General features: G+C 38.8%; 8 protein-coding genes and 2 long non-coding RNA genes across 29 annotated transcripts; 6 read left to right on the top strand and 4 right to left on the bottom strand.

The window, feature by feature from the left end:
- Positions 1-3,088: 3,088 nt before the first annotated feature.
- On the top strand, positions 3,089-37,372 carry RFC1 (replication factor C subunit 1). The gene is made up of 24 exons (XM_032110082.1): positions 3,089-3,179; positions 8,302-8,430; positions 9,390-9,465; positions 19,686-19,918; positions 20,652-20,726; positions 23,144-23,221; positions 23,548-23,635; positions 23,729-23,919; positions 24,986-25,093; positions 25,629-25,808; positions 26,131-26,235; positions 27,247-27,640; positions 28,532-28,641; positions 29,942-30,056; positions 30,499-30,587; positions 31,627-31,764; positions 32,158-32,253; positions 32,349-32,447; positions 32,878-33,032; positions 33,149-33,266; positions 34,186-34,331; positions 34,798-35,011; positions 36,069-36,260; positions 36,823-37,372. Exons 1-24 carry the CDS (start codon positions 3,177-3,179, stop codon positions 36,922-36,924), a joined length of 3,234 nt encoding a protein of 1,077 aa, XP_031965973.1. The 5' UTR covers positions 3,089-3,176; the 3' UTR covers positions 36,925-37,372.
- Positions 37,373-37,539: 167 nt separating this feature from the next.
- On the bottom strand, positions 37,540-77,110 carry WDR19 (WD repeat domain 19). Of its 2 annotated transcripts, XM_032110080.1 has the most exons (37): positions 77,033-77,109; positions 75,475-75,566; positions 75,325-75,390; positions 73,702-73,827; positions 71,909-72,024; positions 71,234-71,349; positions 70,826-70,906; positions 70,354-70,466; positions 68,930-69,103; positions 67,658-67,728; positions 66,343-66,515; positions 66,133-66,247; positions 65,289-65,395; positions 64,754-64,876; positions 63,300-63,449; positions 62,630-62,777; positions 61,809-62,013; positions 61,077-61,236; positions 60,372-60,482; positions 58,621-58,730; positions 57,487-57,544; positions 57,118-57,264; positions 56,923-57,005; positions 55,625-55,708; positions 54,403-54,549; positions 53,855-53,979; positions 52,134-52,246; positions 51,191-51,259; positions 50,750-50,827; positions 46,518-46,614; positions 44,299-44,423; positions 43,529-43,610; positions 42,760-42,910; positions 41,307-41,430; positions 39,506-39,582; positions 38,689-38,809; positions 37,540-37,917 (listed from the first exon to the last, which is right to left on the bottom strand). In XM_032110080.1, the coding sequence occupies exons 1-36, from the start codon at positions 77,036-77,038 to the stop codon at positions 38,695-38,697; spliced, it is 4,038 nt and encodes a 1,345-aa protein (XP_031965971.1). In that variant the 5' UTR covers positions 77,039-77,109; the 3' UTR covers positions 37,540-37,917; positions 38,689-38,694. The 2 variants fall into 2 exon arrangements, with proteins under 2 accessions (XP_031965971.1, XP_031965972.1); XM_032110081.1 differs by lacking the exons at positions 37,540-37,917; positions 38,689-38,809; positions 39,506-39,582; ... (2 more) ...; positions 43,529-43,610; positions 46,518-46,614 and adding an exon at positions 46,650-46,859 and having other exon boundaries at positions 44,361-44,423; positions 77,033-77,110.
- A 177-nt stretch (positions 77,111-77,287) lies between these two features.
- KLHL5 (kelch like family member 5) lies at positions 77,288-126,792 on the bottom strand. 7 transcript variants are annotated; one of them, XM_032110089.1, is made up of 12 exons: positions 126,686-126,792; positions 123,803-123,895; positions 106,219-106,404; positions 99,199-99,335; positions 98,224-98,420; positions 90,515-90,727; positions 87,763-87,949; positions 86,634-86,858; positions 86,168-86,330; positions 83,391-83,603; positions 80,903-81,074; positions 77,288-78,862 (listed from the first exon to the last, which is right to left on the bottom strand). In XM_032110089.1, exons 3-12 carry the CDS (start codon positions 106,359-106,361, stop codon positions 78,806-78,808), a joined length of 1,707 nt encoding a protein of 568 aa, XP_031965980.1. In that variant the 5' UTR covers positions 106,362-106,404; positions 123,803-123,895; positions 126,686-126,792; the 3' UTR covers positions 77,288-78,805. The 7 variants fall into 7 exon arrangements, with proteins under 7 accessions (XP_031965980.1, XP_031965981.1, XP_031965978.1 ...); XM_032110090.1 differs by having other exon boundaries at positions 106,219-106,401; XM_032110087.1 differs by lacking the exons at positions 123,803-123,895; positions 126,686-126,792 and adding exons at positions 111,830-111,923; positions 112,038-112,295.
- A 2,751-nt stretch (positions 126,793-129,543) lies between these two features.
- On the top strand, positions 129,544-156,065 carry TMEM156 (transmembrane protein 156). Of its 4 annotated transcripts, none has more exons than XM_032109547.1 (7): positions 129,544-129,681; positions 133,985-134,266; positions 135,616-135,864; positions 137,936-138,043; positions 141,176-141,283; positions 146,939-147,042; positions 154,762-156,065. In XM_032109547.1, exons 1-6 carry the CDS (start codon positions 129,582-129,584, stop codon positions 147,037-147,039), a joined length of 948 nt encoding a protein of 315 aa, XP_031965438.1. In that variant the 5' UTR covers positions 129,544-129,581; the 3' UTR covers positions 147,040-147,042; positions 154,762-156,065. The 4 variants fall into 4 exon arrangements, with proteins under 4 accessions (XP_031965438.1, XP_031965439.1, XP_031965440.1 ...); XM_032109548.1 differs by having other exon boundaries at positions 129,545-129,681; positions 141,179-141,283; XM_032109550.1 differs by having other exon boundaries at positions 129,595-129,681; positions 134,164-134,266.
- A 2,667-nt stretch (positions 156,066-158,732) lies between these two features.
- FAM114A1 (family with sequence similarity 114 member A1) lies at positions 158,733-193,151 on the bottom strand. Of its 3 annotated transcripts, none has more exons than XM_032109538.1 (14): positions 193,046-193,151; positions 190,275-190,624; positions 188,868-188,955; positions 179,417-179,530; positions 179,149-179,255; positions 176,931-177,065; positions 175,010-175,162; positions 172,532-172,655; positions 168,343-168,428; positions 167,117-167,284; positions 165,727-165,866; positions 164,407-164,479; positions 162,379-162,432; positions 158,733-160,988 (listed from the first exon to the last, which is right to left on the bottom strand). In XM_032109538.1, exons 2-14 carry the CDS (start codon positions 190,614-190,616, stop codon positions 160,887-160,889), a joined length of 1,686 nt encoding a protein of 561 aa, XP_031965429.1. In that variant the 5' UTR covers positions 190,617-190,624; positions 193,046-193,151; the 3' UTR covers positions 158,733-160,886. The 3 variants fall into 3 exon arrangements, with proteins under 3 accessions (XP_031965429.1, XP_031965430.1, XP_031965428.1); XM_032109539.1 differs by having other exon boundaries at positions 168,343-168,425; XM_032109537.1 differs by lacking the exon at positions 164,407-164,479 and having other exon boundaries at positions 160,944-160,988; positions 193,046-193,126.
- Positions 168,424-173,533, top strand: LOC116444280. The gene is made up of 2 exons (XR_004240260.1): positions 168,424-171,241; positions 171,577-173,533. It is a non-coding gene; the product is annotated as an uncharacterized LOC116444280 (long non-coding RNA).
- Positions 193,152-193,226: 75 nt separating the features above from the next.
- LOC116444275 (toll-like receptor 1) lies at positions 193,227-213,869 on the top strand. The gene is made up of 6 exons (XM_032109535.1): positions 193,227-193,680; positions 193,833-193,951; positions 196,810-196,974; positions 197,266-197,467; positions 198,649-200,634; positions 212,779-213,869. Exons 5-6 carry the CDS (start codon positions 198,727-198,729, stop codon positions 212,806-212,808), a joined length of 1,938 nt encoding a protein of 645 aa, XP_031965426.1. The 5' UTR covers positions 193,227-193,680; positions 193,833-193,951; positions 196,810-196,974; positions 197,266-197,467; positions 198,649-198,726; the 3' UTR covers positions 212,809-213,869.
- On the top strand, positions 207,174-213,869 carry LOC116444274 (toll-like receptor 1). 2 transcript variants are annotated; one of them, XM_032109534.1, is made up of 2 exons: positions 207,174-207,410; positions 210,811-213,869. In XM_032109534.1, exon 2 carries the CDS (start codon positions 210,823-210,825, stop codon positions 212,806-212,808), a length of 1,986 nt encoding a protein of 661 aa, XP_031965425.1. In that variant the 5' UTR covers positions 207,174-207,410; positions 210,811-210,822; the 3' UTR covers positions 212,809-213,869. The 2 variants fall into 2 exon arrangements, with proteins under 2 accessions (XP_031965425.1, XP_031965424.1); XM_032109533.1 differs by lacking the exon at positions 207,174-207,410 and having other exon boundaries at positions 209,521-213,869.
- A 3,156-nt stretch (positions 213,870-217,025) lies between these two features.
- KLF3 (Kruppel like factor 3) lies at positions 217,026-247,011 on the bottom strand. 6 transcript variants are annotated; one of them, XM_032109540.1, is made up of 7 exons: positions 246,540-247,011; positions 242,436-242,474; positions 235,456-235,552; positions 227,683-228,178; positions 226,650-226,800; positions 222,174-222,334; positions 217,026-221,023 (listed from the first exon to the last, which is right to left on the bottom strand). In XM_032109540.1, the coding sequence occupies exons 3-7, from the start codon at positions 235,510-235,512 to the stop codon at positions 220,842-220,844; spliced, it is 1,047 nt and encodes a 348-aa protein (XP_031965431.1). In that variant the 5' UTR covers positions 235,513-235,552; positions 242,436-242,474; positions 246,540-247,011; the 3' UTR covers positions 217,026-220,841. The 6 variants fall into 6 exon arrangements, with proteins under 6 accessions (XP_031965431.1, XP_031965432.1, XP_031965435.1 ...); XM_032109541.1 differs by having other exon boundaries at positions 220,567-221,023; positions 235,456-235,555; XM_032109544.1 differs by lacking the exon at positions 246,540-247,011 and adding an exon at positions 245,939-246,085 and having other exon boundaries at positions 220,567-221,023; positions 235,456-235,555.
- A 386-nt stretch (positions 247,012-247,397) lies between these two features.
- On the top strand, positions 247,398-259,479 carry LOC116444530. Of its 2 annotated transcripts, none has more exons than XR_004240369.1 (3): positions 247,398-249,441; positions 258,888-259,006; positions 259,077-259,479. It is a non-coding gene; the product is annotated as an uncharacterized LOC116444530 (long non-coding RNA). The 2 variants fall into 2 exon arrangements; XR_004240370.1 differs by lacking the exon at positions 247,398-249,441 and adding an exon at positions 252,471-252,893.
- The last annotated feature ends 28,879 nt before the right edge of the window (positions 259,480-288,358 follow it).

Raw genomic sequence — 288,358 nt, 5'->3', positions numbered from 1 at the left:
ACTGGCTCAAGTGGCAGTGTCAGCACAGGCTCCAACCCTGGTACTGTATGAGGACATCATACAGTATGATGCTGCACAGTGGGATTTCCTGCCTCTGTCCATGCACTTAATCAATCTGGTCTCAGAATGAATCGAGACTGGGAGAAGCTGAAATCTCCAGGGCACTTGCTGATACAGACTCAGTAGTTAGGAAGCCTAATGATTATTCAGTTTCATTCTTAACTATCAGTTTTCCTTTTCTTTGCCTTTGCCAAGGCATGTGATTAAAATGAAGAAAACAACTTTTCACTTGACTCTTGAATATGTACTCTCCTTGTTTTGGGGTTTGGCTTGAAAATCTGGGGTTTGATCTACAGAAATGCTGAACACATTAGCTAAAAGTTTTGAATGTTAGACTGAGTATCTGAGTTGACACATTCATTCTGCCTAGATATGTAAATGAGGAAAAAGACCTAAAGACAAAGTTCACTCAGAAAAAGTGTAATGTTTACATTAAGCTGCTCAGATCTACTAGTGTTAGGTGCTCAGAGAAGCACAACTTACATAATTGCCCACAACAGTGTCATGCAAATCCCTTATCTTTACCTTATACAGCAAAAACAGTTTGAGATGGGATCAAGTCTCTTCTAAAGGCACAGAATTGTGATGGATACTAGAGAAAGCCTAATGTAAATAGAAACTACACCACAGATTTATGAAGAATTTTTGGAATTTTTCATCTGTAACAAAATGCTAATTCCTGCTTTTACAATGCCAGGAAAAATTTATTTTCTTTACTAGAGAGTCTAGTAAGAAAAATATTCCTTATGGGATTCTTCCAAAATAGAGATTACTATCTAGTAAATAGTATTTTAATGCCATTACTACAAAAAATCAGAATTTAACCTGAAATTTCACTTAAAAAGTTGGTTTCAATTCCAAAAGAGTATCAACATAGCAATATGCAAAAAAGTGAAAATAAAATAAACAAGATATTAACAAAAAGAAAACAGATTATTTTTTATTTCTCAATATAAGAAAATGTAATTTTCTTATTAACAACCTCATCTCTTAATAAGCAAGACAAAGCCTTCACTAATAATAAAACCAGTAGGGCTGGGCTAATTACACAGGGGAAAAAAACTCTCAAGTTCAAGAGTTAATATCTCACGTTTTAAAATGTATTTTAGAAAACAAACCCAACATAAAAAGGCAAATAGTCTGTGAGTTTCAGAAAGGTAGAAAACAATACTAATTAAAAAAATGTATTTGTCATAGTGGTGAAATCAAGTGTACTTTATCTACTTCTAAAAAAGCTGTCATTTTAGTTGGGTAATAGGCCTTTAAAACACAACCCATGATAAATTATAGACTCAAAATGGATTTTGCCTTGATTTTATCTTGCAAAGCACATCACAATACGATGAGTATTCAGTTTTGTTTCCTGTGATGGAGCAAGATTCTTCCCACTTCCACTGGTTTCGTAGACATGTACATAGGAACAGAGGTATTCTATGTCTCCACACCATACCCAGGAGTGAATTATAGACATTCCAGGTATTCAGCCTGATGTCTCCATAAAGGGTTAAACTCTTGCCTTCCAAGAAACATGAAGATGTCACAAGCCCACAAGCAGATACTGCTCTGCTAGATGTTACTCTAGGTAACTTTATCAACTACAAATAGAGATAACCACCTGCAGTAACTCTTTTAGCATTATTTGAACAGTTTGGCTCTTACAAATGTCAGCCATTTTAACTGATCTTTAGTTCAGGTATCAGGAATATGCACAGCTTTAAAAGTTACATAACGAGAATTAAATATGTAAATACAAACTTATCACAGGAGATGTTTTTCTAAAGCACTGTCAGTTTTGTTTGCATAGCCATTATGTTGAGTGCATATGGAATAACTTGCAAAACAGGCCAAAAAGCACAGCCTGTGCTGTGGGTCTGTGTTTACTTGCTCACTGTGTTCCTTATGCAGAAATCCAAATTCACAAGCTATGCTCATGCTGAAAATACACGACTCCACCTAACCATGTGTGTTCATAAAAGAACGGTAGCAGTTTCTGTGCAAACAGATCTTACAATTACTTAAAGTCCAATTTCAAGAAATAAACAAGAAAGGTAATAGGTATCATTAACAGTTATCTGGAATTTGACCATGCCACCAAGAAGACAGTGAATACAGAGGGAACAATAGTGATAGCATTAGGAATTGCAGTATGAGACGAGTACAAATTGAGCTTGTACTCTTTGGTTGGTTTTTGATGAGTGGTCTCCTAAATCACTGGCAGTATTTGTAACGTCACAAATGCAGTTTGCCTTCCCTATTCTTCTCCAAGTCCAACAATAATTAGCAATTCGGTAGGTTGGCAGAATCTAAACATTAGCCAATATTTGAGAGTGGAGTCATTTCTATTGGCTTGACCAAGTTTATTCCCTTCCGGTGTTTAGCAAGTAGAGGGAAAAAAATGGAAGAAAATATAGATTTCATTAAAATTAATTAGAAAATTAAGCAACCTGTAGGAGCAGACACAGCGTTAATTTCCCGGTTTCTCTTGGACTTCTAAGACTCCGAGCTCTCCCCAGCCTTAGCGCATGGGAGAAAATACTTTCAGAGGAACCAGAGCCCGACGCTCCCTGCACAGCCAGAATGGAAGGGACATCACATGTTTATGACCGGGAAATGCCTTTCAGTGCTGCGCTGACCCGGGCCTGGCTGCCCACCTATTTTGGGTGCTGAGTTTGCCTCAGTGGCCTAAAAAGTGACAAAAATCACGGAGGCCTGGCACTGCTCGCTTGTCTGTTTTCACCCAGCAGTTCAGCCTGCCGGCTCGCCTGCTCTGCTGGAGGCGCCCGAGCACACGCAGCTCCATTTTGAGCTGCTGCTGCTGCTGCTCGAGGCGGCGGGAGCGGTTAAACCTCCGCCGCGGGGAAGGGCCGCTGCCGCCCGCACACGGACGGGGGCGAGGGGGCCGGGGCCGGGGCCGGGAGTGTGCTGGAGGCAACCGGGGTCCCCTGGGATCCACCGCTACGGCCCCGGCCCCGGCCCGGGGCACGCCCCGGCCGCCCCCCAGCCCCGCCCGTCGCGGCCGTGACGGCAGCGCCGCGCGCGGGGCCGCGGGAGTTGGCGCGAAGGCGGGAGCATGGAGGCGGGAGCGTCCTGCTAGGCACAGGGACCGCGCCGCCGCCATGGTGAGGGGCTCCCCGCCGGGCTGGGGCTGTGCGGGGCGGGGACGGCGCGCAGGGTCCCGCGGGGCCGGGGGGCGGCTGCGGGGCCGTCGAGGCCCGGCGCGGCTGAGCGAGCCCCGCGGGCGGCCCCGGGCGCGGAGCCCCGCGCGGTGCCCGAGCGGCTGCGGCGGAGAGGCCGCCCCGCCGCGCTCCCGCCCGCAGGGGCCGAGGCCTCCCGCGCGTGCCAGGAGCGTGAACCCGTGGCCGAGGAAATGCCCTTGCGCAGAGGGAGATGCGGCTGAGCCTCTCCAGCTTCCCTTCCCCCCCGAAAGCGGGTGGGGAGTAGGGCGCGGACCGTGGGCTCGTCCGGGGAAGGAATGCGGATAGGCAAACCTTCTGTAAACGCGGTGTGCCGGAGTGTTAACTCTTCCTTTAATTCCAGCGGGAATTAATTCCACACGAGGCGTTTCTGATGCCGAGCTGGAGGGTGCACAGTATTTGCAGGAAAACAGTTCGAGTGGGGAAAAAAAGAGCTTGAAACTCTGGAAGTAGACACTTGTTTATAGATAACGATGCAACCCTCAGTAGGATGTAAAGAGATTTTAAATGTAAATATATACGTGTTCCTGTGCTTTCCAAAGTGCTGCTCACCTTACCTTTACAGCCACCCTAAGATGGTATCCCCTTTTCATTTCTGGCTCAGATAAGTTTGCTTGTATTCAGATGGAGTTTCTGTCCCCACTTTTTACTGGCTTAACTACAGACGTCATTTTACAAGTTAAGTGCAACTCTTTGGACTCTCCAAAGAGTTTAAGCTTGTTTATAGCTTATACCTGGTGCTCCGCAATGATGGGTGATACAACCTGAGTCTTCTGCTGTACTGGCAGAGGTTTGCCAGCACTAAGACTCCTGGCACTATTAAACTGTGATATTTTCATGGTTCGTTTTGGGCTGGCTGATTACTTCAAGTTTATGTACAAGGACATATCTCTTCTGTGTCCCTGCTATCACCTTTTTAGAAAACTGATCTTATTGGAAGGCTTGCTTCCTCCTTTCCCACCTTCCTAGGACAAAGGGATTCTCCTTGTGTAGTCTTCTGAATGTCACCATCTCGCAGTGTCTGGCCCTGTCCTAGAAGGGCGGGAGACAACCATCATTTTGGGGAATGTAAAAGTTGCCTAAGCCCATTCCCTTTTCAGTGCTTAAGTGGCTGCTCAACCATCACTACTGCAGCTGTGGAAATAGAGGCAAAAGTACAGTGATGTTAGTAATGGTGCAGCCTGTTCTGCTTGTGCAACAACAGCATGAGCATATTGCAAGTCCATGTCATACCCTTGCAAACTTTTTTCATGCAGTGTGAAGTGTAAGTAGCCCCTGTTAGCTTGGTTCTGCAGCATACTCTCAGCTATGCTGAACTGATGTGTGCACAGTTACACAACAAGCTGACTTAGAAGAGATTTATTTTTCACCCAGATTAGTGGCCTGACCCGCTTCCCAAGCAGTGAGCTACACTGGTACACCTGAGGGAATGAATGCCCAGGAGTAGAGAGTTCTTGAGTTTTGTCTTGCTGAGAGGGACACTCACGGCTGGAGCTGGAGCATCAGCTGTTAAACACTGAGAACTGTGATACTGCTACAAAAGCACTGCTGCAGTTACCACTATCAGTAACTGTTCATTAAGTATAGTTATCCAAGCAGGTATTACTTCAGGTTTCACTGAAGTGATACTATAAATCTGATTTTAGTTAGTGCAATTGCTCTGGAAGTGCCAAGTGTCAGAGCTGATACCCAGGCAAAACTTGCACTGGAATAGGCAGATTGGAAAGAAATAATGTTGTTTTGATGTGAGGCCCTCATTGAGACACTCACAGTACCTGAAGTAAGGTGCATTACTTTCTGCTGCAGTCATTGAGCTAGGTTGGTGAAGTTCAGTTTTCTGTCTCGTATTTTGAGGTGCAGACTGGATTATATGATGTTACTTTGGAAAATATTCTGCCGTAGTGAACACTAGTCTTGTAAAAACACTCTTTGAGTTAGCAGTCTTCGTACTACCTAACAAATAGGTTTCAGTTTCTGTTTCTCTACCTAATAAAACAGACAGATGCAAATCTTTCAAGAGAAAACTTGCAGCCTGGCATGATTAATTACTGTGGTCTTCTGTTACTGTGTAAGATGGAGGATTTGAAGCAGTAGTCAGAACAGGCAAGGACTAGATGGCACAGCCGTGCAACTTTAAGATAACTGAGCAGGAACTAGCTTTTAAGGCCTTTCACATGCTATGCATCAGTCACCCCACTTGAGTGAGCGTGATCAGACATTCTTAGTTACAACTCCTACCTAGGTGGAGCTGCTCAAAGTTAATTCCTTGCTGGTGCTGCTGTGGAAGCAGCCCTGGGGAGCCACAGCAAAATAGCCTTGCCTATTTTAATTTTAGCCTTATGGGCAAGGGAGCTGCCATGCTGGTCAGTATCTGCAGGATACACAAGGCACATTGCTGTGGTTTTTGGGGTGATGTCCTGGAAGGAATCTTGATAGTTCCAGCCTTTCCTCACTGGAACGAGCGTAGATAAAAGCTAAACATACAGATTTTCCTGGTGTGTATATATATATATATATACATCTATATATATATATATGAGACCTGGTGGTCTCATATATGTATGGATGGCATAATATACCAATAGGAAGGTCAGTCAGAATATGTTAAATAGATAAGCCCAGGATGGAGGAAAGTGGTCCTGTCTGGGATCTAAGCTTGTATGATAGATACTTACGTGGCTTGATTTCTGCAATTAGTTATGCAATGAATTAATAATTTATTTGGCATATCTTTATAAATGGCCTGAAAAATCTGTGTCATGATTCTTGCATAAAAGCTTCATTGAAAGGTACCTTTATTGTTGCCCTGAGGCATACTTTTCTCCCAAGCAATTCTGTATTCACTGTGTTATGTCAGCAAGGTTACCTTGTCCTCTGAAGAGCAGGATAGCTGAAGATTGGTGAATTTATAGTGGAAGATTAAAGAAGGTTGTGCACAGATGTCAATCTTCCTTTGTAGCTTAGGGCTGTGTATTTTAAGTTTGCATTTCATAAACCTTGTATAAATCTTAAAAAATTCTAATATTATTGCCTATGCTTAAAACACCAGAAGGTTCTGCAAAGCTTTTGCCACAATTATGTGCATTTTAAAACTGATTCCAGAACCGTAATCCAAAACTAAAGGTTTAGTTAGAGGAAAAATAGTGAAATTAATAAATCTTCTTAAAAGCCTGTGGAGAAGCCTACTGAAAAGCTTTAGAAATAAGTTAAAGCAGGCATGTGGTTTTAAAGTGGGCTAACCAATGTAACACATGTTCCCTGCTACCACTTTTAAGGTGTATAAGCTTGAAGACTGTAATTTTGGGATGTATTCATGTTCCCTCACATAACAATTGCCAGGTAGCACAGAGGTTGGCAGAGGATGGTAGATTTGCGGAGCACCTCACTTACTAGCTAGCAGTTTTTGGTGAAAACAGTAGAATGAATGGAGCCTTACTGTTGATCTAAAATTAAATCCTCAAATATTTTAAGCTTTAAAGTAACAACTATTAAAAAATGTAAACTTTAAAGTCACTTTATTTTGCAGTGTTGTATTAAGTATTTAAATTATTTTGCTACATAAAAGATCTAATGAGACTTGTTCTTCTTTTGCCAAGTTACCTTAAGCCTAAAAAGAAGTCAGTAATAATGAGTATAATTGAGTGATCAGGTCCACAAATCTACTTGGAAACTTTTTGAATAGATGCTCTCTTCAAATCTGTTAGCTATAGGTATCAGCAGTCAAAATTTCAGAGCTTCTGTAGTACTGCATTTATATTGTAGGAATATATGTAAAATAATGGAGTGTTGAAAATCTGTGCTTCAAGGCATGAATTCCATGGATGGAAAAATGTGAAGTCACACTGAGGAAGAATGATTTTCAATCTACCATTTGCTGAATCTGTATTAGTACCTGCAGTTAAAACACAAAGAGCCTAAATTTTTACAGGAAACAACATTTCCAATTCTATAAAATTGTTTTAAGTGTACTAAATTAATTTATACATGTCCCATTTTTTGTTTATGCTTTCAAATCAGATGTTCCATTGATTTTAAGCCCTAAATCCAAACTGACAGAGAGTGACGGTTAGAAAAAGAGCCTCAAAGACCCCTTATTATCAATCAGACTTGATGCCAATTTCCTAAGAATGTACTACTTTACTTGTGGTTCCCTGTAATAATAAAGAAGTGCCAGCTGAAGTCCATGATAGGGAATAGCTTTCAGCTGGGTACAGTGGAGTCCTGAGCCCTATCCTTTACCTGCTATATATGATTTAGGCCAGGTACTTTCTTTCTCTGAAATGGCTGCTAACCCTGGCAGTAGTGATAACAACCAGGTACTTGTTTTCTCAATTTCTTTTAATAAAACTGGATTGCTAGATTTTAAAAACAGAAGTCAGATGCGATTTTGTGTATACAATAGTGATTTTCTAAAATTTAAGCTTCAGGTGCTGATTTTACATGCTTAGAAAGCTTGTTGTGGCTGTATTGTGGTCAGGTACTAAAATAAGGTAACAAAATTGATCTTGGTGTTACTTTATTTAAATTTTGTAAGTTTCTTGCTGGCTAGTTTTTTAATGAGGTGTAAGTTACTGTCTTAAAAATTTATGAGAAGGTGGAAAATGCAGTATGTGTTACTACTTCACTCTTTCAAGCTCCTGGTCCTTTTCTGTCTTTCTACATTGGGCACTACTTCATAAGTGTGTTGATCATATAAACTATAGAAATATTTCAGTCCAGGTTTGTGACAATCAGAAAAAAAGAATTCTAATGATACATCTGTCTTAAGTCATTGTATTTCATTGCTGGTGGAAGTTTGTCTTGCATTTTGTATTGGTGAAGATGCCCAACTAAGGAAGAAAAAAATTTTTTTCATGATTCGAAGACTAGAGTCAGGTGGTGAGGGTGTCTGAGCAACTACTTTTAACTATCTGGGCTTTGTTTTCTGAACTGTAAACAAAATTTCAAAATCAATAAATGTAATGGAGCTGCTGAAAAGGTCACGTAAGTGTAGTGTGAAGAGCTGTCTGTATTTAAAAATTTATAAATCTGCCTTCCCTTTTACTAGGATATCCGGAAATTCTTTGGTGTTGTACCACCTGGAAAGCGACAAGAATGTGAGTCTGTGAAAAAGAGTGAAAGAATTAAAAATGGTGAAGGACCCTCAAGTGGGAAGAAAAGGGAGAAGGAGGCTAAGGTTAGTTTTGCTTTTCATTTTTATGAAGTGCTTGGTTTCTCTGATGCAAGATTGATTGTGTATCTAGCGTTTTTTAAAGTCATAGTTCTTCTCACATACTAAAATAACAGACTGTATGTCAGTTGTTTTTACAGGTATGGGAGGAAACTACCACTTAAAATTAACTCATAGCAGTAAAACTTTGTAGGTGGTGAAGAAAATTGCTAGTTAAAAAAATTTGGTTTGTAAGACAAAGGTAGGTATAGAAGTTCTTAGGGTTAAGAGCTAGTGTAAGAACAGTCTGATATATTTGAAGTTATTCTGACTATAGCCGCAGTTCTCTAAGTAGGTTTGGTTATGTAATTTTTAGTTTAATAAACCCAAGGTTTATGCACAGTAGATGCAGACATAGCAAAGACCTCATGCTTACAAATGAGGTAAAAGTCTGTGGTGTAGTGCCTGCTGACCAGTTTTTTTACCCAGGTGTTTTAACACCTGTAAAGGAAATGTTAACACTGTGTTTGTTGGGATCACTTCTCTAAACCTGCTGCAAAGACCAAATTCTTTAAAATGACTGGTTAAAACTAGATTGGGTTCTGGTTTCAGACTACTTTCCATGTTAATCACCTGAGCTGTATAAAAAAGAAAGCAATGGCTAAAGCTAGTTTTAAAATCACTTAAAGAATGGATGGATTTCTAATAGGATGGAATGTTTAATGTGAAACATATCAGTTTGGAAGAAAGAGCTGGCTTAAAAAAGTATTCTGACTGTATAATTTCAGTGTGAAAATTCTTCCTTATTTTCTCTCTGCTGCATCTTTCCCCCTCCCACACAGGGGTTAGGACTATTTGTAAACGTAATATTGGAAAAGAAATAATTTCTGTTAGAATTTGTTTGAAACTCATAAATTTGGATGTATGACTGTCTGAAAGCTGAGAGGATCTGTGTAATGGTTGAACTAATGGACTGTTACACTTAGGTGAATAATTCACCCAGTGAAGACGATTCCAAACAAAAGCGGACAAAAAAGAAGAGAAGAATAATCTATGATTCAGGTAGTGTTCAAAGTTGTTTCTGAATATTCCTTTGTATTTTTTGCATCAGCATGCAAGGTTGATTAGGTAAATTGTATATCTGAAAGTTTTTTGAGGTTTTTTTTTAGTCAATGCAAGTAAAACTTTTTTCATGGCAAATATTGATGGATACAGGTGTTTGATAATAGTAAGAGTGCCAGGTATGTAATATACAATGCAAGGTAACTTTTAACAAAACAGCTGTTAAAAAAAACCCAAAACACAACCCACACGCAAAAAAAAACCCACAAAAAAGAAATTCAGATGATTAATTTTATCAAAACTTGGGAACTTTTTTTATTGCTATGAGATTGTATATACATTGTGGAATGCTTTCGGTTTTTGGTTTTATTAAGGAAAAATAACATCCTACAGTGGGTACAGGAGGCTGATTATATACTATAACTTTACATTTCTTTGCACTGCATGAACATAATCTAGGAGATTGTTTTAAAAGCAAACTTGGGTTTAATTTATTTGTCTTTTCCTATTAAAAAAAGTCTAGTAAATGTTTGTTCCATAGTTAGAAATACAGTATGAAGCACAGAGAATATAATTTGAAGATATCACATTCTGAAAATATTCTTTGGAGTATTACAATAAGGGAAACCCATTTTATAGCACTTACATCTTAAAACATAACCCAAACAACAAAAATCCCCGAACAAGAAAACCCAAGCCCTTGCATGTCAAGATGTTAGATTAAACTAGAAATGTCAAGCTTTAAAATTAAATTTTCTGATCTGCTATGTAATTTAAATCCTCTTTGATGGTATTCTGTATCTTGTTGTGAAGCTGTAGAAAAGATTGCAGGTGTTCCTACAATTTTTGACTCCTACCAAAGACTTCAGCTTGAAACTTTAGAAGCGGTCTCTTTAATAGAAGACTGCTTTTCTGGTCGAAGAAAAATGATCACAGAAACATGTCCTAATAATGCAATTGTATATAGAAAAGTGTTTCCAAATCTTTAGATAAAATGTTTTATAGACAGTTCCTGTTCAGCAGTAAGGAATAGTAGGAATACAAAATTAATATATTGCTCAGCTGATACCTTTGAAATACTGATATTGTTTGGAGATTCTAACCCTTTAGTAGTAGGAGAGAAAAAGAGAAATAGTACTCTAAGCTCTTCAAGATGGAAAACTCTGTGGGTGGTTTTGTTTTCATTTTTGTTTGGTTGGCTGGGTTTTTTTTGTTGATGGGGTTGGGGGATTTTTTGTTTGGTTTTTGTTTGTTTGTTTGTTTTTGCTTGTTTTTGTTTGTTTTTTGCTTGTTGTGTTTTGTGCAGGGTGACAGTATTCAAGTCAACTGACTGTATCCAGTCTTTTTTTTAGATATAATTACAGTATATTTGTGTTTATCATGGGAAGAGGTAGGCTCTATACATTAGCCCTCTCTGACACTTGTTAGTTGTCTCTACTTCTTCAGTTCATCCTGCTGATTCATTTGGATGCTGGGATACATAATCCACAGTAGTGTAAATTTGTCATCTCGACAGCTTTTGGGATGTGGAGAATGGTTGGTGATGAGTGGCAAGTCACCAGTGTTCTCCTGAAAAAGCAGAGTACCACCTCAGTGATTTTTTTTTTTTTTTGTCTGTTGTTAGTTTGTGGAATTGGTTTCATGGAACACAGCAGCATAATATTATATTTTTTGTGGGTTTGGCATTGGGTTTTTTTCTGGGTGTTTTTTTTAAAAATGTTTGCTTGTTTGGTTTTGTTGGGTGTGTTTGGCTTTTTCTGAAGTAAGCTGCTGTGGTATCTTTGATGGTCGCATTCTTTTTCAGAAAGGTTGTTATACAGGTATAGCAGTTACTGAAATAAATAACAAAGTATTGTTATGTAAACAAAAAACACTGTCAATGCTGGGTTCTGACCAGATTTTCATTTAGTCATTTATGTGATGCATGAAAAGCAGAGCTATGCTCTGACCTTCCTACCATGGTAGGAATATGGAGTCTTTTTCTCACTCAGCTGAATATATGTGAACACATGTTAACTGTTAGGCTTTAAGTAACAGATCACATATGTGTATGTGGAGGAAATCTACATTTATGTTGTGGTCAAAATACAGATTCAGAAGAGGAGGTGTCGTCAGTGAAAAAATCCAAGAAGTCACCTGAGAAAAAAGCAGCTACTTCAAAACTTGGTAAAGTTCTAAAGCAGGATCCTGTTGTTTATATTTCAGAGACAGGTAATGGAAGAAATATATCATTATATGTTCACCTATAGTGGGGGGGGATTATGTTACAGTGGGATGGACTGTTTGACTGATATACTCAGATGTGACCATAAAACCTAATATTGAGGAAGACAAATTATGTTCTCCTTGAACAAGCTAACCAAAAACACTTCAGAAGTTCAGCCTCAAGTACTGTAAAGTCACGGGAGCAGGCTGAAAACTGAGCTGATGTTGAGTAGTGGCTTAGGTTGATTTAAATAGGCATATAATTTAATGAGGTAATGCTTCCTTGCTTAAAGAGAATTCTATAGATTATGGAGAAGAAGTTAAGTACCTTTAATATAGTTTAGCTGCTCAGTAGCATACTTAGAAATAACTGTTGGCTGCAGGTTTGAAAACATGCATGTTTTCAAATGTTATTTTACTTGGTATATAACGTTCCATGTGTAATCTCTGTGTGATATGTTGGTGACTACAGAAGTTCTTGGTTTTGTCTGTAACTTCTCAACACAAACATTTAGTTTGTCACTTGCTGCAGTGGTTGCCGGTACTTCTGCACCCAGTCCGAGTTGGGCTGAACCTGCAACTTCTGTCTTCTGCCTTCTGTATTTGTCTCTGGAGCAGAGTTCTTTACTAGCCACAGTGCTTCCTGAAGAAACTGTGATTGAATTAACAGACTTGAATCCAAATCTGTTTTGATAAAACATGGTTTTTAAGTAATAGAATTTCAGTAGTTCTTCTGTGATCTTCTTTGAGTTTTATTATACTTACTTTGGAAGAGTGGACACTGTCCGTAGGTATGGTAGTATTTTTTTGCTAAGTTTACTGCTGAACATAAACATTGCCTCCCTATAATCATACCATGTATTTTTAAAACAAAAAGGGATTGTTTGCTGCAGTATTGCATTAGAAGTGTGGCTCAACTGGGTTTTTTTCTATACTTTTCTTCCTCCTTGGGGTCTTTTCAGAATTCTTGTCTTTAAGATACATTGTGCTTATTTTGCTTGTCCTAGGTAGTTAACCTGGCTGTACCATGTCAGGTATTCAAATGAGCTCAATTTTCCAAAATAACATGAACATTTTATTTGTTGTACTTATCCTTTTACTCAAAGCTTTGCTTCCTTTGGCAGTTTTGCCCACAATTCTTTCCTAATTAAAAGGATCTTTAAAAGCATTTATCCCAGCATAGGTAAATGATCAAATTCCTGGGGAATAAACAGTACATATTTAGGTTTATTATGCAATTCCAAGTGGTGTAATCAATTTTTTCTGCATAGGGGTACCACGGGACCACTAGTCAAGGTTATTAGTGAAATCCCTGAAAGCCATGGGCTCAAGGTTACTCTTATCAAAAGAGTCTTAAGTACACACAGGGTTGACTTAACAGTGCATTTTAAAACAATGCCTTTATAACTTTGAGACATAATGCTTGAATTTTGTTTACATTTAATTTCTAGAAATTGTTTCTTCAGCTTAATGGAACTGTCAATCTGAGTGCATTTAAGTGGTATCAATCCAGTAATTAGCTTGAGATAAATATGTTCTACAAGAATAGGAATATAGACATATAGATAGAAAAGATCCTAACAAAATTTGTAGGCATTTGTCCTTTTCTTGTTTTTACTGTTATTAAAAACTTAAATCTAGAATGTACTGCTTGGACTCACTCAGAAGTCAGAATCTCATTCTCAAGAGTTCTGTCCATGGCAGTGTTTGAAAGAGCCTTTTGGCATCAAGAAGACAGTAGAAGTTTGGTAGTTAATTCCCTCAACCTATTTTTCAGTTTAATTTGAAACTTTTTTCATCTTGTTGCTTGAATTTCTTTTCAGCTGTTCAATATAATTATGTGGGATACAGCTTTCTCCAAAAGTGTTTGGGGAAATTAACCTTCTGGTTTGTCTAAGAGTAGACTGATCTGGATTACTGTGTTGCTTTGTTTCTTATTGGCTTGTGAACAAGTTAATTTTTTAAAAGGCAAAAGAACAAAGCAAGAATAATTACTCTTTGGTTTTTGTTGATACATTTAATCTAAATAAATATTTAGTTTAACGATGGCCAAATATAAAACGAAGTTATTCTGTACAGTAACAAGGGGACAAAAAGCCTTTTTTTGTTGGTAGTACAGTCTTAGGGGATTGGGAAAAATCCAAATGTTCTCATTAAGAGAACATCCAAATGTACTCATTAAAATAATACTTGTTCTGTTTAATGAAGTACAGAACCTTGAGCTTTGTAGATGACCTGTTATTGTGGTCTGTTGAACTTCATCTGGTTTCATCACAGGTGGTGATTTAGCAGGAATTTTGACTTCTCTTGAAGTGAATACTTAATCTTTCATATACATTGTGCAGAGGTAATCATGTATATGTAGCGATTGCCTTGATTGCTTGAATATCTTTAAAAAAAGAAAACCCTTGTTGTAGTGGTAGTCTGAATTATTTATAAAGGTAGAAAAACTGACATGGTAGGAACTGAGGAGGTCTGTAGGCTACTGGAAAACTGTTCCTTTAGAGCTTAGAAGACAGGACAAAAATAATAGCTTGTGGAGGTCCTTGCTGAATAGAAGCTCTTTTAATGTAGAGAATATTAGGGATGGGGAAACAAACAAACAACAAAACAAACCCAAACAACCTCTGACAAAAATTTAGTTAAGTGCTAATACTGGTGGGCAAAAAAAAATAGTCCCCACATTCAAGCACAGGTTCAAATGAGCAGCAGGTTGTCAGTGAATAAGCATGTCTTGCACTGAAATATTTCATGAGGGAGTAAAATACTGTCACTGGCACTTCTTAGGCAATACTTGTGTTCTACTTACTTATGGCAAATGCTATACGTAGGTAAAATGTGAGGAGGGGATAAATAGTACTCTATGTACCAGCTTTCCTCTAAAGTGTTTCATGCAAGGTCAGTTGAGGTGTAGTTGGGCCTTAAGGGAGTTTTGAAACATACTTGAGGAATAAGAGTGGGTTCTGGGAGAAATCCTCTGAAGAAGCTGGGATGGGTGTTGCAGAGGAGAATGTAAAAGTTATTGAGGAGTGAGCCCGTTTAAAATTAATTTGGTTAAGTTTGGGGATACCAGCAGTACAATGTAAGGGTCGTGTAATGGTAAATGTGCTCTTGAACTCAAACTCTTAAAGAGTTGAGAGGAGTGTTGTATGAACATAGTAAATGTATGATAGTAGTTAACTCCCTGAATAGGGGAGTAAGGGTAAACCAGGGGTGTGGATGAAGTTAAATATAATCTTACTCTTATAGAAGTGGTCTTTTTTTCTTTCTACAGAAACTAGGATAACAGTAATATTGAGAAATAAATGTAATTTTGACTAAAAAAAGGATTAATTTATCAGAAGACATTGGAATTACTTGTCAGCCTGTATTTCAAACATGGCAGGACATGAAATAAAATTAATTTTAGTTTAGTCTCTGTAGCAGCACTTCAAGCTGTACCTGTGTTAGCTCAAGATTTTGCTGCTTTCCTCTGCCTGTTCCTATTTTCCATGCTGGAGACCTTTTTGCTCCCTTTCAGATCTCCTTATTGAGCTGCCAGAGTAACTGGTCTTAATGTGGTTAATCTGCTGGATTAGTTCAAAATGTAAAAAGAGGATTTATGTTTACATTTTTCTTCTCGCTGATTGATTTTGTTTGAAAACAGAGCATTGTGTCCTGAGAGGCTCAGTAAGTTCTGTTGCCTGAGCTGCACCTGGAAAAAATTGGCACATTTATACGTGCTTGGATTGCTTTAAGTTACTTTTGTTCATGTTTTGTAATTATTCACATGGCATTACTGAGTGTTCCTGTCATGCACGGAACTTCAGGCAATTAAACCAGAACATGAAATTTCATTGCATGGTGGGGATTCAGATCTGCTTCTGTGAACTACTGTTGTAGAAAAGTAACCTGCTCAAGTGAATAAAAGTTTCAGTAATAATAAGCTGGAATGAGTTAATGGACTGATCACTTCTAATTGCTTGCTGAGGTAATACACACAGCTGTTTCTATGGCAAGTGTAAGCATTTCATTTGGAAGGAGTTGCTGTAATTGATGGGTTTGCAGCTATAAGATAATTTACTGTGTTTTAAATATATTCACCTTTCTTATGTATTTTGATGGTCCCAAAACAGCATACAGACTTGACTAAGAATTTTGTTTGGTATGTATTGGACCAAGGATATCAAAGGCTATGTAGTTTGACACTCAAGTGTCTAACTCTAAGAACATGGTAGTTAACTGCATTTCAGTCTTGTATCCCTAAACCTTTTTATCTCAAAGTGAAAAATAAAGCAGAGGCAACTTTCTGCTGTTACCTTTGATAATGGGAAAATCCAAAAATAATTTTGTTTCAGGGGTGTAAAGGTGAAATGATTCAGGTAAGCTTTATATTTTTATAACAGCACAGAACTGTGATATGTCAATGTAGGCCAAGTGCTAACAATTGTGGTTTAAAGTGCATGTTTGCAGTACATCTAAAATCAATTAGCTTTTTGAGAAATGGCATGAAAAGTCTAAAATGACATAGTGACATAATATCTACATTTAAAAATGTAAATTGCAACTACTAGCCTTTTTAAATGAGGAGAAATTAAAAATAAACTTTGCTAGTCACACGTAGCATGTGCTCTTTGGAAGGAGTTACAGGGGTTGAGTTGGAATAGACCTGCTGGCTTTTTTGAGAAGTGGTTATCTTAAAGGTAATCTTTTTAAAGATTTACTTTAAGCAAAAGATGAGTACAAAACTCAATCCTCCCAAGTGTTGGGAGTGTTGGGTACTGACCCATGCATAGGTAAAGTGAATAAAGTCAATACTAGGACTGTAGACAAACCCTATTTTCTGCACCCTCAATACAGCTTAGACAGCAATGCCTGTTACTGGAGATGGCAAGTTCTTTAGGACAGGAACTGTTTTAAGTACTTGCACAGAAGTGGTGTTGTTGAAACTGAAGAACGTCCAGAATATTACCCTTTCATACAAGTAATGTAGATTTAATGATTTTAAGATGTAGTCCTTTAGCTCCATATAGAAATCCTTATGTACTAGTCTACAAATGCCAATTCAACATACATCATAGTAAGTACAAGTTATTTGTAACCTGTAAATGCCCTGCCTATATTTGGAGTTGGTTTTATGACATCATAGTAGGCTGTCCCTGCCTCAAATATTTTGTATCTTAAATAGAATAGGAACCGGGAAATTACATTCTCTGGTGATGAGCAACTCAACAGTACAGAAATAATAAATTAATAAAATTATTTCATTGTTCTGAAGGTGCTCTGAGGATCTGTCCTATACTGCTTGTTGCTGTTGTCCCTGCCTGCAGTAGATTGCTCCCTTTTTAGATGGGCTGAGGTCATTCCTGTACCCAGGCCTTTTAAAAGGATCTGAATTTAAACAATGTTTAAAATAGGCTAGATAATTTTCATCAGGCTGAATTAGGGAACAGCTGCAGATGTTGCTCAGTAATCAGCAGGTGAAACTTTTGAGAAAGGGTGAGGATAGGAAAGAGGAAGAGGACTAGCAAACAGTTACAAGTGACCTGCTGGCATTGATGTATTAACATAATTGTGGTACTGCTGGAACGGTATATAAAAGCCAGCTGTGCTTTAGTGTCACGGAATAGCTCTTAAAACCCTCAGGATTATATTGTTCGTTGCTAGGGAAGTTTGTCCTCCTACATTGCCTGGCATAATAGATCCCTGCTTCATGTGTAGTGTTTGCATGCAAAATAATTAAAAGCAATCTCCTGATTGTCACTGCGTGTGTGTTCCATTGATTACATGATTAGCTTTCCCTTTGTCACATGTACTTGATTTCCAGAAGCCTCAGCTAAAATATATTTACTTGTGTTTGTAGTTCTGAGCTGATCCTGGGGGACAAAAAAAAGAAGTGTATGTTCAGGATATTTTTTCATTGTGTAACACACGAAAATGGATCAATGTAAGCAGGAAATACTGTTATTGGAATAGTCATGTTCTGCTGTAGAAAGGTTTTACAACAGAAAAGTCACCTAGTTGATGATGAAATTGATTCCTGTTTCTTGGTGAAGTCCATGCCCCTGTATAAGGCTATCTCAAGGTTTGCCCAGTAATTGCTATAAGAATGCAATTAATCTACAATTTTTACAAGTTAAAATCCAAATTTTTACTTGTATTTTCCCACAAATTATTAACTTGCTTGTATGAAAAAGAACATATCTTCTTCCTTTTACAAGTCATGTGTTGAGAATAGTGCAGCAGCAATAGTAGTACTCTTCTTGGCATTTTCAAAGTTGTAAATAAAGTTGCCTACATGCTTGTAAGGAGACTGGAAGCGTGCAGCTGATTAACTTTGCTGTTCACTTCTGTGGCAGTAGGTGTGTGGGAACAGTTTGTTTCGAGGAAGAAGTGTTAAGGTTTTACTGAAAAAGTTGGTGTTCATCATACTTGAAATAAGGGAAGTGCCTGGAGATCAGGTGAATTTGCGATGTGCTTATGAATTTCCTGAACCTGGGATGAAACTATAGCCTGAGTGTCAGTCCCCTAAAGCCTCTTTTGAAACCCACTTAATAGAATGAGGCTGGTTTTGTCTCCTAATGACCACTTCCGTGTTCTCATTCTCCCTTTTCTTTATTTACTTTTATCAATGACTGTTCCTGAGTGAGTCTTGTTTGTCTTCCGCCACTGCTTGCAGTCAATAAATGCTTCTAATCCTGTAATTTCTTGGAACAATATAATTAGAGCCAAGTTCTGACTATTGATAATACATAGTACTGGCTTCATAAATGACTTGAGTCTGTATATTTTTAAATTAAAATCTAATTGTATTTACTCTGCTGCTTTCTACTTGAGAGAAAGCAATATCCCGTTGGGTTTTGTTGCTATTTATGGTTATAAGTGAATAATGAAAAAAATCAAAATGGCATACAGATCTTCTGCTAACAATAATGATAAGTAACAATTCATTTTTATCATCAAGCAGTTGACAGATAGATGTAATTACACCTGTATTAATTGCTGATTTCCAGTAACAGTATATTTTACTCCTGCAAATATATTTTTTTGTTAAACTGAAAAATTTGAAAGAACCAAAAATATTCTTGAAATTGTTTATGAGATAAGCAATCTCCTATTCAGACTTGAAACTATCATAAATTAGGAGTCTTAAGCATCTAGAGTCCAAATCTCCCTGATATGTCATAGTTTGTTAAATTGAGCTAAATGGCAGTAAGAGATTTACTGCTGCATCGGGAAAATAAATTGTGTTGAGAATAGCAAAGCTTTTAGCTTTGTGTAAAACTTGCTGCTGTCAGCTGGGGGTCTGGGCTTGAATTTTCTCTTCCATATATTGCTTTGTGAATTGAGTTGGCTAAAATGCCACTTTCTCATGGATAAATTTTTATCCTTAGGCATTTTCAATTTAACTGTTGAACCAATTTACCCCCTTACAGATGCATGTTTGTGTTAGTTTTTTCCCTCTCTCAGCTTTCTCTCGAAGGAATAGGTGGAATCCTGCTTGGTTCTCATTGTATTCTGCCTTGTAAGTGTTCAGTAGCAGGAAGTTCTGGCTGATGCCTGTAACACTCTAAAACACTGCCATCTGTTGAGAACAGGTGAAACAAAAAATAATTGTTTCCCTCCATCTTTGTCTAGAATACAGCAAAAATAAGAGATGACAGACATAAAACATTTTCTAAACTTAGGGAAGTGGTAAGAAAACAATTTTTTGTATGAAAAGAAATATGGGGACTTAAATTAGGGGTTGCTGGAAAATGAACATGTTTTTGTGATAATGCTGTCAGTTTAAGTTCTATTAAAAAACAGATGTTTAGAACAATCTGTGTTTATGATATGCTGAGATGAGTGTCTAAAATATCTCTAGTTTGAGAAAAGTAAAACTAGACTTCAGTTAGAGGCATGCAAATAAAACTGCCTCTGTTTCTGTTCCTCTCAAGTCTTTCCGCTGCTTTTTTACTGTGTCTAATGCTCATTTTGGGGGATTTTCTCTCAGTTCTGTTTACCAGAAGTAATGGAATTCTCTTTGTGTTTAGATGAAGAGGATGATTTTGTCAATAGAAGAATTTCCCTGAAACCGAAGGAGAATGGGACATCAGCCGTTGGCTGTCCAGGAACAAACATTGTCAAAAAAGGAGAGGTCAAACCACAAGCTAAAAGCAAGCCCCTGTCTCCAGTGAAACAGACTCCCACCTCTGCACTTGATTACTTTGGGACAACGAGTGTCCAACGGTCAGAAAAGAAACTGGTAGCAAGTAAAAGGAAAGAGGTGAGTACTGATAATGTTCTTTAGGCTGCTTGTGTGTCTGAAGGCAGATCAAAATGGACAGTTTGGTGACTGCAAGGAAGTACTTAACTGCTGCTCTACCTCATGTTACTTAGTAATGATCACTCAAACAGAAGTTGAGCTCTGATGATACGTGTGTGCACGTCAAGTCCTCAAATACAAGTTCAGAGTAGCATTGCCATGTTTCATAAGATAGCACAAAGTTGAAGGTAGTGTTTTCTTTATTGCCTCTTCTCAAGTGACTTTTCTGGAAATTCATTAAGTTTTCTGAGGTTAGTGAATGGAAGGGATAGCTTATATTTGAGGGTGGAGAGCAGACAGGAGAGGAAGAAGGTTGTTTTCCCAAGCTTTATGGCGCACACATGCTCATGGAATAATAAAGTACCAAGTAAAGTATGGAGGAAATTAAAAATTCCCAGGGTAGTTATTGATTTATTTTTCAAGTGAGCCAACTGTGATAGCTTCAGAGATGTTCAGCATTGTTTGAAGAAATGAGATGTTTGTATTATAGCATGGTCTTGTTTTGAATAATAAAATCCCTTGAAAATAGCCTTGTTTAATAGTGTTTAAGTTGGAGAGCTAGAAATTAAATGTTGTATGTCTCATTCACAGTCCTTTTCTAGAAGCATACAGAAGTAATCTGTACATATTAAATTACTGTAATTGACATAGTAATAGGGTAACTGAATGGTTGGTCTTTTTTTCTTTAATACAGCCTTCACAAAGCAGAGATAGCACACTGGATGATGAGGCCATTGCTAGGCAACTGCAGCTTGAAGAAGATTCAGAGGTAAAAGCTGTACATATTTAATGCTCTATATCAAGAGCAGTTTGTTTAACTTAAAATTGTTTTTCCTTAAGAAATTGAGATGGACTTTCCAGGTATGCTATAAGTAAGTTCTCCCAGTTTGAGTCAAATTAAGGGAAATGCTGTGGGAGGAACGTCCCCTTCAAAGAAGGCAGGTTTTCAGCTATCCCTCCCCCACCAGGTTTGGAAAGAAAATTCCTCGGAGGAAAGTGAAAAAGGAAAAAAAGTTATTTATTTAACAGTGCATGCAGGCACAGGAAAAGAATAATGCTAAATACTAAAACCTCTTGCTGTGAAGAGAACCTGGGTAGATTTCCGAGTCCTTTGTGGGTATCGTTTTCTCCTCTCTGGAGCTGGGGTTCAGCAGGGCCTGCTCTGGGCCTTGGTGGAAAGCCCTCCCAGTGGGGTTGTGATATTCTGGTGTTCTGAGCAGTCCAGAAGAGAAGAAGCAGCCGCCAAAGTCCCAGGAAAAACTCCTTGCTTTAGCTAATGAACAAAGAAGCTAGCTGGAAAGCAAAAGGAACGTAGTTCTCCTTCCGCTGCAGAAGCGGAGCAGCTGGGCAGGAGAAGCCAGCGAGTTTATCTCTGGTTTTGAACGCAGTGCCGAAGGAATTCCACCGGCTTCCCCCGCCTCTTAAAGGTCTGCCTTAAAGCTACAGAAAGGCACACGATTCATGTCTGGGCGTAGAGCAGGCGATAGGAGATACACATCATAACGTCACCCCAAGATATAAGTGTAATAAAATTCATCAATATGTGCAAGTATGGTTATACAGTTACTTTTATAGGCATTATTTTAGTTATGTAAATAGAATGTGTCACTCTAATCTTATTTTCTCTCTATTCAGACTTTTTCTGTCTGTGCAGCTGATATACCTATAGTAAGCCTGCCTTTCACACAGAATTCACTTTCTGCTTCCTCATGTTTTGGTAGTGTTTTGATGGTGTTTTATTTTTTTTCATTCTCTGGAGTGAAAAATTAAAAGTCATTGCCATCCTTGATGTGTTTTACTTGTCTTCCGAATTTTCTTCTACTTGAGAAGAATGTGAATGACCCTCACATGTCTTAAACTTTTCTATTTGAATCAGTACTAATATGAGGGAAAGGTACACCTACACATATTTACTTGCTTTTGGGAAAATTTGATTTCCCACATATATTTGAAATATTGAGTATTATCTGAAATAAGTAGATTGTGCAGACAAATCTACACCTCTGAAGGTAAGGATGAAAATAAACGAATCCCGCTTCAACCTATTAGAAAGTTAAACAACCTGTCAGGAAAAATAAGATGATGTCTTTCATTTGAACTAATCTTACCTATAACAGTCAGAGTTTCTGTACATCAAAGTACTTTATATCAGATGTATGTCTGCCTCAGTCTGGTTTGCATTTGGTGGTCACTGCCCTTTTTCTTTCTCACTATACACAGGAAGGTAGATGCATTTCACTGTTACAGGCACATACAGACAGTGCCTGTGGCATACTGGTTTTATAGTCATCTATTGGGATCCAGAGCATGGCATGTCAGATTTCAATTGTGAAAGTATTTTTGTTGTTCTCTTGTTGAAACAATGGTCAATATTTATTGGCAGGAATAGAAAAGGTTTTCCCCAAAACACCATCTTGGACAGGAAAGGTAACCAAAGGATCAGTTACCACTGGAGATGTCATGTTTATGTTGTTAGGTGAAATAAAAATGAAACCAAACTGATTTTGGTGGGGTTTTTTTACAACTAATAAATAACTTTCACAGATGTCACGTGTACTGTTTGTTCTTACTGGTTCTTCTGTCAAAGAAAATCAGTTGTATGAGTATAAATAATACAAAGTTAAAGTATATTTGTTTCCCTGAAGTATATAGAACTGACACTAAGAGCAGAGCTAAGAGCAGTAGTTAAATTCTCCAAAACTGACAGATTTTTTTTTTTTTAATATCTATGTTGCTAGTAGTAAATGAAAATAAAACATTCATTCTGGACCACATCATAATTTTTAACAGGCATTGTTACTACTTGTCTTTTGGGACTGCCTTTGATAAAGCCAACAGGTTGTATCTTCTTGCAGGCTGTTTGTTACGAAGTGCTTCCTTCGAAATTTGATTTTTTAAAACAAAAGGGTACACAACAATAAAAAATATGAGAAAAAACTCCTTTGAATACAGCTTATACAGGCACAGTAATGTTTCTAGTGCAACAAACCCATTTTTCTCACTAGATGTAACTAGTCTTGCCTTCTGGGGGAAACAACTAATTCTTCAGTGCCATTTCCAGAAATTTATTTGCCTCTGGTAGAACACCTTTTTCTGGCTATGTGCTTGCTTAGAGCTTCTAAAAAATATACTAGAGTTAGAACTTGTTTGGCATGAGCCTAAAAATCTTGATTTTTTCAATTTCAGCTGGAGAGACAGCTGCATGAAGATGAAGAATTTGCTAGAACTCTGGCCATGTTGGATGAAACACCGCAGAAGAAAAAGGTTGAATTCTTTTTAAACTTAAGCTTTTTGGAATTGCATTGCTGGGAGTGTTCTTATTTAGACACCTTTGTTTTGAGACTGCCATACAAATGCATTAAAAACAGCAAGAAAATGTTTTCATGGAAATAGCATACTCACTTTTATACCTCCCTCCTGGCTTTTCCTCTCTCAGTAGAGGGTGTCCTGCCTGATCAGACAGTGTGTGCTGGATGCCTCTGTTGGAATGGTGTCTTAAGTTCTAGTCACAATTAAGTGAAGTGTGTTGCTGTGTCCCAGTGGTAGCTTGGGACACACATCCCTGACTTTGGCATTGTGTGTTTATTTAGGCTCGGAAAGATACAGAAGGAGAGCAAACAGTACTGAGCATCAGTAGCAGCCCTAATAGGACAGCAGGATATAAGCAGTCAGAAAGAGGTAGGACACAAACTGAAAAGCATTCCACTAACTTATAATATTAATGAGATACACTTTTATGTATGAGCTCTTCTCCGTCTGCCTCCTTTCAAGTGAAGGCAACAGACTCAGCTGGTGCAGCCAAGAATTATTCTGCAAAGCGTCAAAATAAATCTGAACAATTGAAGGAGATTGCTGAAAAAGAAAGAGGTGCTCAAAATTCACTATCGAGAGAAAAAGCGGCTTTGGGGAAAGAAGAGAAGACACCACCAAAGAAGGAGAAAGTCTCTCCCAAGAAGACTGAGGTAGGAGTTGTCAAAATTAATTTAGATGTCTTGGTGGAGTTTGCAGGATAATAGTTTTCATTTATTATGGGTGTCACTGTTGTAACTTGGTACTTTCAATCTCCTGGGCGGTTTTTAAGGATTTGAATTCTGGTAAGGCTGTAAGTTCTTTCCTTACAGCAGTTGTAAAACTATGGGGAAAAAATTAGCTGGAAAAGTGTAAATTAAACACATGAAGGACCTGAGGTTCTCTAATGCTCATTAAGGTGTGCAGGTACACTGCAAAATTAGTTCTGTACTTTTTCATGTTTAACTTTGCTGGAAAACACAGAATGCAGAAATTCTGACACTTACTTAGTGAGTAAGAACTTACTACTGATGTTAACGTGGTGACCTTGATCTGTGGTTAGAATGATAGGTGGCATTGTTTAGGGATTTGTATTTCTCTCCCCAGTCTCCTATTTTTTCCTACTATTGATACGTTGTGTAGGAATATAATTTAGTATTTTTATCTGATTCGGTAACTGTATTTGACGAACACGGTCAGTTATTGGCAACATTAAAATGTACTTTTTAATAATACAGTATAAAGTACCCCATTTTGATAATTAAATAGCAGTTGTAATTAGAAGGGAGAGCTTGCACCTCCTTTTGAAGTGAGTTTTTAACAGTTGTTTATTGATTAAGAAGCTTAAGTGTCTCTTAAAGTCTATTTCATAGTATTTCTACTTCTGTGTAAGTGGAGATCGCAAATTAAATAGGATGTGAATTTAAAGTGACGAGTTAAGTGAGCATGTACATGTGCAGCAGAAAAATCTACAGAAACTTGACAATAAACAGTGAGTACATATTTTTCAAACTCTTAGGATTTTGAAATATTTTTAAAAGGAACAAGAAAAAAAATACCTCAAAACACAAACACCAAAAGCAAGCTTCAGTATTGCATATTAATAGATTAAAAACAAGCATTAGACCTTGCTTTTCCTTTGGTGCGTGAAAATGTCTTAAACTGTGATGCTTGGTTTTATTTTGCTGTTTTCATATATCTAATACGTATATTAATTCTTTTTCTCCTCTCCTGATCCAGTCTATAAGTCCCGAGGACTCTGAAAAGAAGCGAAACAACTACCAAGCTTACCGAAGCTTCCTTAATCGTGAGGGTCCGAAAGCACTGGGTTCCAAAGAGATACCTCAGGTAAGGTTGGCAACAGCAGGATTCTTTATATAGAGTGGAGTGTTTGATAGACTTACTGCTGTAAGTGGTCTAACAAGTATTAACTAAACTGTTTCAAGGCTGATATTTTTTTTCCAGTAGGAAGCATGTATTGGAAAAACCTAAATTGTAATGCAAAGCAGTGACTAAATGTAAGGAAGTGTACTAAAGAATTTGTATTCAGAACTTGGTTTAGGAAGTCAGATGATCAAAAATAGTTACTGGTCTTAAAGTTGAAGATTGCTGTCACTAATTTGAATGGCATACTATGCTTGAAGCACAGAGTGCTACAATTATGATCAATAGGTCAGGTAAACAATGTGTGAAGTTTTGTTGGTAGTTATTCCCATTAATGGCTTTTGAACTTTTAGAACTGTACCTAGTTAGGTATGATAGTCATCTTTGTAAAATTTCATAGGGTGCTAGACATGGTAGAGGGTTATAAAAGGTGATGGTTAAGAGCTATTTGGTAGAATTGCATCAGTAATGGCATTTTCTGCAATTCTCTGCTTCTTAGGGAGCTGAAAACTGCTTGGAAGGCCTGACATTTGTAATTACGGGTGTTCTGGAGTGCATTGAAAGAGATGAGGCCAAGTCTCTGATTGAACGTTACGGAGGCAAAGTAACTGGCAATGTCAGCAAGAAGACAAATTACCTGGTGATGGGGCGAGACTGCGGCCAGTCCAAACGTGAGAAAGTGAGTGCGTCCTATGCCTGCCGAAGGCAAAGCGAAACTGAATTGTTCCCATCTCAAATAGGAATTTCCAGTATCCCTGCCAACAGAAAGCAGTACTAACAATAAAGTGCATTTTTAAAATGGAAAGTTGCTGAGTGGCTTACAGCTTTGTTTTGTTTTTACTTCTGTGCATACATACACATGCATATATATATATAAAATATAAACTCTTGTCGTTCTTGTTGTGTTCCTAGTCATAGTTTTTACTGGAAAATACTTTGAAATGAATTATGTAAATCCTAATGTAACTTGACTATACATTTAATTCTTTCTTTTGCTCCAGGCATCAACTTTAGGTACAAAAGTTATTGATGAGGATGGTCTGTTTGATCTTATTCGAACTATGCCAGGCAAAAAGTCCAAATATGAGCTGGCAGCTGAAACAGAGGTATGTTTATAATAAACTTAGGGGATTAGGGGTTTTTTTTGCTTTGGTTTGGTTTTAGTTGAAAGAAGTTTGTCTTTTGTTCCAGTAATAGTAACACCACAATCATCAGTTTGACCTTCAGGTTAAAAGTGAAAATTTTTTGTTTGTGCTTGAGACAAATGACTCTGCTCGGGAGCTATAGGTTATTTTCCCACTCTGACATTATTCTGCATTTTAGGTACCTGACAGAGCAGGTAATTGCATCTCCCCAGATGGTATCAGGTTTAAACAATAAGTATTTGTTAATTCTTTGGAATAAATAATTGTGACTGATACCATGTGGTACCCAGACAGGCCCAGGGATATGTAAACTATGTGTATACATAACAGATCTTGTCTTTTTGTGGTACTTGATATAAAAATAGTAAAGGTAATTTTTTCAGGCAATACCAAAGAAGAGGTAACAGGTTTTTTGTGCACATTTAAATTTAGGTTGTAGTGGCTGATACAATGTTACTAAAATCTGTGTTAGCGCTAACATGTGGTGCATTCAGTACAGACATGACTTATTTATGCAAAGATACCATTAGTAGTGTCCTAGGGAAAAGCAACTCTAAGCTTATTAGCTGATCACTTTCACTCCCTTTAAATTGCTTTGGGTTGAATAACTCCCTCAAATGTTGTTTTGCAAGAGCTTCATGGGTGTCTGACCCACTTGTTCCAACCTGACAGTCAGTTCAGCATTGTATAATGCTTCAGGCTTTGTGAGTAAGGGGACTGCTTTTGGAATGACCAGAACACTTGCTGCCTCTCTTCTGTGGGTTGTGCTACAGAACCCGGTGACGTTGTGTTTAGCAGTGCTTTATTTCTCAGAGAGTATTTCTATATCTGCTCTTGAAACTTTTTTAATCAATACATAAGCTTTGTCACTTTCTAAGCACTCCTGTAATTGTGTAACTAAATATGCTGTTTATTTACTGCATGTTTTTTTCTTTAATTTATTTTTAATTTTTTTACTTTGATTTTCCTAAGGCAGAGAAAGTGGAGTCAAGACCTAAAAAGACACCTCAGAAAACTGAAGCTGGAAAAAGAAATTTTAGCCCCTATAAAAGAGAAGCTAATAATAAGTACAAGTCTACTCCTGAAAAAGGAGATACTGCCAGATGTGTCAAGAGAGAAACCACTGCTATTCGAAAGCTTACGGACTTTAAACATCACACAGTAGAGGAGAAAGAAGCCCCAAAACCTAAGGGGAACTTGGTTTCTGAGGTTAATGAAGATGGTACAGAGAAATTGTTATGGGTAGATAAATACAAGCCTGTATCTCTTAAGGCAATTATTGGACAGCAGGGTGAGCAAAGCTGTGCCAATAAACTGCTCCGATGGCTCAGAAATTGGCACAAGAATACCCTGGAAGATGGACAAGGTGACTGGCCTGGTTAACTTTTCTCTGTATTCTTCCACGCTAGTCATGCTGCTTGCGTCCCTGGACCAGTGAGGGCATTGGTGGTAGCAGAGCAGCTCTAGAAATCGGGAATAAGGCTGCAGCTGGATGCATTTTTAGCAGCAGTTGAGCCTGAGTTTTTTGGTCAAGTAGTTGTTCATGTACTACCCACCTCCCCACCTCAAAAAAGAGCAGAAAAATGTGTTTCAAAAGGTTTTTTTTCCCCAAGTGTTAGGTTTCATTTTTACAAAAAACCCCAGAATATCCTATGTGTGATGTATCTAAAAATGGCCTTGTGTTGAGCCTATTATTTCTTCCTCAGCAAGAGGAAGTAGCTTAGGCACTGCCAGTGGTGAAGATACAGGATAACAGCAGGTCTAAAGGGCTGCTGTCATGCATGGGGGTGAATTGTCAAAGTCCTGGCTCTGGCAAGTGCGTGTGTCGACAGTTTGTCATCCTATAGACAGACAGGTTTAAAATAGGGTTTTGGTTCAGCAGTAGTGGGTAGTGGGGTTTTTGTGTGTGGTGTGTTTGGGGTTTGGCTTAATTTGTTTGTGGTGGTGTGTGGGTTTGGTGGTGGTTTTGGTTTTTTATGTATATGATATGGTTGTGAGGAAAGTGCTGAAATAGTTGTATTACATTTATAGCACTTTTTAGTATTTTTTCAGTTCAAAAATCACTCCAAATCAAACTGTGAGCTGTTTTAAGCTGCTTTTCCCAAAGTGGTTATGATGCAGCTGTGTATGCATCTTTGGATGTTCTTACCAGACCTTAAATGAGGAAAAATTCCAATGATGCTTGATACCTCTAGAAGCATGCAGTTTGTTTTATAATTACGTACCTAGGTAAAACCTGAAATCTTTTTTTTAATAGCAAAACCCAATAAAACTGGAAGCAAAGATGATGGGACAAGTTTTAAAGCAGCTTTACTTTCTGGTCCACCTGGAGTTGGTAAAACTACTACAGCTGCTTTGGTTTGTAAGGTGAGTTCATAGTAATGGTTGTTCCCAGTATTTCTGTGTTACGTATTAATTCTGTACCTGGATACAGATACAGTGTGCATGTGGGTGTGCTCTGAATGACCAGAGTCTGCTCTCAGCCAAGTTGCACCTGCTCAGAACAGGGTTACAGGTGAAAGTATGTGGCTGTTTAGATACCTTTATCAGGTCTGAGGTGAGAAGGTACACCAATGGCTGGCTGCATTTCTTTGTTACATTGAGAGGAAGCATATCACAGTATGTTGAACAATTGGAGATAGTTTTCCAAAACTGAGCATTCAGCACTAGTTCTGCAAGTCGGAGGATATTTGCACTAAGTTTAGTGGGAGTCAAATTCTGGCAAGCTTTTTGAAAGCCTAAGGTCACGGTTTATATATATCTAACAGATATATTTCCCAGATTTCTAAATTGAAATACTGCTTTAGGGCGAGAGAAATTGACAGGGCTGTGTGTCCATTTCTAAATCTGAATTTAGAAATTGGTTGTATTGAGTACAATACAACCTGCCCTTGTCCTCCCTCCCACATGCCTTGAAGCTTTGTGGCAACAAGTTGATGCTACACCTAGAACTTTAGAAAAGGGGAATGTGCTGTCTTGGGCTCATTTTTTTCTCAAAGCATGGTCTTTTCTGTTTCTGGTTTCCTGCCTGGCTTGCTCTCAGCTGCCTCAGGACTCTGCAGAGCATTTCTCTGTGTTCTGGCTGCCTCTTGCAGGAGAGTTTGCTGATAAAGGAACAGCTGGCATTAGTTGTGTCAGGGACTGACTGAAATGTTAGTGCTGCTAGGGGAGCCATGTGTCTCCTATTGGTTAAATAGTTAAAAGCTTCTCTTTCCTGCAGCTTTCAGAGCCGTGTGGTATGTTTCTTTGTTATGCAGCTGGAAATATGGAGCATGGAATTTAGCCGGCCTTGACTCCTAGCTCTGTTTCTATCCCTGCTGGCAGTTCTGTTCATCTTCCAAAACTTAGTATGTGCCACTGACTTCAATGCTTCCCCATTCCCCTCAATTAAAACAAAACTAAAACCAACCAAACAAAAAAATGCCCAACAACCAACCAAAAAACCCAAACCAAGAACAAACAAACCAAAAAACACAACCAAAAAACCCCACCACAAAAACAAACAACAAAAAAAAATAATCTCTTTGGGGCCTATCTGTTCCACGTATGGTTATAAATATTTTTGGAGTGCCAGAGAAAAGGAGTATAAGGCGAGAAAGGAATCGAATCTGTATGATTTTTCACTGATCTGTGTTCTCACTTTTTGTGTGGTTTGTGTTTGGACCAGGAACTGGGATATAGCTACGTGGAGCTGAATGCCAGTGACACTCGCAGCAAGAACAGTCTAAAGGAAGTAGTTGCTGAATCACTTAACAACACCAGCATCAAAGACTTCTATTCTGGTGCGTCTGTTGTTTGAAGGAGATCTTTGTTATATTAGGAGTTTGGTTACCGGAAAGACAGAGCTTCCTTATTACACAACTGTGTTAGGAATTTACCTTGCTTGTCAGGTGGAGGGACTCCGCTCTAATAGGGATGGGTTCTTGTAGTAAGCTGTTATATTTCTTCTTCAATTTAGAATTAAGTCCTGGTATTCGTAGAATGAGTTGTTAATCCGTACAAGCTAGTCAGGAACTCTGCAGTTGCTCCTCTGTTCCATGGGTCTTGTTTCTAAGAAGATGACATGAGGTTATAGTCTGGTCTGTGAACATAGACTCATGTGATCAAGTGGCAGAGCCACCACCTTAGTTGCCTAGGGTGGGGTTACCTTACTTAGCATTGGGTAAAACTCCAAGCAAGACTCCTTTATTCCCATCTCATTTTCTTATCCATATTCATTTTCAGGTGCATCCTCATCAGTTAGCGGGAAACATGTATTGATCATGGATGAAGTGGATGGTATGGCAGGCAATGAAGACAGAGGAGGGATTCAGGTGAAGCCACTGTAGTTCCTAGCTAATGCCATTGCCAAGAGCACCATATATAGGACAAAATAGTCAAGCCACTCTACTGTCCTCAACCCATGGTCCATAAACAAACTCTCTGCAGAGTACAGTCTGATGTGTTTTAGAAGCCTGTCTTTGTGTCAGAATTGTGCACTGGCAGAGGGGGGAAAAAGGATACTTGTGTAGAAGCCTGGAGTGATGAACTTGAGTGTGTGCATTTTAGAACAGGTACATTTATCCTAAGGTACCTCTAAGGTGACAGCTACCTGCAGTGGGAGGTTCATTAATCTGGCTGGGACTGTTGCTCTTTTGCATAGGCAGTAACACTGAAGTAACTAATGTGTGGCATAGGCAGCAGCATCCTTTGTTCTCTTTAGTAGCTCCAGTTTTAGCTCCTGAGGATTTCCTATGGTTACATGCAGTACTTTGACAGTGAAGGCCATACAGATTTTTGGCTCAGATGCAGGTGTTTTCATTGCAGGAATATGAAACTGAACTGAATTTCACCTTCATTAGAGCTGGCAAAGTTTGTTCTGGCAAGCCTAAAAATGATGGAAGCCTCAGGGTTGAGCTCTTGGAGCAGGGATGAGCTGATCTTTTTACTTTCTGCTTCTTCATTCTTTGTGGCAGGGTGCAGCCAGAAAGCTGTGTGCTCCTTCTGGGCATAAGCCAGGTCAAACTGGCCTGTGGAGAAATTAGTCTAGTTCTGCAGGCGGACAGCTCTACTCTGGGCTATTGGTCTTCATTGCTTCTTGAAGGAAGTTCCAAACATGATTGCTGGAAGTAGACAGTGGAAGCGGGTAGCCAGCAGATCTCTTGCAGCTGAATAGAACAGCAAGTGAAAACAGTAGGCAAGGGGGCTAGGTTTGCACTGTGTAGAAATGTGATTGCAGCAGGAGGAGTGTTATGGACCTGGAATCTGTCAAAGATCTGATTTAAGGCAGGGACTAATGCTGCTTGGTATGACATTCTAATAATTCTTATTATCCAGATTATCTGATGTAATTGTAATGTGTTTAAATTACAGGAGCTGATTGCTTTGATCCGACACACGAAGATACCCATCATTTGTATGTGCAACGATCGCAACCATCCTAAAATCCGCTCCTTGGTCCACTACTGCTTGGATCTTCGTTTTCAGAGACCTCGTCTAGAACAGATCAAGGTAAGCAGGTTGTGGCTTTATGGACTGCACTGAATTACCATCAGTAACTTCAGTTTTTATGTGGCAGAGTTTATTCAGAATTGGATACACCACTTAATGGATCATCTCAGTGAGTAATTGCTTTTCGGAATTAATTGTCTGAGTTCTTCTTCCCAAAGCCTTTTGGATTTTAGATGCCTGTCTTAAAAATATGTCCAAAATGGGTTTTTCTAAATGAACATGCTCTTTTTTGCACCAGTGGTATATCTTGGTTTATGAGAGAAAATTTGAGCTGTATGTGCTTTAAAAATTTAGAAAAATATGTACTGCTCTTTTATAGATGTGTCAGTATGTTCTGCTGGGGGAAGAGTTCATAGGAATTCTCTAGTGACAGTTTCTCAATTGTGATTACAGGGAGCCATGATGTCTATTGCATTTAAAGAAGGTTTAAAAATTCCCCCACCTGCTATGCAAGAGATAATCCTGGCAGCAAACCACGACATCAGACAGGTCAGTACCCATTCAGCATCAGTGACTGTTCAGATAGCAGATTATGTATATTGACTTCAAAGTATTTGAACAGTATTTTAATTTTTTTTCTTCAGGTTTTACATAATCTTAATATGTGGTGTGCAAGAGATAAATCATTGACTTATGATGAGGCTAAAACAGATGCCAGCAGAGCCAAAAAGGACATCAAATTGGTAAGTGTCAAATACTGGTTTGGCTTTTACTGTCATATTCTGATATCGTTGCTAGGCTTTTATGAGCATCTTTTGAACTGAAGCACTGAACTAAAGCCTAGATGCCAAGTGCTATCACATTTGCCACAAATAGTTGAAGAGTAGTATATCAAGGACTGAGTATATATTTTGATGTACTGGTGTCTTACGTAAGATGTAATTATGAAGCTCATACTTCTCATCCTTTGTCCTCTGTTTAGGAGATAATTCTCTTAATATCAAAAGGAAAACACAGTTCTTTAAACTGGTGAAGTTCTAGGGTGGAAATACTGAACATGGAGCTTGTACGGATGAGTCAAGATGCTCCTGGATACTAATTTTGTTGATACTGTGCTGTGTTTTTTTGTGTTGACCTTCTAGCTGCTGACTTCTTGAAATATCGTTTATTTAGGGCCCTTTCGATGTTGTCCGGAAGGTTTTTGCTACTGGAGAGGAGGCTGTTCGTATGTCTCTTATAGACAAATCAGATCTTTTCTTCCATGATTATTCGCTAGCTCCTCTCTTTGTACAAGAGAACTACGTGCATGTGAAACCGGCTGCTGCTGGGTGAGTTACTCCAAGTCCTAAACTGACATAGGCTTTTGTGTCAGGGAGTCAAAGCAGACTAAAACCTATCTGCACATTTCTGCTTTGTAATACAGTCAACTTCATTTTTTTTCTAGAGGTAATTTAAAAAAGCACTTGGTGCTCTTGAGTAGAGCAGCTGATAGTATATGTGATGGTGATATAGTGGACAAGCAGATTCGTAGCAAGCAGAACTGGAATCTTCTTCCAACACAGGTGAGCACTTAACGCTTATTTTATGTCCTTTAAGGAGTGTCCAGGGTTAAAGATGGTTCTGTGGAAATTGGTTTTTCAGTATATGATCTGTATAGTTCATACTTCATGTGGTACTCTCTGTTCCACTGGTCATCAGAAGAGTTTGCCATAGCCATGTTGTTGAGCTCATGCTGCAACATGAAATGAAGTCTTCTGAAACTTTGAAAAGTTGGACTGTCACGAGGCATAGAAGCACATGGTATGTATCACTTGTGCAGTTACAAGCCTGCTCTGTCCTTCCTCTCACCAGGGCAGGATTTGTCCCAAAACACAGAGGACTGAAGCTTGGTCACTGTGCTTCTTTCAATGCTCACTGAAACACTGACAGGACTTGTGCTTAAAGGATTATGACTGGCATCAGAGAATGCATTGTAGGTGAAATTGGAAGGTACCTCTGGAAGTCGTCTAGGTCACCCCCCTGCTCGGTACAGGTCCAAAGAGCTGAATTGCTTAGGAACTTAGCTAGCTGACTTGATGTAGATTTGCAGTGTTCTTTGGAAATGTCTCCTTCACCATGTCTGTGTGCTGGAGATCACAGCAATTGTTTGTGTGAAGTCAGCTATTTGTCTGACTGCACTCTAAACTGGACATGGGAAAAGGCCATATTTGGGTTTTTTTTCTGGGTTTTGAAACCCAGATAATTACACAGGTATTTTAGATCATGGTAACGAACAGGGTGGTACAAGAGGTGAAGCTGTAACCCAAGAGGGATTGAACAGAAACAAGCAATTGAGAGAGTTCTCTTAAAATAAGCTGTTTCCACTGTGGCCCTGTGTTGACTGCCCCTCTTTCTTGGGGACAGTGCACTGCAGGGCAGTGTGTCCTGGTGTCCATGAGACTTCAGTGTGATTTGCGTTTGGCATGTGTGTTACTTTTTCAGGCTATTTATGCCAGCGTTCTCCCCGGGGAGCTGATGAGAGGTTACATGTCCCAGTTTCCTGTCTTTCCCAGCTGGCTGGGGAAATTTTCATCCACAGGCAAACATGATCGTATCATTCAAGAACTGGCAATGCACATGAGTCTCAGGTAGTACTGACATTCCTCTGATACAGTTCTTTCTCGTGCAGTTCATTACCTACCATCAATTCCTTGCTGTGCTTGGTGCATACAAGTGACGCGTTCATGTGTTCTGTGAATGTGCTCCTATGTTGTTGGTGACGCTTTTCTCAGTGCTTAATTTGAACAACAGTCAAGCTGGAAACACTATTAGTATAATCAGAAGTACCTTGCCTTTTTTGTTTTTCCCCCAAAGTTGTTTCTCAGTTAGGGATGTGTTTCCCCCAACTGTTTGGTGTTCAAATACCTTGCATTGGTTATCCCTGGTGCAGGTATGGCAAAAGGAATGGCACAGTACAGCTTGCATTTTGATCTTAAGGCAGCTGATTGTTGATTTGCTGAGGGCCTTCTTACCTACTTGTTCTTGTCTTTAGAAGTCAGTGGTGGTGGTTGGACAGATTCACTTACTCAGTACTTTATTTTCAATTTGAAAAAGAACTCAGACATGCAAGAGGACAGTAAATATGGAATATTTGTCATATTTGCGGGATGCACTTGTCCAGCCCTTGAAAGACTTTGGAGCAGATGGTGTACAACAAGCTATAACATTTATGGGCTCCTACTGCTTGATGAAAGAAGATGTTGAAAATATCATGGAAATAAGCACGTGGGGAGGCAAACCCAGTCCTTTTTCAAAGCTGGATTCCAAGGTAAAATTCACCAGTGAATTTTTTAGTTTTCTTCTGTATCTTAAAAAAGAAATCCTAGAATAATCGTTACAGTATGGATGTGCTTTGGAAAGGCTGAAGTTGGTGCACCAGCTTAACTGTAATTGGTAGTAGGCTTTGTGAATCAGCTGTCAAACATACCACTAAAAGGTCGGGGTAAGTCCTAAAACATAATCAGGCTGTGCTTCACTCAGGAGTCTTTCACTTTTTGTTCCTGGTGTAAAGTATTACTGGGAGTCAGTTGCGTCTTGGTGGATATAGAAGTGGAACACAGGAAGGACGGGGAAAGCTGGTACCTTTCTACAAGCAAGCTCTGGCTGTAAGGTCTGTGCCCTTAAGGCACAGCCCTGCCATTCTTACCATCTTGGAAGGAGGAGGGACACACAGCTGCCTGGGTTATAGAGCAGGCACTGCATTCAGAGGCTGCCTCGCAGGTTGCACCTTTCACAGTCCTGTTAGACAGAACTGCCAGGCCTGGGGTGCTTCATGTGCTGCTCCTCCACTGCCGAGCTACTCCACTCCAGTGGTTGGGACCCTCACCTGCTACACGGTGACCTTAAGCTCAAGTTGCTGTTACAAACTATGATCTCCCTCATCCTGGTCAGGTGCTCAGGGAAAGAGAAGAATCTGCTGGTAACTAAACCATACACTACTATCAGGTGTTTACCCCTGGTCTGAAAATGCTGCTTAGTCTGGCAGGTGTACAGTGCAGCTGAAAGGGGCTCTGGTGTGACTTGGATTGTAGCAGACTTGTGACTTAGGTGGTAGCAGAACAACAGTGCTGAAATTATTGCAAGCCTAAGCAAGAAGCATCTGAAGGTGCACATTTTATTTGAGGATTATGTGGGACTTACTTAAAATGAGCCTTCACCATACAGCTCTTAAATGCTTTTTGTGTCCTTTTGAGAGTGTCCCCTTCTATGTATCTTTGGTCCATCTTTCCAAAGGAAACTTGATATGGAATCTCCAGGTAAGTTGGTTAGCTTACAATCTACAGTTCCTAAACTGATGCTCATTTTCCTTCCTTCCACCCTGACAGGTCAAAGCAGCTTTGACACGTGCCTACAACAAAGAGGCACATCTGACTCCATATTCACTTAGTTCTGTCAAGGCATCTAAAAGGCAGTCGGGATCTGCAGTGACTTTAGATCTGAGTGAAGACTTGAATGTGGAAGAGATGCAGTCTGATGAGGATGAGCAAGATACTGTTGACAGTGATGCAATGATTAAGGTGATTTGATTTCCTCAGTATTAAATGACCCCACTGAAGTGCTGGGACTTTTTTGTTTTTAGTTACCTTTCTGTGACTTTTAACATCATCTGAATGAATTAAGAAAAAAATCATAGTAGATATTAAATATATAATCTCTCACCTTCTGAATTTTTAACTGGTGGTAGTGTGGAAAAGTCTAAGTTACTTCCAGTCATTGTCTTAGGTTGGACCAAAGTGAGATATCACTCCAAATCTATGAGTTCTGCATTCAATTCCAAAACTTAGTAATATTTGAAGTGTTGGTGAGGATGGTGCCAGTGGCAAGGAGCAGCCACAGGCCTGTGCCTGTGTTTACCACAGATGACAATTCTAGTAATACCTTTGGTAGGTATCACCAAATGGGGAACTGTGGTCAGCCCGTAAGACTGAATATTGTAGCCTGTACTCTCCATGGCATTTAGAAACTTCACACCTGAAAGGGGAGGGAAAGAGGTGGCTTTTTCCTTAACACTGACTACACTTAGACTGAAACTTTTGTCAAATTGCAGTTGGATTTTAAACTGTATATTTCTGTTTGTAGCAAAAAAAGGTGAAGTCCTCCAAGCTGACAAAAAGAGAGAAAAATGAAGAAACAACAAAAAAAGAAGGGAAAAGAAAAGAGAAAACAAGACATTTAGAGTAAAATCTTGCTTTGGACACAGCTTTGCTTATCTAACTTCTGGCAAGAACATGAAACAGATCCAGTGCTGCAACTGAGAAAGCAGAACCAGTGTGTTGAAAATGCTCCTCTTATAGAGGTGCTGTAGCTCTTGTGCTTACACGATGTCCTGCTGTGCTTACTCTTGACATGGTACATGTTATAAGCTATAACTGTCTTTGTGCAACAGCCACCAGGTGCATGAACATGCTGAAAATGTCATGCTTAGTTACCTGGCATTTCTGCTGAGTCTTCCTAGGACTTCACTACATTTTTTTTTTTTAATATAAATCCCCTGACATTATGTGGTGAAGCCTTGTAAATAGTACATGATGCAAAAACCCCATATATAAATGGCCTATTTGTACATTACAGAAATTAAGCAGCACATAAAATGACAATAAAATGTTTCACAGAACTCTTTTAAAGCTTTGGTTAAGTTCATGGAGTGTTCTGTCCTGTCTCCTTCCTTTACTCCACAGTTTTGTCTTTCCTTCATGTACATGATGTGGCATTTCTCTTTTCCTGTAACTTCCCTTTTGTTCAGGTAAAGACACAGAAAAGCAGTGAGGTATTTAGTTCCAAAACTTGACTAGCCTGTACTTGTACAAGTTATATCTTTAATCAAAACCAGAAAGGAATAATTAAAGAGTAAGAAATGTTTAATTGAAAATAGTCATAACAGTTCAGAACTGATACTGAAAACGAAAACAGTAGGGAAGTGGTTCTTCCTGCCACCCACATAAAAAGATGGCCCCGTGGTTCGTCTTTGGTGCAGATAAAATGCAGATTTTGTTTGAAAGAATTATCAATCAGTTTTATTACTACAATAAACCAAAGTACAAAATTTATCAAAAGCTAAATAGTTACAGATATCACAAAATAGAAGGGATGGAGTTGTTATCAGGCCTTTGTGGGGAAAAGATGTGTGATGTAGTAATAGTTTTCCTTGCTGCTTGCCAGCCAACACAGGCAGCTCTGAAAATAAGCAGAGGTGGTTAATCATATTCTGAGATACACTGTGATAGCAGATCAGGAAAAATAAAATCAACTAAAAATTTCCCAAAAGAACTTAGGTGCACTACTCTAACCCACAGCTGCATTTTCACATAAGCTGTTCACACTAGTAAATCTGCCTTGAAATGTCAACATTACTGAGGACGATGGTTAACTCATTTTCAGTTACCAGATTTTTTTAAAAAAACTAAGTCCTGAATCTAAGTGTTTGAGAGCATGGCTCTGTCTATACCATTCTTTGAAGTATGAGTATTTCAGGCTGTTATCAACTTGTTGCTGTTATCCGGGGATTGATTGTTAAATAGGCATGTTGAGATCATGTAACCTGCATTTTAGATTTGCTCCTTCCAGTTAGTACCCCTCTTGCTCTCTCTCCCTGCACTTAAACCCTTGTTGATAGATCTGTAGAAGTTTGGATGATGCAGGGATCTTCACATTGTTTTCTGTGCTACTCCAGCACACCTGGTATTCAGGAACATGTTCCAAACCAGAACATCCTCTGGATGTTAATGTGGTCATAGGGGTAAACCGAGTTTAAGCCCAATTTAACAACCAGGTTAGTTGCAGTAGGAAAACCTACTGGTGTTTGCATGCCTGAGGGCAAATAGGTGGCAGAACTGGGTCTCAAGTTACCTGAGGTGTTGACCCAGGCTTAAGTTAAGATTCCTTACTGGGAAAAACTCTTGTCTTCTGGAATGAACCCTGTTAAGTAAAAAGTACTGTAGGACATACCTGAATTTAATGATCCTCATCTTCTAGTTTGAGGTACTCTGTGCAATCAGTTATTTTCATAAGATCAACAATGTTAATCCTTTCAGAACACATGGGACACATGTTTTCAGTCTGTAACATGCTGTTTTAAAGGAAGGGTAATTGGTCAAAAGCTAATTCTAGTATTTTTCAAAGGAAGCTGGGCCCAAGGCACAAAGCCTAGAGCAGACTTCTGACCAGTGCTATGTAGCAAGTGCGGGACAGAGCAATGGCTGCTTCTGTCTACATGGAGCAAAGGCTGGTTTGTTTCCAACATTTGAGAACTAACACCACACCAGGAAGGCTGCTGCTGTTGCAGCATTTAAACATGTAACAGAGGAGGTTTTAACAGCTTCAGAGTTCCTGACATTGGAACAGAGTTATCCAATCCCATTGCCACATGTGATTATCAGGGACAAAATATTATTGCTGTCTTAGTCTGTACCTAATTCTATGTGCATTTTGTTTTGGGGATTGCTAGTGTGCCTGTGTTCCTGCCCTGCCCCCATATGAGGCCTTCTTCCTGGACAGAGCCGAGACCTTACACAAGCTCACCATCCATCTTCATTACTGTTCCTGTTGGAGCCCTGCATTACTGGCCCAATTCTTTATCTTACCACATCATTTGGTCAACTTTGAAGCAATGTTTTGTGAGTGTCTTAGGTGCAACGACCAAGTAAGAGGGATTCCTCTTCCACCCCGCCCAGCTGTTACATGTTTTTAGTACCAAATGACCCATTTGCTGCTAAAATACGAACAAACATTGGAATACTGTAACAGAAAAAAAATCCCAACTTACTTTTTGAATTCTGAGTAGAGGGCAGGAAAGTCACAGTGTGGGCAAACTGTCCAGTCATCGCGTACCATGTGCCGACCCTGCACACAAAAACTGCAGGTAATGAAGGGGCAAGTGCTGCCCAAGTACAGTGAGCATTTACTTTTGGACCTGTTATTGTGAAAAAGTCTCAGCTACTGAGTTCTAAAGTCTTGAATTAAAAGCCCCATAGTAGTGTTACTGTAGTTGGATTACTGTGTCAATTCTGTAACTAGAAAAGGAGCTCTCAAAGAGGTGCAGTGTTTCCATTATCATTTGCATTCCTCTTTTAAAAATGGAAATCTAAAAATGAATTGAATTACAGTATTTAGAATTCTTTCAGTTTGGCAATTCTACAGTGCTATCTGTAGATCTGTATCCAGAGCTGTACCTATATCTGCTGGCTTTTTTGGTGTTGTATATGACATACCAAAAATGCCACCAAAGCCACGGCACCTGAGCACAGCAGGTCGCATTCAACACTAAGTTTGTGAGCCTGCCTGGCCTTTGCCTTTTTACTTTTTCTTTTTTTTGCTACAGTTTAACTAGTTTACTTTTCATAGAAGGAATTTGTATGTATGTTTTCAATACTGTAAAAACACAATAGCACCTTGAACTATACTAAGAGATTTATGCTCTAATAGGCTATGCAGCAGCAGACACTGACTCTTATTAGATATTTGAAAATGCCACAGTGTTAATAATATTACAAACACCTGTGACATAAACAAACTAAGGCCAAGATGGAGCCTAAATAAATACTGTGTAACATGTAGTAACATGTCCATTGTGTTTGGCTCATAAAATTATATTTAAAATCCTTTGCTTTCCTGAAGATACTACTTCTAAAGTGTACCTGTCATTCTGCTAAACCAGTAGAGCAAAAAGACCCCCACATAATGGATATTAATTTTTTTGTAAGACTTAATTCTTTAGTTTTAATAAAGAATGTTAACTCTAACATTTGTTCCCTGTTCAAGTAAGTTGTCTTTTTTTTTTGCAATTTTAGTATGACAATTCACACGAACCCAATAAAGATTGTTAGTTATACAGTAGCTGTACAGTAACTTCCACCAGGAATCTATGCCATCCCTACCTTTTCAGTACACTCTAAAGAAACAAAAGATGTTAGAACTTCTCATTTCTGTAAGGATCAGTAATGTAAGAAATGCTGAGGTCACTGGCTGAACCATTAACTTTAGATGTGCTTAAATTTCCCTAAAACAGATTTTTGAAGTTTTGTTGGGGTTTTTGTGTTTAGTTGATTGGTTTAGTTTTTTAATTTTTTTTTTTTAATTTGAAGTCTTGGCAGCCTGGAGCTTAGGGGAGGAGGACTGTGCCCTCCACAAGCTCCTGTACATGGAAAAGGAGAGGGGGACTTAGGTTAGTTCTCTGAGCACTAGAGCACCTAGGCAAAGGGCTGAGCTGGGAAGGCACCAGCAGCACAATCCTGTCTGTTCTCCCAAGTGCACCAACTGCACCAAATGTGTGTGCTGGGGATTCCTGGTGCTCCACCTGCCTTCTCGGGAAGCTGAAGTCTCCCAAAATGCCTTCCTAGTTTTACTGGGACCCTCAAATGCCTGCTATTTGTAGGTGGCAAGTGAGGACACTGTGATAGCCAAAGACAAAAAGAAATTTGGTAACACATTAGAAAAACCCATAAATGCATAACACCACCTAGCCTGGATCCACTAGCAAACTAAAGATGTTCAAATGAACTTATTTTTAGAAGGGAAAGCAGCTTTGCCTTTACTGTCACACTGCAGGAAGCACAGCAGACACTCACAGTTGCAATGCAGTATGGAAGGTTGTTTTTACAGCTGGGACACAGAAGTTCACACTCTGGGAGCTGGAAAGCACAGTAGGGACAGGCTGTTGTTGGCTCTTCTGTCTCAGTAGTGTCTCGACGTCTAAAACACAGATACAGCTGTGAATAAAACCCTCAGGCTGTTTGAACTTAACAAAGCTCTTTTACAATGCCTTTGATACTTAGCAAGTGTTTTTCCTCTGAGTTACTTGCTTAGCTTCCAGCTGCTATTTTACATTCTATCAGCTCCTTCCTTTTAACTATCACCCAAGCTTCATCACAATTATGTCAACTCGGAAATAGGTCATTTTCCATTTAATTAGAAAAAACACCATCTTTTAAAAGCTGTAACAGATCCTAATACTTTGAAAGATTTCAAAACTCAGGGTCTATACGTATTGACTATAAAGCAGTGGTTTCTTTGTTTCAGAGCTTTTCTGTGGCAGCACCACAAAGAACAGGAGTAACAAAAAACTGGCTTTCTGGTAGGATTATACAGCTTCTAACTGCCTCCAAAAAGGCTGTAAGAGTTTCAGAGAAATGACATAAAAATCAGTATCCATAAAACAGCTATGTAAGCTGAGACTCTTCAGGTCCTGAAAATACTTAACTGATAGAAGGGAAATAAATAAAATATAGAGGTGTTTAAAATCATGAATAACACAGAAAAGGGTAGATCTCTCCTAAGAGGAAAACTATGAGGCATCACCTTAAACCAGCTAGAGACCAGTCTTGACATAATGGAACTTCTTGTTGTAGGAGTCACCTGTCATTAAAAATTTACATGGCTTTAAGCAGAGAGATTGGACAAGCTCATGGAGAGCTTAGGAGACTTAATAAATAAATACCTGAACCACCCATATGAGCTCAGCAAGTCCCTGAACCTTGGTTAGAGACTAGTACAATAAATGAGAAAGTGTTATATATGCGTGCCCTGCTGTTTTAGTTACCTATGCTTCCTCCTCTGGCAGAAAACATTGGCTAGGATCTACCAAAACAAAACTTCAGATAAGGAAGAAAATGTCAAAAATTCATATATTTTATTTGCCATCCCATTCTTTTTTATCTTAGCCATTTAGTCACTAGTCTAAATCATAGAAGAGCACAATACTGCTGTTGTAGTAGCCAACAGTTTGGCTGTGGATTCTCAACTAGAGACCAACTAAACCTGTAGGGCTGCACTTGGGTCTGTATGGACAAGATGGAAAAGTTACTGCTGGTTAGGAAGCATTTTACATACACATTGAATTTAAGGCTTATTGCATTCAAGGGAAGTCTTTAATTCTCAGAGAAGGGTGGGAAATGGTTCTTAGCCTTTCAAATAAAAGACAGTGAAGAAATATGAAAACAGCCTATAGGCTTTATGAGCAAAAAGAGCATTGCAAATAAAGCCTTGACAGGTGATTGCATGCATTTGATTAACATCACTCACCTGACCACAGTTTCAATTTTCTTTTTATATTTAGGATCTATTTTACACCGATACTCAGGTCTCATCAACATAGCAGCAAAACTGAAGGCTGAGTTTTTCAATCCTGCTCGGTGACACTCAATCACAGTTGAAGTCAAAATTGGCACAATGTCTGTAACAGAATGAAACTATGTCAAATATTTATTTACCAATATTAATGTTAAAAACCTTTGAGCTAATACAGCTAAAAAAGTACTGATGAAAAAAGACTTATTTTTCTTCTTTTCCATGGTACACAGTTGCACAATTTGGGCCATTCCTCGAACCATATACAAGAAAACCATGGTTTCACCTCTCACTGCCTCGCACTCCTGAAGCTCAGCATGGCAGCAGGAATGTTCTGATTATAACCATGTCTCCCAAATCTGGTCTGCACTCTTTAAAGCCTACTTTTTAGTCTACATTTTCCATGTACCCAAAAATCATTTTCAAAAAAGGTCAATTAAAATTTTGTGATAAAATCCCAGAACCAATCAGTTCATTACACACAATCCTGAGACTGTGTGTGGCTGAGGCTGCTCAGTACTGCAGTAATGTGAGGACAGATTAAACTGCTGGTGAGGATCCCATCCTGAAGGCTGTGTATGGAAGAGCTGTCTGGAGGAGGATGCAGAGCACACTGTGTAGTTACACTCTGTTGTTGCCCACAGGATCACAGGGGGAGAATGAACCTTGTAATGCAGTGCTGATTGATGAGTTGCCCTGTTGCTCCTCTGCTGTCAGCACTTACGTGATGGGAACTTGCTGATGTTGTTGGCTACACGTATAAGCATCCGTGCTCCCTTCATGTGATCACCACGTTTCACGTGAATCTGGAATACAGCAAACATGCCACGTTTACTGCAGCCATTGAGAGTAATTCCTGCAGCCTGCTCTTGGCATTCATTCATCCTGCTGGGAGCTGCATGCCAACAACTCCTTCATGAAACTGAGCAGAGCTGGACTAGAGAAGGGACCAGAGACCTCACAGTGGCTCTTCCCCAGAGGGGTGCTTCTGGCCTTCAGCCCACCATTTGCAGCTCTTGCCTCACTGCTGGTAGAGAGGGAGGCCGAACCTGGCTGTAGGAATGGATATCCTGATGGGCTTAACTACTGGAGATGCGTTTACTATCCATGGTTAACTACTAGAGATCACTGGAGCCCCTGCTTAATTTCATTTACAGAAAAGCAGTGATCTACTTATGGATAACCTCAAATACAACAACAACAATAATAAATAGTTGTACTAGTAGCATAGCATTTGTAAGTATGAATGCAAAAGAGAAACAGGAAGCCATATGTAATTTTCAATTATTCAGTATTTTAAAAAAGAATATGCTACTCAAAGAGGCAGAAACAACTATGGATTGTCCTCTTGAAGCTTGCTATTAGCATGCACTTGGATTCTGTGATACAATCTACATGACACTGTAATTTATGTACACAGCCCATCCATCCATACGGTTCAATAAACCAGACACTGCACAACTTACACATAAATTCAATTTCTCAGTTCCTTACCTTCACTAAAATATAGCTGTGTAGAATCATAAGGTTCGTAGCCATCTCAGAAGAAATTTTAATCTTCTGGGTCTTTAACTCTGAATACATACTGAAAAGAACATCATGTGCATTTCGGTAGTTTCCTTAAGAAAAAAACAACAACAGAAAATTTAATTTTTCATAACAATGTGTTTATAGGGAAGCTGAAGTTATGTTGATGCTTGGAGTAAAACCATTGCGTAACAATTTCTTTGGAAAACCACAAGCAGTTGCTTGTCACAGTATCCTAAACAGTATCAGCCAGGAAGTTAAAAAAAAAAAAAAATTACACTGGGAGAAGTAATCTAAACAGTCTAAACAGTAGCAAAATATATATGATAGCAATTTAATATAATGAACTTTAAAAGTAGAAGATGCTTTTAGAGCTTTTACAGATTTTTTTGTTGTTGTTCTTCAATGTCAGATATTCAAAAGCTATTTTTTAAATGTTAATTTAGCATACTTTTACTTGATTTTTTGCTTTGGAAACGCCTTGCCTCTGCAACCAAACCAACCCAAACCTGTCAAGGGATAGTTAAAATTTGAATGTTACTTCACTAGGTTATACTGCTTCAAGGTTACTATCAAGGATTGTCCAGAAACCACAGGATTTCATTGAATTATCAATTTTTATGACATTAAAAGCTGAAATCAAGTAGTGTTTTGCATTTAGTCTATTCCTAGCTGGTTTTTTCTTGCTTTGTTTTTGGGGTTGTTTTGTTGGTTGTTTTGGGATTTTTTGCATTATTAGAGGTTGAGGAAGTCATACTCTTTGCAGCTGGAGGCATTTAAAGGAAATTCCAGTTATTTCAGCAAACATTTTTCCTTTGCCTCCCTATATTTCTCTATCAGCAGATCTTTTTACTCTATAGAGCAATTTGTAAAGTTTTGTTATACACTACAATTTAATCAAACTATGAAATTTGTGTGAGACAGTTAAGTATCACTTCAGAATTAGTTGCTGGAAAACAACATTTTTTCATACTGTGTTACTGACTCTCAGTATAATACAATCAGTCTTAAAATCATGTGATTACATAAAAACAACTTCAAAGAAAACTGCACTTAAAATGGCATACCCAAAGAAAAATACCAACCAGTTGACTTAAATATTATTATTAAATGGATTTTTAAGAAAAGAACAAACTATAATGGTGCAGACTTCAGAATCAAACTCACTGAAATATGCTGAAGGAAGAGGGGGCTGATGTAAAACTGCCTTTCCAGAAGAAACAGTTACTGCAAGGTTGGTGATTTTAATGAGACAAACATTGTGCATCCTATTACACTGCTGCAAAATACATCTATACTACTAGGGAATATGAAATACACCATAGGGTACTGCATTTTAGATACAAGTTTTCAGATTCAGAGAAGCTAGTAAATATTTAAATCCTTGAGCTTTTGCATTTCCTGCGTACATAATTAAGCACAAATGCATTATTCACTATGATGGATTGGGAGATTTGCTTGCCAAGGGTTTTAGAGGTTTTTCCACTCCTTAGCCCAATGCTGAGGAGCAGCCGAGGAGCAGCCCATAAATGTTAATTTGCCTGGGTTATTCCCGAGACTGCTATTTTTCCTTTATAGATTTTTCTTTTACATAATTGAAATGAAAACCAAGCAGTGTTACGGTAGGGTTGTTGCCACGGCTACAGGGGAGAGTTAATAATGGAGGTGGCAGCTATTTTGCTTCTAGCCCTCTCTCTTCTTATTTTTTTTCTAACTTCAGCCTACCCATTACAAAGGAAAACAAAGCTTAAAGTAAGCACATGTCTGGTCCTTCAACAGAAATTATCTCCTCTGCCCATCTTCCACTGATAAAAGTCAGGTGCTAAGACTAAAGGATCAGTACCAAGTCAGTTTCTACCATATGTAGAAACTGCAATTCTATGACTGTAACACACAGAAAGGCAAAGTCAAAGGCTGTCTTAATCACTATGTTCACCTGAATGTAATAAAAAATACAGATATTTTCCACAAGTTTCTTTTTTTTCCCCAATATTTAATATACAGGTGTGAGGCCAAAGCTTCTTCCCAAGTCTACTTTCAAATTCAAAACTGACCTTGAATACAATTAAAAGCACTGATACACGTCTTCTCTAAGTATAATCAATCCTACACAAAGAGCAGCACCCTAAGTAGGGTACCTAAGGAGGTAGCATGAGAGATGCCATCACATCAGAGGAAAGACTTACCTGAACACTGCTCCTCCCTGGCAATTATTATGGCAGTTCTGGCAGCATCTCGGTACTGCTTTAGGGCCATGTACAAGCGAAACAGGTACTTGGCATCCTTAATGAAATCATACAAAAGCAATTAATACTGACCAAATACCTACTGCTGTATTCCTTTTCTTGACTTGCTCACCCCACCACCACATTCTCCAAAGAAAGCAGACAAGCTTGCTTCATGAAGAGCTCTTTGTAGGAACATGCTTCAGCTATGCCACAATCTCCCGCAGGGTTTTGGCTGTTGCTCGGGCACACAATACCCACGCTGAGGGCCCGCAGGGAGTCCTGGCAGGTGCTGGCCAAACCCTGTCAGGAGGGATGCAGAAAGCCACAGACCACTGTGCACGTGGAGAGTTGTACAGGGGGAAACCAAACAACTCCAGCTGTGTGGGCATTTATGGTGTCAGAAAAGAAACCAGGGACTCCTTTCAGAAATAGGAGTCTTGCCAGAAATGCTTAAATTGCATTATGGATCTAGATGCAAACATTGCTTAGTGTGGATGAGGATCACAAAATCTGGCCACTAATGAATGTATTGTTCTGGGACCAGAAGGCAGACATCCAAGACAGTTAAAAAATTAAAAAGGGGGACAACCACCTAATAAAATGCATAAAATTTATAATTTGCTATACCACGTATTTTTGATAGATTATATAACTCAAGAACGGTAAATGTAGCAAAGAGTTTGCCCAAAACGTGGCAATCCAACAGCAGGCAAATTAGCGAAATAATTTAAAAACAAAACTAAAAAACAAAAAAGAAAAAATAAAAATACAAAATAAAATTGTTACTTGTTGACCTTGCTTATGTTCCTATGAAAAGAAACTATTAAGTGAAAAAAAATAGGGCTAGTGTCATTATTTTATATCACTAGCAGTGATTTCTAAAATGAGATTAATAAAAAGTAAAGCCTGTACATGATAAACTTAATTGGGATTAAATTGAGCTAAAATATTGTACATAATGGTATGGTTCCAACTTAAATGTACAAATAAAAAAAAAAGATGACTCTGGCAGCTTTATAGAGTGCTTAGCAAAAAAATCCAAACCAACTAATTCTGCAAAATTAGTAGTAAATCCAAACATTTAAAGTGTGTATTTTATGTTAAAATGGTATAAAAACTTCTATTAAAAGAATTGTATTCGTCAATGTTGTGCTATTCTCTGGAATACTGTGTGGGTTTTGTATGTAAGTCTCAGAGCAAAAGAAAGCAGAAATTCAAGGTAACAGAAATATTAAAGACAAAGATATTTCCTTATAGAGAAGATGACTGCAAAGATTAGCTTGTACTTGAGAAGCAAAGAAAAAATTACCAAAAAAATCACAGAAATAAAAGCAGGAGGGAAAGAATCGCATATGGAAAGAAAAAAGAGAAGACAAAACCTTCTTTTTAACTTGAAATATAAGGAAAAACATTAAGCAACCAAAAGTAATTACTGTTAAACTAATGATGGAGCAGAATTTTAAGTAATACACGATCAAAAGGCTGAACATAGTAAAAATTGTAACTCAGAATAATGAAATAGTTAACTGGATATAAAGTAACTACAACTACTTATATTAACAGGTATTATTTTTCCACTGTAAACTGCCTTAAAAAGAAAAATTGCCATTCCCTGAGTGGGGTAAACCAAAAATTATTAAGAGTAGTGGGTTATGATATAATTCTTCCCAACTTCTGACACCTAATGAACACAGATGGCCATTCCACTGATGTTAGCCCAAAGCTGCACTACTTCGCCATCCAGCCTGCTTCTCCCCTTTCTCCTGCTGCAGCAGGAAAGGATCCTGTCCCAGCATGGACCAGTAGTCTTACATGGTATTTGCCATGTTCCTAATTATATTTTACTTAAATAATATATTTAAATTACTTTTTAAAAAAAAAGTGAAACTCACTCAAGAAAAATTAGTCCCATGTTTTACTTTCATATTCTTACCTTTAAAGTCAGTAAGTTTAAAAGCAAAAAATGCAGAAAAGAATTTTCTAATACAATACATTTCCTAAGGTCTTTGGAAAATTTATTATTGCAATCTAGCTGATTTAATATTAGATAATCATAATTTAAGTTTTCTTTTTAAAATGTATGTACTCAGAAAATATGCACACAGAAAACAGCAGAACCTTGCTAGTTAATGCTCCCTGAAAGAGTGAACATGACAAATTAAGAATCTTTACATGTTGAAGTTAACAAACACAACAGTTGACAAAATCACACATTTAAGAAATCATTTATAATTAGTCAGACAATAGTGTAGCAAAATTTTGGTGAACTTAATAATTTCGATAATATGGTACTTCATTAAAATGCCACATAATTGTTGGCTGTGAAAGATTTAAAGCAATCAGCCTGCTGTCAGTGATAACCTGGTTTGAAGATCAGTGCTTGAAATGATTAGCAAGTTTCTGCTGCATGGCTACTTTTCAATTCACTCTTACTTTCAGCTTTACAAAAATGCCACGACATAGAAGCTTCTATTTTCTAAAAACAATAATATCTTGCTTGATAAGTTCAAGAACAGTCTCCATAGCATAATGAAGATAAGGATTGTTTTTAAAGTAGTTTTTAAAGCAAATATGTATGATTTGATAAAGTAAAATTTTGTTACTCACTGAGAGAGACTATGGTAGATTGGATTAAAGCATTCAGAAGAACAAGAGAGAGCTTTTAAATAAGGAAAACAAAGCTCTACACTGAAGTTCAAAACAATGTTAAATATAGCAATAATGGCATTCAAAAATTCTTAAGTCTTTTCCAAAATCTTTAGAACCTCTTCACTATGGATATCATACTCACTGGCTCACTCACCTAGCTCACTTCCTTCACCCAGTCCCATGCATTTCTTTGAACAAGGCAGATAGGCTGCTGTTCTGAGAAAAGAGACTGGATGCTACAGTGTCTGTCCACCCAACTTCCAGCGTAAGTACAAAATTAGTCTTGCTTACACTGATACTGGATAGATTTTTCATCCAGTGCCTCCAACAGCTTAATTACCTTTGGGTTCTTACAGCTGAATTCTGTTTGTTTTGCCATGTTTTGCTTCTCTCATAATTTTATTGAAGTTCACATTTCATATTAGAGGTAAAGTCAGAGGTAAGTAATAAAGAGATAGAGGTTTGGTTTGTTTTGGTTGGGTTTTTTTTTTTTTACATTTTACAAAAGCAAAGTTTTCCTGGCCATCAACTGCCTGGTGTCTCTAGAAGTCTAAAATATCAAACCCTTAATCCATACAGAGAGGAAAGAGACAGAGTTTCCAATTTCCTAACAGAACTGCAAACCACAGCTGTAATATTAGGGGTGAAATCAACTTATTGCACCAAGCCCCTGTAATCTCCATAATTACCAAACCTTGTTCCCCTCAGCAAGGCGTAATTTATTCTTCCATGGTATATCATATTGCACCTGACTGTATTTACCATGACTTTGTACGAGACTCTAAATTCCTTAACTAAGCAATTGACTGCAGACTGGAACACCCTCACCTGAGGTCTGGCTTTCACCACTTAGCTCACATTCCAGGTGTGCTAACGGGCAGTAAAACTTCAAGTGGTTCAGCCACATAGTTCCATGAACTCAAGCCCAATTATGACTGAATGTACTACAAGCTATTGTCATCAAAGCCACTCAGAAATGAAAAAGGATGCTAATTTTGAAAATCTGTCCACAACCTTTTATGCCTTACACTGATGCTGAATGCAGGAACTAACGTTACCTGGTAAACTGCGGGGTTTTGACCTGCATCTCCTACTTTGTACCTAACTTTCTTCCACTGTGAAAGTCAGACCAACTCTGCTACTGCAGGAAGAGACCACTGCTGTAGCTCATCTCAAGACATACACATGCTGACTGTCCATCTGGGAAAGGCAACAGCCAGCTGGCAAACTGGCATCAACCAACAGCTAAGTTTTGTCTCTTACCCTCAGTACAAGCATTAATTTCGACCTCCTCTGTCCAACTATCTGCTTTCATAAAGATGAAGAAAAATTACCCAATCCAAGAGTAATTGGTGCTTCCTTTCTTATATTTCTGAACCTGGAGTTACTGGGTGAATGACCCATGGAATGGTCATACAAGTCTTGCTCCTTAACAAAAGCTAAAGCACAGTCTGTGCCTACTAAAAATTTTAGGACAAAGTAAGCTCAAAATATCTTGTAGCACAGAATGTGACAGAATAGCAGTGATAAAAATACAATACCTGGGGCATGCCATCCCCCTCTCCCATTAGATAGTCAATCAGCTGATTTGTTAGGGCTTCATCTTTTGCCCGTCCCACCTATCAAAAAAAGACACAAGAAACTACGATATGAAAGAAGAAGGGAAAAATAACTTTCTCATTAGAAGCCTTTCCATAAAGCACTGAAACTAGACAGATTTAGAACATGATTTTTTTAGTTCTGCTTGTTCAAACCAGATGATTCTTTGGTTCATCAGCTTTGACATGCAGTAGTTCATATTTATTCTCTAATGTGTTAAACTGGGATTTTAGATATGTTTAGATATCATCTTTACTGATACAGTTTTCCTTCTATTTGCAATATGTCCAAACACACTCAAGTGACGCTAGGAAAATGTCACAATACTGAAGGTAAACTTCTTAAAAAGATGAAAAATTTTTTGTTTTATCGAAGTTGCTTACTGTTTCAATTGCCATTTCCATAGCCAAGTTATCTTCTGTGCTTGGACTTTTCATGAAGTGCCTTAATGCCTAAAATGATACAGAAGGAAAGTTAAAATTGAGACACATGAAACTCACTTTTTTATAATTTTTATCAAGTTCTCTCTCTCTGCATTTTGATAGACAGGTGGCACACTGAATGCTTATCTCAACTATAGAGGTAGCAGCTGCTCCTACAGATACTCATGCAAGAAACAATTGAGTCTTTGCCAAATTCTGATGTACACCTTCACTAACTGTGAAAGATGTTAACAGCAGTATGGTGAGAACAAATTAATGATTAATGTAATTAATGTCACAATGTGATTAATGTCATGTTTTTAATGTCACGGAGCCCCCCATGCCACAGTTGAAGGAGTTTTCACCTACAATGGCGGTAATGTGCAAAAATCAGTCATGTAGTATGCGTTCAGTATGCAAAAGTCAAACATTTAATAAGCATCAGTTCACAGACTTGTAACTGATCAAAAGTGTGTCAATCAACATACTTCAATTAACATATTTTCTTTTTTTAAAAAAAGCTTTCAGTTAGGGCACGCTACAGCAATTAATGAATTAGTTACTCTGCAACCAAGTCTCCACTGGTCAAGCCAATGAAATGTAAATAAATTGCTGCTGTGGATCATGACATTTAGAGATTCATTGACAATAATATATCCGTGATTCACCTCAAGCTTCTACTGCTATGAAAAACCTATGTGCATGGCAACGTACAATTCACAGAACACATTCTAGATAACTGTAAATATAAATAGTTTGCTTGCATTTTTTACTCTTTTAAAAAAAATTCAGTATGTCATCAGTTAAGGCACTTAAAATCTACCATGGACTTCCCTGAAGTACTGTATTTTGAACAGTTTCTATAAACGTTTAACTTTTACTGGCTTATCCTTTCAGTACTGACCCGTCCATATTGACCACACAGCAAGAAAAATTTCCCCGCCTGAAAATGTTTCTTTTCTGCTTCAAAATATAGTGCAATGCTCTGATAATCTTCATTGGTAGTACTTTGAGAACCTGCAACAGAAGATAGCAGGGTATTCTTATTAAGGAAGATAAAGACTCTACTGAAGGAACATACTCCTATTTTTTTTTTTTACTGATATTCAAAGGAAATCAAAGCCAGACAGACTCAAATTATGTCTTACACATTTTGTCCCGTTTTAATCAGACTAAATGTCAAATATTAGGAGCTAATAATACAGTGAAATAATTGTTTCCACAGGTTTTACACCACAATGGGATTTCTGTTTTTCACAGAATTATAGAATGATTTGGGTTTGAAGGGATCTTAAAGATCATTTAGTTCCAAGCCCCTGCTATGAGCAGGGACATCTTTCACTAGGCTAGCTTGCTCAGAGTTCCATCCAACCTGGCCTTGGAACACACCCAGGGATGGGACGACAACTCTGGGCAACCTTTTCCAGTGCCTCACCACCCTCACAGTAAAGAAATTTTTCCTAATATCTAATCTAAATCTACTCTCCTAATTTAGTTTAAAACCATTCCCCCCCATCCTGTCACTACATTCTGCTCTAAAAAATCATAGTGAAATGTCATTACATGATCTAATAATGAATTTTTCCATTATGTCTTGGCAACAATAAAGCAGGGCAAGTGATTATGAGATTATCACCTGAATTGCATTCACAGTTTAAGAATATGGAAGCATACTTGTATTGTACGAAGCAAGGCTATCAGGGCTAATGCAACCATGTGGTAGCAGAGAATAGTACTTAAATCTTCTAAACAAGACTCCATTTTGCTGTACACATGTAAAACAAAGACAGCCACAACTCCAGTTGGTTTTAAACCCTTTTTCCACCCACTTAAGTTTGAGACATCCTATTTTGGATAAAAGCATAAGGAACAGTAGAACAATTGTGGCCACCTCGACAAGCATCTGCAACCATACATCTCCAAGCTAACTGTTGCCAAGTTTTTATAACCTTCATAACAAGAAATCATTTTCTAAAGGAAGAGATTAATTGAAAATATGAGAATTTGGGAGATAAATATGTGGAGCTGATAAGGCACTCTTCAAAGGTGCCTCACACAGAAGAAAACTATAAAATTGAGAGCAAATTGACAAGCTGGACTCTGATTGGCTTGATAGCCCAAGATAAAAGTCAGCTTTTCAGTAAGGTCTCCTTTCCATCTCTCACTGAGATAAGAGGAGGCCACAAAGGGTCTTAAAGAGAAAAAAAAGGAAAAAAGTGACATGGAAGAAAAGAGTTGGAACCACGAGAAAAGGAAAAGGGAACAAAAATCAAGAACCATACCAGTGAAATGCTCCATTTTGTATCAAGGTCAAAGAAAGGGATTCCTCAATGGGCACAAGAAAATAGTCTAGACAAATGTTTTATCTCTATGGATAAGCAAAAAAAAGCTGTAGGACAGGCAAGATTTGAAAACAACCCAGACTGAAGACCAAGGGAGATATCTAAGCTGAAAGCAGAGTCTGGCTTGTAGGCCTGAAGTACACACATTGGCAAATCTGGCCGCAATGACTGGAAATGGGAAACAAAACTTCACACCCATTGTGTTATGATTTCAAATTGGTTGAAATCAACTAAAAGAACAGCAAAACATAATGCAAGCAAACTTTGAACCTGGAATACTCACTGATGATATCAGCATAAATCTCCATCTTGTTGTGTTGCTGAGCTAATGTGAAAGCTTCATTATTACACTTGGACATAACCAGGAACTGGATGGCAGAACCATAGTCACCAAGCTGCAGAAAGAATCTAATCAGAATGAAAAATTAATGCCTTAGTACTTAATGAAGCTTAATGAATACACCAAATGTTTCAGGAATATAATACACAACATACATACAAATACAAAACACTTCTAATCCATTTTCTATCTCGAATTGCTTTAACTAGGTTCCTAAAATTAACTTAGTAAAAATAATCCAGCATGGCAATTTTTTATTATTGTCTAAACTTATTACTTCATGTTAATATAATTTTAATCAGAAAGTAAACAACAACAACAAAAAATCAGTACCTGTTTAGTTGTCCAAATCTTAGAGATGATGAATGAACTGAACTGAATTATACAGTCAGTGGCCAAGTACCAATAACCAGAGTCTAATATGTTAGCAAGCCTCATAAACTCCCAATAGATAAAAGACTTCTTTTTAATAAGCATAACATGATTGTTACCTGGCCACCATCTTTGCTCCTTCAAGAGACTGTGTTTCTCTTACAATATTAACAGCCTTTTCAGGATTATTTAGGTGATCCAAATACAGTCGAATTACACTATCCCATTGTTTGGCATGTTCATAAGCTATCACAGCTTCCGTGTACCTGCAAAATAATGGTTCCACATCAGTTTTTCTAACTTTGTAAATAACTCCTTATAATATGGTGTGAAGGAAACATAAAGTATTTTATTTCTGTGACATTACTCTGTGACACCTTCCATTCAGTTTGCATGTAATTGCATTGCTCTGCATTTACTATGGGTTTTTTGGTATCTATTTCATTTTCTCTTAGGAGAATGAAAAGCAGAGGCAACAGAAAAATGTCTTACCACAGTACTATTTTTGACCTACTCTGCCAGCATCCCTTTTGCTATATATTAAAAACAGTTCATCTGTTCCATATGAAATCACTTGGGAGGGAGAGAACAAAAAAACCCAAACAAGACACCTAGGTGTATAATTTTTAAAATAAGACCTTATTTTGGTTCTGTAGACAAGATAAGAAATTTCTCATTCTCTCACTATGCAATTGACACAAACAGTATTTTCTAGTCTCATCAATGCAAACATTAAACTCTGGTGCTGTTTCATATTTTAAAGTATCATTATTCTGAAGCATGTTTACTTACAGGTAAAGACTAGAAGGAACTACATTCTGTGATGAAATATTACCTATCTGGGGCTTTAACTTCAGCTAATAACTTCATATTATTCAACATTATGCAAGTGCAGCCATTAAGATGTACCAGTAATTTGATTCTAGAATGAAAAGATCTCTTTCATGATTATTCTCCCTTTGAATGACCTTTAAAATCACAGCTACAGAGTTGTTAGACACAAACTGAACTTGAATACTCTGCTAATTGGAATATTGCATCATGTTCAGTACTTTAAAACCTTTGATGACTTTTCTTAAAAAGATATTCATGTTTAGACAGGAAAACAATTAATTAGAAACACATCTTTGATACCAGCAGAATGTCCTTAGATTATGTTTCAAATCTTTAATACACTAAGTGTACACTTAAGTTTACATATTTTAGAAACTGTTTTCACAAGGCTATTTTATGCAAAAGTTTCAGTATGTGTTTTAATTTATTTTACAAAAATGCTAATGTGTAACAATAACAACAACAGCAATAACATGTTTTATATTAAAAAAGAGCATTCGAAAGTACCTGCCATCTGCTTCCTTGGCCTTTGCATATTGTAGGTGAATTTTTGGAGATGAAACATGAGGAAGAAGTTCACCAACCTTTGCCCTAGAAAGACATTAGCTATTTAATAAATATATCTGGTTTCAAATTTTCTCCAGTAAAACTGTCATATTTATATCAACACTGAAAAGGAATCTGAGAGAAGAAACTGAACATAACGGATAAGCTTTGAAATAATTTTAGTATTTTCAAAAAGTTGCACTTTATAAGAACTGGAAATTACAGACTGCTTTATGAGCATACAGGATTGAAGACAGTCTCTTCTCTTTTTTTAAGTCTGAGATGTAGAAGCGTAAGAAGTGGCAGACCAAGGATTTTTATCTCAGGTGTTCTTTCATTAACCCATAGAAGAAGCACAGTATTAAAACTGTAACCTGAAAGATCTATAAAAGCCAGCAAACTAAGCAGTGGGCCTTTCAGGACAAAGGATATGAGAGACTCCAGAGAGGCTGACCTTAAATCTCACCTCTCTGACTAAAAGATGGGCACTCTTCAAACTGAACCTCCCCCTGCTAGAGCAAACAAAGCTCCTACCTCCCTCTTCCCAAATCAAGGTTATCATTAAATGCAAGCTACTCTCCTTAACCAAGTGTTCTCCTGGCTCATTTTGATGCCACTGACAATTCTTTGATGGAATAAAATTTTCATTTTTCAAATAAATGGACATAATATTCCAACCTAATCTTTCACTCATATGAAAGAGGAGAGGTCTTACTGAACTCTCCAAACAGTTCTTAATGTGAGGAATCCTTAAAACATAATTAGGCCAGAACTGAGCCCTTAAATCTCCCAGAAAATTTGACTTTTCCAATGGCTACTTCACAATACTCAAATTAACTTATAAAAAAAAAATTATGATACTGGCTACTCTTGAATCATTTCCAACTGTCCAAATACTCAGCTTCAGCTATGCATGTTATAAAACTAAGAAATATAATTAATTAAACAGTAACTACACAAATATGGTTACTAAATTCAGTGTGGATGTGTGCATGTGCATACACCCACAAAGGACTTGAAACTGCAGGAAACTTGAAACATAACACACAAAAAAAGAAAAATAATTATCTCACATTGACAGTCAGACTATATTAAAACAACATAAATTTCTGAGAGAACCTTTAAGCTTGGATTTGAAACAATACAATCAATGAACCATAGTTAATGAGGCATTTGTGCTATTCAGAGAATCAATCTTTTCCAAAGAGAACCCCAGCAAATCCTCTGAAATATAACATTTCCCTGAAACCTGTACTTACCAGTTTTTACACCGGATGTATACTGATGCTGCCTTGTCATAATATTGTCCCTTTTCATACAGCTGAGCAGCTTCTGAAAATTGCTACAATATTGGAAATCATTAAAATATAATTTCTCAATTAAGATCATGAATAAATAAATAACCTAATGAAGTCACATATTCAGCCTTAACTTTTATTAACTCTTTTGAGTACCTTCATATTCTCCAGAATAGCTCCACAGTCTCTTTTTAATACCCTGCTGGGATGTTTAATGGCCTGGTTTACCCCTCGACGGATATCTCCCATTCGAATGGACATTTGAGCCACTCCAGCAAGGCAAACTTCATCGTGTTCCTGGTACTAGCAATCAAATGAAAAGCAGTAACTATAGATTACACATTAGAAAACCAAGGTCACAAAAGCGACAGTAATCAAGCATTGAAACAAACTAACAAAACATTACAGATTTAACAGCATTTAATTTAGAGCTGAATTAAAAACTGGAATTTGAATGAGTCTGAAACATGATAACTTAATGTATATCGTGACAGTACAATGCTATCATTACTAAAAAGGAATTACCTTATTGTTTCCAGTGATTCCCTTCTCATAATGTGCCAGAGCATTAACATAATCACCCCTGAAAGAAAACTGTAAGTTATACAGACAAATATTTTTAATAGGAAGAGATGGCTGCCTTCCTACCACACAGATTATGCATGTATCTGTCTTGATTTAGACATAACGACTGCATAGAAGGTTGTGAGGTATGCAAGAGGTGGACAGTTGCACAGAATGCCATGGCACTTCCTATGGACTTTATCAAATCTGAGTCAAAGAGGCACTTCCAACTCTCAATTCTGTTGTACAGAGACCAATAAACCTCCCTTGAAAGGCAAAGAATCTATCTGCAAAATACATCTCGGTATTCTCAGCTCGACTCCACATTTTTCTGGAAGATAAATGAAGCTAATCTTTGAAATTACTTATAATTTTTGCAACACAAAATCAAAGGCAATTTTTTTTCCTGAAGTATATTCAGAACTCAAGTTCCAGATGGTTGCATTGATTCAACTGCGTCCATTCCTTCCTTTCTGTGACCAGCAAGTGTCCTCTCTCAATGCCAGGTGTACTGCCAGGGGGAGGGAGTCGTCTACAAACTATTAGTAGGTAAGTTTTTCCTCCTGACTTAGGCACTAAACAGACCAGGTTTTATCTGTTTATCTAAAATAGACTTTAAAATCATGTCAGATGGTTAATACCTTCTGTCTTTCAGGGATTGGCAGCCTTGAAATTTGACACACCTCTACCTAAATGATTTAAGAAAATGAAGGCTAACAGATATTTAAAGAAATACAGGCAAAAGGCATGGCTTTCATCCAGCATAATAAGTGCTAAATGATTTGGACTTTCTCTATTTTCCAAGCACTGCCTGCAATGAAGTTTTATTTAGTAGATGATATTATATGTTGGGACCTACCAGTTGCAAAGAACCTACATGTACTGAAATTAGTGAAAAGGAACTACGATTTGCTAACATGTCTCTAGCATGAAGGATTCCTTGCAAAACTCCTCTTCCTCATACTACAGCTGCAAGACCTCACTGAATCCTCTCTCAGCAACGCAGTCATCTGAAGTACCTCAATCCTGTGCTCTTCTATTGAGCATGAGTATTGGTTTAATATTCTTATACTACAACCTTACAGGAGAACTTACATGAATTCGAGCTGGACTGCATATTCCTTTGATATGAAAGGGATTTGGTCCGGGGCCAGACGCTTAGCCAGCTGAAGTGCTCTGTCCCAGTGCTGCAAGTCTTTTCGCATCTATTAACAAAGAACAGTAACATTTTCTGATGCAAGTATCAAATTTGGAATTCTATCCTGAACTTGAAATTATTCTAAACACAAATATTGAGTTAATATTTTAGAAAGATTCAGACAATTTGAGAGACATTCACCCTGAAAGAAGGTCTGTTAGGATGACCCTGGAAATGACAGGCCTGTCAGTCTAATTTCAGTGCCTGGTAAAATTATGGAGAAGATTATTCTGAGAGTTACTGAAAAACACTTGAAGGACAATGCAATCATTGGTCACAGCCAGCACAACTTCATGAGAGCAATGTCCTGCCTGACAAACCTAATTTCCTTTTATTATAAGGTAACCCACCCAGCTGATCAAGGGAAGCCAGCTGATGTAATCCCTTTGGATTTCAGTAAAGCTTTCCATACTGTCTCTTAAAGTATCCTTCTGGACAAAATGTTTACCACACAGCTGGATAAACACATCACGGGATGGGTCAGCAACTGGCTCACAGGTCAGGCACAAAGGGTTATAGTGAATGGGGTGATATCATACTGGAGACCTGTCACTAGTAGGGTTCCACAGGGCCCCATTCTCAGCCCTTCAACATCTCTTCAACATCTTCACTAATGACTAGGTCACAGGACCCAAAGGTATAAGTTTACTGATGATACTAAATTGGAAGGAGCTCTTGACTCCCTCAAAGGCAGGGAGGCCCTGCAGAGAGACCTCAACAGATTAGAGGGCTGGGCACTCACCAACTGTATGAAGTTTAACAAAGGAAAGTGCTGGACTCTGCACCTGGGACAGAGCAATCCTGGATGTACAGACAGACTGGAGAATGAGACACTGGAAAGCAGCGCCACAGAAAGGGATCTGGGGGTCCTGGTCAACAAAAGTTGAATTTGAGTCAGCAGTGCCCTGGGAGCCAGGAGGGCCAAGCGTGTCCTGGGGGGCATCAGGCACAGCATCACCAGCCAGTCAAGGGAAGGGACTGTCCCGCTCTGCTCTGTGCTGGTACAGCCTTGCCTTGGATACTGTGTGCAGTTTTGGGCACCACAGTATAAGAACGATCTAAAGTTATTAGAGAGTGTCCAAAGGAGGGCAACAAAGATGGTGAAGGGCCTTGAGAGGAAGCTGTATGAGGAGTGGCTGAGGGCACTTGGGTCTGTTCAGCCTGAAGAAGAGGACACTGAGGGGAGACCTCGTTGCAGTTACAACCCCCTTGTGAGGGAAAGAGGAGGAGGGGCAGACACTGATCTCTTCACTGTGGTGCCCAAACACAGGACCTGAGAGAATGGCTTGAAGTGGTGTCAGGGCAGTTTTATGTTGGATATAATTTAGGAAAAGGTTCTTCACCCGGAAGCATGGTTGGGCAATACAACAGCCTCTCAGGGAAGTGGTCACAGCACCAGGCCTGACAGAGCTCCAGAAGCATTTGGATAGCGCTCTCAGGCACACGGTGTGACTCTAGGGGTTGTCCTGTGCAGGGCCAGGAGTTGGGCTTAATGATCCTTGTGGTTCTCTTCCAATTCAGGATAGTCTGTGATTCTAGTCACACAATGGCAAGATCAGAATCATAAAAGGGCAAAATTACCAGAAGGTAAAATATTCCAACATTAATCTGGAAACGAAAACAGCAGAAAATATACACAAATTAATACCTCAAGAGCAGCAATAGGACAGGAGGATGCCAGATACAAATCCTGAGCCAGATTAAAATCACTAGTAAACATTGCAAGATGTCCTGCTAGAAGGTTGTGGTCTTCTATTCCCTGTAGAAAGACATCATAGGTGTAGAAGTAGTCCAAAAGAAAATAAATACTATATAAATAACATAATCTAGTAAGCCAAATAAAAATAGTAAACCAAAATATCCTTACATTTTTCAATGATGTGTATTGGATTCTACAAACCAGAAAAAGTCCTTACAGGCCACTAATGCTGTCTAAAATCAGCAATTTGCAGAAGCATAATTTTAAGGTACTATTTAACTTCTAGATGTATAAATGCAATCAAGTTTTGTTTTGGATTTTTTTTTAATATCAGTCTTCAACATTTTCTCAAAAATAAAAAAAAGGAAATAAGACCCTCCCAACACCTGAGACATGAATATATTCTGCTGTTTTCAAACACATGCAGAAAGACATACTGTGCAGTCCAGTAGAGACTGCAACCACTTCAAGAAAAAAACAGTCAAGAAGTCTGTAGTTTGGACACTTTATCCTCTATATCCCTTGAAAGCAACTCAACTTCTGCTTGAACAAAAACAACCCCTTACCCTGCCCACCCCCTCCCAAAATAAGAATTTAGCATTCTTAAAGAAAAATTAAATTATCATATTTCCTGTGTAAGACTTTACATTTTACCTTTATCTGCTCTAGTGACATCACCATCCCAGCATTACCAGATGCTCGAAAAACACGTATTGCAAAATCCACCTCCATATGATGTAAGCAAGCTTTGGCCAGCTCATTCCAACAAGACTGGTCATTCAGAAGGCTGCAGACCTCCCATGCTTCAGAAAACCTACAGAAGGTAAAACACACTTACAACTATTTTAATTTTAGATATTACTTATACCCAAAACTCCCCCTCAAATTTTTTTCCTCTCTGTTAGAGAAAACATAAAAAACATTTACTTCTAAGCCACGGAGGGAGTGATGTATCAGGAAGAAAGTAAAAATACAAATGAGTACCTTACATTTCTATTTCTTCTATTTCTACCACACTTTTTCAGGAAACCATCTGCTTTCTCTACTATGGCATTCTTTCCATTATAGTGATTTTGTATTGCTTCATTACAGTGGGAGGACAGTACACTAGAAGCATTTTCAGCCAGTTTTGGAGGAGCCACTGTCACAAAACCCTGAATAAGTCTTGAAAAAAATTACTTTAGGCTTTTACTCAAAAGTGAAAAAAAAGCCCGAATCACCACTGGGTCACTTATTTTGTTTGGTCTGCCTGGAGAGCTATGTGAACTTACGGATCAATCTAATTTATCAGTATTCAGCAGGACACTTTAAAATCACCAGGATATGCTGTATTGAACTATAAGCACAGAAAACAATTTACACAATATAATTAAAATGCAGATGTACCTTTTCAACATTAGAGTCTGAGTAAGCATTTGTCTCAGCACATCAGGTCCAAAGTCTTTCAAATTGCCAAGGAAACTGTGAGTACTTAAATAGATGTTGTTTGTTTTCCCACTTGGAGTCTGACAAGTTAATTCTCCATTATACAACAACAAAGGCTTATGGGAATAGGGGACTTCCGTACCACCTGCCAAAATAATCTTTGATCCTAGATTCAAAGATCAGGAAGAAAAAAAGACATCTTGTAAAAATCCCTACATGGTAAAAAGTATAACAAGCAGCTGAAACCATGTATATTTGGGCACTAATTCAAGGTCTGTAATTCTGGCAATCAACAACTATACAAGCACATATCTTTCAGTAAAGTAAATATACAGAATTTAAAGCTTCTAAACCAGTAAGGTCCTTTTCCAAATGTTTGCAGGTAAGTTTCAACATTTCTCTGTCGCAAATATAGAAAGGGCTATGTTTACAACTTTAACATTTTAAGTGAATACAAGTTTTGTGACTCTGATGCAAGTTTTGTCACCCTGATCCTGAGATTTTTCTCATGAATGCTTCAACATAGAATTGAAGCACAATGTGTAACTTTCAAATGAAATATTAATAGCAAGAAGCTTATGGAGTTGTTGAGACCAAAATGCCTTGAAGCCTTACAGAGAAACCTACAAAGTAATTAGTTTTCTATTCATCAGTTGCACTTGAAATCATCTATAGTACTATTTATATTTATATGCATTTTATTTAAGACAAATGAAGATTCAGAACATGTTTTACTTTATTAACTAAAATAGTGAATAACCTTTTTAAAGAGCTTATGGTACCTTGAATGGCATCCTTATGAAAAACATAAGTGTACACTTTATCATCATCAAAAGCAGCAAAAACACCTTTATCCATTGGCCAGTTTTCCCACAGGATTCCTTTAATGGTTGGTGAGAAGTCTGGAATCTCATACACTCTATCATTTACCTACATATAATGTAAAAGTAAAATTATTACCAAGTGACTAAGGCAAGAAACAAAATATTCATCCCAGTTGTGATTAAAAATTTTAAAAATAATGTATGTAGTCCAGAAATAGAAAAATTGTTTTAAGAAAGAGTTTTCTTATAAGCGGTGATTCTGAATAACACGAGTTTAAATTTGAAGTGGAGAAAATACACATTATATAAATTATATTTACTATTCTTTAAAAAAAAGGTATGGTGAGGGGCAGTGAAACTGGCTAGATTATCTGTATTTAAATACACAAGTATATACATTTTTGAAAATTACCGATGAGGAACTTACTATGATGAAATTGTCTTGATCTAGTATGACAGATTTTATTTCCTTACATTACCATTAAATTATCTTCAAGCCTCCTTGCCAATTTCTTCTATCAGCATACAAGCTGGAGCGACAAAATCTTCTTCATTTTTTATTAAAAACACTATATAGTTGAAAAGCCTACTTGTAAATATATTGTATTGGTATCCCACACTAACTTACTGGACAATAGACAAAGCCATCACTTTTGTCATCTATGAAAGCCATTCTGGTTCCATTGGGATCTGGAAAAACCTTTCTCACGCTGACAGGATGCCGGTATTCATTCACGTATTGCCAGTCTTCAATGTAGAAATAACGAATAACTCCAGTCTAATGAGAAATAATAGAAAATGTTAATAATTACATCAGTAGCGGCGAGCAGAAAACTAACTTGGCTGTAGTGTCTTCCATCTTAGAGTACTGAGTGTTCAAAAAAAGTACTTCCAAGTGGGTTTTTTTGCTTCCTTCTCACACCCTGTTTTGGGTGAGACAGGAAAAATTTTTGGGGGGCAAAGAAAAGATTTGGGAGGTTTGAGGGGTTTTCTGTTAGTTTTGATATTTATCTCCCTCTGCTTTGGGGAGACAAGTGTTTACTGTGCAGTTCTCTAAACAAATGAAATGCCTGTCTCATTGCTGAGAGAAGCTGAACCTTAAAAAAAAGCTGTAAAATTTGCTTCCAAAGAAGAACCACACATTCTTAAAAAGAGAGGTACCTAACTCAGGGAATAAAAACAATCAAACTAATTTGTGATTAAAGGTATATTTAAAAAAACGTGGCTTTCGACATCAATGGTAGAATTTGCACACATCAAATTGACTGGTTGCACATTTAGTACTTCAAATTTATCAGCACCAGTTTAGGTACTGCAGAGGTGGGAAAGACCTCATCTGTTACAAAACCACTCAAGTTATTAAACCAGCGATAAAACCAGAGATAGTGGTTCTGCCTCTCCTCTGGAAGGCCAATACACCAGTCGATACCACAAAGAGCACAATACTACAGTGCCAAACATGCTCTGTATTCTCAGTGCCAGAAAGTATTAAAAGGACAAAAAACTACCCTCATGCATAGAAAAATCTCCAGAAAAATACATAAGCATGTCCACATCCTTCTTCATCTTCTTCTGCCCTCCTTAATTCCTATCCTTGTAGAAACACATTAAAAAAATCCTCTTTGGACAAAGGCTTCAGTAGCAAGTCAAGCCTTTCAGTTATGCTATGACATTTGTATATATCAGTACCTTTTTGTCCACATTTTTCACATCACCACCTAAATCAACAAATTTGCAAGGCAAGTGATATGTTTTTTCTTGTATCTGGAAGACATTTTGACTGCTAACCCTCTCACTAATGCAATAGAATTAAATTCTGCTATTAAAATCAGTGTTTCGCAACAAACACTAGTAAAAGCAAAACTTAACCATTCCTGCCGATGCACATCATATAAATTCAACAGGAAAGAAAGCTGGATGCAATTTTGACTGTATTTTCTCAAAGTCCTTGTATAGAAAATAATCCACTGTAAAGATCACAGATGCACTTTTCGTTTTTCTAAAAGCATGAGCAGTAATCCAAATAATTCAGAGAGAAATATATTCCATCTAAAAAGATCTTTAAAAAGAAGTAATACTCACATCTGTACCATATATGAGGAAGTCACTAGTTAAAGCATGGCACAAAATTTGGTATTTATCATCATCTGCTGGGAAAAGTCGAGTTTCTCGTTCTTCCTGAGCACCCAAACCCTCACTTTCTATCTAAATATAAAGAACAGAATGAACTGAAAAACTCCACTGTTAACAACAGGGTATCATAGTGTTGCTTGTATCAAACTGTAAGAGAATGAGATGAAAAAAAACTTGCACGTGCATTCCTCAAGAACCCAGCATCTGCTTTTGTCACATTACCAGAGACCTTTAAAATAAAACTTGTTAAATAGCTGACAAGAAAATGTTTTTGTTTACCTGTTCTAGTCTAGGTTGTATTTCTAAGTCTCCAGATACTCAGCTCTAGGACTTTAATTAGCCAGCAAAACTATTCTGAAGAATTTTAAATTTTTATCTCCATTAACTGAAGATCATTCGATTTTATTTAATTTTTAAAATTAATTAACTTGTTCAGCTTAGATCAACTCATTAGTTCAACAATCCAAACTGCCAGAGCTCTTACCATATGCAACTGGATTTTACCCTCAAAGAGAGCAGCAGCATAATCGGAATTAAGGCGCATACTTGCTACTGTCCCCAGGTACTCCACATCTTTAAGCTTTTTTACATCTAAAGGATTCAAACAGAAAAGATAAGGTAAAAATATTTTGATTTTGTATAGGTGTTCACTTATCATCTAAATTTGCAGCTGAGTGAGCAGACGTGAAAAACTCCCAACTAAGCAGAGAGGGGACAAGTCACACATAAAGAGACTTTCTTCTTAGCAGCCAGAGAACTGGTTAGAAAGTACAAGAGAAACTCTTTTCCTATGCAACTCTGACTAGTATTCTTACAGTTTTAATTAATTTACTGTCACTGAAAAAAGGGGATGCTTAGAAAAACATGAAAGTTTTAAATCCACCATCTAAAATTTGGACACAGCGTAACCAATTTTTCCTTATCCCACACAAACAACATGAACATCTGCCAAACTGAGAATTTAAACTCTCTGATCATAGTTCCTAGGTACTATGCCAAACTTAGTACTTTAAGACACAGATATATAATGTCTCAAAATCCTGAAGTCCTTCATTGATTAACAAGATGATGTGAAAAAAAACAAGTAAGCAACAGCCTACATTTCATGACCAATACCTCAAATGAGAAGTTTTATTTCTATTATTTACAATGCCTTGCCATAACTGCTTCAGCCTGAGAAGAATATTATCCCATCCTAACAGGACCATATGGCAATTCAAGTTTTTATTGTACAACGTGGAATGTCCAGAACTGCTAAACACAATACTGAATTAATAAAATAAGACCAAGTGCTGCATTAGTTTTAAGATAACTAAATTTATGCTTACTATTCTCTCCAAGTGCATAAAACCAAGCCCGATTGTTCATTCCTACAGCCAAATGATAAACACCAATAGCAACAAAACTGGGCTCTACTTCAACAGACACCGTGACTGGTAGCTCCTGTAAGAAAACAAAACAAAATACAATTTTCATCCACTTTTAATACTTACTTTAATTATATCTACATGAAGTTTAAAAGGAAGAGGTTATCATACTCTCTCCACATGATTTGCGATGGTGACTTCAAGAAGAGAAGTGAGGTATGCGATTCGTGTACTGCAAGCATCTCCAAGGATTGGAAGCTTTGTCAAGAAAACATGGAGGGATCCTTTTCGTGTAGATACTGCCAACAGCTGTCCGTCATCTGTCCAAGCCATCTGATCTACACCTAAAACATTCACAAGTTTTTGTAAAAAAATATAATCCTTTTAACTTCTGTAACCAACAAACACTTACTTTGCTCTACTATAAAAATGGTAGGAATTAATATCTAGAATGTATGTACTAAAGTACTCAAAGATAACAAATTAATGTAATTCCAAGATTAATTAGAATCACTCAGATCAAACACATAATTTCCTAATATAGCATTTTACTGAGAGTGAAGACTTCACAGAATCGCAGAACTGTTTGAGTTGGAAGGGACCTTAAAGGCCATCTAGGTGCAACCCACCTTCCGCTAGACCAAATTACACATCTGTTACAAAACTGATCAACACTCTTTCTATTCTCAACACTGACAGTTCAGGCAGCACATTCAAAGTGATCCATAATACCGGAAGCAGCTGAGCAGAATTCAATCTTACTCCCTTTATTGCCAAATTAGTAAGTACTAAATACAGAAATGGCGTTTGTTTTTCAGTGTCTGAAAATGCCATTAGAAAAACCATATTCTAACTGACTAATACCACATTCCAAGGAAAACAGGGCAAGTGTTGTGCTGACAATATCCTAAATATATTTTAAAAAAAAATTTTAAAAAGGAAGGTTCTTAGAAATAAAAAATCTGGAGGCAACCAGGAACTTGACAATAAATGAAGCACTTATAAACACCACATGAGGAGATAAGGGTGGAAACTCACTACTCAAGAAAATAGTTTTGTAACACTGTTCTGGAAGCCACAGGCAAAAGTCCTGTACATCAGGATGAAAACAGAATAAGTATCATATGTTTTGTACAAGAGATGTTGAAAAGCACAAAAAAAATCATGGAAAGAAGCAGAAACCAGTTAAGTGCATCACTTCAGTAATGTGAATATTCTGTATTACAGATTCAAAACTGCACAACACTAACTGATCAAATATTCTGAGAGCTGTACTTCTCTATACTTTGAATAGCTAAAATATGCTCCCATTTTGCTACAGGTCACCTAATAAATACAAGTTGGGAAAGCAGGAGTTTTTTAAAAATTCTATATTTACACAGTTTTTCCAACAGCGGTACTTTCACTCGATAAACAGAGACACTGTCAAAATTCCAGTTTACTTAATTAGTAAAAATTTCTATCCCCATGGAGAAAGTTAACATACCTTTGTTTTCATCATCCAAGTTTATTATGGCATACATTTCTCTCATATCTGTCAGATCATGGATTTTAATGCTAAAACAAAAATAAAGAGTCAGTCATTCTCACCCATCTAAATCTCAGTCATCATAAACTGGAAGAAACCCAATCCAATCAAGACAGCTTAATGGAGCAAAAAGTAGAGCACAAATGCAAAATGCCTTCAATTTCCTAAAAAACAACACATTGTTAATCCATCACTGTAAACAGTGTATCACTATACCACAGTACAACAATATTTGCTCAGAGAACTAAAATTTGAGGAAAAGGCACAAATCCAATTAGAAAGAATTCACGGCTGGGAAACACAGACTGTTATTCCCTTTTGATATGTTACAGCATTTTACTTTAAAAACACAATACTGATGGACACATAGGGCTTGAAAGACAGATGTAAAAAATACTTTCAATCCTGCTGCATATAAAAGGGACAGAATGAGAGGTTACTTATGGTGTCATGTCACTCAATGTATATTAATCCACTCAAAGAAATAACCCTTATTGTACAATAGCTCAAGTGCTTGAAGTTGCACCATGTTTTGCTCACAGTTATACCACTCTTGATGTGCAACTGTCATAAATCAGCGGTTGGTCCCACACAGAGCTGAGGACAGAGAGAACAGTTTGACTCCTACTATGACACAGCTCCTCTTTTGCAGAAGAATTCAGATATCACAGAATCAGGGATTAGCAGATGAGGAGCTAAAGGAGCTAATCTATCCTATGCACAAAACATTCTGGAAAAACTCCAGTGTATTTAATTGTTTTTTCCTTAATTCCTTACACTTTCCAACTTTTGTCTAGACTGCAGGTAAGACCAAACACCAGAGAGGAGGATATCAGTTATCAACATACTCAGTACAGATTTAAATTAATTTTTCTCCTGTTGTTAAGCAGATGTTTATGCTCAATCAATAAATCTTAGTAAAGGAATTTGGACTTTTTTGCAGCCAAGCAACATAACAGAAAAAGAATGAATCAAAAAGAATAATTTATACTAAAATTAACTTCTTTTTTGTTTACAATTAATTATATTAATTACAGCTGCAGAGATTTTTGTCCATAATAGCTTCTCCTAACTCTAGGCAGAGCAGCAGTTCCACAGAGCAATTCATCTTGTCTTTTCTAAACTCACTTCTTTGGGAGCCTTGAAGCCTTAGGAAGCATAGCATGAATGCCCAGTAGCTACAGCTCTGGGAGATGAATTCTATTCTTTATCTATAAAACTACCACTTACCAATTGTCTCCACATGACGCAGCTTTGTTTAAAGACTGTGATATAGCAATGCTACTTAGATTATCCTTATGATTATGAGCTTGAAAGACTTCTTGTCCTATTTCACGAATGTGCGTAGAAATGACTACAAAACACCCTTGTGAGAAACCAATCATAATGTAGCCGTCACCATACCTATTACAAAAAAGCAACAATTTAGAAAAGAGACCTATTAATGCAATATGCAAAAAGCATTTTTGTTCAGACTGCTGGCATACTGTCAATGCCTCCCAGCAACAGGAAAAATAAACAAATTAGGGGAATTTATATATATCATGTTGAACTGTATAACATAAAATAGGTTAAGGGAAAACTACCACAGGTCCTTAAAGCAAAGAACCACGTTTGTGCTCAGACGACTCGTAAGTCATCTTTATTCTCTCCTGCATTCTATAATGCCACTTTATTTTCAGCAGGTTGCACACATGGCAGTGATGCCCAGGAGAAAGATTTCTGGTATGCTTATTTCAATGAAGATGGGAACTTTCATTTCAAGGTTCTGGCCAACGTGGTCCCATCAAAGTCATGGTAAAACAATAATGCCAGTCACTGTGCCCTTATGGGCACCGCAAACACAGTGGAAGTACCAAAGCAACAAACTGTATTTGTGAATATTCTGTTTACTTTTCATAGTCAAGTAGAAATAATGAGGTTAAGGCACAAATAGTTCCAGCATGTAAAGATGAATTCAAACAGTATCTCATTAGCTTAATTGCAAAAAAAATCATTGCAATAGAAACAGCCCGGGTATGCCTTGTTACACATGGTCATAAACTAAGAAGCCCATAGCTTTAGGTTTTCTTACGGTTGTAGTGTAAAGGAATGTAAATTCCACGTTGGCTGAACAGGCATTAAAAGACAAGCTGTAATGATTTAAAGATAGAGAAATAGTACAGCTACTTTTTCGGTACAGATCTGAAACTTCTAGCTTAGGTCTTCTTCACAGGAACATTACCAATGGTATTGCAGCATAAGGAGGCTGCAAGAACTTTGCACAGCTTCGCAAACCAAAAAACTACCTGAAGGACACAACTCCACCCCTAGCTCTTTCATCAGTTACTCATCCAAACAGAAAACAACCCATAAACCCCTCAGTTTAATCTTCTGTCAAGACAGCAACATATTAGTGTTTGAAGCTGAGCATACCAACAGTGCTTCTGCTGGAAAACACCATTTGTATAGCTACGGAATCATCAAGTAGAACAGTTACAAAATGTAGACTACTTTGTGTTTGGAAAAGAATTACTGAAAAATCTACAATACATCCAAGAAAAATCCAGTCTGAGCAAGGAATAGATGATTTTGTTTCCAGCATTTATTAGAACTACTTGGAAAATACTCAGCTTCTTAATACTAGAATAATTAATTAAGAAAGTTCTGCTCACCATTTGTAGGTTACAATACTGCCGTAAGGCTGCTGAAATTTCAGATCAATTGGGTTATCAGGATCATTCAAATTAAAAAGGAAGAGAGTCCTCTTGCCAACCACTGCACTTACCTGCCAATGAATGAAAAGCAAAATTAACATAAGAAGAATGGCATAACTTCAAAGTAAGGCCCTATATCTTCACTAAAAGATGAGATTTAAGAATTTGAATAATCCTTAAGAATCTCATGGATCTGAATTCTGAATCTGATTCTGAATCAACAGTGGAAGAGATTTTCAGGACATTGCCCTGTGTGAGACAGTGGTTCACAAATCTAAATGCAAGCTCAGCAGAACACACAGCTCAAATTCAAGACTTTCTCCTACAGAAGTCAGCTCCATTTCCTCAGAAGAAAAGGTAGCAGATCACATGGAGTTATCCTGCTAGATTACTCCCACTTGAACTGAAGTATTTTGTAGTGACTTCTTACTGTGCTTTCCCTAGTTGACACTCTTTCATCAGTCTTCATAACTGAGAACTGCATGTCACTGGGATCTGAGCTGACTGAGGTCTGCAAGAAAGAAGTTCAGATTGAGAAATCAACAGTTAATGTAGTACATACTGATGATAAATAATTGCATTATTCCTGCCCTGTACAATTTCACATAAGGACAGAGTTGTTACTGCATTTAGTACCAAAACCAAGAAAAGCATTAGAGAAAACATGACCTCAGTTTGGATCTTAATGACATGTTAGCATAAAATATATATTAAAAAAGCTTCATGTCCTTGAAAGCACTGGGGTTCAAAAGGCACAAGCTCCCATAGGTCCCAGCTTTCTTGGGAACCAGGAGTATTAATGTACACCTTAAAATCAAATGTGCATTGTAAATACTACCTGTCTTATAGTATCCCCTTCCTGATTGCTTATAGTAATCATTTTGTCTTCACCACCTAAAGCAAGGAGGTTTTCAATACTCCAGCAGCCACAAGTAATCCTCTTAGTGTGTTTACCTGAAAAAGAAATAAACCGATACAAAACAAATCAAACACAAGCCAAAAAAAATCTGTGATGGAAATATACTCAGTTTGGCTACTCAAACAGAGACTGTCAGAATGTGAAACAACCTGTCAAAGCAAGAGCCTTTTTCAAAAAATCTTCTGCTCTCAGATGGAAGTCTTTTGACCTTATACAAAACAGCACAGGCCCTGTTCTTCCATTGCTTTGCATCACATTTCTGGGCTGTGTTATATCCTTAGCATTTATGCCCAGAGGTACTCTAAGCAGGTAAGAAAAAGTAACTTAGCAACATGAACAACAACACAAATCCTTTGCAAGAAAGATAATACAGGTCTCCCACGAGGCAGTAAGGCAGTATTCGGCATTTGTATATATATTTAACTTAGTATACTACAAAAATAGTCTATTGTGTACACCAAACCAGAAGCTGCAAGTTGAGTATGAGCACATTTTTTTATCTGCATGTTCATACAGAGAACTGGAAAGGAAACTATGTATATTAACAAAATTCCACTTGCACATGTGCCAGAGTAGTTTCAAACCAATCCATACCAAGAACAGAAATCTTGCGAGAAGTCTGACGGTTATATATGAGTAAGTTTCCTTTTGCTGTTCCAACAGCAAGTAAAGCTCCAACTCGAGACCACAACAAGAAAGACATTGCATCCCTACAACAAAAAAAAATTTTACTTTGTTTAATGGAGATTCCTTTCACATGCTCATATATCAAAACATTTTGCGTAAGACATTTTGCATTTGTCTTTAATTTCTATGAGTCACACAGACCAAGGAGAACTTTTAAATTAAGCAAATGTTCTCCACAAATATCAGAATTATTTAAGTATGCATAATAGTAAAAGTAATAAAAATTTGTATGAGGTAATATAACATGACTTGTACAAATGGAAATGTGTCTGCAAACATCAAGAGTCTTTGATGGAATCACTGGTAATTTTCCAGCCACTTTTTGTATTGTTTTTTTCTACCTCAATAACCCTATGCATTTAGCCCACTCAAAAGTGAGTAGGTCTAGTTCTAGTCAATGTAATAAAGAAGTTAGATAGATCTATTTTAACCTGAAGTTTCAGATACAGCAAGGCCTATTTTGATGTATATTTAAGGCTATACAGATACTACACATAATGTTAAAAAACAAAGAGCCTCTTAAGCAAAAAAAATTTAAACCAAAATTTTCTAATTAGCACAGTCCCTCCCATCTTTTTAAATTTCAGGGTAGGCATGCAAAAGAATTTGAAAGAAATTTGAGATATTGACATGTGAAATGGCCTCCAATACATATTTGGTTTGCGTATGAGCTGCCTTCCTAATTTTGAAAAGGGGACGATACCAGAAAAGCCTGATTATCACAGCATTTGTGTCTTAGTGCTAACACTGTGATAAAAAATGATTAGGGACTTCCATTGATATATACTGCTCAAACAGTATATCAGTAAGCAATTTACCTCCAGTATTAGAAAGAAAGATCACAAAGGAACTGCAATTAACTGCAGACTCCATTCTGTTAGGTACCTTCTGTGTTCTTTTTTGCTTGCATACTGGTAGGTTACTCTTCACCCCATAGTATTTGTTTACACATGAAAATGGTACAATATGGTCTATTCATTCACACAATATAACGTCTATAACATGCATCTTAACAAACACAGGACAGAGTTGTTTCCACTCTCCTACAGGAAGAATGTTTATGTTGAATGCGAGAGTTTAGCGGAACAGACTCAAAGAAGCCAAAAGTTTGTTAAACCAAGCTTATTCATTAACCCAATGCTTGATTGTTATGCAGACCCCGGAAGAGTTTAAAGTCTGTGGCCAAATTCAGAAAGGTAAGGCTTTGAACCTTAGCTACCTCCTTCCATCCTAAACCAGTCTACTGTGTGAATAGCATTTTAGCCCCCTTATAAATCTAAGCAAAAAAAAAAAAATCCTAGCACCACTGATATCACTTCCCTTACTTTTAAGCTCCCTTTAGCTGGTGTGAAAGACTTAGGACAAAGAATAGCCAGTGCAGACACACAAAAAATTCATCCATCCTTATTGCTACCACAAAGTTGAAACATTGAAGAGAAGCTTTCTAGAGACTTTGGCACTGCTGACACTCAAAAAAGAAACAAACGCCCTGTAAAACCCAAAATCCCCATCTACAACAAACACTTCAAAACCAGCAAATCATATAAAAAAGAATTTAGTAACAAATTGCAGCATATTCGTTTAATTAGTATATATATTATGAGGACTCCAATAAAAATATGATCTTGCAATATAGCCTCCACATCAACAAGTCACAGTGGTCCCAGTCTTTAATACACATTAAAAAAAAAATTTCTTACCTCATGCCACTGTCTACTTGGCTTGTTTTGTTTGTGATTGCATCCCACAGAAATATGGTGCTAGATTTGTCTGTGATTATTGCTAAAGTATCTCCATCCTTATCCCAGTCCATAGCAATACAGTTACTGAAAAGAAAAAAAGTCACTAAGAACGTTAAAACGTGTTTGTAGGTGCACAGAAACAGCCAGAACTATGCTGACTATGAGTCCCTATCCTTCCTTTCCCCTCCCCTGCAAACCCATGACATATTGCAGATTTATCTCTAAACTAGTTTTATAGGAACCCCACTTTTCCTCAAATCTCATCAAAATGACAGGGGCTGAGAGGAAGGTCATAAAAGGCACTGCTACCTACATTCTAGTACTTGAAATACTGTCACCTTGATTTTCAAGAGACAGTGGAAGTCCTCTGTTAGGTTCTGGTTTGTTAGAGGCTATTCAGACTTGGGATTATTCTTATGGTAGTACACCTCTGATTCCACACAGTTTTCCTCACTTTGGACAGTTTTCTGGAGAGAATGTGCATTTCTCATACATTGTGCAAAACACTGCACAGAAAGAGCTGGGCCATGGATATTACCAAGTCAAAGACACAGCCAGCCCATATTATGACTGACACCTAACCCAAACATCAAGATGTTATGGTCAGTGAAATACAAGTGAGTCTGGTAAAGGAATGAGAATTGCATCTCCTGGTTTGGTGCAAGGTGGCAACCACCATGAACTGCAAAAACTGGATTTCTAGACGTCTTGGGGACCTAAGTGATGCTGGCTCATATTTACCAATAACACAGGGCTATGTAAGTGATGATCAGGAAATTAAAGTTATACTCTTGACTAGAGGTTTCAGTCTCAAAGACTTAGTGGGAGTTTTGCCTTGACTAAGGGCATTATCTTAATCAAAATTAATCAGATAGTTAAAATAAAAATTTCCATGATGACTAAGAGCAGTTAAAGTGCTAAGAAGAGATGAGCAGTACACAAATGAACCTACATGAAGTAGTAATGGTACCCAATAAAAATGTATTTATTGAGCAAACCAGTATGAAGACCCAATGTCACACCATTTTTCCTTAGGGAGGTTTCCCCTGGTTTATATCCAGCCTGTTCCTATGGTCTGACTGCCTTTTAAGAAGTTCAATGTATCTTCCAAAGTACATGACTTTTTAAATTTAATCTGAAAAAATCCAACTTGTACACTCCCATACCACTCTTTGATGTGAACCAAAGTGTGATCAGCTGGAAAAAAAATTACTCACTTCAGAAGTATTGTCTCAGCCTAAAGCAACAACGCAAATGTGTACATTTGTGCCACTGATGCAAACAGATGCACTAAACCAAAAGAGTATCTTTCCTCAGCAAAGCCATAACAAACTGTTAGAAAATCAACAGTAACAAGAATGCAAGGATATATTGTACACAACCTCATTACGATCCTTCTAAATATGATAGGTCTTTTTTTAACATTTTAATGACATACTTTGTCTTCTCTTCCAGGTATGTTCACCAGAGATAGTATATCTTCCTACAAATTTCTCACATTGTCTAAGTATCCTACCAGAAGAGAAGCATTTTTAAAGAAAAAAACAACAACAAAAAATTTAAACCTATCTTAGTACCTACCCTGGTAAGCTGATTTCATTTCTCTTCTGACCATGACGATCAAAAATTTTCACAGCACGATCACCTCTAAAAAAGATTAATATATAGAATAATTCCCTTTCTTTATCAGTAATTTTGATGGACAAATGCAATAAATAGTTGCAGTCTTACCCCGTTACAGCAAGAAAATTTCCTAAAGACTTCTGCCAAGTAAACTGCACAGGGGAACCAGACCAAGCTTTTTCATACAGACTGAATACTTGCTGGGGGAAAAAGTAGGAAATTATACATCTTAAAACTGTAAGCATATAAAAATACTACAACTTCCTAGCATGTTAGCAACTGAGCACAGTGGGAGGAAAAAACCCCCAAACAATCCAAACACAATTTCTGCATGATTCCAATGCACCAAAGTACCAAAATCCCACCTAAAAGTTCTTTCAATTTGAATGGAATAAATTGACGTTTCTGGTGCTGAGTGTCTGCATAGAGAACTGTGACTCTATCAAAACTATTATTTTTGCCTCTTAGTTACAAGAATAAAAAAATTGCAGGAGACTCTCCCCTTCTAGTTCAAAGACCACAATGTCAATAGTTGTCTAAATTTAATGGAAAAGTCTAGTTTAGTTTGTAAAAGACAGAAGGCTCAACATTTACTCTTTAAGAGATAGGTAGCCTTTTTGTTACTCTGAATTGCTGGGTCTTAAAAGCTAAGATTTCAAAGCAACACACTGTAGAAAGAGATTCTGATTCCCAACTGATAAAATTTCTCAATGTCCTTTTCCTTTCACACTATCCACAGATATTTTTCTGTAACTTGGGTGTAAGATAAAGCCCACAAGTTTGTTTCAAAGCTTGCTATCGTGACTTATATCCCCAACACCTGGTGTCCACCAAATGCCTGTCAGGCTTGCTCAAGTCTGCCACAGGTTCATATCCTTTCTTTTGGGTCAATGTAAACTGAGGTATTCTTCACACTGAATCTATATTCTACTCACAAGAATGGCAAAAATACAACCACCACATGCCACACTCACAAATTACATCTGACAACTGCGTTTGATTTGGAAAAAAAAATTTAATAAAATCTTAGTCCAGAGAAGGGCTACCAAGATGATTTGAGGGATGGAGCACCCCTCCATCTATGAGGAAAGGCTGAGAGAACTGGGATTGTTAAGCCTGTAGAAGCGAAGCTTTGGCGTGACCTAATTGTGGACTTTCAGTACCTGAAGGGAAGCTACGAGAAAGATGGAGAGGGACTATTTGTAAGGGCATGCGGTCACAGAACAAGGGGGAACGGCTTCAAACTGAGAGAGTAGGTTTAGATTTACTTATTGAGAGGAAGGTATTTGCTGTGACGGTGGCGAGGCACTGGAACAGGTTTCCCACAGAAGTTGTGAACACCCCATCCGTAGAAGTGTACAAGGCCAGGCTGGATGGAGCCCTGAGCAACCTGGGATAGTGGAAGATGTCCCTGCTCATCGCAGAGGCGTTGGAACTAGATAACCTTTAAGCTGCCTTTCACCCCGAAGTCACTCCACGAGAAAGAAAACAAACACGAGAGTGCAGGCAAGCCCACCAGGCCCCCACCACCGTTTGCTGGCGGCCCTTCCCGCCGCGCCTCCCTCCCGTGCACAGGCCGCAAGCGCCAGCGCCCGCCCGCTCCCCCGGGCGGGACCCGCGACCCCTGCCCGCCCCCGCCCCGGCGCCCGCGGCCGCCCAAACCCACCTTCATCGCGGCCAGCGCGGGCCGCCAGCGCCAGCACCGCGCATGCGCCGCCCGCCCACGGCGCCGCAGTTACCCCGGAGACGGAGCGGGCAGAGACCAGAGACCGGCCCCCGCCCCAGCGGGAGGAGCTCTGCGTGGGGCCGCGGTTCCCAGAGCGGGGTATGGGCAGTACTCAGAGACAAAGGAGTGTTTTTAGATCGCAGGCACGCAGAACGGGCTCTAAGTGAGGAATAAAGGCACACACCCGCCAGCAAAGCCTCTTGAGATCAGCTGTATTCCAACTGCAAAGCTTCATCACAAAGTGTCACCGATTTCTTTTAAAACAATAAATAGTTCGCCGAGAGCGTTAAAACACACGTTTAAAATTACAAATGTACAAAGGACTTTGGGTATCGGGCACTTCAAACTTTAAAAAAAAAAAAAAACCAAACCCAAAACATTCGATGAGTTCACATCTTCCCGTTTTTCACGCGCGGTGCTGTTTGGGAAACATAAGGGACAAGGCACGTAAAAGCAAATACAAAAAGGCTTCTCCCGAGAACATGTAGGCAGTTCAAAGCAATTCGGTGTAACAGCAGAGGGCTCGAGAAAGGCAAATCAAAGCAATTCGGTGTAACAGCAGAGGGCTCGAGAAAGGCAAATTATAAACTATATGAAAAAATTAGGTAATTGTTAAATAAGGTAACTAATTTGATACAGTCCTGCGAGGCACACGTCACTCTCCTGTAAGATGCTGAACATGCTTAAATGGTGGCAGTTGAGCATCTTGCAGGATTGGGCCCTTTACATTTTTAAATAAACTTACAGGAAAGACAGACAATTTCTTCATCTTACAAAATTATACTTTTCATAGTAGTGCAAAGCCTCATGTAAAAATGTAATTAGTCTAGATGTAATGGAATGCTTCAAAAATTCCAAAGTGCAAATATTAAATTGGTTAATTGTTAATCACACTTTAGAATTCTTCGAATAACTCATACAAATAGCAAAGTAAATACAAGAACCAAAGCAGAGAAAAAGGTATGATGGTCTGCATCTTGCATAACAACTTTGAAAATCTAAAAAGTACACTGGATGTCAAAAATATCTGTCAGAAATTATTAAATAGCAGGTTTCTGTTAGCATAAGACAATATTTAAAATAAAGCTTTGGTTAAATAAAAAGTTCTCTAAACTAGGAATGATGATAAAAAGTGCAAAAGATTCACCAAATACACAACTTCATTTCCAAGGGAGGCATTACACCTGCCATTTACAACAATTTGCATTGGTTTGTCAGCCTGCCTTGTAGTCACTCAGATAGCTATAGCCAAACGTGTTTATTACAGGCAAATTAAATCTATGGGGTCCAATCCTTTAACTTGTTTCACCCAGAAACAGACCCAATTATATCAAAGTACATCCATATATAGCATCATTGCTCTGCATGTTTGGGGAAATCAAGGCCCTGGATCCAGAACATGTGATTATTATAGCGAGTTCATTCATTTTCTTAGTGCTTCCTAAACAGAAGTCCTCTGCTGACAACTGGCAGGTTGCAGCTGACTGTCTTACAAGTAGAATTCTTGTAACATACGCGTAACAAAGGTAAGTTTTTAAAAAGTGCTTAATATTGGTCCATAAGAACAACATGTTCATGTCAACTTCAGACCAAACAATTTGCTGTGGTAGATATCCTGCACCTGGTGTTCATTGGTTCACTGGTAGTTTGCTTGAGGAAAAAGTAATCCTCTGAGTCCACGCAGGAGAATGTCACCTTCCCAGAGAAAATAATTCAGAGTTTTACAGTCACAACACATGCTCCAGCTCTTCCTAAGCACAGTGGTGCAACCTGTAAGCAAACAAACAAACAAACCATCCGTGAGATAAATGCAGTCAGCTTTAAGTAATTTTTCCCCCTAATTATATGGCTGCAGCAGTGACAATATCACCCATGCTCTGTTAACGTGACTTACAAATTGGTCCAAAATTGTATACAAACACACAGAAAATGAAAATATATTTCATATGACAGAGTGAAGCACTTTGAAAACAATAGCAAGCCTAAGGACATCAAGCAATTCTTATTGATAATTTCAATTATTCAGTATTATGGGAAAAAGAAACCTTTGTTTTAGTACAAACTGGATACCTGAGCTAGACACTCAGACAACTGAGTAAAGGGTGGTAAAATAATGCATTTCTCAGAAACAGAAAATGACTACAATTATAGGGGCAACCTCTCCTCTTTACTTGATTATTTGATAAAATCCTGTTAAGAGTTCTTGAAATCAGAATATATTTCCCAGTCATTATTCTTCAATTGCAAACAGAAGTTACTTCTGGCAAGACCCTTTTCTGCTGCGATTCTGCTGGACTTGAACAGAGGACATTAGTTTCTAACACTCCACTTCTCCTTTTCACCTCCATAGTATTGCAGTGTATGTGAATAGCACACCAAGTGGTACAGAGACTATCCTGAAGATGAAAAAGGCTGTTTATGCCAACTCCCCTATTTTTTTTTTTTCCCAGGAACAACAGACTTTTATAGAGCTGTCTTTGGCTCTGACAACCTTCTCTTGAGAAAATTCCACTACCTTCTCTTGAGTTGTGTGAAGATGAAGAGGTGGCAGACTGCTGACATAACAAGAGAGAAAGAAGGCGCACAAATATTTCCAAATCCCCCTGGGAAGGGTTTGACACTATTCTACATACTGGGATCACGGCATTCAGTGAGATATAGAGGGCCATGGCTAAGGATACAAAGGTGCATACAGATGGTCACTGCCTAGACATGTGAGATTCATTTAGATGCAATAGTGAGAAGCACAGTTTCTGTCCTCTGGTACAGTTTGTTTTTCTTTAGCAGGACTAACAATGCCATGGGTTATAATTACCAGTACCAGTGAAGGCCCCAAGCTCTGACGAGCCTCCTTGACGACTTGTTTTTTAAGAGCTTGCAGCAGTACACAGTGGGGGGAAATGGACAGCTCAGTTTTTTGTGTTACAGAGATTTTGATTAACAGTAGTTTAGTCCTCTTTTTGAATTAAGAATCTGGGCTATTGCCAGGATAGCATATTCAGGTGGTTCAGAATTCAGCTGCCTAAATAATGGTGTCTGATGCTATTACAAATGAGCTTGGACATTCATCCTGGTCTGCAACTGGACTCCAGGAGGGTCTTGGTCTCCCACAGATTATGTGTTGTATCTGCCAACCTTCTGTGGATGTAGATACCTTAGGGTATCTCAAATAGCATTAGACACCAAAGGACAGTCAGCTCAGGATGTCCTTGTGCGTGCTCTTCCCACACAACACACATTCCTGGAGCTATATAAAAGTAACCAAGCTCTGAACTGAAAGTAATGGTTTCTGAGCATGAACTGAAGAATTATTTTTATTTCAAAGCTGCAAAAAGAAAAATGGGCAAAGGCTTTTTGAAAGCTGCATAGACTGTACATAGCATTCACCTCAGGAAGGGATTATTTATGAAAAAATGACCAAAACCTTGAAGAAATCAATGTTGAGAGACACATTAGAGCTAAAACTAATCTACATTTATCATTTATCTTCAGAACAGGAAGCCATGTAAACAGAATCCTTTATGAGAGTTTGGGGAACATGGCAATATATTTTATTTAAAATAGCTGAAATTGCCAAAGAAAATAGCTATACTCTTGCCAAAGAAAGAAGGGCAGTTTATTAGAAATTAACAACTGTCTGTTCAGGATAAGTCATCTCAAGATGGTAGACAAAGGAAAAAAAGAGAGACTCACAACAGACAAGTAATAAAGCGCTTTTTAGAGAAGGAGTATTTGAATTCTCCTTGTAAAAAGAGGCACATTTGAAATAACAATATTAATAGTAGTGTATGGTCTGATCAGAAACGATACCTGTGTCCATTCATTTGTCTGGGGATCATAAGACTCCACTGTATTAAGATATGTTTGACCATCATATCCTCCAACAGCGTACAGCTTGTCACCTAGAAGACACACTCCCACTGCATCTCTGCTAATGCTCATAGAGGCCACAGCAGTCCACATATCTGTTTTGGGATCATACCTAAAAGATACTTTGTGTTATGCTCTTAAACTGTTACCAAAATTCAACAAAAACAACAACAAAAAAAGTGTACTGGAATTGATGCTGTCAAGGTAGTAGAAAACAGGACAATACAGATTGGGGTATTAATTTCAAAGGACTTTTCCCCCCTCAATTCCCCTCCCTTTGAAACTGTTTCTTTAGTCATCTGGTAACACAGTTACTACTAGCCAGATACCTACTTCGTGCTGCTTTCCGAATAGTAATACAGACATATACAGCCGCTCTTACTACATTTTAAGTGTAACCAAACATACCATGCCGCAAACAGTTCTGCTGCTACACCATAGTAGAGCAAGTGCTTGTTTTAAGTGGTAATTACTGTATATCAAAGCACAGGCTGGTAAAATTGGGTTTGGTACTAAGATTACTATTACTAAGATTACCAATTTCAAAAATATGACCCAGTTTGAGAAAATTCTATGCAAATGAATTGGGAAATGCAAAACTTACAATTTACAACACTTTTGAAATCAGAAGTATCAGCACAGTAAACAGCAGATGGTTTAATGAAAAACATTGTGTGGTTCTAGAACATTATCAACATTCTTTACAAGTCAAATTGAGAACTACATAGGAGATTCCATGCTACACTTATGTCAAGGAATATATTTTAATCTGACTGAAAGAGGCAATCTTTTTTAAGACTACAGATGCTTACAGCAGAACTGATATAATTACAGAGCTTTGAAGGCTCTAAAGAACTATACAAAGAAAATAATTATTTGGCTAAGAGGCCATCCTAATTTCACACTTGCTAAAAACAAGTTTGAAAGACGCTAGTCTTAATTTTTTTGCATGAAGAGCATAGATACAAAGAGCTCCAACAATTTCATTTGCTGTTCTCTAGTCAAAGTATTACACAAATGCATGCAAGCATAACTGTAACATGAAAACACTACCTGAAGCACATATGCAAATAGAAGAGGGTGATTAGTAAGCTACATGTAGAAATTACTTTCCCAATTATCTTATAATTTATAAGCAAATGTATTTATCTGGGAATAGCAACTTTTATTGCAAAATATAATTCAGAAGCTTAGTGTGGTAATAAAAAACAGATCTTTTAAATTAATATTCCTTAATTCTTTAATTTTTTTCAAGGAACTAGTTCCATGAATTTGATGGTCTTCAATTTCAACTCACTTAAAGAGCAAGGACAAAATGCATTATAAGATGATTCCTATTTATTAAAGTCATGAGTTCTGTAACTTTGTTTCAGAGAACACTGATTTAGAAAAATACACAGACATATTGTTTCTCTTAACATCCACGCTTCTCTTGGGCTTCTGATTATCTGTATTGCCCTAAAAATTCGGTATTTGCTAAGAAGTAGCTTCCTATCTGCAAACCTTTCTGGGGTCTTTTTAGTGCAACTTCCACATGTTAAGGGCTAAGGGCCACACTGTATTTCCAGGTCTACTAGGGCTCTGAAAGTTTGAAAACTACAGCTCTTTTGTGGTGGATTTTTTTGTGGTGTGCTTTGGTTTGGTTTGTGGTTTTTTGTTTGTTTGGGGTTTTTGGGGGGTGAAGGGTGAAACATATCTCCTGGCATTAATAAATTTAGTAAAAGAAGAATATGGGCGATGAAGACTTACTGTAAGTGTTGGGAGATACCAGGGAAGAAGAAAAGTTTTACAACTGGTGGTGGCGGAGCAGGGAGAGAATGAAAGCATAGTTCAGAAATACCTAAAATGCCAGTGAAGATTTAATACAGTGAATTATGAAGTATTTACTATCTTTTAAAATTATTTTATGGATCACGCGTGCTTCTGCAATTTGTGATACAGTCATTCATTAATCACTTTACATAAAGATGTACCAATTCTGGAATGACTGAATTACATGCCAGTTTCCCACTGTCATTAGGGGATACAAGAAAGAATTAGATATATAAAGATCCACAAAACCTTATTGTTAACTTCTTTGAAAGTTATTATATGAATAGATTCAGACTTCTTCCATGAAATCTGCTTCATTTTTAAAAGCATTAAATTCCAAGTTGTTTCAGTTATAAGTCATAATTCATTCAATGAGATTGTTAAAATAATCTAGATGAATTGTATTAGGGAGAATTTGCTTTAAATAATCTGGTAACATTTTGAATCATAGTATGACTACACAGCGTATTTTTATATGTAAGTTTCCTCTGTTCATGCTAAAAATAACACACCTATTTTATTGGGTTTCTACTTTCAGCTCTTTCCATAAATCACTCTATAGAGTAGCACTATTAGAATCCCATGGCAGGATATGCCTTCATCAGTGTATTATTACCTTTCTACGCAGTCTGACAGCCTGGATGTTAAGTTGGATGCTGGAGCATCATGGCCACCTATTGCATATAAGAACCCGTTCCAGGTGGTTACACCTACACCACCTCTTCTTTTTGACATCTGAGCACAGAGAGTCCATTTGTTTGTATGAGGATCAAAACATTCTACTGACTTAAGACAAGAACTTCCATCTCGACCACCAACTGCATAAAGCCTACAAAGTAAAACAAAACAAAAAAGAAGACAATAAATGTTGTCTGAATAAGACAGTTTCTACTGAAACATGAAGGATTCCAAGTTTGTTAAAAAGGGAGGTTTAGAAGGAGACTTTCAACTTTCAGTAGACTGCTTTACTGTGAAAACTTAGGCAAGACTTTGCTCCAGTCTTTTCCTATTGTAACAAACAATGCATAATAACAATATTTACAGAAAATTGAATATCTTACACAGCATTTATGTTCCAACCTCTGCCTATAACTAGCAATTTCAAAATTACACACATGACTTGCTGGGTCAGAAGGACAAATTCAGTAGTGGATCTGTGCATGCACCATCTCTACCCTGCCTCATCTTAGGCATTCAAGTGCTTTTCTGGACCTGGGTTTTAGTTCATGACTGACAGCACTACTTTAAATCCCTCACACCCACTAGGTGGCCCAATTTGCTTAGTCCTAACAAAAAGGTTTCTAGCATTTGGTACAAACAAAGGATTTCAACTATTTGGAAGGGCTGAAATGAATAAAAAAAATTGGGTTTAGGAGGACTCAATCACTGATGAACCTTTAAAACTAATCAAATAATCAAACTTGATAAAGAGTTTATGAAGAGAGTTTTTGAGCTATCTAGGAATAGTAGCAGACATGCCCAGCACTATTATTTGGAAAAGTAGGAACACAGAAGTCATTCTAAAAAGGAAGCAATGCATCAGAAGTAAAATCCAGTACGAGATCACCTCAAATAACATTAACAAAATCCTTTCAGAGCCTATGTATGGCTAAATAATCATATAAACATTAGTATATAATGATAGTGTGAACAATTTACAACAGTTACCATGAAGCACTATTCAAGATGTTCTCAGTTTGGGTAATACTAGTGTTTGGTTTTTTAAATATACTTACCAAGGAACTTAAATACAAACATCTTGTAAATATGGTTGATCTAGTCCTTCTCAGTAACAATTTTAATATACTTTAAAAAATATTCCACAGAAATTTCTATGTTTAGCAATACAACTTGTTTAAGGTAAGGAATGTACTGCAGGTTACTGTAAAACTCTATTGCAGTTCCATAAACTAAAATCATGACTAAAATTAATCCTTTATGCAACGTAACATTTGTGAATCTCCCAACTTTACCTTCCCTCAAAACATGAGAGAGTTTTGATTACTTATGCAGTGATTTCACACTCTGGACGTGGAGAGAGACATATTAATTTCTATATATGAAGGTTTTGATCCAACCATCTGAAACTTACTAAGTTACAGACATACATTACAGGAAAGTGCAGAAATTACTGCTCCTGCATCTGAAATGCTGCATGCATTTTAAAATTGTCAGCTGTAGTGATCTTTTGTTGTGTCTCCATTAAGAGTCTAGGCAATGTTCCATACTAACAGGGAAATGTGAGGCTCTAATTCTGGTGCTTTTCATCACACCTGGGACCCTCTGCTGGATATACAGCAAGCTTTAGACCTAACTTAGGTATCTGAGACTGCAGTTCCAAGGCAGCCAAGGCACTCTGCTTGCTGGTTGATCAAGTTCATCCCTCCTTCCTGTAGGCAGTGAGCATTTCCACTCATTCTTGGACTTGTCCCAGATATCACAGAACCCTTTGTAGCTGCCTTTCAGCAGTACTAATTTACCAGTCACTAGGCTTCCAAAATAAAAAAAGTATGAAAAACTTTTTTTACCTGAGAGCATTCAAATAGCTCAAGGGAGACGTATCAGACAGCACATAAGCAGGAAGTGCAAATTTGTGGATAATAGAGTGTAAATATTCTGCCACAACCACAGTACTACTCAGTCAATCAGTAGCTTTGTCTGCTGTGGTATTCCTGTAGTCATGCTGGCAAAACATAACTTACTCTCCTCTCCACCCCCCCAATGCTGGGGTACTTCTTTAATAAGAATTGCATCTCCAACTGTGTAGGTGCATACCCAGGTGAAACTAAGCTTAATTAAGGGTTAATTTAGTTAGAAGTGCTAATTTAGCTTAGTTTATCATTGGTTTGCCTTAGTATATTTAGTGCTGATGCAGTAAGTGCATTCATCAACAGCAGCTCTGAATCTGCATTTCTGTAGTTTCAATAAACCACACTGTTTGTGGATCTGTGATTGTGAAAGTATTGAATGCAACCAGACTTACAGTGCTGAACTGGTTATAAACAGGAATTAGGCCCAGCTGCACCCAGCCCCTCTGATCTCTGGGAACCAGCTGGAATACAAGAGGATTATTTTCTGCCAAATTTCATACTCTAATGCAGCAGGTTCTTGGTATAAGAAGGATCTGGCCATACTGGAGCAAGTCCAGCTGACGGTCAGTAGGATGATGAGGGCGCTAGAACACTTGGCATACAGCTGTAGTGATGCGGAGAAGCTTGCTTGACCCAGCACAGTATCTTTTCTGTGAATGAAGAAACTTGGCTCTTAATACTACCAACTGGTATCTATCAAGTGCAATTAATCTATCGAAATTAATAGTCACTTAGGATGGTCCTGTAATTACATTAAAATAATGAGATTTTACATTTGAAAACAGAAATTGCCTTCACATACTTTCCATTTAATATTGCTACACCAACAGTGCTCCTGGGAGTTGACATACTAGCTACGAAGTTCCACTGACGAGCCTGTGGATCCCATCTTTCTACTGTATTCAGGTAGCTCCAGCCATCATGTCCTCCTACAGCATACATGGGACCTTCCAATACAGCTACTCCTAAAATACAGATATGAAAAACAGTCACTTCTGGATAAGAGGAATAAAGATCAGAATTTCTTAGTGACGGTCCAGTGTGCACCACAATTTAAAAAAAAAAAAAAAAAAGAATTCTTTTGGTAGCCAATGCTACCAAATACAGTCCTCAATACAATCTGAAGGAGAAAAGACATTGAATAAGCAGTTGGCATTAAAACAAAATTTCCACCCTCCTAAAGTTTACTTCTGAATGTTTTTTTGACCAATCCTAAACCAGGTAACCTTTAAAAAATATGCAATCAGCCTTTACAGAACTGTACATACCAAGACCGTGACGATGAGTGGACATAGGTGGCATTACACTCCAAGTTTTTGATCTAGGGTTGTAGCACTCCACAGTATTCAGTGTTTTCAGTCCATCTCTGCCACCAACAACAAACAATTTATCATCTAAAACTGCAACTCCAAACTGTAATCTTCGTCCATTCATGTTTGCAACTGGAGTCCATGTGTTGGTACGAAGTTCATATTTTTCAATACTTGTAGCTCCTGATGACAATATATGCAAGTTATATATGGGGAAAAAAGTTTTGAAGTACTAGGATAGTTTTTATTTTAGCATTATGCTGATCCCACAAGACACCATGATATCCTGCAGCATGTTCTTAAGTCTGTGTAGACAAATAGTCTTTTTTGACTTCCTCAGCAATTACCTGCACCGTTACAAAGGATGACTTTCTTGGTGCTTTTCAAGACAAAAAACAGGTTTTGTAAATGCTTTGCAGAATCAAGCCTTTAGAAATAGAAATATTAGGAATATAAACCAACCATCTGGAACACAATTGTATATCAAAATCAACTGTTTTGTAATATTAGACAAAAAAGCTGATGGTATGTGACATGACGTACTGAAAAACAGCTTTAAAACAACAAATTTAAGAAAACATTTTCTCTGCCGTAACTTTCCTAACTTGCCAGATCCCTTCTAATTACCATTAAAAAGTATGGAATTTTCTATGAAAAAAATAATCCAAGTAGTTGTGATAGAACTATTTAACAATTAGTCAAAATATTTTTGTTGTTCTGGTTTTTTTTTTTAAAGCATGTGCAGGTCACCTTTGTGGCCTTTCAGTCATATTCTTCATTTTCCAAAGTACTGCTCCCTCAAGTAAATAAAGAATAGTTTTCATTCAATTAAACACTTCACTACTCAGAACTCAGCTATTCCTATGGTAATTTCAAATCAAAACTCTAGATTCCAGAACATTTACAGTATTATCAAAGATATATAGGCCTTTTTAACCTAATAAACAGTATACACTTTAGATATTTCATGTTCTGTACTGCAGAATCCTTGAATTTTAGATTTAACAGGTTGTAAAAAAATCTATCAAACATTTCTTTTAAGAAGAACCAAAACAGCTCATCAACTAAACATTACATAAGCCAATACCTTTTGTTGCATCCATGCCTCCAACTGCAAACAAAACGCCCACTGTAGATTTTCTAGGTTTGGTGCGAGGGCTTTGCAACATAGGTCGTCTCTCTGGCAACAGATGGTACTTCATTGCTTCCATAATGAGTTTTTGACATTCGATGTCATCCCTAAAGAGTGCGTTGTTCTCCATATCTGCCAGAAACTGTGAAAAAGAAAGAAAAGCAAACAAGCTGTATTGCTATAAACTACATGAAGAATAAAACCATGATTACCAAGATAATATTTTATACAAACCCTTCTACTGCCTGATTTAAAGTCTCTGTATTTTCAAAATGGTCATGTAAAAAAGGCTAGGGTAAAATTGAACTAATAAACAGAACATTCACATTTTAAGCAAAACCATTAAATAAATAAATAAATATTTAAAGAGGAAGGCCATCTGATCTTAATGGATGATTTAAGCTGAATGATCCAAAGAAAGGAAACATAATCTCCTTGAGTTCCATTGCCATGCAGGAATGTTCAAGAAAATGGAAACAGGCTCTGGGTATGTAAGTCAGTTCAACCTCATGCTTTTATTCCCAAATTCACCCAATGCAGAGGTCTGTAAAAGCCCTTTCAGCACAGGCTGAATATTTTAATATATATTCTGTTCCTCACCCTGACAGTGACCAATATCACAGTGTATCAACTAATAAAAGCCTTTGTTAAAATTTTTATATCAAGATTGCAAGCAAATTTGGCAACTTTTAAATCTTAAATACACTTAAATAAAATTCAACTAAAGACTACTAATAGAAGTTTTTAAGTTCAAAGATTCTGGACTGGTTTGTACGCCGTATTCATCAAACTGCAGGAAAAAAATTATTAGTAGTTTGAGAGTCACAACTCTAATTATTAGAAGTCTGGACAACTGGCATTTTTCTGAGCTGCACAACATGGCATGAATAACAGAGAAAAAAGCAAATGAAGTGCCCCACTGGGACTTGGACAGTTGTCAGAAAAAGAGAGAGAAAAAAAAGCAGATGCTTCTGAAAATCCAAAATCCAAACACTTTGTGACTATTAAACATGCAAGTCCACAAACCAGAATGAGATGTCATTGTTGAGCTGTTGACAGCCAACCACTGACAGGTACAGAACTGCTGTGACTTCAGTCATCAGAAGTACTAAAGGGGCTCGCTGCGAAACAGTTGGGCACAATATGGTGTGAATATCCCTGGCTTAAAGCTGCCTTAGGGCTGCAAAGTGGCAAACATGATAACCATGGTTCCAGAACAGATACAGGTAAGTACAGATGGCTAAACCTGAACATCTCAGTATCAGGCAAAATAACACAAAATATGACAGAAAACATAATTAACAATCACAGAGAGAATAAAAAACCCTTTCAAAGCCTTTCATCAGTGACTTTTCAGAAGAGTGAAAGTTTTGCAGCATTTCTCTAATTGGCTACAGTTCTCACTATTTAAAATAGCAAATGAAAAGTGTTCTCATGTAAATTAGTAGAGGGAACTTAATCTCATTCTTTACTTTCATACCTCTCATTGTTTCTTCTTTTGACCCAAAAGACCACTTGTATCATTTCATAGGGACACTCTGTGATTATAAAACAATAAACTAAAAGCTGTCTTTTAACTGCTAGTGTGCAATGCTACAGAATTACACACAGTTTAAAAATACATAAAAAATAAATTAATTAATTCCTATTGTCCTAAATCAGGCACTGTCACACACGCATGCATGAAAAACTAAGGCTGCAACACAACATGAGCAATTCAGACTTTCAATATATTTTTCTGATGGACAAGCAGCATATAATATTTAAAGCAACACTGTGTGAATGTGAGTTCTGCAACAAAAAGATGCAACCTACATTTTCTACAGTTTCTAACCCACTCAGCCTATAAAGAATTTCTCACTGCACAGAGTCTCAGTCTCTGAAAGCTATTCTACTTGATTTAAAAAGAAATGCAATTTTGCCTGCAGGCTCTTGAAACTAAAACTACTATAAATATTCCTCACTCAAAGAACTTAGAATGGGCTTACTGAAAGTACATTTTTTCGAAGTTTTATTATTTACACAGCTCCTTGTACTAAAAGCATTTCTAACAGCATTTACAAATGACACATTAGCACGAAATCATAGTAACTGCAAATCTGATAAGGAGAAAGGTAGTGCAGACACTCCAGTACTAAGAATTCCTGTCTAAAAGGAATCTGAGCCATCTTGTAATTCAGAAACTGCTAAATCATCTTTTTCATTATTTATCAGAGATGTAAAGTTTGCCACTTTACAGCTTAAGAGGCTGACAAACATTCATTTTTAACAAAAAGAAACTTACAAATATTTAGGACACTGCTTGCATTAACCAGAGAGATGACAGAATGCTATCTACAAAGAGATGCATAAAAACAACCAATAAAACTAATAATTCATTACGAGTTTTTTGCTTCCAATGCTACAGTTTCACAGTATTTCCTGAAGATTTTTTTTAAGTGAATCTGCATCTCTGCTTGCAATGGTTTCGGTTTCAGCAGGTTGTTTAATCTTCTAATTTAATTTCTCTCAAATATCTTCAATTCATCAACTATAAAACTGAAAATCTTTTAATTATGTTATATATAACATACTAAGTCCTTACATGCAGCTCTAAGAATCCAAATCACTATAAAATTTCTGATATGTCACTATCAATATATTTATGCTGTAAACATTATGCCCACTGTAACCATGGTATAAACTAGAGAGGAATTGAACAATTTACTTGTGGAGCAAGCAGAGGCAGTCTAATGTAAGCCAGGAGTTTACTGAGATCTTTCCTTCTCTGTTCCAAATCATGTCGAACCCACGTAAGTAGTGCATTCAGTATAGTTTCTTCATTAGGAATATTCATGTCATCACTTGCTAAAAGCTTAGCAATTTCAGTGGCTGGCAATAACAGAAATTCTTGATTTCTAATTACTTCCATGAAGTTCTCCTGAAAAAGAAAAATATTTTAATAGAGGTGACATCATACTTTAAAGACATTTTATGGAACACCTGCTGTATCTTCCCCTCTTTTTCCTTCCTTCTTGCCATCTCTCAGTTGTCCCACTGTAGTACTGACTTGGGAGGAACACCAAAGAAGAATTTAAAGTACTGAATTATTTTCACCCCTGATCATTTCCCCAACTCAGTCATTCAGTCTCACAGACAGATGTTCTGAAACAACTGAGGGAAGTGTACAGATGGAAATGAGCCATAGGTTGTGGGTGTTACTATCTTGGCACTGCAAAGTGAAGAAATAATTTCTGAAGTATAGTTAAAAAGATGCAGTTTGTTCCTGTTGTCAAGCAGAAAGCACAACATGCTATAACAACTGGGCACACATAACTGTTTTCATTACTGCTAGGTAAAAATGTGACATTAAGTTTTCAGAGGAAATAAACAACACTAACAATTTCATTGTTGATTTAAAATCAAATATTTTAAGTTTATTTTACTATTTTGTAGGTTTTATACAATTGATCTGATTTGGCTGGGGAGCAAAACATACAAAGAATCCACAATATTACACATGCCTTGCTACACTAACAATATTTGGATAGGATTCAATCTTCTAACTTTCATCCTGTCATTTTCAGCAACAAATCCTTACTTCAAAATAAGAAATTCATAGTATGTAACACGTCCTACACTGATATCCAATTACTTCATAATACAAGGACTTACAGCATATTCTGTAAGGATTCTGATCAATTTAGGCAGAAATAGCAGAAGTATGTAGAAACACAATCAGCACCATGAACTTACAGTGAAAAACCTGAATGTAACAGAAAAAGGTCATGTCTATCCTCTTTCCCCATATACCTTTACAAGGCAGCAAAGCAAAGCAACACAAAAGCAGAGAAGTAAAATCACAACATATTCTTGTATTTTGGTAGCTCAAACTCCAGCTAAATTCATACTCAAAACTAAGAGTAGCTTCATGACGATAACAGTGTTACAATCAATTTATTAAATGCACTGTGGATTGCTAGATAGCCAGCTAACAGGATGCTGATTTTGGTCTGCCATCACATGCACCTCCAAAACACCTGGAGAACAAAATGCGTTAGATCCACAAACAGGGATGTCTAACTGGGCCTAATATGAAAATTAGCCTTACTTAGTACTTACTTAGTCTTGTTTAATGATTTAAAAAGAAAGAATTGCATGCTAATAAAAAACCTGTAGATTAGAAGCACATGTTGGAAAAAACCATGATTTTTAGGTCCAAAAAGGGGAGAAACTGGCAAGAAGAAGCAAGAGATGCACTGCAAAACAGATATATTTAAATTTTTAATATTTAAATTGGCATTTAAATATTTAAAATGGCAACAAAAATGAAAGTACAGTTTGGTATTATATATGCAATGGGCATCATGACAACAAAGAAAAAAGTTAACACTTCTTTTTTATTGCTTGGTCTAGACGCTTTCAAAGCTATACCTCAGTACTCCAAAGATACTGACTAATAAAAAAAAAAAGCTGAGCGAAGAGGAAAAAACTAATTAGGTGTAAGCAGTGCACCTTACATGAAAGCCAAATGTATATAAGATGGCTACAAGGTGTGTAAGGGGAAAGATCAAAGTGACTCCACTCCATGGGTAATTCCGGAAATCAGGAAAATAACTGCAAATGTTATTGGTGTGCATAATTCTACTTGTGGATGGAATTCGGAAAGAACACTTTTACATTTAGTATCTGAAAATACTTAATATCTGAAAAGCTTTCCTACAACAAAGATCCAACTGTCTACACAAAAGAAGTACTTCATGCGAAAGCTATAGTAGATTAGAAGGGAGATAGAGTTGTCTTTCCCTCTTTAATTCATTTAACTATTTGTATTACAAAATAAAAGTTAAAATGAAAAAAAAGTGAATTAAAAAACCAATATTCAGAAGCACTACACATGCATTGCTATTTACTTCACTCTGATACTAAATGCCTGGTAGTAAAATTGAATCTGAGAAGTTATCAAAATTATTTCCACAGTTTAAACATGCAGTTCACAGGAATTCATATTCCATTGAGTTCATTTTTTCCACTGACTGCTTTTTTGTTGGTTCTCTGTCCTAGAGAGTATGCAAGCTGGAGCTGTGCTTTTAGTTTTGCTGAATGAACAGGCAGTGAACTCTGACAAAGTGAAACACCAACACTTACTACCTTAAACTTTCCAAATTGTCTATCCGTATCACAGGAAGAGGAAGGGGAAAGCACTTGCATGAAAAGTTCTTTTGTCTCTGGAGGCAACAACAAGCTCATCTTGCATAAGTCAATCAGGGATCCTCTTTGGAAAGCTTTTTTCCAACTGGATTTCATCACTTCAACAGCTGTTATGTGTAAAAAGCCTGATTTTCCTTCTTGTTGCTTGCAGACCATTGCTTTCTGATGGGAACAAGTTCAACTTCCTCTTGCTCCCATTCTATTTTTACAGCAGAGACTCCTTTTGAGCAGAGTATCAAAGCATTCCACTGGGAATACAGGCACTCTTTGTCCTGTGTCTGGGCTTTTTATAATCAGAATCTGACAGTTCCTCTTCCTTTACAGACAGATATTCTGAAGACAAAAAGAAGGAGCCAGTGTATCTCCTAGCATTCTTAACCTCCTCATTAGCTTTTTCTTTCCTTCTTCTTATGGGAACTCTCTGTGGAAGAACAGGATATTTCAGAGAACAAATGGTCTGCAGTTTCAATCCCTTGCTTTCTGGTCCTGAAAGTAAACAGTTTCCCAAACCCAAAATTAGCTCCTCAAAGAGCTTAGAAACTTTATCAAATTAGTAGCCTGAGGCTTATGTACTAACTAAGACAGGGAGATGCAGCCCTCATGCTCAATGCTCATTCACATCATAACCCCAAATTCATCTTTCAGCAACTGCATAATGAGTAATACTGATATTCCTAACCACAGATTTGCCTTGGACTTGGTACAGTGCAAGAAAATATTAGAAGCACATAAAAAAATAAGATGTCACGATGCGTATTTCTAAATGATATTTAATCCCTACAGTGGGATGCAGTGAGGTGGTTAGTCTCCCTGCACACCGTGTCAGAAGGATGAAAACCTTGGAGAGCATCAGACACCTGCAGGTTGAGAAGGACTGAGGCTGCCCAACAGGCAGCTCTAACCATGGAGCTCTGCTTAAACTCTGAACTTGGGCAACCAAAAGGCAAGAGGCGCTTGACTCACAGGATCTGAACACAAGCAAACAGGAAATGTAATTTTGTCTGCTGGCTGCTTCAGTCCGCTGGTCAACTAAGTATGAATTCACTAAGAACTGAGCTACCTGACTTCCTGGTAAGCTGTTAATAGTCAAACACATGTCAGATACCATCTACTTTACTTTTATTCAGATTTCACTGATACGTTAAACAATAAACCAACTTAATACTTGCAGTGTGTGCAGGGTTTGTTTAGAATACAGCTATTGCAACTTGACTCCTTGCTGCACTGTTTCTGGATTCCAAAACAGGCTGAGCAGCATGCAGAAACCTATTCAGTCTTGACAAGGCAGTACTGATCTTTTGTGCTAGGCAGGACTGAGGGAACTTGAAAGACAGAAATATCTTGGATTTTCACAGGTGAAAAAAGAAAGTGAATGAGTATTTTCCAAGTCAGTTGATTACTGAGCAGGATATTTTGGACAGCAATTTCAGGTGCAAGAATGTAAAATCCTTGTTTTAGGCACTATCGCAATCTTTGGTTCTGGCCTTTTGTGGAAAAAAAAAGCATTTACATTTCTCCTCTCTTCGTGCTCCCCACTAACAAAAGAAAAAACTGTCCTGGCTGTTGCAAGAAAAAAAAAGACAAATTATCCCTCTTTAATTCCTCCTTCCACTCATAACTCCATATTTCAATGATTTTTTGTTACCCAACTACTGCCTTACAGGAGAAAGTAAGTCCAAGTGTGCCACACCTTTTCTTCTGCAAAAATACCTAGTTTCTGTGCTTGGACCCAATCTGTTACTCTGTTCTTTTAACTTTTTCTTTTCATAAACATCCATTGGCTTGTTCAGAAATCACACAAGCTCCAAAACTAACTTTATCTGAATCTTGTAATACTATCACTGCTCATGTATTTCTGAAGACTTCTGATGAAAATCAAAATGACTTTTCACTCTGCTTTAAGCATGCATAGCTGAGCAACAATGATTACACAGGGACTAACTCAGGCACTATCACACAAAGTTTTGAATGTCTGTTCTTTGTTTATTAGTTTTAAATCAGAAAGTTAAAATCTGGCTACTGAAGAAGCTACTGACACGTAAGAACACCTCACTACTCACCACAGATATTGCATATTCTGGACATAACACAGGCTAGCTTTTCCTCATCTCAAAGTATTAATTCCCCTTTTGTTTACTTTTTTGTGGGAAAGGAACTATTGGTTTTCAGTCAAGGTACACTATCAACTGACAAACAAGATGTCAAAAAGGGGTGTTTGTTGTGACTTTGAACACAGCAATAAAAATGCACAGAAGGCATTTTGTGCAAAAAGGCCTTTACAAATTCATTAAAGCAAACAGATACAATACTGGCAAGTCTAATAAAATTTGTGATTGTATGCCCCCAATACTGTACATAAACTACAGCAAAACAGGATAATCTTGGTTCAAAAGACACCTTTACTGAGATACATTTCATAATTCTATCAACTCTATTTTAAAACTGTGATGCATAAAAATCAGAGGTGCTCTTTTTACAGCATTAAATCCACTACTAATCACTTCAGTTCATCTCATGTTTAACTTCATGTATACTGAAGATTTTTTCAAGCTTTGATTTGTAATGCCAAAAATTGACCTGTTTTGATAAACTGTTCCTCTCTGTAAAAACAACTTATCAACTGTCAACACAGTAAACAACAAAGTAATGCAACACTTAAGTCCTTTTAGCATAATATACATCTGTAATATGAAGAAATGCAGCATTTGAATCCTTCTTATTAAATTATATTTTTAATCGCTGATTCTTTCCAATGACTAATGTACTCAGACAGAAGAAGCCTATTAACAGAGGCAGACCTAGTGGGATAACTCACTGATTCCTCCTCCAGTTTAAAAAAACGCTCATTTCACCTGAATTTCAAATCTTCATGTGAAAAGGTATTTTAATGAAGCAGGTAAGATGATTACAAAATTATTACATGTGTCATAAAAACCTTTAAAACAGAGAATTTGTTTTACTTGTAAAAAAAAGTTCAATGGCAATCAGGGATTTTTCTGACAAAGAAGAACTCATAGAAAATAACGTGTAAATTAAAATTTAAGTATTTTATACTATTCACTACCTTCTACTACAAGTATTTTAAAAGAACCAGAACTATAAACTATACTCAGTATAATCCCACACTGTTCTATGCAGCCCAATGCAGCATAAAAATTATTCCCTGTTTTAATAAGGAGAATTTGCCAGCTATTACAGGTGTACTTAACCCTTACACTCTAATACTTCTAAATGGAAAGAGCATCAAGTACCTAGAACTCACTAGTGTTGAACATTTTCTTTTTTCAAACAGCTTTTAAACAAATGAAATTACTTGGGGATTTATTTTAATTGAAGATTCAATTGGACTATACATTTCTATGCAGTTTCCATAGCAACATTCATTTCAAACTAAAGAAGCTGCTTCTCTATTACTCATTATTACTAAAATTCAATTTAATGTCTCTGTTGGAACTAAACAACATTAAAAGAGGCCTTGGGAAAAATCCATCTAGCACAACTAATTAGTTTTGAAAATGGCTTTTTAAAATCCACCTAATTTGAATTTCATTCCCATCAAAGCCTTAAAAGCAACAATTTTGCCACTGAAGTAAACAATGGCCAAAAGGCACAGACCTATTTTCCTCTGGTCTGAACAAAAGAAAGATAGGTGCTGTAAAAGAATGGCTTTTAGAAAGTTCACAGCCCCTATTTGCCCTAAGTCATGAACTGCCAGTCAGAATACTAAGACTGGAATGCCAACATTCCCCTTTAAAGATGCATTAGTCTAATAATTCTTACTATTCCAATCTTGGCAGTCCACTTATAAAGGACATGACAATGCCCCGGACCAAAACACAGGCTTATTCTGAAAAAGAACAAGTAGGTCAGAGGAGGGAGTTTCTCTTTTCACATATTTTTTCTATCACTGATCTCACTCAACATAAATTCTGATATTCCTCAAAGGCATAAACCACATTTACTTTGCTGTTTCATTGCACATTGTACCTAACTGCAGTCTCCTTATTTTTGTTTGTGCAATAACGAAGACCAAGAATAGAAACACCTAAGTTACAATCTGCACATTATTTATTGATCTGCTTTGGTAAATTTCAGTGTGTCCATGATATTAAGTATGTGAGAGATCCATTTGCTGCGGAAGAACATTGTGTCATATACAAAAAAAAAACCTATCTTAAACTGCTATACATATTAAACTAAATTAATTTAAGCCAAGAAGAAATAATTAAAAAAAAAAAAAAAAAAAAAGGTTTTAAACCAGCAACACCTAAGGCAGCAAGAGGAAGAGCCATGGATTTCTAATACTAATTACAAGACATAAATTACAGCTCTTGGACCTAAGCCAATATCTTAATGCCAAGGTAATGCCATGACACACAAGCAAATTAAGTATTATCTTAATTCCCACATCTCTTATGCAGTATCTACATGCCCTCATTCAGGTCCCAAGAGCTTACTTAGGCAAAATTTCATCAACAAGTGAGCAAAATGCCTCACAAAACTGCAAAGAGCTGATGAACTGACTTCTTCCAGAGACAGTTCTCCTGCCTTCTTCTAATAACTTTACGAAAATACGCTTGTGAGAAGAAAAACAAAGAACATTTTGTATTAAAATAAAAGGATGACTATTAAGCAGATGAAGTTTACTTAAGTTAATAGGTCTGAATTTCTACAAATTAACTCAAAAATATAATTGGCAAATTTGTATTTAGTCACATATTGCCTAGCCTAAGATTAAATTCTTTGATGCCTGACATCCCATTGCTAAGGTATTAAGGACAATGCAGAATCTATATTGCTGAATGCCCACATTCATACTCCAAGAATAACTTAGAACCTGCTACTCCAGTTCATTAGAAAAAAGGAACTTTACACTTCTATTTAGTAATGTGTTATTTTGGAAGAGGTGATAGCAATTTGCCCACTGTGAAGTCTGTAGTTTTTGACTGTCAGAAATAAGAACAAGCTTTTGAATTATTTTCTTAAATGCATACCACACAATCCCATTTCTGTTACGGGGAACCATTAATGCTTTCTTATTTCTTTCCAACTCTAAATCAGAAACTTTAAATTTATTTTGTCATTTTTCATCATGGGAACATATGTGCATTCTTGTTTGAAAATGATGAAGGTTTTCTGGGGGAAAAACATTAGTACCATATTTAGGAAAACATTCTGTATTTTCTTTACTAAATAAAGCAGATGATACTTAATGTAACAACATACCATAGTGTAATTGTGAGCCACCTTGTGCAAGTCAGTGCAACCCTGTGCATCAGCAAAAGATCGGATTCCAAGGCAATTGGATGGGTGAAGCTGCTTCATTAGGAATTTGCAGCATGCTTCTACAACCTGAGAGAGCTGAAGAAGGCAAGCTGTAGACAACAGGCACTCAATGTTATCTTCTTTTAATTCAAGGCGACCTAGTAACATCAAAATGATCACATTAATTTGCTCTTATAATCTTACAAATTCCCTAAAACCCCAAGGCAACAGATTTACAGATTAATTTACAGATTATATGACAGAATAGAAGGCTTAGTAAACATCACCCTCAGCATTAGATAACTAATAATTTTCAAAATTAGTATCTATAATGATGTAAGGAAAGGGAATCCTAATGAGATTCCTTTTTTTGTCAGCCATGATATATTTAATAGATTCATATAATTTGTTAACTAACTGAATGTAGTATTATCAGAGAAACTTTATCCTATCAGATTGTCTCAGGTAACAGCAATGAGACCTAACTGCGGTCTCCAGCTTTCTTACCAGGGAAGGAGAGGAGCAGGCACAGATCTCTTCTCTCTGCTGATAGGACCCGAGGGAACGGCATGAAGCTGTGTCAGGGGGTTAGGTTGGATATTAGGAAAAGGTTCTTTCCCCAGAGGGTGGTTGGGCACTGGAACAGGCTGCCCAGGGAAGTGGTCACAGCACCAGCCTGACAGACTTCAAGAAGCGTTTGGAAAACACTCTCGGGCACATGGTGTGGTTGTTGGGGTGTACTGAGCAGAGTCAGGAGTCAGACTTTGAGAATCCTTGTAGGTTGCTTCCAACTCAGGATATTCAGTGATCTCTTTTTATTTATTTATAAGAAATTAAATAATGTGGATAATTTGTAAAGAGCATTTGAAATCTAGTAATGGAATACAATGCTCACATGAGGACATTAGATGAAATTGTCATTTTCACCTCAATTACCTGTATATGCATATTGAACCAGAGCCCACAATGCCTTTGGCTCCACACCTTCCATCTTGATTTCTTCCTGTCTTGCTTCCCTTACATCATTGGTGAACATTGCTGCAAAGTAGTCCGAAACAGAGGAGAGAACCAATCTGAGTGTGACATGCAGGAGAAAAGGAGAGAAACAGGGAAGAAAAGAAAAAAACCTTAGTCAACCTGATGTTTCTTAATTTATGATTCATTACTTTTCCCTTTGAAGAAACACTCTAGTGAGAAAAACATTTAAAAATTGACGAAGTGCTCCATGCTCTAGTTTCTCTCTATGAATAATGAAGTACTGGTACTAAACCTACATTTGCTGCTGATCTAAACTAACTACCCTTTCAAAGCTCAATGACTTTTAATAGCCAACACAGACATAAACCATAAACCCCACCCCCGCCAAATCCACCAAAATTTGAAACAGAATATAAATATACATTATTTAAATAAAAATAAAATTGAATTGACTTCCATTTGTATTATGTCAGATAGTTTTTTAAACATGAAAGAATGACTTACCAGTCCTTTTTGAAGTGCTTTAAAATGCTTTTATTCTTGGTGCAGACATATACATTCAATTACTAATACTGATAACAAAACTTGGCACAGTAAATGTGGAGATGATACAGAGTAATGTCTTTTGTGGGTATGTATTTAGTCTTTTTAAACAATCCTTACTATTTTACAATACTGTGTAAATAAACATGTTAGTGCACAACAGACGTTTCTTTGGATTACTCAGAGTAAAACACTCACTACAAATAATAATGCCACTCTGCAAAATGTGCAAGAATTTTGATGTCTCAGTATGTGTTCAGAGACTAGGGTGAAAGAGAAAATTATATGAGGCAGGAATATGATACCTACCATAACTATTCAGAAGGACTGCTGGCCTCTTTCATAAGAGACTGCCAGGAATGGCCTTGTGGCTTGGACCAATTTTTGTGCTGCAGCAGTTCACTGTTGCCTTGCCCATGGGGAATTCAATATAAATATATTTGATATATGTACTGATCTATACAAAGAGCAAGTCCAAAAACCAAGCCCACTGCAAATACATTAAACAGTCCATATGCATACATTCCATTAATCTAATACTTCAGGCAGTTTATGCTGTGCTGAATCACTATATTGGTGTGTTAAAATGACAGAGGTCAGGAACTACAAACCAGAGTAAAACTATTTGAAAAGGTGAGCACCAGTGCTTTGGGGAGGATTTGCAGGTACATATACAAAGTAATGAAATAAAAGGAGCTGTCTCTTAGTTAATTAACCGCAAAGTAATAAAATTTTGACTAATTAATTTCATAATACATTTTTCTTGTGTATTTTCTGATCATTGACCATTTGGTCAGGCTTACAGTAGGATAATCCTTTTTTTTCTATCTGCTGAGGCAACAGAGTAGAGTTAGGAGTGCATGGGGAAAAGATTAATTTTATTTTAATACCTTGTATGATTTAAGTTTTGTCAAAAGAAACAAAGCTCTGTTCTTTTACAGAAAAGTGAAATCCTGTTCTTGAAAGATTAGATTTATTCTGTGGGTGACTTACTAAGAACACTTAGGACCTTCTGCCAAGGTAGGGCCCAGGCATCACTTCTAGGCATTTTAACCTTGGGTTTAATGAAATCTGCATTTAAATGAAAATACTGCCTCCCAGAGATCTATAGAAGGGGAGTAAATTAGAGAGGACATTCATGTAAGTATCAAGGGAGAATTTCTGCAACTGTTTTTGATGCTAGAATGGGATGACAAGATCAGATTTCTATGTACAAAATAGGGGTTCTCACTGGAAGGGAAAGTGGTTTGAATAACCCAAGTATCTCTGCAGGTCCAATTCAGACTTAAAAAAGGCAAAACAACCAACTTAACGTATTCACATCTGGCAGTTCTAACTTGGAACATTGCCACAGAATACAGCTTGAAAAAGACAGGTCTTTTGCAATAGGAAACAGAACTTAAGATTTAGTCATATCACACTTTGGGGGTTGGTTGTTTTTTTTTTTTTCTTTCCCCAGCAGTGCATTTGGACTGGGTAGCTGCACTATTATTCAGAAAGCATCAAGACTGTACACATTTTAGCAACAACTGCTGAAGAAATGCCAAATAATAACACGTGGGTCCCAATGCCTTCTACCAGAGGTTTGATATCAGCAAATTTCTCCCTCTGATTTCCAGACTCAACAGTCCTCCAAAAGAAATTAACAGAAATGTAATCCATTAAATATTTTTGCAAACATGTGTTCAGATCCATGAGGAGGTATACACACTTAACAGTGTTAAGTGCATTCCAGAGAGTGACTTGCATATGCTGACAGAGGCTGTGAAGTCCAGAAGCAGTTTAATACAGGTAATTTGAAAAAGCAAAAATTATACTGAGAGTAGTTTTGTAATAATTTTACAATGAAAAGCCTTAGAACAGATATCCACATTTTTCCCCTAATTCAACTAATTTAGAAAAAAAAGCTCTTTCAAAGAAAGAAATGGGATTAAAATATACAGTGACAATGCATCAAGGTGACACTGACCTAGGATAAAAGAAAACAAAGGCAGACTTTCAGCCAACTGGCCTTTTCTTGTCCTATCTTTTTCCCACTAGTCAATAAAAATCAATTACTGCTATACACGTGTGATTCGATATTCACTTGTTCATTGATCTTTTAATCTCATAGCTAGTAACTTATTTTTCTGCCAGTTAAACTGTATTCCTAAATACAGACTACAAAACATGAAGCAACGAATACCTTCATGTAACTCAAGAATCCATGGAAGACTTTCCCCATCCATATTTGACCATTTTGCTAAAAAAGCAGTAAAAAAGCTAAGCGACGTATGATTTTTTAAAAGAAAATCCGTGCACTGACTACAAAAACTGACTAAATGACTATAAAAGCTACACTGATATTCACAATCTCCCTGTTAAATACAGGCATCCTGGCTCTGCTAGCATTTAACAGAGTTACCGTGCGTTATTTTGTAATCATTAAAATCAACATGTTTTTCCCTATCAAGAATTCACTGTGAACTATTGATGCTACAAGATACTGCCTTTCCTCCATTTAGAAACTGAAGAAAACTATGGGTTTTGTATTCAGAGTTTGTAGCCTTTTTTTGCTCCTAGGAGTAGTATTTCTGGTATAATTGCCCAACCAAAATGCCTACAAAATTAGTATATACTGCTATTAAAGAGGTCTTTTAAGATTACAAAAGAACCCAACCACAAAAAACAAGAAAAAGCCTTAGTACAGTTGGCATTGTATTGTTTGATTGTGGATTGAACATATCTACCTTTACTCTCCTTCTTATTACCAGCTATTGCTAAATATTCAATTCTGCATAAGTAAGATCACAAGAATTTAGCTACTGAATTATATGCAGTAAGCTGCTCTTTTACAGTGCACAGGAAAAACGGAGAGAAAAGGGAACACACGAATATCGGGATTTTTCATCTAAGAGATCATAAGATGTCTGAATAATTAATTGCTCTGGAAAAATACTCAACAGCTATGGTCTAAATACTGACAAAATCTGGGTGTTTCAGTGCATTTTTCTGCTCTTACAGGAGGCTCCAAGGCTACTGAAGTCTTTAATTTCTGTAGTTTGTATTGATCCAAAATTAGAAAGATCTACCATGACGGCTTAACTTATTTTGAAGAGTTTTCCACTGAGAGCCAGTAAAATATGTGGCACACTTTTCAAACCGTACTTGTTGGAACTGCAACAAGCTACATCATCTAGACAGTTTTCTAGGTCACCAAAGCAATTACTATCTAAAATGATGACAGCTGCCAAACCTGGCAATTTACAGGTTTAGTATCTCCCAACTCATCTCACCTGACATAATGAAGTGAAGCTGCTTAAGATCTGAAAGATAAAAGGGACTCTTCCTGGGCAGCTCCTTGTTTGTGGCCGTGTAACAGCTGAAAACTGTCCTAGGGAACTCACTATTAGCATTCACTGAAGTTGTAAGGTGATACTGAAGAGTACTGAAGATACTGAAGAGTTGTGCTCCTTCAAACAAGCTTCCTAAACCTTAGAGTACATAAGGTTCCATTTGCCTTCTTTCCTTAAGTCCCATGTCTTTTAACATCTTTCAGTGTCAACAGAAAGACAGACAATGGCTCTGCCCAGACTGCTGATTAAAGGATGTGGAGCAGGCTTTAAATGCCCTCTGGGCAGGAATTCACATATATTTTCCCTTTCTTAAAAGAATGTTCTAATCAGTAGGTTATTACCAAACAAAACAAGCTTTTATTATTGGATATAGCAGTTAGTTGAATGTAATAAATAGGAACATAATAAATGGCAGACATCTAAGATTGCAGTGGACACAGAATAAACTCCTGCTATGAAAAAGTTAATTAAAGTAATTAAATTAAAGTATGGAAATTTCTTTATGAAACTGCAAGCTAAAGGGGTCAGAATATAATACATTTCTTCCTAGTGGAGAATGGTCCCCTTTTCCTACTTGCTTCATGACCTTGTAAATGAGTTTTTAGCTATAATTTCAGCACAGAATAAGAAGATAAACACTTTTGGAACAATAGAGAATGCCATATTCAGAAAAATCATGACTACATGTGATGCTTTTATTTGTCGTAGACTCATAGCCTGAATTCTTTGAATAGATACAAAACCTCTCAGAATTTCACAGTAATGTTTTAGCTGTGCTTATTACCAAGGCAGACACCAAACTCATGTCTCTTTTCTCTAAAAACATAGATCATGCAGTTCGCAACACTCAACAAAAGCAGAAACTCGTAATTAAAAAAATATAGGAATTATTAAAAATACCAGGTTTAAAACAGAAAATCTGAATACTCCTCTCTATATATGAGTGTAATTAATATTGATAATGAAAAATGTTCCTTCTTACCAGTTCTGTGTGACCACATACTACGAAAAACCCTTACCTTTCTTATGAAAAAACAAAGGAAAACAAAGCTGTCCAGTGTCAGTGAACTTTGTATTTTCTTACTCATCTTAAAATGCCAAGCCATTAAGCTAAGATCTATTTAATACATCTTCTCTTGCTTATTAAGTTTCAAGACAAAATAATCACTGGTGTTCTGAAATGCACTGACTGATCCAGCCTGCAGTCAATACCAAAGAAGTCAGAACTTGCATGAAGGCAGCAAAAAAATACCAAGTAAGTTTTTTCTTATAACATTGGCTACTACAGGTACATAAAGGCAGTCATCTTGTTGAATTTCCATAAAATTTAAATCAAATTTAAGATTTCCGTCTTTATCTTTCACACTCTGAAAAAAATTCACTTTTCAGTGAGATACTCTGGACCTACTGAGATGAAGACTGTAGTTATTGCTACGTTTCTCTGTGAAAACAAAACACTAAGAGAAAGAACTTATTATGCAGAAGGCAAAGCTTCTTTGTAAGTTGCTCCAACATTATAAAGTGAACAAGAGACAATCGTAAGCCTCCCACCTCCTGCTACAAGCACAAAGTGTGCTTCTTTGGCCTTAACATTCATGCATATTTAACACACAATATACCAACTACAGCAACATCTTTCTCCTCAGAAGAGAAGTCCAGAGCAAATCATGGGTAGTAGCATACACCTCATGCACTACAGATATAGATACAGTAGCAGAAACTGGAGAAGCGAAGTCAGTTATTCCCTACATAAATGAGAAACAAGTGTGAACCACATTAAAGGACTTTTTAGCATGTTGTCTATCTGTTTATTTCATTGCAAATAAAATCTTCCAGTCCTTACAAGACATTCACAGCTGTCCTCTGCACCCTTTCTACGCATTTTTAACTATTACATAAGCCATACTCCAAATATGTATTGCAAAGGGGTTACCTTGGCTACATAAGGAAGTAAAATGATTTCCTTATTATAATCACTGTTTTTTCCTGTTTACACCACTCCAAAGTTTTTTGACCCTAAACTACTTGAGCACGTGCCCACTAGGGGTGTGTGTATTCCCTGTTTTCATCTGATTCATTACTTTCACAGGGATGAAACAGTTCAGTGACTAATTTGAACATTTCATAAAATGAAGTCTCTGAGAGTAAGAACAAGTTGTGGTTTAAATGCCTCCCTGATCGTCAAGTCAGTTCCCATCCCCATGCCGTCATTCCCTCAGCTGAGTCAGCACAACAGTGTGGATAATATCCGAATAAAAGCAGAAATCTGGCTTTTTAAGGAAAAGTACCAACTCCAAACCAGCAACCTCTTCCTGTCTTTTTATTACTATTACAATATTGAGCTGTAGTTTCACTGTGGAAGTAGGAATGAGCAATGGAAAACAAGAATGCTTTAGGATGCTATTTCTGTTGTAGACCTCAACTTAGGAAACCACAGCTTAACTGTACCTAGGTTCCTATTCAAACTACAAATTCTGTGCATTAAATACTGTAATGTGCTTCAGTTACACGTGCCTGTGTTTTGCAATCTTTGGTAGTTTCCTAGCTTTTAAGTAGCATGCGTATGATCTGTTAATTACACAGATGACAGAGAGAGTAATGTTTGAACTAATTCAGACATCTAATACTGGCAGCGTTCATAAGTCTCCTATCAAAGGACTCTTCTTACTACAGAAGCAAAAAAACTTTTATGTGGACAGAAAATGGTCCTTATTGCTTACTGTGACTCCAATAACATAATTGCTAGTACAAAGAAAAAATTAAATCTAAGAAAAAAATTTACATCATTTTTGGAAAAGAAACCACTACAACTTAAAATATTCTGGGAGTGTATTTGGGACTTTCGGGGCTTTAATTTTGTTATGCAAATACCGTAAGTATACTTGGAGACAAAAAGAACATGAATTTTTTTTGATTCTGTATTGCCTACAACAGACAAATGAACTTACAGTTTCCAAATAAATGTTAAAAAAACATATACATGTTTAAAGTATTTTAAATTGTTTAGGATGTTTTGACTTTTTTTAACAAAATGTGGGACACACTTTGAAGGTGCATTAGTAAATAATTATTAAGTTATGTCAAATTATAATAAACTTACCTGTGAGCTGGAATTCTACGATCACCAGCAACTAACACCACATCACATAGCTGGTTGTGTCTAAGATAATTCTCCATCTTTTTAAAAGTTTGTTCAGCATGGTTGAGAGCCTGAAAAAATTCATCTGAGGTACAGGGCTCCATTGTTTGAGAAGATGATAAGGTGTGACTGCTGTTGAAGGTTCTGCTGAAGACAATAACAGAAATCTTAATTCACACAATATTAAGGTGAAGTTTTATCTGCAAAGGATAAAATAAAAATCACATGTGATTTTAAAATTGATATGCACTATTTGTTTTAATATAAATTCCCTTGCTATTTTATTTTTCTTCATATTCATAATTTCATTCTCCCTCCAAACATAATCTAGACCCCTGTGAAAAAAGTACGATCATTTCATGTTGTGCACTTCAACTAAGAGACACACAGAGATTGGCCCAGTAATTGTATCTGGAGTGCTGTCAGGTGGTTAAGGAAGAACATCCACCAAGACCTGGCAAACTGAAAAGTAATGGCAGGATGGCAATAAGGAACCCAACCACTCCCTACCACTTATGTTTCACACTTAGCCTAAGGTGGTTAGAACAAAACTCAGCTACTAAAAGCATGTGGGCATACAGGGGAAAAAAACCACAAAGAAACACATCAATACACCACCACTCCTATTGCACAAAGCCTTTTGTCTGAGATCTAGCACAGCAGAAGTCAACAGAAATGAAAAGCAAGAGTGGATGGGAAAAAAATTATTCCCATCCATATACACAAACACAGAAGATTGGGAAAAAACAGGAACAGAGAAAATGTAAAAGGAATGCATGGGCCTAGGAGATAAAGGAAATGAATCCTAATTATATACACTGTGGAAAGCACATTTTCTTGCTCACAGTTCTTTAACTGACTACTACTTAGTTTTCAACAATGCAGGCAACTTATAAAATACTCTGGATCTACCATAACATTTGGAAGGATGTAATTTCACAAGATCTGCATCCAGACCCCTGCTTCCACAAAGAAGTCATGAACTGAGGCAGCATGCTTGGGGCTAAATTCACCATGAAACCTATCACACTCCTTAGCGCAGGATACTCATTAAAAGACAGAGCTCTTCAAAACTAAAATCTAAATTTCCAACAGAAGATTTTCTGTAGAGAGGAATGTTGTGATTTGGTCTTGGGTTTTGTGGTATGTTTTGGTTTGGGTTTTTTTTCTGCATGTAGCCAGGTAGCTAAAAAAGTCAAGAAGTTTGGTACCTAATTCAGAGCTAAATCTAATAATGGATCAGAAATGAGGTACCTGCCTACTGAGTTCCCTTGGGGGACTTTATGTTAAGTGTTCTCGCTGAAGCTGTGGTTAGTAATCTATTTATGTGTCAACTTCTTCCCTGCTCCCCATAGCCCACGAGTCACTTCTGCTCCACCACCGGCCCTCTAACAGGCTGGAACAAGCATTCTTTGTGGCCATTTTGGAAACTGAATCATGGGCTCATACAAAGATGTAACCATGTAACCACAGACAACATGATATTGCACAACTGGGTGGCATTCTCAAGGGAATGAGCAAGAAGTACTCAGTGAAAGCGACTCTTTAACCAGCAGCCCTGAAAAACAAAAACAGAAGCGGAAAGAGTAGGTCGCTGGTCAACACACAAATACTTAGGAAATTATTCTGTATTTCCATATTACAATTTAGCACATTCTCAATTGTGTTAATACATGTTGTGGACTTTTTTTGTTGGTTTGGTTGTTTGCTAGAACTGTATTTTAACCCATATTCCTCAAAGTAACTCCAATAATAGTAATTTTAAAAAATCACATGCTATCAGGATTTTATTTACATTACAACCTTACAAAGTGTTTTGCAGATAACAAAGAAGAAACAACAAAGGAAAAAGCTTTCTAAGTCAGCACCTGCTGGATCACAACCTCACTGGAGGTTGCCAGCCGTAAATCTGCCCATGTGTACGTTCCACACAGAATTCATTCATCACTCTCGTTCAATAAGGAAGAATAATTGCAGTGGTATCTGTTTTCCAGTACCCACAATAAAGCACAGGACACAACAGAGTCAAGCCTAGTTCTCCCCCTCATCTAAAGACATTCAATCCCATACCTGTCCTCTAGCTAGTAACTTACAAACCATTTTCCATAATGAAGGAACAGGAGAAGGAAAGAAAGATTGAGGTTCAGTGATCTATAAAGAGAACATGAAAGCGACAGTCCAATAGTTCCGGTATTCGCAGGAAAAAAAAAAAAAGGAAAAAAAAAAGGAAAAAATAATGCTTCAAAAGCTATTTGTGCCTGTTACCCTGTGACTGGATATGAAAAATTTAAATGCCCCTCCTTCCACAAACTGTTTTACGAATCTTTTTCCAGTTCCATTTGCCACAGCCATGACAGCCTGGGAGAATTCCTAAAGAACTTACATCCTCAAAGGTGAGTCTGAGGTGAAAGAAAAGACATATCAAAGGATTCTGTAGCTCAAAAACTCAGGATGGGGAGGCAGACTTAGATTGGAAGTTACAACATATTAACTCCAAGACTTATCATACAGAGCAATACTGCAGAGTTGCCATCACCTGGTACATTCAGACCTTGTCTTTAAGTAATTACAGACATTTTACTAAACTGCTCAAGGTCAGCACACAGCTGATGAATTCTAGAATCCTGCTCTTATTTAATGTTCAAATATAAATATACATTTTATATTATATTATAATACATTTCCCTACTTCAATCTACAGTAAAGTAATTCCAGTATTTCAATGCATGCCTGGATGAAATGAACCAGATACAACATTCTGCACACTAGGTATGCTCTAGGTATTTTTAGCTTTATCTCCACCATGCCTTCAAGGTCTGTAGATTGCTGCTAAGGCACCACAAAAAATGTTAAGAAAACCAAATCTAATGCTAATAAGCTTATACTTTCTATACAAGAGTCTGCACAGTTGATGGAGAATTCTTAAAAGTGTTCAAATCCAAAAGGATGATCATTGCCTCAGGGATGCAGGAGAGTTAACAAACAGCAGCAACAGAGGAAATCTAGGAGATGAAAATCTGCAGAAGAATTCAAAACTCGCTGTCCCAGTAAACAACCATTCAAGCTAACGCTGCTTACAAACGACACATAGGAGTATGATGTGAACAGTATTACAGCTGACTAGCTCTGACTCCTGAATCTGAATGGTCTGTCTGCATCTCAGACGCCACCTTAGTCAAAGATCTGGTAATTAACTTGGAATTGAGCGCTATACTAACACCAAATTAATTTGACAGCAGCTCTCCTCTAAATGAATCACATAATGATCTAAATTATGTCATAGTGACAAAGACCTGATCTAAATGCTTTTCTACTAGTGCTACATGACAAGGCAAAGAGGAAGGACTGATACAAACCAAGCAGCGGAGCTGCTTCTGTTACTTCATGTTTTTAGGGTTTGTAACTGTGCAGTAAGTTACAGAGGAGCACAGCAGAAAGGTAACTCTGTCACTTCTACAAAAGGTTTTTTAAAGGACATTTTCATGCACACAGTTTATTTGCAAAGGAAGTAAGAGGGTTTTCATCATGGGAAAAAAAGCCCTTTGAAAACTACATGGATGAAAGTGTTGGTAGGGTTTTTTTCCTCGAGTCAACATATAAGAAGCCGTATTTTAGACTACCAAGAAAAACCATTTAATTAAGTTCTTAATATCAGAAAAACTCCAGGTGTTAGGCAGAATTATGTAGTCTGTCCAAGAGCTTATACATTTTTAACAAAGAAAGTGAACAAAACATGGATTAAGTACAGTCTCCCCATAAGACAGAGATACAGATAACAACACAAAGCAAGTCCCTACGTTACCATTAGTTACATATTAAATTGTACTGACACTGAACTCAAAATTTATCTAAATTATTTCTTTTAAAGCATGTAAGTAAGCTTTAGCATGATTTAGAAGACAGTAACAGAAATACAAAAACCTCTAGATGCTATACATGATTAAGCACATAATTTAAAAGATACTTCCAATTTATTCAAATCCTTTGTGCATTTTCTCTAGTATACAACTGTCTGCAAAAAAACCAAGACTTTTTACAACCTCCTAAATAAATATCTGCAGTTCTCCAATTCTACAAAGTAACAAATTGGTTTTGCCATATGCACACTATTCTCTTAAAATTAAGACCAAATTTGTAGTATTTTCAATCTACATTTTTATCTTTTTAAATGACGTGTTTTTTCCTATAATGATTACCTTGCTATGAAGAGAATATCCTAACTGGGGTAATGCTGTACATAAAAGTTTCCCATCACAAGTATATGTTGCAGAAATGGAAGGTTATGTTATACCTGTATCATATCCAGTGACACAGCTACTTAAAAATTCACATCTGAATGTCATTTAAAACAGGATCTCTTCAGAGGTATGCTACTTACAGCTACATAGTTGTTGCAGCACAGTAAGACTGCTGTTATGATGCAGCAGTATGTAGGATTTCCTTTCCCAGTAATTCTAGTATTTTGACATGTGGTGATAAAAGCAAATACGCTGTGTTCATTTCTAAGCAATTTTACTCTCCTTCCTTTCCTTGAATTTTTCAAGGTCATATATACAATAAACAGTATTTATATTATGGACTATTTTGCCTTTCCACTAAATTGATTCTTGTCCTAAGGAATGAAAAACACTAAACTGCTATAAGTAGATTGATCTGTCCTTAATAGCCTTTATTAAACACTGTACCCTTTTAAGTAGCCACATTTTCTGAAATGCCACATCAGTGCAAAGCTATCTTAAAAGCAAGAAAGCAAACATCATAAAATTTTCTGAAATGGTAAGGTATTATGGACTACATGAACTACAAAACAGGAAAAATACTTTTAGTGAAGAATGACTGACTTATGCAGTAAATGAAATAAAAGAATTAAACTGGTATTTCACAAGAAAGGGTATTAACTTGCCTAATTTACAACAACTGGTAAACAATTTTCACTCAAGAACAAATTTTACAGTTTCATCTTTAGGAGCAATGTGTAAGAAAAGAACACCAAAACATCTTTACAGTCGCAATAAAACCATTCTTTCTTTTTATGCTAGGTACACAGTTTAAGACAACCAAATGGGTTACTGCAATCACTTTAAAGCAAAAAACTGATTGACTTTCAACAGATACAATTTTTTCTTTGATTTATAGTGTATTTTTTACAGTTCATTCTCTGTCTTCTATAGACACACATGGAAACATGAGGTCAGAATCAGAAGCAGCTTACATTTTCATAAATTTCTCCTAACTGAAATAACTAAACAATCAGTATCATTTCAAAATAATGTAGAAAGCATCCTGTAACATTACCATGTAGGCAGTACCTTGTTCATAGCAGCATGTACTTGTACACTGTTTAAAACACAAGTGCATCCATGTTTGAGCTTTGTTTATCCCCACTGACTGGCTTTTAAAAAAGGTCCTAGTAAACACACAGAACCTGATTATAATTTTCTGTTTCTGATGTACAATAGCTGCTAGGTTTCTGAAACATTTTAGTCTAGAATAAAGGCTAGCCCATATATGCATGCTAACTAGAAACATGAAATGAAAACACGTTTCTCACAATAGGAAAGTAATAATTAACCTGCACGAGCTGCTGTCCGATTCATTTTCTTCTTCACTTGCTCTATCATCTGTTTCTTGTCTGCCAAGCCAACGTGCACCTCCACAGTCTTCTGCTGAGAATTCAAATACAGGGATTTCTGAGGTGGATGCCATTGGCCAAAGAGGTGAATTCTGGAAATCCTGTTGGCTGGACCTTCTGTAACCAACTGATGTTAAAGGTAAGTTACCTGAATCTAAAAACTTTGTGCTGCCAGTTGTTACATTTTGTCCTCTATTCCAGAAGCCCTCCTGATGGTTTTCAATTGCAGAGTTAGGGGCTGATGTCTGATGACCAAACCACCTCCATCTGATTTTTAAAATCTGCTTCACGTCAAACTCTTTACGAGAACCAGACATTCTTAGTGAAAGCCAGCGATCGTCTAGGCAACAGGGTAAGAAGCAGCACACATAAAAGAAGAATTGTGCACCCAACCAAGACAAGAGAAACACATGCTCTGCCTGTCTATGGCAAGCAGATTTTCTACAGAAGGAGGGGAAAAAGCATTGCAATCACACAAAAAAGGCTTCTTTAACGGTATGCCATTTGAATATAAACAAAAGGCAACAGACAGTGAAAAACGCTGAGATAAAAGAGGAGGTGAAACAATCACCTCCATCAGGAACAATGCTAATCACTTCACCCTAAAAGCTCCAAGGCTGTTTCTGTTGCTGCCTCTGACCATTAGGTTTCAAAAACACCAAACAATATTCATTAAAGCCTTTCAAGAGCTAAATACCACCCCCTTTTCTTAAACCACAAATGACAGCAAAGCAATTCCTATACTGCATCTTACAATCTGTTTCTTATTCTGTTAACTCTTGCTACTACAGAGGGGAAAAAACTGCAAAAATCAAATTAAATCCTTTCTACACTCCTAAAAAATAAATTTACAGAGAAGACTTAAAACCAACCCAAAGATAACTGATTACGCTGGGGAGAACTGTAAATAATTCTTGTTCCCATTATAGGACATGCACTAACTTAAAAAGGACAGGAACAACCTCGGAAGGCTCAAGGGACTAGAAGTGGAGGCTATAAAGCCTTTCATCTTGATGTGCTTTGATTCAAATCTAGGTCTTCAGTAACTGAAAATTTCTATCTGAAATGATCTAATGGTTCCATTCACTTACACATCACTAAAACAGAAAGCAAGAAAAAGCCAAATGGTCACTGCAAGACACCAGATAAACCCTTGCAAAATAAACAACGTAAGACAACTGCTCAAAAGGCTTCTTTCTAATCATATACTATCAGCTGTTCCACATCACCTTAGAAGTACTGTGATGAACAGTGAAAAAGAGAGATGCATACTTTTGAGACAGAACTCCCTCTAGGATTGGTAATTTACACAACATCTTAAAATATCCAGCAAAAATTTTTGCTCAAAAGAGGAATAGGAAGCCAAAAGCACAAAATATATTATGACCAATTTACAGCTCCCATGAGAACCAGCCTATTTCCTCTATGACATAGGAAGCTAGTTAGGTATAAAATGCTGAGATTAATTTCAGTCACATGCAAATTGTAATAACAATTTTAGAACAACAAAGCGGCACTGGATTTTATCAGTTCTCGATATAGGGATCTGTGTTTTCAAACTTTACAGTTCAGTTACTCTGTTCAACTCTCCAGGATACATATGCAACAAATTTACAGGAAGTGCTTCTTTACTACCCTACAGTTTTCATCAAAAGTGAAAGCCACTATCTCTCAGATGAACATGATGAACTCCAAAATATGGAACCGTGTAATTAGGATACCTGCAGCACTCTTTAAAACAGGCTATATGCAGAGTCCATACAAAAACTTAAACAGTGCCAAATTTTCCTACCCCAAACCCAAACACTGTTTCAAACTCAGTGCCAGGAGAGTATCATGCTATTTTCTGAGGAAATACAACGCTGAAAGTGCTAGTTTTAACCTGGAAAGCTCACCCATCGTCGCCCAGAGTACATTTATTTATCTAAGTGCTTCTCACAAAGGCTAGCAAAAGCTAATTTCTACAGAAACTGCATTCCAGCTGTTCCCTCAAAGATACATTTCAGAGTGTGTACCTTGCTGGCATCATAGCCTACCAGAAGCCAAATACCGAGACCTTTGCAGCATTTCCAGAAAACAGCTGAAGGTACTTTGGATGCAAGATGATTAAGTAGGTAAATCTATAAAGCTCTTACCATCTTTCCTGGGGTTTTAATTTAGACACAGAGAGACAGGGAAATATTTAGGAAAGGATTAATGATTTAATATATTAGCATTAAAATTATATGGATGTTTAACCAAAATGATATGACATGCAGACCCTACTCATCTTCTACACATACAGCTAATTATTAAACACTTAACTGTAGTGTTCAAATACCATCATTTGTGTAACTGCAAGTTGAGTGAAACCGGAGTAAGGCTTAAGTAGTAAAACAAAATGGCATCCTTTTATTCATCCTCTCCTCCAGTTTTGTATTGGAGCCAGGTGTTCATCGAGGGTGAAGAAGTAGGACAAGCAATCGGTGTATTTGTTAACATTCATCAAACCAGTAATATTTTAATCATCCATTTAACTATAAAAAGTAAGCTTTAAGTACCTTTATTTCTGCTGGTATGGTAAACCCATTATACATAAGGAGTGACCTGCATTCTCATTCTTGTATAACAGACTGATTTAAAATTCAAGCTGTCCCAGTACAAGTCTACTAAGACAGCAGCAGATTTGCCGATTCTAGCGCTTTTTCAGCACTTTTCGTTGATTTACTGGCAAATACAGCCCAATTACTGCTATTCTTTGGCTGCAAAGCTATGGGCTCAAACAGAGATTAGAAAACAAAATGTGCTGTAGTTTTAACAGACCAACCACAAAAGTGTTTTCTATTCTCTTTCATTTTTCTAGATTAAAGAAACTCCTCTACACACTCTCAAAATTACAGTTCTAAGAGTGACTGCATAAATATCCAAAATATTTCTCTATTTCATAGGAACATTTGTACTACAGATGACAAGATAAGACAAGTGCCAGTTAATTCTTCAGTTGAAATTGACAGTATTCCTCAGAAATAATTGAGGGCCTCTTCTTCTGGACAATCTTTGTTACTATGAATAATGTGACATCTTTTATCAGATCCCCAGCCAGGAGTTAACAGACTTTTGAGGAGATCTCAAATAATGGACCGTTAGGACTTCCACTCACTAGGATCACCCAAACCTCATCTTCGACATCTCATCTGGTGGTTGGTGCTCACAAATCCAAATGCCCACCCTCCATGGCCTCCCATCACACATCTTTCTAATGCACTAACACATTTCTAAGAAACCTGCTAAAACCCATCTTAGTCAAGCACACTATACACAGACTTGGCAAGGATTCTGAAATATTTTTTCATCTACTAAGGCAAAAGTTTGCATTTATTGAGAAAACAACAGTGCTTATATCCATTTTTTCTGACCTTGGGCACTGCAGCAGTTTCTATTTTGTGGTGAATCAAAATAACATTTCAAATATAAGTACACTGTCACCTTTGAGAACACAATTCTGTTTAGATTAATGAAGTTGTGTCAGCTTACTGTGAAAAAAATTTTGAGAACTCTGATTTTTAATTGAACAGATTGATATTCCTTCAAGAGGAATACCTGAACATTTAAGTACATAAATTCTCTCACATGAAGAGCTTCACAAAGCTATAAATCCCTGCAGTCAGCAGTGAGGGACAGTTTCCCAGATTCTGGGTTGTGAACAAAAAGAAACATCTAAACAAATGCTGTATGTTAAATCTGCAACTGTGTAAATAGGAACACCAAGAACATAGCATGACCGCTTTAGAAATTGCTCTTTTAAAAAACTTCAGTTTATTTGCACAGAGATAAAAAACCTTTCTTTTTTACTAACCAAAAAATTTACTACACTGACATTCTCTGATATTATATACATTTATTCATATGAGTGTTAAAGGAAGATTGCAATCCAGCACAACTAGTTAAAATTTAAACAATTATAGTCCTAAGATATTTCTGCTGTATATTTTGAGGGAACGTGTACTTTATATTTAGAGTGTATCACTGGGAAATACAGAAATATTATTATTTAAATAATAAGGCTGAGTGCTTTTGTTCATTATGATTTTTCCTTTTTCTTGCCAAAGGAAATTAATCAAGTTTTCAAATAAACAAACATGTTTATAGAATACTTTTTTAAGATTTAAATCTCACACTACTTTTCATGGTAACATTTTTGCTGTCACTACTATGATTTGGCTCCAAAATCTTTCACTACTCAACTTCAAGGCAATTCAGACAGAATATTTTCAGGGTATTTAGTATGTCAAATGAATTTTAAAAGGGGCCATAAAAGCTCAGCTAGTCCTGAGAAGATATTAATGATCCTTTTAAGTGCCAATTAAGAATGTAAATGTCAAAATAATTACATAAAGTCTTTGTTGTGACTGCAAGAGTTGTTTTTCTCTTGAACAAATACTGCTTAACAAAAGCATTAAATATAAAAAGATAAATTTTAGACATAAGGAGATGCATTAAGATGTGAAAAAGTAATACTGTCAATGTTTAGTGATTTAGTTTAATGTTTTAGATGTGTATTTGAAAATATAAGAAAGGTTCCCTGGCGATAAGATGTTCATCAATTAATCAAATACATACTAACAGCATTAAAAGGCATTCAAAATTTAACACTTTTTAAAATGGGATTTTCAAACTTTAAAATACTAATTTGAGGCATTAAAATAACTGCTCAAAAAAAACTGCTATAGACAAACTTCAAACGGCAATTCTGCTTATAATTACACTTATGTTAGAAGGTTTAAATATTCACTTTCTTTTTTCTTCCCTATTCCTGTGTTCCAGACCCAAAGTTACAGAAATGGGTCAACAAGGACTTCAGGAAGATTGCTATATTAATGCTTCATTATTCTATAAAACAATAATCGCTTCCTATCCCAAAGTTTTATATAAATGCAAACACTTCTTGTTCATGGTTATGTGAAAAGTGCCTTACATCAGCAGCTACAGCACAGTTCATCCTGGAGAAAGAGATGAAAACATCCTATAGCTACTGACTTTACGTATTTAGATTGATTGTTCTGACTGGCAGAAGTAAGCTGTAGCCAAATTACTGGTACTTCATTGCAACTTTCTGCCACTTTGCATTGTACATTTCCCTTGAAACACCGACTTTGGAGCAGTCAGCTTAACAATGGCATGAAAAGACCTGTACAGAACAACAGCCTGGTTTGCTGTTTATTTTATTCAGCCAAGGCAGGGGGGGAACAAGAGAGATTTCACATGTAATACAAGACTACACTGTCACATCCAAGCTCAAATATCATACTGGTTCACACACAACAGAAGTTGTGATCCACGACATTTATATTTCTTTAAGATTAAAACATTAACATTGCTTTATTCAATTAATACCGAAGCATTATCAGGGGCTGCACCATCTACAGGTAAAGCCATAGCGTAGAGCTATTCCTAAGTAAACAGCACAGTAAGCTTACTCACTCTTAAAAAATTTGCAGTCCAAGTCCACCAGGTCAGATGTGGTTTTTAAGTTAAAACTTACTTATAATACAAAATGGACAATACTGTGAAGGGCCAGTCTCTCAAAACACAGAACCAGTTTTCTGTACCAAAGGGGTCAAGCAGCAACACACAAGGAGAAGATAAGCAAAACATTCCCAGTTCATACACTCCAGGAATACTGGTAGCACCAATTCGAATAGAAACAAGGTAGAGACAGTACTCTGAGAGAGTAGTAGTGCAGCACAAATCATCTCCTTTAGAAATGTCACTGTTAAGGAAGAGTGGTGACAAAAACACTGCTCTGGAGACATTTAAAGAAGTCCTGCTGAAAGTAAAGCCATACTTTCAAACCAGTTTAGGAAGGTATTGCCTAATAAAGTTACAAAGGACCATAGAGGATAGATTGAAAGATTGAGGCAAATCAAAACAAAATAACAAGGAGATAGTTTCCTTTTGTAGGCAAATCTGCTGGCAAACTAAAGACAATATTTTAACATTTTTCCAAGACAGCAGCAGTTTTATTTCACCATGAAGTATTCAGATTTCCTCAAAAACTCACAGAAAAATGGATAAAGGACAACACTACCAACATTGTCAACAGCAGAGTGGATGTTTATTTGGTAAAAAATGACAAATATTCACAGTTCTACATTAGGCACCATATAATAATCCAACAGGTTATGGCACATTAAAAAAACAGTGAAGAAGCAGATTTGCAAGTGATTAGGTAATGCAACATAGTGCTCCATACCAGACTACACAAACTTCTAAGAGAAAGACATAGAGGTCTATGGCCGAAAAGTTTACACCGTATTTAAATGTCAAGCTATGCAATGCCACAGCTACTGAAGCAAAGCATTTCAAGACAGAGACTTGAGCATTCTAAATGAATCATTTAATACCAAAAGACACCTCAAGAAACTAATTTCTCTTAGTGAGGACTTCTGTTTAGTTAACAGCTTCAGTTAAGCCCACCCCCAGCTGAAACTTTAGGTTGCCTAAGAGATAATATGTGAGGATATCATATCTTATTACGTATTTATAAAACAAATGGTGTGATCTCATCTGGAATTCCTTGTGTGCAATTGATCATTGCAACTCAAAAGCAGGACTGCAGAAAACAGGGTTCACAGAAAGGCAACACACATGATCAAAGCATAAAACCAACAATCATCACACTAAAAGGCAGAATGCTTATAAGAATCATATCAAAGTTTATAAGTATCAAGATGAATGTTTATAAGAATCATAATGTCTCATAAATATGAAAAACAACTTTTATTTTAAGAATCAATACTGTACTTATGACATTTTAAGAACCCAATTGTGCATAACATTGCAGATGTCAAACAGAACTTCTCATAAAAGTCCTTCCAAATAAAGATTTCTACCACCATTCGCCCACCTGGAGATGAATCTCAGAAGGGACATCATAGGTAACATGAAGGACTTGTGTAGGTACACAGATAACAAAACAAAGTCTAGGGCAAACATGGGCCTGCTGCTGAATGGGGCAGGGCCCTGGGGACATGGGATATGGAAAAGGCTGAGGTACTGAATGCCCTCTGTCTTTACGAGCAATATCAACCTTCAGAACTTGATGAAGTCCATCAAAGGGAAGCGTAAAATCCTGCACCTGGGAAGGAACAACCCCACACTGTGGGCCACATAGCAGGAAAGCAACTTGCAGGAAAGGACATCGTGGTCACCAAGTTGCACATGAACCAGTAGTCTGCCCTTGCAACAAAGAAGGCTAATGGCACCCTGGCCTGCATTAGGAGTGCTGCCAGCAAGTCAGGGTAGTGATCCTGCCACTCTACTCAGCAGTATGAGAGAGATATGGCCATACTGGAGAGGGAGTGCAAAGAAGGTCCATTAAAATGATGAAGGGCCTGGAGCATTTCTGTCTGATGAAAGTCTGAGAGAGCTGGGACTGTTTAGCCTAGAGAAGACTCAGGGGGTCTCATAAATATGAATAACTGAAAGGAAATTTCAAAGAAAATGGAGCCAAGGCTCTTTCAGGGATGTCCAGTGACAGGACAAGAGTCAATAGGCAACAACTAAAACACAACATCTAAACATGAGGAAAAATTTTTTCACTGTGAGGATGACTGACTACATGTTGCCCAGAGAGGTTACACCCTTAGAGATACTCAAAAGCTGTCTGGACGTGGTCCTGGGCAAGCTACTTGAGGAGGGAATACAATGTGTTGTATTACTTGCTTTTATTACAAGCATTGTAACTTGATGATAGATTTTTCGCGTTACAATAAGCTTCACAAAGTAGTAAAAGCAAGATGATTAAACTGGAGATGTTAACTAACGGCTTCCATTGATTTTCTAGTGATTTGGCTCAAGGAAGTATTATCAGGAAAAAAATGCAGAACAAGTCACAATATATTTAACTACTCTCTTCACTCTAAAACAAAACTAGTCCCCTGCCTGGATCAATGTTGCTTAAAATAGTATGTATCTGAGGCACATAAGGAAAAATATATTTTAATATACTATTAAATCTCAGGTTAAGCTATGCATCAAGTCACCATGTATTCCTAACCACAATCAGAAAACTGGTTTCTTAGGTTCTTTATTCTGTCTCCAGAGTTTCACGTGAAAGTAATCTCAGATTCCCCACTACAATTTATTTTACAAGCTCTTCTGACAGTAACTACAATTCTTCTCCATGTTTCATCTCACGTAGTCTCCCTTATCTCACATGCATGCACATCCCTCCCTACCAAGTACCAGAACAGGCAGGACAAGCAAATTCTTTGCCACATTCAGACCGAGAACAGGCTCATCAGCTGGCAGGTCAAATAGTACTACTTAGTAGCCTTCCCTACCTACCTGTATTTTCAAAAACTTTCAGGAATTTAAACATAACAAGGGTTCCGTTCTATCAGAGTTTGACTGAAATTGGCAAGTAGACAGAAATGTTACTAGGGAAGAACCTACTAAACCACAAGACATAAACCAAACTTGCCTGGGGAACTTACAGACTCACAAGCTGCCTATCCTTTGCTTCTGAGGAAGCCTGGGTGGCTACATATATCGCCCAAGCCCAAGATTTATAAATAATGTAGAACAGAAATCAACACAAAAGCTGGTTGATTGTTCAAACACAGCTCTGAGCTCCTACCTTTCCATGGTTGTGTAAAATTGAAATGAGCTTAAGCATAGAGACAACAATAGCAGAAATCTGACCACCTATTAAAGCTTTAAATCACTGAAGTACTTGCAGAGTTAACTGTTCAGCTATCCTAAACAGCATACTGATCCCATCTTAGTTGCCTTACCCCTGCTTTTAAAGGAATCCTTAAATGTTTCCTGCTCTGCACAGAGAGCAAGAACTGGACACCAGTATTATAAATAAAGTACTAGAAAGAACACAGGATATTGTTGGTACTCCCAGGGGCACGAGGTCTATTACTGTAGTAACAGGCTCAAAAAAGGGAAAAGTCTTGAATCCAGATTGCTAAACTGTCAGAAGGAGAAAGCATAATTGATAAAAAAATTACTTATTTGCTTAGCATGTGTTTTTTTCCATTCTCTGATATCAACTCCGGCCACTTCTTAAGAGAAATACAAAACTATATGTTGTACTACTGCATGTAGATCTCCTCAGATTCAGATGGTCTGCAATCATTTGTCCATCTATCTTCTCTATCATTTCAAAGTTTTAAAAATTCTTTACTTAGCTTTCAGTATTTGTAAAAATTTTTTCATTCATTGAGCTCGTAAGTTTTCAAACAACAATAATGTTTGAATATTCACTGAAACTGTCACTTAACCTGGTTTAAGTACAACTGTTCTTTTATTGAATCATCAGACAATTTCTTATGCAAAGGTGCAACTTAAGCTTGTATTTGTTAATTACAAAAACTATCAGGAAGTGAGAGGAGGTACAAAGTGAAGTTCTACTACTTATCACGTGATCTGCCCACATGTTTATAAACTCATAGACTAATTCTAGTTAATTACTTTTATTTCCTTGAAAAATACTTCAAAGTTTAAAATGCTATGGTGCTTGGTGAAGATCTTGCTAAGCCAAGTTATGATAACATTATGAAATACCTTAGCTACTTAATGCTCTCATTATAGTTTGAATGCAAAAGCTTGTGATTACATTTACATTCAAAAATATAATTTCCCATACTGCATGTAAAAGAGTAAGATTTAAACTTTGATTTCATCTTTGGCAAGGATAAAGTGATCATTTAATATTCAAAAATATTTCTTTTTAGCATATTAGAATACATTTCAGAATATCTACCAGACAAATGCATAGGGATAACCAAGGTATAATGCTTCACAGCAAGTGTCAGGCTAATAGCTTATTTGTGCAAAAGTCAACATAAAACATCTACTCTGGTAACAAGTAAGAACTTGCTTGCAAACAATCCAATCATCAAAACCACTAATAAAAATCTCGTCTTCCTATGAACTTCTACATCTTCTCACCACATACACACTGCTTGTAAACTTTTAACTAATTTGCTAATTCGGCCATATGACTATTTGTACTCTTTATTGTTCATGTTAGTAAACTTCTACGGACTTGAGTCTTGTCTTACTCTACACTATAAATATATATCATACAACACAGCCAGGTGCTGTGAATATTTAATCTGTTTTAAGGCTATACTTTAGCTTCATTTTGACAAGTTCTGTTGGTTCTGAGATCAAGGCTACAGTAGGTCCAAGAACGGTGTGAACTTTTTTATTTGTAATGAATAATACTACTTCCACCCAAATCAACTCAAATCTGTTCTAGACAGATCATATCATCATTGTCTCTTACTAAGTTCTTTCCCATAGAGTCAATACAATGTATATTTGCTTTTTTGACAAAAGCATAAGCTAAGGCAGTGAGACAAGTGTATCCACACACATTTTCAAAGAAATTAGGCCAGTACTCACTCTGACTTAAATTTCACTGTTTTACAAAAACATCCTGTACAATTTTATAAACACTTTTCCATTAACTCTGAAAATCTGATGGATACCCTTGGAAGAATCCAAGCTACTACTCAAAAATTTTTCTTTGAACTATATCCCGTGTTATGGAAGACATCAGGATTTTTAATATCGGTTGCACTTAGAATTGCCAGAAGAGGTAATTAATTGGCAAAGTATTCCTCTGAACAGACTGAAATCAATACTCAGCTTTACAGAAATTTGTCCTCTGGAAAAACGCCAGCAAAGCCCGTAAGATGATTAATAATCAGCAGCCCTGTTTGATAATTAGTCATTCTACCTTGCAGTAAGATGGGAATAAAGATATATCCCATAGCGATCAACCTTTTCAGTTCCTTCTCTTTGGAGTACATTTGGCATTTGTTTCAAGTCCCTTTTAACTTTCATGACCACTGTAGAAAGGGTGCAGGTCAAGCCTACACAAATCCTGACAGTCTGAAGGAGGTTGGCTATTTTGGTAGGTGGAGCTACCACATTTTGAACTACTGCAAAGTAGTGAAAACACAGGATCATAAAGTAATTTCTGAGGAACCTTACCAGTTCTAATAATTTCTAAATCTCAGGAAAGGGTTGATGTCACCTATGGTGGAAGATACCAACACGGATATGGATTCACTGAGGAGGGAAACACTGTGACTTGATCTTAACACGAACAGGGAGAAAGACTATCTCTCTTCTGTATTTGTATCACATGAGTAAATTCTAAAGGAATTTATCAATATTCCCAAAGCAGAGAGATCTCACAGTCAAGAAAGCAGATTTTTTCACTTTAGTAAAACCTAGTATTTCTAAATTAATTGGATTGCTTTTGTCACCCTTAGCACTTTTCAGGAGTATTTTACCTTACAGAGAGTTCAGATAAAGCTAGATTCTTGCATGTATTCATGTTTTCAATATTCTTTTATCCTTTTGCTTTGTACAAATGTCAAAGCTATTCCCCTTGAAAATTACTTTTGCTCAGAACACTCTTACTACTTTCCTGCCAAAAAAAATGAAATAAAGTGAAACCCAGTCAGTATTATTGGAGTAATAAGATTTGATTGTGCATTTGCTGGGCCTTTATTCATAAGAATTTCTATAAAGCAGTATTTTCTCTAACAGATTCAGTATCAATTTTCCTGTTTTTCCTATAATGATTAAAAGATTCAAAGGCTTCTCATGCATTTTGAAAAGATCAAAATTGAACTTTACAGTAATGCTGACAGTGTTCTATAAAGCATGCTTTGATAAAGAGCATCACATAAAAATGGTCCCAACACTACCATGTGATGCCCACAAGAGCAGTCATTCCTGCTTACACACACTTGCCAGAAAGAAGCCCTTACAAGATGTGCTATGTAAGACAAAAAGAAGGATGAAATTTCAGGTGTGAGGAAGACTCTGTACCCCTGTGGGCTAAAATCACATTCCCTGTGGCATAGCTTACTGTTAGAACTGAGTAAATACAATACTTACCTATAACACTGGAATCATCTCCAGTTGTTCAAAGAATCATGTAGTTCCACTTGTCTTCCTCTTTCCAAAAAAATTGAGGTAGCAGAAGAAAATCTAGAGGCAGAAAAACAACAGTACAAACAAGTAAGAACCACCCACTGGAGGGGAGAAAAAAAAGGAATAATCTCAAAAGCAGATTCCCTACTCTGTTCAGATAGGACTGCTTTCAATTTGTGTTGTGATTCCTACACTTGTTGATAGGAAGATGCTAAAAGTGTGTCACTGAACAACTGTCACCTTAGTTCCTTCCACAACTTCAAGTTACATACCCATCAACAAAGACTCACAAAAAAGAGGAGAAATTAATATGAAATGTGAATATGTAAACTCTCAAGAACCACTGGATTACAAAGACAACATCTCTTGAAAAAAAAACCAAAAACAAACATTAACTTTAGTCCACTGTCACCCTTTTCTTCAATTCCCTTCCCTGAAGGGAAAAGCAGTGAAGAACTGATCTGCCACATGAAGCACTTAAGCTGAGCACTGGTGCCAAAGAATAACACTAACTGTATTGGTGAATAAAGCTAAGTACCTCCACTAAACATGCTTCCCTAAATGGAGCACCTCTATAAAAACTCACTGTTACAGTGGTTCTCAACCCTTACCTATTTACAGGCCACTAAAATTTTTCTCACCAAATTTAGACTCTACTCATAAAACCTAGCCTGCTGAAATAGTATGTGTCTCCTTTTGGCTTGGCACCAAACAAATTACACACTTTGAAGTGAAAGAAAGTAGCCTTACATGATACCTGCATGCATAATGTGATATCTAATATGTAACCTCCCATGGTCTGATCTTTCTTACTAGCTTCAAGAACCTTCCAGCTCTCTGAAGGGTAATACCACCTCATTCTTGCCTCTGGAGCACATAACCTCATCTCTCCCATATGACCGTTTTTTAAGGCCACACAGCCAAATAATACATGTGTATGTAATCAGCATTGCCTTGCTGGTAAACTTTGAATGAAAGATTCTATTCCTATGAAAAAAAGCAAACAGTGGATAATTAGGTTTGTAACTACTGCATTTTTCTACATGGTAAGACTGCTGTAAGGAAAATCAATTTAATTGCTATGGAAAGAGGAAACTGTAAGAATTTTGTAAGGGAAATGTAAAATCATACTATACTTTCTTAAGAGCTGTAGAAACTTTCATTATTGGGTCATGTTATGTCTGATTAGGTAATCTTCTTTACCATACCATGAAACACTGAACTACATCAACAAAACCACAAGACATAAACATAAGCAAAGAATAATCTTTTTAAAAGCACGGGTGGTACAAAGTCCAGAGAGCTGGAACAAGTCCACCAATATGAATTGTCATTGTTAGCAACAGCTTGTAATTACTGTTTGACCATAACGATCTAATGGAAGATTTTCTTCATCTTCACTCAAATTCTTTTCTATTTTAAATTAGCAATTATTGCATTTCTGTGAAACACGTGTTAATCTACTGCCATGGTGTAAACATGTTGCCTTTGATAGTGGACCTGCCCATCCAGAGGACATGACTGAGGGATGGATGGTTCAATGAAGTTGACACATGGCAGAGGAAAACACTACTTGACTCGGATTAGGGTTATTATTTATTACTATTATTTTGGTTTTATCCTGCTTTATGCTCCCTAGCATTGTTCAGCAAGGGGGAAAAGGGAAAAACATAAGATGGGAATACAATCTGCCCTATCAGGAATGCACCTATGAATTCCAGGAACAAGGTGCCTTTTTTTTTTTTTTTTTTTGGTAATATTAATCCACAGATGCCTCTGGGAATTCCCAGGCAGAACTACCTTTATGAGAAACGATCAGATTGTTTCCGGCAAAATTGATGAACCACTCATGAAAATACATCGTGCGATCTGTTTTTAAAGAGGATCCTCCCATACAATACATAGTTTGTCTAGATACAAAAGCTATACCAACATTACCATGAGTTCAAATTTTTTATTCCTGTTCATGCTCGTAGAAGACCTGAGTAACACTTTTTTCTTCAAAAGATGACTGTATTTGGAGTTTAGCTCTTATAATTTCACCATCAACTTTTAAGTAAAAGAAAAGTACAAAGCCAAGCCTTCCCTTTTTACGGTTCTGACATTACTGCCCAAACAGCCGACAACGAGCGTCGGGTGGCTGGGCTTCAGCTGGGCTGCCCCGCTGCTCACGCAGCTCAGCCAGTCCGAGCTCAAAGCCCTAAGCCACAAAAACGCTTTAAGGAAAAACATAAACCAGTAATACATATAATCAGCAGCTGTTTGATGTTCAACACTTGGACTTCTTTTTGTTCCCCGTTTAATAACGCCGCTCTCCATGTAGTGAGTTGGCAGTCAGTCGCTGCTCTAATGAGACCAGTCTCAAATTAAAAAAAAAAATTGTTTACCACTATTTCATACTGTGATGGTAAAGGTTAAGAGACATGGGGGCAAGTCCCCTAGAGCTGTGTTAGTGTATTTTTACCAGCTCTCCGTTATGACCGCTTTGAACCGAGCCAGCCACGGGGGCTGCCCGTCTCGGCGGGACCGGACCCCGCGCCGTGTCCCGCCCCACCGCCCCCGCCCCGCCCTGCTCGGGCGAGAGCCAGCACTGCCCCGCCGAGCGCCGCGGCTCCCCCGGGCCGCGCTGTGCCCGGACACCGGGCACCGGCCCCTCCGGGCGGCGGCTGCAGCCCCTCTCCGCAGCCCGCCGGCACGAGGGAGCCCGGTGGCGGTCAGGGCGAACCCGCCCCCACCCCTCGCAGGCGCCGGCCCTCACCGTCCTCCTCCTCCTTCTCGCTTTCTCCTCCCCCCCGCGGCAGCCGCGGCCCCCTCCCCTCGCTGCCGAGCCCCGACCGCCCTTCTCACCTCTCACGGTCCGGGAAGGGGGCGCGGCTGGGAGGGGACGGAGAAAGAAAAAAATCGCAAGGAAGGCCCTCGCGCCCTCTCCCGTCCCCTCCCGCCCCCTCTCCTCCCGCCCCGCCCGGCGGCCGCCAGCGCTCCCGGTCCGCCGGGAGCCGCGGGCACTGAGCGATCCCGCCCGCCGCTGTCGCGTCCCCGCGGCCCCGCTCCGGCCCCTCCCTGCGCTCAGGCGGCCCGGGGAGGGGCGGGTCCAGACAGGGGCGCGCCCCCGCCCCCGGCCCCGCCCCCGGCCCCTGGGCGGGAGCCGCGCGTGGCCGCGTGTGGCGGGGCGGGGCCGGGGCCGGGGCCGCGCCCCTCAGGCTGCGGCGCCATCTCGCCGCGCGCCCCCTGCCGGCGGGGCAGGGGAAGGGGCAGAGGAGGCGGCGTCCGCCGCATCCTGTCCCTGGGTGTCTTTGCCTTTCTTCCAAAAGCACAACGCCAAACACTTCCGTAGCAGCCCGCTGCTCCATTTAAGAGAAATAAACCTGTGGTAATACACACCACAGCCTTTCACCTCCTCCCAGGACCCTGTACTCGATGCTGAGGCAGCTAGTCCTAACTGCCTCAAGTGCAAACACACACAGCCTCTCTTGCCCTCGTCACGCAATGACTTACCAGTGACTGCTGCCATCCAGAGGTTGAATAATTTTCCAATTTAATGGACTGTGTGGCAGCCAGATGCACCTCCAACTGCTAAAACTGATTGAAGGGCGCAGGAGGCCATTGCTGAGGCGTGGCGGTGCCGGTTTGACGCAGCAATGAGGTACACATGTTCCGCACGGAAATGCGGCCTGCGCGGCTGTGCGCTTCGACAGTTCTCATCCCGCCTGGCATTAAACGACTGAGCCAGTTTTAACTAAGCTTGACTGAAGGATGGCTTTTCAAAGATGCTAGTCATTCCAGCTGTGTAAAAATTACTAGCTAGGTGGAGGGAAGCTTGTCCCCAGAAAAGAAAGCTCATGTTTTCCAGGTTGGTGTGTGGCCAGGCCACACACACACACACACGATTCAGCCAGTTCATACACACACACACACACACACACACACACATGCAGAACTGCCCGAGGGTAGCAGTGCCTAAAACTTACAGTGTCCCTGGGGGATGTGCAGACAGATCATACATGGGCACTCTGAAGTCAGAAACGAAACTAAATTCTGCCATCACAATAGCCCTAAAATAGATATTCCCCATCTGCTTACTGCAGAGTTCTTGGAAGCCACCTTCTGTAGACTCTGAAGCTCAACATATTCCACAGGTTAACACTGTATCAGCCTAAACTTGAGTGTAATCCTACAGGGCAATATCTATTCTGACCTTGGGCACTACCATCAATGGTGATAGTCTGTATCAGAAAGAGACAGATACACATAGTACTTGAAAAGTCCTCCTGCTGTTTTCCAGTACTTCCTCCATTCCTTCTGGGCAGATAGGATGGGTGAACACCATACAACATTGAGAACTGGAAAATACAAGTGCATTTATACACTGATATGGAAGATACTTAAGGAGCAATGCTAATGGATGACATATAATTGCATAATGTTTTCCCTTTAAACTCATTCCTATGATTTTTTGTATCCTATTGCTTCTATTATACCATACTGTCAAAAAATCAGAGTTCATTTTGCTTTGATTTAATTGCTTTCATTGCATAAAAGTGCTACATTTAAAATATCATATTAATAAATTTATATGCACTACAGCTTCATTAGGACTCTTTCTATAGAATGAATTCTGTATTTGCTTCCACTTGCCTTACTCATCGTCGGAGATAACTAGATGACAAGATCAGCATTTCAAGTTTGTAGGGCATTTCTTATTTTAATTTCAACAGTATTGCTTCATTTGGGTAGTACTCAATATTTAATAGCTTGTGGGAAAAATACTTCATAAGACAGCTTTCTGAATTAATGAAATCCTCTATACTGTATTACCCTATATTTGAGTCAAGTTGTTTGTTTTTGCAAATGCATTATTCAGAGTATTTTATTCAGAACATTTCAGAAATGTTCTTTGCAGTCTCATCTATAAGAAAAATTTATAGAATATCATGGTGGTTGTCAAAACTAAGTACTTCACTTTTAACTGGAAAGTTTAGCTGAAAAATTGTGACTATGATGTATAGAAATAGCAATGGCTCTATCCAGTCTTCTTGTGATGTAAAGAATAGTAAAATGCAAACTGAAGACACTTGACAGATTGGCAACACATCTGTTATCTTCTAAGAATTCAGCAGCAATGATAATATGAACAGCTCATCCTCAGTTCATTGCGCTTAGTATATCACTGATTGCCAGATCAAGAACTTTAGATTGCAAAGACCAAATACATAGTCTGTTAAAGTCTGAAAGATCTTCTATTGTATAACATTATCTTCCACCTAGCCCCATGCAAATGTATATAAATAAAACTATAAAATCCCCATAACTGACTCATGTGGTTCTGACTAATTTTTATAATGAGGGTCTGACTCATTTTTAAAAAATCTTCTTGGCCAAATGAGAACAAAATTCCTTCACAAAGATAATTGATTTACTGTTTAGCAGGTATAGGAAAGTGGTTATTAGGGGATTCTTAAACCAAAACTACCACAAACATATAAAATAGTTTCTTTTTTTTACTTATTTTCATTGTGGTACATGAATTTTATCTTCAGCATATTTGAATGAATCATCCTCATCTATGTCCATATAAGAACAGAATGTGGCTTTCTGCAAGTTAATGTAGTGAGAAGTAAAAAGGAAAGTCACGATAAGAAAAGGAAATGAATAGATGTTATTTTGCATAATGTCTGCACTAAGTTAAAAGCTAAGCCAGGAAGGAAGTTACCACCACTATGCTAGGTGGAAGTGCTTCAGTGACATGTGCTTGCTTTTGAGAAAACCAATAGTCTTCAGATTAGCACTAGGAATAATTACCGTGTTTATTTTGTGTTTGCCTGAATTTTTCAAAATCCATGAAGGTGAGTGATCAGCTTTTAAAATAACTTTTTATTAATTCTGGAGTCTGCAATTGAAAAGTTGGCACTGGCAACCAGTGCTTTCCTAAAAGCAGTGGTTAGGATGCTGCACTCATTTGGACTTTGCAAAGGATATAGACTCTTTTTGCTAGATTTTTAACCAACAGAGTTAATTATATGTGGTAATCTGAAAGCAGTTTTTCATTCATTTACGTACACTGCAAAATATTTGGTAACTATTTCCATGCAACTGTATTTTTACTGCCTTCATCATGAAGAAAGTAGTTAAAGTGCTTATGTTCTTTTATAGCAGGTGCTCATGTCTTCAAAAATAACTTTTTAGAAGTTTCTTTACTTAAATGTTGTAAAACACTATTTGGTGATGAGATGCTGTCTGTGAAAGAGATGTGCAGTGGTAACCTGATGAAAAGTGGAGCGGAACAGATGTAACTGAGTAAAGAAAATCTTGTAGCATAAATACCAAATACTTCTTTGTAATCCTAAAGGCTGAAACTGGATTTAGGATAAATGCAAAGTACATATGTGTGCAAGTTATTCATTCAGTGCTTTTTTAAAAGGCCATGAGTAAATTAATTTTCAAATAGTTTCGTCACATCCATTCCTAAGAAAGCTTTTGAATAAATAAATATGATAATAAAAACCATCCCTTTGACAAAAAGTATATTCTTAGGCATCATAACAGAATTTCTTTATGAAGCACATAATTTTCTGAAAAAATTTAGTATCAAAAGATCTGGTTTGGGTTACTTATACATTTTTTTTATTAACCATAAAGAATGGACATATCAGTAATTAGAACATAATGTAGAGATTTTTATAGTTTATAAATGAACAAACTTGGTAAGCTGTCATAAGTTTTGAATATCATAACATTGATAATTCAGTTTAAGATGTTGGAATAATTAATGTTTTACCTCCATGAAGAAGTAAACAAAGTATTTGTAGCACAGATTATGCAAATAAACAATTACATGACTATTACCAGAAGAAAACATTAACCTTAGTGTCAAACATCAAAGAATAATTACATTTTTCCATTATAATTTTTCTAGATTGCTCTTATTTGCCATGCTTTAGGCTGCAATAGTGTGATCACTGCAATTCTGTCTTAATCGCAGCATGTCTAAAATAAGATTGTGAAGTATATGAGCAGAATAGAATTATAGTTGGAGCAGCACAGATTTATATTTGGAAAATTAGAATTATTGATGCATTTTGGATGTTTTAGAAACTAAATGACTATGTAACAGTCTGTGTAATGATGTCTGAATTACATTAGAAAGCAAATATGTTGAACAATTTATTCAAAATCTCTCAGGATTTTGGGTCTCTGGTTCATCAAAAACCTTCTGTTGAAAACTGGTTTTATTTCAGATTTTGTGACAAACCTAAAATGTACAGAATTTTTTGTAGATGTTTCAAATCACTGGTTACAGTATGAGGCTTCAGCAGACAGAGTTGTTGGAAATCTTTGAGATGTGAAATATAATCACTGGCTCTTCCCCTGTGAGCAGTTCCTAAATGAATGGCAGAAAGCTCCTAATTCCTGGATGTCTTATCCCGGGGGAAATTCCAGCATTTACTTTCATTCTGGAGAGGGAATAAAACTGGAAATTTCTCATTAAACAGAAATTTAGGGGGAAATCAATTTGCAAAAAACTAGCCTTTAAAATTTTTTTCAAAAGAATACAGTTCAGCATTACCAGAAGTGAAAGGTTTCCTTTATATTTGTAAAGCAACCCACTTGTTCGGTTACGAGTCATTGAACCTTTAAATTACACTGATTTAGAGTAGGAGGTTGTCCTTTTGGAGTCTGATGCTTTCAATCCCAGTCCTATCCCTTGGGTCCTGCTACTTGATGGAGTGTATCTCCTTTAATCTATCACTTGTGTATTCCCCAACTTGTACTATCAGTCTTGTATCTCTGTAATATTATGTGGTGACTACAGCTTCCAAAGGATAAAAACTGCAACTGTATACACTGCTGCTCTGATTCAAAACAGAATACCGCAGATCAAATCCAAAAGAGTCAAGCCCATGCAAAGTGAAATATTTGTGATTTTCTTAGTGGGAAGCAAGTTTTTTACAAAATTTGATCTTCCCTGTGAATAATTTCATTTTAATGGATTTGGATTTTATATGGAAAAACCACCCTGTAAATAGAGGTTTAATAGAAGAATTTAATAATCACAGAACTTGTTAACATTAAGCATGTGGTTGCAGGTCTTTAAATATAAAAGTTTCCTAGGGTTACTTTGCACAGTTTCATCTCAGAATCCTCTTTACTATTCAGGCTGCCTGTGTTCAGATTTCACAAAAACCTTTCCACATTTCTAGAGTGATGTTTACATTTGGAAGGGTGCTTCCCAGTCCTGAAGTAAGGAGCAAGCCTCTTATGGGTATGGCATGGCTCTGTGTCTACCATGCAATCCACTGGGAAAGTGTAGTGTTGTTGCAGCCCTTCTTCGAGTGTTCAACAATCTATATTCCTCCTTAGAAAGGCCACAGTCCTGTGACGTGGAAAAAAAGAAAGATCTTGTTTATGCTAGATTGTAATTTGATTTGCTTTCTCAGTAGAGATCTTCCAAGAGGATGGTAAGAACCCCCCCTACCTCGACAACATTCACACCTTTTTCACTCAGATAACATGCCTTTTACGCACCTACAACATGACTCACAGACAGCTCTGGAGCTGTTCAGACATTTGTGAAGTTCAGAATGGACTTCACAGTGCTAAACATAGATGGCTGTCACAGTCCAGTCATTGGATGCCCAAGTCCACATACAGATTCCTTGGTGAAAAGGATATGTTAGGGAATTATGATTAGTTGCTCTTGAAAGCTGTAGCATTGGTTTTAGACTGGTTGCCCAGATGCCCTGGCTTGCCATGAGAGCAGAGTAAGCATCCAATTTTTGCTCCTGGCTCATCTCCACAGACAAGTGCCTCTTTCAGGTGGAAGAATTTGATCTCAGAAGCCTGCTCCATGACCTGCTGTGTGGGCCAGATTGTAAGCATTTTGATGAAAATACTTTTTCTTGACTCAGGGAAAGATCAAGGCCTAAATTTTGTCTGATATTTTTTCTTTTTGTATCAAAATGAACTTTTTCTTACCTGTGTGTTTTACATTTCAATTTATTATGTTTTTTAAGGAGTTTATGACTCTCTGATGTAGTGTTAGTAAAGGGAAGATAACTGACTTTGGCACTGGAGTTTGGATTTTATTTCTGTATCCTGTCAGGAATCCCTGACTGAACTGTTTCTGAGGTCAGCCTGCTGCTCTGTGAACACAGGTGGTCTGTTGAAGTGGTCAGATGGCAGCTGAGCACCGGAGCAACTAAAGGCTGTATTTTGCTCTCTATACGTAAGGATTTATGAACACATTGCTCCAGTTGCTCATAATGGGAGTTAGATACAAAGTTTTCCCTTTATAGAGATGCAAGGGTACTACTGGAATTGGAAACACAGCCACAACACACAGGTTAATGCTACATCAACTCTGGGAAGTGGTTATTCGTAAATACATATTTAATGTTGGGGTCACACATATTTTTTATTCTTTATTTTTTTTATGCTGAAAAAGTAGTTCAAAGTTAACACAAGTGAAAATTTGCATGATAAAGCCCTACTGTAATGTGGAAGACAGAATCACACTCATTTATAACTATGTAGTTTTTGCTGCTCTCCAGAACTGCGTTCATGTACTCTGGCTACAGTACTTTGATACTGAAGTTTGGCTATGAATATCAAACCCAATGGTCATAATTAAAATCCATGTTTGTTGACTGAATATAAGAGAATGTGAGGGGTGTGGCTGGAGGATTCAGCAGCATTTCTGTGTATTTTCACTCTGTGGTTTCAATGTAATTTAGAAAGAAAGCTTTCATTTTGGTTATAGCTACTTTACAACATAATTGCACTGGAATGTTGCAACTGCACAGTTCCAGGGCTAAGTTCCCTCTCTAAACATGCTCTCTCTTCTTTTGAAGAAGTACATATGTGCTTTCTCTTCTTTGGTCAAACTGGAGCAGCTTTGAAACAGGAGTGTGACTAGATACCATCACAAATTCCAGTTACTATTACAAGAGTTTTAATATAATTCAGCAAATAAAATCCAGCATCTAGACTGCTTTCTCTTACATATGATGCATTCAACATCCTGTCATAACCCTCAAGAAAAAAAAAGTGCATTTCATCGTAAGATGGTTGGGATATCCACTACATAATGCTTCTATGCACATACTTGTCCCTGACTATCTGGCTAATACAGTACTCTTTCTTTTACAGTTAACAGTGTAATTATGTTGTGCATGGATACCTGTTCGTCCAATAACACCACATTTCCACTTTGTACTTTTAACAATTCTTACAAAAGATCAGTGCAACAAAGAAGAGAAAACCAGACTATTTTGCTGAAGGTCATTGTAAATAATTCCAATTTCCAAAATATTCCATATATTTGTCAGTCATCCTGGAGGGAACAACAGTCCCATCCTAAACAGACAGAGTGTGAATCCAAGAGGGATGTGAACATTGATCATCAAGGATCAGGGTCAATAGCTAAAAAAAGTAAGTAGGATAAGACAAGTACTTAGTTTTGAAGCAGCTAATTACAAAATAAAAGACATGTTTTTTATTTGGTATTTTAAAAATATTGTATGCTCCTGGTTCTTTATGGTCTTTGCAAGTCTGTGAACAATAGCTTTTCTTTGAATGGCTAGAAAATACAGATTTTTGTGCCAGATTCTCAGTGGCATTCATTCCTGGCTGTCAGTGAAACACGTCAGTAGCAAGTACTTTCTAAAGTACTTAATTTATTTCTAAGGAGTTGTACTTTCTGACAGTTTTTCAAGCTGAATTTGCTTTTAAATGTCATTTTGGAACTCTACATGTAGATTACTGGTATTACGGAGATAGCTTGTGAGCAAGTATCTGGAGAACTAATTTGCTTTTAAATGTCATTTTGGAACTCTACATGTAGATTACCGGTATTATGGAGGTAGGTTGTGAGCAAGTATCTGAAGAACTAATTCGGTAGGTAACTATTCCAATGGCAACTATGTAAGAAATAACCATTTTTGTGTTTGTAGTCTACATTATCCACAACTGTGTAGTACCAGAAATGGCTTTACATGTTTTATAGAAGGCAGCACTGACTAAGGAATGGCACAGCAATACAGAGCAGAGGTAGCAACACCCGCATCTTTTCAGAGCAGTAGCAGCACATCTCTTCTGTGCCATATACACTTGCAAATATCTGGAAATCTTTGAGGAAGAAGATACCTCTTTCTAACACTTGGCCAAGTCCTGAATATAAGAAATTCAGTTATTTTCCATCTGTGTATTTTTCTTGTTACAAAATAGCTGTCTTAACAAGTATGAAAAATAAAAAGTTATATGTGGACAACCTCTAATCTCAGTTATGCCTGTACAACTCTAACACTTTTGACAATGTCTCACCTGCTTTTTGTAAACATAGCACGAATCTCACAGCTCGTGTGGTTTGAAGTGAAGCAAGGACCTCCTGCAACTGATAGCAGATAGACGATGTGACACTTCAAATCTCTGTCATCATATGGCTTTTACTTGGGTTCTATCTTTTTTCATAGCCTAATTTTTGCCTGTTGCCTTTGACAACTCACAACAAAAACAACAACAACAACAACAAAGTGATAGTAAAGCAAAAAGGGGCTATAATTTGCAGGGGAAAATGTATCTTGTACAGATCATCAATGTTCTTCAGATCTGTTCAAAGTAACTTTACACAGTATACATTTATCCATCTTTTTTCATAGTCAGTGATGTAGAAACCTGCATGTTTTTGCAAATGAGACAGAGAACTCACTGTTCTCTTTGAGAGTTGTCTCTTGGTCTACCACTTGTATAACAGTTTTGTTTTAATTTTTATTTCCCAAAAGCAAAAGGCTCACTTGAAGTGAAAACAGAAGATGTTACTTATTTTTATAAATATTTTAATTTCACTACGGTTTCCAAGAAAGAAGTGGAGCATAATACTAACTACCTGATGGAAATCCACATCAACAATTCCATAGTTGGAGGAGGAAATTCAGCCGAAGAACAGCTAAATCATTCTTGTCTAGTGGCAATGATGGAAGACCAAAATGACTGTATGAATATTTCACTGCAACTGAAGTCTTATATGGAATGTAAGTTACAAAGCTGAGTCAGAATGGAAATCAAATCTTGCAAAAAATCTCCAGTAGGCAGTTCTCTGCTTTCAGCAACCATCTGAAAATATTTAAATATTTCACAAGAAGATAATACAATTTTGAAAATCCCTTAGTAAAAAACAATCTTTAGTAGAAAACTGATGATTTTTATACTGATTTAAAGCATATTTAGCTGTGGCTTTTTTTTTTTCCCCCCTAGAAGAAATACAGCAAAGGAAATATCTGTACACTGTTTTTTGCTTAGCAGCAACAGACTCACAAATTGCATGTGACAAAACCTGGAAATATAATTTTCCTTTTCCAATAATGGAATAACCCTGTTGTCTTGGAGGTAAATTTTAAAATGCCTGTTAACTGCAGTGGTAGAAGAACCAGGAGATAGGTTTGACCATTCTTAATGTTGTACTGCAATATCCTACTATATAGCCTTACTATGGTATGCTTAAAAGCTAAATCTTCCACTGAACTAAGCTTAGTTTTCCCTGAGGACAAAGGTCAGCTTTTTGTATTTCTCTTTGTGCTGCAGGAGGTTTTGTCTGATTGCCTGACCATGGTCAGGGCTTCCATTCTGTCTATATGCAACACTTGTCATTTGGAAATTGCTGAATTATTACATTCATTTGGTTTTGCACAGCACATGCATTTTATGCTGTACCTTTGCTGGAAAAAAAAAAGGTTTTTTAGAGTTGGCTTAATCTATCTTAAACAAGTCCAGAGAAAATCCTAAAGAAGAAAGGGCAGCTTAGGATTGTTTGGGTTTTTTTGCTTTGTTTTCTTTCTTTTTTTTTTTTTAAGTAAGTGTGTCTAGCCATGAGAGGAGCATAATTTGTACCTTACCCTGCTAACTTGTGTCAATACTAGGTGCTAACCACGCTTTGCTAATACTGATTTACCTGGGTAGTAGTTACCTCATATTTGCAACAAAAATCAACAACATGCCTTTTTTTTCTCTTTACTTCAAAACAAAGCTGAAGAGGTGCTCAGGGCTGATACTCAAGTCATTACAAGCTGCTACAAGATGGGGCAGAGTGCTCTGTTTAAAAGGAGCCTAGATTACTGTATAAAAGATATTTTTAGTTCTAAATTAGGAGGGAAGAGCCATGGGGTTGTTGGCATTTGCCTCATGAGTTCTCAATGGAGAAGATACAAGGGAAGTCAGAGTAGGTTTAATTATACTGTTCTAAGTCAAGGAAAGGGAAACAGTGGTTTGGCTACAGTCTGTAATTTGGATTTTTATGAGTCATAGTAATATAGCTGTTTTTAAAAACAGTTATTTGACAGTGCTAAAGTGTGCATTAACATGCATCTGCCAAAGAAGTTTGAAAGGCCATTCAAACAACCAGAGAGGAAAGTTCTCCTCATCCTTTCTTTGTCATATATAGTCCTGACTCGTACTAGTTACTGAACTAATTCCCTGTGGAATACGGGTGCATTTCTGCAGCAGCTGCTGTCTGAAAGAGTAGCTTACCTCCTGCATCCAGTCCCATCTGATTCTCCCTCAAGGCAACTTTCATTAAAGGAATTCCCCAGAGGGCTCCTGTTGGGGGCATTTCCTCACTTTTTTATAAGAAAATTTCTATATGTAGAATCTTGCCTTCTCTCATATATGGAGATGAACCAAGAGGTTAAGAATGCCAGTACAGGCCAATGTTGGACCATGGACCAATTCCTTCCATGCTCTATCCAGACAGAGGGCACATGTATTACCCTTGTTCTACCTGAAATATAAATGTTGATCTTTGAAGCATTTTCACTGGCTGAGTTGAAAAGTTTTCATTCATTTAGTCACCTGTATCTATTTCAGCTGTGGGGAGATACATACAGGTGAAAATTAAGCTAAATTCTAGACAGGAAACCTAATATCAAAAAAGAGAGAAGGCTGAAAGAAAAAGGCAAAATCTCTTTTTTCTTGTTGTTTTGTTTTGTTTTGTTTTGTTTTTATCTGTGGGGATAGGCATAATCCAAAAAGCTACCAAGATGGAATGTTCTGCTTTTCTCTGCCAGTGATTTGCTGCTTAATTTTCTCTCTTGTACATTTTATGGACAGATCCAATGTGTACGACGAAGATCATTTGGCTCACTATGATTTCAGTAGTTTTTGTATTTACTATTTCAATTGTCATCTACAAAATAGTTCAAGAAAGTAAACAAAACTGTAAGTAACGAAATGTTCATCTGCATTGATTTAAATTTCTATGCAAGTAAAAATATATTAATTTATAATAACAAAAGTGTTGATTATTACTGTAGCTCAGACATTGATATTTTGATTGTCAAATGGTAAAAGCTTCTTAGAGACTGATTGAAGTACTCAGATGATTGATAGTATCACCTCTCACCTCTTTGGTGGATGCAAAAATTGTGGATGCAAATCCAAGCTTGTTGATGGCAAATTAAATGCGGATTTTTTGACAGATGCTTGGTGGCTCAGTGATATGAACTTCTGGTTTCACACTGATTTCAGTAGATGAAACAACTACTGTTAAACTTTGTGGAAGGTTTTAAGCAGAAATGCCAATGACCAGTAGAAGTGAATTGAAATACCCTTTCCTCCCTTAAGATGCTTTATTTAGGTGACAGTCACGAAAAATTACAGGATAGATATGAGGAGATATACACTCATCTGTCTGTCCTAAAAACTGGCTATTCAAATTAATTGGTGGTGTAATCCCATGCAGGGCAACCAAGGTGTGCCTTCGTAAGCCCAGAGCTGAATTAAGCTCAGATAACATTTCATCGCTTTGCTATTATTTCAGCAAAGAAAACATTGCTGTGATTTCTGAACCATCATTATTGACTATTCCAAGTGATTAGAAATTTGCTATGAGAGAACTTGCCATTAGTTCCCAGACTGAGACAATTGTTTCTACAATATTCCTTCAGCCAAGGCAGACTCTTCCTATGCAATTCTCTTGGGATACAGGCTGAAATCAGTTTTACAGTATTTTTTCTAGCAATATACAATGAACAAAACAAGAACAAAATTGTAGGAGTACCCTGAGCTTGAGACCTTTGAGCAATCAAGGTAAAGTCTTCTGCACAAAAACAGCGCAGAAGATTGACCGCTTGTCAGCTGCTGGTCCTTGTTTATCTTCCCCAGTCAGAGGCAGGTGGTACTGGGAGCACACTCCCTTTCATCACTGTGAAAAAGAGTATTACTTAAGCTGTTACCTGAGGGAATAGCTCTTAGGTGCTTTTCACAGCAGATTCCAGAGACTTTCTGCGTGTGTCAGCCCTGAGAGGGCAGAACGCCTCCAGACAGCCAGCATTTACTTGCTATTCCCAGGCAGGTGTCCATTCCCACTGTAGGTCAGAGGTGGTGAAAGGAGACCCTGGGCACAGGGGTTATAGAATGAATGGTAAGCCAAATCCATTCCCCTGATCATCCTTGCTGTATGCACAGGCAGTTTTGTAATGAAAGAGCAATTGGAGTCTAGCTTTAATCATAACTGAACAGAAGGAAGAAGAGTACCCATACCCAACATGTTCCTGTGATTTTTTGCATAATGTAAATACGTTATGCCTATATTTTTAAAGAATAAGCAAAATAGTTGCTTGAGATGTCAAGTTTGTACCCCTCTGCCCCAAAGAAAGAAACTGCTTGCCAGATAATCTTGCTTAAAATACATGATATTTTGCTTATTGCTAGAACCAAATTCTGAGACCTACTTTATGTATATAAAAACCCCACAAAGTGTAAATTAGAACTTATAAGTGGGCTATTAAGTGCTCTAATCTAAAGGACTTTTATTTGTAATTTGAAAACTACTTATAAATGTCATGTCTCTGATTTTCTATGCTTTCTCATAGCATCCTATTTTTAAAGCAGAACTGTAATTAGTGAGGATTAATGATTTACTACTTTTATTCTTAAACGTCACTTTTTTATTAAATTCAGGTTTTTCAGAATCATCGTGAACACAAGCAGGGAGGAAAAGACGCCCTTTTGAGGCTTCTAATTACTTATTTGCTTTGAGGATACATTTTCTGTTAATTGAGGAAAAGTGGGTTTATGAGTTAAATTTATAATATATAACATCATAACCAACATCATTATGTTATTCATAAAAAGGCAAGCACATAAAAAAGAAAATTTAAGATTTGTATGTATATATTAAGATGCCGCCTTTCATTGCAAGTCTATGCACTCATTTTTTTCAGTGGTGATCAGAGAAGAGAGCAGAATATTACTATGTTCCTAAAACAGCTGTTATGAATTTTTCCAGCCATAATTCAATTAGTAGTTTTTCTCTTAATTTCTGAGCACCACTGAAAGCTGTCAAGAAATGTGGAATTATTAATTTCCTCTTGAGACCTTGCAAGATATTCTGCCAGGTAGACTCTGAGACTCTCCAACTCATTAAGCTATTTTCATGAGTGCCTAAAATAAAATATCCAAATAAACTTGGTGGAGGTTACAATCGATCCATTGCAAAGGCCCTAAACTAGAAATTAATTGTTTTGCCTTTTCCCTTCCAATCTTGTCTCACAAACACTTCCAGAACTTCCATTGACATTAACTGTTACAGTGTACACTTGGGGCTTCAGCATTTTAGATCTCCACTGGCTATTCGTGAAAAAAATCATGACCTAAACAATTTTAACTGTATGAATTTCTTAGTGTTCTCAAAGGAAAAAGATAAAAATGAATTCTGTTACAGAGAGCTGGAGTGAGCCTGTCACCAGAAGCTGGCTGAGCCCTGGACTGCAGTCACAGCTGAACAGGGCTAACCATAACAGCTGCACAACCGTCTGCAATAAACCCACTGAGAGCACAGTATTTAGAGAGCAGCAGAAGGATGGAAAGACTGAGAGTTTATGAACTGGGTGCTGAGGAACAGCCAGAGGTGCCCTTTCCAGCTCTATCTTTTGTCAGTGGTGTGGAGCTTGCTCTCAGGCTGTGCTTTCCAAGATGAACACCCCACACTAGCAAGGAATCTGTCAGCTTCCTAGGATGCCAGTACACTCCATCCTTGATACTACACTGTCAGCAGTGTGAGTCCAAACCTGTACTGAAACACGTACTTTTTTTGATATCCTTCCAAAATTTGTTCAAGGTACACAGTACCAGATAAAGGCAAGGAATAATTTGAAAGGGATAAACCTGAATGGATTGTCTAGAAAATTCCATTCAGGAAAATACAAATTATCTGGCCCTTGGTTTTCCTCATCACCTTATTCCAACACCTTCCTGATTTTTTTAACACTTTCCAAGGTGTTGAACAGGTGTTAATAATAACAAGCTTTCCTTCTAATCAGGGCTGATGCTAACACCTTTTGTTTAAAGCAGATTATAAACACAGAGTAGCAACATCAGTTTCTACTATCCTAAGAAGAAAGGGTTCTAGACATGCAAGAAGAACTGTATCTGCTACTAAAATTCATCATTTTCCTGGTAAGTAATATAAAAGTAAAATAAATTTTAATAAATCTTGAGATGTGCAGAGGTCAAGAAAGACATTTTAAGACTCTCTTATCAAGAGATGCTTCAGGTTTGTTTCAAAGCTACCACAAATTTTATCTGGCTTATATTAAGGAAACGCTTTTTTATTATAAAGATATAATTCTGACAACAGAACTATAAGAAGATTTACATATACCATGTGGGATTTCTTCTGCCAGTCTTCCCAGTGTATTGCATTAATGACAGAATTTTTAAATTTTTGGTCATGTTGTGTGCCAGTTTTGAGGTTTGGCAGCTGAGTGCTTTGTGTGTGTATGAAAAGTATACAGAGATGTACACACATGTATATATGCTCTATGTGTTTGTGACTCTTGATAAAATTTCCTACCAAAACATGGAATGAATAGGAATGAGTCCTGTAGCAGGACTCCATAAATGGTTTTGCTGGCATTTCATAGCCTTTTTCTAGGGTGAAATTCCCACAACATGCAATTTTTGAGTTTCAGATAGGTAAAAAATTGTGGTCTTCTGAGAGTGTAGTATGTTTAGCACAGAAAAATTAAATGGTATGGCTCAACTCAAAGTTTGGATTCTAGAAAATTTGATTTGGCAACAACTCTCTGTCTGAGGGGCAATTACCAGCTGTAGCTGTGAGTGTTACTGACATTGCTTAAAGAGTGAAATGCTTTAATAAATTTCATGGATTCTGGTTTTGTGAAGGGAGCTATACCTTTAAAAAGATTAATGTGAACATACAGAATAATAGCTCCGGATGGCAAACTAACCTCCCTTCAAAACAAGAAAAATACAAAACCAGCAAATGAAAAAAATGGTTTTAAATTTAATTAGGCTTAAGTACTTTTCCTTTTGTCTTGTTAGTTCTTTGGGAGTAAGAGGAGACTCAATAATTTATGTCTACAACTCAGTATTTCATGGCATTTCAATTTTACCTAGAAAAGAGTGAATAGCTCCTTGTCTGTCTGAACTCTCCTATGAGTACAATTTAGCTCCTTGCTCTTAAAGCACTGGCTACCTCTGAGATATATTTGTGAGCTCGTTATTTTCATTCTGCAGGAAAGGAATTACTTTTCTGACATCTCTTGTCTTGCATAGCTTTACTAATATCGTACCTGTTTTATCACATGTTCACAATTGCATTTTTAATGTATATCCCAGGCATTTTTGATGATGGAGTCTTATGGAAATTCAAATCTAGTTTTACTAGATTTTACTGAAGAGAATAGGAATCCCTTACTGGTCTGTCATTCTCACTTCTAAGTGCCTCCCACGACAATCGATCCATGTAATCCAGAAAGATGCTTAGTTGCATGAACTGCTATAATGGGGTTTGTTTATATAAAATTCTTTGGTTTCACACACTGTAATTTCAGTCAATCCAATCAATTTCACAGTTTATACCAATATAATTTAAAGTGGAGTCAAATCCATATGAAGAGTTTATTCTTTCCACAGTTGCTAAGCTTAGGATTTGCTACCATGATAATGGATTATAAATAGCTACAGATGACTTTGTTGACAGCCCTTGACAATATTTTCACTGTAATTAGAGCATAGCTTGCAATCTTTGCAACCATTGAGATCCACTGAAGACAATACAATCACCCTGGAAACACAGTAATGAGTACTTGAGAGAATATGACAGTATATCATATAGATGAAAAGATGTATAGGCGCTACTAAAAGGTTATTTGAAGTTAAGAAATTATAAGGGAAGAAAAAGAGGGAAGCCTATACTTTGAGAATGGGAGTGAATTCTTAGGAAGCTCAGTAAATTACTGGCTTAATGTTACTGTGGTGCTACAAAAAGGTAATTTACAGCATGAATGTTAGTTTTGTAAAACTGTTAGTGGCTTTATATCCATGAATCACTGTCATTAAGTCCAGTGACCAGAGGAAAAGGGGGAAAATGTATAGCATGTTCTCTAGGGAAGGATTAAATTTATGATCTTTCAAATTCACAGTACTGCAAAGGATTAAGCACATATAGTGAGGAGAGGGGAGCTTTATAGCATTCTGGTCATAAATGTTAACTAAACATTGTGAGTCCGAAAAAGAATGCACTAGACTGTGGGTTGTACAAAGCACATTTTCTAGACTTTGGAGCTGGTCCTGCCATTGTATTTATGTATAATAGTCCCTTGAATTGTATGAACTGACAACAAAGAGTTGCCCTTAAATGCATCCACAAGACAAGGAAAAAAAGAGAGGGTACTTTTTTTTTGGTGCAAGAAGTAAGTATTCTTTAAGTGGCTGATCGGTATTTCCAGATACAGAGCATTTTCATCAAATAGAACTTGATGGTAATAACGCATAGAAAATAACCCATTGAAGTCACTTCCTTGCTCTGCGTTTACTACAGAGAATCTTAGTGAGATTCCCACTTAAGAGAATTTTATTGCAAGAATTTCTTTGAAGAGCTTTCTTAAATTGAAGAGGCTTTAGAACAGCTTAATAAATTAATAATGGCAATTAGAAAGCCTGGAATGTATTCCCCACAGAGTTTTAAAAGAATTCAGATAGAAACTGCTGAACTGTCATTTGCAGCTTACTGCTTAAAGGAGTCTCAGATGCAGATAAAAGGAAGAAGGTTATACTTACCCTCTTCCTTAGCCCATTTTCCTTAAACCACTTTGGTAACTCTTCCATTACTAGTAACCGACTAAGTGTAGTTATTCTCACATAGCTGCATCCTAAAAAAAGATAAGCCTGGGGACATGGCACAAAATTACTTGTTGGGAGCAGGCCAGTGTGTGTGAACTGTATGCTACATTATATAAAAAAAAAAAAAGAAAAAGCAAGAAGAAGTTGTAGAGGAATCAGATTGCACAAATCAGGACATTTAACACCTAAGCTGAATCTGCCTAGTAAGGTCTGGAAGATTCATTAATATAGTTAGATGGGTTATACTTAAGTGGGAATTTATATTACTAGAATCCTATCACTAGGAAAAGAAAGTCTAAATGGGAATTTATAGAGTAAGAATGACATTCCTTGTTTATTTTTATTCTGTTTTGAAAGTGGCCTGTGTTGGAAAAAAAGGCATGCCCTCATTCCTGTGCTAGAACTGGACTATGCAGACAGGGAATCATATTGTTAAAATCATCATGTTATTACTCTACAGTCTGTGTGGGCAGCCTTAGTTCAAGCATAATGCCTTTGATGCCTTAAGAGACCTCCTAGAAACAGAGACTAGACAGGAGTCAGGGAATAAAAGTAGGTGTTTATTTGAAAGGCCTTCTAAGGTACACCCTGGGGAGCCTGAAGCTCTTCTTAAGATGGACCCCAAGATGAACCCCAGGTCACGAGTTCTTCACCCTTTTACAGGTTTGGTTCACTTGCATAGCAGGGTTAATTCTCCAATTAAATCTTCAGTTTTCCCCTCAGCTTGCCCCCCCCTTAGCAGCTCTTTGGTTTATACTTTTGGCCTTGGACAGTCTTGGTGTCCTTGGAAAGCAGAGGTGGAGAGGCTTTGTTATGTCTGCCTAGCATGAGAGAGCAGAAATTAACAGGCTACAAGAAACTTCAGAGTCACACACCAAGCAGTACAGAATTTGAAAAATATAAAAGTTAAAACCTAAGGCATCACCTTGATCTACATTGCTCAAGCAGTATACTCATTTTCAGTGATACTCTATTGGCTCATGGAGTCAAAGTTTAGTTCATGACATTTTAGGATACAAATCCAAGATTCCTGGACTCGCTTGTCTTGCTCACAGTAACGCAAAGTTAATTCTGATGGATGTTAATTCTATAACTCATCCTGAAAGAAGAACATTGCAGGGTCATAGTGACAACCAGGATTCAGAGAGTAAAACCTCAGGCTTCCTGGCCTGCAGTTGTTTCCTGGACTGTTTAGGGTTTGTGACATTCATAGCATTTGATATGAGTGGGCTTGACAGCTGTAATTTGCACAGAAGAAATAACAAGACAAATTTCCTCTCATTTGAATTCCTGTATTGTTTTCTGTGCTATCCTATTAAAATAATAGATCCTTTCCAACAAGAATGGAGGAAATAGGGGAAATTCTGCTATCTCTCTGATGTGTTCCTTCAGGTTTGTTGACATGTTGGAAATAGAAGCAAATGCTGGCTCACTAGTGTCAGGGCTGGCATCCCAGCGAGTTCAGACTCACTCCTCCTTGTATTCCGTAATACATTTTCTTTTTAGCAAAGAGAACAGACAAGACACACCTTCTACAGCAGCAAAGCCAAGAAAAGAGAAATTTGTTTAATCTTGGCCAACTGAAACATCACCTGTTTGATTCTGGTCCCTCTCAGTTCCTGACATAGCTGAATAGTTATCTTTGCCTCTGTGACTTTCATGAATAATGCTGGGAAAAGCAAAGCTTCTCATAGTATTCAATATTTAACACAGACTTAAATGTTTCTGAAATGCAACACTTCCAAGAAAATTGTGATGTCGTATTACCACTTCGGGGCTTAAAATTTTTTTTTCAGATAAAAAGGAGGATAAAATCTATAGGATGCAGCTAACTTTAGGGAGCTTTTTGTAGGCCCTGTATGCTTTCCATAGAGCACTGATGCACAAAGGACTTTTTCTCTGCTCAGTTTGCATGCATACAGAACACTGTTACACAGAGGCACTGAAGGGTATATCAGCATATATTCCCTTTCTCTCCAGGTTCATCCTGAGGATGAAACAAGATCCATTGTTATTTTTTTAAAACTACCCCAGTAAAAATAAGACTTTGCTTTTCAGCTGCCAAGATGCAAACTCTACTTTTTACTTGCATTTGTAATGAAAGAAGCCCAAGTGATGTAGTCAGTGGAGAATGCACATAGTTAATAAGTGGCACAGTTTCTCCTCTAGTTGTCAGCTCAGTAGAAACCCATGTGTAGGTTTACAGAAGTAATGGATAGTCAGGGACAGGAGTTAAAATATTATTTCTGTTCTACAGTAGTTCTTTGAAAAATGCATTGGATAAACAACTCTGCATGTGTTTGCCTGACAATGCTATCTCTGCATTTCCTTATCTGTATTCCACTGAGATACTGTATCAGGATCTGTGTGCTAAAGACATCACCTCACCCCTTTCTGCTTCTGAGGTATGCTGTCATCTTTGTTGACAGCTGGGTGATACCCAGTAGCTCTCCCTGTGTGTATGACAAGTGAGCTGAGGCCACACCACGTGTGCCTGAGTGGCAATCTGTGCTGCCCTTGCATGAAAATGGGTCAGGAAGTTCACACTCTAAATTTCAGTTGTTTCTGCTTAACTGGTCAAAAGTAGGGGTTTGTATATTTTGGGAGACTCTCACATAACCTCAAATTTGCATGCTTTTGGATTTCCACTACAATTTATTCACAAATTTATTTCACACAAATTTATTGGTCTACCTTCAAGCTGCTTCCCAGGTAGACTTAGAATCAGCATGTTGTAGTCCTACTGGTATTAAGAGGAAGTTAAACACAAAACGTGGTTAGTACTTTCAGGAGTTCCTGACAAGTATCTGCATCTCTGGGCACTGAAAACCCACTTAAAATCTGTTTGTCTCTGTTTTGTATTTAGATAGGTCTCAATTATTTTCAAACTTGCATATGCAAGTTCAACACTTTGCAGATATACTTGCTGTTAACAATATGGATAAAAATTATTTTAACTTTCAATAGTGAAAACCAGTAACCAACAGATTCCACGTCCTGCACAGACCACAGAGATACTGCCCATAATTCCTGAACAAGAGCACTGTCACGTGGATCAGCTGTAGAAGGTAAGTAGACATCTTACAACCCTGATTATTCTGGTTTGCCTCATATATTTAGAATTAATAGTATGCAATATCTGTGCAAAATAAATTACTGCTTCTTCTAGCCAAGTATATGAGACAAAAAGCTGGATAATGTGTTTTGTGAGAGCTAGGTGGCAGAAAAAGAGAATCAATTTTCTTTCTGCTACCAAAAGTAATCTATAATATTATGTGTCGTCTATTAAACCCTGTGTGTCCCTGCAGACCTTGATGCAAATTCTGACACCTTTTCTGGTGTAAAATATTGTGTCCTAGACTCAGGATTGTGCTGACATTTGTTTCTGACAAGGGCAGAGAAGAAAAGGAATTTGCAAATGATCTCTGAAGAAAATTCCATCTTTGAAATAAATATCTTGCTTATGAAATTCCCCAAGATAAAAAATTGATTGCTCTCTTGTACTTACACCAGTCAGAATGAATGACAAGAAGCTGGTTTCTGTTCAGAACTAAAACTATTCTCCCACTCCTAACTTTCTGCAGCCACTGTGCTGCAGTAATTGTTTCAGGAAGTCTAGATGCAAGGAAACAAATCTGCATAGAAATGTGCAGTAAGTGATATCTCTTCCTGAAAATACCAGTAATGTCTAGAAACAGAACAGATGCTACTTGAACAAGTAATACAGACTAATATTTCAAGTGCGTAGACAAGGCGATGGCTACTTGCACGTATGGTACTATGGTGTGGTGAATTTTTTAGGTTAAAAGCTTAAGGAGATCGTTCTTTTACATTTCTATTTAAATTGGGTGGAGTTTTATTAGAAACTCAATATCACATCATGCTATCTTTTTATTGTGTTAAAAAATTGATGTACTGAAGAGCAGTTTGATTTTTGTTCTTCATGTGGAACCATGAAGATGAAATTGTACATTGAGAACAGAGCTAAAGAAAAAAATTTGAACAGCTTTGCAGACAGAAGATGAGGTAATTCCACAATAAATTAATAACTGAGCTAGATAATTTTTTGGTGTTTGAATGAGACTAGCTGGGTTATAGGATAGTATATTATAGTTATTAAAAATACTGACCCCTATTTAAGTGATTGTCATCCATAGACCTTGTGAAGACTTACAAAGATGAGAAGTTGTTGTTATTGTTATTATTTTAAAATGAGGACATCAGGAGACACAAAGAGATAACATGATTTGGGAACTCTGTGACATAACTGAGAGCAGTTCTTAGATCATCTGAGTTCAGCTGTTTGCCATTTGGACTCAGTTTCTGACTGAGCAGGTGCTGTCCAGGCCCCACTGGCCCTTCCTTAGGGCAGCTTCTTCCTTTTCTGCAGGGGTTCCTCCCAGCCACTTCAGTACTACACCATTTATTTTTCTGATATCTGTCAGCTGTCTCTCGGGAAACCTTTATCTTCCCATATCCATGTCTGCCAGGTACCTGCCCACCTTAATTTGTTTTTTTACTCTTGGGTTAAAAATAAGACATTTCTAAGATTGTAACAGGATGTGCTGCTAAGCAGGTGCTCTCCTGTATTCAGTGCCTTCACTTACACAGTACTATGGCTGATCATTAGCATGCTTTGTTAATTCTGTTCTTCTTCCAGGATGTTGCATTCACCTAAAACTCATCTTTTAGAAGCAAGAGGAAAAAGGTCATTGCTCATTCCCATACAAATTTAACTTTTGTGTTGCTAGTGGTGGGGAGTAACTGTTGCAATGACCTTTTGCTTTTATTACCTTAACTGTTATGACCTAAAGGATAGAAAGAAGAGATGGAACAGCTTTTCAGATTTTTGGTTGTTCTGTGAGATAATATACAAGACCCAGGACATTTTGGGATTAATTAATGCCTTTCCTCAATCTCTGTGTGAGTGACAAAGAAAAAGATTAGGTATCTTGAGAAACCCCAAAAGCCTTGTTCAGTGCTGTACAGAAGCAGGCTTGCTTTTCCAGATAGTCTTCCTGTCAGAGGGACAGCTGGCAGTGAGGTGAAATCCAGATGTGATATGTGGGAATAATACTGAATACTCTGTAAATTGTAATGGTAAATGACATTGTGTGGAAATATTACTAAAGGATGTGGCTGCAGAGGCAGAAAGTTAGATTTAGATCTTGCCTTTCATCATGTTTTGAATACATTTCTTAAAGGAATACTGTCTCAGAGCTAAACACTGTGAAAATAATAAAAAGTACTTTCTGCTTTAGTTTTGCTTCACTTCCTGCAAAAACCCCCCTTCTTCTCCCTTCATCTGATAAGGTCAGATCCAGCTCGTTACTGCTTGTGTCTGTGGGTGGCTCAGTTCCAGGAAAGCTTGCTAGCTATGAGTACTCGTGGTTATTGCGGCTAGGGAAGGAGATTGTGATCTGCTTTTTGCATGAATGCTGGGTTTGTCTTTGTGAAGTCTCTAGAATGCTGCTAAAGGGAGCAGCATTCTCAGTGGGGCTTCTCTCAACCGGGAGAAGCTGTGTTACATGTACCGCACATGAAGGCTGAGTACTGAGGCTGAACTAACGCCAAAATGATTGAATTCCCAGAATTGCCAAAGACAGTTCTAGACTACATCAGCTTAATGAAGTGTGGGTTTTTCTCTGAAGGAGGAGGTGGGGTGGATAAGAGAAGTATGTACCAGAGAGCTTCTTGATCAAAACCCGTCATCTTTGTATCACTGACAGCTGCTCCTCTGAAGCCCATGAATTTCAGAGCACTGATACAAGAGCCTCAGATAAGGAAGGGTTCTAGGCAGAGCTAGAAACCTGAGAGAGCTCCACTAGGGATGCTGTTAATGGCTGCCCTTCCCTGCCTCAAACCTGGCTTCTGTCTGGTTTGGTAAGAGTTACCTCAATGCCTGTCCTGAATCAGACAGGCAAAATGAGTTATACTTGTCCTCATCTCCAGCCAGCTGGAGCTGCACTTAGAGAAATCATTAACCACAGCACAGAGTGTTTGATTTCTCTGTCAGGAGACTACCTACACAGCAGCTGTGGTAGGTGTAACAGCAGTTGAGAGGAGGAGGAAAGGTAAAAGTAAGGATCACTCTGATCACGATCATTATTGCTAATGAGCTGGAGAAGGTGCTGACTGCCTCAGCAGTGGCCCTTAACACAACGCATTGAAAGATGAAAGGCTGAAAAACAGAGTTTTTAGCCACAGTAATGGTCAGGAGAGACCTATTTGCCTATTCTGTGCTTGTTGCTCAAGTCTGCAACAGTGAAATAGACTACTAGTAGATTGAGAGAGATATCAATAATCAATTACACATTGCACTTTTCTGCTGTTTTTCTTTTTATGTCAGAAAAAGACATTTCTTTCTATAAATGTATTTTTAAAGTCCTTTGATTTAAGGCAATACTGTTGATTATAAAATGCAAATATATTGATAAACGTATGACCATACATGTGTTGCCATGTTTATCAATATACTTAGATCCCGTCGTGTGGTGTATCTATCTGTGTGCGCACACAGAAACGCACCCAACTGCATTGTTATTCACTATCACATTGATAGCTAATTCAGCTAATAAGAAATGCACCAACTTCTGCACTTGTGCCTTTGCCAAAGGTGATTCTCTTCAGCATAGATCACTTAATGTCTCTGTGTATTTTCACGGTAACTACTACAACTTGAGTACCAAAGGTAAGAATCTTCTGTTTCTGCCATTTTTCATTAAACTACCATATTAGCAACTGCCCTGGAAAAAAATGAATGAGCCGTGTCCCTCAAGTGTTTTAAGACAGTCGTCTCTTTACATATGTGGTGGTTTAGGAATGGTATTTTCCAGTTTAGTAGACCCACTAAAACTAGCTGCCCTCCCTTCCAATTGGAAGCGCAAAGGCAAAGATCATGGTTTGAGATACAAACAATTTAGTGGAAACAGCAATGAGATAAGAAAACAATAACCAAAGGTGTAGACAAGGAAACAATTTACAAGGAAAGCCTGGGACAATACTAACTGGCTTTTCCCCACTGGAAGGAACACCCTTCTCCTTGGAAGCTTGAGTCCCTTATCCCCGCTCCTGACAATGATTTGAGGTGGTACGGAATAATCTGCTAGCCACACCTACACAGCTCCAGGCTCATCCCCTCACAGCTGCTGCGAAATATTAACTCTGTCCTGGCCAGAACCAGGACAACATACGACAGTTGTCAATGTATTTCCTTAGTGCTGTCAGAAGGCTGTAACATTAATTACCCTAATTTTATTTAGATTGGAAACATGAACATTTTAGTCAGGGCTAATATTTGCATTCAGAGGCAATGCTGTTCAGGTTAGAGCATGCTAGAATAAGGCTCTGGAGACACAACTTTTCTGTCTCTCCTAATGACACCTCCTTACTAATTTGCAGTGTGGTAAGAAAGAACTGTTTGTCCTCAGCTAAAACAGAGATTGTGCAGTGCTTTTAACAAAGCTCTGCTTGCATCAACTGGTACTTTTAACTTTAAGAATGCTTCTTGCGTAAACTATTCTTTTCAGCAGCTGTAAAATGCCATGAGGATTAACACTTCTGAATGTGCTTGATTCAATGGCCATTGCCTAAACAAAGAATAGTGGGGGCAAAGAATAGCTGAAGTAAGAAATGAAACTGGGCAAGTAAGAGCCAAATCACCATACCCATACGTAAGATAAAGGTGCTGGAGCATTCAGAAATATGGTTATCTCTGAATGTTGATGGTTATCTCTGAAATCATTTTTGAATAGGGAAGGTTTTGGCTAAACCTCCCCTTGGAGGCTTAAAGAAACCTGCCTCAAGGAGTGACTCTCCCTCAGCGTCCTGCCCTTGTGACAAACCGTCTTTCGGCCGGGTGGGGCCACGTGGAGTCTGGGCAGACTGACTGTGCAGGCCTCTCGCACACCAAAGCTGCACTTCGATCTTAGAGTGATTAGGGCAGAATAAAAGCCACGTGTTTATAGCATGAAGAGAAACTTCATGAACCCTTCGTGAACCCTTTCCTGCAGTACCACTGCTCTCTGCCTGTTTAAGGGGAAGCAGCACGGTATTCTCTGAATCAAAGTCAGCATTAATAGATTTCATGAATGACTAGGGAGAGAACAGTGTTCTGTCTGGGGAAATTAGAGACAGATACCTGACAGCTCCTGGATGAAATGCTGCCATTTTATGAGGAAAGAAAGAAGAAAAACTCAAGTGTCTTAAAGCCAACTGTTGTGGATGTTTGGCTTTTTTCCTTGAAAGTGCCCAGTGTTATGCTCTGGGCTGATGCTAGACCAAATTCACACAAACTGGTCACTATTACTCAAACATTTTATTTACTGCATCAATCTCTTTGACAATCAATGCCACAAGGACAAGATAAAAGAATCTTTGTATCCTACATCCCATTAATTTTTAAAATAAAACTGGTAGACTTGTCAAAGGCTGCATAAAAGCTAATAAAAGTTCCACATCAGCAACTGCCAATGGTTTTTAGTACACTGACTTTTGCCATCTGTCTTTATAAAGAGCTTTGAGATCCGTGAACACATAAGGTGCTTCACGTCTCTGTATTTCTTTCTGAGTGACAGTGCAGCTGTACAGTTAAACAAGACAAGTTGGTCTCCAGTGAATATAGAATTTAAGGCATGATCTTATCTTCAGGTGAAGTGGATTATAAAACTGGAACATAAGGTAGGTGATAGGTTACTGGAAGGGACAACACATGGTTATTATGGCTAAAAAGATCAAAACCTCTGTCAAAGAAATTGTAAAATAGAAGAATTTGATGGGTTGCTTTCCACCCCTACAATCTGAGAAACGTGTGGGCATGAAACCCTCTACGAGTACCCTAAGAGTGGCACAAGAGATCAGTAAGTAAGTGTATGAGAGGCTGACTCTTATCCAACAACATTCAGATTATCATCATTTTCTAATGAAACACTCCCCTAGGAAATGAGAAATTTGATTGTGCATATTCCAGTCTAATGCCAGGAAATTTCAGTGCAGGCCCACCTAGGGTATTACCTGGGCTTTGGCTCATGCCCCTGCTGCCTTCCTGAAGAGGTCTTTAAATGCCATCATTGCTGAACTTAGTAGCACAAGCAGAAAGTGCAACTAAAAATATTCTTTGCCTGTTTTGCTTACATGATTGTGGCTTTACAAAAATGTTTTCATATTTAAAAGAATCTCTCATCTGTCTTCAAGCAAGACACCCACACAAACAACAGAAGACAGAAATTATGCAGAGAAAACAGTGAAACTTATAAGACATGCTAGCAAAGGCATGTAACAAGTGTGCTCAAGAGTGAGAGGAAGATTACAGTTAAGCTGTTTTCATGCAGGTATTTGTGAAGAACAGTAGGTGTGATTTTAAATTGCTGGATCCTTCCAACTATCCTTTTGACAGTTTTTCTGAAAAGCATAATTTCAGTGCTCTGAAGTGATAGTACTGTGGTTAAAGTTATCATAAAATTTGGTGTGAACCTGCTGAAGGGAGAAGTTCCTACTGGTACTGACCTACTGGCTTTGCTGGTTGGCTGTTTTTGTATGACTTCATTTTTTACACCATAATTCCTGTTGATGACTGTGATTCTATGATTTATGCCCTCATGCAGCTTGAAATTGTTTTCAGAACTGTATGCACTCTATTTTGTATTTATTTTTTAACTATCATGAAAGGTAATTCCCTTTGTTTCTGCTTCCATAAGAGATTCTGGTCTTAATGGTACATTAGAATGACAACTCCTCTCAGCACAGAAGAGCTCACAGAATCAGATTGCTGAGCACATTCCAGGGTACTTTGGCACAATTACTGGGTTCTGCACTAAATGCATGCCAGGATGTGTTTCTTTCCAAAAGAGACACGAAGGGTTTCCAAGGGAAGCACTCCTGCTTGCTGGCAGAACTGGACTGTAAAAGGGGCACTGTGCAGGCTGTTTAAACCCACCACTCCATTAGCTGGCATCAATTTTTGATGCAGTGTATCCTGCCTACACTTGCCATTTTCTAGCTCACTTCAGCAGCAGCTGCTGCCTCCAGTACGATTTCACAGCCAAGGAACACTTCTGAACCCAGTTCCTATCATGTAAAAGAAAATGTAGACTGATGTTGTAATCGGGCCTGCAGCTATGGGAGCTACCAGAATGGGTGACAAGCTATATTTGCTTTTTCACTCAGTGTGCAAGTTAGAAGTTCAGAAATCCTGTACTTCCACTCCACCTTCCTCTTCCCCTCCCTCATCATTGTATAGTTCCCTAAAAAGGTAAGCTTGACTGGAATCTGTGAGCTCTGGGAGCTGCAATCCAAATTCCAAAGTGTCATTGATGATTAGAGAGAAGCATTTCACTTGAGAATGTGGAAAAAGCTGCTTTTATGACATTATTTCCAAATTTGTCCTGCTGTATAGCAGTATAGAATGGAAAACATGGTAGGACAGAGAAGAGCACTTCAGCCAGGTGGATGTGGTGAATGTTTCTGGCTCTGCCCACCCTTGCATTACTCCCTTCCCTGGAAGTGCTAAAGGCCTGGTGTGCCTCACTCAAGTTCCTGTATCACGCTCTCATGGGGCAGGTACCTGAGCCGCTACTCAGCTGTCGGGCATCAGTCTCAGGTCTTTTTGCTCCAATCTCATGTGCATCATCTATTTTGTCTGCCTTTTACTTACAATGGTTTTTTCTTTAGTAATAAAGAGGAGAATTCATTACTGTGAAAGTCAAAATTATGACATTTGAGATAAATTAGGGAAGACCTAATTAACCTACTCTTTTTTTTTTTTCTGATACTATTTGCTTTTGTTTCAGGTATCACCATTTGAAATACCAGCATTACTGGATGAAAGAAGACACATCATACACCACAGAAGAAAGCATCCCCATCTCCAGCTTGGGGAGCCATGTTATCCATCTTTTCATAGGAATGCCAATTATGCATTTTAGTTGACAAGCTCCATTTTGTCCATCATATGAATGATAGACAAACACGTTTTGCTGTAGAAACAACTTCGATAGGCGAGTACAGATTTCACATCTATTTTCTGTTCATTCAGGATTCATACATGGTTGTGAGACAATCCTTGTGATAATTACATTTCTTTATCAGGGCAGAAATTTATTTTATATATTCCATAGGATAAGAAGTTTGTATAAAGCCAGGAATTATCCTCTACTTTCATGAAATGAGCACAATTTTCAACCTACTTAATGCTCTAGATGACTAAGATACCTGAAAGATACAGTTTCTGGCCGTTGAGAAGGGTAGCCAAAGTATTACAGAAAGAAAGAATTCTGCAGCAAGCATGTTTGTTTCTGCAGTAAACCAGGAAGACTGTCATAATTTGGGCAATATCTTAGTGGATAAAGAAAAAAATGTGGAAAAATACTAATTTGGCTTCCAATCGCAAAATCATTATTATGGTTTTTAAAAACTCTTTAAGACATTAAATGGGTTTGTACTTTTTGAGAAATTGCATTTCCATCTTTTGTACTAGCTTGGGTCATTAGCATTCAGACTCATTATCTCTTGGAACTTTTCCTTACTTTCCATTTACTACTGCTCCTCTGAGTGCAATGGAGCTGTTTGGGCTGAGCAGGGTCCCAAACTCCTTCGGTGCTAACACATGATTTGTAGGTACAGCTCAGCCATCAACTACTAGGCAGACACAGAAATTGCCAGGACTTCAGGCTCCCTTGTGCTAAATCCATCAGGATGAACAGGTTGTAAACTGCCCATTGCAAACATGACAGGCAGCAATTTAGCATCCAGTTAATACTTCATTACCTCCATTCCTTTAATACATTTATACAGCCTTTCCCCCTCCTGAAGCTTTCTGAAATTGCATTTTCCAGTCTACACCGAGCAGTTCAGATTTAATAGGAATAGTTGTGAACATTAGTTTCTGAATGATTTGAGGGCATATGGAATTTTTTATAATTAGTTGGATAAGTCTGAAGCATTTGTTTCTATTGTTTGTTACCATCTTATTAAAAAAAAATAAGAGAAAAATGCTTTCTTGATTTGGGGGCTTTTTATTGTTTGTCTGTGGTAATAATGCTTTTCAGAAGTGGAGTTTTTAATACAGCGTATGAAGTAAACCTCTCCCAATTTGTTTCTGGGTGTTTTTTTTCTTATTATAGAGAGCAACTTACATATGAAGAGATGTATTTGTCTCAAATCACTACAGAGTTGCTAAGGCCATTTTGGTCAGTGTTTAAATGCTTCAAGTGATTCAAGCTATCTATCACTTCCCCTTCAGTAATCCAGAGATCTTGATAGGAATAGCCCTGCTTCTTGTGACCCCAACTTAATTTTCTTTCTCCTACAATTTAATTCTATTATTATTCTTGCTGCCTATAACCTGCCTCTTTTCCTTTGAGAATTAAACTGTGATTTGCTGTTTTATTACCCACAGTTATACCACAGCTCTCCAGGTGTTTGGTTTTACTACTCTGGAAGGTTCCATCTTCCAAGTTACCTTTAAAAACATCATAAACCAGAAAACCCAAAAGGCTCTTACAAGCTTTTAATGTCTGCTGAGTAAAGCTTACCTTGTCTTCTAAGTGTAATCCAAACTACAGGAAATAGTGGAAGAATGGGGGGACATTGGTAAGGATGGTAAGAAAAAATGTGATCCTCAAGTAATTCAGGTTGAAAAGGATCTCAGGCAGTCTCTGGTCCAGCCTCCTTACACTGGAGAAAGAATGGACTGAAAACAACTGGTTTAGTGTCTTGCTATTTCCTCCTGAGGTTTTGTTTCTCCCCTCCCACATCCTCGTAACTCCTTGTCTTGATCTCTGGCTTTGTCAGAACCAAACATGTGAAGAGAGAAAGGATGTCCTGGTGCAGCCTCTCAAGCGCAAGATGATGGGCAGGAGAGAAGAGCCTCAGAAACCAGCAAGGGGAAGGAGACATGAAGGTCAAGGAGGGGCGGGATGTGAACAAAACTGGTGGTGAAGGTGGAACTGATGGAGCAGAGAATGTGCAAAATGGACACGGGGCTGAACTGGCAAAGGGAACTGGAGGGAAGGCAAAGACTACCTTAAATGCCAGCATCAGATAAGCTGCTGATAGAGTCTCTGAGATCACAAAGGGCAGGAAAAGCAGGGCTGCATTTTTCCAAATCTACTAAATGGGTTGAGAGATTTCTGAAGGTGTTTAAAAATTATTTGAATTACCTGGTGTTCTGAGTACATCCTCAAAAGGCTGTAAAGGGAGGCTGTGAAGAGGAGATCAAAGCAGGAGACTACTAAGGAGTTCTTAGCAAATGTGTGCCCAGGGACTTTTGCCGTGCAGGTAATAGAGGGAGAATGAGCACTGCACATCCAGAGTGACCAAATTAACTGTCTTCTTTCCTTTGAGCTCTTCCTCTTTTAATGTCCTCATCTCTGACTTCCTTTAAGTTCATGCAGATTTTCATTTTACTTCAGAAGTGCATTATTCCTGTTCTGCTGAGCTACTCAGATGTCATCTCTTGTTTATTCTGAGAAATGCTGAAAAATTTTTTTACAGAGGCTTTTCTCTAATCCAACCTTGAAAACTCTTCATATTTCCAAAGAACACATTCTTTTGTTTTTTCTTTTGAAAATAATTTCTGTCACCCATCTTTTTAATACAGCTGCATTTTTGACATTTTATTTTCAAATTTTAATTCTAAAACTCCACACCATCATCAATATGAATGCTGAAGTAGGAGACAGCATGGAAAATGTACAAATTGCACAATAAAAGCAGCTTCAGCAACAAAGGTTGACCTGAGACAGAACAAAGCGTTTAAAGTCCAGAGGGCTTTCCAGTCCAACTGTAAGAACTTCAAAGTAGGTCAGCCAGGCTGATGGTATCACATTAAGCCTTACTCTGAGATGGTTTTAAAAAGAACTCGGGAAAGTCCTTTTCCATGCTCTACATTCTACTGAGACTAACGGAGAGGATGGGGCTGTCATCTGAAATAGAACTGGAATGTCTCAAAGATAATCCTATGAGCTGCGTGAATGCTTGTATGATAAAAACACTTCTGTGAATCAGGAAAAAAAGGGCAAAATCTGTATTTGTCATTCAAAATACCGCAGCGTTTCAGACTCCTTGAAATTGTTATGAATCCTGACTGGCGAGTGACACTGGACATCATTAAAAAGCATCCCAAGTGGTAATGACTGATTTTGTATGATATGACTGAGGCACATTTTGGAGGAAGATATTAACGGCTTCAGTGGGTGATTTAAGCAGCATGATCAAAAGCAGAAGAGACAATTCTTTTGTTCAGCTGTCTCTAGCAATGGAAGCTGGAATGTAGGAGGAACTCATGGGGAAGAGATGTTTACACATGAATAGACTATACCCTAAAAGCAGTAAACAACTTACAGCTTGCTTTGGTTTGTTTACCTAAAAGAAACCCAAACCCACATCCACGAAAAAAAAAAAGAAGTCAATATCCTTAATATACAGTAAATTATTTCTTTAATTTACTGTCTAATTCGAGCTCATCCTTCAGTGATGACCTGTAACTGTGGATCATCTGCAAGGCTGCAGGTATGCAGATATTGTTTTAAGTCTTCTCTTGATAAATTTCTAACTTAGTCAGTGCACAAGCTTGCCTCCTTTGTCTCTGCATAACAGGGTGTGTGTCCTCAAAAGTGAATGGAATGCCATGGAAAACACAACTGCTCAAGGGAACAGGTAATTTTCACAAGTATTTAAAACCCAGTAGTTTTCCAAGTGCCAAGGCATACTCAGTGTACTGACCTGAAAAGGGTGGTGATGAAAGAAAGAACACTCTCCATTAAAAGTTTAAGGCAGCATCTGTTTTTGCCAGTCTCCCAGTAAAATCACATTCATCATTCCAAAGGTAAATCACAAAATTAGAAAGTAAATTACTTCACTGAGAATATACTCCCATCGCATTATTATTCAAACCACTCCCTTTTAGTGTACTGTCTCAGTTCAGTATCTCAAATGATTTATTTGACTGGTGGAAAAATACGGATCAGTGTAAACAAAATATTCTGGCTACATCCAGACAGTACTTCTCTACTGAAATATTATTTACCTAAAATTGATTTAAAGATAAAACCTTCAGTTTTCCTAGGACAAGATGATCCTAAGATCAGATGGGAGTATCCCTATGCTCATATCCTGCCCTGTTTCCCTTCCTACATTGTATGGATGTAAATACTTTAAGTCTCCATGTTACTTTTTATAGCTTCTTTTACTTCAGGGTAAGCTACTTTATTCATAAATGCATAATTTAAGCAAGACAGTGAAACCTCTAGTAAGGAGTATCTCAGACAAGCAATCTTTATCTTAAGAATGCCCCTCAATAATTTCAAACATTATTCCCTGAGGTTTCTGAGATTATATTCAGCCTGTGCAAATGAATTCGAAGACTGTACTTCTACTTATCCAGAAAGGTATCTCACGTCTGTTAAATTACAGGGTGCCAGAAAATAGATTTTGCGTAATAAACCTTATTTCAGGAATAGAGAAAATTTCATCTCTAAATAACAAAAAATGGAAAAGTCACAGTGAGTGTGACAGCAGAACAGGGACCACAGTAGTGTAAAACACAAACAGACCTTTCTGTCTTCTTATTTGTACTCAAAGAAGTTACCATGTAAAAAGCAGATACATGGTTTCTCTTTTCCATCAAACACAGAAACTTCCTCACGCTCTATTTCATTATTTTTATGATGTATGAACTATGCTTAAATGTATTAAAATGTTAGCTGTAAAAATTAGCATTTAAATACAATTCATGAGTATATAAAGAGAAAAAAATACAAAATAGTTCAAACAAACATAATAACAAAAATCCAAGAGAACAGGCTATGTAAAATATTGAAAGGTTCTTCCTGTCTAAGAAGGAAACTAGCCTAAACAAATTCTTAGGTCCACAAATCAAGATTTTAAACTAAAGATATGGACAAATTACATGGTTGCTAGTGTTGTTATGAAATGTCATTCCCATTGCTTGTTTATGCCCTAACTATTGCCTCAGAAAAAAAGGTGATTGCTCTGACAGATGATCTCCACACCCAAAGCAATTCCCTCCTAACTTCTTACTACAACTTCTGTTTCTGAACTGTAGGTATCAGTAAACCTCAAAGAGTTAACCCTGTAACACATCTGAGAGAAGGTTGTTTAGCAGGTGTTTCAATTGCCAAACAAAAAGGAAATTTTCTGTCCCTTGCATATTAAAAAGATTACTTTTGTCTGCTGTGTTGTTCAACCATTGAAATGAAGAAATAGACCTAAATTAATATAAACTTATGGGTCAGCAAATACAGGGCTATACCCATAATTGTAACTGGCTCAAAAAATTTCTTTTCAGTATAATTCTTTATGCATATCCTCCATAATTTTCATTTAGTAAAGTTAATACCTATTGCTATGCAACTCCTTCAATACAAAGTGTTATGCTAATGGTACATATTAATATGATGTTATTATTTGCTACTGGAAATAATATTTAACAAGCTCAGCACTATGATAATTTGTTCATGTTGACGAAAATTAAATACTGAAACCAGCTTCTGAAATACACTTTTTTAACTGACAGTGATACAAACAATAGAAATGGTAATCTGAAGTGAAGTGTTTTAAGAAACTTTAGATTCCAATTTGTTGCATACATTGTTTACAAACGAAAGGGTCAGCATTTAGAATCCATATTTAAGTCAACTCTAATATCAATAAACTTCCATTTAAATTAATGCAAAGCATCAACTGTACTGAAAAAGAAACTACTCACTTTACTAACTACTTCTAAAGTCTGAAAGAGTTTTAAAATTTTGTTCAGTATTGTATGTGCAAAACTGCGTTTAGTGTCTTCAAAGAACTCTAGTGGCCAGACATCTCTTGTACCAGCTCTTCTCTTGGCACAGCTGAAGACATTGGGTCTGTGGTTGCTGTCAAGGTGACAGCTCCTGGGAAACTGTCACTCATGGGCTTTCAAACAACTGGTCTGGATATGGGAAATTTGCAGAACTGGAAGCAGTAACTGGAAAGCATCCTGAATATAAGTAGTACTGTTGCAGCCCTAATGGGGAGAGAAAATGTCGTACATCAGTACAGCTGCCATGTACTTCAAAAATTACACTGTAGTTTTTTCTATATTAGCATATGTCTTCACACAAGATTTTAGAATCTGTAGATAAGAAAAATGATAAAATACACCAGTTTACAGCTAACAAGCATAACCTGAATCAGTATACAAAAATCTGGCTTCCCCTAAGTTTGAACTCTTGGGCAGTTTTGTTGGTAATATGAGTAGAATAAAATGCCACAGTATTCAGAAGTAGATTTGATTTTTTAAAAACAAACCAGCTAGTCATTCCATCAACTGAACTAATTTTGAATTTGCTGTAGGTGGAAGAAGTGTCACTGAAATTAACAGTTTGAATTATAATGGTTTTAACACGTAGTACTATTTTTGGAATTTCTAATACTGAACAGTATAGTGGCTTGTAATTCTCCATGATCCTAGGCTGTATTAATACATATTTGTATACAACGATGGGATTTATGAAGTACAAAACATTGTATTCCACAATTCTAAATACTCCTAGATTTTGCAGTTCCTGGAGCACATGAAGATAAATCAGCAGCAACAGCAAAATTACCCTATAACAAAAGGAACTGCATGGTAGTCTTCACTACAGCTCTATTCAACTTTCCATAATTTTCCATAAGGGTATTGTTAACTCAGTGCAAAATTGCTTATTGTAAAGCAATCTTCTCCTTATTTTTAAGAGAACACAGCTATTAAATACAGAATGACAATTTATGGTCACTACTTTATTTATGTTTTAAGAGAAATGTGTTCTAACTAACAGAGCTAAAAATTAGAGCTGCAGATACTCTTGAATTTTAGGACTTTGTGAGGCTATTACTTCATCTCAACCTCTTCTTAGTAAAACTGAGGTATGTTTTACTCACTGTGCTTTCCTGAAGAAAAATAGACCATGGTGTCAAATAAAAGAAATTGCTCATGAACATTTTGGTGGTCTGACACATGGTTATCCATGTGCTGACCAAGGCTGTTGCTAGACTGTGAATCTTTGTAGAAAACTAAATGCCTGCAGATGGGAAACACTGTAGCATATACCTACAGTGCAAATTTTAAAGGATATAGTCTGAAACTGCAACTTGTTGCTGTGCTCTGACCAATACACCAGCAGAGCTTCAGAGCTGGCCAGCCTCACTTCAGTCATACAGCTCTTAAGAATCCTCAGTAAATGCAACCTCACTACTACAGTGTTTGTGGGAGAGGTTGAACACAAAATTAGGACATTTATGAGCTGGCACTGAACAGCCAGAATGATATTGTCACTAATTTTAAAATAACTTTTCTTTTAGAAATAAATGTGCCTGTCTCATTTCAAACAATTGTATTAGAACATCTTCTAATGTGAAGAGGTGGAGCTTACCTCTAATAGCACACTGTTGATGATGGGGTTAAGAACCTCTGCCTTCATATTGCTCTGTAAACCAGGAAACAGAATGAAATGCCACATCAAGAAATACATTTAACACAAATATACTGATATCTGAGATGAATATGATGGTTTTATGAATTCTATAAAGGTCTTCTTTCACCTTGATTCTTATTCAGACTGTTGATCTCAGTACTCCTGGTAACTGTGTCCACATTTCAAACACACCTCAGTACACCCTATGTATTTCTATCACAGAGCTGAAGTAAGAGAGGTCCAAGGTTTTACTTCTTCATTAATTCATGTGCCACAGAGTTTCAAACTGCCTACTTTCCTAGAGGTGTGAGGTTTATGTAACAACATTGTTTGTCCATCTGTCTATCAGTGACCTTTTAACATCCCACAAAATTTTTAACCCCTTTCTTTTTTTCAAGGACACAAAAAGGAAAAACACACATCAGAAGAAAAACGAAGTTTTTAGAAGTTACACAAATATCTGTGGTTAGGATGAAATGAAAGGTCCAGAGTAGCTCCCCTGCAGAAGGAAAACCAGCTGAAACTCAGATCCCCAAACTGGAGGCAGCATATGTTGCTCTGGACAGTGCAGGCTGGCCAGTGAAACAGCACAGCATGCACAACATTCTTCTCAACAACCAGATAGGAAGAAAGATGGATACAATTACTAGTGACACTACTAGAGACCAAAAAATCAAGATTCATTAGTTCCACTGCTTTTTAAAATGGCAAAAGTTCCTCCCTTTTTTATTCTCACTGTTCTTTGCATTGTGGTTCTTCAGAATAACAGTAACCTCCACCAAAAGTTGTTTTCTTTCAATACTGAACACAATACTGATTAATTTAACTGAAGGATTTCCACTTACAACCTTGTAGCTCTCATACTACAGATTTATAGAAACATGAAACTTCTTAATTTTAGATTTGAGAAAGATGGCAGAACTGAGGAGAGATGGTTAGAGAAAAGAAGTACAATTTTACTCTCAGTTACTAGAAAATCCATTACAGAATGCACCGTTTAGTGGGCTAGTTTAATATTTTGTGTGCAATTTATTTTTATATATTTGTGCATATATTTATTGCAAGTGTCCCACAGATATATGCTAAAAAACAATCCCAAAATGCAAAATAAGCATTTTTTTCCTAGACTAATTGGAAGTTGTGTAAATCACTCAGAATAAAAGCAAAGAAATAAATCATGTTCTGTACAAATAACTATGAAAAAACATGTTCAGAGATGTGCTGGAAGAACTAATGGGAGAGAACTGGAAGAATTCCCTTTGAAGTACATTCATGTTTTCATGGAGCCATCAGGAGAACCAGAATTTGTTCTTCTCTGATGTTTACAGAACAATTTCAGTAACTGCACAATTTTTACCTCCAAATCCTGCTATAATACTTAGATGTCAGTCATCCTTGAAGCATCTTGAAAGACAGGATTCTATTTCTAGCAAAGACGTTCACAGATAAATGGATGTTCTCAAACAGAATATCTCGTGATAGAAGACAGAGTGATTTTTTTTAAGACGGACCAAACGGGTTTTCTAACCTCTTAAACCTTTTGAAAACATTGCAGTGCTAAGGCAGGGGATCTAGTAAAGGCTAAGATGACAACTCGTGAAGCCATCTTAAGGTACTGCAATACAATCTGCTAATGACTTTTACACAAATGTGTTCGAAAGGGATAGGCTGAGTTGGAGAAGAAATTATCATCAAGCTGTGTAACTTCAAATGTGGGGCCCTTCAATGTGAGAAGATAAGAAGTGTTGAGTGGTGATCAGGAAAAACAGGAAATGGTTTCTAGAAAGAGAGAAGGCAGGGGACACAGTGTCATCTATCAAGGCTTGTGACCTTTTCTGCTGTAAAAATGCTCTGTGTTCTTGATCTGAGGAAAGAAGTAGCCTCTTTGCTGATATAAAGCCACTGGACTCACGTAAGAATTTCTGTTTCAAGAGGTGAACTATGTTAAAAAAAGCCCAAATGCTACACAAAATGCTGTCATCTTACCCCAGCTGCTGTTATAGAATCAGAAAACTTCTTTGATAAAGATGAAACTTCATTGCACATGGCACTTGTTAAACTGGTTTAAAAAAACAAGAGAGACAATATAAAAATACATCCTTGACCTATCAATAGATAAAAACCCTGTGACAAACTTTATCTTGGAAGCCAAGATGTTCTTAAAGCAATTTTGCTTCTAAATATTTTTAAAATATTTAGGCATAGACTGTTCATGATAAAGTTTTTATATTTTTTCACTGAAAAATCCACTGCTGACTACAGCAACAAAACGATATCTTGTTCCACACACCAGTCTTTTCGATAGTGCAATGTTTCACTTGTTTAAATTCTAAACTTCTAGTTCAACTATTGTTTTTCTGACAATTGCAGCAACACAACTCCTGGGAATACTGCTGGAAATAAATCAAACTTGAATGAGAACAGTGAGAATTTTCCTATGTGACCAGTAAAACATCTACTCTGTGCTAGAAGTGAAAGCACACTTGTGGTTAAAACATGAGAGAACAAGATCTCGTTCTGTTCTGAGATCTTTCATTGTTTTCCTAGAATTCACAAGTGCATCCCATAGGACCTCATTCTTCAAGGTGTACCACACCTTAGCTCTGATTCTGAAAAAAACTTAGTAAGTGCTTTGTTTTAGTCTGAAGTGTTCCTATGGACTTTGCTATTCTTTGTAGCATTCTTAAGGATAAGCACTTGGTTAAATATTTTACTTATTTAGGAGTCAACTGTTTAAAATATCTTAACATTAAAACTTACTGAAATCAGTACACTTGATGACTACAGAGAGCTTGAGATCTGAATGTGGAGTCCCACTAGACAGACTGGCTTCTTGAATTTCTGGGTATTTCATTATGGTTGAGTACAAAGTTGCTGACAAATGTGGTCTATTGTTTAGAACTACAGATTGATTTTTGTATATTTTTGGCAGATAAACACTAGATAATGAAACTATTAGATAATAAGACTGCATTACCCACTCTAAGAGCAGATTCCATAAATGCAGGCACAGTATCTTCTGCAGAGGGAACAGGAAATGCTACCCAAGTTGACATTTGCTTGCTGGAGCAGAAACAACTTTTAGCTTGTGTATAGGTCATGTTTTTGTGAACATGTATATGTCAGCCATGTCAAAAAATGACAGGTAGCCTACAGAACCTGATTGCATGGGAAAATACAGCACCAGGACCCCTGAAACCAATGCTGTTTGTTGATCCATGAACATGCTGTGCCTTCAAGCTGAATGGAACTCGACAAGTTCTATGCAAATGTCAAATGTTCATATATGAAGTACATAATACTCACTTTGTCAGTACTTTTGCTTGATCTTGAGCTGTTTTTTCTACTTCCTGCCCATGTAGAATTAATTCTGCTACTTTATGAAGCTGTTCAATACAACGAGCAGTTACCTCAGCCAGACTTTCAATGGACAGCATGTAGATTTCCTTAAATTAAAAATGGGAATAATACAATCAATAATAACAACACTGATAAATGTATTTATAGATATATACATATGTAAGAATTTCAAACATAGGAACCCTTCCTACCCCAACTGGAAAAACCAACACATACATAGTGAAGTAATATCAGCCATAATGTCATCCTCACAACCAATACTGGAAAATGAAATATCCACAGGCTATAAAACACAGACCTTCTACTTGTTCTGAAAAATTAGGAAGATCAAGTCTACCATTTACTTAGCTGGGAACTAGGTCAGGCTCTTGGATTTTCTCACATACCACTTTTAAATCTAGTCCTAACAAATAGAAAGATACCTAAACTCTAGAGTAAGTCATAATCATAATTATTTTCATATGGAGCCAAAAGTACTGAGTCATCCCTTAGCTGAATCTCCAGAGCAGAAATGGATAATGTGCCCAATAAATAAGTGGTTTTTATCAACAGTGACAGAAATCTCTACGTAGCACTATCGAGTTACAGCTTTCACAAGGTGATGCCAGTTGGAAATCTGCAATCACATAAAAATCTGTAATAAATACAGTGTATACATTCTGTCTGCTTCTTTAGACTTTTTTGTAAGGAAACATGACAGATAACTTCTTATCAGAAATAATAATCTTGACAAAGATAGCAACCACATTTAATATTGCCATTAACTTGACAGAAAATATTCAATCACAATTAACCTTATCAGGACTTTCTAAATGAACTTTTAGCCTTAGAACTATCTTTCATAAAGAGAATGAGCAGTTGTTAGTTGCCTAAACAATATTTCTGTTTTGTCTGTTTATGATTCAAACTGTTTACATAGTTTGACCATTTTTCCCATGTATTGTCACTGAGAAAAGGAGATACTGAGAAACGTTGAGATATAACTTTCAGTGTGCATGCAATATTTGACATTACACCACAGAATCTCTCAGCTCACTGTGTGTTGAGTATAAACATGCATACACAAAACCCCACAGATATAAAACAATAAAAACAATGTGACAGAGAACCTGCTACTTTGATATTTACTTATGGAAACAGAATAACAGTAAGAATATTCATGTAATTTACTCTCCTATTGGGTCTGCAGTGAATAGTTGTGTATTATTATTTCTTACTACTTCCATGAATTTAAAAAATAAGGATGACATATGAAGCCAACACATGAAGAAACAATCTTATCAAACAAAGTATGTCCATTCACTTAATGAAACTCATCCTTCAAAAGTTATTTTACCTCCACAGTTTTGCTTTTGTCTACTTCTGTTTTATCACTGTCAATTTTATCATCTTTTTGCGTCTTTTCTTCACCAGGTTCTCCAGGTTTTTCATTTACCTCCTCTTCTGTGTCTACTGGGGTGGACAAACTGGCTTCTTCCAGCCACTCATGAGCTTTTTTCCTAGCCTGCCAAACAAAGAACCCAACCGCAAAGTTCGTTTGAAAAGAGAATATCAGATGATATTCCTGAACATCAATTAACAATACATTTAATTACTTCCTTTTTACACACAGAAATTTGAATATATCAAGACTCTGAGTAGCATTTAGTTACGTGTATATTTAAGAAACTGTAAGGAGAAGCATTTCAGATTGCATAAAGATGGATCATCCAGGGATAATTCCTCTAAAGGTACAATATTCCTAACAAACACATACAGCTGGCATTAATTCCAAAGTTAATATTTCAGCTTTATTTTATCATTCAAATCAATTTACACAGAAATTTTTCTTATACAGTTTCCCAAATAAGAAAATAAGAAGTGTGTATAAAGAAGGAAAAAAAAAAATTGGAGAGGTAAGAGAAAAGTACTAAATTCTTAAAGGAAAAAGAAATATAAAATCACTGTATCTTGAGCTGCCTTCCCAGGCATGAAAATAGATCAAAGTTGAAGTCTTGAAGCTTTATACAACATCAGGCTACTGTTATGCTTAGTAGGAAATTAATGACATCTCTTTTTTAACATCAAGTCAAATTAAAATACATTAAGACCTAAGCCTAAGCTAGTTATCCATCCTCTATCTATGTAGCTAGAGAGATAAACATTTGTTTGAGCCTAAGATTGGCAGGTTAACCAGCTTTAAAGGGACCTGATAGTACAAATGTGACTAGTCATGTGACTAGTTCATAAACACCTAACTTCTAGAGCAAGAAAAATTATTATGAACCTGACTTTTGTTTCCAATACATAAGACCAAATCTGCTGTGCTCATTAGCCCTGATCTGCTGAGACACCCTAGTTAAAGCTTTCTAACACTGGAAAGGGCTTGTCCAACTACACTGCCTTACTCATCTCACTTCTTCTGTGAAAGCTTTTCTATATTCAGCATTTTAGTCTCAGCCTCCTGTACTTTGCTTTCTGAGCTGTCTGAAGTGAACTGGGTACTGCTCTGTGTCAGATTTCAGAATAAAGCCCTCCTTCTTTGCCCACAAAACTGAAGGCAGCTCACTAACAGGTGCTAACCTTATTTAGTTTGTCAGGAGTAGCAGCAATGTGCAATTCAAACAGCAGTTCTGTGAGCATGCTGACAAACTCTTCTCCCATATCTGCTGCAAGAAAAAACAAGACAGCTTTTGTTAGTGTGTTACTGCTATAGTATTTTATATGATCAAACACATCCAGTGAAATAGTTTCACCAAGCATTCCAGCACTTGAAAAACAGTGACAGCAACACAAGAAAGGAATGTATGGGGGTGTGCACGTATACGCTCAAATAAAGAAGAGAACAAGCAACAGGGATCCCTGCACAACCTGATACACCAGCTTGACACTTTAACTGCTCTTTCTATCCCATCCTAAATTCCATTAAGTTTCACAAAAACAGTCAAGAGGGCAAGAAACTGCATAACCCCATGTTATCTGACAAAAAATACATGACCCACAAAATAACCAAAGAAGCAACACTACCTGTTCTCTCAAACCAAGGAATAAAAACGGCCAGATACAAATAAGTTTCAGAAGCAACATACTGTTCTCTCATACTGCTCATACATGTTCTCTACTGCTCTGCCTGCAAACCACAGGTAAGAGGTGTGTTTTCTTTCTATTTTAAGGTCGAGATTTGCTTAAATGAAGAATGTTTTCTGGTTTGCTTTGAAGTAATGAGCCTCAAATCTTATTTCACAAGATTTTTGAGCAAAGATAAGTATCACTCATATTTGAACTTCATCTTTATTACATATACTCCTTTGACAACTATCAGATGACATATTCTAACATGCTTCAAGTTCCTAAAAGTCAGTATTTTGGTTGGTTTAGTTCATCTGCATTTACTGAGCTTGCAAAAGATTTCCTGATGGAACACACAAAATCCAGTTCTTTAGCCTGATGTCACTAGAAGGTCAGAGTCCCCATACTGATAAAAGTCCAGCTACTTCAAAAATCAATTTTGTGTCTTGCTATATTCTCACTTTTTTTGTTCACTAATTAGGTAGGGCCAGATCTTCCATTTTTATGCAAGTCTTCAGTATTGGGCTTAAAAGCAGAGGGCCATTACTCTCCAGTGAGTTTGGGGACCTTGGTAGAACTGTTTACCATGCAACATGTGGAAAGGTGGTAAAATTTGAGACTTGGATTATACTCTCCCAGGGAAAAGGACATCTCACCCTTGCTTGTACAGAGTGTCCATCTTTGGTGCTATAAAGTAAGTTAGTGTGTAGCACAAAGAATTCTTCACCTACAACAAACAAGAGACTGAGATTTTGTCTTAATAGCAAAGGAACATGTCAAGAAGTTTGTATTCTGGCAGGCCAAAGAGATGCATGGAGTTCATTTCACTGCTGCCCTTATGAGGAAATTTTGACAATAGGATTTTCAGGCTTTGGAATACAGTACACTGGATACACTGCACTCACTTGTTCTTAAATCAACGACAAATTGTTTTATGAATGGCAGCAGGCTGAAAAGTGAGCCGCAGTTTACCACATCAATGCAAAATTACCAAAACTGTTGATAACTGGGATATTCAATTGAATCTTCACTTTGGCTACTGCCTCGCTTAACGTCACGTATGAGATTTTGGGTGTTAATGGCTTTCAAAATGTAGGTAAAGCCACTTTTACAGATGTTCTCCCCTTATTATTTCACAAACCGTTGATGTGAAGCTGCAGTGAAAAATACATGGAAGGGCTGCATAATCAAAGTGAGAGGAAACATTAGAGAGAAGGGTATGCATGTGGCTTTCAGCTACTTGTGTCAGAAAACATATGTTCTTTCTCTTTTTTTATCAACTTTGCGCCTGACTGTTAAGCCAAGACACAAAAAATACTACAGTTCCAATTTCAAAGTTGCCAAGAACAAAGCCTAGCCCAAGTCCTTTCCTGAAACAGTCCTCCAAAGATCACTGCAGTATTACCTCCTTCTGTAGGACTGAAAGCATTTATGGTAGCAAATAAAGCAGCACCAACATCAGAAACTTGTTCAGATTCTGAGATCCAAGGATAAGAGATCCTGAGAATTTACATAAAACAAATGGTCACCTTTTTCAAACACTTGAACGCAAAGTACTGTTTTTTCTCCCATCTATTCTTTTTTTTTAATATATATATACAGTAATATAATTTTTTATAATTTTTATATACATATACAGTAATAAAACCCACGTGTTTTATTGAGTTAGGAAACACAAATCAAAATCTTATGGAAATCAACTTAGTTGCAGTTTTAAACTGTTTAGCAAGCAAAATTAAAATCAAAGTTCCTCCACAGAATTTAACAAAGCCTACTAGCTCTTGCTATATGAGTTAGTTTAAGTAAAAATATACAATTCTATGTAAAAAATACACTATTAAAAGACCATATGGCTTACTGACTTGATTTTGTAAGCGTAGAAGCTATTAATGCATGTCCAGAATTGTAGACTCAGCCCTAACAGAAAGCTACTTCTGAGAAGCAATTTACCTTTCTATTCTTTTGGTTCCTCTAGTGGAACTAAAATGCATCCAACTTAACACCAATAAATGAAATATATCTGCAGTTCAAATGCTAACAAATCTTGAGCCTGATTACACCAAAGGATGTGCACAATTTTGCGCTGCTGCCTGAAGTAACACCCATTCAGCTGTAAGGTGGAGAGAACATGTGTGTGGTTTTTATTTCCACAGTCACAGGAGGAACGGATGTGTTCCACTGATGAGTGGTTTGCTTTTGCAGGGGCAAACCTGCAGCACACTTTGATTTGGTCTCTTTTTTTTTTAAGGTGCTCATTGCCTTGGTTGCAGCCGATTCAAAATGCCTGTAAATGTTTCAAGGAGCGTGATAAGCAGTTGTGCTTTACTGAAAAAACCAGAACTTCTGACCTTCAGAGAAAAAAACACTTTGTGCAAGAAACAGAGCTTCTCCTGGGAGCTGGTTTCAAAGCAAGGTACTATTTTCCATAGAAATTAAGGAACAACAGACATCTCATGAGTCCTCATTCCTAAGCAGGCTATACACTTACTTCACTTCTACTTCTCACAACTCCATAGAAGAATGTGGGGTTTTAAAGAGTAACTAAGAGGGGAACAAAACAGCATAAAACTTTACCATACTAAGACTTTACGCTGAGCACTTGCTGTTCCCCACAATGAGAAACAATGAGGTCCCTGTGAGAAAGATCAGGCAAGCTGAGTAAGCACTGCCAGAAAGAGAAGTCTGAGCAGAATTACTTTCCTGTTAGAACATGTGGATGTTAACAGAGTTTTTCTAACTTTTCTGAAGGCTAAAGAAATCATATCTCACCATCGTGCAAAATGCAAGTTTTATGGGCAAAGTTCCCTGAGAAGATCAAGAGGATGTGGAAGAAATATCCTTCGATGTTTCTTTGTTTCCGAAACACAACAATATGGTGTTCAGTGGCATGAGCCAGTCTTCAGTCAGGTCAAGGAGACTGTTGCTGTTAGCTCTAAGAGGTTTGGTATGGATGTCCATAGGACAAAGGCCTGGAGACATGAACCGTGCTGGCTTTAAGCTGACTTCTTATCATTCTGTTCTAACCTGTTTGGGGGAATGCTAACATTTTTGACCTGTTTAAGACACCTATTTTGCCCCTAACCACCCATTTTATTGTAACTTTCGTGAGCTCGGCCCATTGTCTTCAATGCTGTGCTGTGTCGCAGTTACGGAACGCTGCTCTAACTTCCTTCTTGCACTCCACACACCACATCTTGCCAAGCAATACCTCTAAAGCAGCTTTGTTACTATGTTTCAAAGTGACTTTCATTCAAAAAAAAATTCAGGGTTCTTAAATTTCTTGGACACTCTAATCTTTTCCCCCATCTAGCAAGGGAGAGTGCAGTGTGAGGACGAAGTTGCTGAACAGAAAAGCATTTCTAAGTACTTCAAAACTTTCAGACTATACAATTTCCTAAACAGATTCTGTAAGAAAAGTTGAGTTATCCAAAAAGTTATTATTTTACTTTCTTATACTTTCATTGATGATATAGCAAAAAAAATTAATATTTATGTTTGATTTTCTATATCTCGCACTTCAGTTACAATATAAATTCAATTAAGCATTGATCAGCTTCCAGAACTTTTAGAGTATTAATTTTATTAACTACCTTATGAAGACTATTAGGATATCAGAAATTACAGTTTGGACTGCAATTGTTTTAATTGCTAGATAAAGAAGTATCAATTATTTATATGGTTAAGTCTCTGTATTTCTAATTACCTTTTTGTGCCTGCACTACTTCATCATCTAATTCCTTTGGAACAAAGATCTCCTTTATAGCAATTAAATCATTTTTCACAGTCTCCAACTGTTCTCCATCAAGTCTTGCTAAATGTGACTGAATCTGTAAAAGAAAGGACAGTAAGTATTATTAAATGCTAATTTAGAGCCTGAATCCAAAATAGACTAAGAAATGGAAACATCCATTAAGTTCAAACCTTTTCTCTAACCTCCCAGCTTAGACATATTTTTAGTTCTTGTCAACAGAATTTGTTGAGTATCACAAAAACTACACCAGCCTTGCCAGATCATCAGGTCCCTTCCTTCCTCCAGAACATGAGTTTTGGACTATAAATCTGTGGTTTAACTGCAAACTCTAATAGGCATTTTGGGATTGCCTGGATGAAGACAGCAGGCAAAAAGAGCACAGGCAGAATGGTTAGTCTGAGCACTCACAGGAAGAGTTGGAAAAAGTTGCCTTCAAAATGCAGCCAAAATTATTGACAGTCTACCTGTTCTGAAGAATGTATTGGCGGGTCTTTGCATGTCTCAGGTATCTGCAAGTCCCTGCATATCTAATAGGATGGCAAACCTAAGAGGGCTGGAAACAGATTCTTTGAATCACTGCTTGTACTACAGTTACATGTTGTTAATCCCATGAGCAGAGCACTCCTTCTGCCTACAGAAGCCAAGAGAAAATGCCCTTATTGTCCTTGATGCAAAATTTTTCCTTTATGTTTGTTTCAAGGGGCTTCTCAAAGTTTGGTTGACAGATGCATAGACTACCTCAGTGCAAGGCTGGAGACAGCTGTTACTTTCTTACCGGCGTGTCCTTGTGTCCAGCTCCTGTGCTCAGGGTTAAACACAAGATAAAACCGTGAGACTCAAGTCAGGTTGTGAAGGACTACATGGGGCTTTTTTCCTCCCCTACTATAGCACTATCCATAGGGCTAACTGGGAACTTCTTTTAATGGAAACTTTCAAAATAAAAGCTTAAACATGTATGTGTTCAGTACCTCTTACAGTCCTCCTGTGGCTTTCGGGCTGCTAGGAGAGGTCTCAAGTTTACGGTACTCTTTCTGCCCTCTGTGCCTGTGTGCGTATGTGCGTGGTAACTGCAACATTTATCTGGGCATTGGACTTGTTGACCCACACAGTTACCATCAACCCCGCTGGACTGAGTAGGACTATGTACATGTCTAGGACATAAATGAAGTGCATCAGAAACCTCATGGTAACAACCTGCACATGTCTTGCTTACCCAGTGGTATCTCACATTAAAATAAAATAGTGTTGACACATGCAATTAACCTGAACCTTTTGGCCATTTTTGGTTTTGTCTTTTTTTTCCAAAAGCAGACCCTTGAACCTTACATGTGGGGTTTGAATGTGTAGTTTTTCATCTAGACACAATAACAAAAAGTAAAAACAACACTGACAGTATGTACCTAACTGTTATTCATATAAGCTTCTTTTATTTTTGAGAGCAACTAAAATATTTTAAAATATAAGTTGGTTATATTTTCACAGAATCACTGCGTTGGAAGAGACCTTCAAGATCACCAAGTCCAACCCATGCTCTAACACCACCTCAACTAAACCATGGCACAGAGTGCCACATCCAATCTTTTTCTGAACACCCCCAGGGATAGTGACACCCCCACCTCCCTGGGCAGATGATTCCGAAACTTTATCACTCTCTCAGTAAAAAACCTCTTCCTAACATCCAACCTATTTTATTAAGAAGTACCCCGCAGGGCAAAGAACGCTAATTACAAAAAAGAAAAACAAAAAAGAAAACTTGTTTTTAAGAAATTTATTTAGAAAACTGTTTCAGTACAAAAAATCACTGCTAGGAATCTACAAAATTCTATTAGTCTACTGTCAGAGATCTACTGATGTACTAGCAGAATAAATAAATTGAGAGTTGAAATTAAAATACATTTTTATCAGATAGGCCTTATTAACATTACCATCTTCAGAGAGATATTTGTATACTTCCAGTAATAGTATCTTGGTGTATTTTTATGTAACTTTAAAAACTAACACAATAAGAAGTGAACAAGTAATAATCTGGAACTAATTTTAATTCATCAGCCTCCACATGTAGTAGGTCTGGAATTCCTGAACGTAAGTATTTGTACCTGATACAAAACCAAAAAGATTTCGACCTCTTTGCAAATTCTGCAAGGAATTTGCAAGACATCTGCATAGTGTCACAATCTGAAAAATACACACTACATATGATCCTAACAAAAATATCTGTCAGTTATGAACTTTGTTTTGAGTTGATCTTGTAGTTAAATTTTAGGTGTATTGAGTTCCTAAAACCCAGGACAGGCCCATAGGATCAATTCAGCTTTCTCTGAACTTGATGGAAAACTTACTGTTCATTCTACATGTGTCTGCAGAATAAAATTAATGTAAAGATAATTTTTTTTACCAACCATATTGATTTAAGCTGTCTGCATACTGTACCTGAGCTTCACTTTCATTTGACAGGATTTCCAGAGCTTCGAGATGAGACAAACCTTGGAACTCATCAAAAAGTAGTCCATAATGTGCTGTTCTTTCAACTGTAACTTGCTGGGCCCGCCTCTGTTTCTCTTTTTCTTTAGCTTCTCGCAACAGCTGTACAAATATACATCATTCCATGTTTTATTGATAGTGCTGGAAGTGTGACAGATTTTATTACCATCGGCTTCAGTGTGTCTAGAAGTAGTAGTAAAATTTGGGACTATATCACACCTGCAGAGCTAAAATTTTAGAGATGAAATAGCTAACTTCTTTTTTGATAACTTTCTCTGATAAAATATTTATATAGTATTCTAAGCAGGGTTTTCCCAATGGTAATTGCTAACCAACTTTCTTTAAAAAACAATGAACAAAAAAAATCTTGCTTATATTTTCAAAAGCAATGTCAACTACAGATACCATATAATAAATTTCACCACCAATTATAATGAAAGAAAAAGGACTATTTAATGTGCAGCCTTAAAGAGCCATGCAATCCATTCTACAGACCACAAAATGGGAAGACTATAATTTTCAGGACCTACCCACCAACTTGCATAAATAATGCACCTACATAAATATTTCCTATAAAATATTCTTAGCAAATACTAAAGTCAGTTTTATGTGACAGCAGGACTGACAAAAGAGATTAATGACTTATACCAAAGGTGGGGCAGACCTACCCTCTATATACTTAGGTATATTTTGGAGTGCTTTTAATACACTTCTAGCAGTGTATAAAAAAGAATAGTGTATCCAACAGGATCTTCTACTTCTTCCTTCTATTCCCAGGATGAAATGGCCTCTCATGAATTTGTTACAGCAAAGGTGGTAAATACATCTGAACTGCATGTTAGGTCACATATAAGTGTCTGAATGCAGGTGAACTCCCGCCACTTACGTTATTCCATCATTCAAAATTTCTACACTATTGTCTTCAGTGATTCATTTGTTACAAAAGACTTTAAATGATACATTTTCCCTCTGAAGTCTCCTTCTTCAAAAGTTAACTCACTAAGTTTTATGAACAACTCACTGGAAAGTGATAGTGCAACCCATGAGAACTGATTTATGTTGTATTCTGCCTCAGATTCTACATGCAAATTCATGCATGCTGTTAAAGGAGACATTCTCAAAAGCTCATCTTAACCCTGTGGGCCTTAACAAGAGTTAATTGCTTTTGATCTGCTGTAACAGTATAAGTCTGTTAACTCCTACAATGATGAACACTACAGATGAAACATCTCATTAAAAGAAAAGTACCTCACTCTTCTCTACAAGGAAGTAAACATGCAGTAAACTTAGTTTCTTTTCAACATCTGTTGTTTTCCACAGCCTCCCTCCTCTCAGTGTTTGGAGAAATAAAAACATTTTGTACTTAAAGCACTTTCACTTCTGTTTTTATCACTTCTCTGAGCTTTAAAACATATGAGTCACAACTGTGTAAGGTTACCATTAAGTTAGACGGACATTGAGATACAATTTTTTACAGGTTTAGCTCCTAATGACATATATGTCATATTCCAGTATTACTGATTTCCAAGGAAAAGAGTATAGTAATGTTTATGCTGGAAGATATCTATCTACAGCTGTTACCAAAACATCAATAATTTGATTCTGCCTCCAGAGTGTAATGATTTATTACCACATATACTATCTTACTTAAATAAGCTCTTGCATATGTGATTATGCAGAAAAGATGATTTTACATTATCTTTTGTGGTTCTGTGAAGAAAAATAAAGTAGAGCAAATATAAAGCATAATATTTATTTCCCCAAGCCCAACCAGTACCTAATGCAACAAAGGCCTCCCCCTGAGGCATGTGAAATTCTGGAAAAATAATCTGAAATTGCATTGACAGAGCAGTATTTAAATAAATCCAACCTGAGATAGTGAGACTGTTCTTGCCATCAGTGTTTTGGTTCTCTTAAATCCAGGATCACTTTCTGCAAGGACGTTCATGGTTGTCTTCCCAATAAATTCCAAAGCATCTAAGCCTCCAGATAACACACTTTTCCCCTGTATAAAATAATGCAATATGGTTATTTTCTTCCCAGTTTAGGCTAATACAAACTGTAAAGAGGAGTGCTTTTATAGACACCATCTTTGAGCATTCAGGTCCCTAAATTTCCTATACTTTAACTAACAATAGGATTCATGCATTTACTTTGTTCTGAATACATTTTCCAAAAGAAAAAAAAAGAGCTATACAAATATTTCCATTTAATTAAATGACTTACACGGGATGAAATGTAACAATTGTTGTAATTTAATTAAAAAAATAAGAAAATCATAGAAGGGCTGGAGTACATCTCCTGTGAAGACAGAAAATCAGTGCTGTTCCCTGAGGAGACCTTCCAGCAGCCTTCTAGTACCTAAATGGGGCCTATAGGAAGGCTTGAGAGGGACGTTTTGCAAGGGCAAGCAGTGTTAGGACAAAAGGAAAAGGCTTTAAGTTGAAAGAGGATAGATTTAGATTGGGTATCAGGAAGAAATTCTTCACTATAAGGATGCTGAAAGCACTGGAACAGGCTGCCCAGAAAGGTGGTGGATCCCTCACCCCTGGAAGTATTAAAGGACAGGCTGGATCAGGCTTTGAGCAACCTGGTTCAGTGGAAGGTGTCCATGTCCAAGGCAGGGGCATTGGAACTAGATGATCTTTAAGTTCCCTTCCAATCCTAACTATTCTGTGGCTCTATCATTCTATGAATACCACTTTAATTTCATCCGATGGCATCTGGTTTGTAGGAACATGTTTTAGACATGAAAAATGTGGAGTCAAGTCCATCATGAACAGAAGACTCCGCCTCACCTGATTTTTAAAATTTCAACACTTGTGATGACTCTGGAACTATCTATTTAAATACACGTTTTTCCTGTGTCTTCATATCTTTTACGTACATTGAAGAAGAATTTTCACTGGCTAAAGACTTCCATTTCAATCTGGATTACGTGTGTGTCAGATACTCAAATGCTGATGTAACCTGATATATAATGGAAAACCCTACCAAAGTCTCAAATGGGATTATAGGTGATTTACTGAGACCTTAAGTGATTCTTTTTGTACCACATTGATCACTACGGCATAGTAGCATCTCCAGGGTGCCTACAAGCACATTTCTCTTACAACATGCTCAAGTAATCTTACTGGTTGCCAGCTCTCACAAGTCGTATGATGCTCCAGGTTCTGTAGAAACAGTCTTAGGAATAATCTGCAGGAATCTCCTTCTGCTCCCCAAACCTTTGATATTAGATTGATGAGGCAGTCAGAGTGAACTGGATATACAATAAAAAAGAACTGCCACTTCATAAAACTTGCTCAGTGGGGAGTTAATCTTACATGCTTTTACAGCCAATGTTTAAAGTCTCTTTTAATTTCAAGTGAAACACCATACTGAAAAGTGTAAAAAATGCTGGGGAAGATGATGACACAAAAATTGATTTGGAAACGGTATGGTACAGGATTTTGCAAAAGCTGAAATCCAAAAAAAGAGAAAAGGATGAAGTTCAACACACAAAATATAAGGACAGTGTAATAGGAAAGAACTGTGAACAAAAGATTTTGCCTCTGTGAGTTTTCAAACAGGCCCCCTTCTGGGAAGATTAACACAAAATGAGAGACTAGACAGAGGGGTGAAGGTAAAGGCCAGGAACTAAAAATAGAGAGCTTAGTAAAAGCCTTAAAATAAGCAAATGGAGTATTTTCTTATTTTCTCTGCCTTCAAAAATGGTAACAAATCCTATCACACTTTCTCTGGACTGACATATGTGTAAAAATAAAAAATCAGACAATGGTACAATTATAAAAAAGATTTTCCAAGAATTTCCAAAATTCTACATAGTTTAGGAGAAGACCACATTTTTTTCACTGAAACTGGTGACAATGTAGTAACTGAGTTAGTTCTGTTTGACCTTTTTTTTTTTTTTTTAAATTTGACAGTTTTATTTAAAAGTTATTTTGTCATGGAAAAGACTCTAAACAGACCTACAAAAGAACTGTTTCTACAAAGAATTGTAACTTAAAAAATGCGACCTACAGTGAAGTTGAACCTAAAAATAATGAAAAATAACTAGACCAGAGAGACCAGCTAAAATGACTCACTGTGTTTTGTACAGCATTAGTGATAGCTGACAGCATGCCACGAGATCCAGATGAAGGGGAAGAAGGAATATTCTCAGAAGAGCTTTGGTCTAGAGAATCCTCTGCTTCTAACAAAAGAAAAAAAGCAGGTTACAGTATAATTTCAACTCTGCAAGTCACAAATTACAGTAAACTGGTTTCTGTGACCAAAATCTTAAAATTTTGTAAATCAAACTAATTTGGCAGTGTCAAAGAGTTCTGTCCACAATTTCAGTGGACTTGAACTTACGAGTAACTGGTGTTTCAGCTGCAGGAGGCTCTGCTGTTTCCAAAGATGCTGAACTTCCACTATGAATTCTTAGGGTAGTTCCTGCTTTTTCCTTTACTGCTGTTATCCCATGACCTGTAGCAGAGGCATATTTTAGACTATATGATTTGAAAACTTATTACTAACAGTGCGTAGTATTCTTATACTTAATGAATTATGACAAACAAAATATCTACTAAACTTACCTCAATTGCTTAATTTGTCTAGGTTAACAATTCACTTCTTCTAGTATATTTATATTAACTGAATAGAAATGATAAAGCTGGACTATAACACAAATTATGCTGGATTTGAAAAATAAAAGTTATTTCAGTGGCACACATAAGTTTACTTCCCTGCTTTTCAAAATGCTAAATATTCTATTGCAATCAGTTTAAATGGAAACTGGCAGTCCTCGTAAGGCCATAGAGTTGGACCTCACATAATTTTCAGAATTTTAGAACAATTAACCCGAAGTTAATGGATTTTGTGTGACTGCAGGACGGAGGTAAGGAATTTGTTCTTCAGTCTTCTGCATAGGTGCTATGTTTTTAGGAATACTGACTCAGGTCCTCAAAGTTATTTCAGGATTTAAGCTCCTTAGTTGCTCATTTGAAGTAAGATTCTGAAGTGTCTCTCCTCAAAGCTACTATTTAAACGTACTTTGTAAAGTCTGCTGATGTCAATTGACACAGGCAGAACTATTGCTCCAGTGGTAGCTGATCTCCTAGAGAGATTTTACCACCTCTACCTGATTCATACGCAGTGACTCCCTAGCCCTCTATTAAAGTGGTCTAGTTTAAAATAAAGTATAAATGTTGCTACCATTTTTATCTGAATATTTTTGACAGAACAGGATTGCCTTGCTGGTTTTCTACTCAGAGTTTATTTACACTAGCAAATCACAGGGACTGGTAATATCCCGCTATAGGATAGGGTAGACTGACTGACAGTCAGGAAGGCAAAGCAACATCTTCCTAATCTGCATCAACTGTAGTTGAAAAATGCTGCCCTTAAAGAAGACTACTCTAAAATTGTCTGCCTATTTTACTACTGGATATGTGCACAAGTATGTCCATGATATACTTCTCTCATTACAAGCAATCCAGCTAGTAATCTTCCTTAGCTGGAAGGTTCTGCCTGTCAGCTGAGGTGCAACAGGTTAACAACAAACTAGGTGAGCAATATTTCTTTCCAACACAAAATTAAATAGCTTCAGTGACAGGATTTGATTTTTATCTTGTACAGTACACTGTTAGTGCATCTTGCATGAAACCAATCACTTCTAGCAGCAGGACAATCCAGAGTGCTTCATCTATCTGCCTAACTACCTATGAGAAATGTTAATGACAATTTCATACTTCTTTGGTTAAACTGAACTGTAAATAGATGAATTATTTCAGAAAAGGCATTAATACAGATGGTCAGGCAGATATCTAAACATCTAAGGCACAAAATTAGACATAATGATTCATTAAGTGTTGTCCACACTATCCCACAACTGTGTGCATTCTATTAGAGTAGTTCAAAGCACCTTTTTTGAGTTACATTAACTACACCAAAATAGCCTATCACTTGCCAGTGCCCTGCAGCATTCTGAATAAACATATACATATATGTGTGTGTGTGTAATCATACAAAAATGCTTTTGAATATCTGATTAAAGAAAGATGCAGCAAATATATTTGAAATGGAGTAGGAAAAAGGAAAGCTTAGATTTATGATTCTGTGATTTGCAGATGGAGCACACATCAGGTGCTCTGTGACTTCAGTAATAAATATATTCTAGAAAATATATGTGAAGCAGCACTACTGAAATATCACATACAAGAAAACTGGAGTATCTGGAGGTAAACACAAAGAACAGACATCTCCTAAGGAATAGACCTGCAGAAAGAGGGAATTTCATAAGCTGCACAAGGTCCTAATGCTTTACACTGAAACAGCCTAGGCAGATAAATGCTAAAGAAAATATGTCTAAAGAAAATATGACCTTTATCTCTTTTATCTTGTGTCTTACAAAAAACAGTAGTGTGTTCAACTGTGTGGGTCATACCAGGTAATGCACCACAATGTTTAAGTCATTGTTGAACAATTTCTTGATGTTTGCAAAGTCTGTTCCAATGCAGATACTGAAGAGCAGCATCCTGCATGGTCTAATCCGATCTCCCACATGTTTTAATGAGCTCAATGAAAATATTAGTGTGGATAGATTCTGGAGTCATTTATTTAACCCCAGATTCCTGGGGCTCACTTAAACCACTATTACTTGTGCTTCTAAACGAATATAATAGATACTGCATGTCACATTCCTTTCCATTTCTTCCGCCCACAACTTTTTAAATGAGCAAGAGTTTTATTCTTTCCATTGACTTAATTGACTTGACAACAAAAAATACTATGGTCTTCTAGTCATATAAAAAGTCCTATAAATATTGAGCAAAAATTTCAGTTGTCTGCAAAAGTTACACATCTTCAGATTAATTTCCCACTTTTTTTTCTGGGATTTTTTTATAGCCTTGAATTGGTTCTTGTCATTTTGCAGACAAGCGAATACATTTATGAAGAGAAAGTACACAGTTGCTGTATTGGTATTTACTGACTTACAAAAGGTAGCATTTTCAGGGCTGTGGTTACATGCACTAGAATAATAAGAAAATACTCCAGGTCAGCTAGGGCTGGCTTTGCTGAACTAAGCTATATGGCATGTATGTTTGACTGCAGCAGCAAAACCACTTGAGATCAGAAGACTACAACTGAAGCAACCGTTAGATAGGCATATGTACACAAACACGGCAGAAATGCATGTTGCCTTGGAAATGAAAATGACTATTTGTAATTTCAAAAGACACAGAAATAAAAGAGGTCATGGGAGAAAAGGCTCCAATTTAAAGATACACTCATTTTGTAACACTGGGTATGGTAATGCAACTGAACTGACACCTCTGACATCTCCATTTACTCTTCTGTAACAGCAGACTGAAGAGCTATGCAATGGGTATGGTTCATTGTGAGCTTTTGGAAGAAAGCATTGCTCTGTTGTTGCTTTTGTTTCTCTACCTCCATGATTCCTTGCCTTTCTATTGGCTGGCAATTTCCACTGAGTATTATTGTTCACGTTCCTAGCTGGGATCTTTCATTTGAAAAGGAAGGTTTTGCAAACAATGCCTAACAACATGACCTGCCTTTTGGTTTGCCTGATCTGGCAAAGGCCAGATTACAGCACTCACAAATGCTGTAAATAGATTCCACTTCACTGTAGGCTGTCTTATCCTCCACCTCCCAGCTTAGTAGCTCTAGATTCCCTGCAGAAGAGGCAAACAGACACCTCTGGAGGGCAGTTCGCTATGTCTGAAACCTAAACCACTCTATATAGGAATCACTGAACCCTTGTCCATCTCACTGGCAATTGGACTCCCTGCTTCGGTAGTACAGATGGGGAGGAGTTTGAGATTTTGTCCCTGGCTACCACACAGCCTTTGTAACCTGTGTCCTACCATGGGGGCACTTCTAATGAACAACCAATCAAAATTTAGTCTAGTAACATGAGTGAATCTTCATCTGGCTCAAGCTAAAGATGAAGACTGATGCCTTAAATGAACTTCTTTCACCAGCTGAGAAACTGAGGAACCTGAAACTGGCTGAAAGAGAATCACTCCACTACATGAAGTATAGAGATGTGGAAAATCCAGCTGTGCTCTGGTTTTGTACACTAAGAAGTAGGACCCCACTGTGCTCCCTTTTACGCTTTCCTATTGGTACTCCATTCACTTCAAGCCTTTACAAAGTTTCTCTTCCTTGCAGCTAAAACAAAAAACCCCAGGCTAAATTCTGATAATATCTATGCTATCTAGTCCGCAAATCAGGAATCACTCCAATTAAGCTAGTAAATGAGACTAGATTAAGATCTCATTGCAAGCATAAAAGGTTTCAATAATAGCAATAGGCATAAAGGCTATTATACCATTTTATTAGCTCTCAGTGTCTTCTAGACTAAAAGCCAATGTTAAAAGATATAAAGCAAAACGGACTGCTGACCCTAAATGCACGCTCACATTTCCTCCTTAAAAAGGAAGAACTGTAAAAAAGGTCTTTGTGTAAACAACAAAGTGTTATTTACAAAACAGTTGTGACCACCGTGTGATGTCAAGCCAAAGCAGTTTTCCCTTCATCAGCTGAATTTGTGAAATAAAAAAAGTCTTCTGAAGAGATTAACTATCCTTTTTATGATCACGTAAAGTACAAGCATAACACCCAGCCTTCCTTTTTTAATATTGTACTTTATTTTGCAACAGGGGAATAGTAGCTATAGAGAATAGAAGAGACATTTGCAATGTTTGAATACTTTAATTTCACATTATCTGCAGCATTTGCATTTCTGTTCCACACAGAAGTCAACTTAAGCTATGCAATGCTGATTATTACACATACCCATGTGTAATGAGATCCAAGCTCATGAACACAGTGACATCTAAAGTGACATTTCGTTCTGTCATAGTGAGTGACAAAAAGTGCTTTTCATACCAGGGAGAACTATTGGTGTCTGATATTTTCATGTGCCATTCTGATAGCTGAGGAAATAGATGAGAATATACCCAAGAACAAAATAATCAAGATAGTAGAATATTAATTACGAACAATGCATTACACAGCCTTATAGTATGAATTTCAGGGATCATGTGAATCAAACAACTGGGTCATTTTTTTAATTACTTTTACTGTGTAAAGATATTGACAAGTGCTAGCAACGGCCCTAAAGGTAAAACACCTTAAACTTACATGGAGTGAAGCACTTGTATACAGTATGATAGAGAACAGACTTCGTTTGGAAATACAGCTCATCGAGCACCATAACTTCAGCACCTTCTGAATGCCATACCTCATTGAAAACACCACAGCATATGGAAGGAAAGGCTTACAGAAGGTAGTCACTTTCATTAAGCTAGTAGATAGATTAGTTGGAAGAAAAACTGAAGAGCCAAGCTTTCAAGCATAGAAGCTGTTTTAAAAATGCAAGTCACAAGCCACCAGTACAAACTGAAAATGTACTTTGCCTCACATAAGCCCTGGAGATAAAGAGTTTGCTGTTACAGCTAAGCTAGCCTAATGGCTTCTTGGTGCAGTTATGGGAGGTTCTACTCCTCCCCATGTTCTATACTTGTCCCTTCTGCTGGCCCTGACTGGTCTCAAAGAGTCGGTTCAAGGAACTGAAGAGGCAGAAAATGGATTTTTCCTTCCTCTAGATTTATTTTTATGTCAATTTAGCCTCCTGAACTGGATTAGAGGGAGCTCAGAGGAACATGAGTGCTCGTACAGGGAGAAGGAAGAAATATGCAAGGTGTGGGACTACACATTTCAGTGGCTACCCACCATTAATTGATTTAGCTGCAATAGCACCCTCTCTAGGAGGATAGCTTTATCAATACTGTTACTAAAGGACTGGATTGTGTAATGGCTGATTTGCTAAAAAGCACAATTGAAAAGAAAGAGACATGGATTAGGTTTCAGACATAGAACGTACTTCTCCCATCTCATCATTCCAGCAACTATTTCAGTGGTTCTGCTCCACTGTTGTTCCACAAGGAGGAACCAAATTTCTTGCACCTTTTAAAAACAAAAGATATCTCTTCACCTCATTGATGAAGCTGATTCAATAGTTTGCTTAGTGTGACATCTAGTGTCAAGACCCCAAACATGGTTCAGGCAGTGACTGAAACTAATCCAAAGGCATTACAGATTCTGTTGTGTAGAGGAGTATCACATTTGTCTTGTCATGGGGACCTCAATCCAAATAATGTCAAAATCAGTTCAAAGACAACAGACATTTTCTTTGGAATAAAAAACTACCACCAAAACAATCCCTGGCTGTACATGCAGAGTTACTTAAAAGGGGATGAGATACAAATTATATGGAAACTGTGTTAGTATCGGGAATGAAAATCAGCTGTGCTAAACAAATTATAGCCATGCACTAAAAATGCTCATGGTAGACTTTCCATGGCTGGAGGTTTTCAAGATGCGACTAGACAACATGCAAGAGAATCTCATCTAGATGCATAAAACCTTTCCCACAAAACCCTCAACTAGATGACTTTTCAAGGTACCGTCCAACCTGGGCTGTTCCATGACGCTATTTGTTAAAAGCAGAACGTATTTGGTTAAGCTTTTAAAATGTTATTTAGTCCACCTCAAACTGTTTCTGCTATTTTTACAAAGTACAATTTTGAAGAAAAATATAAGGAATAGTAAATATTTGTCATATTTCGCCAGACAAGCAGCTACGTTGTACAAATATGATGACAGAGCAACAGAAAAATACAGACCAAAGGTGTTGCTGCTAAGTCTTTCCTCCAAGAAAGCAGTTTTACTTACAGCATTTGCTACACTGAAGGAATAGCAACTTTACAATGGACTGGACCACAGCAAAACTATTTTCTAGTGTGGAATAAGAGATGAAGTGTTGGTTGAACTGCTCAGATATTAAATGGAACAACTTGAAGTGGAATAATAAATATTTAATAATAATAAGAAAGCTTATAGAAATTCCCAATAGCTTTAATTTTTTTCCATATATCTCACTAGGAATTATCATACTGAAGCAGATATGTGGTCTACACAGTACCATATGCTGTTCATGACACCGAGAGACAGTAAATATTTCACAGGATCAAGCACGAGTTTTCATAATAAACAACTAGGAAATAAGCCCACTATATCAGGAATATAAAATATTACCTGGTACATTGATTTCCTGGAACAAATCTAAGATTATCTATGTGGTCTTCCAAGTTACCTTGGGTTCAGAAAATATGGAAGAATGAACATTTAAATTCTGGTCAATTCAAAGTTTATTTTGTTTAAAAAATTCGCGAAGTTAGATTCAAAATTATTAGGCAGTAACATGGAAACTCAACCTACCCTGATCCCAGGGTCAGGAAGTCTGTCTATGCTGCAGGTTCCAGGAAATAGGAAAACAGGGGCAACTGCTGCTTTACATACATCTGGTTTTAGGTGCTTTCCTAGTTGTTCTTGGTCACTGCCAGAACCTAAATAGTAGATGGGTCTTCAGTGTGAAACAGTGCAACCATTCTGGTGTTGAATTAAAATTATTTTAAAATTTTGTTTTTCATTTTTTTGCATGTGGAAGCTCCTTTTCCAAGCCAACTTGTCTAGTTCCAACTGTGCTCATTTTTAGACAATAATAATCCTAAAGATAAATTTTCATGGTGATGATATGCCTATTCAAAATAGACATCACACGACCTTATCAAGTCAAGCTGCCTACACAACAAACTCGTTTACATACTTACACGCTGTGAAGGTAGTTATGATGCTGATACAGTCAGATGGTATGCTAAGAAGCCAGTACCAATTACACATCAATTTTTAATGTATATGAACCAAGATGCTATAAGGGCTCTAAAAAAAGGACATCACATCATTAAAAAGTCCATGGAAATCCACAGAGCTACAATGCTGGCAGCAGGTTTTATAGACAAAAGCAATGAACAGCTGTAAAAAGATAAGTCTTGTTTACTTATTAGAAAATAAGAAGGGCTACAACACACATTCTTGTTTGTCTCCTAAACTTTTTCCAACGGCATTCCTCATTTTCATGTAAGCTCATGTCAATAGGGCAAGGAAATACCTATGGCCATACTGTCCCACAGAAAATATATACATCTGGGGACACTAAACTGGTTGCTCAGAGAGGCTAAGACCTTTGTAACATTTAGGTAACAAACAATCTTATTACTCACAAACAGCTAATGGCTATTGTATAGAATGCTATTTATTACAAAAGCTAAACAGAATGTAAATATGGTTATCTCACAGGCAAAAACTGAATGGCCTGAGAGAGGTCTGTTCCAAGCAATCCACTGTTGCAACCATAAAAATGAACTGCAAAATCCAGTAGCATTACAATTCCAAGTGATCAACAGCTGGTTATAACACAAAACCAAACTCTTTTCAGAATGCTGATGTTATGATAATTTGATAATGAAAGAGACAAAGATCTTTGGAAGTCTGTGAAAGCAGTAGCCTTTATTAGACCTAATGGTGTTGGGAAAAAATCGAGCAAAAGTGTTGACACAGAGATCCTTCTTTCAGAGTCTAAAAGAGAAGCACTAAACTTTGAGGTTAACTACAAGTTGAGAAGACTTGTGCAGCTCCACAGAAGGCTAAGTGCCCTTGCCCGTATCAGTTTGTTCTGTGCATTCCCATCTTCTCCCACTTGGTAGCATTTGAATGATCAAATGATGAGCCATATTAGGGACTTTACAACTGATCCAGCTGAAGATCTAGCTCTTACTTCAGCTGCACTTTCCAAAATCAGTCCCATAAACCAGCTCTGCCACCACTACATCAGGGCTACCGTGAGCATAAGAGAAGGAAGAAATACATTGCTGGGGCAAGGCAGGCCTGCTACTTTCAGCAGCAGCCTTCATTTATGTAAATTTAAATGCATCTTAGTAACCCATTCCAAATGTAACTAGAAATGTTAATTGGTTGGACTGCCTGCAAGAAAATGTAGTTATGTACTCTTGACTGTGGATGTTACTGAAAAAAAGAGAGGACAAGAAAAATCCCCTCCTCTGAGAAATAGAGAAAAATAATTTACTGTCCATGGAACAGAGGAGATAAGGAGGAGAATTATTTAGCATTATATGGGATCATAAAACCAGTATCTGTTGAACTCGTTATTTTTAGTAACTAGCAATTAATTTTAATTCCTAGGTTCATCTTTTAAAGGTATTCTGTGGATCCTTTATGAGAACTGATTAGCTAACAGCTTTTTTTGTTACAAAACACTTCTGGTTTGTGAGAAATTATTTCCCACTGGTAACTACATATTTGTATGCTTTGCTTTTTGTCTGTGAGTTTTTGATGAGCAATAATTAAGTTTTATCTAAAGTCTTCACAAGGACATTTTGTACTGACATACTGTTGAAAATGAGAGTATAGGGAGAGGGAGTATAGGGCCCATGCTTCAATATGTTCGTCTGAAATCTAGTGTGACAATTGGACAGTTTCACTGGGCAGCAATGAAAGCTGGAATAATTTACAAGAAGTGAATTCATGTTGTGTAGGCAGGAGTCACGGCATACAAACCACTAACATGCATGAGCACGGATCTGGGTTGCTTTGACTTGAGAAACCATAAGTCTATGGCTGATAGAAATTGTATTGGATTATGGATCCTTTCTGTGAAGAAGCCACAATCAGGTAATTCATTAACTTTACGAGCAAGCCTAGCATCTTGTCCGTAATGAATAATTAGGAAGGTCCATCTTCCTCTTTAAAAAAATCATGCTTCCCAAGTTTATCAGGACAAAACTGTCTACAAATCCTTAATTTGCAACACTAATCTCTCTAATGACACATGAAAATTATAAATTATTTCCACACGCTTTACTGATTGAACACTTACCCACTGTGGCAGAAGCTGATGACAGGAGAGACTTTCCCCAGGTACCCCAAGCTCCCCATCTACTTGCTTTAGATGAGGAATCGGTATCCTATAAGAACAAAAATGTTACTCCGCTATCTAAAAATCTTGTTCTCAAAAGGCAGGAAGAAACACAAAGAACCCATCAGGCAACAAAGTCTGGCATTTAATAGATGATAAATCAGGTATTATGTGGAGTTCAGACTTCTGTGCATAAGAAAGCAGAACGGGAAGCGTAGTTCACATCACCTGTTCTTGGAAGAGCATTAAACTCCAGAGATGTCTCTACAGACATCCTAATATTTCTTCAGGCACCCAATCCTATAAAGCCATACAAGTCTATTAGGGATAGTATTAGGGAGAGGCAGGAACCTGTCTCATTCCTGGGTTTTACCAGGAGCCAGAGTTGGAAGCTTCTCTTCCAAAGTCTCCTCACATGTGTAATTCAGTAGATGTGTGTCCTAGGTTACAAAGTAAGATGTAACCAATAGTATGTATTCTATGATCATCTTCACAAGCTGTTAAAGCAGGTGGGGCAGTGTTTGTTATCTCCCACCATGACTCATCCCTGATAACTCCCTCCAGGGGGGCTGTCTCTGTTTAATGGGCAATCAAGGCCCCACTGCAGGATTCATAGAACTGCATCAGCCCACTGTGGGATGCTGTGCCCAGGGGGAGCAGCCAAGCATTCCCACCTGGATATAATCCGGGGTTTGGAACAGCCCAAGTAGCCCTTACCTGCTGCATTCCTAGAGGGCAAGAGCTACCACTGGACCTTCAGGTGAAGACCAGAGCCTTCTACAGGATCACTGCTTCAACAGGACCACTTCATCTGCACTGCTACCACCACCTTGACTAACAGGGTGTCGGCTTTTATCCTGACTCTGTCAGTGTTCTTGAACTATTGCATTTATTTTAATTTTCCTATTAAATTATAATTCTGATTTGCGATCTCCCATTGGTTTGTTTTCAAATTAGTACAATGTGCACAGGGAACTCCTAACAACTGAGTTTAATAAAAATACAGCCAGAGGATGTGCTGCACACCTTTCACAGTAATGTGTAGTGTTAAGCAGTTAGCAGTATTCCATATTTAAATCATATTAAGAAACTGTTGTCTCAAGAAAGTCTCCAGTAACATATCATCTCTACACAATGCAAGTTTTATTGCAACTAGGCTTCAGAGACCACATTAATATCATACTGGCAAAGCGAAATTAAACTATTCCTAGTTTTCAAAAGCTTGGTGATGCAATTTAATTTACCCCTATGCAGGTTTTCTGCATAACACCCGAGGTTTTTGTGAAAACCAGTATGTACATTATACAAAAGTCTGTCCTTATAATGCAGGGAGGAGAGGGCTTTTACAGAAAAGAAAGTATTACTTACTGGACTGTTTTGTTCATGCAGTGTTTCTTCCAATTCAGGTTCTGCATCAAGGCTTACAGTTTCAATGCACTCGGTGGGCATGTCTTCAATTGTCTCTTCCCTGGAAGGCAGGCTTTCCACTAGTTTTTCAGTCAAAGGGTTTTCATTAATGAATATGTCTCCTTCCTTTCTATCACTGACATTCTGAGTGACCTGTCCATGTTGATCTTGTGAAGACTCATACAAGATCCCAGCTTCTACAAGGTGTGGTTCTGATTCATGAGGCAATACCTCATTGCTGGACATTTCCATTACTTCAGGTTTTTCTTCAGATGGGGTGCCATCAGATACGTCTTCAGACATCTTCAGTTCTGAATATAGAAAGTAAAGTCTTTTAGGTACCATAAACATTTGAGTAACTATAAAATACACAGTGTTTACCATATGCTACTGCTAAAAAACAACACAGCCTCGATGTACGACCTCCTAAAGCACGGACCCCTATGGCACATGCATCGTGCTGGCACTGGTATCAGGATAAAACTATAAATACCCTACTCACTCTGCAGGATCCCACTCAAATACGAAGAGCAGCATTTGTTTTCCAAAATACGGTTTGGTGAGGGTAAAAGGACATTCATTTGTCTGGAGAAGTCAAATGTAAGAGTTTCCATATGGTTAATTTCTATACTCACTATGAGGTGTGTATGAAAGACCACTGCAGAACAGAGTAATCTGAGTTGCAACAGCCAAGCAGCTCTTGCTCTCCCTTTCATCACTGTGACATACACAGGTTCCTATAGCCTGCTGACTGATGGAGGGAAGGATAACACTCTGTGACTAAAGCTGTGGTGATATTCATGTGCTTGAGAAGGGGTATAATTTGTGAACATGACAGGCCATGGTCCCTACAGCCATTTCATAGACACAGCCATAGCTCACACTGTTTCTGTATCACTTGTCTCAAAGTCCTGCACTTTGGGGAGTCCAACACTTTTCACCATCTCCCAAAATTCCAGCTGTGTGATTAAACTTCGATTTTGAAGCCAAGGTAAGCTTGTCTGAGGTAGTTATTGATTTTTTTTGGTAAGTTATGAACCAGTTTTCTCTTATTTATTCCATATCTTCCAATGTAATTTTGGAGGTATTTTCCACCATTGTGCAGTCATCAGGCAAAGATAAAACCATAGAGGAAGCTCTGCAGCTGATTAAGGAGTGGCAGTGCCAGAGTCCAAAAGGACCACTGTTCTGTGGTTACTAACACTTATTTGTTGGTAACAACAGTATACTTGGCACTCAGAAGACAATCCTTGACAGAGAGCTTGCAATATGTTGAGCTGCATGGCATAAAAAAAACTTGTAAAGTCCTCTCTGTAGATGCGGCATTTTCATTGACTCTCATATTAATTAAATATGGCTCAAAGGTTTGTACCTGTCAGGAAGAATAGAGGTTCTACGAGAGACTGAAAAACAGGTGAAAAAAACACAAAAAGCGAAATATAACTGGGAGTTAGGTGAAATTTGCCTGAGAAGCACGTATTTAAATGAGTATATTTTATTAAAGTCTATAGAACTGTACACATATATAGCTTTAGCAGCCTGTTTATCTAATGTGAAAGATCACTTGCTTAAACAGTTCCAAGAGTAGCATTTAGGATCAGTGAACAAGAAACATAAATAAATAAGTAAGCAGTTGCTACAACTTGTATTACTTCAGCTTACACTGTACATTAACTATCTTCAGAAAACATGAATTCTCAAGTCAGAATCTTTGCATTTGCCAGTTTTCCATTAAAAATACAGCAAATATTATAAAATGCTTTAGTGTAGGGAAGTACTGCTATTGTTTTAACAGTACTCACTATGTGATGGGCAGCATCACCTAAAGAAAGTTTTTGTATTTGTAAACCAAATTCCATCATGAGATACGAGGATCCTCTATCAAAACCTGTAAAAGCTTTACACACATACGTCATAATTTTGTATGGGCATTAGCTCTGACTAAGCTTTTAATGGATCACACAGACGTGTGCACACGGATTTTTGCAGTACTGGGTCATCTCTGGGTACCACTCGGGCCACGGTCCCTGCAGCTGTCTGCGGAACCTTCCTTTCAGGAGCACGGCACGTAACAGCAAATTACCGCGTCTGTCGGAACACACGAGTCGTGCTGCAGCTGGGCTCACTGTCACTCAACCTCTCATCCGTGACACTGTCCTGATCCAAATCAATTCGGACAGCTCTGCCCCAAGGCAATTACTCTGCGGGAAGTTCGTGAGGGAGATGCTGAGGCCAGCCCCGGACCGTTGGCAGAGCAGTGCCCGGTCGGCACCGACCAGCCACACTGAGGGGCCGGCGGTAGCGGCATCTGCCGACCCTCCAACTGAGGAGTTTCATCTCGCCTCGAAAGCAAAGCCCAGCCGCCGCCGGCCGCCTTCGGGCACGAATCGCCGTCCCCAAGCCGGAGGGAGGAATAACTTTCTTGGCGACGGCACCGCGCTCCCCTCTCGCTCGACGCCCGCTGTCGCTCCTCCTCCGCGGGACGCTGCGGGCACGGCAAGAGCAGGCGAACCTACCCTGGCGCCCGCCGCCGGCGGCTCCCCCTGCCCCGCTGCCCCCTGCCACAGGCAGGGCAGGAGCAGCCGGGGCGCCGCTCCTCCAAGCCCGCAGCGGCCACAACTTCCCCCTTCTCTTTTTTTCCCCCCTTTTCGAAATTCCTCTCTGGGACAGAGCTGTGTAGCGCAGCCCGTGTCAAAAGCGGCAGAAAAAGCAGAAATCGCCGTGTTTCTTACCGCTCAGCAGTGCCCCGACCGGCGCGCCCCCAGCTCCTTCCCTTCCCCGCCCCGCCACGTCGGCAGCAGCGGGGGGAGGAGGCAGAGCGGGCCAGGCAGCCGGGCCGGCCCCGGGGAGGAGGGAGGGGTGGCTTTTGTCCGTTGCTCTCCTTCCGGCTGTCTGAGGCGGTCGCCTGTTGCAAAGCGGCAGCGCCGCGCCGCTGCCGAGCCGTCTCCGGGCTCCAGGTTGCGCTGACCCAGCGCTGGCCCAGGCCGCCATTCCCGGCCCTCAGTGCCCCTGGCGCGGGCCGCTGGACTCCCCGCGGGACGCGCCGGCCCGGAGCGTCGGGCGCGCCTGCAGCAGCGCTTTCTTCAGGGCCGGCGGCAGCCCCGCTTCCGCGCTGAGACGGGAAAGGGGTGAATATCATAGAATCATAGAATACGATGAGTTGGAAGGGCCCCATCAGGATCAACGAGTCCAACTCCTGGTTCTGTGCAGGACACCCCAAGAATCACACCACGTGCCTGAGAGCGTGGTCTCCAAAAGCTTCTTGGGACTCGGATAGGCTTGGTGCTGTGGCTACTTCCCTGGGGAAGCCGGTTCAGTGCTCAACCACCCTCTGAGAGAAAAAGTCTAAATTAATCTAGTTGCTGAGGTAGCATAAAAATTTATTATTTTCTTTTTAGAAACTGTAATCCTTCCTCAGAGTGAGCACTTACTGACCCGTGGGGTTACAGAATTAAACAACCGAAATGTAGTTTTTCAGATCCTGCTTGGCACCTTCCGTATCGCTGTGTTTGTTTACAGGAAATGCCCCCGACAGAAGCCGGCGGGTGCGTGCACACATTTCCCGTCAGTTGGTGAAACATTTGGTTGAGCAAAGGGGTTTCAAGCTCTTCCCAGCAGCCTGTAGTTCTTGTTTCTGTGTAATTCCTCATACCCATTCCTCTTTTTGCCACTTAATTTTAAGGCGAAGCATGCCCTTCACAGTGGTAAAAGGCAATTCCACGGTTCATCATAGCATCATTTCTATGACTAGTCTGCCAACCAGAGAAATTACTTTTGCCAGAGGAGGCAAATCAGCACACTGTGACTCCAAGAGGTGACAAAATAAAGCCCCAGCTCTCAAAAGTGTGCTTCACAAATACCGATCACGCTATGTGACTTAAACAGTAACCAGGCAAAAGACTCTGAAGGTTCTCATTAAGATAGTTGGCAGCAGAACAAGTGTTTGTATCCCTCCATAATAAGGTTCTTTTGAAGGTCTTTCAGTGAGAATTTAAGTGTCAGGGAATGCTGTTTAATTTATTAATATTGGATATATTTATTGAAAATTAAATCTGGAGTAGCCCTAGGGATTTCCCTCTGCTTTTCAGTGGAGCTTGGGAAGAGTAAGAGCAGTGTTTTAGGAGGAATCACGGTAGCTGAAGATTGTTTAACCTATGACAGATGATAATTTTGACTGTAACGTTGATCTTGCACTGTCAATTTTGCAGATTCTGTACATAACCATGCATGCTACAGAACTGCAAGACATTGTTAGTCACTGTTGCAACACAAAGGTATCACTTCAGGGTGAAATTAACATTGTGTGTACATAAATGTGGATGTCTGTCTGTTTGGATAGAAGGCTGTATAAATTTTGTAACTTCCTAAACTACTTTTTTGAATTTAACCCTTGCATTTTCTAATTTTTTTCTCTTTCAAATTTCAGTACTTAATTTCACTTGTATTGTTTCACTGTGGTAATATTGCAAATGGTTTTGGAATAAATAAGCATTAGAGATTGGACACTTCTAGCCATCTCAGATTTCACTGACATTTGCTATTACTCTGTCGTCATCTTTCTAATGGGTTTCAGGAAAGATACCTGCCTTTTAATAAATAGATAAGTATAAATATAAATACAAATATAAATATAAATATAAATATATATTTAAATATAAATATAAATATAGGTGGAAAGACATTTGGCTACTTTTAACAGAACATGGAAGTATGCATGACATTCACGGATTGTATTAATCTACTTCCAGTGATTGCACTGGTAAATCTGAGCAGTAAATCTGAAGGGCTAATGGCATGCAATTAATGGTAACATGCTTATTTTGCTGTTTAACATATGGTTCATCTGTCTTTATAGTATGTAGGCGTACAAACAATGCCAGTGGCATTTCATTTCATTTCATGAGAAATTAAATATAATCTACAGAATAAGCCTTAAAGCGAAGAAGTATTTTTTTTAGATTATTTCCTCTGCTTCCTGAATCATTGAAATATTAAATCATGAATGTGTTACGGTATGCAAACCCAGAAAGGTAGGTTGTAGTGTGGCAGTTCTGTATTTAGATCTCAGCTATGGTGGAATTTCTGACCAACATTATACAGAAATAAAGCGAGACTGGTTTATGTCTTTGCCAGGACAATAACCCTGTGTTTGGGCATTCAGTACCAAAGTCACTGCTCTGTTTTAATTTAAAAAAAAACCAAACCAAACCCGACTCAGTGTTTCCATGTTCACTGTTTAACCCAATCACAACACTGCTGGAGCAGGAGAGAGATTATTTTTCCATTCCCGTTAAAGGGACATTAAACTAAGACAAGTAGTACTTTTATAAACCAGCCTTGATAAGAGCCTGACAGCTAAATTGATATAGCAAAATGCACAAAAAATTACAATAATGCATATAGACTTAGATCATTATTAAGTTCAGATAGGAAGGTGTTTGAATTTCTTGTTCAAAGGAAGTACTTATTTTCATGTTAATTTAATGAAGATAGAAAGTCAGTGAAAAGATTAATTTTTCTCCTGTATTTCAAAGCATAAAAACACAAAGTTCAATAATAATAGAGTAGTAGGGCTATCACAGTAATGTTGTATGTGGAAAATACATTTGGAGAAAAGCAAATGCCATTTCACAAGCTGTCAGTAGATGGCACAAACATTTATATAAAAATTTGGGCGTTCCTAAGTGTTGTTACTCAACAGGATAGAGTTACGGGAAGTTTTCTTTTTGTGTTCTCCTGAGAACATTTTCTGCTTTTTTGGAGAGCAGGGATTTCTGGTGAGAAAGTTTTCATTTTCTTAACTTTATGCTGTTGCTAGTTAGCTAGAATTGTCTTATATTCTGCATCTTATTTGAAAATGAGCCTTGTTTTCCATAGCAGGGGTATGATGTTCTTTCGAGTGTATGAGTAAGCAATGATGTTGCTTGTGTTGTTGTTCTGTTGTAAGTTGCTTGTGTTCAGAACATTTATCCAAAGAAACTGTCAAAATAGCAGTCTCTTTTTATTAGCCCTACACCCATAGTTAAGGGGGGCAGAGTGATGGCAATAGTTTTTTGCAGTTCATGAATGGGTCTAACTTAATCATATGTTTCATCCTTGTGAAAGGCATGTTTGTAACACTAGTTTTTCTTGCTGTTCTGGTAACTTGTGAAGTGCATGCCTTAATACTGAACTGTCTTAGCTAAATATATTCTGTGTATTTCTTGTGTGGAAGTTTCATCAGATAATACCAATTTTATATTGGAAAAACTCTTAAAACCTCAATTTTTGTCTCTCCCCTCACTCTTTAAACAACAGGACACTTTCTAGCTATGCTCTTGGCTTGCCTACCCTCCTCAAGAATTGCTTTTCTTGATTAAGCTTTTTTTATCAAGTTTGAAGACATGAGGATACTTCTGAATTAAAAGCGATATGACTATAAAGGATAACTTCTACAGTATTAGCCCCCAAATCACAGGTTATGTGTTATAAAAGTTTTACTTGTGTTGCTTCATAGGATATTCTAAAGAAAGTTTGAAGGCACTCATAAATAATTTGACTGAATGCTAGGATATATGAATGGGAAAGAAAACAAAACACATGGAGAAGAATCATACCCTTTTTGCATCCAGTCCATGGATACTGCTGAAATTTTATCCCATGAAGGAATAATGATTTAAAGGTAGATTTTTTTCAGATTCCTCTTGAAGCTACATAAACACATTAGTAGAGTTGCCCAAACAATCAGAAAAATGGGAGTGAGGATGCCCAAATGCCTTTTGAGGGCAGTGATGCATATAATTTTTCCAAATGAAAATTTGGAAAAAGGCTGGAAAAGTTCTGCCATATTACCCCACTATTTCTAGTTGATTGCCAACCTTAGTTTCACGCATTCTTTACGAAAGTACTCAGTGGACTTTTCTTTTTATTTTTCTTTCTTTTTTTTTTTTTTTTTTTTTTTTTTTTTTATTAGATCAAGTGGAACGTGTATTTTGCACCCAGTAATTCTGAGAAAGCTTGTGGAATGGTTGATGGTGCAGAGAATGTAGTCCTTGAAGCTGTAAATCAGTCCCACAGGTGATAGCTACTGTCTCATTGTGGAGTCATTAGAAATATAAACTCACAGTTTAGCCACTTCAATAGCAAAGGAAACTTGAAGGCCAGTGCAATCATTGGTAAGTACTATGGGAAGCTTCAAGCAACGCTATGATTTAAAATTAATGGGAGGGAAGGGAAAAGAAGAGGAAATAAAAAGATACTAGAAATCTGGAAAACAACTTTAAATAAGATTTACACATGTAAAAGTGTTAACCAAATTCTTACCAGTTCCTGTTTTAGAGGGGCGGTCCAATGGATTTATGCAATACCTAAAAGGAGATTTAAGACAGTGTTCGCAATGGCTGACTTAAACAAAGGGAAGCTGGCTACCCTAAACTCCTACATTCAGAAAGAAAAAGTGACCTCTAATAAGGAAAACCGAAGCTAACACACAGTTATGATTTTTTTTCCTCTAAACTGTTTAAATAAAACTCTCTTTCACAACAGAGATGTTTGAAGTCAATGTACTTAGATCAGGGCTGGATTTTGTGTAAAGAGGTTCTACAACTGATATATTTTTGTGTAGCCTGCACATATTCCCAGTGTGTGTCTGGTGTTCTCTGTGTATGCCTGACAAACCAGACATGTGACCACCCCACTTTCGGAGTCTTAAATTCAGGAAATGCTCAAGCTCAGACAAGAAGTAAACTCTTCTGTGGACTTCCCCAAGGCATAAATAGAGATTGTTCTACCCTTACCCCAGTTTCCCCAGTTAAAAGAAGCACTGATGATCCAATCTCAGCTGCTTAAAGACATTCAGCTTTTGATTCAGGCTCTTGAACCTCCATCCTGTGTTTCAGACCAAGTGTTACAATCAAAAGTCCATTTTTAAATAAAGTCTCCAAGTCCAGTTCACATCCCTTAAGAGAGAATCTGAGGAGAGGATGACTGTGCTGACCTCAATTATTGTACTTTCTAATCAAAGTATATTACACAGTTTAGGAAGCCTTCATAATACACTGAATCACAGCAGTAATTCTGTAAGCAGCAAATTTTAGACACCTATGAAATCAGACATGTTTTGTAAAAAACCGACTCATTATATGTTAAATACACCATATTTACCAAATAAAAATTTCAGTGGTGTTCTGTTAATAAAGAATGTCTCTTCTGAATGATTGTAGGTACCTTCATTGCTTTTTGAATCAAAAGGAGAAATGAGACATTGGAACCTTAAAAAAATCTCTCTCTCTGATGGTTCCTGCACAGCTGCTTAATGATACAATCTGCTTTTTGCTTGTGTTTCTTTGTTTTCCAGCAGGATTAGAACAAAGATGGACTGTTAAGAAAAGTATTGAGCATCTTCAAGGAAACAGAAAGCAGTGTGACACAAAATATGAGCTTTCTCAGAAACTTTTTTCTTTACAAGTGTCTGTTTGCATTAACTTTTTGGAACCACATCAGCCTGTCTGTGGAAGAGGAACTCTTCACATCTGCTTCTAACAATTTTCCAGAAGATGGTTCTAACCAAGAAGTCAAGTGCCCGGCACTCCTGTGTACAAATAGCCCTCAGTCCAAAGCTAGTTCTGATTGGGTTGTGATACAAAATACTACAGAAAGCCTGTCACTGTCAGAAATCACAAAGTACAATGTAGAAAAATTGGTAACTTTATTATCTAATTTCAGACAAGGATCCAGGTTACAAAATCTGACACTGACAAATGTGTCAGTGGAATGGAATTCTCTTATGAAAATTTTTCAGACTGTATGGCACTCATCCATTGAATACTTCAATATTAACAGTGTAACACAACTGTCAGAAATTGAAAGTTATGACTTTGACTATTCAGGTACCTCTATGAAAGCACTGACAGCGAAGAAAATTCTAATCACAGACTTATACTTCATACAGGATGACCTATACAGAATATTTGCAGATATGAATATTGCAGACATGTCAATAATTGATTCAGATATGATTCATATGCTTTGTCCTTCATCTGAGAGTCACTTTAGATACCTAAATTTTTTAAAGAACGATTTAACAGATTTACTTTTTCAAAACTGTGACAACCTGCTTCAGCTGGAGACATTAATCTTGCAGAAGAACAAATTTGAGAGCCTTCCCAAGGTAAGCTTCATGACCAGCCATATGAAATCACTGAAACATCTGGACATGAGCAACAACCTGCTGCGCCACAGTGGTGCTGCCATGCAGTGCCAGTGGGCTGAGTCTCTGACAGAGTTGGACCTGTCCTCCAATCAGTTGGCGGATGCTGTGTTTGAGTGCTTGCCAGTCAACGTCAGAAAACTCGGCCTACAAAACAATCAGATCAGCAGTGTCCCCAGGGGGGTGGCGGAGCTGAAATCCTTGGAAGAGCTGAACCTGGCATCGAACAGGCTGGCTGACCTGCCAGGGTGCAGTGACTTTCCATCCCTGCAGTTCCTGAACATCGAGATGAATTCGATCCTCACCCCATCTGCTGACTTCTTCCGGAGCTGCCCAAGGGTCAGGGAGCTGCAGGCCGGGCACAACCCATTCAAGTGTTCGTGTGAGCTGCAAGCCTTTATCCGCCTGGAGAGGCAGTCCGGGGGGAAGCTGTTTGGCTGGCCGGCGGCATACGTGTGCGAGTACCCCGAAGGCTTGCGAGGAACGGAGCTCAAGGACTTCCACCTGAGCCAGCTGGCTTGCAACACGACGCTCCTGCTTGTGACAGCGCTGCTGCTGACGCTGGTGCTGGTGGCTGCGGTGGCCTTTCTGTGCATCTACCTGGATGTGCCGTGGTACGTGCGGATGACGTGGCAGTGGACGCAGACGAAGCGCAGAGCTTGGCACAACCCCACCAGAGATCCGGGAACCGTTCTGCAGTTCCACGCGTTCATTTCCTACAGCGAGCGCGATTCGCTGTGGGTGAAGAACGAGCTGATCCCGAACCTGGAGAAGGGGGAGGGCTGCGTACAACTGTGCCAGCACGAGAGAAACTTTATCCCCGGCAAGAGCATTGTGGAGAACATCATTAACTGCATTGAGAAGAGCTACAAGTCGATCTTTGTGTTGTCTCCCAACTTTGTGCAGAGTGAGTGGTGTCACTATGAGCTGTACTTTGCCCATCACAAGTTATTCAGTGAGAATTCCAACAGCTTAATCCTCATTTTACTGGAGCCAATCCCTCCGTACCTTATCCCTGCCAGGTATCACAAGCTGAAAGCTCTCATGGCAAAGCGCACCTACCTGGAGTGGCCGAAGGAGAGGAGCAAGCGTGCCCTATTCTGGGCTAACCTGAGGGCAGCTATTAGCGTTAATCTGCCAACAGTTGATGAAAACTAGTGTGGGGAAACAGATTAAGAATCTTTCCAATGGGGTTTCGTTTGTTTTTTCTTAATGATGCAATAAATATGATTTCCATTCACTGCCAATGTAGTTAACTTTTTGTTACACATTCTTGTTTCTAACTAGTTGTCTGTGTTGCCTCCTGGCTTGGGGTGACTTGAAGTTGTATTCCCTATCGCTGCACTATGCCCAGGAATTAGTATATATACACCTTTCTATGCTTTTAAACTGAGCCTGAGCAGAGAGAGAAAAAGAAACCTCAAGGACACAGACAGAGATAACACGCTCTCGTTCTCTGCATTTTTTTTTGGCTTCTGCATTCTGCTGCTGGGGGAGAGGAGCAGAGATGCACCCTGCTTGCTTGTTCAGCCATCTTTCAGGTTCTTTTCCCCTCCAGAGAGTTGAACTTTGTTTTTTCCCTGGAATTTTGGATTTTTCCCTTTCTCTGCTGGATTGTTTTCAACATCAGAACACGTGTCGGGACTGTTCTCCACCAAGGGCCCTGGGCCCTGGCCCCTGGAGGAGGGGGCCCACCCCGTCCCAGCTCGAAGGAGGAGAACCAAAGGGAGGACTCTAACATTTTCCCAGGTTTTTTCTCCACAGCGAGAGATTGTATTATTTAGCATTATTATCCTTTTCCTGTGTGTTTCTTAAATAAATAGTTTTTATCTCTTTCACTTTCCTTCGAGGAAAAAGTTTTTTTTCCCGAACCGGGGGAGGGGGGTGGTTTGTAAACTGCCCTCTCTCAGAGGCTGTATTTCTAAATTTGGCCAAACTGGCACACCTCCTAACTGTAGTCAAAATTCAGTTCACCTTATTGCAATTCTCTTGAGATAGCAAATTGTAAATTAATTTGAATATGGATTTTGAAATACGACTTGAAATACTGTAGTGAGTTTTTTCTCAGCAGAACAAAATCTGGAACAGTTGGTATAGTCACATGGAAGAATGCTTGAGCTGCTGGATAGTTTGCAGACCTGCTTTAATCACAAAATGTAGACAGCTTTGTCAAAGGAGATCTTTTGCTAAAATTGGTTCACATGGAAGAAAATTAAGGATACTGGGAAGATGCCTGAAGTCCAGAGCTCAAAATGGTTTTCAAATAGTCTTTCTCAGATTCAGTGAAGATTTAAAGGATAGGACCCAGATACAGAACTTTGTGAACTTGCCAAAAACAAGGACTGAGCAAGGAAGAAAGGTTTTGGGTTTTTTCCTTAAAAAAAAAAAAAAAAGAAGGTGAGCTACTTCACTTTTTGGGGCTCATAGCTTGGCATTGCAGGAAGGGAGAAGCAGTGAACTGACAGAGCTCTAATACCCATAGAGCCCTGGTACCATTTTGATCCTCAGAGATACCTTGACCAGAGGGAGTGGGAGGGCATCTGCAGTAACAGAACTGCCTTCGTCATGTTGTCTATGTTTTGAGAAACTCCTGACATGTCTAAATCATGCTTCCCCCCCAGCTTTCTGCTTTTTTCTTCTCGTCCATACATCTTACTTTATGCTTATTATTAAAAGAATCTGTCCTTTTCAGCTGAAGCAGTATCTCGTAGCACAGCTATGGCTTGTGATCAGAAAGTCAATAATGAGTCAGAGCCTGAAAAAATTTTCCAGGTCTTGGGACAGCAGGTAAGACTTACTCGCTGAGTTAGAAAAACAAACTACATTTACAATATTTGCTTTCCTTTATAGAAATATAGCAGGCTCCTCTGTCTGCACTTATATTGTTTTGGCTTCAAAAAAGTGTGGCTAAGCTCAGATAAACATTAACAACTGCTAAAGATGATGACAGCAAACTTCCTCTTTGCCCCAACAAGGGAAGATTGTTTGAAATACCAGACCTAAATGACCATCAAGCAGGAAGTTTCCCTTCAAAAATGTGTTTCAACATGAATATGAGAGAAGGCATATTAAGATGAAATCCTCATGTAGTACAGAATGTTTACATTTTGTCTTATTTTTATCTTCCATTTTTAGCAAAAAGTTTTAATTTTGATGCTTCTTTTTGCCTGAGGTCTTAGTAGGCTGAGATTTCTTGACCTGAAGCCTTAAACTGTGAGTGACTGTTTATGACCTGTAGAGGAAAGGTCAAATTTAACACCTTTAGCTCTCTCACCCCACTTAGCCTCAAAACTAATATAACACACCTATTACCAAATTGCAGACATTTCATTCAGGACTGTGGAAACTAATGTTTTCTCTGCTTCCTCCTTCCCCTCCAACTACTGCTTCAGTGTGTGACTCATTTAACCCTCAGAAAACTGAAGATCATCAGACTTAGCTTGGTTTGCCTATTCCTTTCTCACAACCAGGGACAACTGGATTATGTGGAGCCTTGCTTGAAAATTTTCTTCTAAAGCCTCAGAGTTTTAGGCCAGTGTCTTGGGGTGACCTTATGACGTGTATCCTATATCGCTGCCTATGCCCAGAAATTAATTCCTGTGCCTTTCTATGCCTTTAAACTGAGCCTGAGAGGGGGAAGGAAAAAACTGAGCCAGTAGCCCTTGAAACCTCTGTAATACAGTTAATAACCCCTTGTTGTGTAACCTTAAGAATTCATCTGGCTTCTGTTGGCTGGAGGACAGAGAAACCCTCTGAAAGTCAGAGAGTACACCAAGAATCCTTCCTGTTACTCCTGTGGGAGCCATAGCCATCACCAGAAATCAAGGAGTGGAAGGTTTTAGCAAAGCAAGCAAGGTTTCCTTGCCACTTTGGAAAGAACTTGGAACTATGAGACCTCAGGGAATGTAGTTGATGTTATGATAAGCAATAGTATATAATTACAGTTCTCTAGTATCACCGGTTTCTGGATTCCAAAATCCTTGAGTGAATAAATTGGAAAGGGTGGCTTTTGATGAGCATGGGCATCAATTAAAACTTGTACTTTGGAACCAGAAGCCCACATACTATTATCTTTTTTTCCATGATGTGTGCCAAATAATTGATAAAACAGCTAAACACGCAATGAATTATTAGAGCTAGTTTTTCTGATTCCACAAGAAAGAATGAGTTTCTCAAGTGTTATTAGAATATTTCAAACAATTATTTCAGCCTCTGTCATAATCTCAACCCTTACTATAAAACCAGCTTTAATCCATGAAGAAATTTTTCCTGTTCTTGGGGCCAAGTGTAGTCTCACAGCACATCTGCCACTTTATCTGCGCATTTTGGAAAGGGACTACTCTTTTCTGTGCAGCCTGGGGATGTGTGCCTGCAACTGGTACTGCACTGAAATCTGTAACTGCTCCAGCACTCCAGTTATCAGGGAAAGGGAGTGTGTAAATGTTTTCTGATATCAGATACTGTATCAGAGCAGATTCCTGGCATTTGATTAGTCATCTCAGTGACTAGCAGGAATGCTATTTTTACATACATAAAAATATCAACATACAAAACTGATAACATGGGAGTTAAACACCCTCCAAAACCTAAAATATGTGCAGAATGAAATGAAAGTATAAAAGTGTAAAAGTTCTAATGTATATTTAAGTAGTGTGTAGTATAAAAGAAACTGAACTATGGCAGACTGGGAGACTTGACACAATGTGGGTTGCCCTGCTGAAAGCTCAGCTCTTCTTTAGATTTAGAAATGTTACAAAGCATCTTCAGCTGCAGAGGGTTAGAGGAAGGAAAGGCACTCAGGGGAAAATAATGGGACTCTGTGGGAGATTCTGCTGAGGGGAAGGTTCAAAACCTCTGTGAAACCCCTGTTTTTATTCAGGGCTTTGGTTAGTCTGTTTTTTCTTTTGGAAATATTTGCTAAGATTGACTATAATGCTCATTTGTAGTCACTGTTTCGTCAAGAGAAAGCAGTATTTATAACCAATAAGTGAGAAAGTTGTGTGTTCTGCAGGGTGGCTCTGGGTTATCAGTTTGATTTCCATAGTTTTGATCCTTGTGTCTGTTTATACTGAAACAAAGTAGACTTGAGCATGAATGTGATACAGTCTCTGCTCACTTTGACTTGTGGTGGCATTTAGACTTTGTTTCACCTACTTGACACACAGGTGACAACGAGAATTGCAGTTAAACATGAAGTCCTTGGTGTGACCAAACACCAGCTTTGCAAACCTTTAATAATTGTACATGTAAGTTCACTTCTGCGGTTCTCGTCAGAGAGATTCTTCACACTTTTGGCACGGTGCTGGTCCTGAATAGCTTTTGATACTCGGCCAAGTGTAGCTGTGGTTCCTCTCTGAGTAAGTAATGATGACATACAGGCAGAAGCGTGAAATGTCTTTTTGTGAACATTGGTAGAAAAAGCTGCAAAAAACCCCAGCAGTATAAAATTCAGAAATGGAACAAGGTATCTGCACGAATGTATGTGAGCTGACTATGGAAAAGATGGTATGTTCAAGCTGGTACAGTTCAAGATGCTTGAACAGAAATACATTGCTTTTAGTTTTTACCTATCATAAAAAATGACTGAAATCAGCCCCAAACAAAACTTTGTTGAATTGGTTAGTAAAAATAGATTATGAAAGGTTCCTAATGGTTTAATAGAGGTATTCAGGAGTATGAGTTTTATTTTAACTAATTGCAAATTTTTCTTTATGGCAAACTGTTTATTTGAATGTATTTTAAAGAAGGGTGGTAAGAAAATTAAATGTACTACAACTAAAAAGTGCTTTTAATAGCTGTGTGTGCACTAGAGTCAGTTCTGATGAAAGTTGATGGTGTATTTGATTTTATCCATGCAGCAAAGGTTTTTTCGTGAATTATATTGGAAGTAAAGCTGCCAGTGTTTTGTCTAATTGTGATATCATTGTTTTGTCAACAAGTGCCTAACTCTATTCAGTATCATGGATTAGTGCCTAGCAATAGGAGCATCTCTTTTAACTTGAAGTCTAGACAGTATCAGCTGGCAAACACTCTTGCTGCTTATTGAGAAACATTCATGATGCTTGGTCTTGTCTTGGGTCACAGATGCCCCAGAATTTTCTGTAGCATATTAGTCAGTTCCCTGCACTAAGGAAAGCAGAATAGTTTCAATTCAGTTCAATCATCAGTCTTAAAATGAAAAATGCTGATTTTCTTTCAGCAAAACAAAGGGTTAAATTTTTAAACAAAATTGGAAATGTAACTGCAAAACAAGAGTTTCAAGGGAATCTAATGCTAGTTTGAAATGTAGCTAGCACTGCTATCTGGAATAAAGTTTCATGCTTTTCAGCTTCTTTAGCTGAATCTTTAGCTGTTGTATTAGTCTGGAGGCTTATGGGAGTGAAGTGTTGATTTTGGTTATCATCATGGTTTAACCCCAGCCCACATCGGAGTACCACAGAGCTGCTTGCTCACTTCCCTGCCATCCCCCACCCCCACTGGGGAGAAGAGTCAGAAAAAAAGTAAAACTTGTAGGTTGAGATAAGTGCTGTTTAAGAACTGAAACAAAGTAAAATATAATAATAATAGTAATAGTAATAATAATAATAGTGATGATGATGATGAAAATGAGAGAAAGAGGAATAAAATGCAAGAGAAACAAGTGATGAACAGTACGGTTGCTCATCCCCTGCTGGCTGATGCCCAGCCCATCGCTAAGCAGGGATCAGTCCTCCTGGCAAAACACCCCCCCAGTTTCTATACTGACCATGACGTTCTGTGGGATGGAATATCCCTTTGGCCAGTTCAGGTCAGCTGTCCTGGCCATGCACCCTCCTGGCTTCTTATGCACCTCCTTGCTGGCAGAGCACAGGAAATTGGGAAGTCCTTGTCTAAGCACTACCCAGGAACAACTAAAACGTCAGTGTGTTATCAACATTGTCCTCATCCTGAATGCAAAACACAGCCTTGTACCAGCTACTAGGAAGAAAATTTACACTATCCCAGCCCAAAAAGGGAAGTTATTTACATCTGCCTTTACAACACACCCACTGTCTGCTCTTGATTTTCTCCCAGGCTCATGTCCCTGTTCACAATGCTAAGTGAATGGCTGCTTTATTGGATTCCTTCAGCCCCAGATTGCCCTATATTGTCATATTCTTGTGGCTTCATTACAGCTGTCTTGTCATAGGGAATATTCTCTGTTAATTTTTTATAAAATTTTTTTGGAGGAAGCCACAACGTGAGATATCCTTGATAACCATTCTAGTGTAAAGATGATTGACCTGTAAAGGTTTTTAACTGTGCCAGTTTGCCCCTGTTAGCTTTTGAGGTATAAACTTTTGTCATCTGTCAGGGTGCTATGTTAATTACTCTCCTTGATAAGCAAAAAATTTTGGCATGGTAGAGCTCTGCAAGAGATCTTGCTATGAGCAGAAGTTGGCAGTGAGTGTTCTGCTTCCTCTTTTCTGTGTGTGCAAAGAGGAGATGCAGTTGACGGATTTCTAGAACATCTGTGTAACATCAAAAGCAGACTTGAAATCAGCAATGCAGAATTATTTAAACAGTCTTTCCAAGGGAAATATTCTATACCGCAGGTAGGTTTATTTCCTCCTAAACTGCGCAGTTATGTAAATATTACGGAAGTAAATGTACTTTTAGCCTGAACTGTTAAAAGTTTCCTTTCATTGTGCTCTTAACACCCACACGGTAAGGAAATTTCATTAGTTCTTAGAATTATATAGCCTGTTTTAAAAAGCCCTGTTTGTTTTTTTTACTTCCTGAGGTAGGAAATTATTGAGGAATTAGCATCTTGTGAGATTTCCTACCTTGAAGGTTACATATGTTTGAAATTCTGTTTTGAGGATGCTAACCATCTATGTGGAAGACTTTTGCTGGTTCTTCAACTTGGAGATGAATTCCATGCACAACAGGTGGGTTATATTTGCTTCATTATTTACAATTTTTTTCTCTTTGTTATATATACATATATCTTTGACTTCATCAAATCTCAGGTGCTGGTGTTTCTTTGCTTCCGGAAGATACTCTTGCATTTTGAAGTTTCAGTGAAAATGCTCATTTGAATTTCAGCAAAGAGGAAAGGGAGAAAAATCATTTGGTATGGCAGTTTTAATTCTCAGCCAGCTCTAATTTAATAAGATTCTAAAACAGCATTGGAGGCACAACCCTTGATCCTTAATATTGCTTTGCTAGATGTATTTGCTTTACTCGTTGTGGCACTCTTCAGGGCTATACAGTGTGGCTCATCCCTTGTTGCACTGCCCAGCATAGCATGTACAGTAAACTAAAACTCATCTGGTGCTGCGCTATGGACAGAGAATATATTTCTAGTTTTTTCTCCCTTCAGAACAGTTCTTGCTTTATTCCTGACATCCCTTTTGCCCAGGAGGAAGTTCCTCCAGATAGTTCTAGGTCAAAGTTTATTTGATTCAAGAGTTAGATTGTTTATCAGCCTGGACTCTGAAGAACAGAGTCAACTGCACTTGGAAGGAACTAGGTCAGATTTCCTTGTCTTGTTTTGTCTTGCAGTTGACTCTGTACTTTGACCAACCATCCCAGCTTCATTTCTTTTGTGTCCTCAGATACCCTAATATAACCTTCTGAAGGAATAATTTGACCTCTCTATTGGATTCAATTGAGGTAGAAATTTATACTTCAGTGATTTATTCTTTTATTGATTTCGGTGATGTTAATTGGATATATTTTTGCTTTACTTAGTTAAGAGGAAACTTGATTATGTCTGATAGGAGACTTGGAGGGCAAGGGTTGAGTTTTGATATCAGTTAATTAAATTATGAGGAACTAACACACATTACAACCTAGAACTGAAAAAATAGGTTTCTGGTTTCTATTTAACAAAAGATTACACAGGGACAGAATTTTAAAACTTTTTAAAAGTTTCGGTGTTTTTGTTTTTGTTTTTGTTTTTAACAGAAAAAATCAGAGCAGAAAATAAAACTGGGGATGTTTGTCTTCTGAAACTGTTTATGAGGTGTTTATGCTTCGTGTTGTCTGTGTGTTTTGTTTAATTCTTGGCAACAGGAGAGTAATGCCCAGGTCATGGTTTTCCAGAATAGGACTGATGCCTCTCCGAATCCATGTAGGCTGTTGAAAGGATGACCAGATACTGTGGACCATATCCACAGAATCTTTTTTTCTCTGGGTTTTTTGATACTTAGAACTAGAATAATTGTCCCTCACTGTTTCTAGAGAGGTTCTTCGTCAAGTTCCAACCATAGGAAAATTCCTAGGACACCTAGGAAATTCTGGAGTCTTTGGTAGTGTCTAGTGTTTTCTTTCAGATTTTGGGTATCACTGCTTCATACATAGTCCAGTCATGGTGTGGTTTTACCACTGGTGTGCTTTTGGTCAGACTGGCATTACAATATTCATGATTGTGCTCAGCTTCACTTCTGAATGCTCTACCTCCTCTCCCAATGGCACAGGGGGTTAGGGAATGGGGGCTGTGGTCAATTCATCACTTGTTATTTCATGCTTCTTCCTCCTCACTCTCTGCCCCTGCTCCATCCTGAGGTCCCTTCCACTGGAGATAGTTCTCCACAAAGTTCTCCAGTGAGTCCTTCCCACTAGATACAGTTGTTCAAGAACTCTTCAGCATGTTTCCCTCCCGTAAGGCACAGTCCTTCAGGCACAGGCTGCTCCAGCATGGGTCCTCCATGAGGTCACGGTCCTATCAGCAAACCTGCTCCAGAATGGGCTTCTTTCTCCACGGGTCTACAGGTCCTGCAAGGAGCCTGCTCCAACATGGGCTTCCCATGAGGTCACAGCCTCCTTCAGGTGCCTACATGCTCCAGCATGGGGTCTTCCATGGGCTGCAGGTGGATCTCTGCTCTATTGTGGACCTTCATGGGCTGCAAGGGCACAGCCGCCTCACCAAGGGCTGCAGAGGAATCTCTGTTCCAGCACCCAGAACACCTCCTCCCCTTCCTTCTGCACTGACCTTGGTGTCTGCAGAGCTGTTTCTCCCATATATTCTCACTCCCCTCTCCCAGCTGCAGTTGCTGTTCCCCAAGGTTTTTTTCTCCCTTCTTCACTGTGTTATCCCAGAGGCACTACTAATGTTGTGGATGAGCTTGGCCTTGAATCCAGCTGCTACTGGCTCTATGGAACACAGAGGAAGCTTCTGGCAGCTTCTCACAGAAACCACACCTGTAGTCCCCCCACTACCAAAACCTCACCATGCAAACCCAATACAATGGACCAGTATAATTCCTCTTCAGAATCCTTGGTTTACTGGAAAAATGGACCCTTATGTCTTTGTGCTAGGACAAATCGGATAATCTGGCCCTGAGAGGGTGCATGGCAGTGTCCAGGGTCTTTGGGGTGTGATGAAGAGTATCATTTGAGTGACGAGGTTGTTTTTGCACCAGTTCCTGTGAGGGTGGTTTTATTGGAGTTTTGTCCCCAAATGTGTGTGAACTTGGGATGTACAGAAATGGCAGATGGAGAGGTTGTTTTGTTCTCCTTTATTGGTAAATTCATTGATGTCAGTTTGTACCAGTTTCATATTTTTCCATAATTGTTGAGAAATTTGTATTTCTTAACATCTTTGAGTTTTTAACACAGCACTGGCATCCCACCCATTATAAGGGAATTAATTTATATTTGACCGACTCAATAATTAGAATTAAAGAATGGGAGAGAGGACAATTGATAAGAACTTAAAACAAGAATACATAAAAGTAATATTTTATTACATAGATTTTATATTGAATTTTATTTTCACAACAAAAAAGCAACTTCAACCATTCAACAGCTTCATCAAATTCCATGTGTTTTCTTTTCGTAGGGCTGGACTCATCAGTGAGACATATTGAACAGAAAACAATGATATGCTTCTGTGTTTCTGTAAAAAAACAAGATAAAGCTGGAAAGCTGGATAGCATGAAATCCCTCACAAATATCTATGTCTTTACTTGTGTCTTTACATTCACACTATGGAATAATATCCAGCCAACTGTAGAAGATGAATTTATTGCAAATTATTCAAGCAGTTTGCTAACTAACATTCCAAAAATCATTCCAGTCCGTACTGAAGTATTAGATTTATCACATAATAGGATATCTGGACTTAGTATCTCAGAATTTATCTATCTTTCTGACCTTCAAGTACTAAATCTTTCTCATAATCTAATTACGGTGCTTGACTTTAGTGTCTTTATTTTTAATGAAAATTTAGAATACTTAGATTTATCTCATAATAACATTTTGAAAGTTTGCTGTCTAACTCTTGCATATCTTAGACATTTAGATCTTTCTTTCAATAAGTTTACTGCCCTGCCCATCTGTCAGGAATTTGGGAACATGTTTCATTTGGAGTACCTTGGATTAAGTGCTACGATGATACGAAGGTCAGACTTCAGATATATCAAACATTTGCAGCTGCACACTGTCTTCCTGACCTTGGGAAACTTTTCTCTCTACGAGCCTCAGAGTCTGACAGTCTTGAATACAAGGAACCTCCACATTGCTTTTGCAGCAAACCAAAACTTCAGTTTTCCCCTCTTGTACGATGGAATGAGCACTTCAGAAAACTTAAAAATAGTTAACATAAGATATACCTTGAGCTACAAAGATTTCCCCTCTCCTCCTTTAATGCTTCTGAAGAAAATCAAGACAACAGCTCTCATGCTTGATGCTGTGGACTTACAATGGGCTATCATCCTGCAAATTTTCATGCTTATTTGGTATTCACCTGTGGAACATTTGACTGTGAGAAATTTGACTTTTCGGGGACCATTGGAGGAGTTGACTGAATATGCATTTCTGCCCATATTAAGCTCTGTGGAACAATTAATCTCTTTGGATGGCTCCATGAAAGCATTAACTTTGGAGCATGTTCGTAATAAGGTTTATTATTTCAACCAGGAGATTCTATACAGACAGTTTTCAGAGATGAATATTGCCAGTTTGACAATATATGATGCATATATGCCACACATGCTTTGCCCCAATAGAACAAGCTCATTTGAGTATTTAAATTTTTCTCACAATGCCCTGACAGATGAGTTGTTCCAGAACTGTGGCACTCTCGTGGATCTGAAATCACTTATTTTGCAGAAGAACAAATTTGAGAGCCTTCCCAAGGTAAGCTTCATGACCAGCCATATGAAATCACTGAAACATCTGGACATGAGCAACAACCTGCTGCGCCACAGTGGTGCTGCCATGCAGTGCCAGTGGGCTGAGTCTCTGACAGAGTTGGACCTGTCCTCCAATCAGTTGGCGGATGCTGTGTTTGAGTGCTTGCCAGTCAACGTCAGAAAACTCGGCCTACAAAACAATCAGATCAGCAGTGTCCCCAGGGGGGTGGCGGAGCTGAAATCCTTGGAAGAGCTGAACCTGGCATCGAACAGGCTGGCTGACCTGCCAGGGTGCAGTGACTTTCCATCCCTGCAGTTCCTGAACATCGAGATGAATTCGATCCTCACCCCATCTGCTGACTTCTTCCGGAGCTGCCCAAGGGTCAGGGAGCTGCAGGCCGGGCACAACCCATTCAAGTGTTCGTGTGAGCTGCAAGCCTTTATCCGCCTGGAGAGGCAGTCCGGGGGGAAGCTGTTTGGCTGGCCGGCGGCATACGTGTGCGAGTACCCCGAAGGCTTGCGAGGAACGGAGCTCAAGGACTTCCACCTGAGCCAGCTGGCTTGCAACACGACGCTCCTGCTTGTGACAGCGCTGCTGCTGACGCTGGTGCTGGTGGCTGCGGTGGCCTTTCTGTGCATCTACCTGGATGTGCCGTGGTACGTGCGGATGACGTGGCAGTGGACGCAGACGAAGCGCAGAGCTTGGCACAACCCCACCAGAGATCCGGGAACCGTTCTGCAGTTCCACGCGTTCATTTCCTACAGCGAGCGCGATTCGCTGTGGGTGAAGAACGAGCTGATCCCGAACCTGGAGAAGGGGGAGGGCTGCGTACAACTGTGCCAGCACGAGAGAAACTTTATTCCCGGCAAGAGCATTGTGGAGAACATCATTAACTGCATTGAGAAGAGCTACAAGTCGATCTTTGTGTTGTCTCCCAACTTTGTGCAGAGTGAGTGGTGTCACTATGAGCTGTACTTTGCCCATCACAAGTTATTCAGTGAGAATTCCAACAGCTTAATCCTCATTTTACTGGAGCCAATCCCTCCGTACCTTATCCCTGCCAGGTATCACAAGCTGAAAGCTCTCATGGCAAAGCGCACCTACCTGGAGTGGCCGAAGGAGAGGAGCAAGCGTGCCCTATTCTGGGCTAACCTGAGGGCAGCTATTAGCGTTAATCTGCCAGTATCCAGGGAAGCAATTGAGTAGGAGAGTGATGTTACACCTACTAGTAATATGAGTGTAGGAATGACTAACGATGGTTTTGTATTAAACTCTGTTAATATTTTTTTCTTTTTTCTTACAATATTCCTAGTTTGTTGCAAAATGTAATTGTGATACATAGATATTGCTATTGCTTATTTGAATCATCCAAGTAGTCAGAAGTCATCTGTAGTTGCCCATCATCAACAAAGAGAGAGAGAAATTTTTGTAGTGATTGACCTTATTTTTAGGTTGCATTTATTTTGGACTTCTCCCATTGGAAGCTATATTTGAAAGTAACAAGAATAGTGGTTGATTGGGTGTCATCAGGCTGCCAAGGTACACATTTAGTCTTTTATCTGACATGGATGTTGTGGGGTTAATATTGCAGGGATCAACTTTCTTGGATTTAATTAAATAATACAAAGAAGAAAACTCTTGTTTGAATCCCATCCAGTACATTGGTAGAGTAGATGTCAAGGGTAGAATATCTGCACCCCTTTAGCCTGTTTTCCTTTCCTGGAAGTCTTTCCCTTCATCACAGAGAGATTTTTTTGGGTAAGTGCTGAAAAGTTGAATCCATTAGTCCTTGTTTAATGTTCTTCTTCCTTTGCTGTACTAACCATGACCAGTTGCCTAGAGATACCTGCCAAGTCATAATTTCGTAGAATTTGCTATTCATTGTCTTCAAATTCATAGTTAATACCTGTACTTTCTAATTTTTTTATAATATTGTAACATTGCTGCTATGATCCTATCAAACTATACTGGTTTGCATGTTTTTCCTGTTTCCTAATACTTAGAAACTTGATGTTTGGAGGTGAACCCCCTTTTATCTCCAGGCTTCCACTGAACCTGTTACCTTGCTCATTTAATTAGCTGAGGATCATCACACAGGGGAAAAAAGAGTAATTTTCCCTGGGAAATAACTTCTCTGCTAAAATCTTACTGATTAAACTAATGGTGTTTGTTGATAGGAGACATCTAGTAATTTGCTGTGCTTGGATTTGAAAGCCTAATAAACTTCTCATTCCTTCTGTGTTATTAAATTTCATGTGTCATTTCAATGGTGATGTGGAGTTGTGTCATTATACTTATGGCTTAATGGAAATGCAAAGTCCTGTGATGACAGCTGTGAGGTGATCAAACTGGTGAGAGGATGTGATCCTTAACGCTCACTGAGGTGGCTCACTGAGCACAAACCAGGTGTGGTAGCTAGATGAAACAGTGAAATTGAAGCTGTGGGAGAGCTTCCCGATGTCCAAAGATGCTGAGACACTGCTGGCTCCCACCTACCAGTTCAGATTAACTGGATAGGATTGCAGTAGGATGCCAGGTGCCTGGCTCCTGAGCTTTGGAAAGAAGAGATAAAAATCTCTACTAAATCTTAATTATCCCTCAGTTATTTCCACACATTAGATCTGTATCTCTCCGGTTTAGAGAGGAGGATGTTGTGGGGGACCATGTCAAAGCCTTACCCAGAAATTAAGATTTAGTAGACATTAGGGATGCTGGTGGATGAGAGGCTGGACATGACCCAGCCATGTGCACTCACAGCCCAGAAAGCCAAACGTGTTCTGGGCTGCATCCAGAGCACCGTGGGCAGCAAGGCCAGGGAGGGGATTCTGCCCCTCTGCTCTGCTCTGCTCGGGTGAGACCCCACCTGCAGTGCTGCATCCAGCTCTGGGGTCCCAGCACAGGAAGGACATGGACCTGCTGGAACTGGTCCAGAGAAAGGCCATGAAGATGATCAGACGGCTGGAGCATCTTTCCTATGAGGAAAGGCTAAGAGAGCTGGGGCTGTTCAGCCTGGAGAAGAGAAAGTTCCGTGGAGATCTTGTTGAGGCCTTTCACCATTTAAATAGGACTTGTAAGAAAGATGAGGACAGACTTTTTAGCAGGGTCTGTTGTGATGAGACAAGGGGTAATTGTTATAAACTAAAAGAGGGCTGATTTAGGTTGGATATAAGCAATAATTTTTTTATAATGAGGGTGGTGAAACACTGGAAGAGATTACTCAAAGAAGTTGTGGATGTCCCATCCCTGGAAACATTCAAGGTCAGGTTGGGCAGGGCTCTGAGCGATATGATCTAGTTGAAGATGTCCCTGCTCATTGCCGGGGAGTTGGACTAGATGACCTTTAAAAGTCCCTTCCAACCCAAGCCATTTTATGATTCTATGATTTTATGATTTTACCTCTCCAGGACTTCTTGACACTTTAAAGTGGAGAATGCTGCCAAGAACACATGAGCCCCTTCTTTCTGAAAGACGTCTCCCCCTCCCAAGCATTACAGTCTAAGGACATGATTAGCAGTCACACTTAGTGCTAATGGGTTAAAGGGCACGTAGTCTGTTCTGTTCACTAGACAAGAAAAGAGGAAGTAAAATTTCTTAATTCAGCCTTTTCGGTCTCTGTAAATTTAATGCATCAGCAAACTGGGGGTTATGTCCTAAATAATGCACAGACTGGGCTGTGGAGGAGTCCCTCACCTTTAAGAGTGTTTTGAAATGTAAGTTGTAGGTGGGTGTGAAAGAAATAGTTTCTCAAGTCTGCCATGTATATTGTTTTGGAATATTAATGCTGTTAAGCCTTTATCCTTCCCACCTCACAGATCTTTCATGCACATGCCAAGTATTTCAGTTGTTTACATACCATGCCATGCCATGCCATGCCATGCCATGCCATGCCATGCCATGCCATGCCATACCACACCATACCATACCATACACTACAGCTTCTTAAAATACATTTCTGAGTTCCTTTGATAAAGCAGACTCCTTTTGTCGTGGTTTTATGTGTTGGTTGGTTTTCTTTATTAAGTTAGCACTTGATGGTATTTCTCTTCAAGCAACATTGTATATTGGCTTAGTTAGTGTTCAGCCAGGCCAGAGTTTTAACTGTAATGGATACATTTAAAATGTTTTTATGGCTAAAAATTGCAGTAAAGACACAGAGATCAGTTTTGAATCCTTGAGCAGATTTCTGTGTATGACAGGATCGAACTCGGTGATAGCAGATAAGACAGAGGGAACATCTTAATTTCCCAAGTACAAGAAAATAAATGTTACCTTAAATTATATCTCATAAGCCTAAAGTTTGCCTTTTTCTCAGACTAAGGGGGACACCCAGTGGCCGATGAAATTATCACTGCTTCCTGAAAATGATTGCGCAAGGAACGTGCGCAATGAACGTACGCTATGCTTTTTGACTCATAGGAAAACAGAGAGAAATCGTATCAGCCCAGCAACTGGAGTAGCCTCTTGCAGGTGTGCGGGCTCGAGAGGACAGGTCAGGACGAGCCCTTCCCCGTGACAGCTGCCACGCTGGGTCGGTGGCCGTGACTTTCCCCCGTGCCATTGGTCCCTCCTGCCTGAACCTTAGAAATCAACAGGATGGATAGAAGCTGTCTCTGGCTTTGCAAAGCGCAGTCCTTATTTTCAAGCAGGAGGCCAAGAAATACAAGCCAGTCTTTTTCTCATATTCTGATTGCTGTTTGTAGGGTTTCATTTTTATGCCTCATTTCTGCTGTACCTGCTTTCCTTTCTGTATGTCACCACGGCATAGCACAGGTGCTCACCAGGCTGATCTGCAGGATGCCAGGCAGCGGGAGACCAAGATCTTGATGCAAATACTTCAGCAGAAAGAGGAAGTGTTAGACAAGCACAGTGAATTCAGACGGGCTCCCTCTTCTTAGGCATCGGAAAAGGTGTGAAGAACTACAACCCCATTCTTCGTCACCTCTACCCATCATCACGATCATCATCTCTCAGCGCAGCCTGCAGGTGCGTCGGGAGGTGCGCAGCGCTCAGGGGCTGACTCTGGCACCCCGCTCTGGGAAAGGCTGTGGTGCAGAGCATGGCTACGGCAGCAGGCCCACTCAGGTACCCTGCGAGTGGTAAGAAGGGCAAACTCGCACGTTTGGTACTCCACACCTGCCAATGGGCTAGCATTAGAACGCCCTAATTAGAATGCCCCAATTAGAAGTGAGTAAAACACTTTTGTGAGCTTGCCAGTCAGTGTGCTGCTGGACACAGCCCTCCCAACACGAACTCCCGCCCTCGGCCCCGTGTAGGGCAGGCACACACGGGAGGGGGCACGGCGGGCAGAAGGGCCACCCAGACCCTGCCCCGAGCCGCGGGGGTCTCCTCCAGGCCTGCCTCCGACCCTCACACGCTGCGTCACTGCTCTTTGTCACCCAGCGCGTGACAACATCACCACCACCAACATTCTGAGGGGTTTATTAACAAGTATAATACATATGCACTGTATACTAAATATAGTATGAGGACTGTACAGTACAAATTTATGTTCACAGTTTGACATGACAAAATGTCATTACTGAATTCCCATTGGACTACCAAAGTAGAAACAGTGAAGTACATTAAACATTCACATCTTTAGTAAGAAAAGATTACCAAAATGTCTCCATATTTGCAAGTTATAGTAATGCACGCTAGAAATCTTTAATTAGCCATTCTGTCTTATTAGCTTATAAAATATATTACATTTTATTAAAAAAATTCTGCATAGTTTATAGAAGTATTAAAGTAAATAAAACATCCTTGCTATATGTTCAGGTGAGAGATGCTAAGCAAAAAGATTATTTTGGCCCTCTAAAGTACATGAAGTGCTAATATCTGTAAAATATAATGAAAACTGGTGTAGCCCTCTTAAGAAATGTAAAATGCTTTGTAAATTTTTTTAGAAAGGATTTGTATTCAACTATATATTGCTAACCTTGGCAGAGACAACAACATACTTGAACAAGATGTGGCATTAGAAGTATCACTGCAGAATGCTGCGTGTGTATTTAAAGAAACTCCACACATTAATACCTGCTTAGTTTCTTGCAACTGTATTAGAAACTAGTGATTTATTATAATCAAATGGCTTGAACGAGCACATTTTAGTAAAACAGTATTACCTGTTATACACTGCACAGTGCAATACTGTTAGAGAGAAAGGTGAGGGTTTTTAAATATACTCATTCTCCACGATTAGGATTTTCTATCTAGACTGGCTTTTCTTTAGGACATAGATGGAATGACTGGCTTTGGAAAGTATTTAATCGTGCATATTTCAAAATTACAAGGTATCCCTCAAATAAAATTGCTAAAATGAACCAATGAGCCGGTTAAGATGTAAATTCACATTCAGCTGAAAGTGTATTTGTTTGTGACCTTTTAGACATCGCACAAGTGAAAAATCCTGTAAGGAAGGCATTACCATGAAATAATCTCAAATACTTATATTTAATATTTAAATTTTTGTTGTCCTAATTCACAAGACACTTGGATAAAGAAATTTTAAAGTTCTCCTCGATCTCCACTGTATTTGTCCCCACCATTAGCATAAATATTTTCAGGAAAAAGGTACACAAGCTAATGAATTAACATGGCAAATAACCTAGATTAAATATCTGAAGTAATTCTTAGTTCTAAAAGTTCTGCTTTTAGGGTAGATTTAAAAAAAAAATTAAAAAGAACGTGTTAATGAAAACATTTTATGTAAGCCTCAAAAGAGAAACAGAGCATTAGAAAGAAATGTTCCTTAAACATCCTGAATTTTAAAAATTTGCATTTTTTTAAGGTAAAAATGGGACCAGTTGCTATTAAGGTGCTTATTTTTATAGTATCTGGTTTTTCCCCTCTACAATGGAACAGAGAATTGTTTTCCTCCCAGAATAGTAAACGTCTGTAGACTTGTGACTGATGCCACAGGGTTCCCTCCACACAGCCTCTCAGCCAGTGATATGCCTGGATTTCCAAAATTGCCATTAAAACCTAGAGCCAATTCTGCTACCATGGACAATAAAAATATCCAACAAAAATCTCCATTCTGGAACAGTTGCTCATTAGTATCAGTCTCTTTCCTATAAGTTCCTCAATGTCACTAACAATCTGGCCTACCAAGAAAGAAAAAAGACTGATTCATGTGCCAAGTGTGTCAGCGCCACAGGTGAGCAGATGAGGGAGAGTTACAAGACATCAGATGTAGCCCTACCGAGGTGGTGAGGATGTATGGAGTTGGAACAGAGCAATTGCTGTCAGAGCATTTTTCTACAGGAAGTACAGACCTCTCCTCTAATTCCACGGGCATATGGATGTCAGCAGAACAGCTGGTAAAGTCCTATCACAAAAAAAAAGGCTCTTTGCACTCACACTCTTGCATCTCCAAGATTGTTTGGCATTGGACTCCACTGGATATAGAAGCACAGCCTACCTGCTCCACAAGCTCAAATATACCCACCTGCTGATGAACACTCCACCTGCCTCCTGCAGAGTTCTATGAAACTCTTCCTCCCCTCACACCTCCATTGTTCACTGGGTTTTTCCAAAAGAAAGGAAAAGCTGACTTCAGTATGTTTAACTTGCAGGGAATGGTGTTTACCTTACATAGGGCAAAGAAGGAAAACGCACTTGTGAGTGTAGAGAAATACATCCTGTTTCCTTCCATGGCCATAAAGTCTGCCAGCTAATACAGACAGAAACCTTCCTTTCAGAGGGCTCCCAAACAGGAACATTTCTAGGGTCAACAGCAGGTTGCTTGAATTCAATTTATTTTACCTATGGAGTTCTGTTTGCTAACAGACATGGTTTTAATGCAATAGACACATCCACAGGGAAGCAGCTGTACCTACCATCGAGAGACTACCAGAGTCACAAATCAGTTAGGAACTAGATGATTTGGTGTATGTTTTTATCCGAAACAGATATGACTCAATTTATCATCAGAAGTACTTCATATCTGCTGCCATCTTCTCATAAAAATACTCTGGATCAATACTTTTAAATACTGTAGTGTATTAAAGTAGTACTCACAACAATCCAGTTCGGAGCTTTTTTGACTTAATGATTGCTATTTTCTGCTATTTTCTGAAGTACAGCAAAGAGAAAAAAAAATATTTAGAAGAAATGCAGGGGCATGATTGCAGGGGGATAGTCTATATCCCCGAAATGAGGTGCAGTAGGTTTCCATGAGTATCATTTAATGCCAAATCACAGGAGAGTACCATAGGATCACAGAATAAACTGAATTGGAAGGGAGCCATTGGGATCATAGAGTCCAACTCCTGGTCCTGCACAGGACACCCCAAAAGTCACACCATATTCCTGAGAGAATTGTCCAGACGCTTAACTCAGGCAGGCTTGGTGCTGTGACCACATCCCTGGGAAGCCTGTTCCAGTGCCCAGCCACCGTCTGGGTGAAAAACTTGCTCCTGATGGTAAACCCTGACTCAGCTGTGTGTCTTCCATCCATACACTTGCACTGAAACCAGACATACAGAGTCACACAAAGTCTTCCTTTCACAAATCCAGTGGGGCATTATGCAATAAAAACAAGGATATATACTACACTGTAATTCAGATGACAGATGACATTGGTTTAGATGCACAGTATTATGTACGGACCAATTCCTGCCCATTTTTCTTCTTGACTGGGGTAAATGATACTATGACTCAATCTTTCTGTAAAGTAATTAAACTGTTTAGATTTATTTCCTCAGCATTACTCACTGTTTGAGCAGAGAGGATTTCTAAATCAGGTGTATTTCTAAAACTGCTGTATTAACCACACTGCAGAAATCAACAGAGCTGGGAGAGTCCATTCATTGCATTGTTGAGCATAAAATGAGAGTGTATCCCTTACAGGGCACATAAATAATAGTCTCTGGCAAGGACTAGCATTTTGGATATTCAATAACATTTACTATTTTATCAGTATATGCTGGGTTGATTATACGAAGAAACCAACAAAAGCTGTTAGTTTACAAATTCCCTTATTGACAAATGAAATACAATAAACATACTGAATGCAGAAAGGGTTTGCTTAGCATCCCCAGGAGAAAAAAAAGAAGTGTTCACATTCTTTAGGTCTGACCCGTGGCAAGGACATAGAAGGGTTAGATAACATCTGTTACTGACCATATGTAAGCTTTTAATGGTATAAACTCAGAGATCCAGACCAGCTGAATCCAAATTAAAAGGCATGTGTAAAAAACAAAAGAAGTGTGACAGGAGTCAGGGACAGAAGACATTCAGACTAGCATGTGGCGTTTCCTGTGAAGAGCAAGATGGTCTGAACGTGAAAAGCTACGGTCACAGTCTGGGCACTGGAAGGGTTTGATTCCTGTGTGCTTGCGGAAATGCCGCGTTAGTTCATCGGAGCGAGCAAACTTCCACGTGCATCCCTCCCAAGTGCATTTGTATGGTTTTTCTCCTGGAAAAGGAAACACAGAAGTGGGGATTTAAGACACGAACACATCAGTTCTGATCACATCAGTTCACACATAAATCTGACAGATTTATTTTATTGCCTTGCCAAATTTCAGCAAGTAGTTCAATGCTTACTCAAAAAGCCTCCAAACAGCACAAGGCTGCAGAGTACTCTGCACTAGAAACTGTGTAGTCAAAGTTAACTGACCAAAAAATTGTTTCCTGACACAACTTATTTTTTATTGCCTCTCTGTTCCTCTCCCTGCCATATTAGCACTTGTTTTGTCTCATGACGTGCAGAAGCATGAAGGTTTAAGCATTTATTCAAGTATTTTCAAAACAGGGATCTCATATTCTAGATTTCTGGGGGAAAGGACTGTACAGCATGACAGGGAGAAATCTTGTGATTTCTGAGATCTAATGTAGTGTAAATGTCTGGCATCACTGTCACAAGTACCTCAACTTAAACTCTCTCTCCATCATAAATCATCCTCCTCCTTTAACGCCACTGTATTGCCCAACAGGTAATTGGCTGGCTTGATGCACAACAGACGTGAACTGGGCTCCTAAATGTGTCTCCTATCTTTGTAAAAACCTTGGATGTGTATATATTCATTCAGCATGCCAAGAGAAACATTTCTGTGGAGAACAGAGATGGGGATATGTTTACTGGAACACTCATTAAGAAAAAAAGCACCATTGCACCAGTGGTTAGCATCTCCTAAGAGCAGATGCGTTTGCATTTGGCATACAGTCCAGACTTCTGCAAATGGGCTACTCCCATGGAAATCACTGTCAAATTTAACAGCGATGTCATAGGTGAGCCAGTGCAATTTAAACTGATTTGGTGTTTACAGGGTGTGTGGATTGAGTAAACTGCAAGCAACTGGACACAAAATGAGTGAAGAGCCAGTGAATGTAAAACACGCCAGCACTGTGAACCTATTCTGGCTTACAGTCTCTTGTTGTAGGTTTTTCCTACTATGTCCTCTGTCTTTTGCTCAGCCTATAATTATTTCCACAACAATGCCAGATCTACCTTCAGTCATTTTGTTATTTACACCTGTGGTCACCTGGCCATTAGCAGAAATTACAAGCTTAGCCTACTATTTTACCATAGACTTGATGAAAGAGAAGCATAGCTATGCTCAAACCTGTATGAGTTCTTCGGTGAGCTTTCAGGTGGGAGCTTTTAGTGTAGACTTTGTTGCAGCCTTCATAATCACATCGATGTATTCTGCGTTTTCTTTGTGTGTCTGGAGATTCCACAGGTAAAGGTCTCTTTCCTGGCTGAACTATAACTGAAGGGTGATTCCTGCAAAGTCAGATTAATGTTAAAAATGAAGAAGATTTAGCCCAGCAAACCTCAGCTAATATGATTCATAACAGAGCCTTTTATTCACTACCACTCTGTCTCTTGGCAGAAAGAACAACATTACATGCATGTCGAAAAATTCAACAGGGTTTAGCAAATTTTGTGTATTTTAGCAGTAATATTTTTAAATGTTTACTCACTTTGTGGCATGATGTAGCCATTTTTACTACTTCCTAGCTTTTTTTTAAAACTTACAGAGGAAAAACCCCCTTCAACTTCTTGTTTTTCAGTCAAACCCAGATTTCTTAAACCCTGAGCGAACTTTTCTTATATTTGTTCACTATATTTTTTCCTTCAAATATAACTAATTTGCTTGTAATTGGAAACAGCTATTCCATATTATTAAAGAAATTGTGTCTTCAGGGTTTCAAAGCAGAACTCAGTCTTTATTGTCCCAGCCACTCCTTTAGAATGTAATTAAGAATTTCCTGTTTGGTGCTGGCAGGAGGGTGCGGCCTCCCTGTACCACTGACGTCAATTCCTAAAAGTAGAGCTTAGCCTGTGTGGCACACCCACAGGATGTCTGAAGTTGTCCCTCCACCTTCATAAACATAATTTTTCACTCTAGAAGCCCACAGGTACAGTGCAGGTAAGACATATATGAACTACGTATGGACTTCTGCAAGAAAAAAACCCATAATAATGCTCATGCACGCAAAAATACACAAGCTTCTTAAGAAGTGTCCTTGACTGTTGAATGACACCCCTACTGCAGAACTGGGGACAACCTTGATTCTTTCTTCCACATCAATGTTAGAAAAGGTATGTTTGTCAAAAAGGTGTGTGTAGAGTATAATGTTCAGATATTAGCATTCCTTGTGGCAAAACCAGCTCCTCCATGCAACAGAAAGGAGCTTTCTAGAACTCCCGTCTTTTGTAAGTTAATGTATTTCACATGTTTTTACCAATCACCTTATGTTTTGCAACACTGGGTTCTATTAGTTAGTTACTCCCAAGTTCCTTTAGGGCCTGATTTTCAGAAACATTGAATACCTACTTCTCTCAGCAAAATAGAGGCCATATTCTAAAGACAGAAAATCCTGTGCATGGTTTAAGAAGAAGAGATTTTTCTATGACTCCACAGCAGCAGGATGGGGATTACCAATGTGGGTAAAGTTGAATTCTGTTATTGATTCTTTTATTAAGAATTACAAGCTTGAAATTGGGAGCCAAATTCTCTTTCTTGGGTGGTTCTGTGACTGTTGAATGATGTACTCTTCAAGTACACATCTAATCTAGCTAAAAATATTATAATGGCAGGACACCCCAGATGGTGATGCTAGACAGAGATGGACACACTCTTAATTAAGAAGGCAGGCTTCTAGCTTCCAAAGAAATGGCTCTCTAAAGCAATGCTCAATTTTAATGCAGTTGCATACCAGTCTTTTTGGAGAAGCTCTGGCTTAGGACAGTGAACAAACATGGTTTAAATCATTATGTGTGGAGGCTAGTCCTGGACATGGTAGCATCTGGGAAGAGGGAGAAAAAGGGTATTGGCCATACACCATTTGTGATTTACATTTTCAATCTACAAGTGTCTGGAAAAAGCACTGAGAATGTCTCTTCTTCCCCTTAGGGAAGAGGTGGCTGCCAATACAACAGAATGTTATCAATTATCAGTTAGGGTGTGGCAGTTTAAAAAAATGGTTAGGGTGGTGTCAAATTCAGAGGTAAATATTAAGTAATTGCCAATAATAAAAGCACAGCCCTAATTCTTTCATTCCCTCTTCTACAACCACATGTAAGCTCATGTAAGTCTACCAATTTAAGTGCTACTCTTCAATAGGTAAGAGTATTTTCCAAAAATGTTAAAACTTCAACAGCTTTTTCTTCTTTACCACAGACCACACTATGTTGGCAGCATGAATTAGACTTTGAAACTTGCACGAAAATACGTTAATGAGGCTCCTTACATTTTGCCAGGTTATTACCTCAAGTTTGACTTTAGAAGTAACTGCACAGTTACATTGATTATCAGACATACTAGAAAGTCCAGCCATCCCTACAGAAATGCCACCAACATTATTTATATATATATACAGCCAAAAGCTAACACTAAAGCAAAATAAGTCACTTAAAAGTCTTAAGTAAGTCACTTCAGTGAGACTAAAGGTTTCCTATGCCCCTTTAATATGCCCCTTTCAGCTTGTGTGTCTGCATAGTACACTCTGGGCACTTGGAACCAAAGAAAAATGATAAAAACATCATTGCCCAACTATAGTTCATAAAGCTGTGAGAAAACATAATTTTTTTTAAATAAAGGTTTAAGTATCTCATCTTTTAACTTGTGTGAGTTGCCTACGTATTTTTTTTAATGATAAGAAATACAATTTATAAACTTCTTGTTTTGGATACAGCAGAACTTGAAAGGGCTGGCTCTAGGAACAAGAACTAGAGCTCCACAGGACAGCTACAAAGCAATTTAAGCTGTTATGATAAGAGAACGGAGTCTCCATGAACATAACACTCTGCATGGGCAAGCAGAGGAGATGCTTTGGAAACATGGACTATACAAATGTTTTCTGTAACAAAGCTATCTACACATTATACCAAATTTTATATTCTTTGCTCAGTGCATGGGTTTCCTGGGTAAACTAAACCCGCTGGGAAATAAATAATGCAAATCACTAATGCAGGTGACAAGTCTGCAGAAGTCTCAGCCCTGGAGGAAGGGTGTGGTACCAGCCAGGAACAGCACTTACTGGTTTGCTCTTGTTAAAGAGACTTAACAAAGACAAAAAATAAACGGAACCATTTGATAGTCCTGACCTAGCAGTAGTTAGTTCCAGCTACATAAAGACCTCACTCCCTTGTGTGGCATGTCCATTATGGAAGGTGAGTTACCAACTAGTAAACACACATGTTTACTATGTTTATTACAATAAAACGTGTAAGCTTATTTAAAATAAACAGCATATATTTTATAAAAGCTAACTGGCAACTAAGTGCAAAGAGCCTGCAGTCTAGAAGCTGCATCTGAGCTGTTTGAAGACAAGGAGGGGTGCCCACAAGAAGGCTGTTGTGGAATGTAGTCAGCCCGGGAGCTGTGGTGTGCCTTTGAACCCAATGGCCATGAGCAGGAGGAAGGCAGCTTTCTGGAGGAAATACAGGAGACCACCCATCCTATGCTTTTCTTTCTCTTTCTGAACCATACTCACGCTGGGTTTTGAGAGTCTGGTTTGAAGCCCTCTTTCCCTGCTCTATGAGGTGAGGTCAAACACAACCACCTCAAGGGTGACAGTGAGCAGGAGGAAAGTGCAGAAATGGATTCTGAGGTTCTGTGCTGTGAGCCCTGCTCAGCTCCCAACTTCAGCTCCTGCTACAGCCATGCTGGCAGCCTGCATGCCTACCCAGAGCCGCTGAAAGATGAGCCAGGCTCCGGGTCATTTAGTAAGTTGACAGGATTTTCCCTAGGCAAACAGGAAGCGGAAGGGTGGTCATGGCTTCTCAGGTACTTTCTTGAGAATTTTTTTTAATGTTTTCAATTAAAAGGTTTATGCCCCAGACCAAATTTCTTCTTCTAGCCCTTGTCCTGCCTTCTGCAAACAACACTGTTTTAAACCCATTAGATCTGTGATCCAGTTCATGCAGTGACCCCAGTAACAGCTATACCAGCACAATGAGTTAATACTGGGATGGAAACAAGTGGCTGTGAGGAAAGGAAGCTTCAGAAACTACTTCAGCTGCCAAAAAATCACCCACAGAAACAGTGGCCTCAGGTAAAAATGCAATTTCACTGGATATACACAGAACTTGTAAACCTGAAGAGGTTCTTCCCACCAAACAGGCAAAATTTATGAAAAAAAAAGGTCCTCCAAGAAGAGAAAGTCACAACACTCATTTTGAAGAAAGATATTTCAAGTAACATGAATAGAGAGATCAGTATGAACTTCTTTTAAGTTTCTTTGAATTTTGCTGCTGGTTTTACGTAAGTAAGTTATCACTGGCTTGCTGGGAGTCCTACTTTCAGTAAATTTTAGAATTGGGACCTATCAACACTTTAGAAATGCATTATATAAATGGCAGATCTATTGCAATGTATAAATATAGATCAAGTCCTGTATTGCTGAAGAAGGGTGAAAGGAAAGCTGAGATCACATTTCACAGTGGCAGTGGTGGGAGGGATGAACATTTTCCTGTATTTTATCACATGTTCTAAAGCATAGCAACAATCCTTCCCACTCCTCAAAACTGGTAACTGCTGTAGTGAACTGCTTTCCTATCTTCTGCTGATCTTGTTAAGTTAGCTACTTACTCTTGCAACATTACTTGCTGAGGAGACAACGAGGTGATTATTGGAGGGGACATTTGTTCAGGATAGAAGTCAGTCTTCGATGGTTCACTTCCTGGCTCTACTTTGATTGTTTTCTTCACTATGGGCTTCTCATAAGACTCAATGACAGGCACTGTACAGGAGAGGGTAGGAGAGGTGAGACAACACATAAAAAATATGAAGAGTTATGGAAATAAAAAATATACATAAAAATCTCTAGTTAAAAAGAGAAACTCATCAGTTCTATATTCACCGTGACAATTTATACTAAATAAAAAATCTTTCAGTTTTAGTTATCTCCTGATGAACTATGATTCAAAACATTTCTATTAATTTTCATCAGTCTGATGTTTTTATCAGTCCAAATCTCGGTAAATAAATAGTTTATGTAGATACAAAAGAGCAATGAAGCTGGTTAAGGGTCTGGAGCACAAGTCTTGTGAGGAGCAGCTGAGGGAGCTGGGGTTGTTTAGCCTGGAGAAAAGGAGGCTCAGAGGAGACCGTATCACTCTCTACAATTGCCTGAAAGGAGGCTGTAGCCAGGTAGGGGTCAGTCTCTTCTCACAGACAACTAGAGAGAAGATAAGAGGAAATGGCTTTAAGGTGCACCAGGGGAGGTTTAGTTTGGACATTGGGAAGAATTTCTTCCCAGAAAGGGTGATTAGACATTGGAATGGGCTTCCCAAGGAGGTGATGGAGTCACCATCCCTGGAGGTGCTCAAGAAAGACTGGATGGGGCACTCAGTGCCATGGTCTGGCTGACAGGGTGGTGCTCGGTCACAGGCTGGACTAAATGATCTCAGAGGCCTTTTCAACCGAATTGATTCTGTGATCCTATGACCTTGGAAGTCTGGTAAAATATTTACACAAAAAATTCTATGCCTGTTTATTTCAGAAGAACAGGAATTATGTTCCATTTCCTAAAATGCACACAACCCACAGAAACCAAGTGCTTGGGTATTGTGTTATTTTGTCAGGATGAGACAGCATAAAAAGAAATTCTGACAACACCAACCTTGCATGCTACTTGGAGTTTCCATCTCATCTGCAAGAACTGTGGACACCATGATGGGCTGCTGGAGATGGGGAGCATACATGAAAGGAACTGGCTGGACCACAACAGGCTGTATAACTGGGAGTATCCCAGGGCTTCTCAGTCCATGGCGTGAAAGAGCAGCGGCCATTACAGGTGGGATTGTTACTGGCATAGAAAGAGGCGGTACTCCTGGGGGCGACGGTGTGAATTTACTGAGAGGTGAGCTGGGTGAGGACAGAGTCAATCCAGGTGAACTTCTCCTATGCACAGTCTGAAATTTTAGTGGGGAAGGAGAACTTCCAGTTGAAGGTGGTGAACTCCGTTTATTTACCGTAAGGTCTACTGGCTCCATCTGGATTCCATTTGATAGTCCTTCAGGGTTTGAGTAGAATTTATTGTGCAACATACTTGGTGTAGAATAAATGACGCCGTATTTGTTTGGCTTCATTTGGTCCATGTAATTGGATGGGTATGACTGTCAGAAGGAGTGGAAAAGAAATACAGAAAATCAAATAATAAATCAACCCATACACACAGCTACTGCTGAAAAAGAAAGGCGGCCAATAAAACTGAGGCAAAATGAAAAAGTTTCAAGAAAGCACTTTAATGTACTTTCTAAATAAAAGTGAGTTAAATAAAGCCTCAGATTCCAAGTTCTGACTCACTAACTGTTTCAGAAGCAATGTAAAACAGATTATGAAAACAAATCTTCAAGGCTTATTCAACTACTTTCCTCCCTTTAAAATTGCTGTCACATATTAAGCAGTACATTTCTTAACTGACCCGGGAGATACATCTGCTATGGCAAGCATGTAACTATATACTGAGAATCATCAATTCTGGCAAGAGGGGAGTTCAACTGGGCTTACAACTGCAAGTAATGGGTCCCAATCAACTGCTAAAGTAATTGAAAAACAATCATCACTAAAGCAAGAAATTAAGTATCTGAACCGTACAATCAATATAAAATACACAGCTGAATTATGTAAGTAATGGGTGAGAAACTCAAAAGTGCAAAAGGTAAAATCTAAACCTTTCCAAACAATTTTTTGAGATATAAAGCAGCTAACTAGCCAGTCTATAGTTTTGGAAGATGAGTACAAGGATAAACTTTTGGTGTGTTGGAAGAATATTCCTGTTAGTGGTAGCTAGCAGCTCCCATTAAAATATAAACCCCAAAGCTAATCTTGACCTATGTGATGATCTCCACATTTTAGTAACAATTTTTACATATATATCTATTATGTAAGTAACACACATATATATGGTGATTTTTGTAAACCACAAAGTATTAACATTCACTGCAGAGTGCAGTATCATTAAACAAATATCCAGATTGATACTGCATTTAAAAACTGTTGAAAACTAAGGTTGTTTACCAACAGCTATCTCACAGTGGAGACTGATGTGCTGCTCCAACGCAGCAGAGAGACACAGAAAATGCAAAGCACACAAATTTTTAGTCCTGTTGTCAACCTTTTGAAATAAAGTGGTATCTTTGGATTTTAGGTAAGTGAACTAATATTAAGAAACTAATTAATTCGTTGGCACCAAAATATTTTGATGAGTGGGATTTGAAAAATGCTCAAAATGGTAGAAAGTAAACCAGATCAGAAATATAAAACTACTGTATTTTTATAAAATTATTTCCATAACATTTCAATTATTTTTCTTCCTGGGCTGAAGAATCTTCCTGGTTTCTTACCTCTGTCTTCCCTGTGAGGGAACACTTAGTTCATTTTAAATGTCAATGTTAATTGGAGGTATTTTTGCAAATTACACAAATGTAATTTTCTTCTTTTCAGTTACAGTTTGAAACACTGAGTTTAGAAAATATTACATTTTCCTCCCGCATTCATAGCACTGTGATAAAACAACAACGCTGAGTCACTCGGTTTATAGAACATTCAAATAAAGCAGCACACACAATGGTGATTAATCTTCAAACATTTAAATCTCTGAAAGCTATATATTTACTTTATGACTATTCTTACTAATTCCATCTACAGAAACATTCATCTTGATGGTAATTGGCTCATCAGAATTTTATGAAATGCCATTATTGCAAGAAGTGCTGTCTGTAGACTTGCCAGCACGGCTGAGCCAAGCAATGAAATTATTAGCATTCTAAGTGAAGTAGACCACTAAATATTGATATAACTTAGTATTTAACAGCATTTAGTGTCAATTAAATCTGATCAAATTATGGGCATAGCCCAAAAATCTAAATTTTAACAGGTAAGAACCATTAAATACCTCTGTTAAAACTCCTGTTATTGGTTTACAGTACAAAGTTCACCCAGCTTCAACAAGCTGTAAACATTCCACCATTAAGCATCAGTGCATTTTACAGTGCTGCAGACTTGTCAGGGATGATCACAATGTCATTCCCTATGAACTTTTCTTCCACTGCAAGAATGTTAAAAAGGAAAAAGCCTGTGCAATTTACACCTCTAGGAATTAATCTATTTAAGAACGAAGCATCTCTACCTGTAACCTTTCTATATAAAGTTATCCTCGTTCAACTCTTCAAAGGTGTGTGTCTGTGTTGAAAAAAATACCCCACTATTAAAATGTTGTACACTAAACTCTAAAGTAGAAACTCTAAAGTAGAAATATTAAGTAACATATATTTAGATAAGCAAATAATACTTTCCACGAATTAGGAAGAAAATAATGATGTTTTAAAGAAGTGATTATTTTAGGAACTTGGTATTTTACCCCATATGCCTCACATTATCTTCCATAGAAGGTTTTCATTGTTGTAATTAAGCCAGCACAGACTTAATATCAGCTGTTTTTTCTGTCAGTTTTTGAATAATTTTCCTAAACTTTTCTTTCTTCTGCTGTTTTAACTGCTACTCTATCTGAACTGCAGATGAAGTTGCCATAGAAAAATGTGGTGTGACAAATTATGATGTGTTTGGGGAAAAAAAAGAATGAAAAAGTTGAGAAGGATGCTAGGACAATGAAAAGGAGAGTATCTGCTGTGAATCAGACACTGGTGAAAAACAGTTTTGCTTCCCTACAAATGAAGTCTTGTGGAAACCCTGTTCATTTGGAGTAAGTCACACTCAGATCTATCCTGGCACTGCAGTTAAGCTTCCTGTATCTTTTAGCATAGCAGAGTTTCAGTTTCTAGCTCCCTGGGATACAGCAATTGCCATTAGGTTGATGTGAAACACTGCTTTCAAATTTGGTGTCTATTTTCCCTCCTTTGCCAGGGAAACAGACAGTACCCCTTGGGGAATATGGGATGGGAGAGTAAGGATGACTTCACAATCTCTCTCAGTAAATAGGAAGCATTAACTACAGCAAAGAAACAAACAAAAAAAAGCCCAACTTTTACTTCTGTTTAGTTTTCTAAATGCCATCAAGTGCAGGAAGCAGGAGCATGGTTCACGGCTGACAAGGGCAGTCTTTTCTCACCTGTCCTACAGTTTATGCAACGTATTCTGGTGGAACAATGGAAAATTAGATATCGTTGCTCTGTTTGCCTAAAATATTTAAGGTGATACATTTTCCTTGAATTTCTTCTGTGGGAATTAACAGCATATGCATGAGTTTGGTCTGACTTGGACTGAAAAAACTTGGACTGAAAAAACCCCAACAAATTCCCACTTTCCTGTAACTTCTGCTTTCCTAGACATCCCTATGCAGAACAGTATGTCACGACAGCAGATCATTATAAGGATGCGAGATTGTATTTCAACATATATCCCCTTATAGTCCCCATCTAGCTCTTTCTATGTTTGATATCATCACTTTCCCTCTTCAGGCCTTACCAAGCAATTAATTTCCCTTTCCTTGCTGTTTGTCCATAATAAAACCCAGAGTAGTGAAGCTAAAAAGAAACTAGAAAATAAATCAAAGGAACTAATTTTGAGTCATATCCATGTGGCTCATCCAATTAAAACAAAAAAATCCCAAAGAAGAATCACCATGCTTTTCCTCTTGTCAATCTGTCAAGCATATAGATAGCCCAAACATTTCACATGCACTCCTATCACCTCCAAAAAGACTGCAGCTTTCACAAGGAGACATTATCAAGCACCACTCTGAAATAATCTGCCAAATTCTGCTACACCAAACATCTTAAAAGCTACACAACTGTATGAATTTAAAATTTAGCCCGCCTCTTGAAAAAACAGGTAAGAAATATTAAGTACTTCTGTTAAAACTCCTGTTATTGGTTTACAGTACAAAGTTCACCCAGCTTCAACAAACTGTAAACATTCCACCACTCAGCATCAGTGCGTTTACAGTGCTGCAGACTTGTCAGGGGTGATCACAATGTCATTGCCTATGAACTTTTCTTCCATTGCAAGAATGCTAAAAAGGAAAAGCCTGTGCAATTTACATCTCTGAGAATGCTTCTGGCCAACAAGTCTATTTTAAAGAACAAGCATCCATCGGTGTAACCTAATCCTAAGAATACCAGGTGGAAACTGGAGGAATAACTGTCTGCATGCTCATATAGTTTATGCATTCTTTGATGGGGGAGCAATTACCATTGTGATTGATTTTGGTGCACACCAGCCTGCAAAAGGGTAGAAATGCTGCTGGAGACTGGGACAACTGGTCTCCTGAGACTGTGAGAAGCTTCCAGGTAGATTTCCCCTTCCCAGGAGGGAGGCCAGCAGAGTATGCCCACAGCAAACACTGGAACACTCACTTTTGGATGGGTGAGTAAAAATGCCAAGATTCAGTCACATACAAAGTTAAAACCCTGAAGTACTTCCACAGGTGCTTTGTTCCTTTGTAGTTGTGCATTCTGCAAGGCCAAAGACTGTAAACATTTCTAGCTGAACCTGCTTATAAATATACATTATAACCCTTTAGACCTGATTATATTATATGCTGTATTGGCAATACTTAGGTACTGTATTATCAATAAATCTAATCATAATGACCCACATAATCAGCATCATACTTCTTGTGCCTGACCAAGTCTTCTCTCTACTATTCTGCTACACAGATTAAAAACTCTTTATTCCAATTCAAACAAAAAAGCAACTTGTTTCACCAAATGCTAACTAGTATTTCTCCAAATGTTTAAAAAGTCCTCACAGCAAATAGGTAGTCTTTTAGGTAGGACTCAGATGACTTTGTCAGTGTTCATTAAGAACTATCATAATATATGTTCAATAATCCATTTCAATAAATGGCATGAGCTGTTGGTAGAGTGATGAAATAGTGTGGGTGCGAGCTTCAGTCACCTGAGAAGTATAGTTAATCCTTTCAGCCACACACCCTGAAACACAGTGGTGTCAAAACTACTAGTTTCCTTCTCCCCCTCCAACTACCATGATGTTTTAAAGAGAGACAGACTTTACACCTACAGTGTATGTTCAAATAGAAGAGTGAGTTATTCCTAAGGGGCTTAATTTAATTTGGCCTCTAACGATACTATCAGAAAGAAAGATGCAATACAAATAATCCAGATTTTGGATTTTTGGGTTCTGTCAGCCTGTACTGCTATGCTTAGCACCTCACAACATCACACTAACATTTTCTCTCCCATTTCACCTTCTCAAAAGGTGGTCAAGAAAACTAACTTACTCAGTGGCTGCTATCCTATCCTATGTTCTCTTCATATCACAATATCTCCCCTTAGAGGTGTCTCCAGAGCAGTTTTGGTTGTGGAATCAGGGCTCCAAGGAAGCCACAAGACCAAGAAGAGCGGAGAGCTCGAGGGCTTGGGGCTAAGCAGCCTATGCGTGTACAGAAGCTGAAACATGTGCTCCTCAGCCTGAGGGAAAACAAAGTAGTCTCCAATGAGGGAAACCTCACTCAGAAACCATACTTTCCTCTGGACTTTCTGCTTTTTCTTTTCTGCTTTTTTTTTCCCTTATACAGTGGTGAAAAGAAAAACATACAGATGTGGTAAAATGCTCCAAGTAGTCTTTAACAGCTGGTCAGAGTGACTACACTTGACTTACGAGAAGACTCCAGAGGTCCAACCCATGGAAGGCACCACATCACTAGGAGAAGGATATGGTACAGAATAACCAATATTTGGAACCCCAGTCTTGAAACGCACTTGCCTCAGAAATGCTCCCTTGTTCTTCCCACTGCAGTTTTTCCTTCATCTGCTGGTCTGGGAAAGACTGCTTGCTCCTCTCCTGGTGGAGGGACTGACTCTGCCCATCTGGCAGAAGCACACAACTGTTTGGGGCATTTGTGTGTCTTGTGCAGAACCCCAAACCATTGCAGAACCTTCTTTGGGAGATGAAGGCAGACGTGCACAAAAGGCGGCCCAAAAGACAGTAGTGACACTTCTTTTGTAAAACCAGCCTATTTTCTGCTTTCAATGGACACCATTAGATAATCTTAGATTACAGCAGATAATCACCACTAATCTTAATATGGTTACACAATAACCATGATTAAAGTGACAGACAGGCTGGCCAACACAAAGGTTCCTTTTTGACCCAAATATTGGAATTAATCACACTCGTACCTTCAGTGACAGTTAGTTTTCTATCATTACTCTCCAGCAAATAAACCCCAGGAAAGTCAAACTGTAATTTTAAAATGCATATAAACTTAGCTCCCGGAAGTGTTACTAATAGCACTGAAGAAATCCGACTGCTTACAGATGCATTTAAATTTATGAAAATTACTCTTTATTTTAAATAGAACAGGAAGCAAACTTTCCATTGAAAGATGCCATTCAGAGCACAAGTTTAATATACTCTTGAGTTATGTACACTGACTTCACCCTTTTAATGGATCAGCCTTTCTAGGGGTGTGGTTTCATATTACACTTCATCTGTTATTGCAGGCTACTGCTGAAAGTGGAGGTCCTATTTTCTCATCCTCCCCCTCCGCTTGCTCTAATATTGAGCAGCTGCCCAGTATGAGTCAGATCAGCTTCATGATCTAACAAAAAAATTAGTGTTTTTGGTGGGTTAGCAATTCTGACCATTCAGTGAGCTGATCCAAAGGTTCCAAATCATTCTAGGACCACACAGTTCTTCAGTCACACAAAAGAGACACAAAGCTGGCAAGGAGAGAGCAAAGTCAAAACCTTTCCTTTCAGCAGCAGCCTGTATCATCACAACTGTCATTGTACTGCTCCCACCTACATGTTCCTGCTGCTGTGGCTTAGCAGACTCTTCTCTGAGATGACCCTATACTCTAAGTTCATGGAAAACTAACCCAATTTTAAAGAAGTGTCTCCTCTTCCCCCTTTTTCCCCACATTCCTTCTCCACTGCCCTAGTTCTCATCTGTTCACATGGTAAAGTAGTGCAACCAGTTTACCCAGCAAAAAGCCATTGGTGGGTTGGGTTTTTGCAGGATTAATTTTCTGCTGTTTAGAGCATGGGCACCTGCTATCACAACCAAGAGAAAAAGAGAAAAAGGCACAGCAGGAAGTTGTCCACCTAGTTCAAGGGTGTAACATTGAAACCACAGGCTACGGACACTTCACCATGAAGCATGGCAACTTAATTTCAACCCACCTCCATCAGCAGCATGAGCTACAGAGATGATATTTACAAAGCAGCGGCTCAGGAATACTCAGATGCTCTCTCCTCTGATAAGCAACGGGTCAGGTCATTTAAGGCAATAAATTAATAAAGTACAGAAAGTTTTCCTAGAATGTGAATCTGATTGCACTAAGAACAAAATATAGCTTCACATCCTTTCCTAAGCTAGTCCACAGCTTAATTACATCTCATTATGAATTTAAAGGTGGAAAAACTAAAGAGTCATCTTTAGGGCCAATGTATTTCAAAAGTCTTACCACTGAAACAGGCTCCATGGCTTCTTGCTTGATAGGGACTGGGTCAAACATTAGCATCTTTTTTATTCACCTGTTCTGATACCTCTGATGTTCTGTCCTGCTGGGGAAAGACAAGGTGTGAGAAAGCCACAGGAAACACCCTTATCAATTTTCTGAATTGTAGAGAACTTACCATTTTGTCAGATTAATGTGAATATTTATCCATCTCTAACAGATTTTTTAATCTTCGACTGAATTTATCGCAATTTTTTTCCTTCTAAATTGCTATTCAAACAAAGGGGCATCTGCTCACTTTAATGCAAGCTAATTTGAATTTTTGTTGTGCATGTCAGGACACTAAGACCACAGAATTTTCACTTTCATTAGCTGTCAAGTGTTTTAACACATCACAGTTTAGACCAGGCATTTCTCATCAGCATTAAAACCTCAGAATAATCTTGTTTATACAAGTGAACTGATTCTGGAGAGGATCTCTCTTTCCTAAGAATATTAAGAGAAACACTCAATAGATATCACATACAGTGACACTGATATCAATGCAAAAAAAAAAGATTTAAATTCAAGACTAACTTGGACTACATTCAACATGCTGCAATGACTTAACAGAAAAAATGCATCAGTAATTATGACATAATAGATTTACTGAGAATTCAACAACTATTTGTGCTAACTGTGCAAAATAAAAGCACTTTAAAAAATCTGTTTGCATTCTGTGCAGCTTCAGGGCTTTTTTTTTTTTTCAGTGTTAAACCTTACTTGTCCAACCTCTAAAAGCCTGAAATAAAAGTATTTAGTGTAAAGCATGTCATAACTATCATACTACACATTTGCCATACCTCTTCTGGGTAAAGCCATAAGGGTACACAGAGAAACTACAGGAAAGCAAAGGGAAGTTGTTCGCAATGACATTTAGATGGTGCCAAGCTGTTCACAAATCACTCGAGGTTATACATTATATGACTGATGTCAAAGGGGCAAGTTCTGACCGGACACCATAAATTTCACAGCCCTGCCTGGAAGTGGTACGACCTCTTTTAAGATGCGAGGACAAAAGTAAATGACACAAATTCAATTTGGCCAGTAGATGGCACTGGAAAGAAGCGAATACAGCCAGATTCCACCATCTGCAATTCACCCCACAGGACAGGCTGGAGGCTCACCAACAGGTTCGTAGATGTGGCCGGCAAATTCTCCCAGAAATGTAAATGAACATTTTAAGATGCACCTGCTCAAATTAAAACAGTTCTAATAAGCCTGCACTAATGAGCAATCTTGCAGTTAACATGTGTTTATAGATCAAAATTTGTTAAGAGCTTCCAGAGAAAGATGGCATGAGTTACAAGCCAACCATTAGTTATTCAGGTACATAAACAAAGTTTAAAGACTTTTGGAAATCTATTACAACAGTGTGCATTTTGAATAATGGAAACAAGCAAGCAGCAGAAGTAAATTATAGTATCTTCATAATTCATCTTACAAAAGGTGAAGGCCTGACAAAAACAAATCACAAAACTAAAGTGAAACAAATAACGCAGCTTAATGTAATTTCCAGTTTAAACATAGTATGTAGTTTTCATTTGGGAGCAGTCATGTAAGATGGCACTATTTGCTAAAAGTTGTGATAATTCCGTAAATACCTTAAGTATGTTTGTGAGAAGGTTATTAATAATACTACTTTCTTTGGATGGTTATCTTTTACATAACCATTATCTAAGTTATCTTTTTCAGGTTTTCAACATTTCACATAGCTAGAACTAACATTTCAGAATACTGACTTCCCAGAAATACATCCACATATCTATGCATCATTCATATTCTCACACATTCATCCACATTGTGAAAACAGAAAAGTTGTACTTTTAGACATGAAAAATGTTTACAGTAAAATGTAGCCACTCAGAGCTCCTACATAAGAATTTGGAACTAATTCCTTTCAGGTTTCCAGAAACTTTTGATTTTTAGTTTGTATGTGCATAGATAAAGTGACACACCAATGTGTACTTTAGTGAAGGAATAAAGGAAGGAAGAAAGGAGAAAAGATAGGGAAGAAAGAAGAGGAAGGGGAGAAACAGAGAAAAAAGAGAAGGAAGGGAAGGGAAGGGAAGGGAAGGGAAGGGAAGGGAAGGGAAGGGAAGGGAAGGGAAGGGGAAGGGAAGGGAAGGGAAGGGGAAGGGAAGGGAAGGGAAGGGAAGGGAAGGGAAGGGGGAGGGAAGGGAAGGGAAGGGAAGGGAAGGGAAGGGAAGGGAAGGGAAGGGAAGGGAAGGGAAGGGAAGGGAAGGGAAGGGAAGGGAAGGGAAGGGAAGGGAAGGGAAGGGAAGGGAAGGGAAGGGAAGAAGAAAAGTTTGTTCTAAGTAACTGCAATGATGCTCACTCATCCTTTCTGTAATTTTTTTAAACTGTATTTTCTTCAGTTTAAGAGTCACTCCTTCTCACCTTTTACTCCAAGAAAGTGTGTGAAAAGACACTTGATACACATTTCACATGTCACGCTACATATTTCCGTGTTTCCTGAGATAGCTCTAAATTACTGTACAGGAATTAAGCTGACATAGACAACAGGAAGTGTACTACTCTGAACAGAAGTGAAAAGTAATTCTCAATCTTTCCCAAGTGCAGTCATCTAAGAACAGCAAAGGAAAACTTTACTTTTATGTAAGTTACTATGCTTCATCAGAGTATAGGAATCAATCAATCTTCATCACCTTACTCTTAAGCAGAAGGTTTCTTTTCCCCTTTTGATAGTGACTGGAAACCAATTTTCAAGAAAGGAAAATTAATTAAGATGTAACACTTGGTTCTGTAGGATTGCTACAAAGTCAGTGTAAGTCAGCTTTGGATCTGGCATTTAAAATTTAGCTCAAAAGGATGCTTTTCTGAGGCTGCAAATAAACTCACAAAAACCTGCTCTTTGTATTTAAAAATGATGCTCCAAATTGATAGCCTGGACCACACTCATGAGCAAATATGTGCATGTACACTCACACACGAATAAAGCATGGTACTTCCATTAAAAAGCAGATAGTTTTTCCCAGTATATTTGTAAAATCATGCCTACTAACTCAAAACTTTTCAGTCTTTCTCTCCTAAACATTTGAGAAGGGGGCAATAGGGAAGGTAAACAGTCTTGCCTGTTTCTATTACAGAGGAATGAAAAAACAGTTGGGTTCTACTTTACAGAGTGATTTCAGAATGTACTTGTTTGAAGGCCTGCAAATTGTTTAGTACTTACAAATAATTTCTGGAAAATCAAAATACCATCTCTCATTCTTGAGGTGCCCTGGAAAACCCGATGAGGTGACAACAATATATTAACGTTAAATGTATTAAAAAATAAGAACCTTTGCCTTTCACTGTATTAGGTAAGCTATTTTGCATTAAAGGGTTTTCTCATGTGAGGTAAAAGAATTTAAAATGAATGTAATCTGAAACTAAATAATTAACTACAATCCAGTAAGCAAACATTCCACCCTCTCTTTTTTTTGCTCTCCCTCTTTTTTTCTGCTAACAAGCCACCCAGTTTTACTTTCTTGCCTCCTCCCATTCACTCCACCCTGTGGATCTCTGCCAAGTCAGTCCAACTTGTCCAAACAGGACACAGCTTTTGATAAGATTTTGCTCACACCCCGCACTTCAGAAAGACGAATGAAGCAACTGGGTTTTGCATGCAAATAAGGACAGGTGCAATGTAAAGTCCAGGCAAAGTCCCTCAGTATTCTCCTATCAGAAGTCCAGCGAAGACAGCAAGCCAGAAACACCACAAACTCTGCCCTTATGATCCAATATACAGCAAGGTATCCATTCCAGAAGGGAAATTCATTATTGTTAGAGCTCATTGCCTTGTCAGAATTAAAGACTTCTCAATATTAACTTCCTGACAGGCATATGGTTTATTGTTTCAGAGACATAATTAAGATTAAATGAAAGCTTAAAGGTACTTAGACGTGTATTCTGACAATAAGGGCTTGTAGGGATTATTTACCCTGGATGAAATGTGCAAAGTGGTTAAAAAATGCCCTCAGACTACACATCTGCACTGCAGAGCAGCTGGAAAAGGGCAACCACAGCGCAGCTACTCCCAGCAGCTCTGCACATCTACCTTCAAGGTCCACCAACTCCGCAGGCCTGTTATGAAATGAAAGGGTGGGGTGGAGGGCCAGTTTTGACTGCACATCCAACAACAAAGGTTTATTCTAGCATAAAGCCTGTGCTCTCAATAAATACCTGGAAAAGCAGTCAGTGACTGACTTTTGTTGCAGACAGGGGGGTGGTGACCATACATTCTGCCCCTCTTCACTCTGCCTGAGAACATATATAGGGTTTATTTCCTCAGTCTTTGTGCTGGAGGAAGCAAATGAATGCTGCCCCATGTACAGCAAGTCTTTGTCCTAGAAGCTTCAAGGTATGATTGTTATTGTCAGTATAATTACAGAATAATGCAATGGTATCTGCTAAATTAGCACTGCATGAGTGCCCTCTGCAAAGAACTGCAGCTCTTGCAGCACTGTCTGAATCCAGGAGCCAACATTAAGTCCCATTGCAAAAGCTCTTCAGTCCAAGCACTTTGGGACTCTTTGGGTTGCTCTGAACCTATGGCTTCTGTGAGCCTCAAGTCAAACTTCCTCTGATACAAGGGAGAAACAATAGTATCAGAAGATTCTCCACTGATGAAAACCAAAAGGGAAAGGAGGTTTTCCAAACCCAAGTGAGTAGTCTTCAATGGAACCTCTAAAGAGTTTGACAGAGAGGAACCAGTTTCTGAGACCAACATTCCCTGCAGAAGGTACAGAAACTGTTTTCCAGAGCTCATAACGTGTTTGCACTTTACTGTACCAGTTGCTCATCAAGACCTGAGTCAGCAAAAAAGTGTTTCTGAAGTTCCATTAACTTTAATGGGAAGTAAGCAAGTGCTTAACTGCACTTGACCCCAAAATAGCAGCAGGCAAAGAAGCTCTCCAGCTCAGCACAGCAGACTCAGCCAAATCAAGCAAGAGCAGTGGAAGGAACAAAGGTCTAGACACCGTGCTGTGGGAAGAGACCAGAGCAGCCAGACCGTAAGGAACAGAGCAGAAGGAAAATCATTAAGAAGCAGCACACCAAGAAAATATTCTACTGATCAACAGCTCTCTGTGTTTATTTGCTGGATTTCCACTGGATAACAATAATAATTGTTGAAACAGTTAGAATATTTTGTAAAAGAAAACAGTACCTAGGCAAAAATTTTCTCCTTGAAGTTTTATTGATAGGTATTAGGAAAAAGAGCATTTCTACACAATTCTGGTATTTAGTATTTCAACTACTTTTGCTTCTTAGCAAAGACTTGAAAATCTTTTATCTTTATCCTTTCAGGACTGCAAGCAGGCTGAAAAACTTGTGTTTTGCACTTGTGCATCATAACTTTGTTGATGTCACCTTGTTTGACCTAGAACTTCTTTGACATAATCATTTATCACCTGTGTAGCAGACTAATCAGTATTTCCATTAAAATTCTGATAATACTATTGCAGGATCTTTGAAGCCATACGCCTAGAAATGGCTTTCTTGTATCCAAAAATCTTGGGCAAAAATATTTTCAAAGTGCTTGTTAAGAAAATATCTTTACCAAGGAAAAACTGAGCCCATGTAAACCTTGTTCAATCTTCAGCTCTATAATTACTGAACCTAAGAGGAGAAAGAAAAGCTCTTGAGGCACCTCCATTAGACAATATTCTCCCTTATCAGGGCAGACTGCTGTCTGGTTTCCTGTCTCAAGCTACTTCTTAGAAGGAGAAACAGTCTAGTAAGGATAGAAGATCAGACTTTTGAAAACAAGTGAAGTATGTGGAATGGTATGATAATCTTTCTGTTCCAAACTGAACTTCATTTTTTTTTTGTTGTGTTTTTCTTAAGAGATTAATTTTTAAGATAATTTAAAAGGAGAAAGAGTAAACCTTTTTATTATGAGGGAAAAATGACAGAAAATACTGTTCTCTTATGTGAAGGGTTCTGCTATTTCAGGAAATGTGAGAAAGAGATTAAACATTTTTTATAGCATGGGAAAGAAGAAAGAAAATCTAATCCTAGAGAAAGGATGTATACATTTATGAATAATAGCCTAAATGATTAATTTGAACAAGGATCGGAATACAGGGCAAATGTTGATGAACTTCTATGTACCTATGGAAATGAAAATAAAAACTACCAGGGAGAAGAGGTGGACAGTGTAGTGGATAGAAATGTTACAGTGATCAGAGCAGCTTACTCTTTAAAAGTGGAAACTCTGTCATGTCTTCATGATCAAGTTAGTTTGTTGGTAACACACACTGACTGCATGACAGGCAGACCATGCGTTTGGTTGGAGGTTTTTTCCCTTCTGAGTTAGTTTACTATTTAAAACCTGTTGGAGCTTTGTCTTTCCATTTGGCTGATCTACACTTACACTTCCTTCCCCTGGGAGATATCACCTACGGCTACAAAACCCTCAAAGGAAGCTTTGGCATCAAGTGAATGCTTCATGGGAAAGAGTTAAATCTCTCCTAAAACCAGCTCTGCCAAACTTCATATTCTGGATTGGAAGCAACTAGCCTCAGAATGAAAACACAAAGATTTAATGCTGACAGCATAAAAGAACTCTAAAAGACTTCCTGTTAATGGTGTTAATTAATATTTAAAAGTTGGTTTACAAAAATTATTGTAATTTTAACCTCAGTTCCCTATTTTATAGAACTTCTGGCTACAAAAAGGTGTGAACCACAAAATTTACTGCATTTATTATACAGCAGTTTCCAATATTAAACACAGTTAAATGCCACTCTTTTCCTCTGTCTTTGGAAAAAAAAAAGATTAACTGTTTGAAATCTTGGGCAAATTAACAGTACAAGAATTAAAATATGTAATCGTGTTCTAATGGATAAACTCATCCACAGTGTTCTAAAACGAACAGAAAACCAACAAAACAAAAACAACTGAGAGCAACAAATTGAAATAATCAATAAACAACTTACCAAAACTGTGTAGCCAAATACTTCTTTTTATCTGGATTTCTGAACAGACAAAAAACAGTTTGCTGTAAGTATGTGCACATAATCCAATAAAAATTATTTTTTCACATATAATTAAGCTCTGAAAGAAGTTTAAAGTGTGTGTTTCAGATATTTCCTAAAGATACCTGCAATGATCTCACACAGCTAACCTGCAGCAACCAGAAAAGAGCAGGAGCTAAAAGACTACTTTAAAAACTATTGGGGGGAAGAGAGTAAAATGAAAAGGTGGAAGTATTTCTGTGTGTACAGAAGCCATACATATTCCAGCCCATAAGAGACAGAGAAGAGTAAACACTCCATCTCGCGTTTTCACCCAGGGCACACAGAGGTTAATGCAAGTCTTTCTCTCGATTTCAATGAACTTTGGCTTGGGTCCCTTAGCTCTTCTTCTGTCAGATCCAAAGCAATAGAAAGATTCGTGTTTTTCTCAATTTCCTCTCAATTTTCACTATATCTGCCTGCAACAGGGTGAGGGGGAAAGATAAATATAAAAACAGGAGTAAAACAATTACTGTTATGCCTACAGAAATGCAAAATGTGGGAGTACTTATTAATGCCAAAGATAAGTTAGACAGCGGTGCCTCATTTTCTTTATTACATCTGGAAGACAATGAATCTTTTAGTCTGTATAAGGAGAAAATACCTACTCCTTTTGAGATTTGGAAATACGAAGTGCTTATAGTGGGCCATTCAGGTTGAGTAACAGCCGAAGCCAAAACCCTCTCACAACTATGAGCCTACAGATGTGGACTTTTTTCTCACTTATACTCTTTATACATCAATGCAACTCTGTGACTTTAATGGAGCTATTCCAGATCAGCTGATGAGCAAGCGAGAGCAGAAAACTGGCTCACAACTTTCTGGAGACTTGAGCTCAAGTTTTCAGTGAACAGAGTGAAGCTCTCCAGTTCACCCCCTTACTATACTGGAGTCGAGGGCGCGCGTTAAAGGTTAACTTGGAAACCTCGTTATGACATAACATAGGCATCTTAAGCAATCCCGAGTGTGTAGAGACACGATAACTCATCGGGTGGGGATTGGGAGTTGAGGGGCAGTGACAAGGGGCCTGGACGAGGCTACCGAACTGCCAGAAAACAGCCTGAAACAGGAAAGAGCACCACATATGCCACTTGGAATGTGTGACGCAAACCCCAGCCTTGAAACAAAGAACAGGAAACAGCTCTGCTGGCTGCGCTGGGGAGAAAGCACAGAGAAACATTTAGGCGGCCCTCCCTGACCCTATATTCATGAGCAGCTGGAGTCTTTTAAAACAACAACAGTGGGTGGAGGTGTTTGTTCATTGGGTGTGAATAAAAACACTGTCCTTATGCAGGGGACCTGCCCTATTTACAAACAGGCTCCCTTAAAATGAGGGAGCAGGAGATTTTAAGACACCACAGGTCAGGAGGATTCACTGAAACCTTCCCTTAGACCAGTTGGTTTATTACTGTATTTACAGAATGCCAGTAGCTAAACAGAGCTCTGGCTTCATGACATCAACGAGGCAGCACCCAGCCTGGCAGCAAGCACCTTCTTCGCAGGCAGAGCTGAGGGATGAGACCGTGACAGGAAGGATTTGTAAAGCTTGGGTCTGCTCCTGGACAGTGGCTCACTCACGCTCAATACTGTTCCATAGCTGAGGACCAACGTCACTCAGTACACCCAAGAATATTTTTCTAAGCCATCACACGCTTAGCCTTTCACATCCCTGTTTTCATACACACTCAAGACTTCATTTCAGAATTTGATTTCCCATGAATTTACTACTTTTATTTTTGACGCACCCAAATATACAGCTGAATAAATGAAATGAGCTGAAGCCGAGGAATAGCACAACTTGTCTAGATTTCATGCAGCAGAATAACTTCAACACTTGTTTTCCTTCAAAGCTGTGGTCTCAAATACTCTCTCTTCTCTTAGGTACCTTGCATCAGTTATTTATATACCACGGGTGGGACATCTAATATTATCAAATGTGAGAAAGTGTTACAGCAAATTACGTGGATGAGTACCACAGCAACACCAATGAATGCTGTGGGGTTTCGAGGTTGGACTTTAATAACGAACACAGGGTAAAAACTGGCTAATACAGCATCTACACAGCAACGTGTGGGTGTAGGTTTTTTGCCAATAGTATCAGTTCCTTACTTCTTCATACTGAATAACTGGAAATATAGGTAATTTGGTGATTGTATAACATCTCTATTACTGCTGAATCTTCAACTCATCTCACTCACCTTTACATCACTATTTATCTGAAAGCTTTTGCTTTTGGCTAAACAGGTGTTACCTAGGTCAAATGCTCACAGTACCTAAGGGCTCCCTTGCAGCTCTGCAAATTGGAGGAAATTTTGCTTGGATTCTCAGGGAAGGGATAGACCATTTAGCATTCTTTCCTGCCCCCACCCCTTGCCCTGACCCCTAGTCTCTCTTGTGATCTGTACCATAACTATAACAAGGTGCACAGGGAAAAACCACAGGAATATTTGCCTGCTTGTGAAAAAGAAGCTAGTCAAGTCAGCTTCAGGTTTTTTATATTTTGATGCTAGACAATAACAATTTATTCTTAAAAATACAAGGTGAAAGCTAATTTGAAATAAGTATCATCTGGATTATCAAATCCAGATGTAATTCCTTTCACACAAGTACCAGTTGCTCATGTGATTATCATGCCAGTGTATCTTAAAAGTATTCGATGGAAAAGTCACTAGTCAGCAGCCATATAACTCTTTGTTTTCAATACAGGTAATGTATATTTATGAATATTAGTTTAAATGAAGTCTTCAGAGCTCTCCTATCAGATACCCAAATTCAGCTTTTCCCGACAATTAAACCTTCAGAGTTCAGTTCCACAACCAGTGACACCTCCCGAATTTTCAAAGGTGAGGAAGTGAATAAAACACAGCAGACAGTGCAGGTACAGTACCTGAACCAAAAGGGAAGTGTACAAAACAACTTTAATGTATTTCTGTATGTAACTCGGGAACGACCACTTGAGCTACTCTGAACTAGGTCTTTCTCCCAAGCTCCGGTTAAGGTGCTGTGATCTCCCAGCGCAGGCTCGCGTTGCTGAGCCTTCTTTTGCCAGGGCTCCCCTAGCTGTGCCAGGCACTCACCTCACAGCAGTCCAAAGCAAGTAACTCCTATTCCCCTTTCGGTTAAAGACAAATAAACAGAGATCCAGGAAAAAAAAAAAAAAAAAACAACAAACAAAAACCCACCAACAAATGGCATCTAGCAAAGGCAAGGTTATTTCTAACTCCACATTTCACTGCTGTGCTGTCCCACGTTTTACCTTCGCCTGCATGACGGCCAAGCGGTGCTAAGGTGACCTGACAATACGAGGGGCAGACTTTTGAGAACCGATTTCATCCTAGACTTCACCAGGAGTTAAACGGGGGACATGGCGCCTGCCGATCCGCTCCGCGCTACGGGTGGGACACGGCCCGGACACGAGCTCCTACCCTGCCATCTCGCCCGTCGCCCGCGGAACTGAGCGAACCCGCTGTACTTTCCACCTCGGTTTGGTCGGGCACTGTATCCCGCTCAGGATCCGATGGCACTTCAGTCTCTGCCCGAAGATGCGCCTGTCCGGCCCCGGCGAGAGGCCGGGGGCTGCGGCCGCGTTGGGCGGGAGAGCGGCCCCGAGGGGCGGGCGGCCCGCGGGCCCTCCCGCCGAGGACAGGCGGGCGGGGAAGGGCGCCGGGGGAAGGCGCCCCCCCGAGCGGCCCCGCCGGCCACACAGGTGCGCTGCTTGCCCGGCGGGCGCGGCGACACGGCGGCCCTGCGCCCCCGGCTCCCGCCGGCCGCACAGCGAGTTTCCCGGGTGCCGCGGAGGGAGTCCCGCTCTGAGCCCCCGCGGCAAGTCCTGCTCCCCCTTCCCAGCAACTGCGGCCTGACGGAGACCCAGTTCCCGCCACCCCCGGGCGGCTGCGGCTCCCGCGGCGTCACCTTGCCGCCTCGGGCTCCGCACTGCTCGCAGCGCCTGGAAACTTTCCTTGTCCGCACCTCATCCCGCAGCCGGCACAGCCCGGCCCCCGCATTACCCCCGCCCTCCACACTTACGCTCGGCGGGCGGTGCGGGGCGCGCCGCGATTCCGTCGGCTCCCGCAGCGCCGGGGGTCGCGGTAGGTGGCGGGGCTGGGGGCGCTCCCGTGGGACCGAGGGCGCGAGGCCGGCGTGTCCCGCGTCCCCGCGGCTGAGGCGCCTCGGGCGGTGTCTCCGGGTCTGTGTGCGAGGAGGAGCAGCGCGCTCCCCGCCCTCCGCCCGCTCGCCTTCCCCCCGGGCTCCTGGCACCGGGCCGCGCTGTCACATGACGCCGGCGGCCGCTCGCCCTGCCAGGCTCCCCCGGGCCGGCGGGGTGAGTGGCGGTGGGAGGGTCACAGCAGGGAGCGCGGCCGGGCGGGTCCCCGCCCGCGGGGTGGAGGCTCCGCCGAGGGGCCGGGGCAAGTCACCACTCACAAACAAGCGGGCACGCACTGACTACGCGCCCACCCTGCCTCCCGGGGGCAGACAGCCTCTCACAGACACTTAATTAACCCCAGCAGCCTGGGGAGGAGAGGGGAGGGGAACAGGGCCGCCCCACCGAGAAACCTGCCCGTCCAGCTCCTCCTCCCCGCCCGTGTGTCAGGCAGAGGCGTGCACCTGGCAGCAGCCCTGCGGCAGGGCGCACCCCTCCCTGCTTCCCTCCCTCCGCGTCCACCCCAGCCGACCTGCGGCGGCAGCAAAACAACAGCAACACCCAGCGCCCGGGGGGAAGGAAGGGAGGTGCTCACGCTGGGCCGCTGCCGCCGAGCTGGCTTCGCCAGCGGGGGCTGGGAAAGGGCGCGGGGCGACCGCTCCCCGGCCCTGCCGCCGCGGGCTGCCTGCGCCGCGCCCCGTCGCGCCGAGGGAGGTGGCGGGGCCGGGCGGGGCGAGGGCCGGAGCGCGGCAGGCGTGGGCAGAGGTGTCGGCGCGGCTCCGCCCCGGCTTGGCGGCTCGCCCGCCGGGACCGCCGGCTGCTGAGGCCCGTGCCGGGGTGGTTTTTATGGCTGCGCTCAGCCCGTCGTGCCCGGGGTGCGCTGCCGCCGGAGGAAAGGGGCTGGCTGGGAGAGGCGCTGCCAGCTTCCCTCGACTCGGCCCCCGTCGCCAGAGGCGGCGATCCCCTCCCTCCCCCACCCGTGCCGCCCCTGCCTGCCCAGCCCTGCGTCTGGCACCCGCCCGGGGCAGGTGTGTGTGCGTGACCCAGCCCGCCCCTTCTCCGGGCTCCGCTCGCAGCGGGAGGGGCAGGAGTGGGGAGCGGCGCGGGGCCGCGCTGCCCGAGGGGGGGCCGCGCTGCGGGGCCGCTCCCGGCACGGGTGATGCGGGGTGCGGCGGGGCGCTGGCTCTGCCCCGGGACCGCGCTTGCTGCTCGAGACAGTTTTCAGCGGAGTGCACTGTACGCGCCCTCTATAAAATGGGAGGCACTGACAACCCCAGATAACCGAGGGACTTCACTGGGAGCAATACTTTAAAAAAAAAAAATTTAAAAAATTTAAAAAATGTATCCTGGCTGACTGTATCAATTCCACTGGTTAGGGAAAAGTGCTGCTGCCAGTTCACTGTAGTGTGCTTACATGGTTATAGTGTGCCGTATAAAATCATATTCTCTCCTTACTGATGTATGGTACCTAACCATGAGACCAAGGAAGAGGCAAATGCTGTGCTTGGCAAGGCCCTGTCCAGTGCTAATTGCGTGGACAGATGAAAAGCCAGCAATACTTCATGTGGACGGACAGGTCATCCTGCAGGTCTCCATTTACATGCTTTGTTTCGTAGGTAAAGTCAGTGGAAGGGGCTGAGTATTTCTGGCTCTGCAGAACCAGTCTATGTATATAACTGTCTTAATAGGACCCTAATGTAACATACCTGTTTCTTTGTATATTTGGGTTGAAATTTCTGTTCACTTTGGTTCTTACTGACCCAGTCAATAAGGCAGTAAAAGCAAAGCAAAGAAGGAAGGGGAAAGGATGGGGGAAGTATTTTCAAACACACAGCTGTGCACACATGTTCAGTCTATGTCTTTATTGCTAGGATGTTTTAATAAATCCCCTGACTTAACTTGCTAGTCTGTATGGCTTTAAAAAAGCAAATTAAGACACCAATCTGAAGCCCTGAAGGGTATGACTCAGTGACATAACAATAAATTTTAGTATCTCCTGCTAAGTAATTACACCATATCATGTCACAACAAGGTATTGTTGAAATACTATCATGTAGCTCATATAGTGTCAATTTTTTTATTATAAGCCTGTAAAATAAACAGAATGCTGTGTTACACACATGGGCATAAAATACTTCATTAAGGCTGTGAAAAGGAGTTGCTGTAGTTTTCTTGCATGAACATGCTCAAGATAAAGTAGGTACGTCCCAGTTTGCGTTCTTTTATTCTGGGAATTAGCAGAGGTTAAACAGCTAACTGGAACCCTTAGGTCAGAGGCAGAACTGTTTTGATGTCAAATAATGAGAAATGCCAAAATATTTAGTAGTAGCCAGCATGCTGCTCCTGGTGAAGTCACTGGTTTTCTTGCTATTATCTAGCTCTGGCGTCAGGTGAACCTGTTTTAATCTGGTATAGTTTTACTGTCTTCTTGTGAAGTGGAAGAGGAGAGGGAGGATCAAGAATGATGCTTTTGCACTGATTGTACACCTCTCAGAATTTTGTTGCCTTCCTGTGTTCTTTTTTGGCAAGTTCAAATTCTGAAGGGAGCAGAATCTTACTGATTTTAGTGGAAATTGAAAAACCAGAAGGGAGAAGCTGGGAGAAGAGAGAGTCCTTGCCATCTGGTTAGCAGACCCAGCAGTTTTAACCAGGTCTGGAAGTGTTTCTAGATCAAAGGACTGGTTGATGGCAGCCCTTAACATCTTCCAGCACAACACCTCTTCCATCTCTGCTCTAACCATCATCCCCACAGAATGCTTCTGTCTCAAAATGGAAGGAAGAAAAGTGGTATGTAAGTCCTTGGTATTGAAAAAAAAAGGAATAATGCTGCTCGGGTGTCCTTTGGTTTGTAGCACCTGCCATGAGCCCTTGCAACAAGGTGCAGCATTTAACATGATGGGGCCTTGAGGATCCATAATCCCAAGCATTAGGAAGAGTGTTGGCACGTGCAACTTTCTGATATAAGCAGACAGGAGGTGTTATGTAGAGTGGGTTGAGGGGAACGTATGGATCTCTGGTGTGAACAAATCAGTATTAAAATGTTAAATGAAAGGGTATAATATGTTCAGATGTCTGTTAAAAGCCCAAATCCAGCTATTTGTCAAAATGAACTCTTGCTACATTCAGCTAAATTGCCACTGTGATAAATGTGACTGTTCTGTCACATTTCTGACATATTCTGCTTCCCAAAAATCAGTTAAAAAAATAAAAGAAATACTTAAGAATTCTGTGTACTTTTTAATTCCTAAATTCAACTTCAGGTTATGAGGTGAATTGGAAGTAGTTTGCTGGATCCAAGCAATACAATTGTTAAGCTGGCATTTCTTCCAAGTTGTTCTGTGCTACAAAATGTAATAGATGTATAGTCAGTGAGTGGTATTTATGCAGGGAAAATGTCCATTGCAATCAGTGGGCTTTTTCCTTAGTCTACAGATACATGTTTGAAGGTTTTGGAGATCTGTGTATAAACTTACTGTGTTCTGCAGAGTTTCAGGTCAGATAGTCACCTCACACATCTAGTACTCACTGAACAGCTTCTGGAAGGAAGGAGTGAGAGGTCATCACATAGCCAGGAATATTCATTACTTTTGTTAAACACCGTTCACATTTTGGAAGAACCATAAATTTCACACTTAAAATGCTATTAATTTATTGCACCCCAAATGTTTAATCTCCACAGTATGGTGAGGATACATGCTCTAAGTCCAAGCTGTTAGAAATGTAGACGTTGAGGCAGTATGAATTTGAATAGAAGCTTAAATGACTTAAAAGCTTAGGTATGTTTGCGCTGCAGTCACAGACATACCTGAGCTGGTTTAAAACTAGTCAGCTGGGGAACTGGTAGCAATCTAGCTGTGGCAGTGTGGACCTTGTAGCTGGAAAACATGCCCAAAAAGCTAGGTAAATACTTGAGTGGTTAGGCTGGCCTGAGCTCAATGGCCAGACTACTACCAGTGCCCAAGACAGGTAATTTAAAGCTTGCCTGGCTGTATGTACACAGTATTGCAGTCACATCACTTGTGACTATAGCATAGACATCTCCTGTGAATCCTGTGACTCAGCCTTGTCTTCTGGCAGATGGTTCCCATGCTGTTCTGGGAGTTTTGTGGCTAGTGTCAATTCAGCGGTCCATGGGAAAGGACTTTGAAGGTATTTAAAAGCTCTCAGCACAACGTCAGATGCACCTTCATTGCATTCAAACTTCCCATGTTGTAACGGTGGGCTCTCATCTTGTAGCCACTTGAGCACGTGAGCAACCTGTGAGTCAATCTGCATGTCTGCATAATTGGGACCTTCTTGTTTGCTTGGAGGAAGGGCAAGGCAAGGGTGAGTAGCCAGGCTTCCTGGCTCTGTCATCCAGGTGTGGACAAGAGGAAACCACTGGAGGAGCTTGGGCAGAACTGGTATTGAGGTGCATGGGGCCTAGGGCTGTGGCTACTGTGTGAACCCCTCCCTGCCCCCCTCCTGCCCACACGTGGATGATGAGTCTTGCTGCCTGACCTGGCCCAGGTTCCTCCTCCTCCTCCCTGTCCCTTCCTGTGGCCCTTGGACCAAGACAACTACTGTAGTTCCTCATCCCTGAAATGAATACACATTTTGTGCAGAAACAAATTTCAAACACCACAAAACAAGGTTCTTTTGTGTTCACCGCCTCACACAAGGAAAGGATGGATGACTGCTCTTTCTAGTTAAAACCACCAAGTCACACATGACTGCTTTTAACAAAAATCAGCCCTCTGAGGGCCAGCCCTCAAGCCCACTGCAGCAATCAAAATTACAGAGAAAACATGTGGGGACTGGGATGTTGTGTGTGTTCAATTTCTTGTTATATGTTGATGTTTTTAAGAACAGGCATGATTTTGTTTCAGGTGCAATGACTACTGAAGGCTGCTGAGCTTGAATTTCATTATTTGAAGTGTAGGAAGATGGTTGAATTTAGTAGTGATGTCCAAGATGTAGTTGAGAGACACTTGAAGTTTTCATAGCAGAAAGAATAACAACAATTTTGGATGCAGGAGCAGATATGTATGTGTGAAGATTGATGGGTTTGGAGACCAAATCTTCATCAAGCTTATGATGATGGATGACGTTATAATTGAGAATGATCTTGTCTAGGTGCCCTGTCTCTTAATACTGTTCTTGAGCTTTATTTCTCTAATTATGTTTTTCCTCAGTAGTGGGGCTGGAATCTCTCCTCAGAGTATATAACAGGAAACAGAAAGATAATGTGGTTCTTCTCTCGTGCAAAAAAATATGCAGTCAGTGGTTTGGTTATAAAAGGTTTGTTGCTTTTAGTCTATGTTCAGTGGTCCTTCCCAACAGAAAGCAATGGAAAACACATGGATAAGAAGTGAGTTACTCTGTTGACTTTTACTGTATAATGATTTGTTCTGTGTTCCAAAATATGCTCTGGAAGTCTTGAAATGATGGTGTATTGTGTTTGCATGGCCAGGTTTTGATAGTGGGGGACTACAGAGGTGGCTTCTGTGAGAAGCTGCCAGAAGCTTCCCCCATGTCCAGCAGAGCCAATGCCAAATGGCTCCAGGACAGCCGTGCTGCTGGCCAAGCCTGGGCCAATTAGAAATGGCAGTAACGACTCTGTGATAACATATCTAAGAAGGAAGAAAGTTATTGTGCAGATGTAATTGCAGCCAGAGAAGAGTGGGGCAAGAATATGTGAAAGGAACAACTCTGCAGACACCCAGGTCAGTGGAGCAGGAGGAGCAGGAGGTGCTCCAGGCACCGGAGCTGAGATTCCCCTGCAGCCCATGGTGCAGACCATGGTGAAGCAGCTGTGCCCCTGCAGCCCATGGAGGACCACGGGGATGCTGAGATCCACCTGCAGCCCGTGGAAGAGTCCCACACTGGAGCAGGTGGATGCCTGAGACAAAGCTGTGACCCCCATGGGAGACTTGTCCTGGAGCAGGGTCCTGTCAGGGACCTGCAGACCCATGGAGAGAGGAGCCCATGCTGGGTCAGGTTTGCTGGTAGGACTTGGAACCCCTTGGGGGACCCACGCTAGAACAGCCTGTCCTAGAAGGACTGCACCCCGTGGAAGAGTGACCTGTGTTGCAGCAGCCTGTGGAGAACTGTTGCCTGTGAGATGGACTCAACACTGGAGAACTGTCTCCTGTGGGAGGGAGCAGGGGAAGGACTGCTTTCCCTGAGCAGTGGCAGAAGCAACGTGTGATGAACTCGTAATCTTCATTGCCTGTCTCTCTGCGCTGCTGGGAGAGGAGGTAGAGCTGGGAAGGAGGGAGGGGTAAGGGAATGTGTTTTTAAGGTCTTATGTTACTTCTCATTATCCTGCTCTGATTTTGTTAACAATAAATTCAGTTAACATCTAAAATTCAAGCCTGTTTTGCCCATGACAGTATTTGGTGAGTGGTCTCTCTCTGTCCTTAACTCATGAGCCCTTCGTGGTATTTTCTCTCCCTTGTCCAGCTATGGAGGGGAACGATAGAGCAGCTTTGGTGGGTGCCTGGCATCCAGCCAGGGTCAACCCATGGTAGATGGGAAATTGAGGGAAGTAATTCTGCTCTTTGCTATTCTCAGAAAATCTTATAAGGCATCAGTTAGATAGAAAGTGGAATTGTTAACAGATCAAAGTTGACTTTGCTGTGCAAAAAGTAACTTAGATGTGTCTGTTTATGTCTACTAAGAGTCCATATCATGTAAAAGTCATTTGACTTTGCTCAGTTAAGCAGCTCAGTGGAGTAGTGCCAGGTTACTCCTAGGGGAAAACCAGGTCTTGGATATTCCAGGAGATAGTTACGGCTATCTAAGTGCAGTAGTCTATAGTTAAAGCTGCTAGACCTTCAGTTATTACTTATTTGCTTGACTGATGGGAAAATATATACATTTTAAGCTATTTTCTTGAGGAGTTTTTTTGTTTAATTTAAGAATTTATTTCCCTGTTTTGTTGTGTTCTATTATGCATGGCTTTATATAACTTGAGTAGGAGACAGATTGATCTTTGGCAGTTTCATATATCCAGAGATCACAGGTTTTTATGTGTCCTGCAAGAATGGAGGAACAATTTTGGGTTTAATTTGGCCAATTGTCTTAAAATATGGAGGATGTTAACACTCCTTTCACATTTGGGGACTTGGTTTGCCTGTGTAGTTTAGGATATACTGTCAGGAATTAGAGTCCAGTTCAGGTCTGATGTAACTCTATTGACTTACTGGAATTTCCACAGTCACAAATGACTCATAATGCTCAATATTTAAAAACAAACTCCAAAAGCATGCAATTTTGGGAAACAATGTTTGGTTTGGTTTGTTGTTTTGGTTTTTTTTTTCCTTGCAAAGCTGGTATTTTATGAAAAAGATATACTAGAAGGATTTGAAAAGTTAATGTAGAACCAAAAAATGTTGTACCTCTTTTATGCTAATGTTATTGAATGCTTACTGAAAAGTTAGCACATTTCTTTGATGAATTGTGAGGCCATGAAATGACTTATCAGACAAAATGTAGAATTTAATGCATTTGACTGAAGAATGTACTGAAATTGGTAAAATATTGGTTCCTTCTCTTGCTGTTTGAAAGACCTTTGCAGACTCTGACCAGTTTGAACTAGCTACCATCTTTAGTTGATTTGTGTAAGTTAAAAATATCACTGTATAAAAAAAGTATTTCAGTAAAGGCTGTGACATCCTGGAGAAGAAATGTTGTCAGGAGACCTAAGAGCAGCCTCCTGAGCATTGGACATTTCTGAGGAGCACACTGTGGAAATGGGAGACAGTGGTTTCCTAAAAATGAGGGAGTGGGGGAGGGGAATTCTAGCCAAAATGAGAATAAACATTGTTTTGTTGTGAAGTTTTGGAACAAGTTGCCCAGAGAGGCTCTGAAATGTTTTCGAAAGGTTTTCAGGATCTGACTGGAAAAAGTCTAGAGAAATCCGTTCTAAACTCAGAACCTGTTCTGAACAGGAGTTTGGACTAAACCACCTCCTGAGGTCCTTTCCAGTCTGACCAACCGTGTGATTCTTTGCTTCTGCATTAAGTACCACTGTTCGGGGAAGATAAGGATCATTATGTATACTTTAAAATCAGGCTGTTCATGGCAACTTCTAGCTATAAAATGTTGTGCTTGTTAGAAAGAAAACCTGAATGAGAACAAATTGCAAGTTAAAATTATCATAATGCAGGCATTAACAACAAAGTAAAGGAATAGCCAGTGGCTACTGTCTTACATACCTGTATGTAGTACTATATGCTCCAGCAAGAATGGCATCTGTTGGTTAAAAGCTGAGAACAAGTGCTGTTCCCTATTTTAACCAGCAATAATATTATTTTTTATTTTACTGCATGTTCTAAGTATTAAAAGCAAAAAAAAAAAATTCTAGGAAAATACATAATCTCAAAAGTTTTAAAAAATTTTATCAGCATGTCTATTTTTTTTAAATGTAACTTCTGTTTTCATGATATTCGAAATTACTTTTGTAAGGCAATGATATTTAGAATTTCAGTGTATATAAAAAAAAGATTAAGGGGTGATATCAACTATAGTGTGAAATATATACCTCTTCTATGAAATTTAATTTCTTTGCCTTCTACACAGATAGCTAATAATGCCATTATTGATCCACCTATTTTAATGAAAAATTATTTGACAGAAAATTTTTAATTACATACTTAGAAATACAGTTTCTGCAGTAAGGAAAATATATGTCTCTATCTGCAGAGCAAAATTCTATACTCATAAATTAATGGGAGAAAATGCCTGTTTGATGACTATTGCTTTGACCACCTGTACCTCACATGTCCAACTACAGTATGAAGGCTAGATGAAATTTCACTTATACAGTATGGGTATATTGAGACAGTACAGCCAGCAGAAACTTGAGGTGAGGATTATCTTGTAGGTCTGGTTTTTCATCCTAGCTAGGGTGTGTAACCTTAATAAGTAAGCCAAATAATTACTTATTTACAGATTCAGCAAATAGTAAGGTCACACTGGCATTTCTGAGCAAAGAACGACACTGAACTGATTGGTTAAAGTGGCCTGAATTTGTTTGAAATACTCCAGTAGTAGTTATATTCAAGCAAAATCCTATGGGATTGTAAAAGAAAAGGTAGTCAGATAGAAGGGGATGTGGCATTCAGAACATCCAAAGTCATGGAGGGGGGGTTACTACATAGGTATCCTGTCCACAGCTCAGTTTATGGTTCAGGATTTCATTAAGAAAGTGAGTGACATTAAAATGATGTGAAAGTAAAGAAACTATTTCACAATATGTGCAAGTCTTTCAGTTGTTCTCATAGCTTCTCCACTGCAACAGGAAAAGCATTTGTACAGAATATTTTGCCAAACACTTTCAAAATTTTTCATTAATCTGATAAAACAATCACCAGAAAAACATCTACCAGTCTAAGCTTTGAGGGAAAACTCACCATTTCTGTTCCTTAATCTACATCACTTCATGCTAGTATTACGTTTTCAAAAAAGACCAGGTTCTTTTTAAGTCCTCGGGTTTTCAGTGTGTATCTCGAAACAGTTTTGAAGGAATCAGTTTGTCAAAAATTGGGAGCCATGGTTCAGCTGCAGCTGGTAACTAGGTACGGCACAGCTGCTTGCTGCGCCCTGGCCCCCAGCGTGATGGGGAGAAGAATTGGGGGGAAAAGGTAAAACCTGTGGGTTGAGATAGGAACAGCCTAATCATAGGAATAAAATATAATAATAATAATATTATAGTAATTGTAATGAAAAGGGAGGCAACAAAAAGAAGAGACAGCAAAATAAAACCTAAGAAACACAAATGATGAACACTATAATTGTTCATCACCTGCTGACGAATGCCAGGCCTATCCCTGAGCAGCAATTCACCCCTCCCCCACACAGTTTGTATACTGAGTGTGGCACTCTGAGGTATGGAATATCTCTTTGGCCACTTTGGGCCAACTGTCCTGGCCATGCTCCCTCTGTTCTTCTTGTGTACCACCTTGCTGGCAGAGGATGGGCAGCTGAAAAGTCCTTGACTTAGAGTAAGAACTGCTCAGCAACAACTAAAACATCAGTGTGTTATCAACATTATTCTCATACTAAATCCAAACCCCAGCCCTGTACCAGCTATTAGGAAAAAAAATTAACTCTATCCCAGCCAAAACCAACTCCCAGGACAGTAGGGGAGGCAATACATCATAGAAATTGTTCTCTGTTGGCATTTCTCGAGGCAAACTGGGCTTTTTAAAATTTGGTTGGTTGGTTTGTGGGGTTTTTTTTTAAGGATTTTATTTTATTTTATTTTATTTTATTTTATTTTATTTTTGGTAACAGAAGGAGGAAATAGAATTGAAATGCCTGTATATATATATATATCTATGCACTACAAGCACTGGAGTCAGGACCTCCTACTTGCCTTCACAGTGGTGGATCATTTACTATCCCTCTTTGTGTTTATATGAACCCTGTTTTTTAAATGCAGTGGACCTGTATCTGACCTGTTCTACATGCTTTGGGAAAAATCTACTAACTTAAGTGTATACTTATTTCAAATGGTGTTGGAGACTTTTTCACGTACAGCACTATACTCATAGGTTGTGAAGTGTATCTAAATGGCCTTTATTTAATTAAAAGCTCCATATGGGTTAAAAGCTCTGGTATCAGTATAATTGGCAGTGACATAGAGCTGTGAGATATAAAACTGGGGGAGCAGGTATATGCGGGAAAGCTGAAACAAGGCTTCTGTTCACAAAATCTGCTAGCCTATATTACCACATGATGTTGATTAATTCTTACTTCTGGTCCTAAATGGCTATGCCTGATGTCTCTGTCTCATTGGGCTCTCTCCCTGTTTCACTAAAGAAGCAGCAGCATCTGCACTGGTTGTAAAGCGAGCATTTGTAGCAGTTTACAAGAAAGGCAAGATTACAACAGACACTAATTTGGGCATTTGGGCTTTTTATATGCCTGGAATGCAGGGAATTTCCATTTCAGCTCTTCTTCAGTCCTTTTCTTTAGACTTTGATGACAAGCATCAGATACTCACTAAGGGAATTTCTCTTTGCTGCAGCTCTGTGAAATAGGGAAGCATGATCACCGTTTTCAGGAAACTGGTAGTGTGGGGCGGGAAGGGTGAAAATCACAGTGTCTGAATCAGTAGATACTCTGTTAAATGTTCAAATGCCTATCTCAGTTTGGAAGTGCGGACTTAGGCTTCAATGTTTCAAGAGGTCAAGAGCTGAACCTCGCTTTGTTGAAAACATTGGGAAAGCAGTGAACCATCCTTCCCCTCTTACATGCAGGTGTCCATTTGGAGTTCAGTTGTATTTGGTGGAGCAATAGAGAATTTCTGGGCTTTGAGGATAGTGGACTTTTCCTAAGTAATTTCCTAAATTATGAACATGATGGTGAAAAAGCCAAATTAATTTATGAGTTGGTTTAGAAACTTCTTTTTTCCTACCATATGATAAAGAAATATTCATGAGTAATAGAAAAATGCCATGAGCATATTACCGTGGTTAGGTAACATTGCTCAGAGTTTGCTCTGAGGAAACTGGTGATTTTTGAACTGTGCTTATCCAGCCACCACCAGCGATCTTGGGCACAGAGACAGCAATGACACAACAACTGACTAGCTCTGCTTTTTGGGCTAGTTAGCTGGTGTGCTAACTACACCACCGACACCCTGGGCCTAGGCTTAGCTTCTTCCAAAGTTGTTGGTTTCTGTGCACATCACTGTCCTGAATAGTCCAGACAAATGCAATGTACCTTCATTCCTGTTTCCAAGCTGTGGAACGTCTGCTAGTACATGTCGCTGTCTCTCTCTGAACAAAATCTGCTGTTAGCCTTTCAATATTTCTTATGACTGTCCTATGACTAGTTTCACCCAGTCGTTCCCAGATGGTTCAGCCATGTTTTGTCCCTTATGGGCCTCAGGGCAGGCACACAGCCCCCCAGACCTGGAGAGAGGTGTGAAGGGTACCTTTCCCTCCCAGCATTTTTTCACCAAATGTTCTCTGCGTCAGATTTGCGCAGGAGGGTGTTATGTCCCTCCAGACACCCTTACCCTCGCCTCTGCAGAGGCGGGTTATGTAACTTTGTAAGGCTAAATTCCAGTATCTATAGTAACATTTAAACAGAAATAAACCAGTTCCCAAACCAGGAAAAAGTTACTGAAAACTATCCAGAAATTAGATTTTACCTCTCCTGGGCCACATCAAAACATGGGTTGTTGGATCTATGTAAACTGTCAATGAAATCCTTTTCCCTACTATGTCCTTTCACAGTATGCAAGAGAGATGGAAGAGAGGAAGAGATCTTTAGAGAGGAGACAGTTGACCTGGAAGAGGAACAGGCATAGCCATGTGGCACTTTCCAAAGATCCAAAGATGCTTTCAGAAGCTTGGTAAGAGGGTTTTAGTAGGGATGGGTGTGGGAAGAGTCGTGGGAATGTTAATAATGGCTGCCTTTTAAAGGGTGTTGGTGCTGGGAGAACACTGCTGCTCATGTGCATGTTGAAGAGTTTGTCTGGGATGTCTGAATCACATGGGACTAAGAAGAACAAGATTAGGAGAACATGAGGATGGCTTTTCAGTTTACTCTCCTCTGTCTACAATAAAGGCATGCTCTCCTCAGGCTTCTTTGGATCCCTTATGAACAGCAAAATTATTCCTGTAGTGAGCACCTCTCAAAGGAGCTGCTTCAGCAAAACCTCACCAGTAAGGCATGGCAAAAGCAGATTCACATCAGTGAAGAAATTCCACCTTTGGTAGAAGTTATTTAGAAATACCATCATAAAAATCTGCTGTAAAAATTCGGAACCATAATTTCTTAAATAAATTAAAGTTTTATTTACAAATAAAATATTTTCTACATAAACATGCTGTATTTATTTCTGCAGTTATCAAATCTGTTCTGTCATCTCTTTGGGGCAAAAAGTATCCAAAGTCTTCCTTTGGCCTCTTCCATTGTGCCTGCTGCCATGTCTCCTCTTTATGAAGCAGTGGCAGAGTACATCTGGAGAGGGCAATATATTGTGCATAATTCTAATGAAAGGCCTGGACAAACTGCTACTGGTCAAGTGTGTATTCAATGAATAGCTGAAAATTTAGAATTTGGGATTTGTGGAGTCTCCAGTTTTGTACAGAATATATGTTTTTTTCTCGGATAACACTAATGGCTCTTACTTTTAATGCAATTTTCAACTTTTTGGTTTTTTTTTCTTCTATGCTTGAATACTTGACTTTTTCAAAAGAAACATTATATAATTGTAGCATTATAATCTGCCACAAAGTTTCATCTCTTTTTGGAGTCTTCTTATGGCAAGTAAGAACTATAAAATAATACAGAAGTCTCAAATCAGAGCTTGACTTATTGGGTTTCAGAGATGATCATAAAATATGTCAGTTATTTAAGATGTAATGTGAAAATAGAAAAGGTGTTTTAATTTAAGAGTCAAGCTATCAAGCTTTAAGGAAATACTATTTTGAAAAATAGGACAGGTAAAATAACATTCATTTTCAAAACAGTTGAATTTTATTATCTTAGGGAAATAATTATAGAACTCAAAATACAAATGATTGTTTCTCTCAAAAAGGTCTATTAACTTGATTTAAAATTTGCCACTAAGTCTGAAATGTTTAAGCTCTCAAATCTTCCAAAGAAAATTGTTGCAAACACCAGTCCTTTGGAGCTGAAAGTTCTCAGAAATAAGCACTTGAGAAAGTTAGAACCTCTTATATGGCCACCATCAACATAGAGAAGTCCTCAGTGACATGCTCTTTCCCCAGTACTCCAGAAACCAAGACCTACTCAGTTAATAAACTAGCTTTTAGTTACATGAATAATTAATAAAAACATCATCAATCCATTTAAACTTTATTAAGCAGTTATGAACAGGGCTGGGGAAGAGAGTTAAAGGCAAATAGAAAAAGGATCAGATGTGGAATACTTTGACCACAAAGGTTATAAATCTTTCTTCAGGTGTACAAAAAACCAAACCTAACAATAGCAATCTTGGCAGGTAGTAGTGAAGAACTGGGAGGATCAGAAATTCTAGAGTGAAAAATCAACATACACACCCACTGGACCAAATTCACCCATGTGCTAACAGCCAGCAACAGCCCATTTCATGCATAAATCCTATTTGCATCCTTAAGTTGCAATAAAAGTTTAGGAGTAATTTCAAAGACACTTGAGGAGAGAGAAATTTAGTTTTGTGAAGTCTCCTACATTCTACAAGGACTTGTGTATGTGTCTAACCTAATATACTGCATATATTTCTGGTATAGTAATTAATAATGTGTAAACTTAAAATGCTGGCTGTAAAGGTTAGGAAGAATTGGAACCTAAGCAAAGGAATGTAAGATATTAAGAATAAATCATAAAGTCTGTCTCTTTAAGTATGTCAGCAGTAACGGAGTAGTTAGTGCAGGCACAGGGCTTTATATATCAAAACCACTGTATGAACAATGGCCCAGATTCTAAATGCCAGTATGTCAATGGTTCCAAGGAAATGCAAGGGCCTGCTTTGATAGCGTTTCTCTTCACTCAGCTTTGTGTGTAAGAGAGTCAACTCTTTTTTTACCTCCTATAGTTTACAGATGAAGTAGCATGAGGGGGTAAGACCAGCAAAATATTCAGTTCTTAGTTCTGAAGTAATTAGACACAAATCTTGAAAAAACAGTGATTCTGTGAATACAGTCACTTCAGCTGTGCTGCACCAAGAAGTTATTTGTCCCTGCATATTTAGCATAAGATATCCTTGGGTGTGCCCAGTGATAACTGTAATTGGGAGAGAGCAAAGCACCGCAGGTCCCTTTTTATGCCAGTGGCTCTCACACTGAGGAACCTTGAAAACTCTCTTGTTTCACACAGGCTATCTGTGGAATTCCTGCCATCTATGTGCAATGAATTCAGACTGAGGTCTTAGTACTGGCTTCCTTCAATCGAGTTTTGTTATGCACTTGGCATGCTTTCATACCCAAACCTCCCATCTGCAGCCTGCACCTGCATTGCTCAATATTTAACTCAAAGATCTCTGAACTTCCTGGACCATTAAGGTGTCTCTCTGTTTGCGGCTTGCTGGTGCGGCTGTTGCTTACCATAAGAAGGGAGTTTAAATGCAGTACACCAATGTCGTTTTCCAGTTTCCTCAGTTTTGTTTCTGCTCACTGAAAAGAGCTCCTGTCTGGCATGCTGCAGCTTTTCTTCGGCATGAAGCGTGGGGCATGAAGAGCAGAGTGTAGCATTTACAACCTGAAATTAAAATGCTATTGCTTTGCATTCTTACATTTTCTGCACAGTAGCAGAGTGAGTGCAGGGTGTACTGCTGTCTTTACCACAAACAAACCCACTATTTTCTGCTCTCAGCTACTGAACTATTTGAAAAAGAGCAATTCCTTTGTCTTATGACTCTTTCTGATAAGCTGGCAATAAGAATTGTGGACTCCCATGCAGCCTCTTGTATGACACATCTGGGCTTCTCCATGACAGGCACTCCACATTCAGCAGCTCAATGGATTAGAGATACAGTAGGTATTTGCCCAGTGATTTTACAACTACATTGCACCACAAATTATTCACCCTGGCTTTATAGCCATACCTCTCCCTTCCTGATCTTGTCAGTCTTTTCAGAAGGCTAAGTCCAGCATGATAAAGTGAGAGATATCTCTTTGGAGTTCCCCTGTAGGTGCATACAAATTTCTGGGGAGCTGTGTACTTAGTAAGACCAAATATTTCAAAATCAGGAGTTACTCCTAAAAATGATAAAATTGTGTGTGTGCACATGCAAATACTTCTGGGTACACTCAAATATGTGTGAATGTGTATATTATTACAGATCCACACATAGTGGCTTGCATAACCTAAGAACTTGAAGGTTCACAGGTCTGACTTTTATGTATGGAAGGTGACATAATACTTGTGAAGGCTCGAGGTCTGCTCTACACTAGAAAGTATGTTTGGAGCTGGCAAGCCTTCTACAGTTATGATCAGAGGAAAGATTGCTTTTGTTCATATCCCTTCTTTCCTGGGAAAAATACCCAAAAATCAAACCAACACTTTCCTGGTACGACTGTGTCTCCACTGGAATTTTACTGAATCCAGAGCAGTAAAGTATCACTTAGAACTGCTCTGGATGTGGAACCTGACTGCTCTCTTCAAGCTGGCTTGAAGGGGTTAGGGGGTATGGACTGGCCACCCAATGACAGAAAACCCTTTGTGTGTGACCACTTTTTTCTAGGCAAGGCACTACAAGCAATTAATAATCCGTGTAAAACTGCTGTTGATAAGTTTGCAGGCAACAAGAAGAAAGTTGTTTGTTGAAAGAGGCAGGGTTTAATGCTCTTAGCACAGGATTGTGATTGAAGATCTCCTGTCTTCATCTTGTGACTTTGACAGTGATTGTCTGTCTTTTGATAGATATTCTCTATGTGCTTCTATTTACCTTCTCTGAAATGGGCTACAAAGTTTTACTTAGCTTTTAAGAGCCAGAAATAATTAGTTTCTTTTACAAATACTGTCAAGACATAAACCATCAATCTTCAGACTCATCTACCTTTTGTTTCTGAGTATTAGGTGTCCTAGATATGCGTTCAGAGGAGAGAGACCTCTCCAGAGGGTAAGACCTCCCCATGTGTCAGTGTAGGTGAAGGTTTTTCTTCTAAAAGAAATCTCCCTTTTCCAGCCATTATAGAGATAATCTAAATTATTGACTTAGGCTGACTTTTTAATGGCTGAGGTGAAGTGAAATGGACTCCATCCTAGACAGTTAATTGTTGTTTATAGACTGTGGAGAGAAGGCAGAGTTTGTGCTTCACATCTCTGGCCTCTGAAATGAAAAGACCTGCATAAATGAGGCTGATGAGTGTTTCACAAGGGAACCGAAAAAGAAGCATTCTAACCCAAATTTGAAACAATTTAAGTAAAATCTTCCATCAAAGCTGAGTTGTTTCCATGAATTAGGTGGAATGGTCTGCAGGGCTGCTTGGAGCTTTCAAGTGGAATTGGAACACAGGATCACGAAGTATTTCAACAGCTCAGGTGGCTGGCTAGGGAAGAGAAGCTACAAGGCAAGAAAAATAGCTGTTATAGATATTATCACTGCTAGGGAGCAAGGCCAGTGCAATAGTCCAAGTGCAAGCCTGCTACGTCACTGGGAAGCTAAACAGAGGGAGAGAGTTTTAGGCCATCCATCCGAGTGGACCAGCAGAGACTCAGAAGTGCTCAGAAGTGACCTCAGCTCCAGGAGGCAGAATGCCAGCCACATTACTAACACAGACTCCTTCGCCAGCTGAGCTTTTTGGCAACGCTGGTGTCAGCAAAGCAAAACACGGCTTAATGAGATTGCAGAAGGAATGACAGGCGATGGCTGGAGGTGGGCAAAACTTCAGTAGACAATAGCTGCAGTTTCACCATGTGGTGACAAGGTTGCAGATAGACCAGAAAGTGACCCCTGGGTGGGACCACCTCATTCAACAGAAAGGTGGTCTTTGATGAAAACAGGCTGAAGTCAAAAACCAGGCTTGTAACACTCCAGGATTCACAGTTCATGTTAACAAACTGGCCTCTTCCTGAAAGCCAAAATTTCCAAATCCTGGCTGCTTCAACACTGCTAGTCTCTCCCACAGTCCTCTAGGTTTACTGCGTGTTCCATGCTCTCTGAGTGCTTGTGCTCAATGTGAGGCAGTTTGCAGCCGGGCTGTCACTGGGCACCACTCGGCAGAGGAGCCTGGGCAGGGATGAGACCCCACACAGCACAGTCTGGGTAACCGATGTACTGGAAGCTGCTTTTAGCGGGGACAACTACTGGCAGCATGTCTGTAGCCATAGCAAGCCAGGGTGATTTCAGGAAAAGAGTAAACATGAGTAACACTTGCCTGACAGCTCTTGATTTAAATTAAAAAGTGATTTTGAGGTGGTAGTACCTGTCAGCTATTGCAATCCTTGAAACATTGGTGATGCCTAGTGTTCTATGGATGGCTGAACCCCACTAAACTTATAGGTTATACCATACCTATAGGATTAGTACCTATTAGGTAGGATGATAGAATTCAAAAAGACATTTTGGATCATCTGTGTCTCTCCTGTTGCAGACAACTGTATCATACAGTCCCTCTCACTAGTTAGTTGTGTCTCTCTGTAAAGCAGTTAAGTTTCTATTTCCGCTAATTGTCTGTTTCAGAAGCGAGGTTTTTTGCTGGTTAAGAATCTACATTATTGTACAAATATCAGAATTCCAATTTCCATCAAGTGTCAGCATTATCCAATAGCTGAAAAAGTTATTTTAGCTTTCTGATGTTATGCTTGATTCCATTTTCACTAATGACCTTCACTTCATTAGGTTAAACAAGTGAGCCTATTGTATTTTCATGTATGGTAGCCTATACGTTCTTTGGCTCATGCCAGTCATCTGCACTGCTTTTGCATCCTGAATTCATCCCTTCTGAACGAGTGACCAGAATTGTATACAAAATACCTCAGATTTAGGTGAAGCAATGCACATTTCCATGAATATTGTTCCATTTTTAGTGGAAACATTTTGTCTGAAATATCCCAGGACCACATTACTTAGTTCATAATTACACTTGGGTCTAATGGGTTTCCTGTGGTCTTGGTATCCTCTGTTTTCTCTTCTGTGGTTTCATTTGATAACCTCCACCATGCTGCAGGAATCCTTGATTCTAATCCCTAAACACAGGAATTAATATTACATTTCATTTATTTGTAACCTACAGGAACATTTTGTTCAATGGTGAATTTATAAACTACTTAATTAACTGTCCCTGACTGATATCAATGCAGACAGTTAATGAATTCATTATTATTTTTATTTCACATAAAAAAAAAAAAAATTTGGATGTACTCAGAGTGTGTGTTGCGTAATTTATGAGACCATTAACATTTGGGTGGGTTAAAAAAAAAGATAGTAGTAGTAATATTGAGTACTAAAGGGAAATCTTTAATTTAGATTTCTAAATCCTTATACCAACGGTGTACAATTTTACTAAATTTAATTGAGTTTCATAGTTTGTCCCTTTGCAGGAGGGAGAATGTATCTACTGCATTTTTCATTCCAAACACATTAAATAACTTTTCCCCTGATAAAACCACACCTTCCTTGTGCAAGGATAACTAAGCAATAAGACAGTTTGACCAAAGTTAGCTTAATTAATACACTTCTGCAATTCAAGTATGAGAGGCTTGCAGAAAACTAGCTGGTGAAGTTCTCCAGCCTACAGATGTGCAAGGGCCAAACATTACTTTTGGTGAAGGATAGTATGCTGAGTTGTACAAAAAATGGTTTTATGGTTTTTGTGCTGTTGGAATCACCAATATTTCTCTTGTTTATTTCTATAAGAAATCCTATATTTTAGAATAAATATAGGAGGGTAAAGCTCAGGGATAGCATTTTATTTTAAGACAGTTTCCCTGGCTTTGAATGCTTGTTTTCTCAACTCTGTGGTTGTACTGATGGTATTATTTTTCTTGCCATCTCTGTGTATGCTTTACATACATAACATTCATGAAAATGCAAAAATATTACATGCAGTGCAAGAAAGGCTTATCCATTGTCTTTTTATTACTGGCAGTTCTTGAGAAATGGAAAACAGTGCTTGCTTTCTTTTTCATTCTTTTTAATTTTTTGCTCTATTTCAAGCTCAGAGATGGGGCCTTTGGGAACTATGACATTGTTTTTCCTACTTTGAGGAAAATGTAACTGTCATCCAGAAGTGCCTTATCTGCCACATTTCTCTCCCTGAAGCAATGTTTTATAGAAGTACTTGTTTATAACTGTAGAGGATCTTTGGCTACCACATACCCTCTGGCTTAAATAGTTATTCCTAGGAATCTGACCAGTCATACTTCTTTAAAAAGAAAAGCTGCCAGGTCATTTTGGTGCTAGCACTGTTTGAAAAACAAGATAAAAAGCTTTACAAAAAGAAATATTAACCAGACCAAAACAATGCCATAGTCTCCAGAAACATTTCATGCTCCAGGTGAGTTTGATGTTCACAAGAGAAGGACAAGTCTGTGGGTAAATAAGGAACTTTATTTTTTTTTCCCAGCTTTCAGTGTAGCAGATGACCAAAATCATGATCTTGATGTCCCTAGCGTCATACATTGTCTTTGCTCTGCCTCCAGTGGACTTTGTATTTTGGTTTTCTTTATCATCTTGGGTCTTTGGGATCTGTTATATACAAATACAAATTGTCTTCTTTTGGGTATTAAAAAGGTTGCTACAAAAACAGATATTAACATTGGTTTGGATTTTCAAAGGCAGGAAAATGAGGTAGGTCCCCATAGGTAGCTAGGTCCACTAAATGCCATGGGAAATTTAACTGTTAAAAACAGCAATCCTTGCCACTGTAGGCAGGGTGCCCAGGTAAGTTAAGATATATCATGTATAGCATGCTAATAGTTAAATCCATAAATGTCAGCTGGTTCAGCTCTCAGGAGAATAAGGAAATTGTGGGTAAAATATAGCTACAACTTTTGATAAGAATTAAAGTCTTTCTTTGGTTCTCTTTTTGCTGAAGAGGATCACAGATAGTATTTAAAAGAGGAATTATGATCAGAGGCAGGGAAAAAGGAAGAGCTGACTTGCCAGCTAACGCTCTGCTGCTCTAAAGATATGCATTTTTAAGTTAAAAATCAGAAATAGATTCGGAATTTATATTGTAGCTTGAAAAGAAAGAATGAAGAATGGATTTTTTTTTCCTACAGTAGTGACACATCCAGTTTCTCAGACTTTGAGCTAACCTGTACTGTTTTTGCAGATATAATGTCCATATCTGAAAATATCACTCCACACTTTCGGGTAAGCTATAAGCAACCGATAGTCCTGGAGGCCAGTCTGTGGGGATGAACTCTGGTGTCCCTGTGAAGCCTTAAGCTCAGAGGCTAAGAAAAAGAGTAATGACAGAAGTCCCTACAGGACAAGAACATAATTTTGCCAAGAGTAGCAGAAGAAATTGTAATGTTTAAACCAAAAATTAAATCTGAATAGCAGACATTTTTATTGAGCAATTGTACAGAGTTGAAAACAAAGGGATCTGTGTTTGCCCTCCCCTTTTTATGATTCTCTTTGAAGTTTATTTTCTGTTTAAATGAACTTGCTTACTTCCCAGAAATTCATTCCTCTTTCTATAAGTAGATTCATGAAGCAGAAATTATGTCTTCATGTTACACAAACTCCACACCCTTTGTCTTTTATTGCACTACCGGTAGTTTGGTCTTGTTCAGATGTTTGCTTGCGAAGGTGATACGGGGCTCTGGTTGTGATAGTAATTTATTACCTGTTTTATAGTTGCCATTTGGCCTCTAATTTTAAAGGTAACCTGAAATGTTTTCTTAGGAAATGTTTAGCCTTGGACTTGTGTACCCAGCCCTCTGGGATGCTCAACCGCCTCAAACTCTTCTGTGAGCACCAAGTACACTTAAATAACATTGGGGGCTGAACCAAATGCTGAATGTCTCACAAAAAGGAAAAGAAAACCGAGAAAGCTTCACCTTAATTTAACTTCTTCCACATCTTTCAAAAATTTTTAATGTTTTGCCTTGGAAGATATTTCCCAGCATTTGCAGAGTGGGTAACTGTGCAGTTCACTATGTGAGCAGTCATCAACAAATCGCTGTGTCTGAGGCAGGAAGTAAAAATGCACTGAAGGTCCCAGTGCAATGCTCCAGAGATGAGATTTCATTTCCCAGACTATGCCATCAATTTTGGGAAAACATACTTTAAAAAGTTGAGTATACTTTGAGCATAGGCCATGCCCAAAGTCTGTATGTGCCCACACTCACAAGTGCAAGAGCCCGGGTCAGATTTGTCATTATAGCTCCTTGGCCCACAGCAGTGATGTCATGTAGGTAGATCTGATCATCAAAACATCTTAAAAACACATTCCAGAATGGTTAAAGAGGGATATAATCAGTCAAGCAGCTGTCTGGAGAAAATAGTGGTGCTGTGCAAGCTACAGGCACTCTGTGGCTGGTAATAGTGGTGTGTGGGATGAGAAGCAGGGAATATACCTCTACTGGAGGCGGATCTCTGGCTGCACGCTTCCCATCTCTACTCTCTTCTACTTGCCACTTTCATTTCTTTTTGTTCTGGGATTTTTTGCTGCATAATGCAAGCAAGTTTTTGGCTTTTCCACCTTAAAAAAATCTCCATCTTTGATCTCAATTTCTTCTGTAGCTACTGCTTCTGCTTTCTCCTTTTCATGAAATTTTTAAACACCACTAGGATTTCCTCTCTTTTCTATGAGAGAACCCATTCAGTCTGCTGTTCAAGTCTTAGCTGAGTTTTAGAACCATCCTGCAATTTCAAACTTCTTTATCCTATCAGGCTTCTCTGGCACATAGTCTGGGCTCCCTTTCCACACATGGCCCTGCTCTTAGCTCTGAGTGTTTCTGCAGCACAGTCATCACTGCTCTGTGTGGGTCTTATGGAATCTGCACTTGGTCCATGTGTGCCAAAGCTTTGCACAGAGTGTGCAAAACAGTACAGCAACAACTGGACCTGAGGCTGGGTCCACAGTTTCACACATGCACATGATAAATCAGTAAACAAAAATGCGGATATTGAAAAGGACAAAACCCACAATAACATGTTGAGCTTCACATGATAATTTTGTTGAGTTTCTGCAATGTCACTGCCCTTATAAAGGCAGTTGCAAGATGCTTTTTGCATGTCACTTTGAGTGTTCCTTCTCGTATGAATGCCTGTCTAAATAATGAACTCTGGTTCTGTGCAGCACCTGTGGGAGTTACTTTCAATGGTGAGCACATGAGAGAGAGAGTGAGCACAAACACGGAGCACTTTCTGCCAAGTTCAACAGCCCATGCAGATCTTGCTGACCAAGGAGACACTGTGTGTGAGGAAGTTTATACCTTTGGTCTCACTGAGAATGAAAAAAGGGGTTTATTTCTTACCAGCTTGTACATATATCTCAGGCTGTGCTTGCACAGCAGGTGGTCGCTTAGTGTTTTTCATTCTTTCTGAGTACAGAGCAAGCAAGGATTTGTGGTTTCCTTCTTTATCAAGAACAGCAAAATCAAAACAGTAATATTCCACATGTCTCCGTTCATGGAAATGATCTTCTCAGGACTGGAGAAAAGATTTAACCATTTCAGTTTAGAAGAAACCACTTTAAAAATAAGAGTTTAATTTTAAAATAAGGGTCTTTAACCAGTGAAGTGATGTCACTGGTACTAAGTTACTTCTGCTTGGATCTGTTACCCCAGATTCATGTCATGTCTACACCATCATGTCAGTGTGTCAGCTATCTAAAAAACTAAATACCTGCTCACAAGGTGAAAGCAGTCAGGTGCCATCATTTCCAAGAGAGATACAAGTCAGTTCCAGTCCCAGATCTACATCACTGGTTAGAATGGGAATGCTCTCATTCCAGAAAATCTACCTGAAAACCAAGATTTATTATAATATAGACATTTCATGCTGATCTATCTCCATAGCTTCCACACTAGAACTGGTTCTCTATGTCCTATCTGACAGAAGCGTGAACAGAGCCATGCAGTAGTGTCCCCTTCTTTCCCCTCTCTTGGCAGCTGGTCTTCTCAGTATTTTCCTTATGATTTTCACCCTTGTGTTTTCCTCTTCCTCTACATTTCTCCAAATGTTTCTGGTATATGAACCTGAACTTCCCCATAGAACTTCAAAACCAGTTTAACTGACATTGAACTTCCTAGAAATTAGGACAAATTTGGATTTAAATGGCACAAATTGGATAACTCATTTTCAGTAGAGTTGAATCTGAATTGAGATTTTGGGTCTGGGCCTGAATTTGTGTTAGATCAAATCTGAACATAGTTTTGAAAAACATACAAAGATGGAAAAATTAGACTCAAGTCCAAAGCCCTAAGCCCTGGATTTAAGTGCTCTTGTATCCAAGGTTCCATTTTCCCACAGCAGATAGATACAAAACTCAAATCTGTAGTTCTGGCTGTGGCTTATCTCATAGTTCTGTTTCACAGCTCAAATTTACATCCTTGTAATACACATTAATAGTCCTCTCTGTCCTTCTGCAAAGACATCAGATCAGATTTCAGCTCTTTCAGCATTGATGCTGGGTGTGCCACCTTGTTCTGTAAGTCACTGTGCTTGCCATGCTCGCTGCACTCTCACTGGATCGTGTGCTCAGTGTTGAGCTCCCGGGTACAGCAGCTGTAGGTGCAGGTCTGATGTTTCATATGCCACACTCCCAAACAGCCAGCAGTAAATACAAGCTCACCTGTAAGCATCATTCATGAGGTTTGGGGGCTGATTTGATTCCCACCAAAATCAGGGCAAGAAGCTCCTCTGATTGATGTAGGATCCAAACTATCAGTCTGAGGGTCTCTTAGAAATTATGATCTTTCACACAGTGTTTGTCCAATTATAATAAGGAGCAAAATGCCTCATTATATTTTCTATAAATAAAAAAGTCAGACCTTTGGGAAAATACAGTGTCTAGGACAGGAAACCACGGCAGAAGAATAAGGGTTTTTCATGTCACTGCAGTCTTAGGACACAATGTTTAACAGGCAAATTCCTGTCATGGACTATACTCCTGGGTCTGCAGTGGTTAGAAATGCCAGATTGCGGTCATAGCTTGTCTCTGGTGTGGAACTGACAGCGGTGACCTCTGAAGGGAAAAGAGATCAGGTGCTGGAGAGATGGTAAAGGGGAGAAGTGAGGAATTAAAACTAAAAGTATGTCCTGACATCTTGGTAAGTTTGGCTCAGCCATTCAGTCTAAGCTTCATTATGTGAATAAAACTCAAATCCTGAATTTTGGGACTCATACAGAAAAAATCTCTGTGGAGCACCAGACATTGATGAAGACCATCACAGTCTTGCTGTATGCATAGCAGCCTCTGCTGAAATGTAAACCCTGGAGATCTTTAAACATTGTTATTTGTTCATGATTGAAACTACACTCAGGATTAATTAACCTTTTTGCTTTCCAGCAAGATATCTGGAATTTTGCGACATCATCCTCATTTAACATTTATCTACAGAAATGAAAGAATTATAGGACTGTATTCTGTTTAAAAGTGCCAATTTGTCATGGGATAGTTTGATTTAACAACCAAGAAATTCATTGGAGTTACTAGAGACATATTTTGTAGGATTTTCCAATGTAAAAACTGATGGCTTGACCTCATTTGAGGGCTAGGGAAACAGGTTTCTCTTTAGCTGAGATGGAGTGAGCTAGATTTCACCCTTGACTGAGTTGGGAAAGCCCAGGGATCAACAGCTCTAGATAGTATTTATAAAGAAAGAACTTGGGCAGCCAGCACAGCTTACTCAAAGGCTACATGAAAATTCATGGCTACTACCGTGAAAACAGGCCTAAGAAAAACATTAATGTATCCTGTTTGATAATTTGAATTATGATTAGCAAAACGAGAGAATGCTTTTCATCCCCTTTGCTCACGAAGGCCTCTCCCATCAGGAGTAATTGGCACAGTTATCAGTGAACCAACCAGCTAAGGCATGGTACCCAGGACACTTTGGGCAGTCAGGCACTGACAGAGGTCCCTGATTTTGGGAGAGGTGCTGATCAGGGAGGGAGTGAAAGTGGAGTTCTAAACATAGAGAGGCAGTAGGAATAGATGGTGAAGTTATAATTTTTGTGTGCCATATAGTTAGAAAATATGTGATACTATCACAAAAGGATTTCACAATTTTCCTGTGGAAAATATTTATCTTTTCCTGGATGTAGGTGTCTTCTGCAGGTTCTTCTCACAGAAGTGGGGCTTTCTGTTACAAGTGCCTTAGTTGCTCTAACACCAAAGCTGGCCCTGGGCCCTGATACTGTAAGTACAACTTTTTGGGGAGCTGTTTAGCTGAGCTCAGAAGCACACATAGCCTCTCTGAATGTCCATTCTCAAGTTACTCATCAGCTGAACAAGTACAATGCAGAGCTAAAACAGTGTTTGTGTGTGTATCCACTGTGTAGTTCATATAGTATAGTTGCCTATAGAAAAAGACAGGAAAAGGAGCCCCTGTGAGTGTTGTGCATGGGAATTAGAGGCAGAATACATGCTTGAAAGTGGCATATCCAGTGGGCTAGCACAGCACTGAAATTAGGTGGCTTGAAATAGGTGACCATCTGCTACATCTCCCTTGCAAGAGCTGGAGGGATCCGTCTGCAAGAATAGTTTGGCTGGGGATTTTCTTTCTCAGCTGGGGAATTTTCTTCCCCAGTTCTGCTGTAGTTTTTGTATGTGTTCAGAAATTAATGAATTAATGAGGTTTCCTTCCCTGAAAATGATGAAAACATAGCCAGCCATGCCACTGGCAGTGCCTCTTTGCCACACCAGTGTGCAGCTCCAGTTTTGCAATCTGATTCGTGTATGTAGACACAAGCTAAATGAACATCTGCATGCACACACAGCCAAGACCTACAGAAAAGACTGAGATTTCAAAATTCCATGTAAATTCCTAAAAATATGGCACCCTCACATAAATGTGTTTTTCCACATTTCCACATTATCATTCAAGTTATGATAACCAAAATTTTGTTTTCCTGATGGTTTGTTTACCTAATAAAGGGTGTTTATGTTATTGCGCAGATTTTTATAGAAATCCTCAGAACATAACCCCCTTATTGGTATAACTGTGTGAAAGTATGAAACTGACTGGAAGTGCAGTAACAAGTAAGTTATTGATGCCCCAGAGCCACAGACTATGAACAGAACTACAACACCTCCTGGAGAAATGGGTCTGCTGCTGAAAAAGTTTTAGTTCATAGAAATGGCACATTTATACATCCACAGTCTCGCAGACGAGTGTTCAGGCATTTGCAAAAGGATACAGGACTTAAGACATTTAACTCTGATGGTCGAGCTCCTGCTAGTTGTGATCTACAGATGATTCTTCTTACATGATTAAAAAAAAAAAGGGAAAATGTAAAAGAAGCCTTTTAAGCCTTGGAGGAAGGCTGAAGGGGAAAAATCAAGGCTACCAACTGCAGCTCTTGAAGTCTGCTGAGTTTAAAGATCTTAGTGAAGCCAATGAAGATTGTCACAGGAAAACAAGAGAAGATCTGCAAAAAAGCTGGTAACACACAGATTTGAAACTGAATCATGAGAAAAAGAGGCTTAGCTTGATGCTGTTGAGATGAATAAACCCCTGAGGCAATTAACTTTTTACGTTCAGAGGTGTGAACGAGTCAGATTTTTTAGGGAGAGGCAGCGTCTTTTGCTCAAATAGCACATGATATTGCAGACTGGGGATGGAACCACAAAGGTAAGAGAGAAAAAGTAGGAATGAGAGCGGGGGAAGGGGAATGTAATGTTCACTGCAAGAGTAGGGTAACCGGGGCTGGGAATCAACAGCAAGCAGCAAATACAATCTTTTCTGAGAACCACTGGGAGGGAGGGCTGAGGATGCAGTGAGCTGGCAGTGAACCAACAGCTGAGGAAATGGTGGAAGAAGAAAGGGTTGAATTCGTGGAAAATTAGTTTTCTTTCTCTGGGAGAGAGGTTGTTTTGTTTTTGACAGTCTCATTTGAACAGAAAGAGGAATTTGCCATCTGTGGAGACATCACTTCCAGAAAATCTTAACCTTTTCCTGACCGACTGTGGAGCAGCAGCTGCTTCAGACACTAACTGTGCAGTAGCCTCAGTCACTCTCATTTTTTACTACCACGAGTTTGAAACGTCAGGGGTCTTTATAACTTTGTGATACAGAGACTTTCAGTTCTTCTAACATGACCTTTAGTGGCATTACACCACTGGAAGCACAAATCTCCTTTCTTGGCCGTAACTCGCATCCATAAATGGTGTATGCTTACACCCAGGGACATAATGCACAGTGTCACAGCTTTTCATGCAGCGAGGACTGATTGCTAGGATCTCTGGGAAGCTAATTTCATTACGTGTCCTCCACAGTTTGAAGTAAGAAAGTTACATTATTTATGTCCTTTTTGTTTGTCACACTTGGGGTGCTCAAATAGCCTGAGTGATGAGTGGCCTGAAGGGAAATCGGTAAGTATCAGTTGTGCCATAGAGTCAGGTGAGCAGTGCAGCAAACTAATAGTTAAATTTGAATTACAGTAAATCATGCTAGGGTGGCACAGGAAAATAAAAGCCAGCAAGAAGGGCTAATTCTAAAAATAAAGCAGAAGTTGTTTGTTAGGGTGGTCTGGAAAGAAACACGGTAGTAAAATTTGTAGATGCCGTTTTGTGAAACATTACAGGAATGTGTAGCAAACATGAAGAATTCACTGCTTTATTGTGATGAAAGGAAAACCATGGCTCAGTAAAATAGGAGTTGTATTCCTCATATTCCTCAAAGATACTTGCTTTTGGATGAATAGCTGAAGAGAACTGATATAAAGTTTTGAAACTGAACTTTCCCTTTGAAAAATGCTGCTCCACAAGGTACAAGATGTATTTCACAAAGAAGAATGTTGAAAACAAATGGCTTTTCAATGGGAAAATTTCAAACAAATTCAAAATTGAATTGTGATGTTCCATTTGGATATTCTCTCCTTGTTTTATTTTGATTCCTCTGCATCACTTTTCCTGAATTTTTAATGTTGGTATTCTTGTTGTATTTCCATATGTATTTATATTTTATTTATGTTCATGCATGTATGTGCATGTGTGTATTATGTGATGATCTTTTAACACTATTAGCATTTTTTACTAATTGAAATATTTTTGATTTTTCCTGTAAAATATATGAACTGTATTTTTCATCTCAAATCTGGTTGAAAACACACTCTAGCATGCTGGAAATTCCCCATCTCTAAATGAACTCCATTTCCTGAGAAGCTGTGCTGCCAGCTGATAATTTGGTTGGAAATCATCTCTCCAACATCTACATTTGTGCTCAGGTTGTTGGTTTTTTTTAATAGGTAATGGTTATTTTCTTGTCCTTGAATTTTCTTAAATACTTTATTGCTACTTTCCCATGATAGTTACAGTGATGTGAAAAATCCTCAAAACCTGTTAACTAGTGCTTCTGCAACTGAAATATAGTAACTGGCCATAAACTCACAGCATCATGGAGTAATTGAGGTGGGACCTCTGGATATTGTGTAGTCCACCCCCCATGCCCTGCTCTGAGCAGGTCAGCTGGAGCTGGTTGCTCAGACCATGTTTAAATACCTCCAAGGATGGAGACTCCACAGCCTCTCTGGGCAACCTGTGCTAGTGCTTGGTTCCCTTCATAGTGCAAGCAATTTCCTTGTATCTAATTGGAATTTCCCATGTTGGAGCATGTGTCTCTCATCCTGCCCCTGTGCATCTCCAAGGAGAGCCTGACTCTGTCCTCTCTGCACACTCCCATGCAACAGCTGCTGTTTTTACTGGGCGTCTCAACCACTTAGCTGCACCCAGACTGTACTCTGCTGCCTTGCAGCCTGCACAGTAGCTGCAGCTCAGGCTGTGCTGACAGGTGTGGAGTGGCAACTTATGAAATACAATAATATGATTGTAAACACTTGTTGGATCATATCATCAGCTCTGCTGTTATCTCTTACAAGATAATAAAAGATAAACCTTTATCCAGGGTTTGAATCCATTGATTTTTACCCAGTATGGATGAAGGACTTCAGATGGTGCTGTGTGTTTTGCAAACAGAGTAGGTCTGTGTCTGCTCAGAGAGTACTGTGGTTTACTATCTGGACGGAGTCATTGGGCTTCTGGAGGAACCTACAAACTTAGGCAAAAAAGTATTTTTAACCAGTCGATAGTTATCTGGGATTCCTCACATTTTTTATCTAGGGGGGTTGGTTTGGTAATTCAAGAATAGTACACTTAACCTGAAAGAAAATATGTGTATGGCAAGGATTCTCACCAGTTATCACATCCAGCTACTCTTCTTTTGTCAGTTTAAGAAATATTTGGATTAGAAAAGGGGCACAACCATTAGGTGCTGGCTGGCAAAAGGCTTTGCTGTGCTCTCTGAGGCTCATGTGGAGCCCTGAAGAGGAATGGTGTGATGGCAGCAGAGATAGGTGCAGGCTGAACAACAGGAGGGGTGGTTGGCAGGAAGGGCTGTCCCCAGAGCACTGATTCAGCAGCCAGAAGCTAATTGTGCAAGAGGAATGGCACTTTTAAGGTGTTTACATTCTCTTATCAGACCTGTCAGTGTAAATAATGCCTTTGTCAGCCGTATGGCTGTAACCAAAAAGCTTTGCAAATGCAGTGCAAGGACTGTCTGGACCTCCTGTAGCAAGGTAAATCATGATGTTTGAACCCTTGGAAGTCCTTAGGAAAGGGACAGGAGAGATATGATTCTGCCATGGTCAGAAAATTGCTTCATCCTATTTCATCTAATTTCAACCTTCATGGCTCTATTACCTTCAGAGAACCCATGCTGATTTAAGATCTTGTTAAGAAGTGCTGTAGTTAAGCATTATACTCTTGTATAAGTTTTCACATCATGAAAACTTTTAAACAATACATGTAATTAAAATTATATATGTATGTATATTTGCATTATATAGTTCTTTAAGAGCCTCTTTCAGGCCACTTACAGCAACAGGTTTAACTTCTAGGAGCAAACACAGAAAATACTAGTGAAAAAAAAGAGGCAGAGAGGAGATTTGTGATTTGAAAGTTTTAACTTATAAGATGAGGAGTTTTCATTCCTGCTCCAGTCTCACACAGGAATCTGGAGAAGGAAACAAAAATATTACACTTCTTTTCCAACCAGAAATGAGTTTTCAAACAGAATGTAAACACCTAAGTCTCTGCTTACAGCCTCAAAAATACTTTGCATTATATGCTTCAGTAAGACAATTAGATTCCCCAAATCAGTAATTAGTCTTGAGAAATTTAAGCTTGAGTATCAAGTCCCAGAATCAGTGTGAGGTGACTGAAGTGATAAAGATTTACATTTCCTTTTTAGTCTTTGTGCATCTTTTCAAAATGTAATTGAATTAACAGCTGAATACAATAAATTGCTTATAGCAAAAAAGCTACCCCACTGTATAAGCTGTGATACACCCCTGCTCTGAATAACATGCTCTTCTCAAAAAGGGTACAGTCATATTATAAAAGGTATAGAGAAGGTGAAGAAATATCACTTAAGATATGGAATAGCTTTCATATCAGAAACACTTCAGTAGACCAAGATCCCTGAGCCCAAGGAGAGATAACTGAGGGAGGATAAACTAACAGTTGATAAACGGAGCGGAAGGGAGAAAATGTGCGTGGGTTGAACTGCTTACTGTTTCTTGTGGTACAAGATTTAGGTGGGATCAAATGAAATCATCCGGTGGGAAATTCAAACAAAATTAATAAAAGGAGATGAAACCATGTGACATGTTGCTAAAATAGAATTAATTGGCATCGGGTATTGTGGACACTGGGGGCCTCTGGGGTTTCAAAAAGTAATTAAATTAAAGTAGAAAGTTAAGCATCAAGCACACTGAGAGCTCTGAAAGGATGCAGCAAGCCAAAGCAATACTTAAGCAATTCAATTTATTCAGTACAGAACTTTTTAACATCATATTCAATAACACATTTATTCTGTTTTCTCTTTTTTTATCCTTAACCCACATCCTGTTTTAAAATCGAGCTGCTCAGGACAGGGACTATCCTGTATGTTTGTTCAATACATCTGAATTGATGTTCTGTAAAGTGACAAATGTTTTTGTGGTACTTTCTAAACGATAAGCAATTCTCCCCACTAGTGCCTGACCGGTGTGTACCTGGCTGCTCTTCAGAAGGAAAACAGCGTAAGTAAAAACACCTTGAGTCGAGTCAACAGCAGATCCAAGAAACAGTGATATCACTGTTATGCTTGTCTTTTTTGCGTGTCTGCTGACAACTTGACAGGGAGCAGGGAGCAGGGAGCTGACTGAATGTAAGAGATGTCACTGCACCTAATACAAAAAGGTGAACCATTATGCCAAATGCAAATAAATATCTTTGCAAATTTTGCTATAATGACAGCAAGTGAAGCTACAAACCTTGTCACACAGATGTAAACACTTTCAAGAGAAAAGTATCAATTTTACAGAAATTGAATTTCCACCCATGCCACGGAATCTTTCTCAAGGCTAGGTGCAGATTATTATTGTTGAGGTGCCTGTGGCACTTTGGCAGTTTGGGTGGGAGACACAGAGAGCATCTCCTGGATAACACTGACACAAATAAGCAGCCTGAGAAGCTGCTCTGCTGTGGCAGCTGCCTGCCAGTCACAGACATCTTCAGGCCCTGTCCTTTAAAACACTGTCAGTGAGTGGAGGATGAGCTACACCTCTTCAAAAAGCTTTCTTGAAACAATCACAAACAAATAAAACACATCTAACTTGCACACTACCATATGAGTAAGCCTGGGGAAATAAGTTACATAAGAGAAAAATGTTCTAAATGAACCCCGACAGCTTAACCTCATTTTTGGTAGCTGTTTATAAAGAGCCTTGTGGCTGTACTATTGAAGATGATTAAAGGAATTTTTTTCACCCCCAAATGAGGTGTTTCTTTGATTGAAAAGGTTAAGGAAATAGAGTTAAGGACCTTCAGGTCCCATAATCTTGAGCAAGCTCCAGTGCAGATATCTGGCACCCTGTTCTATGGCAGAGAAGGTCTTCATTACTGTATTGAGCCATGGCAGCCATAATAATAGAGTTCAAGCACTAAAACCTGCTTATGTTGGTGCTACCTGAACAGTCTAATGCTGTACCCCTCCTGGAGGGGCCTGATCATTTTTAAAATGCCAACAGAAGTCCTCTCCCTGAGCAGACAAATCCCCTTGCCTTCCCCCAAGTTTTATTTTTAAGTGCCAGCAATTAACTTGTAATTATCAATGAACAGAAGCACCACTGAAAGACAGTATGTTGCTTCCTTGAAGGGAAATAATTTACTGAAGTCTTGGCTTTAGGCAGATGACTTTATAAACTGCTCTTGCTATTTCTTCAGTACAGTATATACAGATTAGCTGTGGTTTGTAATCTGCAAGGGCGTTATTGTTTGCATTATCCACATAAATCTTCCAGCATCTGTGTATTTCATAAGGGTAAAAACATTTCTGCCTATTACAAGAACACGACTATTGTAATAAACTCATGTTATGACAGACTGTAATTACTGCAAGCAGTCTCCCCAAAGCCTACAGCCAGGGTGTTGCACTGAAACAAGAATATTTCCAGCAGCCTAGAGAGGATCAGCAGATCATGATCAAGCTGCACAACATCGCATATTTGCTGTCGGTCCTGCCTCGCCGTAGGGACGGGTGACCAACAGCCCAATCCCCCAGGGCTAAGTTTGCTGCCCTTTGCCCACTGCTTGTGGAGAAGGCCAGGGCGGAGCTGTCTGGCCGCGGGGCCGCGGGGCTGCTGCCGAGGGAGGGGACGGGATGTGCAATGCCCTTGGGCACACACGCCTGCAGAGGCGCACACGCACCCAACGCACCGGCTCTGCCTGCAGTGGGCAGGAACAAGCTCCCACCAATCAATTGGGACATGAAGCACTAAGTGCTGAAGTTAAATATTTCTAAAATCGCTCCCCAGAGCATTATGAAGTTGTCGGAGTGATTCTCTGAACTACCAGTGAGCTCGGCACGCTCAGACGTCTTGCAGAGATCTGCAAAGATCTGTGCTAGTGCTTGAAAATTGCACCAGATCGAACCAGGAACCTGCTTTGATCTCACATAAAATCGTAGAGGGGCTATTGTGGCATGCAAATAGTGAGCAGAAAATTTAGTTGCATGATTTATGCTCAGCCATGAAGTTGTATGGTAGTTAGATTTCAATTTGGTAGCAGTATCTCCCCCCTACACTTCCAGATTAGAAACTGGGCTAAGAATTGGCTCCTCCAGCCAACTGTTAGACTTCTGAAAAGCACTTTTCCCCATGACATGGATTTCAAAAAGTGCCTGACACAAAAGCAGTACAACCCTACTGCATTAAATGAATTAAAAATTTCTTAATTGATAGCTCTCAAAGAACAAGATTTTAAAGGCTTTATTATAAGAAGAAGCCATTTGTAATACTGATTGGTTTTGCCTTCAATTTCCATGAATCTGTGACTATTTGCCGGGCCTTTAGTTTTTTCTTTGGAAACCTCTCAGGCTGTAAATCCATGACTACTAACACTGGATCCGTGTTTGACTGGATCTCCCAGAAATACATGTTTGATTCAGATCAGGTGTGGCACAGGATCACACTTCTGTGTAATCACCCCAAGCACATTTATGTTGCCTCTCTGTGCTGGCCTGGCTGGTGAAAATCTGGACGGGATCAGGCAGGCACGGTAATGGGTCAGGCATAAAGCTTGCAGGTACCAGTCGAAGTGAACCCAACAGGGATTTTTTGGTACTATCTGAATTGTCAGAGTGAGTTTATACTATATCAGTGCTTTGCAGATGGGTTTCTGGTATTTGTGATCCCAATCAATCCAGATATACACAGCTTTTTTCACACCAGCAGTAACAGCCTTAAGTGTAAAGGCTGTATTTCTCAGATCTTTGATCTCAGGATAAGGGCAGACACATTGCCTTGTCTTGCCATGGCAAGGTTGTACAGGAAAAAAAACCCCCACCAGTCTAACCCTCTGTTCCTGCTTGATACTGTGAGTGAAGTATTACAAAGAATGTAGAAAGAAGAATATTTCCTTTCTGCTTATTTTTGTTTTATTCAATTTTTATTAAGTGTGACTATATATTTGAAATATCATTTTGTCAGCTCTTTTCCCTTACCGCTCCCAGAACAACAAAGAAGGAAAACAAAACAACCTCCCCCATGAGGGAGCTGATTCTCCAGCAGAGGAAAGGTGGCCTTATGTTTTATATCTGTTTCATGTATACTACATTCCACTAATATTCAGCCAAGTGGCACACAGAAGACATGCCACTGACAGAGGAATGGGAGTGGACTAAGCAGGAAAGTGGTGGAAGAGGAAAGGAGTGATGGATAAAAGTTAACCTGCTCCTAACTAAAGCTGGGGACAGGGTTTTGTGCAATGGTTTGAGCAGAAGCTGTTTTTGCCCGCTGGACTTAATTTCAAGTTCTGCCTCTCTGTGGTAAAGGGGTTCCTGTGACCCCAGACTGGTTCTTGAGGGTGGCTGAAGAGGTCAAGAGAGGACCAGGAACCCCAGGGTGTGCTAAATCAGAGGCTGGCACAGGTGCTGACCTGCCTTGTGCAGCAGGGCTGGGAGCATGCAGCTGCCCGCAGTCAGCCACACCTGCCATAGGTGAGGCATTGCTGCAGCCAGGAGCTGAACTGAGTTTATCCACCCTGTTTTTCTAATAGCTACATGTCCCTCTTCATTCCTGTAATGTGCTACTTGTTCCATTGCCACATGCAATGGGAGCTCCTCCTTGCTTCTCCTGCTTCAGGGTGTTTTTAAAGGCCTATCACCAAACTGTGATAAAAAAATCAATCCCACAGGAAGAGGAGATTTTATCAAGCAGTGAGGGGTGCTGGTTTTGAACTAAGCAAATAAAACATCTCTTACATAGTTCTAGGGAGATAGAGCAGAGGAGCTATCTAAGCCAAGGTGGCAGTGATACTGCATAGATATGAATCCTTAAGCAATAGCTTATAGGAAACATGTATACCCCAGGACAGGTATAATAAATATTATCAGGTTTTTAAAAAAATGAAGACTATCAGAGTTGGTTTTCTTCGGAGAGATGTAAGTTAGGAGGCTCCAGCCTTTATAAATAAATTTTCCTTTTTTTTTTAATGTCATTGTGGTTGTACTGACTAAGGTTACTGAGAAGTTTTACTGTTGGTGTATGTATATGAAAGACATTTTGAATAATGACATATACTTATGTACCAAGACATTCATTATGCAGTCTCATTATGAAATTCAAATATTAATTATACAATTCATGATGCAATTATACAATGACATTTATTCAATATACATGTATATATATACACACACACATATATATATCTGTATCAAAGAGACCTTTTTTAACTGCCAAAATGAACGTTTTGGACAACAAGAAGTAATTTCTTTTATGAGGACCTATGTCGGACCTAACCATAATGTGATATGCTCTGCCTATTTAAAGTTGGCTTTCTGAGGTCAGAAGAGACATAAAAAACATAACTGAGATTCTCTTGCAGATGAAATATAATTAAATCCACAACTGCTACTGGCGTCACGTCTTCTAAACAAAGTGAAAGACGGATCTATGTTCTGTCATAGCACACCACAGTGGAACTGCAAAGAGAACCAAATTTCTTCTGTTTCAAAGGAAAAGCTGAGTCATGTTTGTGTTCATTCAGGAAGGGCACTAGCTGGGAAAGAGCTGAGACAAATGCAAGCTGGAGTGGTTTCCTACATCTGAAAGACTTCTCACAGGCAGAGAGGACACGTGGGTGTAAGGAAGTGAACTTGAGCCTGTGCGAATATAGATGAGCTTTTAGATATTTCTGGCCTGACTGATGGCACCCACCAGCACGTCACCTCCTAGCAGAAGAGACTATCTCCCAGGTGAGGATGCTGCAAGAAACTTGCACTACAGATGCATAATAATTTCAGATGTTGAAGTCCGTCATGGGTAAAACAGCTGTGAGGGAGAAGGGGCACTGTCTGCACTGGTGGATCACTGAGGTGAGCATGAGCTATGAGCTCTGCCTTGCCCCAGGCGGCGCAGGGCTGAGGGAGCTGCTCGTAGGGTGACAGGGGCACAAAGGTGGTAGCATCCCTGAAATCCCTGCCTCACTGACTCCCCAGATAAGCATCCTCATTTCCCTGCAAATGCTCACAGGCATGCAAAGCCATCCTGCCAGCAACATGCCCTCAGCTTTACTGCAGTACATAAAGGTTTTATGTGCTTTATCCGTAAATCTCTCTTTGTTAGTTCTCTCTCTGTTCAGTTCTCTGTGGGGGAAGACTGCCTAGCAGTCATGCTGCAGAACACTTGTAGCAATATAATAAAGTAAAATTTCTGCCTCTTTGAGAGGCTGGTTATTTCAGTATGTTTAAGGGACCAAAACATTTGCCCACACAATCCTTTAGTTTAGGAAGTCACAAAGATTTCACCTGTAGGTAGAGCAGAGACTTTTATGTTTCCTTGGGAATACTGTAGTATTTCTGTGGATACCATACAAGAAGAAAGAAGGGTTTGGATCTGAATCTTGTTTGAAATGGCAGGAACTTGAGCTGACACTTCAGTAACTAATTATTAAAACCCTATCATTTTCAATTTTTTAAACTGGATTAAATTTCTGATGATATTATATTGCTGTGAAACTTGATTGGCAAATTGATAAAGTAAGTAATTGAGAAATATGAAGTTTCATAATGGGAACAAAGACTCCATGTTAAAGAAGAGCAAGTTAGAAAAAAGGCTGTTTCCAGCTCAGTAAGACTTCGAGTTATTTTGGTGTGATTTATTACCTGGATAAATTTGATGCCTGGTCTTAAACTCATCTGTTCACCACACTGTAAATACAGACACAAAACTCTCTTTGTTTTGCTTCCTGTAATCTGTCAATTGCATTTGGATTGCCACATTCATAAAAATTCTCAGATCTGTGCTTCAGCTATGTGATTTGTGGAGCCTTCTCCCAAACAGGAGCACAGCACTTTAACATGTAGGGACATGAAAACAGCACGGATGTGGCAGATGGTGCTGAAGAAGACAAGATGAATGTCAACTGCATTTTCCCACAACATCCTCATCTGCGTGCCTCACACTTTGACAAAAAACTTGGTGAATTTTTTCAAATATATTTCTCTTACTAGCACCCTGATAGATAAAAAAAGTAATACAACATTTGCAAATACTCAAATGTTTCTTTTTCTGTTCCTTTCAGACTTGCAGTTCACAGAAATACAAATCACCTTATCTTTCACAGGAGGAGAACAGATTGTGGAAGGCACCATTAGCCATGTCACTGATTATCCATACTATACATTTGAATTTTAATTTTATTAGCTAAAATTCAGCTTTTCAGTTGGCATCCTTGTTCTGTTTGGTATGTTTGTTTACAACCACGTTTTCTGGAGATAAGTGACTAAGGCAAAATCTTATCCTGATTCTTCTAATGAAGGAAAAGATTGCATATGAACCCTGGGGACTCAAGAAATCAGATGAAAAATACAAAGAACAAAAATGTCATTTTGCTTTGTAATCTTATGATTCTTTGGGACCTGACTTGTGGCTGTGCTGTGCTAGGATTTGGCAATGACATGATTGTTCATTTCTTCCTCCCTGTTTTCCATTCTGTGCCTCTTGGAAGTGTTTCCTGGAAAGAGCTTCTACTCTTCCACTTTTGTCAGGTCAGCTTTTCTGCCTATAACCTGGTTTTGCGGCCACAGTAGCCCCATATTACTGTGTTCATCCTCATGGTGCTGCTGGTAGGGGGATGATCATAGCTGCTGCAAGTGGAGCAGAGGCAGCGGGGCTGTGAGTACTCCATCCCCAGGGCATGGGCTCCAGGGTGGGCTAGAGCAGTGGTCCTTGGACAGCAACACTTCTGAGTTCTCCACTCTCGCTTGTCGTTGGCCTGAGCTCAGACAGCTCACGAGTCCCTTCTGCACCTGTGGCAAGAGACATTTCTGTCTCACTCCAGGTGTTCTTGTCCACCTGATAAAGGTCATAGGATATGTTTGCACAGGCAAACAAGCCAGGCAGAGGCTTCACGGGGCCATGCACTGCATGGGAATAAGCGTGCCCTTGAGTGCACTTCAATGTATTTGGGTGCACATAAAGTTCATCCCTGTGAGCACCAGCTGGGCTGCCCTAGAACATGCCTTGAAGGTACTTCTGCAGGCAAGTCAGATGGATAGGAGGTGGATATGGCCTGGAGCCTTGTCTTTTTGATACTGCTGTACCACAGTGGAGTTGAACTCCAGAGACTAAGGGCTAGGCTAATATTTAGGCTGGTGTCTGGCTAACCTAATGCTAGCATATTCCTGAGATCATCAGAACCCCCTGCACAAGGTCTGCTTAGCTTGAGAGGCACTTGATGCCCTTTGGTGTCGATAACGACAGAAGTTAAGGCTATAATGCACCTACATTTTTGCTGCCAGCATGCATACAATCCTTCCTCCTAAATGTCTCTGTTATTATTAACAGTAAGCTGTTAATACCTGCTTACTGAGGGCATTGACAGCTCCAAGTGTCTCCACCTTGCCAGGAACATGCAATCTGAGAGACCACATCTGCATTGCACCTGTCCCAAAACACGAGAAAACTCAAATACCTCCAAACAAACAAAACCAAACCCCCAAAACCTCACAAAGAGATGCTGGAAATTGAAGTCTTGATCCTTCTGGGTTTAAACCCAGTTCTTTTGTAAAAAGTGCACAGTTCAATAGACTAGAGGATATTCTGCAGTGGGACTCAGCTCTCTCAGTTTCTATAAAGTACTTAAATGTTCACTGGATGAAGGCTGGAGTGTTCATCCCAGATCAGTGCTTTCTGGGCATGATCTCACACCAGGGTGTGAGAATATGTTTTTTTCTCTCTGGCCAAAGGAGCATTTAAAAATTCTGCGCAAAGCAGTGCCATTGACACTGAGAGCCTGGGTGGCTTGCTTGTTTTGGAGACAGAAGACCTGAAGTTAAATCCCTGCTCTAAGTCAGGCAGAAGAGAAGGTATCCAAACCTGAATCTTCCACCTCCAGGGTGAGTTCTCCTGCCGCTGGGCTACTGGGTGTTATCTCTGCCACTACATCCTCCTCCTCCTCCTCCTCTTTCTGTATATAGTCACTGACCTGGTTTAGCTTGTCTTTGATTGGAAGAAAGAATCTGTTTGCAGCCTGGACTCAGGCATTGGTGCTTTAGGAGAAGTCTAACTTACTACTCATCCGTCTCCTGGCATTTCCTAGATCATGTTCAGCATCTTTGCACCCGTGCTGCACAAGCATCTCAATCTCCTTATGGGGCAAATAAAGAACTTGTAAAAGACACTGGGTGCCTTCATGCCAAAGGGTGAGAATGAAACTTAGATATTACATATTTATTCCTTAGCATTTTTCCTAAGCCACACAGCATGTGTCCGAAAGTGGAGGGAACTGCTAGAAGTTCTCACAGGTCCCATCTGAAACAGGACCATCTAGCTCTCTTCTCTCTCTGGAGATCCATTTCTATCTTTGATGCTTTCCTGTGCTCATCTAAGCAGATCCCCATGACTGGATTGTGCCTTTGTAAGCCTTTGGGCAGGGTTTGTGTCTTCCTTTTTGTTCCACATTTATATCACCATTATTACTATTGACATAACCTGATTTCAACAGGACCTGATGGACTCTTCTGGATATGTTGAAGTTCTTGCAGGATAGGGCTGTGGATAATAAGTGTATATGGCCACTTACTCACTGTAAGTTGGCTGATTACCAGGTCCATCCTGTAATCTCTTGGTTGTCCCACATACCTTTATTTGGCAGAAGCAGAGCTATTGTTAGCCAGTCAATATTTCTCCACAAAATATCGTAAATGCAAGATTTCTCATGAAACTTCAGCATATCTGCAGCTGAAGACAATTCTGAATCAACCCTAACAAATGAAAGGGCTACATTTCAGTCCAAAGATTTCTGCTGTGGCAAAGAAACCTAATGAGATGGGAGATATATATAGGGTAGGGCGTCTCTTAGGGAGGGGAGGATTGATGCCCCAGTGCCAAAAGCAATGATTTATTGAGTGAGCCATGGCTGCAGGGACTGTGAATGATGCGTATCCTCCGTGGATTCATCATATGTCTTTAAGTACTGTTTGTGAAAGACATCTCAGGCAAAAGGAACTTGGTATTAAGGACAGCTAACTTCTGGTGGTATGTAGAGCAGGGGAGAGAGAAAACTCCCCATGGCTTCCTCTGTAACATCTGTCATGATCAGGAGAGCCTAAGAGCAGTGTTCTGGAGGGTGGCCTTGTACTCCAAATACCAACTAAAATCAGAGTGGAAAGATTGGTTAGTGTAGATTTTCTCTTCCAGGAAGTGACAGATGATGAATACTGATATACAAAATCAGCTCATTTTTGTGTGATAACTGGGATTCAAAGCACATTGGTTGTCTGGAGACCAAAAGGCAGAACTGTTTGCCACAGGAAAGCCCATAGGACTGACAGTGAAAAAGCAGGTTTTGCAACTGGTAGTGAGACATAGTTACAAGTTTTCTCACAACCTTGAAACTGGCATGATAATTGTAATTTTTAAGGTCAGCTACCAAAATGCTACGCTGGCTACTAAGCTTTCTTTCAAAACTAACTGGTGTTTGGCAGGGGAAAAAAAATACTAAAAAAATTTCTTTTCTCTTTACTGCAAGGCTAAAGACAGAAATACCAGTTGTCCTTTTTCAGTGTGTCAGTTTGTGATGTTTTGGGAATGTGAGTCTGCTGCCTATATTGGCAGATGGTGTAGGTGGAAAGAGGAGCGGTGGCGTTTGGCTCTGGATGTGCCATAGGTACTGACAAATATAAAGTGCATGGAAGTGTGTGGAGACAGTGAACAAAAGCCAATGTCTTGTTTACTCCAAAACAGAGTAGGCAAGGAAAAACCGTCAGAATTCCTGGAATTTATTTGCATTGTATCGGCCAGCAAAACAGATAAGGTTTGGGCTATGCATGACAAATGGGACTTCTTGGTATGCATCTTAACACCAAGTCGTGCTAAGTCGTTCTGAATCGCATACTATTCACTGACAAGGGTTTTAGCTACAGAAAGAGCAGGAAGTCTCCCAGTTACACTGTTTTCCCGCTGAAGCTCCTCAGGGGAGGAAGCCACGCTGCGGCCGCCGCCGGGGGTGGGGGAGCCCGGGCTGAGCGGGGCCGGGCCGGGCCGGGCCGCCGGGGGAGGCAGGGGCAGGGCGGGACCGGGACAGAA

Source organism: Corvus moneduloides, chromosome 5 (genome assembly GCF_009650955.1).
Source record: "Corvus moneduloides isolate bCorMon1 chromosome 5, bCorMon1.pri, whole genome shotgun sequence".
Lineage (NCBI taxonomy): Eukaryota > Metazoa > Chordata > Aves > Passeriformes > Corvidae > Corvus > Corvus moneduloides.
Note: the sequence above shows the minus strand (reverse complement) of the source record. Positions and strands in the feature narration are given on the sequence as shown.

Coding starts and splice junctions, on each gene's coding strand:
- RFC1 (XM_032110082.1), top strand. Junction 31,765..32,157: donor CTCGTCTAGAACAGATCAAG/GTAAGCAGGTTG, acceptor TTGTGATTACAG/GGAGCCATGATGTCTATTGC. Junction 32,254..32,348: donor CAAACCACGACATCAGACAG/GTCAGTACCCAT, acceptor TTTTTTCTTCAG/GTTTTACATAATCTTAATAT.
- WDR19 (XM_032110080.1), bottom strand. Junction 70,467..70,825: donor TGTCAACTAGGGAAAGCACA/GTAAGAAGTCAC, acceptor ATTCATTGGCAG/GTAAGTGCAGTGGTTGGCAA. Junction 62,014..62,629: donor TCATAAGGATGCCATTCAAG/GTACCATAAGCT, acceptor CTTTGAATCTAG/GATCAAAGATTATTTTGGCA.
- KLHL5 (XM_032110084.1), bottom strand. CDS start 112,206: ATGTCTGGTTCTCGTAAAGAGTTTGACGTGAAGCAGATTTTAAAAATC. Junction 99,336..106,218: donor CGTAGAATTCCAGCTCACAG/GTAAGTTTATTA, acceptor TGTCACACTCAG/ATTGGTTCTCTCCTCTGTTT. Junction 83,604..86,167: donor GTAGCAATATTAAATGGAAA/GTATGTGAAGGC, acceptor TTTACTTTGTAG/GCTTTATGCAGTTGGTGGTC.
- TMEM156 (XM_032109547.1), top strand. CDS start 129,582: ATGTGCTTGCTTTTGAGAAAACCAATAGTCTTCAGATTAGCACTAGGA. Junction 135,865..137,935: donor ACTGAAGTCTTATATGGAAT/GTAAGTTACAAA, acceptor TTTTATGGACAG/ATCCAATGTGTACGACGAAG. Junction 141,284..146,938: donor TAAAATTCATCATTTTCCTG/GTAAGTAATATA, acceptor TTTAACTTTCAA/TAGTGAAAACCAGTAACCAA.
- FAM114A1 (XM_032109538.1), bottom strand. CDS start 190,616: ATGTCTGAAGACGTATCTGATGGCACCCCATCTGAAGAAAAACCTGAA. Junction 177,066..179,148: donor CTAATGCTGTACAAAACACA/GTGAGTCATTTT, acceptor TATTTTATACAG/GGGAAAAGTGTGTTATCTGG. Junction 167,285..168,342: donor CTCCTGACAAACTAAATAAG/GTTAGCACCTGT, acceptor TTTGTTTGGCAG/GCTAGGAAAAAAGCTCATGA.
- LOC116444275 (XM_032109535.1), top strand. CDS start 198,727: ATGAGCTTTCTCAGAAACTTTTTTCTTTACAAGTGTCTGTTTGCATTA. Junction 200,635..212,778: donor GGGCAGCTATTAGCGTTAAT/CTGCCAACAGTT, acceptor ATTAGCGTTAAT/CTGCCAGTATCCAGGGAAGC.
- LOC116444274 (XM_032109533.1), top strand. CDS start 210,289: ATGTGTTTTCTTTTCGTAGGGCTGGACTCATCAGTGAGACATATTGAA.
- KLF3 (XM_032109540.1), bottom strand. CDS start 235,512: ATGCTAATGTTTGACCCAGTCCCTATCAAGCAAGAAGCCATGGAGCCT. Junction 228,179..235,455: donor CCATGGAGCCTGTTTCAGTG/GTAAGACTTTTG, acceptor TCCTTCTGACAG/TCATACCCATCCAATTACAT. Junction 221,024..222,173: donor TCACCGAAGAACTCATACAG/GTTTGAGCATAG, acceptor TTCCTTTTCCAG/GAGAAAAACCATACAAATGC.